The sequence below is a fragment of the Ovis aries genome, chromosome 4, assembly GCF_016772045.2.
Source record: "Ovis aries strain OAR_USU_Benz2616 breed Rambouillet chromosome 4, ARS-UI_Ramb_v3.0, whole genome shotgun sequence".
Taxonomy (NCBI): domain Eukaryota; kingdom Metazoa; phylum Chordata; class Mammalia; order Artiodactyla; family Bovidae; genus Ovis; species Ovis aries.
The window spans coordinates 100,343,173-100,606,969 of record NC_056057.1 but is presented as its reverse complement, the minus strand read 5'-3'; the positions used below and the strand labels follow the sequence as shown (position 1 = coordinate 100,606,969).

Genomic DNA, 263,797 nt, shown 5'->3' with positions numbered 1-263,797 from the left:
TTTCTCTTTCTGTTCTTGTGTAGACTAAATGCTTCTGCTAATCCTTTAGCTCGTCTCTGTCTCTGCGTGTCCACATCCTTCTGTCCCACGTCCCTGGGATTCTGCAGGCAAGAACACTGGAGTGGGTTTCCATTTCCTTCTCCAATGCATGAATGTGAAAAGGGAAAGTGAATTTGCTCAGTCATGTCTGACTCTTCATGACCCCATGGACTGCAGCCTACCAGGCTCCTCTGTCTATGGGATTTTCCAGGCAAGAGTACTGGAGTGGGGTGCCATTTCCTTCTCCGATAGATTCCTAGAGAGACCACATATTCTTAAAACCTGTTTCTTATTCTTATTTCATATTCTTAAAACTGTCATTGCTTGAATTAATTACTAGATTTCCATGGTGTTGGAGAAGACTCTTGAGAGTCCCTTGGACTGCAAGGAGATCAAACCAGGCAATCCTAAAGGAAATCAATCCTGAATATTCATTGGAAAGACTGATGCTGATGCTTCAATACTTTGGCCACCTGATGCGAAGAGCTGACTCATTAGAAAAGACCCTGATGCTGGGAAAGATTGAAGGCAGGAGGAGAAGGGGACGACAGAGGACGAGATGGTTGGAGGGCATCACCGACTTGATGGACATGAATTTGAACATGCTCCGGGAGTTGGTGATGGACAGGGAGGTCTGGCATGCTGCAGTCCATGGGGTCGCAAACAGGCGGAGACGACCGAGCAACTGAACAGCAAGATTTCTGTAACTTGAAACACAGGGTAGTAAATAATCGTATGTGACTGTATGAAATGTGTAGTGGAGAATCTCAGGCTAGTGCGTGTATAGGGAGGCAGAGCTGAGCCAGCATCTGGGACAGCTGAGGAAATGGGAGAGCTGGGGTACCACTGAGGCCTTGGGGTGAGAGATGGTAGCAAAAGCTGAAACCACATAACTCAGATGAGATTTGAACCCACTGTTTTTTAATTAAAATCACACACCTGGTCTCAAGAATTATTGGAGTTCGAGTTTTACGTCTCAGCACAGAAAGAATTCAGTGAGAGACAAAGCAATGGGTAATACACGGATTTATTTGGAGAAATACACATTCCACAGACAGTATCCGGACAGTTTCAAAAGGCAAGAGCAGCTGGAGGGCATGAGGTCATCTCAGAATGTGAGTGCTGTCACGGAAGAAGCACACTCCACGGAGTGTGGGCCATCTTAGGAGGTAAGAGGCCCCAAAACATGGGATGGTTAGTTTTTACCAACTGGGTAATTTCATAGGCTGGGCATTCCCTGATGGTTCAGTGGTAAAGAATCTGTGTGCCAATGCAGGAGATGCAGGTTCGATACCTAGGTTGGGAAGAGTCCCCTGGAAAAGGAAATGGCAACCACTCCAGTGTGCTTGCCTGAGAAATCTCATGGACAGAGAAACCTGGTGGGCTATAGGCCATAGGGTTGCAAAAAGTCTGACAGGACTTAGCAAATAAACAACAACAATTTTGTAGGCTAATGAGTGGGAGGATTATTTCAACTACCTTGGAAAGGCTGTGGGGATTTCTAGGAACTGGGCCACTGCCCATTTTTTGGCCTTTGATGGTCAGCTGCGGAAGTGTCATGGTGCCTGTGGGTGTGTCGTCAGCATCTTAATATATTATAATGAGCCCCCAGGGGCTGCTGGGAGTCAGTTCTTCCACCATCTAGTCGGTTCTAGCCAGTCCTCAAGGGCCCTTCCCTCCTGTTTCAAAGCCAGGCCCAGTCAATGACGAGAGGAGGGATAAATCTGTGAAAGTAACTTAGTTTTTTTTTCCCCTCTTTTGGAGGGTCGTGAGATAGTTCTCTGAACTGGAGCCCTTAGGATTGAAAGCACCGAGCCCTAACCACTGGACCACAGGGAATTCCCTGAAAATGACTTCTAAGGTGCAGAAGGTGGAGGAAAAGTAGGGGGTGCTGGCTTGGCTCCTCACAGCACTCAGTGAGAAGGTAACAGCAGCAGAGACCACAGGCCAAAGGGCCAATGCTGAGAGGACGCCCAACACAGAGCCTTGTGAGACAGTGTCAGCCCCGGAAGAGAGGTGCTGAGGTTGAAGAGGCAGGAAGACGCTGAGCACACTGTACAGGCAGCCAGACGAAGGGGTGAGAGAAGCCCATCTCTCTGCTTTGCCTTCCTTGCGTGGCTAACCCAGCGCCGTTTTACCTCAGTCTATAGAAGAGTTTAATTCTACATCCAAGAAATTGGCAGCAAGAGGGAAGGGCAGAGCCTGGCGAGGCCAGACCTCCAGTGTGGGGAGGGCAGATTCTGAGAAGACGCCTCTTTTCTCGCTGTCCCTGAAGGTGACCCCAACTCTGCCCTGCCCACAGGTCTGTGAGGGTGGGGGGGTGCAGGGACAGTGCAGTCAACTCCCCACTCCTGGACCCTCCTGGCCCCCCTTAAGCCAGGTCTTCCTGGAGCAATGAACAGAGTGTGTGCTGTTCATCGTCCATGTAAATGTTGGCACTGGCCCTCTGTCCTCACCTCCTGCCCCTCCCCGCCCTGGGGACCGCAGAATCAGCCTGCTCTGGGGATCCCAACCCCCGCAGGACCCACCCCCTTGAAGCTGAGCAGCCTCGCTTCCCCTTCTCTGGTGAGCTTGGGGCCCCTGATGCCTTTTGGGAAAGATCCACATTTCCCTACCGGGTGGTGTGGGGAAGCCCCTCTGACCACACTCCCTGGACTGTGTCCCCTGAGCCCTCTTCAGGCCCAGAACATTTGCCTGTCTCTGATGGTCATCTCCTTGAGTCCCGTGGGCTGCAGGACAAGAGTGTCTGGGCTTGAATCTCAGCTCCTGCACTTGCTGTGAATCTTGGGCAAATAGCTTAACCCATCGACACGCATATTTCTTAATCTTAGAAAAATCTGAATTTATAGGATTTTTAATCCTTTTGTAAAATAAGGATATGAATGCTAGTTTGTAGTGAACATTTAGTAAGAAAAACAGAAAAGGTATGGTGCAATGCTCAGTTCAGTTCAGTTGCTCAGTCGTGTCCGACTCTTTGCGACCCCATGAATCGCAGCATGCCAAGCCTCCCTGTCCATCACCAACTCCCGGAGTTCACTCAGACTCACGTCCGTCGAGTCAGTGATGCCATCCAGCCATCTCATCCTCGGTCGTCCCCTTCTTCTCCTGCCCCCAATCCCTCCCAGCATCAGAGTCTTTTCCAATGAGTCAACTCTTCACATGAGGTGGCCAAAGTATTGGAGTTTCAGCTTTAGTATCATTCCTTCCAAAGAAATCCCAGGGCTGATCTCCTTCAGAATGGACAAGTATTCAGCAAAGGCCAACTACTTAGTGACCGTTGACTCTCTTCTGACCTTGGTTTTTCTGTTATAGCCTAAGTCAGCTCTGTCCCCTCCCATGTCAAACTTCTCATTGTTGTGGTTTTCAGGTCTTCCTCTTGGACGGACTCCTATCAGTGTCTACGTAGGTCCCACTATGTGTTTCCTGAAACTTGAGTCCCAGTGCTATCTGTTCCAGAACATTCCATCATTATGAATAACAGGTATTTGCTTGCGTTGGCCTTCATGTGCATACATGCTAAGTTGCTTCAGTTGCATCTGACTCTTTGCAACCCTGTGGACTGTAGCCACCAGGCTTCTCTGTCCATGGGATTCTCTGGGCAAGAATATTGGTGTTGGTTGCCATGCCCTCCTCCGGGGGATCTTCCCGACCCAGGGACTGAACCCTCATCTCTTACATCCCCTGCGTTGGCAGGCGGGTTCTTTACCACGAGCACCACCTGGGAAGCCCCTTGGACTTCATAGAGTGGGGTTTATCGAGAGTTTTAGAGGAGCATTTTAGTACTCTGTGCAGGATAAGACCAAGACTATGCCTTCCTGGGTTTGTCTCTCCAATAGGTAGGTTACTGGAAGTTTCTGCATATTAGGGAGACAGGCACCCAAGCTGTAGAAGCATTTTTTCTCAGCCTCTCACCTGAGGTCTTTGCTCCACCCATGAGCCTTAGTAGCCTCTCCCAGGTCAGCATTTAGGGTCGGCAGTCCCTCCCTAACGACTGTGTCAGTGTTTCTCAGGGGCCAGGCTGCTGTGTCACTTTTGCAATGCTTTCATTCCAGTTCAACCAGTCACTAGAAACCAGCTTTAGAAAACAGAAAAGCCTCTATGTCTGGCCCAGAGCCTCACCCCCCTCTTCTCTTGCCCTGAGAACCTGGTTTCCGGAAAGTGCTGTCTGCCACATCTCAACAGGCTGCACGCTGATTTGTTTCCTTGGTGCCTTGGGGGATCATTAACTTCTCTGCAACTACCCATACTTTTCAAATGATGCAACGCTTACTATCACTGGAGGTACCTTGGTCCCCTGCAGTGGCCGCAGAGGGCTGGAGGGGGTGTCTGTTATAGACCAGTAGGTGGGGCTTGGAGGCCCCACCCTCTTGGATCTTCATCTTTCCCTCTTATTATTTTGGCAGGCTGTGAGAAGTTAATCTTCCTCTCCAGCAGCGGCTTAGCTTCTTTTCTGTTCTGAGAGGAAGCCAAAAAAGGAGACCCCAAGCGGCCATGAACTCTGCCATCCCCACCTGTGAGAACCCCAACCCCTTGGTGAGTGCTGGTAGAAGAGAGGGGATGATAGAGCTGGGGTGTGTGTTAAGTCTTAGTCTCTCAGTCCTGTCCGACTCTTTGCAATGTCATGGACTGTAGCCTGCCAGGCTCCTCTGTCCATGGGATTCTCCAGGCAAGAATACTGGAGCAGGTTGCCATTCCCTTCTCCAGGAGATCTTCCTGACCCAGGGATCAAACCCAGGTCTCCTGCATTGCAGGCAGATTGGTGGGGTAGCTGAAAAGAGGAAAGACCCTGGAGAAAGGTCCTAGTGTGGAGTCCTAATGCGGATTCTTAAGGAAGGTGGTTCGTGTTCTAAGTGAGACTTTGAATTTTTACAGCTGTTCTCATGCCGCCACCCTCACAAGGCAAAGATTCCACCCTCAATGCTGAACTCTGTGAATGAATTACAAAGGAAGGGAGAGCTGAAAGGTCCTCTTTGTTTTACTCTGTGGAATCTAAGTATTTGTTTTCCAGGATTCTCAGCATTATGATTTCTTTGATCAGAAAGCCTTTCTGAAGCAAAGCAAAGAGAAAGAGGAAAGCAGGGAGAGAGAGAATGAGAGAGGGAGAGAGACACACATACACAGAGAGCGAGAGAGGCAGGGAACTACTGTTTACCGGATGGCTGATATGTCCTAGTATTGTGTACTTTATTTTCTTCCTTCAAACCCGAGGCATACACCTCTGTTCCCATTTTACATATAAGGAAGCTGAGGCCCAGAGAAGTAAAGTGACAATAACCCATCTGGAGGCTCAAGCTAGTCCTTGAGCCCTGCTCCCACCATTCTTTCCAGCCTAGTTTGGCCACCGAAAAACAACCAGGGCTGCTGTGGGGGGAGCTGACTGAGTGGGGACCCTCTCCCCACCAGGCCCAGCCATGGCATCTGTGCAACAGGTGCCACGCATGAGCCTGGGCTGGGCCCTCAGAACTGTCCCCTGGAGCCGGCTACCAGAACTTGCCCACTGCTAGTCAGTCTTTGGCAAAGACACTGTGGCCGACTCTTGGAAAATTGTGACAGGCACCTGAGGGAAATTTCCTTTCCTCTCAGAATTCCTATTGCTAAAAGTAAAAATTCAACTGGGTAAATTTAAAGCTTAGTTGGCTTTATCTTTTAAATTATTATTATTTCTTTTGGCCACACCTTGCAGCATGCAGGATCTTAGTTCGCCCACCAGGGTTTGGACCCAGGCCCCCTGCAGTGACTCCACACGGTTAAGTGTGGAGTCTTAACCGATCGACTGCCAGGGAAGTCCACTCTAATTGAGTTTATTTAATGATTTATGAAATGGACAGCATACCATCAGAAGACAGAAGGGAGCTTTGAGGAGCTGTACAAAATGGAGGAGTTTTATAGGCAGAAGGAGGCATGGCAAAGTTATTCTATCAAAGAGTGGATTGTTTCAGGCCAGGTCACTTTCCTGAAAAGCAGGAGTCTACCAGGCAGATCACCTCACTAGTTCTGACCAGATAATTTGAGACAGACTAGCGAAACGTTACTTCCCTGTGAGAAACCAAACTGCATGCAATTAATTAGGTTAGATATCAGGTTAGAACTTCCCTGGTGGCTCAGACTGTAAAGCGTCTGCCTACAATGTGGGAGACTTGGGTTCAATCCCTGGGTTGGGAAGATCTCCTGGAGAAGGAAATGGCAACCCACTCCAGTATTCTTTCCTGGAAAATCCCACGGATGGAGGAGTCTGGTAGGCTACAGTCCATGGGGTCGCAAAGAGTAGGATACGACTGAGCGACTTCACTTTCTTTCACTTTATTAAGTCTCGGTAGGCTGATATGGGCTTAGCATTAGTTACTCCATTTTGGATCTTTAAAAATTTTTTTTAACCTTTCTGTCACCATCTCATAGGAGTTAAAAAAAAAAAAAACCCACAACAACTTGGGAAATAAGTTGAAGACTCTATTTCTGAAAGCTGTGATCTTTAGCACACCTGAAGCCAGTAGGGAGTGGTAGGGTCTGGGCACATATCTGTCTTTATTCAGTGAACTGTCTTTTCATTTTCCTCAAAGCCTCGGTCTCAGCACCCAGATTAAAAGGCCACTTTTCTGAGATGTTTTGGTTTTCATGTGCATATTGCTTTGTTAGAACCTTCTAGGGATATAAACATGGGGAAGACAGATTCCCTAGCCATGTTTGGAGAGACCTAGGGGGCAAGTTGGGGAGCAGGAGGCTGTATGGGGGATGGCTGGAGTCAGAGGGCCAAGGGATTCATTTCCCCCCAGGAATCCTCCTTCCCACTGCTGTTCCCTCTGTGCCAGCCTCCTCCTGCTCTGCTGCTCTGCTCTAGAGAGATGACAGGCTGTCCCCATACACACAGGAATGCACCTGCCAGCAACTGCCCTCGACCAGGAGAGGAGAGTTCCATTCTCCCATTTACAAAGGGACCTGGGCCAAGTCATGTAATCTCACTGAGCCTCAATCTCCTCTCTGGAAACTGGGTTGTGAGAATCAAAGGAGAGGATACATTGGAAGCTCTTTGCAAACTGTAAAGCACTATAAAATGCCACACGTCAACAGAAGGCCTCTTTGAGCAAGTGTTTTGGTGACATTACAGCCCATGTGTTGAGCTGATAGACTCTTCCAATCAGAAGAAAAGCTTGTGGCCCGTCTTCTCATACCAGTGCTGACTCATGGGAAAGCTTTATTAAGAGTTTATTCTTCCTTCAAAAAGGGGCTTGTAGGCATTCTTCTGCCACTATAAGAGTCATAGACTTTAAAACAAATTATTTATTTGGCCATCCCAGGTCTTAGTTGCAGCATGTGAACTCTTGGTTGAGGCATGTGGGATCTAGTTCCCTGACCAAGGGTTGAACCTGGACCCCCTGCATAGGGAGCTCAGGATCTTAACCACTGGGCCACCAGGGAAGTCTGAGAGTTACAGAATTTTGCTGACTAGGGATTCCCCTTGGATAAAGTCACTTCCCCCCTCTGGATGTGCCCTGAGGTGGGGCTTTTTCCAGTTCCATCTGGGAAGCCCCTGCTCTACAGTAGCTCTGGGATGTCACATTTCAATGCGCATCTTTAATATGCTAGTGACTCATCTCTGACACAGGAATCTTAGCCCACTGTGTACCTGCTTATTTGATTTTTTGCCCCAGCACTTTATGTAAGTGACACAAAGTGCTTTACAGCAAAAGATGTATTTTGATCAGGCTCTGTGTGTTCTACCAGCCATAGCTGACGTGCTTCACAGAAGTCACACACTCTTATCAGAATGAAGAACCAGCTCTTCTCAAGGAAGATAAGTTTTTCTCCACTCTTAAGTTCTAATTTTTTTTTCCATGTTGGGCCTCATACAAGGACAATTTCCCAGAAAAGTGTTGTAAAGCAATTACAGAAGTGGTTTCCATAACCTCATCAGGTCCAGATTGATATCCAGACAAAACTTAGAATATTCAGAGTCATCAGGCTGAGAACACTCTTAGAGTCATTGACATTTTTTTTTTTTAAGATTTTTTTCTGATGTTGACCAATTTCAAAGTCTTTATTGAATTTGTTACAATACTTCTTCTGTTTCATGTTTTGTTTTTTTGGCCACTGGGCATGTAGGATCTTAGCTCCCTGACCTGGGATCGAACCCTCACTCCCTTCATTGGAAGGCAATCTTAACCACGGGACCACCAAGGAAGTCCTGAGTCATTCAGTTCAGTTCAGTTCAGTCGCTCAGTCGTGTCCGACTCTTTGCGACCCCCTGAACCACAGCATGCCAGGCCTCCCTGTCCATCACCAACTCCCAGAGTCCACCCAAACCAACGTCCATTGAGTCAGTGATGCCATCCAACCATCTCATCCTCTGTTGTCCCCTTCTCCTCCTGCCCTCAATCTTTCCCAGCATCAGGGTCTTTTCAAATGAGTCAGCTCTTCGCATGAGGTGGCCAAAGTATTGGAGTTTCAGCTTCAACATCAGTCCTACCAATGAACACCCAGGACTGATCTCCTTTAAGATGGACTGGTTGGATGTCCTTGCAGTCCAAGGGACTCGCAAGAGTCTTCTCCAACACCATAGTTCAAAAGCATCAATTCTTCGGCACTCAGCTTTCTTTATAGCCCAACTCTCACATCCATACATGACTACTGGAAAAACCATAGCCTTGACTAGATGGACCTTTGTTGACAAAGTAATATCTCTGCTTTTTAATATGCTGTATAGGTTGGAAATAACTTTCCTTCCAAGGAGTAAGTGTCTTTTAATTTCATAGCTGCAGTCACCATCTGCAGCGATTTTGGAGCCCAGAAAAATATAGTCAGCCACTGTTTCCACTGTTTCCCCATCTACTTGCCATGAAGTGATAGGACCGGATGCCATGATCTTAGTTTTCTGAATGTTGAGCTTTAAGCCAACTTTTTCACTCTCCTCTTTCACTTGGATCAAGAGGCTCTTTAGTTCTTCTTTACTTTTTGCTATAAAGAATGAAGAGTCATTCATTGATTCTTGATGGCGGTGGGGGGAGGGGGGGGGGGGGCGGGGGGAGGCCCCAAACTAACATCCCCCCTACTGTCCCCCGCCAAACCTCCTCCCTCCCCCACCCCTTCACCTTTCTGAGAATTCCAAGAGGTCTTGGGAGAAGGTAGGAGGTGAGTTTGCTAGCGCTGTACCTGCCCAAGTCGTGTGAGTTCATTCACAGGCGCACATAACAGGAAGCCATATACGCTTTGGGGTATTTTTGCAACCCTCCCAGAGTCAGAAGGGGACACGGAGTCTGAGGGAGAGGAAGTGATGTGCTAACGGCTGCCAAGCAAGGGACTGACAGACCACCATGGCCCCAGGTCAAACTGTGTGCTCTGCTGTTCTGTGTAGCCTACGCAGCGTCAATCAACCAGCCAGCCAATCAACAGCCATTCTTTTCCTTCTGCCCCTCCTCTTTTCTTCAGCCGGTTCTTCTGCGGTTGTGCTCAAGGACTGCACCACAGGGTCACTAAAACCTCGCGATAAGTGCTCCGGAGTTCCGTCGGACACCCTCCAGCCTATCTTTGGCTTGGCCTTGACCTGCTTAGGCAAAACCACCCTCCTTTCACAGCCAGTCCAAGTACCAAAGCTGCATCAGGACAGCCTTCTTTTCAGGAATCCAAATAGAATCAGCATAATGTTTCCAAAGAGTTCTAACCAGTTATGTATTTATTTTAAAAAGTCGATGAGAGAATCTTTATGGTCATTATTTTATGCATGTGTGCCGGGGTCTAGCCCCGGTGGATCCAGGGTAATTCAAAGGGGAGACAGAATCGGTGTCCTAGGAAAAAGCTATTTAATTAGAAGTATAAAGAGAGATTAGAAAGGAATAGTGTAGTAGGGAAATTAGTGGAGAAAAAGAGGCTGAATAAATTGGTTTACGTGGAATACCAATAAAACTTTGAGAGGAGAAGCTTGCACCACCTACGCAGGCCACAGGCGTCTTTCCGTTCTCCCAAAGGAGAGGAGGCACTGAGGCCTCCCAAGTCCGATCTTAGAAGCCCAGGCAAAATTAGCAGGCTTGGTGAGTACACATGCTCCAGATGGGAATTCAGCCAGAAAAACGGAGAACAAGAAAGAAAAACATGGGGGAATCAGTCTTTCCAGAAACTGATCCATTTTCTTTATTTTCAGGTTTGCTTATATACTTTTTGTTATACATAGGGATGAATAGAGTCACGTGGGGTCAGCAGACCCAACCCTTGTCAAAATCAGGTGCTTCATATAAAATCATACAAAGGTCTTAGGGGTTTTACATCATCTTCTGGCCATGAGGCCTGCTGACATTTTATGACCCTTTCTGATAATGGTCAGTCAGCCAGAAAACTTATTTTTTCCAGGGGTGATTTTTTTCTTAAACCAGGAGCCACCCTCCAAATAAAGTTGCATTCCTATAGGGTGAGGGTGTAGTGGGTTGCAATCCAAGAAAGGAATTTACTTAGTCTAAGGTTTAAGATGATTAATCTTAAAGGTTAATACTTATTTTTCCTATATGTTAGTTATATTCATTATAAGGGCAGTGAATATGGAGATTTAGCAGCAAATATTGGCTCAACAAATGAAAAACCCTTCACCAATATAATTTCTAATCAACCCACTGTACTATACTAATAATTTTCTAACTTCTCAAAAGAGTCTGTATTTAGAAAGTTTTAAAGCATCTCATGCCTCTCACGGTTGGGAGGCTGTAAACAATCACATGTGGCCGGACGAACCTGCTCAGGCAGGGTAGAGAATCTTCAGAGGAGTTTGTAAGTTGAAACACTCTTGTCACACCCAGGAATTTTTATTAACTGGAGCTGCAAGTTAACTCCTTCTCCGAGAGAGGTGGTGGGGGGTCAGCCCCCCATAAAGTCAGAGGTATAGGTGAGAGTATAAAACAGTAAAGTAGGCACTCTGGTTTTGGGGGTAGATGCTCGGGAACAGGGGGTTTCCTGAGGCTCGATCCCACCTTTGCATATGCCGAAGCCTCCTTCCTCATGGCCTTTGCCATGGGCGGAGTTCCTCACACTGGCTCCCGGCACATGTGTTCATTTATTTATTTTTCACTCAACAGATTGTGCTATGAGCACTAACTCTGTGCTAGCGATGGAGTAGAGAAGTTATGGGACTTTGTGGCCTTTTGGATGAGAAAACCGTGTTATGGCTGTGAGGCATGCTGGGGCTGTAGTCTGAGCGGGAGTGGAGAGAAGTTGGGGCTTCCTGGAGCAGATTTGGGAGACATGCTTCCAGGCATTGCTGAATAGATGAGTTGAAGCAAAACTCTTCCATTTAAGTCTCAGAAACTAAATAATAGAGTCATGGGCAAATGCTGCACCAAGCCCCAGGAACAGGGTGACTCTGCAGGGCTGTGCTGTGGCTGACTCAGTCCACCCGCTCTCTCCAAGCCTGACCGCAGCCCTGAGCTCCTCCCACCACCTGGACCTTAGTGTTCTGGGAAACTTTCTCCATCGCCAGTGATGGGGCCTCCGAGTACTGGGAAAGAGTTGAGATCCGATTTGTGCTCCATCCCACGGAGGAAGAGGACTGGCTTCCTCTGTCTCCACGTGGAGACGGCACATCTATCCCACCCACTCTCCATGTCAGCCAGAATTGTCCTTAGTTGCAGCTCCCCTGGTGGGATCTGAACAAGACCCTTAAAATGGCAGTTCTTAACGGGGTGATTTTTACCCTGCTGGTGACATTTGGCAATGTCTGGAGTCATTTTGGGTTGTCACAACTGAAGGTGAGGGCAGGGGCTTGCCACTGGCATCTAGTGGGTCCAGGCCAAAGATACTACTAAATATCCTAGGGTGCATGGTACAGCCCCAACCCCTGCCATGAACACACACAACACAAGGAAGAATTATCCTGTCCAAAATGGCAATGGTGCTGAGGTTGAGAAATCCTGTCTTAGAATATAATGTTCCCTAGGGACCAGTGCTGTCCTGGAAGTGGACAAACACCCAGTTCTTGATCTGGTGGCTTTCTTGTCTCTCTCCACTTCAAAGCAACTGGTAACCCCTTGCCCCCCACTCATCTGCTTCTCCTACTTCTCCAGAGCAGGGCCACTGATCCTTAGGGAGAGCAGCCATAGTGTCTGTGCCCATAGTTTTGCTCCCATTTCTTTTAAAATCAGAAGGAAAAAATATTAATTTTTAGACAAAAGGGAAAATTTTTAGTATATAGTAATGTATCTTTATACCAATATAGTCACAAAAAATAGCAGATTTCCTGTATAGGAAGAATCCATAGCATTGAAGTGATTAGCATTCCCAGGAGTCATAGTGCAGCTTCAGTTCAGAAGATGTTCTTTGAGGCTGTGCTGAAGTAAAGGGTGCTTGACTATGGAGGTTGGTGTTGGTAGGGGTACCCTTAACATCCTTTCCAGAACTTTCTCTGTGAGAAGCCCGCACTATCTTCAGGGCACCCTGGCTGTGCCACTGTGCAGAACCTGCTATTCCTCTGTGATCTGACCAGGGCCCAGGACCCTGCTGGGGCTTGTCACCTAATTGCCTGATCTCCATGCTGGTGGCCTTGCCCCGTTCTGGCCATACTGACGACATTGCTTTCCTATTCCTCTCACCTACCGCTGCTCTAATGTCACTCCACCTACAGATGCTCTGATGTCACTCAAGTGTGAGTTAAAAGCCTTTGAAACATGGGGCCAGAATCTTATCACAATTATAGCAGCTAATTTATTGGGTAGGTGCACCATGCAGGGCACTGGACTATGTGCTTCATGCTCTGTTTTTTCCCCCACGTTTATTAGATGTAATTGACATACAACATTGTGTAAGCTTAAACTGTCCAAGACATTGACCTGGTACAATTATATGCTGCAAAATGATTACCACCATGGCAGTTATTAATAGATTCCTAGGTATCGCTAGTGGTCAAGAACCGCCTACCAATGCAGGAGACTTAACAGATTTGAGTTTGATCCCTGGGCCGAGTAGGTCCCCTAGAGGAGGGCATGGCTACCCACGCTTGTATTCTTGCCTGGAGAATCCCATGGACAGAGAAGCCTGGCAGGCTATGGCCCATGGGGTCTCAAAGAGTCTGACATGACTGAAGTGACTTAGTGACTTAGCAGCAGTTGTTAGTAGTTAACACCTCCATCATGGCATGGAGTCATCACTTCTTTTTTGTGCTGAGAACATGTAGGATTTACTCTCTTAGCAACTTTCAAATATATAATACAATATTATTAACTATAATCACCACACTGTACATTAGTTTCCCAGAACCTATTCATGTTATACTATTTGTTTATATCCTTTGAGCAACATCTCCCCATTTCTTCATGTTCCAATTTAATTTTTTCATCTATGAAATAGGTGTTATTAACATTTTTGTTACATAGATCAGAAAAATAAGACTTATACATGTTAATAATTTGCCCAAGTTTGGTAAACTATATAGCCAATAAATTAGAGGAGAGAGTTTATGGTTCAAAGTTAATATGGAGTAACCTGATAGGAATGTAACTTGGCTATTGACCCTAGAGCATTCTATATGCTGTACACTTATTTACATTTGTGTTATGTCCATTCATTCCTCCATTTACTCAGTCTACACTGAGCATTGGGGTTGTTCTAGAAGCTGGGACAACAAAGGAGAGTAAGGCACAGTGAGTGCATTCTAGGAACTCAGTTCTAGCAGAAGAGATGGATAAGGAAATAGTCCATTATAATACACACATTATGATAAAGGCTTTGGCACAGGGCTGACCCGTGGGAGCATAAGCAAGGGCAGCTACACCATCTGGGTCAGAATCCCCATTTCCTTGCACATTTTCTTGAGAAACCCACTTTTTTTATTTTTGGCCACACCATGTGGGATCTTAGTTCCCAGACAAAGGATTGAACCCATGCCCTTGGCAGTGAAAGCATGAAGTCCTAATCACTGAATGAATCATCAAGGAATTCCTCTGCCCATTTTCTGACCATGGAGTTGATTCCCATTCGTTCTTCCACAAAGTTTATTTTCTATTAGGTCTTGCTGCTGATGTATAGTATAGAAAGTCACTGGTCTTTTGAGTCTGAATCTAGAAACCACAAGCTGGCCAGCATATATCACAATACCATTGTTCTTGCCTCTAGGAAGCTGTCCATCTGTCTGGTTGTAATAAGAAAGTGAAACTAAGCAGGAGCCTCTGGGGCTCCTGGGCACAGAAGCCTTTCCATGTCTCTTGTTCCTTGTTTATGGGGAACAGACTCCAGCCTCCATGACCTTCCCTGAGTCCCAAAGGTTAGATTCAAACAGTTGCTAATCAGGGAAATGAGGGGATTCAGAGACAACAGAGAGCAGCCAGGAAACAACAGTGCAGGCTTTGGGCAGGGTCCTGGTTCCACCTCAAGAGATGAAACAGTCTCTTTATTTTCTTGGGCGCCAAAATCACTGTGGATGGTGACTGCAGCCATGAAATTAAAAGACATTTGCTCCTTGGAAGGAAAGCTATGACAAGCCTAGGAAGCATATTAAAAAGCAGAGATATCACTTTGCCAACAAAGGTCCGTGTAGTCAAAGCTATGGTTTTCCAGTAGTCATGTATGGATGTGAGAGTTAGACCACAAAGAAGGCTGATTGCTGAAGAATTGATGCTTTCAAGTTGTGGTGCTGGAGGAGACTCTTGAGAGTCCCTTGGACTGCAAGGAGATCAAACCAATCAATCCTAAAATAAATCAATCCTGAATATTAATTGGAAGGACTGATGCTGAAGCTCCAATACTCCAGCCACTTGATGCAAAGAGCCCACTCACTGGAAAGGACCCTGATGGTGGAAAAGATTGACGGCAAAAGGAAAAGCAGATGACAAAGGATGAGAGGGTTAGATAGCATCACTGACTCAATGGATATGGATTTGAGCAAACTCTGGGAGAGAATGAAGGACAAGGAAACCTGGTGTGCTGCAGCGCATGGGGTCACAAAGAGTGGGACATGACTTAGTGACTGAACAATAATAACAAAAGGACTAAAATCCCCAATAAATGGAAGATGTCACCATTCTTTTTATTTATTTATTTATTTGTTTTTTTAATTGAAGGATAATTGCTTTATAGAATTTTGTTGTTTTCTGTCAAACCTCAATATGAATCAGCCATAGGTATATATATATATCTGGTCCCTCTTGACCCTCCCTCCCATCTTCCTCCCTATCCCATCCCTCTAGGTTGATACAGAGCCCCTGTTTGAGTTTCCTGAGACATACAGCAAATTCCCGTTGGCTATCTGTTTTACTTAATAGAAACATAGAAGGCTGAGCGCCGAAGAATTGATGCTTTTGAACTGTGGTGTTGGAGAAGACTCTTGAGAGTCCCTTGGATTGCAAGGAGATCCAATCAGTCCATTCTGAAGGAGATCAGCCCTGGGATTTCTTTGGAAGGAATGATGCTAAAGCTGAAACTCCAGTACTTTGGCCACCTCATGGGAAGAGTTGACTCACTGGAAAAGACTTTGATGTTGGGAGGGATTGAGGGCAGGAGGAGAAGGGGATGACAGAGGATGAGATGGCTGGATGACATCACTGACTTGATGGACGTGAATCTGAGTGAAATCCAGGAGTTGGTGATGGTCAGGGAGGCCTGGCGTGCTGCACTTCATGGGGTTGCAAAGAGTCGGACACAACTGAGTGACTGAACTGAACTGAACTGAAGTTTCCATGTTACTCTCTCCATACATCTCACCCTGTCCTCCCCTCCTCCCATGCCCATAAATTTATTCTCTCTGTTTCTCCATTGCTGCCCTGCAAATAAATTCTTCAGTACCATTTTTCTAGATTCTGTATATATGCATTAGTATATGATATTTATCTTTCTCTTTCTGATTTACTTCACTCTGTATAATAGGCTCTAGGTTCATCCACCTCATTAGAACTGACTCAAATGCATTCCTTTTTATGGCTAAGTAATATTCTATTGTGAATATGTACCACAACTTCTTTATCCAGTCATCTGTCGATGGACATCTACGTTGCTTCCATGTTCCAGCTATTGTATATAGTGCTGCGATGAACAATGGGATACATGTGTCTTTTTCAATTTTGGTTTCCGCAGGGTATATGCCTAGGAGTGGGATTGCTGGGTCATATGGTGGGCTTATTCCTAGTTTTTTAAGGAGGAAGATGTCACCATTCTTCATTCCAGATTAAAGCAACCTCAAACTCATCAGATTGTTTGTGTTAGTCACTCAGTCATATCTGACTCTTTGCAACCCTATGGGCTGCAGACCACCAGTCTCCTGTGTCCATGGAATTCTCCAGGCAAGATTACTGTAATGGGTAGCCATTCCCTTCTCCAGGGGATCTTCCAACCCAGGGATCAAACCTGGGTCTCCTGCATTGTAGGTAGATTCTTTACTATCTGAGCTACTAGGGAAGCCCAAGAACAAGGTTCTCATCAGATTACCTGAGACCAGATTAAAGCAGTGCCCTGTACACAGCCTTCTCTTGTGTTGTTTGAAGAGGGTGTTTGCTGTGACCAGTGCGTTCTCTTGGCAAAACTATATTAGCCTTTGCTCTGCTTCATTCTGTACTCCAAGGCCAAATTTGCCAGTTACTCCAGGTATTCCTTGACTTTCTACTTTTGCATTCCAGTCCTCTATAATGAAAAGGACATCTTTTTTGGATGTCCTAGTTCTAGAAGGTCTGGTAGGTCTTCATGGAACCATTCAACTTCAGCTTCTTCACCATTATTGTTCAAGATACAGACTTGGATTACTGTGATATTGAATGGTTTGCCTTGGGAATGAACTGAGATCATTCTGTCCATTTCACACAAAGATGGGCACAATAAAGGACAGAAATGATGTGGACTTAACAGAAGATATTAAGAAGAGGTGGCAAGAATACACAGAAGAACTGTACAAAAAAGATCTTCATGACCCAGATAATCACGATGGTGTGATCACTCATCTAAGGCCAGACATCCTGGAATGTGAAGTCAAGTGGGCCTTAAGAAGCATCACTACGAACAAAGCTAGTGGACTTGATGAAATTCCAGTTGAGCTATTTTGATTCCTAAAAGATGATGCTGTGAAAGTGCTGCACTCAATATGCCAGCAAATTTGGAAAACTCAGCAGTGGCCACAGGACTGGAAAAGCTCAGTTTTCATTCCAATCCCAAAGAAAGGCAATGCCAAAGAATGCTCAAGCTACTGCACAATTGCACTCATCTCACACACTAGCAAAGTAATGCTCAAAATTTTCCAAGCCAGGCTTCAACAGTATATAAACCATGAACTTCCAGAAGTTCAAGCTGGATTTAGAAAAGGCAGAGGAACCAGAGATCAAATTGCCAACAACTGTTGGATCATCAAAAAAGCAAGAGAGTTCCAGAAAAACATCTACTTCTGCTTTATTGACTATGCCAAAGCCTTTGACTGTGTGGATCACAACAAACTATGGGAAATTCTGAAAGAGATGGGAATACCTGATCACCTGACCTGCCTCCTGAGAGATCTGTATGCAGGTCAGGAAGCAACAGTTAGAACTGGACATGGAACAACAGACTGGTTCCAAATAGGAAAGGGAGTACATCAGGGCTGTATATTGTCACCCTGCTTATTTAACTTCTATGCAGAGTACATCATGAGAAACGCTGGGCTGGAAGAAGCACAAGCTGGAATCAAGATTGCTGGGAGAAATATCAATAACCTCAGATGTGCAGACGACACCGCCCTTATGGCAGAAAGTGAAGAATAACTAAAGAGCCCCTGCTGAAAGGGAAAGAGGAGAGTGAAAACGTTGACTTAAAACTCAACATTCAGAAAACTAAGATCATGGCATCTGGTCCCATCACTTCATGGCAAATAGATGGGGAAGCAATGGGAACAGTGTCAGACTTTATTTTGGGGGGCTCCAAAATCACTGTAGATGGTGTCTGCAGCCATGAAATTAAAAGCCGCTTGCTCTTTGGAAGAACAGCTATGACCAACCTAGAGAGCATATTAAAAAGCAGAGACATTACTTTGCCAACAAAGGTCTGTCTAGTTAAAGCTATGGTTTTTCCAGTGGTCATGTATGGATGTGAGAGCTGGACTATAAAGAAAGCTGAGCACCGAAGAATTGATGCTTTTGAACTGTGGTGTTGGAAAAGACTCTTGAGAGTCTCTTGGGCTGCAAGGAGATCCAACCAGTCCATCCTAAAGGAAATCAGTCCTGAGTATTCATTGGAGGGACTGATGCTGAAGCTGAAATGCCAATACTTTGGCCACCTAATAGGAAGAACTGAGTCATTTGAAAAGACCCTGATGCTGGGAAAGATTGAAGGCAGGAGGCGAAGGGGATGACAGAGGATGAGATGGTTGGATGGCATCATCGACTCGATGGACATGGGTTTGAGTAAGCTCCGGGAGTTGGTGATGGACAGGGAGGCCTGGCGTGCTGCAGTCCATGGGGTCACAAAGATTCGGACATGACTGAGCAACTGAACTGAACTGTACATGGCCTAATCTTATTAGCAGCCCCATGTTTGAGCCGTTGCTATAAAACTTCTCACCAAATCCTTCTGGGTGGAGACACAGTTTTGGAGGGCAGGAGCCACTGGGTTCCCCTTTGCCTGGCAAAGCAATAGGCCATTTTCTGCTTCATCCAAAACTCTGTCTCCGAGATTTGATTTGACACTGGTACATAGAGGCCAAGCGTTTGGCATCAAAATGCACTTGATTCCTCTTGAAATGCTCAAACGTGTTTTTGTCTTTTTCCCAGCAGAGGGGTGATGGTGTGCTCAGCTCCCATGAAGGTGACAAAGGCAGGAAGAAGGATGGCCAGCTCAAGAGTCCCAGCAGCAGCCACCTGGCTTATGGCATCCTGGATATCCCACCATGGTATCTCTGCATCTTCTTGGGGATCCAGGTAATGCCACACAGAAGGATTGGGTATAAAGAGTCTCTGTCTCAAAAGGCACATCAACACACCCGGGTCAAATTAGTCAAGATCTAACTTCAGTTGCTCATGTTCTTGGCTTCCATGTTGTTGACCTTTAAGGGACTCAAGGCTTTCTTTTCTCTTTTTTTTTTTCCTCTTTTCTCCCAAGGAGTTTGGGGATGGAGGCAGGGAGTTAGGGGAAGATTCTCCCCCATGCTAAGCTACTAGGTCACATCAAGGACACCAACTGGGCCATTGTGAGGTTTTTTTTTTTTTTTTTTTTTAAGATATCAATTATAATTTGTTTGGAAACAACTGATATGTTTGATAACCAGTGCTTGGGGAATATTGGAAAACAAGCATTGTCAAATGCTTGTTGGAATGTTATCTGGTGCAACTTTTCTATTAACTGGCAAAACACATGTTATTTAATCCAGGCCCTAATGCTTAAGAATTTCTCTGTAGAGAATTCCCCAGTGGCCAGTGGTTAGAAGTCCATCATTTCACTGCCAAGGCACGGGTTCAATCCCTGGTGGGGGAACTAAGTTCCCACAAATTGTGTGGCATGGCCAAATTTAAAAAAAAATTTTTAAAGAATTTCTCTCTAGATATGCTGGCAAGACTTGTTAAGATAAGTACAAAGATGTTCTATTGATTAATCATAAGATCACAACAACAAACAAAACCCAGAAACACCCCCAAAATATCCATCTTAGAGAACTGTGGCATATTCTAACAAATAATTTTTTAATGTAGCTGTTAGAAAGAGAAAGATATATTTACCTTGCAGTTAAAAAATGATCACCAACATAGATTAAGTGAAAAAAGTCAAGTAAATAATTGTGCATAGTGTGATCTTTTTTTACGTTAAAGACTAACAAACAAAAAGAGAGATAGAATAGCAGAAATAAGTATATGTATGGCAACCCACTCCAGTACTCTTGCCTGGAAAATCCCATGGACAGAGGAGCATGGTAGGCTGCCGTCTATGCTGTCGCTAAGAGTTGGACACGACTGAGTGACTTCCCTTTCACTTTTCACCTTCATGCATTGGAGAAGGAAATGGCAACCCACTCCAGTGTTCTTGTCTGGAGAATCCCAGGGACGGGGGAGCCTGGTGGGCTGCCATCTACGGGGTCGCACAGAGTCAGACACGACTAAAGTGACTTAGCAGCAGTAATTTTTGCATGTCTTGAAGAAATCATAAGAAACTAATAGAGGTATTTAACCTTGGGTTGAAGAACTAGAAAAAGGAAAGTAGCTTTCAACTTTCACTATTTGCTTTGTAACTTTTGTAGCTTGAATCTTTAATCTCATAGATGGATTCATTTTCATTTTAATCCCAAAATGTTCAATGTGGAATATCAGGGATGGGATATACTTTTTGTTTGCTTCCTTGTGCTTTTCCACAAAAGAAGAGAAGCAAATGTCTTACTATTTTAAAAAATATAATTGTGAGCCAATAAAATGGATAATGTAGATACTTCATTATGAAAGGTGTTGAGCTTTGTCAAATGATTTTTTCTGTATCCATTGGGGTGATAAGATTTTCATTGTTCATTTTATTAATATGGTGTATCATATTTATTGATTTGTATATATTTAACATTCCAGGGATAAAAATCCTACTTAATCATGGCATATGGCCCTTTTAATGTACTGTAGAATGCTGTTTGCTGGAATTTCATTGAGCAGTTTTGCATCTATATCCATGAGGGATATTGGCCTGTAGGGTTTTTATCTTGCTGTGGTATCAGGGTTACGTGAAAGTCGCTCAGTTGTGTCTAACTCCTTGCGATCCCATGGACTGTAACCTGCTAGGCTCCTCTATCCATGGGACTTTCCAGGCAAGAATACTGGAGTTGCTTGCCATTTCCTTCTCCAGGAGATCCTCCCAACCCAAGGATCAAACCTGAGTCTCCTGTATGGCAGGCAGCTCCCTTGCCGTCTGAGCCACAACCCCATCAGGGTTGTGCTGGATTGTAGAATGAGTTTGGGAGAGTTCCCTCCTCTTCAATTTTTGGAGGCGTTTGGGAGGGCTTGGTGCTAATTCTTCTCTAGACATCTGATAGGATTCACCAGTAGAACCATCTGGCCTTGGGCTTTTCTTTGCAGGGAAATTTTGATTACTGTTTTAGTCTCCTCACTAGTCATTGGTCTGTTCATATTTTCTATTTCTTCATGATTCAGTCTTGGTAAATTGCACGTTTCTAGTAATCTATCCATTTCTTCTAGGTTATCCGACTTCTTGGTGTGTAATGTTACTATTGTATTATGGTCCTTTGTATTTCTGTTGTGCCATGTCTCATTTTATCTGAGTCCTCTCTCCTTTTTTCTGAGTTTAGCTAAGGGTTTGTTTACCTTTAAAAAGCTCTCATTTTCTTGATTTTTTTCTATTGTTTTTCATTTCATTTATTTCTGTTCTGATCTGTATTTTTTTCCCTCTCTTCTAACTTGAGACTCAGCTTGTTTTTCCTTTTCTAGTTCTTTGAGAAATCAACTTAAGTTGTTTATTTGAGACTTTTTTTCTTTCTTAATGCAGGCACATATTGTTATAAACTGTCCTCTTAGAACTGCTTTTGCTGCATCCCATTAGTTTTGGTATGTTGTAGTTCCATTTTCATTTGTCTTAAGTCATCTTTTATTTCCCTTTTGATTTCTTCTTTGACCCATTGGTTGTTCAGGAGTGTGTTTCTTAATTTCCACCAGCTTGTGTCCAGTGTCCTTCCTCTTATTGATTTCCAATTTCAGACCATTGCAGACAAAAAAGATTGTTGGTTTGATTTCAGTCTTCTTAAATTTGCTGATGCTGTTTTGTGACCTAATGTATAATCAGTCTTGAAGAATGTGCTCAGGCCTGGTCAATGGTCTTGCCCTCACCTTGTGCCTTATTTTAATAATGAGCCTCTTGTCTTATTCCTATTTTTAAGGCCACCTCCTTGGTTCCTGTTATGTCCTCACGCACTGCGTCCCTACCTTGGTTTCTTACCTAGAACAGCAGTTCTCAGCCCTGGGTTCCTGCCTTTGAACCCCAGATCTTCTGCTTGTGTCCCTGCTTCTTGCTGCCAGGCCTTCCTAGTTCTTGCCACTTGCCTGGATCTCCTCTGAGACTGAAGGTTGAGCCTGCAGTAGAAGGAATAGGATTAGGTGGAGTAGGCAGCCGCAGCATCTCTAAGTTTGTCTCCTCTCTCTGTTGTGCCTACAGCACTTCCTCACAGCCCTAGGGGGGCTTGTGGCAGTGCCGCTCATCCTGGCTAAGGGCCTGTGTTTGCAGCATGATCCCCTGACCCAGAGCTACCTCATCAGCACCATTTTCTTCGTCTCTGGCATCTGCACCCTCCTGCAAGTATTTTTAGGAATCAGGTAGGTAAAACTCCTCTCCGTGGATTCTAACTTTTATCTCCCAGGGTAGCCATAAGGTTTGCTTGGCTTGTAGCCTGAGATGAGTTAGAAAGCTGGTGTGACATGATAGAGGGAGCACAGGACCAGAAGTAAGCACATAAGTTGAAGTCCCAGCGCCAACATTTACTATCCGCATTGGCCAGAGTTCTTTGTTAAAGTAATACAAATAGCTACGGATGGCCATGCTTGACACCTTTTACCTTTGCAAATTCTACAAGGCTTGTGGCTAGTGAACACGCTGTGGGGACTCCTCCCTGGACTTCAGAAGGAGCAGTGCAAGTGAGGGAATCTTCACTGTAAGCCTGCTTGTGACCTAATCTGTGCCCAGTCTGTGCCCAGTTTCGGAGATGCAGAGGAAAATGGAAAACATTCCCTATGATGTGCTTCTGCCCAACCTGTCTTATGAGAAAAATGACTTGAGAGGAAACATTTTTTTCCTTCCAGTTTCATTGAGATATAATTGAAAGACAACACTGTATAAGTGTACAGCATAATAATTTGCCTTACATACATCAAGAAATGATTAGCACAGTAAATTTAATGAACATCCATCATCTCACATAGATACAAAATTAAAGAAACAGGAAAAAAAATTTCTTTCTGATGAGAACTTTTGTCCTTTATCAATTATCTGAATCAAACTACAGGTGAGGGCTGTTACAAGGTGGCTGATTATTTCCAAGATAGGCTGCCTGTAGAGAGTATCTAGAGAATATTCCTTCCTAACCTAGTCTTTTTGCCTAAATCAAATCAAAGGCTCTTTCCAAAGTGCTACTTTTGCAAGTCATTTGCAGGAGATATGCCAGTGCTTAAGGCCTCTCATTTTTTGTTGAGGAGAGGGCTTTAGAGCCTACATCTTTGTCTAATTATTTCCCTGCTCTCTCTTCCTTCTTCTGTCATCATCGTTGAGAGCCAAGATTTTTCCCAATCCCCCACCAAGCACTGAGAGAGGTTTAAGGTTTGGTCTGGTCTGTTTCCCTAGTCCCTGATATCCAGGACCCCTCCTACCTTTCCAGGATCAGTCCCTGGAGTGACAGGTGCTGCAGTAGAGAGGCCTTGCAGCCACCTGCCTGGACACCCAGGAGCCCCCACCCCTGAGCCGCCCCACGGAGAGTTACATACACAAGGCTCTTCTGGATGGGGAAGCTCCTTGCCTTAAACCGAGATGGTGTTCACTGTAATAATGGAAAAATATTGATCTTGGAAGCTGGGGGCCTGAATTCTAGGTCTGGCTTCTGTGTTATGGGAAGCTGCACAAGCCATTCACCCTCTCTAAAACCCAGCGTTCTCGTCTGTAAAATGAGGGAGTTGAGGTGTGTCATACTATAAGTCCATCTCTAATGTGTGGGCACCTGTGTTGTTGACGGAGAAGACGATGCAGTACTGTGCTCCAACTGGAATCTCAGTACTGAGGGTGCTTGTGGGGCTCGCCTTCTGGTAAGCCCTGTGAGAGACAAAACAAAATCAGAAGACAGAGTTAAAAGAATCTGCAGCCTAATTAAACATGCAGAGAAAGAGGGAGATAAAATTAAGGATAAAGCCATGCTAATGTCTTAGACGAAGGTGGGGACAGGAATACACCTGAGATTATTTCCCTGAAATAGGCTTTCTGTTTAGAAACTAACAAGTACAGTTGCTCATTGGAGACTGCCGGGAGCCAGCGTGAGGAATTCCACCCGCGACAAGGCCATGCGGCAAGAGCTCTGATGGCAAGGCTAATCAGACCTCAGGTTTTCCCCCTGAAATTTCCTGAGCATCCACCCCCCCCGCCCCCCAAAAATAAGAATCTGCCTGCTTTTCCACTCTTCTGATATTCTCTGGAAAAAGTCAAATCTGGGCTTTAGCCTTCTGCATTTGAAAGGGATGTTTCAGTTAAACCCCCTCTGATAGCTCTCTAGCTTGCCTAACATGTTCCCCAGACTTCTTACAGCCTGTGAATTGCTTACAGCCCCCCAACCGCGAGAGGCACAAAGCTTAAAAGGATCTTAAAGATACAGAGCCTTTTCTAAAGAGTTAAAAATCATATTGGTGACGGGTTTTCACTGTTGACTCAAGGATTGCTGCCAGACCTCCATATTCTTTATCTTTTAGGCACCTGGAAGGATGTTACTCAATGTAAGCAGGATGTAGAAAAAGATACATAGTAGTTTTGATGTTAGCAACACTAGACTTTGAGTTAATTGCTTCTCTTTTGCTGTAAATCACTGTACTCCCTCTACTTGTTATAAGTTGCTGTATCTTTGCTGTGTAAGAATGTAACTTTATTTAGTGCTCTCTGAGAGTGGCACCAGACCTTGGGAAGAGCAACACAAATAAGTCTTCTGGTTGACAAACCCTTATCAGAAAAAAGGCTGTAAAATGTTAATTGGCCCTTTTGGCTGGAAGATGACGTAAATTACCTAAGACTTGTGTATACAATTAGGTGTGCAGAGAGAAAAGCCTGGTTTTGATAAGAGTCTAGACTGCTAACGCTGCACAACTTTGTGTTACCTATTGATCCCCATGTTTTATCAAAAGTATAAAAGGCCTTCTGAACAATAGAGGACGGAGCTAGTTGCTGGACTGGTTTCTCCCGTGTCTCTCTCTCTTTCCTCTCCTCTTCACTCTAATTTTAGGCTGAATTTCCATCTGGAGCGCGGAGGCTCACCAAGTCTACTTACTTGCCCTGGCTGTTAAGACCTGCGCGAAAGGGAGCCTAAGGTGAGGCACCCTTAGATATTCAAGTGAGCGCCAGTGGCCCAGCGTAGATGGTGCAAATTCCTTGTCTGGAATTTTATTGGTCTTCCGCATAATCCAAGTTATTCAGCCCTCTTCTTCCACTTAATTTTCCTACTACACTATTGTTTCTTAATCTAATCTTATATCAATCAATAAATACATTTTTCTCACGCCAGCGCCGTCCATGCTTCGAATTCCCTGGATCCACCGGGGCTGGACCCCGGCAGGAGACATTAGAAATTATAAAACTAGCTGATAGCCTGTGAAGCAAAGGTCTAGTAGATTTGATTGCAGGTTATTAGATAAACAGTATTTAATGTGTACTTTTTAGACTGCAAACAAAAATGCTGATACTGCAATAAGATTTCAGAATATGTTAATGATTAAAACCATGTTGAATAGTCAAAGGGAATGATAAGAGGCAAAAAACAGCTTCCCTGATAAGAGCTGAAGAGTTCAGTGCCTATTGTGGGCAGGCAGCTGCAACCCTTGGCAGAGGGATGGCTGCCTCCCTGGTGTGACTTTAGGGGTCTTGGGTGTATCCCCCAAGGGCCTTCCCACTGAGCGTTCAGTTCTGAATTTATGTAACCATTCATTTCAAAAGAAAGCAATAAGTTTAAATGCAATCGCTAGAGGAAATGAAATATTGACTGTGTAATGCTGGGTCTTAATTCCATTTCTGGAATAATTCCATTTCTGGAATTATTCATTTTTACCTGGGATTTTCTTTTCCTGGAGTGGTTCCAAGTGATATATCTCCCTTTTTATTTTCCTGGGAATGTCTCAAGTGGTATTTCTGTCCAAAGTACATTCACACCTGGCTTCTATATAGTCTTGCCCAAATCAGCCTGGGTCCTTTTCTTCCATGGACTTGCCTGCGGCTGGGCTCCGATCTGCCCAAGCTCTGTATCTGTTGCTAGGTTCTGCAGAAAGTCCATGCCCATAGCCAGAGGTCTGCAGCCACCTTGCCCTTGCCTCGATGACAAATCGCACAACCTACCAGATGTACCACTGGAAGTCTGTGCATGCTTGCTAAGTCGCTTTAGTCATGTCCCATTGTGACCTTATGGACTGTAGCCTGCTAGGCTCCTCTGTCCATGGGATTCTCCAGGCAAGAATACTGAAGTGGGTTGCCATGCCCTTCTCCAGGAGATCTTCCAAGCTCCGGGATCAAACTTGGGTCTTCTGCATTGCAGGCAGATTCTGTACTGCTGAGCCACCAGGGAAGCCCATGAGAGAAATACATCTTATGTATACTGATAATCATTTATCTAGTTAAAGATGGCAAAAGGAATCAAAGAAATGTTAAAGGTTATTTCTGGGTGATACACATTATATATGAAAGGTATGTACCAATATTGCATGTATGCTGATGAAGTTTATCTACTCAAGGCTTAAAAAATGATTAGAACAAAATGTTAATAATTATTTCTGGGTTGTGGAATTATGGTGATTTATGCTTTGTATTTTTATTTACCATTAATTTTTCTGCAGAGTCCGTGTGTTGCTTTATAACTGGGAGAAATAAGAACCATTTAAAACTTTTTGTTAGAAAAGTATCAGGACATGTTTCATGAGCCCCACACCCTTTGAATCTTTCAGTTCAGTTCAATTCAGTCACTCAGTCGTGTCCAGCTCTTTGTGATCCCATAGACTGCAGCACACCAGGCTTCCCTGTCCATGACCAACTCCTGGAGCTTACTCAAACTCATGTCCATCGAGTTGGTGATGCCATCCAACCATCTCATCCTCTGTCGTCCCCTTCGCCTCCCACCTTCAATCTTTCCCAGCATCAGGGTCTTTTCCAATGAGTCAGTTCTTCTCATCAGGTGGCCAATATATTGGAGTTTCAACTTCAGTATCAGTCCTTCTAATGAATACCCAGGACTGATTTCCTTTAGGATGGACTGGTTGGATCTCCTTGCAGTCCAAGGGACTCTCAAGAGTCTTCTCCAACACCATAGTTCAAAAGCATCAATTCTTCAGTGCTCAACTTTCTTTATAGTCTAACTTTCACATCTATACATGACTACCGGAAAAACCATAGCTTTAGCTAGACAGACTTTGTTGGCAAAGTAATGTCTCTGCTTTTGAATATGCTGTGTAGGTTGGTCATAGCTGTTCTTCCAAGGAGCAAGCGTCTTTCAATTTCATGGCTGCAGTCACCATCTGCAGTGATTTTGGAGCCCCCAAAATAAAGTCTGTCACTATTTCCACTGTTTCCGCATCTATTTGCCATGGAGTGATGGGACTGGATGCCATGATCTTAGTTTTCCGAATGTTGAGTTTTAAGCCAACATTTTCACTCTTTTCTTTCACTTTCATCAGGACGCTCTTTAGTTCTTCACTTTCTGTCATAAGGGTGGTGTCATCTGCCTATCTGAGGTTATTGATATTTCTCCCAGCAATCTTGATTCTAGCTTGTGCTTCTTCCAGCCCAGCATTTCACATGATGTACTTTGCCTGAGAGCAAAAGTCCAGTCGACTTCCCATTACCATCTTGGAAGTGGGGCTGGGAGATATGGCTCAAGGCTCCAGGCTTGAGACAACCTCCCAGATTCTGCAACCTTTGTCTATTCACATGCTTTTATCTCTGTTTTCCCAATCTGTTTCCCTGTGGTGGTCAGCATTAAAGCCCTTAAAAGGAAAAAGAAAAGAATAGGTGTGCAAATCTTTGGGGGCAGATCAGAAGGGAGGACTGGAGCAATGTGTGTGGCTGTCAAAGGCACTCCCAAGGCAGTAGGTAGTGATGGGTTTAAAGAAGACAGACAAACAGACTTCTCCTACCAGAGAAGGAGATCTATCTGCCTCCCCTTTCTTCTAGGCAGAGGCAAGCATGCTCATCCCTCCAAGCTGATTATTTAGCTATTTTCCCCAGAGTCTCTAATTAATACACTTCTGTCTTATGCACTAGTGGCTTAAGTGCCAATATGGATGACTGATTTCATTTTCTTTCACAGCCCCTCACTCCTACCACATATAAGCATATTTTCCATCATCCTATAATCACATCCTCCCAGCATAGGTCAACATTGAGTGTTCGCATTATAATGTTGCTGTTTAGTTACTAAGTAATGCCTGACTCTTTTGAGACCTCGTGGACAGTAGCCCACCAGGCTCCTCTGTCCATGGGATTTCCCAGGCAAGAATACTGGAGGGGGTTGCCATTTCCTTCCAGGGGATATTCCCAAACCAGGAATTGAACCCATGGCTCCCATCTTGGCAGGCGGATTTTTTACCACTGAGCCAATAGGAAAGCCTGTGTGTTTTCTCTAAAATTAATATATTTTAAAAAAATATTTTAAAATTTCTGTTTATTTTCATTTCAACGATAAGCTCTCTGCTTGTTGTATAAATCTCTTCTTGAAAATTTCCTCGCATCAGGTAGCTATCAGGTTCATCTTCTTGATGAACTACCCCCTGGGGCTCTCTGACTTGCTGTAGTCTGGAACAGTCTGGAACAGTCTGGAACAGTCTCTATGCGTGCCTGGTGTATATTAGATGTGTCATCTTGAGATCCCTGTTTACCCTTATCCTGGCAATTCTCTTCATGTCAGTTTTCAAGTCTAGATCTCTTGATCCCATGCCTTTCTCTTCTTCTTGGAGGAACATGATTACACAGTAGTTTCCTCAGAGACCACGTGGGAGATAAATTTTGTAAGACTCTCCATATGTTAAAATATCTTGATCCTAATCTCATGCTTGATTGATAACTTGGCTAGATATAGAATTTTAGGTTGGAAAAAATTTTTTTTCGGAATTTTGATATCACTGTTCCCTTGCCTTCTAGTTTCCAGTGTAGTTTTAGGAACTCCAGAGTCTTAGGCAATCTTCCCCCTTCTGCTGCAGTATTTTGTACAGGCCCAAGTTGTGCTGAGTCTATTTAACTGGAAGAGATCCATTTAGTCATAGAGTCTAACATATAAGATTGACTATGATCATCCTACAGCTACATCCAATAAACAACTGTTCAACTAGGCTTGACTTTTGAGCATCCATGTTGGCCTCTGCAGGGTCCAGTTTTTGCAAGAATCTTGCTCAATGCCTGTAGCCAGAATATCCACCCTGACTCTCTGATTGGGTTCCTCATTCTCCATCATCCCCAGGTGATGTCTGATCACCTTGTCCTGTCTTCATCATGAATCCTCTCCTTACCCTGATGCTTCCTCTTAGTAATTTTCTATCCACTGAACACCACCCTCCTCCTTGGCTATAAATTCTCACCTTTCCTTGTCATATTGGGAGTTGAGCCTGATCTCTCTCCCCTATTACAAAATCCCATTGTAGTAGCCCCCTTGTAGTAAAGCCTGCCTTAATGTCTTTAACAAGTGTCATGTATACTGTTTTTATGAAGTGCATGAGAACTCAGAGAGAAAGATTGAAGCTTAACTTCCCAATACTTCCGAAAGGTTAGCTGTTCCTACTTCATGGGCCCAAATGGAAGTATTCATATATAACAAGAGATGAGAAAAATTACTCACATAATCATTACCATAAACTGTTTAAGAAGTTTGTTCTTACCTCATGTCCTCTTATCAATTGTTCTTATAACAAACACACTGGGTCACAGTTTGGCCCTCTGAATCATACTTTCTGATCAGGGCTCTGCACTTCCCCTTTGAACCCTGCCACTGGCACCTCCCCCAGTATCAGTTTCCTCATATAGAGACAAAGCAGCATTGTGCTACACACCCTGCAATACTCTTGAGATAAGGATGAGAAAATGCTGTGTAACTTTAAAACACTATATAAGCTTAGATGTTGATAGTACCCCCATGGACACATATCTGTGGCTTTGACCACTTAAAATACCAATCCTATCAAATTTCTAAGGACTGTTTCTGAGACTGTAGATTTTGCAAGTTGTTGTAAAAGAAAGTGGTGGGGAATGTTCTTCAGACTTGAGCATACAGATGAGATAGTAAAGAGTGAAGGGAAGGGGAGAATGGACAGTGAGAGTCTTAGGAAGTGCATCTTAGAGAACCAACCTTCAAGAAATGGGAATGCCAGACAACAGCTTTAAAAACAAAACAAAAAGCCCATATTATAGCATCTGTTATTTAAGGAAACATTAAGAAAATGTTTTGGTATACATACCTTTTCCAACTCTTTGCAACCCCATTACAGTCCGTAGAATTCTCCAGGCCACAATACTGGAGAAGGTAGACTTTCCCTTCTCCAGGGGATCTTCCCAACCTAGGGATCAGACCCAGGTCTCCAGGAATGCAGGCGGATTTTCTACCAGCTAGCCACAAGGGAAGCCCAAGAATATTGGAGTAGGTAGTCTATCCCTTCTCCCGCAGATCTTCCTTTCTCAGGAATCAAACCAGGGTCTCCTGCATTGCAGGTGGATTCTTTACCAACTGAGCTATGATGGAAGTCCTCATATGACTGAAGCCAGGCTTCAACAGTACGTGAACCGTGAACTTCCAGATGTTCAAACTGGATTTAGAAAAGGCAGAGGAACCAGAGATCATATTGTCAATATTAGATGGATCATAGAGAAAGCAAGAGAGTTCCAGAAAAACATCTGCTTCTGCTTCATTGACTACACTAAAGCCTTTGACTATGTGGATCACAACAAACTGTGGAAAACTCTTTAAGAGATGGGAATAACAGACCGCCTTACCTGCCTCCTGAGAAACATGTATGCAGGTCAAGAAGTAACAGTTAGAACAGGATATGGAGCAATGGACTGGTTCCAAATTGGGAATAGAGTATGCAAAGGCTGTATGCTATCACCCTGCTTATTTAACTTGCATGCAAAGTACATGATGTTAAATGCCAGGTTGGATGAAGCACAAGCTGGAATCAAGATTGCCAGGAGAAATATCAATAACCTCAGATATGCAGATGACACCACCCTTATTGCAGAAAGTGTAGAGGAACTAAAGAGACTCTTGATGTAAGTGAAAGAGGAGAATGAAAAAGCTGGCTTAAAGCTCAACATTCAAAAAACGAAGATCATGGCATCTGGTTCCATCACTTCATGGCAAATAGATGGGAAAACAGTGGAAACAGTGGTGGACTTTGTTTTCTGTGGATGGTGACTTGCAGCCATGAAATTAAAAGACGCTTGCTACTTGGAAGAAAAGTTATGACCAACCTGGATAGCATATTAAAAAGCAGAGACATGACTTTGCCAACAAAGGTCCATATAGTAAAGCTATGGTTTTTCCAGTAGTCATGTATGGATGTGAGAGCTGGACCATAAAGAAGGCTGAATGTCGAAGAACTAATGCCTTTGAACTGCGGTGTTGGAGAAGACTCTCGAGAGTCCCTTGGACTGCAAGGAGGTCAAACCAGTCCATCCTAAAGGAAATCAACCCTGAATATTCTTTGGAAGGACTGATGCTTGAAATGAAGCTCCAGTACTTTGGGCACCTGATCCGAAGAGCCGACTCATTAGAAAAGATCCTGATGCTGGGAAAGATTGAAGGCAGGAGAAGGGGATGACAGAGGATGAGATGGTTGGATGGCATCACTGACTCAGTGGACACTAGTTTGAGCAAGCTCCGGGAGTTGGTGATGGACAAGGAAGCCTGGTGTGCTGCAGTCCATGGGGTCACAAAGAGTTGACATGACTGAGTGACTGAACTGACTGACTAACCCTTTCCAGAAGTAACCACACATTTCAGAGCGAATAATAATGAAAATTATTCTATTTATTGAGCTCTTCCCTAGGCATCGTGCTAATCACTTACATATATTTTATCTTCACAGTTACTCCTTGGGAGATTACTACTATATTTTGTCAAAGAGGACACTGAGGCTTGCAGAAGTTGGGCAACATGGCTTGGTCACACGCCTGATAAGGCAAAGTCGTATTCAAACTTGCCTTTGGTCTATACCATGCTCTTAACTGGCGTTATAGCACCGTGGTGAAAAAATCCAAGACATCCTAGTTAACTCTATGACCTTGGGCTCCAGATCAGTTATCTATAAAGTGATAAGGCCAGGTTGGATATGCTTCAAATGGCCCTTCTGTTTCTAAAATGTTTAATTTTAAAAATCAATCTGTGGTTGACAAAAGAATTAGAAGGCACATGTATAATAATAGTGAATCATATTCAAGGTAAAAATTTTGAAATAAGATGAAATTAATTGTGAAATTAAAAGCAGCTCTAAGATACACATTAAAGTCACCAAAAAAGGTAAAATGTATATAGAACAATGAAAGCCTTGTAGTAATACTGAATGCATAGATCTTAAACATGTACCAAGAAAGTGCATAAAAGAAAAACTAGTAGAAATACAAGAAATATACATAGATCTCTGTCAAAAGAGTATCAACAAGAAGTTATGAGCAAGGTGGTAATGTTCATAAAACAAGGTGGGGAGAGGGACAGGAATGGATGGAAAATGGGATTGGAAGATCTGAGTATAGGAGAGGGAAGGAAGAATTTATGGATACGTTGTGTGAATCTAACTGTAGGACATAGGAATACACTCTAGTAAATTAATGGAAACAATTTATCTTGCTCTTGAACATAAAATGTATTTAGTAGTTTCAAAAAGGTAGAGGGAACGGGTGAGGACTCAGTGCTTTTGATGCAAGTTCCCTTGGTGGGTGAACTAAGATTCTGCAAGCTGAGAGATTCATCAGCCAAAACAGAAGGTAAAAAGTGTAACTATCATGTTAGTGTATTATCCCAACTACATGTAATAATCTTGAAAAAAAAAATAACATGAACAGAGTTAGAAAAATGCTGAACTACTTGAAAATTTTGAAATATCCCTTAGATAAGTTCTAAGTTAGGGATATAATAACAGAAAATATTTTTAAGTGAAAACAAATCTCACCATCAGTAAAACTGTTTTAAATATATTTTTGCAGTATCTAATTTCTATGTAATGAGTAAAACAGTTTATCGACAAGGAAAAACAGACATAAAATCACATCTTTTGTGACTTAACGAAATGCAAACTCACATTTGTCAGGATTTCATTATATGCCTATTAAACTAAAAAAATGAAATCAGAAAACCCAGTGTTGATAGATTTTGTAATACTAACCTCGGTACTGGAGGGATAGAAAAGGAAAATAGACTTCTCTGCCCTCATGGAACCCAGTAATACTGAAATGGCTGAGGCCATGGTGGTATAGCAATGGTGGACTGTTAAGTATAACTGTAAACTGTTTAAAGAATCCCTGAGAGTGCGTTACTGTAAATGATTAGTTTGTTAGTACAAGGGCTAACCAGGAAATGTGTAACTAGAATATAAGTGGGAATTTTGTCTCACTCACTGTGGTGTTTCCAATACCTGACAACCAGTGCCTCCCACAGAGCAAGTCCTCAGTAAATATTTGTTGAATGAATGAAATGTGCATATGAAATTACAGCAAAAAACTGAAACAGAAATCTTGTATTACATACTGTCTGCACCTATGATATGCAAAGATGCCTATGTTCATTTTAAAAGCTCAAAAGGGATTTTGTAATGATATAAGTATAGTGTTTCCCTTCTCTGTCAAGATACTTAGCTTCATACTTTCTATGAATTTTTAATTGAAGTATAGTTAATTTACAATGTTGTGTTAGTTTCAAATATATAGCAAATTGATTCAGTTATATATGTATATAAATATGTATCATATATATAGATTCTTTCATTATAGATTATTATAAAAGAGATTATAGTTCCCTGTGCTATACAGAAGGTCCTTGTTGTTTACCTATTTTATATATATATTAGAGTATGCATGTTAATCCCAAATTCCTAATTTATCTCTCCCCACCATAATTTTTTAACTAAAAAAATCATTCATACATACCCATTCCATCACCCGTGTTTCCTGCCCTGGGTGTGCCATATACTCCAATCTATTTTGGAGCCTTATGGATCTAGATTTATGAATCTAGATCAGTTGTTCTCAACCCTGGCTGATGTTAGAATCACCCGGAGGTCTAAGCTCTTTCCATGCCTGGGTGCACCCTCTTGACCAGCCTGTGAACTCATCTGAGGCTGATGCTCAGGCGTTGCTAGTTCCTATGTTCGGCCAGGACAAAATCCAGTTAGGCAGTAAAACTCTTTCATATACTTTATATTTTCATTAAATAAAATTGTTCGTTCTCAAGAAGACTCTTTAAGCTATCTTCATGGAATCCTGATTTCAAAAGTACTCTTTTAGTACTGTTAAGAACAAGTATCTAAACTGGGTGTGCTAAACCATGGCAAATGCAAGCAAGAGGCTCAGATCCTCTGTTCCACTCTCCCTCCGCACCAGTTTGATGATAATATGCAGGGGGAGGAGACTAGGGCAGCCTTAACAGCTTCTGACCTGCTAGTAAGACAGGGTTATTGGAGGTTGACTTATCAGGCTATGGTCACCTTGAAGGGAGACAAGTCAGATGGACACTGCTGGAAGTTCTCGCAGAGGCCAGAGTGAGACGCTGAGCAGGAAGAAGAAAGGCCTGTGTAGGGCACACACCCTGATAATGGACCTCAAACTTGTTCAGTCCATGTGATAAAAAGGAGCCTGGAGGTAGAGGTCTGGAATTGCCTTCCATTTTTGAAGGTGCAAAGGAATCTGGCCACCCAGATTCTAGGCTGTGCATCTTTTGTCAGTGGGGGAACTTGACGTGTGTGAACTGTACTTTGATCCTGGGGTCTGGGGAAGTTTCTCTGGGACTGAGGAAGACAGTGGCACCCACCAAACTGTGTTCCCTGAGCTCTGTGCTGCCCCAGATTGTTTCCCAGTACGTGACTTTCTGCTCCTGGGCTCGCATCTCCAGGACTGGGATTAGGTCTGCTGGTTTTATCCTCCCCACCTCTCCTACCTGTCGAAAGTTTGGCACAGTTCATGGATCTGACTTGGAGACTGATAGGAGTTCCGTCGGAGAAGGCAATGGCACCCCACTCCAGTACTCTTGCCTGGAAAATCCCATGAACGGAGGAGCCTGGAAGGCTCCAGTCCATGGGGTCGCTGAGGGTCAGACACAACTGAGCGACTTCATTTTCACTTTTCACTTTCATGCATTGGAAGAGGAAATGGCAACCCACTCCAGTGTTCTTGCCTGGAGAATCCCAGGGACGTGGGAGTCTGGTGGGCTGCCATCTATGGAGTTGCACAGAGTTGGACACGACTGAAGTGACTTAGCAGCAGCAGCAGCAGCAGGAGTTCCCTATAACTGAGAACTGCAGGAGTCGTGTGTTGCCCTGAAACCAAGGTAGAACTTGGGATGAAAAGGCCTCTGCTGGGGCCAGTGACAGGCCAGTGTTAAAGGGGCTAATGGGTAACTGTCTTCTTTCCCCTCCTCCAGGCTGCCCATTCTCCAGGGAGGGACATTTGCTTTTTTGGGACCCTCCCTGGCCATGCTGTCTCTTCCCACCTGGACGTGCCCCACGTGGACCCTCAATGCCAGCCAGGTGAACACCAGCTCACCTGAATTCACTGAGGAATGGCAGAAGAGGATCCGAGAGGTAATGGGTTGAGGGGGCGGGGTGCGAGGAATGGGGTGGTCCTCAAAAGAGGCTTCAGAGTTGACTCCTTTTCTCAGCTCACTGCCAGGCAAGATTACAAACTTTAAGATACTTGGTCCTTGTTTAATTCAGTTGTGTCGTTCAGGGAAAGAAACTGGTGGCCTTGAAGCAGGCTTTAAAGTTTGGCCATGCTCCAGGATAAGTTGAGCTGAGTGAGTGTTAGTCCCTCAGTTGTGTCCGATTCTTTGCAACCCCATGGACTATAGCCCACCAGGCTCCTCTTTCCATGGAATTCCCCAGGCAAGAATACTGGAGTGGGTAGCCACGCCTTCCTCCAGGGAATCTTCCCAACCTAGGGATGGAATCCTGATCTCCTGCAGTGCAGGCAGTTTCTTTACACTCTGAGTCACCAGGATGCCCGTGCTCCAGGTTGGCTTATCTAAATGATAGATTAGGAAGCCAGCACACAGGATTGTCAGCAGAAAGCCCAGCCACACCCTCAGGGACAGTAGGCCTCATAGCTTCCAGACTCTAACATCCTCATCTGGCCTCGGAGGTGAGGCGTCAAGGATGGCTCATGGGTGGAATAATATATGACAGTGAAGGTCGCCTGAGATTTCTAGGAAGTCCAATCATCTCCCTCCCAGCTTGACTTTAAATATATAATCCTGGAGCAACTCAAAGGCCCACATCCTCTGGAGCAGGGGCAGTGTTACACAAACACTATATGGTGGGGGTTTCTGCTTGTTGGTGTTCAGTCACACAGTCGTGTCTGACACTTTGTTACCCCATGTACTGCAGCACACCAGGCCTCCCCATCCATCACCAACTCCCAGAGATTACTCAACTCATGTCCATTGAGTCAGTGATGCCATCCAACCATCTCATCCTCTGTCATCCCCTTCTCCTCCCGCCTTCAATCTTTCCCAACATCAGGGTCTTTTCAAATCAGTCAGTTCTTTGCATCAGGTGGCATAGTATTGGAGTTTCAGCTTCAGCATCAGTCCTTCCAAAGAAAATTCAGGGTTGATTTCCTTTAGGATGGATTGGTTGGATCTCCTTGCAGTCCAAGGGACTCTCAAGAGTCTTCTTCAACACCACAGTTTGAAGGCATTAGTTCTTTGACACTCAGCCTTCGTTATGGTCAAACTCTTACATTCATATATGACTACTGGAAAAACCATAGCTTTCACTAGACAGACCTTTGTTGGCAAAGTCATGTCTCTGCTTTTTAATATGCTGTTTAGGTTGGTTATAGCTTTTCCTCCAAGGAGCAAGGATTTTTAATTTCATGGCTGCAGTCACCATCTGCAGTGATTTGGGAGCCCAAGAAAATAAAGTCTTTCACTGTTTCCATTGTCTCCTCATCTATTTCCCATGAAGTGATGGGATCAGATACCATGATCTTAGTTTTCTGAATGTTGAGTTTTAAGCCAGCTTTTTCATTCTCCTCTTTCACTTTCATCAAGAGGCTCTTTAGTTTCTCTTCTCTTTCTGCCATAAGTGTGGTGTCATCTGCATATCTGAGGTTATTAATATTTCTCCTGGCAATCTTGATTCCATTTGTGCTTCATCCAACCTGGCATTTCACAACATGTACTCTGCATGTAAGTTAAATAAGCAGGGTGACAGAATACAGCCTTGACGTACTCCTTTCCCAATTTGGAACCAGTCCATTGTTCTGTGTCCAGTTCTAACTGTTGCTTCTTGACTTGCATACAGGTTTCTCAGGAGGCAGGTAAGGTGGTCTGGTATTCCCATCCCATGAAGAATTTTCCACAGTTTGTTGTGATCCACACAGTCAAAGGCTTTAGTGTAGTCAATGAAGCAGAAGTAGATGTTTTTCTGGAACTCTCTTGCTTTCTCTATGATCCATCTAATATTGACAATATGATCTCTGGTTCCTATGCCTTTTCTAAATCCAGCTTGAACATATGGAAGTTCATGGTTCGCGTACTGTTGAAGCCTGGCTTGAAGGATTTTGAGCATTACCTTGCTAGCATGTAAAATGAGTGCAATTGGGGGGTAGTTTGAACATTCTTTGGCATTGCCCTTCTTTGGGATTGGAATGAAAACTGACCCTTTCCAGTCCTTCTAGTACAAGGTAGTCTGCTCAGGCATTACTCCAGCCCTCACTTATTGTCTTAGTGTGCTTCCCCCAAGCTCACTAGGACTGGACCAAAGGCATTCCAAAACTCAGGGCTACGGACCTAGAGCAGAGTCTCTTAGTAGATATCCCTGGGAGTCTACCTGACAAGCCTTAGTGAAGCCAGGGTCCATCCAGCATCCCACCCAGTCCAAGTTCAGTAGCCTCATGGCTGCAATAAGGGTCACATTCTCAGAACGTGACAGATGAAGGAAGAGGTAATATAGAGGAGACACATTCCTGACAAGATTCCTATTCTTACCCAAGTTCAGGGGCGTCCCTGGTGGCGCAGAGGTTAACGTGTCTCCCTGCAATGTGGGAGACCTGGGTTCGATCCCTGGGTCGGGAAGATCCCCTAGAGAAGGAAATGGCAACCCACTCCAGTATTCTTGCCTGGAGAATCCCAGGGATGGAGGAGCTTGGTGATCTACAGCCCACGGGTCGCAAAGAGTTGGACACGACTGAGCGACTTCACTTCACTTCACCCAAGTTCAACCAATGAGAGGGAATAGAATTGACAAAACACTCCAATGGGGGGGAGGGGGGTGGAGGGACAATGATGTAAGTCCTGATCTGGTTCCAAAGGCCTGAGAAACAGGAGTGCTGATGTCGAGGGGCAGGAGAAGACAGATGTCCCAGCTCAAGCAGCAAGCAAAAATGTTCTTCCTCTGCCTTTTGGTTCTGTTGAGTCCCTCAAAGGATTGGATGGCACTCATTCACATTGGGTGGGCTTCCCAGGTGCCACTAATGGTAAAGAACCCGACTGCCAGTGCAGGAGACAGAGGAGACATGGCTCCAACCCCTGGGTCAGGAAGATCCCCTGGAGAAGAGCACGCAGTATTCCTGCCTGGAATATAACCAGTACAAACCAGCTCCAATATTCTTGCCTGGAGAATCCCGTGGACAGAGGAGCCTGGCGGACTACTGTCCATTGAGTCACAAAAAGTCTGACATGACTGAAGTGATTTAGCAGAGAGAGATACTCATTTTGGGTAGGGCCATCTGCTTCATTCAGTTCACCAATTCCAATACTAATCTCTTCTGGAAACACTGCAGAAATAATGTTTTATCAACTGTCTGGGCATCCTTTAGTCAAGTTGACATATAAAATTCACCATCACATTGTGTATATGTTCCACTTTAGTAAACACTAGCAAATACATTTCTGAAATGGATGTTCCAATTTACCTTCCTGCCAGCATCATATGTGAGTTCCAGTTACTCCACAATCTCACCAACATTTTCTAGCTTTTTCATGTTACCCACTCTACTGAGTACATTATGGTAAACTTGTATCATTCTTTTATGATGCTATTGAATGATACAGAGTTAACTGTAATTGTCCTCATCTTATAGGTCTATTTGAATACCTGGACTCTTTTTTGCTCCTATACTTGCCACCTTAACAGGTGTGTGTGTGTGTGTGTGTGTGTGTGTGTGTGTGTATGCTCAGTCATGTATGATTCTTTGTGACCCCGTGGACTGTAGCTGCCAGGCTCCTCGGTGCATGAAATGTTCCAGGTGAGAATACTGGAGTATGTTGCCATTTCCTAAACCAGCAGATCTTCCTGACCTAGAGATCAAACCCGAGTCTCTTGCATCTCCTTCATTGGCAGGCAGATTCTTTACTACTGCACCACCTAGGAAGCCCTTTAACCGGTGACTAGAGTTCAATATCCCAATATAGATTTTGTTATTTCTCATTATCTCTGTGACTTTCATTTCATCAGTTCAGTTCAGTTCAGTTGCTCAGTCGTGTCCGACTCTTTGCAACCCCATGAATCGCAGCACGCCAGGCCTCCCTGTCCATCACCAACTCCCGGAGTTCACCCAGACTCACGTCCATCGAGTCCGTGATGCCATCCAGCCATCTCATCCTCAGTTGTCCCCTTTTCCTCCTGCCCCCAATCCCTCCCAGCATCAGAGTCTTTTCCAATGAGTCAACTCTTCGCATGAGGTGGCCAAAGTACTGGAGTTTCAGCTTTAGCATCATTCCTTCCAAAGAAATCCCAGGGCTGATCTCCTTCAGAATGGATTGGTTGGATCTCCTTGCAGTCCAAGGGACTCTCAAGAGTCTTCTCCAACACCACAGTTCAAAAGCATCAATTCTTCGGCGCTCAGCCTTCTTCACAGTCCAACTCTCACATCCATACATGACCACTGGAAAAACCATAGCCTTGACTAGAGGGACCTTAGTCAGCGAAGTAATGTCTCTACTTTTGAATATGCTATCTAGGTTGGTCATAACTTTTCTTCCAAGGAGTAAGCGTCTTTTAATTTCATGGCTGCAGTCACCATCTGCAGTATTATGTAAATCACCTGTGAGCTCATAGTTAGTCTATGACCTGTCTATGACCTTTTAATCTTAAAGTTCAGACAACAGACCACGTCAAAAATGTGCCAGCATCACTGTAGGTGCTGGCTGCTTTCACAGTGTTCATTCCTCGTTGTCCATTCAGTACAGCCCAGTATGCTTTGGGTCTAGCTTCATTAGATGTGCTCAGTTGCATAGAATCAAGTATGATGCCAGCGCCCCTCATCCCAGATTGAAGATGTATCTAGAAGTATGACTAAGAAATCATTTTCTTATTTCCATTTTAAACACAATGGGCAAAAGTAGCATTATTTGATGGAAGATTCGGTGACTGCAATTCTTTCTTCCACTATCTTTTTTTTTCCATGATGAGCCCTTCTCAACCCATTTTCTTGCTCCTAGAGGGGGTTTTGAGTTTTTCTCCCCTAACTTTTAATAGTGGGCAGGAAAAATAACATTGCTAAATCTTCCTTTGTGTGTCCTTTCCCAAGGTGTTTTCACATGATTTAATAAATATATTGTCACTGGATTCTTTCCATTGGGTAGGATGCACCCTGAAAAACACCAGACTTTCCAATCCAGCCCATAAATACCATCAGAAGACCAGCAAGTCAAGTTAAATTGGTTCTAGTATTCCATCTTAAGGAACACAACCAAAGCTCTAGTCCTGGGAAAATAAGATTTCTTTACCCTCTGCTCCAACTGCTCCACTGGCGACTCACTTTTGTGCCCCATTTTCAGCTTGATCTTGAGCTTCCACTGTGTTATCCTGCAAAGCCTGCCCTTCCTGCTTTTGTCACCCACATTTTATTGCTTCAAGCACATATTCTAATTTTGCAGTAATTTTACTGCTTTGGAGTACAGTGTCATGAAATATGGAAAGATCAATTGATATTGTATTTCTTGGTCCATTCCTGTCATGTTCATGCTGTGAAAAGTGATCCTTGAGCTGTTTAATATATAAGCTGATCTTCATGGTGATTTCAGTCTGGGCTGCTAGTCTCTATATTGTAGCCTGGGCCGGGGCTTCAGTGATAGGATAGGGAATGTTCAAATCAGAAACACTGTCCATACCAGGTTTTTCTTGTTGTCGTTCAGTCAGTAAGTCATGTCTGACTCTGTAACCCGATGGATTGCAGCAGGCCAGGCTTCCCTGTCCTTCACTGTCTCTTGGAGCCTGCTCAAACTCATGTCCACTGAGTTGGTGATGCCACCCAACCATCTCATCCTCTGTCACCCACTTCTCCTCCTGTCCTCAATTGTTTCCCAGGATCAGGATCTTTTCCAATGAGTCAGCTCTTCACATCAGGTGGCCAAAGTATTAGAGTTTCAGCTTCCAGTGAATATTCAGGGTTGATTTCCTTTATTGACTGGTTTGATCTCCTTGCTGTCCAAGGGACTCTCAAGAGTCTTCTCCAGCACCACAGTTCTCCAGAACCACCAGGTTTTTAAAGAGTGTTAAAAACCTTCCCTACTCTGTGGACTGTCCAGTTCAGGCAGCCTACCAACTCTGTGATGGGCCATTTATCCTCATGTTCTGCCACCAGAGGCACCTGTGCCCACCACTGTCATCAATCAATCAATCATTGTCATCAATCTGGATCATCCTGGGAAACACAAGCAATGTCAGATAGAGATGGAGATTGTGCAGTTTGTGAGCCCATGTGTGCATGGCTTGTGACCCGAGGTGTCATCTCCTGGACCCTAGTGACTACATTCAAAGTCATACTTTCCTCCTCTTTTTTAAGACACAGGGACATTGATATGAACCACCAGTATCTGAGATTTGAATATTAAGTCCTGTCCCATAAAAGGTGAAATTTCAGTACAGCCTCTCTGACCGACTTGCCAGACCAAACTGCTAGTCCACTGGCCACAGCTTGAGAACCTAAGATTCTAAAGGGATGATTCTGGGTAATTTCGTGTCCACTGGCACATCACGCACACTGTTCATTCGCTGGACTTGGACTTGCCTTCCTTCCTCCATCAAAGCCCTTCTACTGAAATGTTACATTCAGTCTCAGTCTTTCTCAGGTGGATGAGCAGTACCTTCAGCAAGACTCCAACTTGCTTTTTGAATTCAAAGACCCACATAGTGAGATCCAAATCTTGGTTGCTAGAGTTAGATTGTCTTGTGAAGTAGTGTCCACCCAAGGAAGGCAGGGCCTGTCACTTTTTCATGGATCTTATGAACTCCTCCTTGTATAACTGTGTTTTCTTCTCCTGAACGTAACTATTTCCTTTTAATCAGCAAGTTATGTTGATGAGACTTAGCATGCACACATGCCCCTTCCTTATTTGAATGTCTTTCTGACAGCATTCAAGATATCATTGAGATTTCTGATCCTGGAGTTATTTGGTGCCAGTCAGTAGTGCTCTAATTCCAAACAGTGCTGAGTAGCAGAGTAGTTAGGAATGGCCTTTCAGAGGGAGAGTGGTTGAGTAGCTCCTTTGGGCCACCTCTGCACCAAATGCCCCACTCAGAGCTGAAGCATCTGGCATCTGCCAGGGTCAGCCCTCATTCAGCGTGGACTCAACCACCAATACTTCTTTTATCTCAGGAGCACTGTGCTGATTGGGATGCTGGTCTGAGACCAGTCTGAGCCATAACTTGTGAATTTCAGCCAGAAATTTCTGCTGTTCTTCCCTTTCAAAAACAGCCTTTCTGCACATGTCTGTGCTCTGATGTGCAGTCCAAGAGCACGCCAGATGCGGATGTACTTCAGTGATCTATCAAGTCCTTGTGCTTCCTTTCTTTTCTCAAGGTGGACTCAGATTTAGCAGGGGTTTTTAATATTTAATAAACTTTTCCATGTAGATCTAGACCAAGACATATCTAAGGATTTCACTTGTTAAGCTGGTGGGCCCTGGATTTTTGCCAGGTCAATTGGCTAACCTTCAAATACCATTTGTCGAACTTTTTTCAAAGCATGATGTATTTCTACTTCAGTGCAGCCTATTTGTATTATATCATCAATAGCATGAGTCACAAAACACATGTGGTTTGAGGTTTCGTTTTGTTTCTGCTCTCCCCCAGGGAGGCAGTACTTGGCTTTGGTAAATGCAAATTAAAACTAAGCAAAGAATAAGAAGCGGAAATTTTAATTAACTATCAAGTTAAGAAAAAGAAAGGGGGGTGGTGGTGGATTTATTTGAGCCAAACTGAGGATTATAACCCAGGCAGCAGATTGTCAGGAAGCTCTGGGAACTGTTTCACCTGTTAGAAGTCAAAGGCATCAGTTCAGTTCAGTTCAGTTCAGTCGCTCAGCCATGTCCGACTCTTTGTGACCCCATGAATCACAGCACTCCAGGCCTTCCTGTCCATCACCAACTCCCAGAGTTCACTCAGACTCACGTCCATTGAGTCCGTGATGCCATCCAGCCATCTCATCCTCAGTTGTCCCCTTTTCCTCCTGCCCCCAATCCCTCCCAGCATCAGAGTCTTTTCCAATGAGTCAACTCTTTGCATGAGGTGGCCAAAGTACTGGAGTTTCAGCTTTAGCATCATTTCTTCCAAAGAAATCCCAGGGTTGATCTCCTTCAGAATGGACTGGTTGGATTTCCTTGCAATCCAAGGGACTCTCAAGAGTCTTCTCCAACACCACAGTTCAAAAGCATCAATACTTTAGCACTCAGCCTTCTTCACAGTCCAACTCTCACATCCATACATGACCACAGGAAAAACCATAGCCTTGACTAGATGGACCTTAGTCAGCAAAGTAATATCTCTGTTTTTGAATATGCTGTCTAGGTTGGTCATAACTTTTCTGCCAAGGAGTAAGCATCTTTTAATTTCATGGCCGCAGTCACTATCTGCAGTGATTTTGGAGTCCCCAAAAATAAAGTCTAACACTGTTTCCACTATTTCCCATGAAGTGATGGGACCGGATGCCATGATCTTAGTTTTCTGAATTTTGAGCTTTAGGCCAACTTTTTCACTCTTCTCTTTCACTTTCATCAAGAGGCTTTTTAGTTCTTCTTCACTTTCTGCCATAAGGGTGGTGTCATCTGCATATCTGAGGTGATTGATACTTCTCCTGGCAATCTTGATTCCAGCTTGTGTTTCTTCCAGTCCAGCGTTTCTCATGATGTACTCTGCATATAAGTTAAATAAGTAGGGTGACAATATACAGCCTTGACATACTCCTTTTCCTATTTGAAACCAGTCTGTTGTTCCATGTCCAGTTCTAACTGTTGCTTCCTGACCTGCATACAGATTTCTCAAGAGGCAGATCAGGTGGTCTGGTATTCCTATCTCTTTCAGAATTTTCCACAGTTTATTGTGATCCACACAGTCAAAAGCTTTGGCATAGTCAATAAAGCAGAAGTAGATGTTTTTCTGGAACTCTCTTGCTTTTTCCATGATCCAGCAGATGTTGGCAATTTGATCTCTGGTTCCTCTGCCTTTTCTAAAACCAGCGTGAACATCAGGGAGTTCACGATTCACGTATTGCTGAAGCCTGGCTTGGAGAATTTTGAGCATTACTTTACTAACATGTGAGATGAGTGCAATTGTGCAGTAGTTTGAGCATTGTTTGGCATTGCCTTTCTTTGGGACTGGAATGAAAACTGAGCTTTTCCAGTCCTGTGGCCACTGCTGAGTTTTCCAAATTTGCTGGCATATTGAGTGCAGCACTTTCACAGCATCATCTTTCAGGATTTGAAATAGCTCCACTGGAATACCATCACCTCCACTAGCTTTGTTCATAGTGATGCTTTCTAAGGCCTGCTTGACTTCACATTCCAGGATGTCTGGCTCTAGACGAGTGATCACACCATCGTGATTATCTTGGTCGTGAAGATCTGTTTTGTACAGTTCTTCCGTGTATTCTTGCCACCTCTTCTTAATATCTTCTGGTTCTGTTAGGTCCAGACCATTTCTGTCCTTTACCGAGCCCATCTTTGCATGAAATGTTCCCTTGGTATCTCTAATTCTCTTGAAGAGATCTCTAGTCTTTCCCGTTCTGTTGTTTTCCTCTATTTCTTTGCATTGATCGCTGAAGAAGGCTTTCTTATCTCTTCTTGCTATTCTTTGGAACTCTGCATTTAGATGCTTATATCTTTCCTTTTCTCCTTTGCTTTTCGCCTCTCTTCTCTTCACAGCTATTTGCAAGGCCTCCCCAGACAGCCATTTTGCTTTTTTGCACTTCTTTTCCATGGGAATGGGGAAGGGATCAAGAGATCCCTGTCTCCCGTACAATGTCACGAACCTCATTCCATAGTTCATCAGGCACTCTATCTATCAGATCTAGGCCCTTAAATCTATTTCTCACTTCCACTGTATAATCATAAGGGATTTGATTTAGGTCATACCTGAATGGTCTAGCGGTTTTCCCTACTTTCTTCAATTTAAGTCTGGGTTTGGTAATAAGGAGTTCATGATCCGAGCCACAGCCAGCTCCCAGTCTTGTTTTTGTTGACTGTATAGAGCTTCTCCATCTTTTGCTGCAAAGAATATAATCAATCTGGTTTCGGTGTTGACCATCTGGTGATGTCCATGTGTAGAGTCTTCATCAGAGTCTTCATAGTCATATATATTTTTTAGAAAAAAGATCATATGTTAAAATGACATACTCATATTTCATGTAAAGTTCACCAGGTATACATTGTCCAGGTAAGCACATAGAAGGGAGCAGCAGGTCACCATGACTCCCAACAGAGCTGAGGAAGAACACTATTCTTTCAAGAAGTTATATTGCTACAACCTAGAGGGGTGGGATGGGGAAGAAGATGGGAGAGAGGTTCAAGAGGGAGGGAACATATGTATACCTATGGCTGATTTATGTTGATGTTTGGCAGAAACCAACACAATTCTGTAAAACACTAATCCTTCAATTAAAAGATAAATAAATAAATAAAAGAAGTTACATTGTTAGCATCAGAAGAAAGAAAAAAAAAACTGCTTTACAGTTTATCTGGCCCTTCCATCTTTGAAGAGCTCTGGTTAATGTGTAATGTGGATGCACATTGCATTTTGGGGAGGGAGGAGGCCCAAACAAACAGGAGGAATTTAATATTTCATTTTTTTCCTGTCTTCCTTTGTTGTTGTTGTTCAGTTGCTCAGTTGTGTCTGACTCTGTGACCCCATGGACTGCAGCATGCAGGCCTCCCTGTCCTTCACCATCACCCAGAGTTTGCTCAAACTCATGTCCATCGAGTCAGTGATGCCATCCAACCATCTCATCCTCTGTTGTCCCCTTCTCCTCTTGCCCTCAATCTTTCCCATCATCAGGGTCTTTTCCAGTGAGTCAGCTCTTTGCATCAGGTGACCAAAGGATTGGAGCTTCAGCTTCAGCATCAGCCCTTCCAATGAATATTCAGGATTTATTTCTTTTAGGATTGACTGGTTTGATCTCTTTGCAGTCCAAGGGACTCTCAAGAGTCTTTTCCAGCACCACAATTCAAAAGTATCAATTCTTTGGTACTGAGCCTTCTGGTTTTTACATTTTTAAATTGTTTAAAATTAAAAAAAGAATATGTGACAGAAACTACATGTGGCCCACAAAACCTGAAATGTTTACTATCTGATCAGTTACAGAAAAAGTTTGCCAACCCCTGCTCTAAAGCACAGGGCCCAGGGTAGGGGTTCCTCTTGCCCAGATCCAGAACAGTAGCCTCCACTATTTCTTTCCCACATCACTTCCAAGTGTCTGAGAGTGAGCACAAACCCAGAGTCTTAGCTGTGGTATTTTAGCTCCATCTGCTGGTCCAGGGTTTTTCACCAGTGCTGTAAACATGGGAAAGTTTTTGCAAGTTTCAACTTCCTTTCACTGATCAATGGATTGGTTTAATTCACTGAGCTAGCCTATTGGAATTCAAGGTAGATTTTTCCATGTTCCACTGGGTTATGTTTATTTACACACATCCCAAGTCTTGAAACCACCAATGGTTAGCAGTCCAACTCTACATCACAATAGCAGCCACCAATGAAAGTGAGGCAAATACAGGATCAGTAGTCATTTCATTTCTTTCTGGGAGATAAGAAGTGATAGAGAGGACAGGTGAATAGTCATTATAAGAAAATGGTGGTAGGGAAGAGATGGCGAGCTCAGGTTTCAACACATTAGACCAATTTAAACTTCACCTTCTGGTATTATGGTAGTTTAAAAAATTTTATATATGTGTGTATGCTTATTTATAAGTGAAATGAATGACAGCAATGATAAAATGGCTAGGTGGGAGAAATTAGGATTCTTTTGTTACTATAAGTTATTCATGCGACTCAGGAAGTCGTATAGTGTTATTTGAAAGTGGACTTGAGTTCACTGTAAATGTTTATTGCAAACTCTAGGGCAACCACTAAAGGGAAAACAAAGGATACTAGTTATGCTAAGAAAGGAGAGAAAATAGAGTCGTATAAAAATATCAGTTAAAACCACCAAAGGCAGAAAAAGAGTAGAAGACAAAAAAAGAAATGAAGACCAAGGGCAACAAATAGAAAATAGTAATGGATATGGGGGATATTAATCCAACTAGATCAATAATTACTTTGAGCATCATTGCTCTAAAGGCACTGATTGAAAGACCAGAGATTGTCAGAGTGGATAAAAAAATGAGACCCCACCATATGTTGTCCAGATGAAACCTACTTTGATTATTAAAAAATTTTATTGGAATAGAGTTGATTTACAATGTTGTGTTAGTTTCAGATGTACAGCAAAGTGAATCAGTTATACATATACATATATCCACTCCTTATGTATAGACCATTACAGAGTACTGAGCCGTGTTTCCCATGCCATGCAGCAGGTCTTTATTAGTTATCGGTATTATATATAGTAGTGTGTATATGTCATCCTCAGTCTTCTAATTTACCCCTCCCCTGTCAGGGGATCTCTTATCCCCTGATAACCATAAGTTTGTCTGCTACATCTGTGGCTCTATTTCTATTTTGTAAATAAGTTCATTTGCACCCTTTTAAAAAAAGATCTATATATCAGTGATATCATATTATATTTGTCTTTCTCTAGAAACCTACTTTAAATATAAGGATACATGTAGATTAAAAGTAAATAGATGGAGAGGAATATACTATATTAACACTAATCAAAAGAAAGCAGGAATCAGACTTCTTTCTTTTCTGGGAAATCAGACGTCAAAGCAAGGGACAAAAAAGAAAGTATAACACCCAAATAAGTAAAGTAAAAAAAGAGAAATAAACTCAATGAGTCCTATAGCTCAGGGGTTGGCAAACTACAGCCTATGAGCCAAATCTGGCCGGTTGCCTGTCTTCTGCTTGTTTTTGGAATAGCTCGCAAGCTAAAAATGGTTTTATATTTTAAATGGTTGAAAAAAATCAAAAGAAGAATATTTTATGACAAGTCCAAATTGTACAAAATACAAATTTCAGGCCCTGTCCATGGAGTTTTATTAGAACATGGGCAAGCTCATTTGTTCCCATCTTGTCTGGAAAAGTTCTGACTGAGCCTGACAGCCCACGGAACCTCAACAATTCACTCTCTGTCCCCTTTGCCAGCCTCTGAGACAGAAAGTAGGAAACCAGAGAAAAGTAAAGCAGCAAGACGGTCAATACACTACTGGGTAACACCAGTATTACAAGTTATCAGCATTATCACCATGATAACCTTGAAGTCTACTTTCTGAAAAACTTCACATAAGGTGAAAATGTCCAACAGACAGTTGGCAATAGAGGACTGGAGAGAGGAGTGAGGTTAGAGCTCGCCTTCCGTTGTTTCCTTTAGGGTCCAGCTTTGCCCCCCGCCTTGCCTCTAAAGGTACCACCGATCCCTGTGGGCTGGGCTGGGCTAAGGCCCCGCCCCGCCCCCGCCCCGCCGCGGGCCCCGCCCCGCCGCGGGCCCCGCCCCGCCGCGGGCCCCGCCCCGCCGCGGGCCCCGCCCCGCCGCGGGCCCCGCCCCGCCGCGGGCCCCGCCCCGCCGCGGGCCCCGCCCCGCCGCGGGCCCCGCCCCGCCGCGGGCCCCGCCCCGCCGCGGGCCCCGCCCCGCCGCGGGCCCCGCCCCGCCGCGGGCCCTCAGTCAATGAGCCCCACTCTTCCTCTTCAGCTGCAGGGAGCCGTCATGGTTGCCTCCTGTGTCCAGATGCTGGTGGGCTTCTCCGGCCTCATTGGCTTCCTCATGCGCTTCATCGGCCCCTTGACCATTGCTCCCACAATCTCCCTGGTGGCCCTGCCTCTCTTCGATTCCGCGGGTGACGACGCCGGGATCCACTGGGGGATTGCTGCCACGTAAGTACCCTCTGTGGTGCGAGGGCCATTTGAGTTCCCTCTGGAGGAAGATTACCCAGTTAAAAGAGTGAGTCCTGGATATTGGCAAGCTCAGGTGGTTTACAAGTACTTTCACGAACATTTGTTGTTGTTCAGTGGCCAAGTCGTGTCGGACTCTTCATGACCCCATGGACTGCAACATGCCAGGCTTGCCTGTATATCTCACCATCTCCTGGAGTTTGCCCAAGGTCATGTCCACTGAATAGATGATGCCATCCAACCATGTCATCCTCTGTTACCCTCTTCTCCTTCTGCCTTCAATCTTTCCCAGTGTCAGGGTCTTTTCCAATGAGTCAGCTGTTCGCATCATGTGGCCAAAGTACTGGAGCTTCAGCTTCAGCATCAGTCCTTCCAAAGAGTATTCAAGGTTGATTTCCTTTAAGATTGACTGGTTTGATCTTGCTTTCCAAGGGACTCTCAAGAGTCTTCTCCAAAACCACAGTTCTAAAGCATCAATTCTTTAGAAGCACTCTGCCTTCTTTATTGTCCAGCTCTCACACCCATACATGACACTGGAAAGACCATAGCTTTGAGTAGATGGACCTTTGTCATCAAAATGATGTCTTTGCTTTTTAACACACTGTCTAGTTTTGTCATAGCTCTCCTGCCAAGAAGCAATTGTCTTCTAATTTCATGGCTATGGTCACCATCTGAAGTGATTTTAGAGCCCAAGAAGAGGAACTCTGTCACTGCTTCCAAATATCCCCCTTCTATTTGCCATGAAGCGATGGGACCAGATGACATGATCTTAATTTTTTTAATATTGAGTTTTAAGCTGACATTTTCACTCTCCTCTTTCACCCTCATCAAGAGGCTCTCTAGTTACAATACCTTAATAAGCAGTGAAATGGCTATTTAGAATGTATTATTACTATTTATTTGTTATTAGTCCTCACAGACAATGAGTTCATCACAGGCAGTATCTAAACATACTTAGTGCAGGGTTCACAGATGGCTGATGCTACCTGTCCCTTGACTCCTGGGTTTTCACTGAGCAAATATTTGTACACCTCCAGCTCCTGGGAAAGGTACAGAGACATAGCCCAGCTCTCATGCGTTTGGTAGTTTAGCAGAGGGTTAAGACTTGAGTCCAAGTACCTGTGATACCAGGAGACAGTGATGAGGGTCCCAGAGTGTCAAGCTTGTTCAGGGAATGGGGCAGTGACAGCCAGCTTGTGGGGGATGGAGAGGACAGGGGAAGAGTGTCAGGAAGGCTTAGGAGTTGGGTGGGGAAGAGGCCCTTAACATTTAAACAGAGGGCAGGAGGAATTTGGCAACAACAGATGGATGTGTTCATTCACTCTGACCTCAAGGGCCTGCAGGACCTCCTGGAAGAGAAGATGGGCTTTGAACCTGGCCTCATCGGCTCCAGTCTGGATCTATGCAGCTGTCATGCTCATTTCTCAGGTCCCAAGGGATAGTAGTCCTCTGCCCACTCTTCCTCTTCAGCCACCGGCAGCCTCTGAAAGGGGCCCGCCCGCCTGTTCCCAGCTGGCAGGATGCAGAGCAGGGCCTAGATGAGGACCTTCCTAGCACAGCCCCCGCTCCCCAGACCCAGAGGCACACGGTGGCCCAGCTTCCTGGATCCTTGCTCTGGATGAGCCCCAGCTCGCCAGGTTGGGTGTGGTTTGTTTCTGTTTCAGGACCATCTTCCTCATCGTGCTGTTTTCTCAGTACCTGAAAAACATCGCAGTGCCCGTGCCCGTTTATGGACGAGAGAAGAAGTGTCACACCTCTAAGTTCCACCTGTTTCAGGTCTTCCCTGTAAGAAGCACTCCCCACCCGCCGCCATTCCTAGCTGACTCACCTGGAGAGTGAGGGGCAGCCTCTTGCTCACCCAGATGGGCCTCAAGTCAAATGCTCTCTACCTGCAGTGGCCTCTCCTCCTCAGCCTCCCCTAACTGCTCCTCCCCACCCTGCCCTTGGGTGGTGGGAGCATTGGCTTAGTGCCCTACAGCTCCTCCCCCAATGCTTCTCTCCTGCGGGAGCAGAGAGCTTGCCCCAGGTTGCTACAGTGGTGGTCAGTGTGGGACAGCTTCCTCGTGTTTCCCGGGACGTCCTCAGAGCATGGCCCTGGGGGAGATAGCCAGGATCACCACTGTGGGTGCAAAACGAAGGGCCAAGATGCTTAGGTTTTTTCTCATTGGTTCTTTCTCATTGGTTCCTGGATGATTCAGATGGTGCCTCCTTTTTCAGAGCCTTCTCTGTTGAATTTGTTCCAGTCTGTCAAGCAGGCGCAGTTGCCAACCCCATAAAGGTGTTTCCAGGTTTGATTCACCTATGAACTACATTCTGCATTATAAAAAAGATACTTCCATATAATGATCTAATTGATCCTTTTTCACTTGGGAACATTGCTAAAAATACAGATGTCTGGAGTTCTACCACCAGAGATTATAAATCAATACATCTGAGGGTGGGAGGGGGATTCAGGATTGGGAGCTTGTATACACCTGTGGTGGATTCATGGCAATGTATGGCAAAACCAATACAGTATTGTAAAGTAAAAAAAATAATAATAATAAAAAATAAATAAATACATCTGAGGACCCCACTATAAGAAATCCTGCTTCAGGCTCTGCAGAGCAATGGCTGAAATTCCATTGTACAGATGAGCAAACTGAGGCTCAAGGAGTTTGAAGCAAGTCATGTGACCAGCAAACAGTAGAAAGGGAGTCAGCTTGCAGTCCTTCTGACCCAGGCCTTGTCTACTTTCCTAGACATTTCTGCCTCTACCTGGCATAAGGTCTCCCTCTGGTCTATTGCCTGTGTCCCTTCACTGCGTTACTCATCCACTGACACGCAGATTTCTGTTACCGGAAGGGTTCCTAATCCAGCACTTCCTCACTTCGAAGAGCTTTCCTGAATTCTCTCTTTTGCCCAACCCTGCTGGGAGGTGTGGACAGGGGCAGGGAGTGGGACCAGGTGTGAAGGGCACCTCCCCCCGCAGGTACTGCTGGGGCTCTGCATCTCGTGGCTGCTCTGCTTTGTGCTCACAATCACCGAAGCCCTCCCTTCAGCACCCACAGCCTACGGGTATCTGGCCCGCACTGACACCAAAGGCAACGTCCTGAGCCAGGCTCCGTGGTTTCGCTTCCCTTACCCAGGTAATGAGAAGACTGGGCCCTTATTGCCTGGGACACATGCTTCCTAGGTCTGTCCATGGGGCTCAGGGCACCAGAGCAGGTGGTGAATAGAGCCAGGCGGTGGGGGGGCAGAATCTTCTCCAAGGGATCTGACAACAGCCTGTGGTGGGGAAAAGCACAGAGGAACCCCGACCTCTAGCCAGTATCTGGGTCTCCTCCTGGACTTGGTGGGTCCCACACAAGGGAGGCTCAGGACTGAATGAGAACATTTCTGGGTTGGAGGTCAAGGCCATCCCTTAGGCCTCTTCTGGTCTCCTTTCCCTACAGTTCTTGGCTCAGGTTGTGTGAATAAGCACACAGTGGTGATAGGCAGGGGTGGCCTCATGGGCTAGGGAGCTACGGCCTCCCTGAGTATCTTGACTTCGGAATGCTTCAGGGCCTTCCTGGGAAAAGATCGGGTTGCTGGCTCTTTGTGCGCACTGTGACCTCAAGGTCAGGGCATCTGACCTACCCTCAGGGAGGCACGGGTAAGGCAGGGGTTCAAGACAAAGTCTCAGGACAGTTGTGGGGCTGGAAGACATGTTGCCCAGTTTTTAAAGCCTTCTGGGGAATCCTCTCAGAAAGAAATTATTTGGAGTCCAGCAGCCTGTTGCCTTCTGGGTTAATATTCCCTCTGCATTGCATTTTCAGGTCAGTGGGGCCTCCCCACCATCAGCCTGGCTGGGGTCTTTGGGATCATTGCAGGCGTAATCTCCTCAATGGTGGAGTCAATAGGCGATTATTATGCCTGTGCCCGCCTGGTGGGGGCACCACCCCCTCCGAAGCGCGCCATCAACCGAGGCATCGGCATCGAGGGCCTGGGCTGCCTGCTGGCAGGGGCCTGGGGGACAGGGAATGGCACCACCTCCTACAGCGAGAATGTGGGCGCACTGGGCATCACCAAGGTAAGGCTGCAGACAGTGGTCCATGGGCGTGTGTGTGGCAGGGGTGGGTAGTAGGTGTGCAGGCTAAGTGCCTGGATCTGTCATCCATGTCATAGTCTCTTACTGTTGCTGCAACAAATTACCAAAACCTTAATGGCTTTCAATAACCCAAATTTATTATCTTACCAATCTGGAGATCAGAACTCCAACACAGGTCTCACAGGACTACAGTAAAGGTATTAGCGGAGCCACATTCCTGCCTGGAGGCTCCAGGGGAGAATCCATTGCCTTGCTTTTTCCATCATCTAGAGGCTCCGCACATCCTTGGCTATGGCCCCTCTCCCCCATCTTAAAGCCAGCAACATTGCATCTCTCTGACCTTTCTTCCTTTATCACATCTCCCTTTGACTACATCTGGGAAAGACTATCTGCTTATGTGGGTATGTGTAATTAGATTGGGCCCACCTGGGTAATTCAGGATGCTCTCTCCATCTCAAAATCCTTCAGTCCCCTTTGCCATGTGAGTTTTGGGATCAGGATGTGGACATCTCTGAGGAGCCATTATTCTGCGTACTGTTCTCAGCCTTCTTGGTTGCGGTCACCTGTACCTACCTCCATGTCCCAAGGGTACCTCTTACTCAGCATGGCCTCTGTGATGTTCAGTCCACGCCCCTGTCTTACCTCTCCTCCTTGTCTACCTTGTCCTAGTGAATTCACCCAGGGCATCCTTATCGTCTCTGTCGTGTACCCCTCACAGTGGATTCTGTTTTCTCAGTGTGCCTGTGGCCCTCCTGTCCTCTTTTCTCCAAGCAGGACCACAGCTTGATCAATCATCTGAACATGGTAGCATCCCTAACTATCTCTTCCCAGGACCTTGCCCATCTCTCATCTAGCTGCCACGTGGCTGCCCAAGGATCTTTCTAGAACCCAATTAAATTAGTCCCTACTTAAAATCTCTTCTGAAAAAAAAAAAATCTCTTCTGGGCTCCCATTTTCCACAGGAAAGCCCCATAAGTTCAGCACTAATTCTTCAAGACGGTGCTTTCTAAGAAGGCTTAGAAAAGATTATTATTACAATGTTGCTTTCCTGTCTGCTTCAGTGCAGAGGTGCTGGTGTTTCTCAGAACAAGGGAAGTCAGCTTTGGAGAATACAGAGCCTGCTACTCATTTCCCTTCTCTGCATTTTCTGATCACTCCCTCAGACCTATCCACCTCTGTATCTGCATGACCTCGGGCCCACAGTGGGAGCTAAAACGTGTGAGCAACAGCAGAGCCAGCACCCACCCCTGGAGCAATTGACATCATGGACGCTTGGGTATTTTCCCAAAGTTTCCAAACCTTTAGTGCAAGTGAAAGGGATGTTTTTCCACGTGAGGACCACTGACCCACACAGAAACATAACAGGAATGGGCTATATGAGTAAAAGGCAGCAACTATTTTTTCTGCTAAAGGAAGCAAATATCATGCAGAACAGAAAATTATACTCAATAAATGGAACAAAATTTTTTTGATGTATAATTTCTAAATTAAGGCTGTTTAGAGTGTCAGACTTTATTTTTAGGCTCCAAAATCACTGCAGATGGTGATTGCAGCCATGAAATTAAAAGACGCTTACTCCTTGGAAGAAAAGTTATGACCAACCTAAATAGCATATTCAAAAGCAGAGACATTACTTTGCCGACTAAGGTCCCTCTAGTCAAGGCTATGGTTTTTCCTGTGGCCATGTATGGATGTGAGAGTTGGACTGTGAAGAAGGCTGAGCACCGAAGAATTGATGCTTTTGAACTGTGGTGTTGGAGAAGACTCTTGAGAGTCCCTTGGACTGCAAGGAGATCCAACCAGTCCATTCTGAAGGAGATCAACCCTGGGATTTCTTTGGAAGGAATAATACTAAAGCTGAAACTCCAGTACTTTGGCCACCTCATGCAAAGAGTTGACTCATTGGAAAAGACTCTGATGCTGGGAGGGATTGGGGGCAGGAGGAGAAGGGGACGACAGAGGATGAGATGGCTGGATGGCATCACGGACTCGATGGACGTGAGTCTAGGTGAACTCTGGGAGTTGGTGATGGACAGGGAGGCCTGGCGTGCTGCGATTCATGGGGTTGCAAAGAGTCGGACACGACTGAGCGACTGAACTGAACTGAACTGAGAGTAGAAGGATGGAGCAGGGAAGAAAGGTACATGCTGCTGCTGCTGCTAAGTCGCTTCAGTCGTGTCCGACTCTGTGCGACCCCATAGACGGCAGCCCACCAGGCTCCCCACCAGGCTCCCCTGTCCCTGGGATTCTCCAGGCAAAAACACTGGAGTGGGTTGCCATTTCCTTCTCCAATGCATGAAAGTGAAAAGTGAAAGTGAAGTTGCTCAGTCGTGTCCGACTCTTCATGATCCCATGGACTGCAGTCCACCAGGTTCCTCCATCCATGGGATTTGCCAGGCAAGAGTACTGGAGTGGGGTGAAGGTACATGAGCAGGCTGCAAATCCAGTTGTTCAGTTGCTCAGTTGTATCCTACCCATTGCGACCCCACGGACTACAGTTCAGTCCAGTTGTTCAGTCATGTCCAAATCTTTGTGACCCCATGGACTGCAACACGCAAGGCTTCCCTGTCCATCACCAACTCCAGGAGTTTACTCAAACTCATGTCCATCGTGTCTGTGATGTCATCCACCCATCTCATCCTCTGTCATCCCCTTCTCCTCCCGCCTTCAATCTTTCCCAACAATGGAATCTTTTCCAGTGAGTCGGTTCTTCCTATCAGGTGGCCAAAGTATTGCAGTTTCAGTTTCAGCTTCAGTCCTTCCAGAGAAGATTCAGGACTGATTTCTTTTAAGATTGACTGTTTGGATCTCCTGTAGTCCAAGGGACTCTCAAGAGTCTTCTCCAACACCACACTTCAAAAGCATCAATTCTTTGGCAATCAACTTTCTTTATAGTCCAACTCTCACATCCATACATGACTACTGGAAAAACCATAGCTTTGACTAGACAGACCTTTTTGGTGAAGTAATGTATCTGCTTTTTAATATGCTGTCTAGGTTGGTCATAGATTTTCTTCCAAGGAGCAAGCATCTTTTAATTTCATGGATGCAGTCACCATCTGCAGTGATTTTGGAGCCCAAGAAAATAGAATCTGTCACTGTTTCCATTGTTTTCCCATCTATTTGCCATAAAGTGGTGGGACCGGATGCCATGATCTTAGTTTTCTGAATGTTGAGTTTTAAGCCAACTTTTTCACTCTCCTCTTTCACTTTCATCAAGAGGCTTTTTAGTTCTTTCCTTTCTGCTATAAGGGTGGTGTCATCTGCGTATCTGAGGTTATTGATATTTCTCCTGGCAATCTTGATTCCAGCTTCTGCTCCGTACAGGTTGGCATGGTGCATGATGTATTCTGTATATAAGTTAAATAAGCAGAGTGACAATATACAGCCTTGATGTACTCCTTTCCCGATTTGGAACTAGTCCGTTTTTCCATGTCTGGTTCTAACTGCTGCTTTTTGACCTGCATACAGGTTTCTCAGGAGGAAGGTAAGGTGGTCTGTTATTTCTGTCTCCTTAAGAATTTTCCAGTTTGTTGTGATACACACAGACAAAGGCTTTAGCATAGTCAGTGAAGCAGAAGTAAATGTTTTTCTGGATTTTTCTTGCTTTTTCTGTGATCCAGTGGATATTGGCAATTTGATTTCTGGTTCCTCTGTCTTTTCTAAATCCAGCTTGTGTATCTGGAAGTTCACGGTTCATGTACTGTTGTTGAAACCTGGCTTAGAGAATTTTGAGCATTACTTTGCTCGCATGTGAGATGAGTGCAATTGTGCAGTAGTTTGAACATTCTTTGGCATTGCCCTTCTTTGGGATTGGAATGAAAACTGACCTTTTTCAGTCCTGTGGCCACTGCTGAGTTTTCAAAATACTGGCATATTGAGTGCAGTACTTTCACAGCATCATCTTTTAGGATTTGAAACAGCTCAACTGAAATTTCTTCACCTCCACTAGCTTTGTTCGTAGTGATGCTTCCTAAGGCCCACTTGACTTCACACTGCAAGATGTCTGGCTCTAGATGAGTGATCACAGCATTGTGGTTTCGGGGCCATTAAGTTCTTTTTTGTATAGATCTGTGTATTTTCTCCACCTCTTCTTAATATCTTCTGTGTCTGTTAGATCCATACTGTCCTTTATTTTGCCCATCTTTGCATGAAATGTTCCCTAGTATCTCTAATTTTCTTTTTTTCTTTTTTTTTTTTTAGAGAAATCTCTGCTTTTATTGGCCAGCAGGTTACTTGAGGGGGATGAAGTGGGAGGAATGGGTGGCCCCGATACCGGGCCGGCCGTGCTTCACGGGCTTGTAGGTGATGGAGAACTCGCCTAGGTAGTGGCCAATCATCTCAGGCTTGATTTCCACCTGGTTGAAGGTCTTGCCGTTGTAGACGCCAACCATGCTGCCCACCATCTCGGGCAGAACGATCATGTTGGGCGGGTGCGTCTTCACCACCTCGGGCTTCTCCGTGGGCGGCACATCTTTCTTGGCCTTGCGCAGCCGCTTCAGCAACGAGTGCCGCTTCCTCCGCAGGCCGCGGTTGAGCCGCGGTCGCTGGCGCGCGCTGTATAGCTGCATCAGTTGCTCCTAGGACACGTCCGGAAGCTGGTCGAGGTCTACGCCGCGGTAGGTGAACTTGCGGAAAGTCCGTTTCTTCTTTTGTTCTGCTTCCGCCATCTTGCCGGTTCTTGAGAAAGGATCTTTCCTTCTCGCTCTAATTTTCTAGAAGAGATCTCTAGTCTTTCCCATTCTTTGGCTTTCCTGTATTTGTTTGCATTGTTCACGTTCTCTCTCTCCTTGCTATTCTTTGGAACTCTGCATTCAGATGGGTATATCTTTCCTTCTCTCCTTTGCCTTTCCCTGGTTCTTGGTTCTCTCCTAGTTGGCGGGGTGGGAAGTGGGGGACAAGTGGTGGCGGGGGAGGAAGTAGGTTGGTCAGAGACTTCCCCTCTCTTCTCTAGGCTGTCCTGGCTTCCAGCCCAGATGTCAGTCCTGAGACCAAAAGAGGCCCAGGGCTGCATGGTAAATTCTGTGGTGGTAGGATTTGGGAGGACCTGCCATTTATGAGATCATCAGTATATCCAAAGGGTGTTGGTTGAACCTGACAAGTTGATTTATTGTGCTTAGATTCATGCTTAGTTCCCACAGTTCATTGTTAGGGTTGTAAACAAAACAGAAGTTTCCTTTGATGTGGTAAATTCTTTTTTTTTTTTTTTGATAGGCAAGAAGTAGATTTATTAATATAGGATAATTTTAAGAGATGCAGCGGGCACGCGAGGGAGGCCTGCTGATGTGGTAAATTCTTATCAGATGTTTTTTTATGAAGTCAGGTAAATAAATTGTGCTCATGGGCTTCTCAAGGCAAGAATACTGAAGTGGTTTGCCATTCCCTTCTCCAGTGGGCCATGCTTTGTTAGGCCCTAAATAGCAGGGCCACACCCTTCAGCCACTCCATGTGGCCCGAGGACGTGACTGGTGCCCTGGCTGTGCCACTGCTGGTCCTCGCTGAGCGTGTCAACCTTCACCAGCCACCAGGTGGCAGTCAGTGGCCAATGTGCTCTTAAGCTGGAAAGAAAAATTAGCAAAGGTAAAATCTGCTACTTTATCACTGCACTAACAGACTTCAAGTTGTTGACACTGGAGTATCTTAAAATTTTTAAACATTGTGGTAAAAGAATAACAAAATCTACAATCTTAATATTTTTGAAGTGTGCCGTTCAGTACTATTAAGTGTATCCACAATGCTGTGCAACAGATCTCCAGAGCTTTTTATTCCTATCAAACAAACTACCCTGGAGTATCATTTTAATGTTTTTGTTTGTTTCTTTGTTTTGTTTTTTACATTTTGGCTGGGCCACATGGCATGTGGGATCTTCCTTCCATGACCAGGGATGACACTTGCACCCTGGGAAGCCCTGTCAAACATTGCCCATATATGCATGGACTTATTTGTGGGCTCTCAATTCTGTTCCCTTGGTGTATGTGTTTATTTTTATGCTAGCACCATACTGTTTTGATTACTATAGTTTTGTAATATAGTTTGAAATCAGGAATTGAGATGCCTCCAGCTTTATTTTTCTTTTTCAGGATTGCTTTATCTATTTGGCATCTTTTGTGCTTACATAAGCATTTTAGGGGGCTTCCCTGGTGGTTCAGATGGTAAAGAATCCCTCTGCAATGCAGGAGATCTGGGTTTGATCCTTGGGTTGGGAAGGCTACCCACTCATAGTCTTGCCTGGAGAATCCAATGGGCAGAGGGTCCTGGTGGGCTACAGTCCATGGGGTTACAGAGAGTGGACACAACTGAACAACTGACAGTATACTATTATATATAAGCATTTAGGATTTTTTTTTCTATTCCTGTGAAAATGCTGTTGAAAATTTGATAGGGATTGCATTGAATCTGTAGATGGCTTCAGTAATATGGACAGTTAACAATACTAATTCTTCAAGTCATGACGTAATATACCTTTGCATTTATTTGTGTCTTCTTCAATTTCTTTCATCAAAGTCTTATAGTTTCCACCGTCTTATTTAAATTCATCTTTAAATATTTTATTGTTTTTGATGCTATTATGAATGGGTATGTTTTATTTCTTTTTCAGATGTTTTATTATTAGTGTAGAAAAATGTGACATTTCTGTATGTTGATTTTCTATCCTGTAACTTTACTGAATTCACTGTTTCTAACAATTTCTTAGTGGAGTCTTAGGATTTTCTACATATGAGATCATATCATCTGCAAATAAAGATAATTTTACTCCTACCTTTTTTATTTGGATGCCTTTTATTTCTTTTTCTTTTTTTTTGCCTTTTATTTCTTTATGTTACCTGGTTCCTATGGCTGTGGACTTCCGGTAATATGTTGAATAGGAGTGGTGAGAGTTGGCACCCTGGTCTTGTTTCTGATCTAATCTTAGAAGAAAAGTTTCCACCTTTCAGCATTGAGTATGATGTTAGTTGTGGGCTTTTTATATATGCCTTTAGGTACATTCTTTCTATATTTGATTGGTTGAAAGGTTTTTTTTTTAATCAAGAAAGGATGTTCAATTTTGTCCAGTGCTTTTCTGCATCTATTGAGATGATCATATATTTTTATCTTCTATTAATGTGGTGTATCACATTTACTGATTTGCATATGTCAAGACATCCTTGCATCCCAGAGATAAATCCCACTTGATCGTGGTGTATGATCCGTTTAATGTGCTGTTAAATTTGGTTTGCTAATATTTTGTTGATAGTTTTTATATCTATATTCATCAAGGATATTGGTCTGTACAGTTGACCCTAGAACAATATGGGAAATGGGGTGGGATTAGGTGCACCAACCCTCCTCGCAGCCAGAAACCCTTGCATCAGTTACAGTCGGGTCTTGGTACATGTGGTCCCTGCATATCCGTGGTTCCATCATATCTGTGGTTCCACATTCACAGTCAGCCTACCGCGGATTGTTTAGTGCTGCGGCGTTTACTGCTGGAAAATATCTGCATGTAAAGGAAGCTACACAGTTCCAAATCATTGTTCAAGGGTCACCTGTACTTTCTTTGCTTGTAGCGTCTTTATCTGGCTTTGGTATTGCCAGGGTAATGCTGGCCTCCTATAATAAGCTTGTGAAGTAAGTATCATTAATTCCACCTGATAAATTTGAAGGCTGATATTTGCAGAGGTTAGATAACATGCATAAAGCCGCACAGATAGTTAAAGGCAGAGTTGGAACTGGCTCTCAAACCCCATTCTTAACCATTGGGCCACTCCTTCCCAAAAGAGACTTCTTGCCGCTTCTTCACAAAAATCTGCCGAGAGAAGGAGCACTGGAGTCTGGTCTTGAAGATAGGTATGAGAGCAGCAGAGAGGAGAGGAGAGGGCAGAGGCCGGGATCCAAGGTCACACCCTCATCCTTTCCCTAGCCCCATGAGAAGTAGGGGGGGGGGACCTCCTGCAGGTCCCCTGGAGCTGTTGTTTGTGATTCCCCAGGAAGAGTGCAGAGGTCTCCAGGGCATGTGGCCTGGCTGGAGCTCAGCCACCATCTGTATCCCTTCTTCCTGAGTGCTGCAGGTAGGAAGCAGGATAGTGATTGTCGTTGCGGGCTGTGTGCTGCTCCTGATGGGCATATTTGGGAAGATTGGGGCTGCATTTGCCACCATCCCGACACCCGTGATCGGAGGCATGTTCCTGGTGATGTTCGGGGTCATCACTGCTGTGGGGATTTCCAATCTCCAGGTGAGGAAAGGCACCCTTGGAAAAGCAGCAGCATTGCATCTCCTGAGAGGAGCCCATGGGATGGAGATGAATGGAACAGGCTGGGGACAGGGAGGAGAAGGGAATCCTCCAGTCCCAGCAAATGCACTGGCGCCAAATGGAGGGAAGAAGTAACCAGGAACATCCAAACTTCTGAAAAAAACAGTTGCATCCGTTTGGATTGGATTATGCAAACCACTCAGCTCCCAGGGTCAAGGGGGAGTTGGGACTTGACTGAGAGCCTGTGCCCTCTGAATCCAATTTCCCCCTCCACCCTCCAGTGATGGGTGAACAGGGGGTACTTTGGAGGGGTGCTTGGTGTTCAGTATAGGTGCTGATGGTTCCGGGCCCCTCTTTTGCAGTACGTGGACTTGAACTCATCCAGAAACCTCTTCATCTTTGGCTTCTCCATCTTCTGTGGGCTTGCCATTCCCAACTGGGTGAACAAGAATCCAGAGAGGCTCCACACAGGTGATTCTCCATCTCTAGACTGTGACCATTCCAGGAGCAGAGCCGGTGGGGCCCTTGGGTCCCTGGAATTCCTGTCACTTCTTTTAAATTAACTATAGTCACCATGTTGTACATTACATCGCCGTTACTTATTTCCAGTTTTGTTGAGATATAACTGGCATACATCACTGTATGAGTTCCAGGTATACAGCATAAAGTCTTGATGTACATCCATTGTGAAATGATTACCAAAATAAGTCTAGTTAACACCCGTCATCTCATATGGATACAATAAAGAGAAGTGGGGGGGGGGGGAAGAAAAAAAAATTCTCCTTGTAGTGAGAACTCTTAGGGTTTATTCTGTTAAGAACTGTATGGTTAACGTACAACAGCATTAACTCTAGTTCTCATGTTGTACATTACTCTGCTCATACTTATCTCATAACTGGAAGTGTGTACCTTTTGATCACCCTCCTCCAGCGCCTCCTTCTTCTCCCACTTCCCACTTCTGGTAACTGCAAATCTGACCTCTTTTTCTATGAGGTTTTTTTTTTTTTAAGAGTCTACATATAATGAGATCATACATATTTGTTTTTCTCTCTCTGATTTATTTCACAGCACAATGCCCTCAAGGTCTATCCATGTTGTGTAAACAGCGACATTTCATTCTTTTCCTTATGGCTGGATAATATCCATTGTAAACATACACATTTTCTTTAGTAGCTCATCCACCGATGAACACAGGTTGTTTCGATATCTTGGCTGTTGTAAATAATGCTACTGTGAATGTGGTTGTGTATCTGTCTTTTTGAGTTGGTGTTTTCATTTTCCTTGAATAAATACTCAGAAGTGGAATTGCTGGGTCATACGGATGGACAGGGAGGCCTGGCATGCTGCAATTCATGGGGTCACAAAGAGTCGGACACGACTGAGCGACTGAACTGAACTGAATGGTAGTTCTATTTTTAATTTTTTGAGGAACATCCATATGGCTCTATTCCATATGGCTGCACTAATTTACAGTCCCATCAATGATGCATAAGGGTTTCTATTTTTCCACATTCTTGCCAACACTTCTTAGTTCTTTTTGGTAAAAGCCATCCTCATAGGTGTGAGATGAATATCTCACTGTGATTTTGATTTGCATTTCCCTGATATCAGTGATGTTGAACACCTTTCATGTACTCATCGGTCATCTAGACATCTTCTTTGGAAAAGTCTGTCAAGATCCTATGCCCATTTTTTCCCTGTCACTTTTGTCTCCACTCTAGGGATTACTCAGCTGGACCAAGTCATCCAGGTGCTGCTGACCACAGGCATGTTTGTTGGTGGATTTCTGGGATTTCTGTTGGACAACACCATCCCTGGTAGGGCTCATCTTTGCCCTGTAAGTTGGCAGTTTGGGTAGATGGTTAGCATTAGGGCCACCCACGTTGCTTCCCTAGCCCCAGTTCCCATGTGAGGCTGGCTACAGCATACCCTGAGCGGGTCCAGGGTCTGGGTGGGGTGATTTAAAGTCCCTGTCTACAAATATAATCACACTCTGAGGAATGTGAGGAGAGGGGTTAGGGCTTCAACATATGATTTTGGGGGTGGGTGGGTGAGCACAGTTCAGCCATAAAAGGACCCTAAGGTGAGAAATATACCAGAAGCAAGGCACAAAAGGCACAGCCCCAGCTCTCTTATAGCCTGCAGTCTAGCTGGGGAGGGAGAGAACACATGCATATATTCACATTCCAGCAAAAGCCATAGCTGGTGTGCTGAGCTCCAGGTGCTCTGTACTGAGCGTATAGAGAGCAGCAGGACATGCCCGGCCTTCTGGAGCCTCACAGGCTTGTGGGAAAGGGAGACACAACCACAGACCATTACAATACAGGGCACCGAGTGTGGTGATGAGCACCCCAAACCCATCAGTGCTGAGGATGAGTCCGGTGAAGGGTGCAGAGTTGTCCTCACTGGTGGCTTTCCGTGCTCCCTTCTTGGTCCTCCGAAAGTTTCTTGAAAGGACCTCTCTAATAACTCCTGCTTCATGATATTTGGTTTTCCACGTTTCTTCTCGCCACCAAATATAAAATACACCTGCATTCCAGAAACATTGAAACATAGAAAGGTCCACCCTGGAAGATGAGGCAAGAACAGTGGTACATAGAAGGTCGTACCCTAGAGCTCAGAAAACTCCTGGTGATGAGCTGAGTTGTTGTTGTTTAGTCACTCAGTCGTGTCTGACTCTTTGTGACCCCAAGGACTGCAGCATGCCAGGCCTCCCTGTCCATCATCAGCTCCCGAGCTTACTCAGACTCATGTCCACTGAGTCGGTGATGCCATCCAACCATCTCATCCTCTGTCATTCCCTTCTCCTCCTGCCATCAATCTTTCCCAGCATCAGGGTCTTTTCCAGTGAGTCAGCTCTAATCAGATGGTCAAAGCATTGGGAGCTTCAGCTTCAGCATCAGTCCTTCCAATGCATATTCAGGGTTGATTTCCTTTAGGTTTGACTGGTTGGATCTCCTTGCTGTCCAAGGGACTCCCAAGAGTCTTCTCTAGCACTATAGCTCTAAAGCATCAATTCTTTGGCGCTCAAGTGTTCCTTATGGTCCTGCTGTCACATCCATTGAGTTGAGTTGGGCGGAGTTGAGCTGAGCTGATTCTTGGGATGGGCTGGGAGGAGGAGAAGGAGGAGCTGCCCACAGGACAAGGGTATTGCGAACTCTCCAGAGGCTCCCCCTGCCCAGGTCCGCCGGCTCCCTTGGGGCCCAGTCCTGACCTCGCTCGCTGTCTCCTATTAGGAAGTCTGGAGGAGAGAGGCCTTCTGGCATGGAATCAAGTCCAGGAGGAGTCTGAGGAGACTACGAAGGCTTTGGAGGTCTACGGCCTCCCCTGGGGGATCGGCACCAGGTTCTGCACGTCCTCCTGCGCCCAGTACCTCCCCTTCTGGCCCCGGGAAGGTGCGGTGGGAGTGAGCCAGCTCTCGCTCTGGCCCTGGGACTCCTCAGGAGAGCGGCCCCCGAGCGCCACAGACACTCGGATGTGAGACGGCTCCTTCTGCACCGCCCCCACCCAGTGTGCTCCTCGCCCCACCCTCTGTGGGAGGTACCCTGTCATCTTGAGCGCCTCTGCACCCCACACATGGTGGCAGAGTTAGATACATGTTAGATGAAGGCCAGGCAAGCGTGCTGTGACCCCGTCAGCGAGTCAGCGAGGCCTGGCCTCAAGCTACATCCTTACACCGTGCTCAGCCCTCCTGTCTCCAGGGTAAACCAGGGCAGACTGGTGTCCACACAGGAAGCCTCTAGGCAGTATTTTGATGCTTTGGGAGGCAGAGGCTTTGGGTGGGGCAGGGAACAGAGATGGGGCTGTTAGCTAAAAGGTGACAGTAACATATCTCTTCCTCCGCAAAGAAGTATGAGGCCTGCTGACCCCTCCCATCCAGGTTCCTCCCAATCAGGCCCCTCCCCTCCAGGCCCCTGCCATTTGTAAATGCTGTGCTTGTGCTAAGTCACTTCAGTCGTGTCCGACTCTGACTCTGTGCAACCCTATGGACTGTAGACCGCCAGGCTCCTCTGTCCATGGGACTCTCCAGGCAGGAATACGGGGGTGGGTTGCCACTTCCTCCCGCAGGGGATCTTTGCACCCAGGGATGGAACTCACCTCTCTTACTTCTCCTGCCTTGGCAGGCAGGTTCTTACCACTAGTGCCACCTGGGAAGCCCCTGTAAACCCTGAAGGGTCTGCAAAGCTACAGTCCCTGCATATCCCCAGTGCTAGTCCTTGGCGTCACATAGTGCATCACAGGATGGTATGGTGAGGCAGTGAGCACCGGGGGTGTCGAGTCAGATGGCACCAGGTTTGGACCTAAGACTTAACCTGCACTGCAGGTTCTCACAGGGACATGAAACAGCCAAAGCCTTTGAAAAGCCTTCAGTGGAGTGGAGCCACTGTTGTCATGATTCATAAACTATACAGAGCCAGGTGAACCTGTTCTCTCTGCATCCTCAATGGATTAGTCAGGATTCTCCAGAGAAACAGAGCCAATAGGGTGTCTGTGTACATACATATATATATACATGTATGTCTAGAGATATATATGTACACACACACATATGGGGAAGGCAGATGGAGAGATTGACTTCAGGATTGGGCTCAGGTGATTGTGGAGGCTGGCAAGTCTGAAGTCTGCAGCGCAGGCCATGCAGGCTGGGACGAGTTGCAGCTGGAATCTGAAGGCAGTGACTGGAAGAATTCCCTCTTCCTGAGCGAGGTTAGGGCTTCCCTGATAGCTCAGTTGGTAAAGAATCTGCCTGCAATGCAGGAGACCCTGGTTCGATTCCTGGGTTGGGAAGCTCCACTGGAGAAAGGATAGACTACCCACTCCAGTATTCTTGGACTTCCTTTGTGGCTCAGCTGGTAAAGAATCTGCCTGCAATATGGGAGACCTGGGTTTGATCCCTGGGTTTGGATGACCCAAGGTGAAAGGCTATCCACTCCAGTATCCTGGCCTGGAGAATTCAGGGCCACGGGGTCGCAAGAGTGGTCTGTTCGGTCCTTCAACTTATTCGATGAGGCCCACAGTAATCTGCTTTACTCAAAGTCTGCTGATTTAAATGTTAATCTCTTCTAAAAAAAAAAAAAAAAACAAACACCTAAAACCTTCATAGAAATATCTATAAAAATGTTTGACCAAGTACCTGGGTACTATGGCCTTGCCAAGCTGACAAGTAATAATAACCATCACCCCCAGTACACAGGCCCAAGTGCACTGATGCATTCTGCCCAGCAGCCTCACCAAAAAGCATTCCGAGTACTGTGGGACCTGACGTGGACTCCATTCAGGAGTCTTTATTGCAAAAGAAGCAAATATAGGTGATTCTGCCTTGGCGACTTGGAGCACAAGATTGAGGTCAGCATTGCTCCTGGGCTATTAGAGCTTGCAGGATGTGGGGTGGACGCCAGAGCTCTCTAGAACCTATCAACACAATGCCCTGAACCAGGTGTGCTGCAAGTACCCAGTGTCATGGGACAGATCCTGGCCGTCCTGTTCTTGAAAGACTCATTGCCTGGTCCTCGGGTGCATCTGGTACCCCCTGCAGCAGGCCAGCACCTCATTCAAAACAACCCCGAAAGACCGACACACAACCACACTATTCTTAAATACTTTATAACAACCAGAAACTACAACCATCAAAATGCTTTCGGGGCAGCCCACTCCAAAATGCCAAGGCAGGGGCAACTTGGGCTGCCAGAACTCAAAGCCGGAGACCTCCAGCCTCCTCCATCCCCTCCTGCTTCCAGCCCTCCTGCATCACAGATCTTCATCATCAAATGTCTCCGTGCACCTCAACATTATCATCTCATCGTCAACAGGAAGGTCCGGTTCCTGCAAAACACCAGTAGAAGAGGATTCAAGTTTTATTTGAGGGCTCCAGGCCTCAGGCGGGGGAGATGGCCCCACCATCTCAGGCATGCCTCCTCCCTCTGCTTCTCCCCCACATCTCTTCAGCGGTATCTTCTCCTCCAGCTTCCAGCCAGGAAGTTAAGAGCAATGAGGGGCAGGGAGTCCATTTCCATTTCACTCGACTCCGTACTCTACAGTCTCCAGAAGGGCTTCTCCTGGATACAGTAGAACTGGCTTCTGTCCTCTCCTGGGGATTTCTAAGAACGCATGAGCGAGACAGGGGCAATCTTAAAGCTTTATCCAAATGCCCTCAACAGAGGATGATGAATTATACCACGATGCACCCACCCATGGAATACTCTGCAGCTGCTTCCAATAAAAGGAATGGGATCCTTCTCTGTGGGATACATTATTTTAAAAGAGCGAGATCCAGAGCAGTGTGTATGGTGGGCTGCCATCTGCATTTGACGTATGTGTGCTCAGCTGAGTCTGACTCTTTGCGATCCCATGGACTGTAGCCTGCTAGACTTCTCTGTCCCCGGGATTTTCCAGGCAAGAATATTGGAGTGGGTTGCTATTTCCTTCTCCAGGAGATCTTCCCAAGCCAGGGATCAAACCTGGGTCTCCTGCATTGCAGGCAGATTCTTTACCACTAGAGCCACCTGGGAATACCATTTGTATTTGATAGATTATATAAGTAGCTGGAGAATATTTCTGGATGACTGTATAAGAAACTGGTCATGATAATTGCCTTTAGGGGAGGGACTGCAATAGGAACAAGGAACATCAGTAGGTGAGACTATCTTTTCTTTGTACATCTTTTGGTAACAGTTAAACTTTAAACCACATGGGTTAGCTATTTAGGGATCATTTTGAAAAGAAACAGCATTATGTTAATTTAGCAAGTGTTTCTCATTCCCTTAACATGACACCAGCTAACCTGATTCCTCATTGCCTCTTCCCCTAAAAGTACATTCCTGGGTTTGTGTTCTTCCTGCATACCCCCACCCCAGCAGAAAATCACCCCTGTAGTTTGTTAGCGCTGTTCTTTAAGGGTTGATTCCCTTGGGCCTTGGGAAGCACCCCTAATCCAGCCAACCATCTCATGGATGTGGGACCAGACTGGGGGTGATTCTGAGAATGAAGCTCCAGAGAATGGCCCTCATCTGCTGTGCCCTCCTGATAGGGGTGGGGCACATCAGAGCCAGAGCATCCAAGAGGGGGAAGAACTGGTCAAAGGAAAATCACCCGGACCCCGCGTTTAGGGTGAGGATGGTGGCAAAGGTTGAGAAAAGGGGGAGCTGGAATGTGGAGGATGCCCCGAGGCCAAACATCTGGGGAGGGAGCCACACACTGGAGCCTGTCATAGAGGGCCCGGGTGTCATTCCAAATGTTCTGCCTCCTTCAGTCAGTTCAGATCAGTCGCTCGGTCACGTCCAACTCTTTGCGACCCCATGAACCGCAGCATGCCAGGCCTCCCTGTCCATCACCAGCTCCCGGAGTTTACCCAAACTCATGTCCATTGAGTCGGTGATGCCATCCAGCTATCTCTAAGCCCCTGAAAACGATGATGAGGGACTTTTCAACTGCAGATCTGTGAAAGTGCTAGGCTGTAAGAGGTGTCTGCTGGGACTGGGTGCTGAAGTGTGTTTAGTAGCATTCCCTCCAGTTCATGTCCACCTGGAGCCTATTTGAAACTAGAGTCTGTGCAGATGTGATTAACTAAAGCTGTAAGCTGAAGTCATCCTGGATTTGGGGTGTGCCCTCGATCCAAATGGTAGGTGTCCTTACAAGATGAGAAGGACACAGAGATGCACAGAAGATGGAGGCAGCAATGCAGCTGCAAGTGCAGGGACCTCCGGTGTTGCGGGGAGCCACCGGGAGCCAGGAAAAGGCAGGGACAGTTCTCCCCTAGAGCTTTCAGAGGGAGCATGGCGGGTCAACACCACAACTGGGCCTTCTGGGAGAATAAATTTTTGTTGTTTTAAGCCCCTGAGTTTGTGGTAATTTGTTACATCAGTCCTAGGAAACCAATACAGGTACTGGGATGAACAAGGAAGAGAATGCAGTTGCCCTCTTTACACACCCTGTACCAAGGCCTGAGGCCTCCTGCATGAGGACACTTGGGCAGCTTGTTCAAGACACAGATTCCTGGGGCCACATCTCACAGCACTGAATGGAAATCTTGAGTGTGGGGATGTCAGGAATTTGCATTCCAATGAGCTCCCTAGGTGGGTCAAGTCTGAGCGCCTGTGCTTTACATGAGCTCCAGTCCTGCCAGTTCTTTCTTTCCTGCTATGTGTAAGGTAATGAAGTGGGGAAAACAAAGACCGTCCCATCCATCTGCTCTCAAAGCCTTGGTAAAGTGACCTGACTTCACTGTGTCCAGAGAAAGGGACTCAGTGGTCAGGGCTGGCAGCCAAGGGTTGGTGGGGGCTGCAGAGAGCAAACTGCAGGAAAGGGCCTTGGCTCCAAGTGGTCTCAGCAGAGGAAAGTGAAGGGTGAGCAGGAAAAGGGCCACACTGAAAAGCTTCCCTGATTATTTTGGGACATTTTCATCACTATCACGCATCTTTTAAAATAAACAGCTATATTTTTGCTAAATCAGTGGGAAAATCCATGCCTCTGCATCTGAAAGGGGCTGTCTCCTTGGCAGCTCATGAATAACCCCCTCCCTCCATGGAAACTTCCAGGAATGGACCTTCTAACCAAGACCCCCACAATGCATGTCACTGTGGGCTGCACAGTCAGCTTTTTGGAAGCAGAAATTAATATCCTTCAAAAGCTGACAGCAAACATTACCCCAGGGTCTCAGAAAATGATGAACTAGTTCAGCCTCTCAGAAAGGCATCAAGGAATCACACATGTAGGAAGGCCTGCCAAGAGCCAGGTCTCTGAGGTCTGGTCCCTGCCTCAAGGCTCTCAGGCTCGGATGCGCCCTGAAGAGCATCCCTCTGCCTCTTCCCTGCTTCCCTGGACATTCTCCTTCCACAAGATGCATTAGACTAAAGTCAACTATCCATGGAAGAACGTCCCTCCGTGCTGTGAACTGGGGGAGCTGCAGCCCGTGCTCCCCTCCAGAGCCCACCATCCGAGGGGAGACGAGCCAAGGCCTGACTGCACCCTGCTCCATCCTACCTGTTTGACCTGAGTGTTAACACAGCAAAGGCCTTTGAAAAAATCGATGATCTGCACGTAGAGCTGAAACTTATCCTCAGGAGTTTTTGAGTTGCAGGCAGCCAGCACGGAACTAAGGGCAGAAAGGAGGAAGAAACAGCAGTTAGAATCCTAACTTTTTACCTCTACTTTGTTGTTGCTGTTCAGGCACTAAGTCGTGTCTGACTCTTTGCAACCCCATGGACTGCAGCATGCCAGGCTTCCCTGTCATTCACCATCTCACAGAGTTTGCTCAAATACATGTCCATTCATTTGGTGATGCCATCCGCCATCTCATCCTCTGTTGCCCGCTTCTCATCCTGCCCTCAATCTCCACCTCTGCTTGCACCCTCTAAAAATATCTGGATTACAATGACCACCAAACACTTTGAAGCACGCAGCTCAACCCTCTAGTGGCCCAGAGCCTTCTGTGGAAGGTTTGCACAGCCCCAGTTCCAGCATCATGTCTGGAAGCTGCTGGGAAAGCAAGACTACAGGGAGACTGGCCCATGGGTCCTAGTTCAGTGTTCTGAGCTGTGGCCTGGGGAACAAGGAGCAAGATTTCCTCTCCGCCCAGTCAGGCTCTGCTCCCACCCGTGGCTGCTCAGGCTCAGGAAGCACAGGGCACGATCAAGTTCAGTCCCTTGACATGCCTCTGCTCAGGAGGTCTAACGTGAAACGCCAGCCCTGGCACAGACGGAAGGCTGCCCTGAAGATTCTTTTCCTGCTGTTTCCTGGGACAAGGGGAGAAGCCTACCAAGGACTGTGAATCAGGCCTGGACAGCTGGTGGTGCTTTGACCTCGCTTCCTGCTGGAATGAGGCCTCACAGTCAGCTTGGGAACCCTGGCAGCAACCCTCTGCCTTTCTGGGGAAAGAAAGAAAAAAAAAATGTTTCCCCTAATTGGTTGTTTTCTATTCCACCAGCAGGGTGAGGAGTTAACAAAATTATTTGCCAAGTACACTTTTCAACCAAATTGTGTTCACAGCCCAAGCCCAACAAAGAGATAGCAATGTCTGTCTCCAGATGGTTTCAGCAAAATCAAACTACATAGCTGGGAAGAGTCACCACGGAAAATCGCTTTGAGATTTTGGGCAACTCTGGCTGGGCTGGGGGTGGGGGAGGGGGTGGCAGCTGAGTTGCAAATGCTGACATCTCATCTGCCTGCAGGCCACCAGGGTTCTGGGCTGGAGCCACAGGCCTCAGAAAGAATGGAGATGTTCTTTGGGATCATGAGAACATGAATGTCACCTCATTCCCAAGGCAGAAAGCTACATGTTCTTGCTTCTTTAAATTAAAAAAAAAAGTTATTCATTTGGCTGTGTGGGTCTTACTAGCAGCACGCAGGATCTAGTGCCCTGACCAGGGATCAATCCTGGGCCCCCTGCTTTGAAAGTGTGGAGTCTTAACCACTGGACGCTTCTTTTTAACCAGGTATCTGAGGGGGCTGTGCTTGTAGGTTGTAAGACCACAGCTTTTCAAAGTAGCAAGGAAATTTTAGTCCTAAACTCTCTCTTTCTGAGAAAACACAACTCTGTGTGTGTGTGTGTTTAAAAAAAAACAAGCTGCTTCTTGTTTTAAAATCTCGCCAGATGCTCTTCTGACTTCAAGGGGTCATCCCTCCTTCTACATCCTTCCCATCAGCACTGTGAAAACAGCTTCTCCCCTTGTGCAGCTCAGAGACTCAGTCACTCACCCCAAGGCTCAGGCATGGGGCCTGTTTCCATGTTGGCCCACCTCTCAACCAGACTGACTGCTGTAACCTCTCAACACCTCTCTGTGTCCACCTCTCAAACCAGACTGACTGCTGTAACCCACCCATGGCCAGCTCACCCCAGGAGACAGTTCAAACCACCTAGAGTTGACAACTCTGGCTGATGTATCTCAGCCCTGGATCACAACGGAAGAACTGTCTCTGCTGAAGAAACCCCAGAGAAGATCCTCCCCAGGGCAATGGCACAATCCTAGAACCAGCCTTTTCTGAATCACAGGAAAAAGTGGATTTCCGAGAACTTCCACTGAATTATGCTCCCCTCTGAGAGGCTGCAAGGGAGAGGGTCCTGAACACCCCAACAGGGATACACACACACAGTCTCATACCCCTCCTCACCTGAGGCTAGATGTGCCTGGAGCTTCACTTTTGTCCAGGGAATTTGCCACATCGAAGGCATCTTCAAAAAGGATCTGAAAGAAACCACAAAACTTCACGTGTCAGAAATCTGCCACACTCTGATGTTTGCTCTTGGTTGCCAAGGGATAGAACGTCTCCCTACCCCCTGTCCCCAAAGGGATGCATGTTAAAGCTGAGGCCCAAACCCAGGGTCTCTGCTTGGTGACCTTTACAGGGGATGAATATTAAGTTCTTGACCACCCAGAAAAAACTGCCAACCCCAGAGAGTGGCTGAGAGATGGGGAAGCACTGGGGACCACGGTCTCCTCTTTCTAAAGAGGGTGGGAGCTTAGGTGGGAGAGGCAACAGCCAGAGGTGAGCCTCTGTTTACATGGGAAAGGGCTCATTTACACCGCCCAAGGGACAGACTGAGCCCAGGGTCCGCAATCTAGCAGTTTCATGCTAGGGGAACAGAGGTTAACGGGGCTGGGGGGTTAGGTTGCAGAGAGCCCACTCCCAGGGTGGATATGCCACAGTCAACCCGCTCCCTCCCACGTCCCTGCCCCAACCTCACTCCACCTTGGGAGTCCCTTGCAGTCACACCAGTCACTTGGGGTGCTTGATAAAAACAGATTCTGAGCCATCCCCTCAAAGACTCAGATTCAGTGGGTCTAGAGTAATAGCCTAGCGCCTGCCTTTTAACTAAACTCCACTTGAGAAGTCTTGAGGGTCAACAATAAACTAGAGACCAAAGGGCAGAGATTTGAAAAAAAAAAAAAAAAGAATATGTGATGAAGGATGCAATCCTTAGAGCAGGAATTAGGCATCCTGGATAGGTCCTCCCACATGCTGGGCCTCGCCTGTGAACTGGAAGGACTGGGTGAGGCAACAGTAGTTTTCCATGCCCGGGTCCTGGTGTCTAGGAAGCCCCCCAGAGAATGGGGCATCCAGGGCTGTCTATTGGAGCATAGAAAAAGCTAAAGAATTCCAGAAAAGCCTCTGCTTCATTGACTACTTCAAAGGTAAAGCCTTTATAGATCACAACACACTGTGGAAAATTCTTAGAGATGGGAATACCAGTCCACCTTACCTGCCTCCTGAGAAACCTGTATGCAGGTCAAGAAGCAACAGTTGGAACTGGACATGGAACAATGGACTGGTTCCAAATTGGGAAAGGAGTACATCAAGGCTGCATACTGTCACCCTGTTTATTTAACTTGTATGCAGAGTACATGGGAAATGCTGGGCTGGATGAAGCACAAGCTGGAATCAAGATTTCTGGGAGAAATATCAATAACTTCAGATATGCAGATGACACCACCCGTATGGCAGAAAGGAAAGAGGAATTAAAGAGTTTCTTGATGAAGGAGTAAAAGGAGAGTGAAAAAGCTGGCTTAAAACTCAACATTCAAAAAATGAAGATTATGGCATCTGGTCCCATCACTTCATGGCAAATAGCTGGGGAAACAATGGACACAGTGAGAGACTTTATTTGGGGGTTCCAAAGCTCCAGTACTTTGGCCACCTCATGCAAAAAGTTGACTCATTGGAAAAGACTCTGGTGCTGAGAGAGATTGGAGGCGGGAGGAAAAGGGGACGACAGAGGATCAGATGGCTGGATGGCATCACCGACTCAATGGATGTGAGTCTGAGTGAACTCCGGGAGTTGGTGATGGATAGGGAGGCCTGGCGTGCTGCAGTTCATGGGGTCGCAAAGAGTCGGACATGACTGAGTGACTGAACTGAACTGAACTGAAAATCAGTGCAGAGGGTGACTGCAACCATGAAATTAAAAGACACTTGCTCCTTGGAAGAAAACCTATGACAAACCTAGACAGCAGAGACATTACTTTGCCAACAAAGGTCCGTCTAGTCAAAGCTATGGTTTTTCCTGCAGGGATGTGCGAGCTGGACAATAAAAAAGACTGCTGAAGAACTGATGCTTTCTAACTGTGGTGCTGGAGAAGACTCTTGAGAGTCCTTTGGACACCTAGGAGATTAAACCAGTCTGTTTTAAAGGAAATCAACCCTGAATATTCATTGGAAGGACTGATGAAGTTGAAGCTCCAATGCTTTGGCCACCTGATACGAAGAGCCAACTCATTGGAAAAAGACCCTGATGCTAAGGAAGGATAGAAGGCAGGAGAAGGGGACAACAAAAGATGAGATGGTTGGATGGCGTCACCAACTTAATGGACATGAGTTTGAGCAAACTCCAGGAGACAGTGAAGAACAGGGAAGCCTGGCGTGTGCAGTCCATGGGGGTCACAAAGAGTCAGATATGACTGAGTGAGCAACAAGGGCTGTTCCCCCAGCATCAGAGGCATCTGGAGGTTCTCTGGCTCGAAGACTCCCCAGAGAGACACCGGACATCTCCTTAAAGAAACCACCCACTGAGGAATGTTTGAAAAGTCAGGGCAAAGCAGGGCGGTGGTGCCATGCAAGCTGAATGTCCTGCAGAGCACTAGATTAGCAGCAGAGAAGCAAAGAGTCGCCCGCCCCACTAGAGCAGGGAGGAGAGATGTGGCCCCAAGTGGGAGCAGCAGCCTTCCGGGCTGTCCTAATTCTGAAAGAGCAGCGGAGGAGCCCACTTAGATCTCAGCGCTCAGCTACCGCTAATGCCCACCAGCGCTCCGCTTGGCTGACCATGGCTGGGGTTAACAGCTCGAACTCCGAGCATTTACAGTAAAGGTGTGGGTACCTCCGCTCTATTAATACTCTGCGGGGTGAGAGGGAACTGAGGGTGGAAATTTCTGGAGATGTTCCTCCCTGATGCTTAAGAAAGAGCCAGAGGCAGTCTTTTCTCTTGCCTGAAGGAGAGGATGTATGGATGTGAGACTTGGACTGTAAAGAAACCTGAGCACCGAAGAATTGATGATTTTGAACTCTGGTGTTGGAGAAGATGCCTGAGTGTCCCTTGGACTGCAAGGAGATCCAACCAGTCCATCCTAAAGGAAATCAGTCGTGAATATTCATTGGAAGGACTGATGCTGAAGCTTAAACTCCAATACTTTGGCCACCTGATGTGAAGAACTGACTCCTTGGAAAAGATCCTGATGCTGAGAAAGACTGAAGGCAGGAGGAGAAGGGGACGACAGAGGATGAGATGGTTGGATGGCATCACCAACCCAATGGGCATGAGTTTGAGTAAACTCCGGGAGTTGGTGATGGACAGGGAGGCCTGGCATGCTGCAGTCCATAGATAGGGCCGCAAAGAGTTGGACACAGCTGAGCGACTGGACTGAACTGAACTGAACTGATGCAGAGGAGGAGGAATAATAACTTGATTGCTACCAGCCGCCATTCCACAATTATACCCCGTGCGGTAAATGGGGAGGGCGGGAAAGGTGAGATGCCAGCCCTGAGAGGAGGCAGAGCAGGGAGAAGGAAAGAACCGAATCTACGGCCACATGGCCGGGAGATGTAGCGGAAGTCCTCCCGCCGCGCAGGCCCTCCCGGGTGGGCAGAGTACATCACCTCTTGGTTTAATGAGCGAGTACTTGAAGCTGAAAAAATCCAAGTGGATACAGCCTTCTAAGCCGTCTCTTCTGTAATCCCCATGGAAAGGCCAGGAAGGTAACAGGAGAAAAATAAATGTTCTCTGGTTGTGCATATATGTCGGGAAAATCAGAAACGTACTGCGCCAACATCCAGACAGCACCTCCAGGTGGCTGTGGGAACCCTGCTAACTTCCCCGGGCGTCTCCAGGCAGGTGATGGAGTCATTCCTTCCTATCCACCCTCCCTCTCACCCTTGGGTTGGCTCACCTCCTCAGGGGTGGAGACCAGCGAGCAGCTGGCCCCCTGGCTGTCAACCCCGCTGTCCTTCATGCTACCCTCGGGGCAGGCCGGCTCTGGACAGGACCCCACGAGGCTGCTCTGTGCCTGCTCCCAGGCGTGCAAGAGGATGGTCTTCCTCTCCTCCGAGAGGGTCTGCCACAGATGGGAGATGGCCGCGGACACGATGGGGAGCGTCACCTCCTTGGAGGAGATGATCCTGTTCCTGATCAGAAAGTCCATCGTCTGCTTGTAAAAGCTGAGGTACCTGCAACCGAAAGGGCAGTGACCCCCAGACCTGAACCCAGTGGCCCAAGGTCCCCCAACCCGCGGCGGCTCCTTGGGATCCCGTGGTGGGGAAGGGGGGCGGTGAAGAGCACAGGCCTTGCCCCGCACTGTGCTTCACCAGGGACTCAGCCTCACTAGTCCCTGCCAGCCCTGACCCTAGCAGTGCAGAGCCAGCTTGGGGGCCACGGGCGACTTAGTTTTGTGTTTTGGGGTCCCTTCCTAAGTCCTCCCAGCGCCCTCTGTGAAGCTTACTGCCCGACAGAAGAGAGGATGAGAGGCAGGGCAGGCTGACTCTCTCACCAGGGGAACATGGCTTCAAATTTAGAGCCCGGGAATATGCAGACATGGTATGAGCTCGCTTAAATTTGGAAGCTGTGGGGTAAGCCTCTTTCTGTTGGGCCAACTCCTCCAAGCCCACATACATGGATGTGTTCAGCCTTCAGTTTGCAGAGGAGCAGTGAATAGCACAGAGAAGGCAATGGCAACCCACTCCAGTACTCTTGCCTGGAGAACCCCATGGATGGAGGAGCCTGGTGGGCTGCCGTCTATGGGGTCGTTAAGAGTCAGACATGACTGAGCGACTTCACTTTCACTTTTCACTTTCATGCACTGGAGAAGGAAATGGCAACCCACTCCAGTGTTCTTGCCGGGAGAATCCCAGGGACGGGGGAGCCTGTTGGGCTTCTGTCTATGGGGTCGCACAGAGTCGGACACGACTGACGCGACTTAGCAGCAGCAGCAGCAGTGAATAGCAGGTGGAATCTGGGCTAGCCACTCACTGCTTCCCTTGCTCCAAGACCAGTAATGCTGTGGGGGTGGGGAGGCATTTTAGCCCTCAAATCCCCCACAGTGTCACCCCAGATAAAGTCAGTCTGAGGAAACACAGCGCATGTGCTGTGCAAATGTGGTTTCATGACTATTTCTCTAGCCCCTCTGCCAGCCCCACCCCCGAGCCCTTCCTGTGTGGAAATCCGGAGGGCCCGTGACTCAGGGCCTGCAGGGTGCTCCCGCTGGAGCACTTGTCCCCTCCCCCACGGGCGCCAGGCCTTTCACACCGTTCAAATTCCAACAGGTCTGGCAGCACAGTGACAGAGGAGTGTGAGAGCTCCACTTTTTTCTCCTCTTCCTCCTCCACCTCCTCATCCTCTTCCTCCTCTTCTTGGTCTTCCTCCTCCTCCTCCTCCTCTTCTTCTTCCTCCTCCACATCCTTCCCGGCTGCCTCGAAGGAGCACCAAGTGTCCGAGCCTTTCCGATGAACTTTATTTGACACCAGACTGGGGAGGAAGTAGAAACAAGACATTTACAGACTAACTTCCTTCATGAACATCAAGACTAAACATTGAAACGCAGTTTTAGCGTATTTTATATATGTTATATCTATGCATAAGTGGGCTTCCGCGATGGCTCAGTGGCAAAGAATCCGCCTGCCAGTGCAGGAGACACAAGACACCCAGGTTTGATCCCTGGGTCAGGAAGATCCCCTGGAGTTGGAAATGGCAACCCGCTCCAATGTTTTTGCCTGGAAAATCCCATGGACGATGGAGCCTGGTGGGCTACAGTCCATGGGGTCGCAAAGAGTTGGACATGACTGATGGCCCAAGCATGCAGACAACATGGTCCTCTTACCCTACCTACCCTACCCTAGATATGTATAAATACATTATGACCAAGTGAAGTTTATCCTAGGAATATAAGATGGTTATCCAAGCTTTGAAAATCAATCAGTGTAGTTTACCATATCAACAGACTAAAGGAAAAATATTAATTTCAATATGTGCAGAAAAGCACTTGGCAAAATTCAACATTCATTCATGGTTTTTAAAAACTCTCAGCAAACTAGGAACAGAAGGGAATTTCTTCAACCTGATAAAGAGCATCTATAAAAAGCCTATAGCTAACAGCATACTTAGTAGTAAAAGATTGTTTATCTGCCAAGATCAGGAACAAGAGAAAGATGTCCTCTCTTACCACTTCTATTCAAAATTATGCTGGAGATTATAGCCCATCCCATAAGGTGAACTAAAGAAATGAAAGGTGTACAGATTGGATAGGAGGAAATAAAACTGTCTTTGCTGACAATGTGATTATCTATGCAGAAAATCCCAAAGAACCTAAAAATATGTGGCCAGAACTAAGAAGGAAGCAAGGTTTCAGAATACAAAGTTGATATACAAAACCCAGTAGTATTCTGTATACTAGCAATGAATAACTGGAAATTGAAATTTTAAAAAGTAGCATTTACAGTAGCACCCCAAACCATGGTTAAATACTTGGGTTTAAACTAAAAGCCCCACCTAAAAAAGAAAGCAATAAATTGGACTTCAAAATTCTGCTCTTCAGAAGATAGTTTTAAGAGAATGAAACAGTATGACACAATTTGGAAAACCAAGACTTGTGCCCAGAATCTCTTCATACTGAGGGGAATAATCCCCAAGGCATCAGACTGAGTTAAAAAGCAAGTGCACCAGAAGAAACATAGGAGGGGTCTCAGCCTCTCGCTGTCTCTCTTTCTGTTTAATTTCAGAGTGGAAGAAGTCTTTCTGACTATTCACATAACATCAGGTGCCATTGTAGATAGACAGATTAGACTTCACTTTGCATGGACTAAACAAAAAACAGAAATGCTGAAATAGTAAAATAACCAACCAAGGTATGATTCTTTGTAATCTATATGCTAGAAGGAGAGCTGATTTCTCATTGTACATAAAGCGCTTCTACCACTAAATAAGAAAAAGACCACCAACCAAACAGGAAAATGGGCAAAAATTAGGTAAAAACAGGCTTCCAGGAAGGGAAATACAAATGACCCTGAACTAAGGCACTTAAGCTTACTTATAATTTAATTAATTTAAAATATAGTAACTATAAAATGCAATCAATCTAGTCCTCTACTGGTACCACAGTTTTAATTATTGCAGGTTTATAATAATTCTAGTGAAAAATCTTCCCTAATTAATATGATTCTGAAAGAAATTTAGCCACCCACATGTGGGTGATACAAGTATTAATAAGATTTTAGTATGTGATAGTGTTCATATGTTAAATCAGGAGGGAGAGCATGGCGTCTGTAATAAATGGGGGGTGGAGTCAATAGCTAACGTCTGCCTCACTGAGATCATCTCCCAGGCTGATTTCTAGCTGGGGCCAGTCTGATTTGTAAAATATGGCCACAAATACCCTGCCACGTATACTCAATACACACACACACACACACTTGCCTCCACATGACCAAACAGTGCAGATTATGATTATAGGTGATTACATCCTTCGTAATACTTTTCTGTATTCTCAGTGTCTACAATGTGAATTTAATTAAATCATTTTTCTCCTGATTATTTCCTTTAGGATATAGTACACATTCGCTGTTTTAAAAAACTGCAAATACAGAAAAGCGCAGAGAAGACAATATAAGAAATCAGTAACACCGCCCCAAACGAGGGGAACAACCTCACTTGGCTTCCGCAGGTTATCGGGAGACTCTGATCACAAGCCGTGTGCAGTCCCCTTTTCAGAGTGAGTAAAACTGTTTACACACATACTCCAGCGCCTCCTTGGAGGCCGGTCTAAGCTCACACCGTGCTGGGAACACCCTGGTGCCACCAGAGGTGACGAGGGCCCGGCCACTGTGCCCAGAGTCCAGGTCGCGCTTGGAGCAGCTGCGCAGGGTAAGGTGGCGTGGGGCCTGGGCCAGCCTTTGAGAGCACAGCAAAGACGGAGGCTACAAAGTGCATGTCAAAAGGTGTGAGCGTTAAATGTCCCACGTGAGATCACAGAAGTGTGAGAGAGACGTTAGTCAGGCAGCCTCTCTTGTCTGAGTGCGCTGTTATAAACGAGGTTCCCCTTTCAGCTCCCCTTCCCCTTGCAGAACCCGCATGTACTACTTTTCCCTTTCTTCTCTGACATCCTTTTTAGCTTTTCTTTGGTTCCTGTGAAGCTAGAAAGTAGGCAGAGATTTAGATTTCCCTTATCTTCTTATGTATCCTTCAGTAAAACCATTAGGTAAGTTTTTTTTTAAAGCTATCATACTATATGAATACTGTGATCTCATTTCTCTACAAAATAATGTGCAAAATAAAAAAAATGAGGATATTCTTTATGGTTTACATTGATTTTCTTTGAGTGGTGAGATAAGTACTTTCATGGTCTTTTTCAGGTACTTCTGTTCTTTTTGACATTTTCTGTTAATAAGTAGGATTATTTTTATATTCAGGAAAAATCCAATACATGCGATTAGGGTAAAATGGAGACGAGAACTCTCCAGCACAAAGCCATTCTAAATAGATAAGCAGTGCCTCTCACTCTGTTCTGCATTCTGGAGGGGAGGGTGGGCTGTCGAGCCGCAGCAGAACCGTGGCAGAAGAGCAGAGTGTCCTGGGTCTCCTGGTGCTTGGGGGTTTTACCTGGGGTTTCTGGAGTACATGCTGGCATATTCTTTCTTGGCCTCCTCTAAGCTGTTTGCATTCCCATCCTCCAGGTTGAAAGATCCTATTAAGGAGTTGAAGGCAAGGGTCACACATGATAAAGTCGGGACTTGGTCCAGTCTCTCCTGCCTTTCTGGACTGTGTGGACCATGGGTGGTTGCTGAGCCCACCCAGGTTCAGTGTTAGGGGTCAAGAGCCCAGTTTCACCTCTCTTTTTAGATGGGAGAGGGAGAGGGACAGGGGAAGAGCTTCTTGAGCCGGCCCTTCTCAGTCAAGGCATGGAGAGCACCCCGTTGAGAATTTAGCTTCCACTGACTCATGAAACCCCAATGTCCAGCCTGAATGCCAAAGAAGGGAGATAGCTTCTGCCCTTTGCTTTCAAGTTGGACAGCCCTGGTACACTTCTCTGGCCTCTCAAGAGGAGGTCAGACACCTGGGAAGAAACTCCTCTTGCTCACACAGCCTGCTGACGTTCATCCATCCTGCCAGACCCTAAACTCACTGAGGACAGGGGCATGGATCTCATCGTACCCCTGGCCCAGGTGCAGTGCCTGGCAAATAGTAGGCTCTCAGTAAATATATGTTCACTTGGCTTACCCCAATCTCTCTGTTTTCAACAGAAAAAACCAACCAGCCCTACACTGGGAGGCAGAGGGGTGGCAGGTATGGATTGCTTACCTTTCAGCTTTAGCAGATTATCCAAAGTTTGTTCCAGTTCCTGAATACGATTCTTCGCCTTATTCAAAACTTGCCACTGAGGACAGAGACAGACAGTGCGGAGAAGCCAGCCTCCCCCCGCAGAGTTGGTTTTGTGGACACGGAAGCCCCTTTCCTGGCCTGAAGCCACCCCCACCTTGGGTGCGAAGTCTGTCTTTGACATCGTCGACAGAAAGGGTAGGAGCTAGTTCTGAGCCACAGAAGGCACCACATTTACTTTGCGTTCTGGGAATGGTTCTCACAGAAATACCAAAGCATTTGGAAACCATTAGGCTGTGTTCAGCAGACAGTTAGGGCTGCAAACGACTATAGACGCACTGTGAAGTTGGGATGGACAATGTCTGTAGAGGCAGCACAAAGCCCCCTCCTCCCCCCATTAACTTCTGCTCACTTCGCACAGTGTGCTACAGGCAGGTTAACGGTAAATGTACTAGTTTAGTATTAGTAAATGTACTGCTGCTGCTGCTGCTGCTAAGTCGCTTCAGTCGTGTCAGACTCGGTGCGACCCCATAGACGGCAGCCCACCAGGCTCCCCCGTCCCTGGGATTCTCCAGGCAAGAGTACTGGAGTGGGGTGCCATTGCCTTCTCCCAGTAAATGTACTAGTTAGTAAAAATACAAAAATGTATTTTTGTGTGCCAGATGCATACATTCTAGTTGACCTAAAGTCTTATCAAATGCTCTGTCAAGTTGAACTATGAATTTCCTGTCCTGCAAAAATAGAATCGCAAGCATTTCCTTGCTCCCTCCTTTCCTTTCTTCACCACTGGATATAACATTAGTCAAGTCAAAATGGTAACTGCAAGATTTTACAACAATGAGAAACGCTGAATATTATGTATTATTCAGACCGCCCAGTGCCTGTGAGGAGTCCCAGACCTCAGGCACGCACAAGGGCAAAGAGCTGTATGCCCAACCTGGGGTCACAGAGTAAATAAAACTGCCCGGCTTTCAGGCTGCTGACATTCTAATAGGGAAGGTAAGCGTGGAGACAACCACTCATCACACAGAACACACAACAGCCCCTCTTAACGGGAGAATTCGGTAAGCGCCGCAGAGGACCGTGGGAGCGCCTTTCAGGGAAGGTGGAGGGACCCACCCTCCTGGAGGGCCCGACTGAGCCCCACTGGTGTGTGAAAAGGAGACTGGAGGGCGACTAAAGGTACGCCACTCTGCAGACCCATGGGACGGTGACTTGAGATCCAGCAGACCACGGGGATCTCGGACTGCTCCTTTAGAGCAGGGCCCCTGCCGTCCTACACCATCTGCTGGCCCCCGTCCCGGGCTCAGAATTACACCATTGGGTCAGCAAGAACGCTGTCCACTCGGGATACCTGGGGCCGACGGGCTGGCCGAACCCCAGGTTTGGGAGGCGAGGACTTTCCAGCCCTCTGGTCTAGGACAGTCACCTGCGTCCGCGCAGCGTGGCCACCCCATGCCCACCTTGCAGTCTGACTGTGTCACCTGGGCCAGAACAGAGCCACGTAGGCCAGGTGCTGTTCACTGAAACTCTGTATCTACAACATTTTTGGCAGGCTGATTTTCTTAGGACCTTTGTCTGAGTTGAATTATGTCCCCCTAAAAAAAGATGTGTTAAAGTTCTAACCCCAGGCCTGTGAGCGTGACCTTATTTGGAAGCAGGGCCTTTCTCGAGGTAATCAAGTCAACGTGAGGTCATGAGGGTGGGTTCTAACCCAGTATGACCAGTGTCCTTATAAAAGGGGAAATTCGGACACAGAGACAGACACACACAGTGACTGGAGTGACGCCTCTGTAAGCCAGGGAAGGCCAAGGATTGCCAGCAAATGCCAGAAGCCAGAAGAGGCAGGAAGTGTTCTCCCCTAGGGCAGTCAGAGGGAGCCAGCACCTGGATTTTGAACCTCTAGAGGCTAGACCTCTGAGACATTTCTGTTGTTCTAAGCCACCTCGTGTATGGTATTTTGTTTTGACAGCCACAGAAAACTAGTACGACCTTGCTGCCATATGTCTGGATCTCACTCTTGTAAGGCAAATCCGTTCTGCATGGACACTACAAATGCAAAATTCAGCGTTCTCCCTCCAGCAGGAGTGCAAAGGAAGGACAGGACAGAAGATATTTGATTTCCAGGCTGCCCCCTGGCTGTGCCATCCCAGGCAAATAGTCTAACTTTCTGGAGCCTCAGTTTGCTCCTCTGCAGAGTGAGGGTGAGATGAACGGAGCTGGGAGGAATAAATGAGGTGATGCATGGGGAAACGATACTCGCATTCTAAACCACCCAGGACCGTGCTGTTTTTCATGCTTTTTCTTGTTGAACTCCACGGCAGGCCTCAGGAAGCCGTGACTGGTGTCCCTGTTTAACCGATGTGTTAACTGAAGCCTAGTGAGGAACCTACCTCATGTGGACTGATGCCACTTAACAGCCAGGCTCTCCACTACCACATCATGAGGTATGAATTTTCAGGGGTGCAGAGGGTTTTCCTCTAGATTTACTTCCACTCCTTACTGCCAGCCCCCAGTACCTGTTCTTTTCTTCAGTCGTGCTGCCTGTCTCTGCATATTCTTCACTGGCCAGTGACAGGGGCCTTGGGGTTGTTGTGCACCCCTGGATGCATGTCACCCGGGGACACGGAGCAGAGTTGTTCTGGACAGGCTCTTTGCTGAGAGGCCTGGATGTGGCCTAGTCTGCAGCGGGCAGCTAAGGCACGGCTCTCAGGCAGCAGCAGACAGAGCACCATGAGGCGCCCACAGCTGGGTGTCGGGCAGAGGAGCAGCGCTCCCCCACCCCTCACCCCCCACACCCTTCTAGAGGAGCAGGTGGGAGCTCGTTTGAGATTCTTCCTGCCCCCCTTGGATCCGGGCACAAGGGCACTTGGGGCACCTTCCTCTGTTTTCCACAGAGGCTCTGGCCCTGTGCCCACGAGTGTTGGGGGGCGGTGCTCTTCTGTTCACCTGCTCTGGAAGCAGCACCAGCCCAGACAGAAACCCACAGTTTCAGGGCAACGGGCTGGTCCAGAAAGATGGACGGTGGAAAGAGGGTCTGGCCTGGATCCCCAAACCTGGCCTCTCCCTGGCAGCTGGCAGGTCCTGTCTGAATTCCAGTTCCCTCCGTTAAAGAGGGTGAGGGGCCTTGAGGCTACCACAACTTCCCCCACGTTGGAGACCTCCTGACTGCTCCCTCTGGTGATACCAACTCCACCCTTCCATCACCACCCGAACCCACGCGAACCTTCTGTGCTCCGCCAGAGACACCAGTCAGCAGTACGACAGCCCAGGAAGGAGAAAGGCAGAATTAAGATCAGGAAAAGACAAATGCTTACCTGGAGAGTCCTGCCGCCTAGGGAAAGACCTGGTTAGTGCATGAAACCTGAGGGACACACATGCCCCTGTAGTGGGGGGTGTGCCTTGGGGAGAGGGAGTTGTGTGTGTTGCAGTGGGAATGCAGGGTCCAGGCAGCGGCTGGAGGCTCACCACAGCCCATGAGAGGGATGGGCATTGGTGTGGCTGGCTCACCCGGCCTCTCGGCAGGTCATTTCCCTCCTGAGGCCAGGCTTGTCTGCAGCAGGTAGGTAGGGCCCCGAGCAGACAGAGCGCTGTGAGGTGTCCTCTGCGGGCCGCTGACCCACCCGAGCCACAGCCCTCGGGGGTGGAGCTCCAGGCCAGTCCCCACCCTGGCTCCACAGTCTTTCCATGTGTGGGAGCTTTTCCTCCCTACCCTCCGGTCCCCATACCTTTGAGGCTGTGAGATCAGAGTGGGAGTAAACAGCCTTCCTGAGGTTGCCGAAGAGCCCTGCCAGGGTGGCTCTGTGGCGGGCCTGGGACAAGCGTCTGCGGGCCACCCGCTGCTCCAGCTCCTGCAGGCGCCGGGGCATCATTCTGCCGCCAGCGTTGCCGCCTTCTCCTGCAGTCTCCATGAGAAGCTGCAAGGTGCTAGGCTTGGCTTGGCCCTAAATAGTAAAGGTAAAATATTAAAGAGAAAGGAAGGTAGATTGAAGCCAAATGGGGAACAATTCCCAAGTAAAAGTTCCCAAACCAATGAGTATAATCGACAACAGATACACAATCAACCATAGGTGATACAAAACCTGTTATCGAAGCTCGACTCCCGAAAACCCAAGGTGCTCATACCTGACTTACAGTCAAAGAGCACTGCTGCTTTACAGCAGGAAGGCTCCAGGAACTTGCAGGTTCTCACTAGATACTTGTTAATTGACCATGGTGGCCAAGGAGGCCAAGGAGGGTAGGCCATACCCTGAGGTCTCATTCTTTACAGTCTGTGAGAGGTGGGGCAGGTGTCTCCCAACCCTGTGAGGTCTTTCCTACCCTGAGAAGGCACCCCTCTTTGGGTTGGGAGGACAGCTACAGAATCAGAGGCCCATCCAGCCTGAGGGCTAGTTTACATCAGAGGCCACCTTTTATAGTCTCCAATTTCCAGACACAGACAAATCTTTAATAGGAAGCAAAGTGAAACAGTGAAGTGAACAGGAAGCCCAGAGAAAAACAAGTGTTTCCCAGGTGGTACTAATGGTAAAGAATCTGCCTGCGATGAGGGATACCTGGGTTTGAACCCTGTGTCAGGAAGATCCCCTGGAGGAGGAAATGGCAACCCACTCCAATATTCTTGCCTGGAGAATCCCATGAACAGAGGAGCCTGGTGGGCTACAGTCCATGGCGTCACAAAGAGTCAGATACAACTGAGGGACTAAGGACAGCACACAGTACAGGGAAAAACAAGACCCTTTCGAATTTAAGAATATGAGTCTTCTTTACCTGTTTAAATAAAAAAGAAATGCATGTGCCTGGATAACAGGGCATTTAGGTTGACATTTAGGCTGAGGTAAAAACACCAAGGTCCTCTCAGGATCTCAAATTCTCTAAATAGTCTAGGAATATGAATGCCAAAGGCCTCTGGGCTTGTAGGGAGTCTAGAGCTCTCCTGTGCCAATGCTGATAATTTGACTTTCCTCTCAGGTTTCTTACCCAAACACATTCCTCTGGAAAGATCTGCCCGGCTGTGGAGATGTTTGCCGCACCGGATGAGGGTGCAGTCCTCTGCCTCTCCTATAGGGGGCAGACACTCCCATGACTTGCTGCCTCCAGAGGAGGCCGCCACTGCCTGTCTTTTTCTTTCCTCCTACTTAGAATGCCACGCCCCACCCCCCACGCCCCGACTTCCCACCCCTGGTTTATACCTATCTAGAGTCAGCTTGTCCTTCAGTTCTCAATTTAAGCCCCAATTTCTCTGAGAAGCTTTTCAGACCCAGGTCACACTGGCTTCTCATTTGAATCTTGTTTTGTCAACAAATCAGTAGGATCCTTTGTCAGGATCCATGTATGTCTCTCCGAGAGTGCATCAGAATAGACAGGATAGCAGGTGGCAGAGGATGAGAGGGTTAGATAGCATTCTGACTCAATGCACATGAATTTGAGCAAACTCTGGGAGATAGTGAAGGACTAGGAAGCCTGGAATGCTGCAGTCTATGGGGTCACAAACAGTTGGACACAACTTAGCATTAAGAGAAACAAGGATAGCATTAAGAGAAAACCTTGGGGGCAAGGAGTAATAGTGCGTTGGACACTGACCCCAAAGTTCTCTCTGGATCCTAAGCATTTGCAATCTCATGAATTCAGTTCTTGACAAGATTCACAGGGAGAAGCACATAGTTGAGAAACTTCAAATAATCTTTGAAGGTGATGCTGGCCAGCTGCATGTGAGACAGGTAGGGAAGGATTATACAGGACCTGGATACCTTATTCTGACTGAGGAAACAGGGCATGTTTGGAGGGTGAGTGTGAACGTCTGGGCGTCTGATACATGTGAGAATTGGGGAACTCATTACGGGGATAGTAGGTGAAAGGAAGCTAGTCATATGAATCCACAGTGGGTAGGATGATGGAAGGTTGCTCCTAGAGATGCTACCTGGCCAATGAGACGAACCAGTGTGGGAAAAGCAGATGGATTATGGATTGGCACAAGACTTGAGCTCTAACTTTATGTTAACCAGCAATGTGACTATTCTATGAGCCAGGAAACCTGAAATCTTAATTTCTTTATCTGGATAAAGGAGGTGAAAAAGTCTTTAGATTATAGTTTTAAGCTGTTCACCTTTAAGGTCACTGTCATGAGTCTGTGATTATTTGGAGCAAGGGCAAGCAACACAAGCTGCTCATTCTCCAGCAGAAGTGGAGTTAGAGCACACGGCAGCATGGGCAGCTGATCTGAAGGAATTCTGGGGACTGATGGAAACTAGGGCCCAAAATAGTATCAGGCATTTCAGAATGACCATAACTCTGAAATCTTTTCCTTTTAAAAAACTTCTTGCTGTGCCTTCAATCCTGTTCATTAGATCAGCCTGCTACACATAACCTTCAGTCTCACAAAGTTAGAAGACAGCTTCACTGATGCATTCTTCTAAAAAGACATTTTGTGGAGGTTTGTATTCTCATGCAACAATTTTTTTTTAGTCATCATCACCTCTCACATAGAAAGCATACATTCACTATCAAAGACTTTCCTACTGAAACACCACTTAATACCCACCTAGAGCTGAACTTAAAAAAAAAAAAAAAAAACCTCCCTAGGCTAAACTTAAAAAAAAACTCTGACTTCACCCTTTCCAAGTTTCGAAGTAACTTTCAATCAGTTTAAATTACCAATCCCTAAAACATTTAAGTGTGATCCGGTTGCATTAGAGCTTCCCAGGTGGCACTAGTGGTAAAGAACCCCCTTGTCAATGCAGGAGACATCGGTCTGATCCCTGATTGGGGAAGATGCCCTGGCGGCAGGCATGGGCAACCCACTCCAGTAGTCTTTCCTGGAGAAGCCTGGCGGGCTACAGTCCATAGGATTGCAAAGTCGGACAGGACTGAAGCGATTTCTCTCTCTCTCTCTCTCTCTCTCTCTCTCTCACACACACACACACACACACACAGAGTCTAATTAGCAAACCCTAAGCAAATGCATACAAGACACTGGATGTTTTGTGACCCACCAGTAGCTTCCTTTGGTTCCCTAAACTTACAGTGAAGTGAAGTGAAGTTGCTCAGTCGTCTCCGACTCTTTACGACCCCATGGACTATAGCCTACCAGGCTCCTCCCTCCATGGGCTTCTCCAGGCAAGAGTACGGGAGTGGGTTGCCATTTCTTTCTCTAGGGGATCTTCCCGACCCAGGGATCGAACCCGGGTCTCCCGCATTCCAGGCAGACTCTTTAACCTCCGAGCCACCAGGAAATAAGATCATGCTTAAAAAGAAAACCAAAACCCTCAGAATCATTCTCAGAAATCTGTTGGGTGTCAGGATGACATGTACAAATGTACAAAAGTTTGGACCCAGACCTAAATGGCCACCTGTTTGGACCCACGAGTTTCAATCAGTCACATGTATTACATATGCCACCCGCAAGGCCAGTGCACTATTCTGGAGGCGAATGCGTGGCGTTTAGTCGACTCTCACCCTCGCAGGGAGATGAACACCTGGGCACACGGGCCGCGGGAAGCCATGACAGTGGTGGCAGTGGGTCTCCAGCTTCACGTGCCAAACACAGTGTCGCTCCCACTGGGCCCAACAGACCTCAGCACAGGCGCGCGGACCAATCGCAGTGTGTCCCTGGGCCCACAGCCAATGAGAATGCGCGATGGTGGGCCAATGAGGTGCAGGCAGTGGAAGAAACAGTGTAACATATTGTCCGAAGGTGACACAAAGCGCCGGGGGCGGGGTTGGGGGGGACGGGGGGTTGACCTTTTCACCTTGCCTGTCGACTTCTTTCCAAGTGAGGCCGAAGGGGGTCAGGGAGAGGATCCCTGTGTCACCACACGGGCTATATGTACCCACCGAGGACTAAACGGATATCCTTCGACTGGGTCCGCTGGCCTGACCTACAGCCCCAGTATCCTCATCCCTCAAACGGGGCTCTGACACCAGCCTGAACAGGGTTTCCCTGAGGCTTAGAGAGGGCGTTGTCAGTACAGGGTCCAGAGCACAGGTTCCCTGTCTCAGGGGAAAGGAGAGCAGGCAGATGTGAGGAAATAGAGACACACATACAAGCGGGGGGGGGGGGGGCCCGGGGGGGGGGGGGGGGGTGGAGACCGGGGGATTGACGTTTTAAACTAAAGAAAAAGAAAAAGGGGTGGGCCATGAGAGAGGTTGCACAGAAGCGGCCTTTAGAAGGAGGGATCAAAATAGCAAGAAGAGAAACAGTGCTTACTCTCTGAGGCAAGAGGAAACAGGTATTCTTCCAGCTTAGGCAAAAAAAAAAAAAAAAAAATCATTTTTCCCCCAAATAGAGATTCGTGTGTCTAGGTGTCTTTCTGCTTGAATTCCTGCTCCCCTGAATGTTTCTGGGATGGTCTGCTCCCACGCCTTCAGTTTGAGGCTAGAAGGTCCCAGCAGCCAGGCGCCCCTTGCTGCTCCTAGGACGAGCTGCTTCACCACAGGGAGGGGTGAACCTGAGGTCGAAAGGCATCCTGCACGGGGCCTAGAGGCACTTGGATTTGGTTTCTGACTGGGGATTTACCTCACAGTGAACGTGAGGACCATGAAATCTACCTAACACAGACAGACAGGGTACCTGACCCCCCGGTGGACGCTCTTGAAATTCGGAGTTTGGTGGAACACTAAATTAAACCATGTGTTACGTAGAAAGAAACTGTCACATGGAAAGCACCCAGGGAGAGAAAATTCTCCTCCTCCTTTTCAAGATAAATATTAAATATTCATTTTAAAGCAAAATTCTGCCTAGCCTGAGGCCCTGCCCCTTCTGGCTGCCAGGACCCTGTGACCTAGGATCATGGAGGGTCCCTGAGGAGCTGCTTTTCTCCCCTGCCCCCTCCTTTGTTTCTCCTCCCTGCCCCTGCTCCTCGCCTCCCAACACCAGCCTCAGGGTTGTTGAGACCCCTGTGCGACTGAGGGCATTCAAGAGCCTGTACAGTACGCTTCCCTGGAAAATACCATGGACAGAGGAGCCCGGTAGGCTACCGTCCATGGGGTCTCCAGGGTCGGACACGACTGAGCGCCTTCACTTTCACTTTTCACTTTCATGCATCGGAGAAGGAAATGGCAACCCACTCCAGTGTTCTTGCCTGGAGAATCCCATGGACGGGGGAGCCTGGTGGGCTGCCATCTATGGGGTCGCACAGAGTCGGACACGACTGAAGCAACTTAGCAGCAGCAGCAGCAGCACACCTCTGTCTTGGAGAGCTTTACCTTTGCACTAAGAGGGCACACAGAGGTCCAGAAACCAACCTGCCCAGCCCTTTGTGTAGTCATCCCCTCTCCACCACTACCACACGTCTGGCTCCCTGGATGTGGCCACTGAGGAGCACGTCGGCACCCAGAAAAAATGCAATCCTGGGGTGGGACGTTGCTGAGAGGGTTCCTTACCTGCCGCAGCCAGATTTCTTTCTTGAAAATGAAGACCTCTGGCCCACTTCAGTCAGCCTTCCTCACTGCCGTGAGGCAGAAGGCTCTGCTCATGAACTCTGGGACCTCCAGGGGGCTTCTCACCAGTTTTGGATACAATCAGAGTTTTCCCCGGTAACAGCCACACACAGACACAGCATCACCTTCTGACCCTGACTCCTCCCTCCCAGTACCAGAGATCCTGCTGGGAAATATCCCTCCTCTTTATCCCTCCTGTAATAACATGGGTCCTTCCCAAAATACCTCCCCTGCCAAAGAAGCATAGATCCCGCCATGAAATACCCCTTCCCTCCACCAGCCTGAGAGCATTTCTTTCCCTCAGATAAGTTCTACACCAGTCCCAACAGGGAAGCTTCTAAGATTTCTGCATAATACCAGCCCACTATGGCCACCCGTGTTCTGCATCCTCAGCCCTAACTTTCTGGTTTTGAGAAACAGCCTTTTTCACTTGTTCTCCATTGTTGGGGATGACATGTTTAACATCATTTAAAAATCAAAATGGAGGAACTGTGATTCAGACATCTAAAATGGAGCTGGTGGTCATTGCGGATGTGGTTGTAGACACATTACTGCATCAATTCCTGAATTTTCTGAACTGTATCAAATTCAAGGATGTCACCAGCCTTTTTCAAAACATCTGGTAGCAGCTGGCAGCTGCAATCGTATGGTCTCAAGGTCTATGCTTGTAACTATACAACCATTTTGGGCACCAACCAATCTCTGCTTAACAAGCACCCTTCTTGCCAGCTCCAGTCCTAAATCTTGACAAACAACTTATGTAAATATTATAGGTTTTGTGTATACAAGCCACCTCTATTTTGCGGTCCTGTGGAACATAATTCAGGTGCTTCTTGAATCTGTGTCTCCTGGGCTATACTCCTTTCTTTGGCTCAAATGAAACTCTCTTCTGTCCCTTATTATAGATTGTTTATTGATTATTTGCATCAACATTAGTTCTATCCATTTCATGTGATAACAGGCAGGGGTCTCAGATTCTATCATCTTTGTATTCTCCAAACAAAATGAGAGTGATGGATTGTGTATTGAGCATCTGCTATGTTCTTAATCCTCATGGATGGTCTTGTGAAGAGTCTTCTCTTCCCCATTTCATAGATGGGAGAAGCCAGCTCAGAGAAGGGCAATCACCTGCCTAAAGTCTGACACTTAGGGTTCTCTCTGGTTTTCTGCTCGCCATGCCTCATTGGGTAGCATTTAGTGAAAGGAATGTTAACTTTTTTCTGCTGGAGAGAAATTTGCATCATTTTGTAAGTTTCTGAACAGAAGGTTCTCAGCTGTGAACTGAGGTCTGTGGACAACAGCATGCAGGGAAGGAGGGATGAGGAAGGTGAGGCCCACAGAAGGGTAGAGTCTCTGACTCCAGTTTGGAGCTCCCAGCTCCTCTTCTGTCAAAAGGAGCCTTAGATGCAATCCTAGATGGGCTTCTGCCTTTCATCTCCTTTGCTTAGGGCCAGATTCTGGTTTCCGGAGAGTCTGGGAATTGAGTAAGCTCCTTCACGAGGAACAGGTATTGCTGAGTCAGCTTGGCTGGGCACTGTCTTCTGTAGGACAGAAACGTGACTCCCAAGACGCATCCCAGGGTAAGAGTGCCCATCCTCTCCTAACCTCCAGAGTAAAACTCCCAAAGGCTCAGGGCCTGTCATCATGACTCAGCAGCATGGGACTTCCCTCTGGGGATTCTGTTTAAAGAGTTTAAAGTGTATGAAAGTGCTGTGAAATGGAAAAAGAGAAACACAAATACTGATGAAGAAAGTTGAGGCTTGAAACTATAGAATTCCTAGAAGAAGACATAAGGGAAAATCTTCAGAACATTGGTTTTAGCAGTGGTTTCATGGATATGACACTGTAAACACAGGGAATTAAATAAAAATATACATCAAACTAAAAGGCTTCTGCAGAGCAAAGGAAACAACAGAGTCAATAAGCATTCCAGAATGGGAGAAAGTATTGTATATCTAAGGGGTTAATATCCAAAATATGTAATGAACTCCTACAACTCAATAGCAAAAACCCAAATAACCGTTTAAAAAAAAATGGGCAAAGGACTTGAACAGAGGTTTCTGAAAAGAAGACATACAAACAGCCAACAGCAATATGAAAAGGTGCTCAATACCACCAATGATCAGGGACATACACACCCAAACCACAATGAGATGTCACCTCACACCTGTTAGGATGGCCGTTATCCAACAAAGGATGGGAAGAATATAGAGAAATTGGAACTATGTGCACAGTTCCTGGGAATGTAAAATAGTGCAACAGTTAGGGAAAACAGCATGGAGATTCCTAAAAAGATTAAAAATAAAACTAACTATCCAGCAATCCCACTTCTAGGTATTTATCTGAAAGAATTGAAACCAGGATCTTAAAAGGATGTCTGCACGCATGTTCATTTCAGCATTATGCACAGTAGCTAAAGGTAGAAACAACTAAATATACATTGACAGATGAATGGATAAAGAAAACTTGGTACACACAACGGAATATTAGTATATAAACAATGGAATATTATTCAGTCATAAGAAGATGGATAAACCTTGAGGACATTATGCTATGTGAAATAAACCAGTCACAGAATGATAAATACTGCATATGTGAGATATTTACAGTGGTCAACCTCATAGAAACAGATTCCAGAAGAGGCAGTGAGGAGGTAAGGGGGTGAAGCCTGGAGGCCAGGCAAGCTCTTTTAATAACACAGGTGAGAAAATATGAGAGCTGGTGGTAGATGAGGGTTAGAGATAGAAATCACTGGATATTGAAGGCAAAGCCCACAACCCTTTGTGATGGGTTGATGGTAGGAGGGCACCCACAGAAAGAGGGGAGTCAAAGGTGACTCCCTGATTTTGAGCCTGGAGCGCTGAAAGGATGAAATGAAAGGATGGGCAGGCTCAGTTCTTATAAATCAAATCATCGGTCAACTCCTTTAGTCAGTTGCCACATAAAGTGAATTTTAGCTACACAAATAATACACATTCCCCTTGTAAAATGAAGACACCTGAGCCCACCCTGGTCTTCTCTCCACCTTTATAGATTTAGCTACTGTTATTAGTTTGATATGTCTGCTCCCAGATCCTTTGCTAAATGTTTACATACCTACAGATAGTCCCTCTGAAAATATAGTTTTGTGAGCTCTGGGAGGAAAGAACCTTTACATAAATATGTCACTCTGCAACATGCTGTTTTTATTCAATCATATAAATTGGAGATGAGTTCATATTTGTATTTGGGGATCTACCTCATTTGTTTCCATGGCTGCATAATATATGTTCAGTTCAGTTCAGTTCAGTCACTCAGTCGTGTCCAACTCTCTGTGACCCCATGGACCGCAGCATGCCAGGCTTTCTTGTCCATCACCAACTCCCCAAGCTTGCTCAAACTCATGTCCACTGAGTTGGTTAGAGAACTATAAAAGAATGGTGAATTCATCTGAAAGTAGAGAAAACTTTTGCAAGGTGTATTAGTCAGGGTTCTCCAGAGAATCAAAATGCATTTATACACAGAGAGAGAAAAAGAGGGAGAGAGAGAAAGATTGAGAGAAGTATGGGGCACAAGCAGGGAAGCTGCCTCATTTATTGCAGAAGGCAGAAACAGGATGTAGAGAGCAAGGAGCTGTTTTTTAGGAAATGGGACAGCAGAAATGGGATTCCCCCATGCTATTCTCCACTCGATGTTTGCGAAAGCATATTACTTACTAACTTAAGAGGAGACTTGAATGGTTTCAGCAGTCAAACTGAATGGTTTTATAGATTCATAAACTCATGGATTCCTACTGCTGGCAGTTTAATGCCATTATTGGTGGTTTACTGCCCTGTGTTAATGGAGACTTTGGTTCCACGTGGGGTGGAAGGCACAGGCCTGGAGAGGCAGGCAAGTTCTCACTCTAATTTGGGATACTCCTTAAGGAATGATCACAGTGTCTGGAAGAAGGTGGGTCACTTTCAGTGTTTGGGATAATTTTAGAGATAATCTTTAAACAGATAGACCAAGGTCCCCAGCAAGTGCCTTATGCCAGAATGAGGCCCATAAACCTTAAGCACTGGCAAGTCCTCATGGTTCTTCTGACTCAAGTTCTTCATGTTGCAGATGAGGAAGCGGGACAACTTGATTGGTAGAGTTCAAGTGTAAGGTCCTGTATTTTGTTCTGAAAACTGAATTGTATAAGCAGAGGATTGGGAATTTTTATGGTCAAGAATTTGCCTGCAATGCAGGATACCTGGGTTCAATCCCTGGATTGGGAAGATCCCCTGGAGAAGGGAATGGTAACCCACTCCAGCATTCTTGCCTGGAGAATCCCATTGTCAGAGGAGCCTAGAGGGCTACAGTCCATGGGGTTGCAAAGAGTCGGACATGACTGAACTCACTAACACTTTCACTTTCAATTTATATTTAAAAGTCTTGGGGGGATAGTTGATAAAAGCTTTGTGTGAGTTGGTACTAAGATATGGTTATGAAAAATGAATGCTATATTTAAAGATATTCATCATATTTATAAAATAAAATTAATATGTGTTCATGGTAAAGAATTTGAAAAACATTAAAAAGTATAAAAAGTCAGAAATCACCCATAAAATTCATCATCTCTACTATATAAGCCAATAACTGTAGCTATTTTCTGCATATGTATGTATCAAAAATATTATATACACAATCATATTGTATCTACAATTCTGTATTGCACTGCTTAAAGTTAGTTTTTGAGATAATTGTATTTCTTACACATGCAGTTGTAAGAAATAATACAGAGATCCCATGTACCCTCCAGCAAATTTTCCTCAGGGGTAACATCTTGAAGAACTATAATATCATATCATAATCAGCATATTAACCTTTATAATCCACTGATATTATTAATACTACCCCTTTTACTTGTACATATGTGTGTGGTTATGTCTCTACAATTTTATCACATGTGTAGATCCATGTATCCACAACCAACTCGAAGACCCAGAATGGTTCCATTACCACAAGGAGCCCTCATCTGGCCCTTTAATAATCTCACCCACTTCCTCTCATACTCCTTCACTCATTCCTGGCCCCTGGCAACCACTAATCTGTTCTCCATGTCTAAATTTTGTATTTTCAAAAATATTAAATAAATGGAATCGCACCTGCCTCTTGGTGTATATGTATGCATATATAACATTTTAGAATTCTTTTCTTCCACTCAGCATAATTTTCTGGAGATCTAGCTACTTGTTGTGTATCACTAATTCACTTATATTTATTGTTGAGTACTATTCCATAATATGGATGTACCAGTTTGATTAACCAGAGGAAGTCAGGTAGGTTGGTCATGTTGCCTGTTGACCTTGTGTGTTTTAGCCTCTACCAAAAAGAGGTGAAGAACATCTGGGTTGTTTCCAGTTTGGGGCGATTAAGCAAAGCTGCTATGAGCATTTATCTACAAGCTTTTATGTGAAGATATGTTTTCATTTCTCTGGGACAAATGCCCAAGAGCATGGTGACTGGGTTGTATAGTAATTGTGTGTTTAATTTATAGGAGACTGCCTGAAAATTTTTTGAAGTGTGAATCATACTTTTAAAAAGCTTTTTATTGAAGGATAATTGCTTTACAATATTGTTTTTTTTATTTTTTAGCTGCACCACCAGCATGCCAGATCTTAGTTCCCCAACCAGGGATCAAACCTGTGCCCACTGCAGTGGAAGCATGGAGTCCTAACCACTGGGAAGTCCCCAAATCACACACTTTTGACATGTAGTATGAACATTTCTCTAAGTAATGAAATATGCTTTGAAGAAAAAAGATTTAAAATAATGACCTGATATTGCATGGGATGGATTAGCATAACTTATTTTGGTTTTTCCCTGATATTGAACATTTTGGTTGTTTCAGATTTCTTTTTCTTTGTAGAAATCATGAAGAGAGGCCTGCCTGTGCAGTTGGTGTGAAGAACAGGTCAGCTGGGAACTGTTCTTGTCATGCCCAAGGATAAGCCGGTTCTGAAAGGCTGTTTCGTGCTAACTTCACTGCACAGGGATCTGAGGGAGATATCACAATGCCACACTTATTGTCACTCAATAAACTATTGCACACACACAGACTGTGCATGGTAGCAATGGCGTCAGCGACAGCCCCTTTGGCCTATGTTGGAAGACTAACATAATTGGAAACTCCTTTTCTGTCTATGAGGAGAAAGACACCAGAATGCTACAACTCTTCCTGTGGTCAAATGCCAGGGTAATCAGATGGCCCCCTAGTGAGCTTGGACCTAGGAAAAGGGTAGGGTACCTCTAATGGCCCAGTTTTCATGGCCTAGTCATAGGCTTGCCATAGGACAGAACTCAGGATATCTGCTGGAAGAGATGCACTTGAGGGCTTCAGTGGGTGCTGCCCTTGGTCACTCACTTGATCTCTGTGTTGTGGTTATTTAGTCACTAAGTCATGTCTGACTCTTTGTGACCCTCTGGACTGTAGCCCACCAGGCTTCTTTATCCATGGGGTTTCCCAGGCAAGAATACTGGAGCAGGTTGCCATTGCCTTCTCCAGAGGATCTTCCCGACCCAGGGATTGAACCCGTGTCTCCTGCCCTGCAGGCAGATTCTTTTACCACTGAGCCAGCGGGAAAGTCCCTGATTTCTGTGAGTCTGAGTACAAAACCTTTTCTGATGGACGCACACACTATTTATTTTGTGAATTGATATGCTCAGTCAAGTACTTTGAGCCTGTAGCTTCTCTCTCTCTCTTCACTAACTTTGTTTCTTTGGTTTCTGATCCATCTTGGGCTGGTTCTGCAGTTCAGCACCCAGTGGAAATGCAGTTTCCTGATCCCTAAGTTCTTGGAGTACACCTTACTGCAGCCTCTAAGCACTTACGACTTCCACCATTGTAAATAACTTCCATTATTACAAATAACTTGCACTCTTACAAACAACTCATTCTACGTGAATCTTGTTTTTGTAAAAATTATTCTTAAGGGAAATTTTAGAAGCAATAGCCACTGAGTTTAAGAGTATGAACATTTGGGGGGGGGAGTAATCACTTATAATGTCATCCCTAGAAAATTAGCTCAATCTGGAGCTTGGTGAGAATGTACACTTCATTTTATGTTGATCAACACCAGGCAATAGACTTTTCAATGGAGATTTGGTAAGGGAAAATAACATGTATTTTAATTTATGTCACTGGTCTTCAGTGGAGTTGAACATTAATGTGCAAATAGGTCATGCCAGGCCACTTCCAGTTTTCAGAAGAGCCCAGGACTTTTTAAGACACTGACCACAGTAAGAAAATATTTCTCTACTGAAGACAATGGCAATGGAAGCTCTGTACTAAGCATGTAACTTGGAGTCCCCGGCAATACAGTCACGTGGACTTCATTCACTCATTAATTCAACAAATAGCTCTTGAGCACCTCCTTTCAAGGGACTATGCTTGGCACTGGAGGATCAACAGACACACTCTCTGCTCCCAGGAGTTTATAATCAAGGAGATTAGATAGTTACAAGGCAGTGTGATAAGCACAAACAGGGTGCTAGGCCAAGGGAACAGAGAGAGGGAAACACAAGTGCAACCAGAGTGGTGAGGGCCAGGGGTGACCAGGCTGAGTCTTCAAGGATAGGAGTTCAAGGGAACAACTGCAGGCAGAGCAGGCAGAGGATGGGGGTGACAAGAAATATCAGAAGTTGTAGATTAAACAAAGGGCATCCCAGAGCATCAGGATCAGAAGTAAGGGCAGGAGGGACTTCCCTGGCAGGCCAGTGGTTAAGACTCTGTGGTTCCAATGCAAGGGGGCACCGGTTTGATCCCTGTTTGGGGGCCTAAGATATTACATGCCTCCCAGCATGTCTAAAAAGAGAAGTCTGAGTAGGAGGTGAAATTCTAAGATAATCCCAGAAACTTAGAGAGCTCCAGAGCTCTTATACCTTTGACCTGTTATCTGTGGTATCCAGGGTTAAACTGACTGATCCCTGTCCCGGGTAGAGTGCTCCAGCCATGAAAGAGACCCTGCATGGTTAGTCTGAGCTCTAATACTCTTCAGGAGGGGGCATGATTGTTCTCACTTAGCCACGTGGCCTGTCTCACAAGCTGACTAATTCAGTGATGCTGCTGTGAGCACTAGAGGACTTAGAATCAGAAATGTCAACCTGAGAACTTTAATACATCATTTAGGCTCCCTAAACCTCAGTTTCTTATTTCTAAGATGAGGAGAAAAAGACTTCACAGGGCTGATGAGGTTCAGATGAAATCAGTCAGTCAGTTCGGTCGCTCAGTCGTGCCCGACTCTTTGCAACCCCATGGACTGCAGCACGCCAGGCTTCCCTGTCTATCACCAACTCCTGAAGCTTGCTCAAACTCAGGTTGATTGAGTCAGTGATGCCATCCAACCCATCTCATCCTCTGTTGTCCCCTTCTCCTCCTGCCTTCAATCTTTCTCAGCATCAGGCTCTTTTCCAATGAGTCAGTTCTTGCTTGGACAGTGCCTGGGAATCTGCATTTGGACCAATTTCCGAGGGATTCATGGGAACACATATGTCTGAGACTCACTTATTTCATGGACATGGAGCCTAGAAGGGGTCAGCTGCCAATCAACAGAGCTTCCAAGCACAAGTGACTATTTTAAGCTTAATAGTATTAACTATAAGTCAGACACTATCTTAGGCAGTGGGGCTATGCATGCATGCTTAGTCACTCAGTCATATCCAACTCTTTGCGACCTCACGAACTATAGCCAGCCAGGCTCCTCTGTCCATGGGATTTGTTCCAGGCAAGAATACTGGAGTGGATAGCCATTTTCTCTTCCAGGGATCTTTCTAACCCAGGTATTGAACCTGATTCTCTTGCATTGCATTCTTTACCACTGAGCCATTGGGAAAGCCCCAGTGGGGCTATAGTAGCAAACAAGACAAAATTCTCTGTTTTCTTGCCGCTTATATTTTCAAGGGGGGCAGGGGACAGATAATAAATAAGTAAAATATCTAGTATGTTAGGTGGTGATATGTGCTATGGAGAAAGATATAGCCGGGCAAAGGGGCTAGTTCTGGAGGTGACAGCACTGCTATTTTGTACAGGATGGTCAGACTTTTCTGACAAGGTGACATTAGTGCAAATGTGCATAACCTGCTTCCTGTGTTTGCTCAAATGAGCCATCCATATGGGTATCTGGAAGAAGGCATTCCTGGTAGAGGAAAGAGCTCCTACTAAGGCCCAGAGGAGCTGTCTTTTGCTGATCAGAAAACCAGTCTCAGTTGGTTTTATAGACTCTGGTCTGAATTGTCATGGCTGTTGGAGGTGGGGGAGGTGAGGGCTGTGGCTTCTGTTGCCTTTAAAAGGGGAATCTAACTCGAAACTTTCCTGTAGCAGGAGGTATTGGCATTGGCTACTTGTCAGGATTTCCCACGTTCCCTTTTGAAAATCTGAGATCCCAGTCAAGGTAGTAATAGGATTTGCCCCAGTTCTCCTAGTAATTACAGAGGTGACTCTTCTTGCCTGCCCTGTGTGGCAAGCCTGTTTGCTTGGGGGACACTTATACCTGTGGAGACAGGTAAAGCGGGCAGAGAGGAACAAGTCTCTACCTTGTCTTGCCATGGGTTTTACGCTTTGTTATCTTTTCAAATTTCTCTAGTGCAGATAAGAATGCCTTTGGGGCTCGGCTTCCATGTAATAAGATTGGAGGATCTAGGCAGAGTGGCAGTAATGATTCTGAGTGGCTCAGATGGTAAAGCGTCTGTCTGCAATGCGGGAGACCTGGGTTCGATTCCTGGGTCCGGAAGGTCCCCTGGAGAAGGAAATGGCAATCCATTCCAGCAGTCTTGCCTGGAAAATCCCATGGACAGAGAAGCCTGATAGGCTACAGTCCATGGGGTTGCAACTGAGTGACTTCACTTTCACTTTGACAAATAGAGTAAGTCCCCGGCATATGAATGAGTTATGTTCTAAGAGCATGTTCCCAAGTCTAATTTGCTTGTAAGCCCAACAGAATTACCGTAGGTACCCACTAACACAATTGGCTATATAGTACTGCACTTATAATACTGTAATAGGTTTATAATATTTTTCACACAAATAATACATTAAAAAAACACAAAAAATAAAGAAACCATTCGTAATCAAACGGTACAGTACCTTGAAAAGTACAGTAGTACAGTACAACAGCTGGCATACAGGAGCTGCCCTCAAGTGAAAAGGCGAAAAAATGAAGATACTGTACTGTTACACTCTATACCGTGCTGTAAAGCACACACAAATACACACAATACACACAATACAAAACCACAACTATTTGTAGAGGATGCACACATGTGACAATGTATGCCAGACACATGAACTAACACATGACTGGACATGTGAATACATGTTTGGATCTCTGAAAGCTTGCAACTTGAAGATTCCTACGCAGGGGACTTACTGTACAGAAAGCCATACCATTAGAGAGAAGGGAACAAACCTTGCAATTTACGGATGGGCTGTTTACTGTGCTAAGCATTTTACATACATTATCTTATTACATTTTCATTATTACTCTGGAAGGTAGGTGGAAAGTGAGGCTCAAAGATATTGAATATTTCCCTGCTTATATGCACTTTATAAAAATGTCAAACAAAAAAGCAGTAAAAATTAGGAAGTAAAAGTCCCTCGGAGTCTCACCTGGGCGAGGAAACAACTACAAGCGATTAGTGTGTAATCTTCCTGAATTTGTAAAATGTACACAAAAGCACGCATCTCTCCCCCACTCCTTTTCTCAAGAAACTGGGATCATATTATACATTCTGTTCTGAAACTTGTCTTTTTTTTTTTTCTTTTCTGGTAACAGTGTGCTTTGATTGTCTTGCGGTGTTGATAAATCTTATTAATGAAAGTAGGTTTGCGGGGGAGGTTAGAGCTTCCTGATAACACACCTGGTTGTGTGATCTCACACAAGTTACTTTGCCTCTAGGACTACAGTTTCCCCCATTTGTAAAATGAGGGCAGGCAGAGCACAGAAGATTCGGCGCTGTAATGCCAACGATCAGGGCATCTCAGCCCCCCGCCTCGTGATTATCTGGGATAATCTCCAAGGTCCAGCCCTACTTGACTTGGACGGCAGCCGCCCCTTTCAATAACTCAGATGACACAGCCGCCGCTGGCGCTGCCAGTAAAACCCAGCTAGCAGTGCTGCTTTCATTCGCTCTTTGAGCTGGGTGATAGTGACGGGAGCAGCTGGGCGGGTCCGGGGGCGGGTCCGAGGGCGGGGCCATAGGCGCGCGGCGCGCAATGCGTGCGCGCTGGTAGGCCGGCCTCGGCGTGACGGGCCGGTGCTCGCGCCCAGCCCCGCCCCACTGGGCCTTAGCTCCGCCCCTTCGTCCCTCACCCGGCGCAGCCCCTCGCGGCGCTGGCGCAGAGATGGCGGAGGCCGTGGAGCGCACTGATGAGATGGTCCGAGAGTACCTGCTCTTCCGCGGCTTCACGCACACTCTGCGGCAGCTGGACGCCGAGATCAAGGCGGATAAGGAGAAGGGCTTCCGGGTGAGGGGCCGGCGAGCGCGGCGCGGGCAGAGGCGGCCCCGAGGGAGCCAGGAGCTGGCTCTCCCTCAGCACTGCCCTCCGGGGCGGGAGCGGCGCTGTCACCGCGCCAGGGGGATCATTGACATCAGCGCGTCCGGCACTCGCTTGACAGATGAGGAACTGAGGCCCTAAGAGGGGACATGTCTTGTCTGAAGTTGCCAGCGAGTCAGGAGCATCGCCGAGGCTGGAGCCCAGGTGCCCTGACTCCTGGTCCAGGGCTCTGTTCTCCACCCCAGTCTCCCAGCAGGTGCTGGCCAGTCATTAGCTGGATGGCCGATGAGGTTTGAGGAGCTATGGTTGGGTAGACGTTTGGGTTTGGGGAACAGAAATATTCTAAAGTCGGCTTCCAGTGGCATTGGGAGCAAAGGGGTCTGCAGCCCATGTTGAGCTAGGTATTTGAAATGGCTTTGTCAGTGACCCATTGGCAGTTTTGCTTCACCTTTGAGGAAGACCTTGTACATTTGAAAACATAACTTTGCTCAGACATGCTTTTCTGTTGAGTTCTTGGAAGTTATATGTGTGTGATTTGTGTGTATGTCTGCTGGCTTCAGTTGGTGTTGGCAGGTGAGTTGAGAGAGGCAGTGAGCTAGCAGCAGGAACACCGGAGGGGAGTTAGGAGACCTGGGTTCTTGTCTTGCCAAAGTTAGTGGCTACTTGGTGGTGGCTAAAGCAAATCATTTCAGCTCTCTGAGCCTCAGTGTCCTGATCTGTAAAATGGGGTGGGTGGTTAGAATGGTATCAGTATTCAAAACCTGTTCCATCTTGTGTCCTCCGATATGAGTGCTCTGCACAAGGAGGGGACCCCTTTTGGCTGACACTCTGAGCAGCTGCTAGGGCCTTAGTGGTGCTTAGAGGACTTGAAGGAGACAGTACCTCTAACATAAGCCTTGGAATCCTGGAATGGAGGAGGCACATGGATATTGTCTCACTCCCTCTTTTTTGCTTTTTGAAATCTTAGGTCACTAAGACCAGAGAGTTGAAGTGACATTGCCAAGGTGATTGAATAAATTAGCGCCAGGTCCAGGCCCTGGACTCTTTCTGGTTCCTGGACCAGAGTGCTTTTACACCTGAAATTTCCATGCTTGCCAAAGGGTAGAAACGCATATCTAACATTAAGAAAAAAAACTTGAAACCTACTATGTTACAGTGTTTTAAAAGTTTTATAGATTGCTAACTTAAAGAAAAAAAAAATGGAAGCATCCAGAAGCTGCAGCAAGAGGAAAAAAGCTGTATTAACTCTGTGGCGCGAAGAGAGACTTCCGTTTTCCATCACATCTTTCTCTCCCCAGGTGGACAAGATTGTGGACCAGCTGCAGCAATTAATGCAGGTGTATGACCTGGCTGCTCTTCGGGATTATTGGAACTACTTGGAGCGGCGGCTCTTCAGCCGCTTGGAGGACGTGTACAGACCCACCATCAACAAGCTGAAAACCAGCCTGTTCCGCTTTTATCTCGTCTACACAATCCAGGTGTTTCTGGTTCAGGGATCTCTTGGTGGAGAAAATCCTTTAATCCAGAAATAGATTTTCTTTTAATGCCTAGGGACAGCTCTTCTCTGTTACTCTGGGAAAGGGTGGAACAGTCAGTGCAAATTATTTTTGACTGTTTTCCAATTTTTTTTTTCCGTTCTCATCTGTAGATCATCTGACTTATCTTCCTCATTCCTATTTCTCCTCTTGTCTTAAGCACATTAGCTTGGGTGGTGTTTTGAAGAATATAAGTAGCTGGGTTAAAGTTTGAGTAAAAAGGTTGTGACTGACTTGAGGGCTGGGGGGTAGTAAATCACTTAGATTATTTGAAAATCAACTAGGAATTAATTTTTAGGGTGGCATTTATCACTAGAGCTTTAAACAAGCTTCTTTGAAGTTATAAGGAACTTGAGAAAAGAGTGATGATTTCTTTTATACAGAGTTCATAGATCGTGTTTGATGACTTGCTCAGCAGGCCAGTATTCAAAGGCTGCCTGTCGTGTGGTGGTGAAGAGTCTCACCTCTGGCCTTCTGTCTCTCTCCTTTCTTTGCCGCCTCCTCCATGTCTTGGCAGACAAACAGAAGTGACAAGGCTCAGGAGTTCTTTGCAAAGCAGGCCTCGGAGCTCCAGAACCAGGCTGAGTGGAAGGATTGGTTTGTCCTGCCCTTCCTGCCATCTCCAGACACCAACCCCACCTTTGCCACCTACTTTTCGCGCCAGTGGGCCGACACCTTCATCGTGTCCCTGCACAACTTCCTGAGTGTCCTGTTTCAGTGCATGCATATCCTCTCAGTGGCCGCGGGGCTGGCAGCCCAGCCGGAGGCCAACCGACCGCAAGATCAGCGGCTGCTGCCCTTAATGCAGTCATTTCTTCTACAAAACGCCCAAAGATCATCGTCGTGTTGTCACGTGACGGGGCTGGGCAGACTGTGGTTATTTTGATCTGGGACGGTGGGAGTTGTAATTCTTAGTTCTGCTGCTGAATAGTTGACATGGGTGGGTGGGGAGACTGTCCTCGCAGTAGGGGGATAGGAGCCCTCAAGTAGGGCGGGGCCTCTCCCAGCAAGCACAGCGAAACTGGCCGGCCTCGAGAGCACCGTCTCTGCGCATGCTCCATGCCTCCCCAGGATTTCACTGGACTTTGTTGGGATTAGGTAGGGGGTGAAAACACTTCTAGGGCTGGAATATCCTTCCTGTGTTAGTGTCTGGGTCACTGTCTTCACAGTGACCTCAGAGTCCCTCAACTTGTCAGAGGACAGGGCAGCTTTAAGAATATGTGGAGAGATTTAGGAGAGAGAGAGGACATAAATAATTTCCAAGCCTACCTTATGTACCCTTTTATCGTGGAAAGCTGGGGACCTCCTTGCTCACTTGTGCTCTCTGGCAGGAACTCCCCAGGAGGAGAAGGGGGTCTGGTTCGAATGGGGCTGCATGGTGAGTCACTGATAAGCTGGGCGTTGTGGAGGCCCACCCACCATCGCCTTTTGGTCTCTGGAAAGACCATCTTCTGGTGGAGGTAGGAAGGGAGCGTCTCCTTTTGTGCTGGGGTGATTGTGAATTACCCAGGTTGGCCCTTTTTCTCCCCCTGCTGCCGCTCTTCATCCTGAGGGCTTTCAGACAAAACTCACAAGGGGCCCAGCCCAGAGGTGGTCAGGGCTTGACCCCGTGGGCCCTCCAGGGAAGCTTGTTGTCCAACCAAGGCCCTGCGGCATAGTGCTCTTCCGGACTGAAGCCATATGAGGTGGTTGGGAAAGACTGACACTTGGACCTCATGTGGATTCTCCTAGGTGGCTCCTAGTCTGCAGAAAGCTTGCTTCTCAGCCTGAACCTTTGCCAGGGAGAGGCTCACCCTGAGGAGGGGAAAGGCGAGCAGCCAGTCCTTGCACGCAGCTGGTAGAGCAGCTGGCCATGTGTCCACAGATCCGCTGGCCACTGGGCTGGCTTTTCGCTGAATGTCACTAAAGCTTAGACTGAGTGTGAAGCCTGCAAGATAAACTCTTTGCTGCTGGCGTTTGGGAGAAAGCGTCAGGTTTGGATGTATGTCCTCTGTGGGCTAGCCAGGCAGGCTGCCAGGTGTCCGTGAGTCTGTCTGAATGAAATCAGGCCAGACCCAAGGTCAAGGGAGGAACTGTTCTTAAAGCTCTGAGGAGGAGCCCACAGCACAGTCTGTACCCCGTGTCACATGCAAGGGTGTGGCTGCGGTGTCTAGAGTGTCTGGAATGGCTTTTAATCGTTTTGCAGGCAGGCTTATTCTTTTTCTTTTAAAACATGTTTATTGAATTGTGTTATCTTATTGCAGAGTTTGTGATAGAATATATATTTTAATTGGCAATTTTCCCCCCAGCTTTGTTGGAATATAATTGACAATTAAACATTGTGTATATATATGTATATAAAGTGTAAAACTTGAGGATTTGGTGTATTACGTATTGTGTCATGACCAGCGCAATCAAGTTGATTAAAAGGCAGGCTTATTCTTTAACTCGATACACCGGTTCCTGTGATCCTGAACTTTGATGCGGAGTGCCAGAGGACCAACCAGGTTCAAGAAGAGAATGAAGTTCTGCGCCAGAAGGTTTGTTCTGAATGTCACTTGCTCCTTGGGAAGCACTTCTGCTTTTCATGTGTGAAATTAGGCAGTGGCCGTGGAGGGTGAGTCAGAAGAGACAGCGCTGGTCTCAGGTGGTGGTGAGTCACCAGAAAGGCAGTGTTGGGAGCTGTGACAAACCTTTGAAAACCAGAGGCAAGGCTGATGTTTTCAGTCGTAGCATGAGCAATGTAGTAACAGTTGTGAACTTTTAAGAGGAAAACGGCTCTATACATGGATGTCTCCTTGCAGCTAACCTGCTTGTATACCTCCACTTCCCATTCCCAGGCCTGTTCCACTCATCCCCGCATCTGTCTTGTTTACAGCCCAGATGTTATTTAATTGTTCTCAGGTCTTTCTACTTTGGTAAAAGAACAGCTCCTGGGGCAGCTCACATTTGCCTTTCCATTTGCCTGAGCATTTCTCTAACCTTGAAATTGATGCACCATCAGAAAAGGGAGGATTTTTTAGAAAAAGGAAGCTTATAAGCTGTTTCGGTTTTGGGGGTTTAATGTTCTTAGGTTTGGGCCTGTGTGCATAATTATCTTCAGGCAAAAAGTAAAAAATGCTGACCTTCATTAAAAAAATTTTTTTTTCCACCTGAGTTCCAAAGTCTAGTTTTGTAGATGCCCAAGAGGAAAGCAGGAGTGGGTGGAGCTAGTTTTCTCAGTGAATTCAGGAAGAAGCAAGTCAAATGATAAAAGGGAAGCAAGTCAAATGATAAAAAGAAAAAAGAAGTCGGTTCCGTATTATCTAACGGTCTTCAGTTTTCTCACCTCCTTGTCGTCAAGTCACAGTAGCCTCACCTATCTTTCCTGCCTGCGGAGAGTGAGATGGGCTCCCCGAGGCTGAGGGCGAGTGGTCTTTGAGTCAGTGTGGTTGGGTTTTGGATGTGATGTGTCTGATCTTCCCCAGGGGAGGGAAGGCTAGCTGAGATCCCTGTCTCACTCACCCCCACCTCTATGTAGCTGTTTGCACTGCAAGCCGAAATCCACCGACTGAAGAAAGAGGAGCAACAGCCAGAGGAGGAAGAGGCCATGGTCCAGCACAAATTGCCTCCTTATGTCTCCAACATGGACCGCCTGGGGGACTCGGAACTGTGAGTGTGTGCCGTGCCCCTCCTCGCTCTGTCCCCAGCGTTCTCCCTTCCTCCTGGTGACGCCTCCGAATTGCCAGGAACCTTCTGGGCGCCCACTAGTCTGAGTTTTCTGTGTCTCTGGGCCTGACCAGAGGCAGGGGAACTACAGGCTCTGCCAGGGGCTCGCACATCCAGGTGTGTGCAGCCTGGGTTAATACACGCAGCCGTTGTGGTGAAGCCCTGGGAAGTCTCTGCGCTCTGAAAGGAGCGCCTCATGGATGTCAAGATTGCCAATGCATTTCTCCATAGAAGCATGCTCTTGTCTCAGGGTTCGGAGTGGTAGGCAGGTTGGGAGAGAGGTATTTGAGCAGCCTTAAAAAACAGCCATTGAAAGCCAAAGACCCAGATAATGATGATGATAATAGCAGTGGAAGAGACTGCAGGCACCTCCGCTCCCAGGATCAGTGATTGGTGAGTCAGGATGCAAACCCAAGTAGTCAGATTCCAGACCTACCTGTGGCCCAGTCCTGCAGCAGATAAAACTGCTCTGGTTTCTGAGCTAGTGCCTGCTGAGGGAAGTAAAGTGCAAGCCAAAAATCAAACTTAAAAACTTTCAGTAGCTATCTTAAAAAAGGTAAATTTTAATGATATTTATTATTTAGCCCAGGCTTCCCTGGTGGCTCAGATGGTAAAGAATCTGCCTGCAATGTAGGAGAACCCAGGTTTGATCCCTGGGTCAGGAAGTTCCCCTGGAGAAGGGAAAGGCAACCCACTCCAGTCTTCTTGCTTGGAGGTTTCCGTGGACAGAGGAGCCTGGCAGGCTACAGTCTGTGAGGTCTGACACTCGTGTCAGCAGAGTCTGACACTACTGAGCGACTAACACTTTCAGTTTTATATAGCCCAAGTCTTTCAAAGTATCATTTCAACGAGTAATGAATATAAAGTATTCATGAGCTATTTAACAACTCTTTTTCATGCTAAATCCGGAATTCCAATGTGGATTTTATGCCTGGAGCACTTCTCCGTTTGGACTGACCAAATCTCAGGTGGTCAACATCACACGTGGCCAGTGGGCAGTAGACGGCTCTGCTCTGAGCTTTGCCATGGCATCAGAGCCACAGCCTTCCCCATTGTGCCAGGTGGGCTGCGAGCTCCCCTTGTGAAAGAAGAACACCAAGCGTCAGGCCGCCTTAAAGCCCAGACGTGCAGGCCTGGCCACGGCTCTGGTTACTGGCAGCATCTGTAGCCCACACGGTGCGTGCCCCGGGTTCTCGCAGGCCCCCGTCCAGCGCCGTGACCTCGTGCTGTGTCTGCTTGTCCAGGGCCATGGTGTGCAGCCAGAGGAACGCCTCCCTCTCCCAGTCGCCACGCGTGGGCTTCCTGTCCTCGCTGCTGCCTCAGAGTAAGAAGAGCCCCTCAAGGTTGTTGCCTGCCCAGGGCCCCCCTCAGACTCAGAGCTCAGCCAAGAAGGAGTCCTTCGGCAGCCAGGTGGGTGCAGGTCCTGCCTTTCTAACTCTCGCCAGGAGGCCTCCGACACCCCACTCATCACCCACATGGAGACTTGCCCGCCCTCCCTTTGGACCTGCAGGTGGGAGGGTGGACGGTGACAGGAGGAAGTATGCTCTGAGGGGTCCCTTCCCCTTTCTCATCAATTTCCTCTAACTCATCTGTGCTTATGGCTAAAATTTGGTTATTCAAGCATGAATTCAAACGATTCTGGACTTTAAAAATTTTTGGTGATAGGAAGTAGTGTGTAGATAAAGAGTAAAGTTCTAAATCAGTGTGGTATTTCTTTTACTACAAGTTCTTATTTCCTGATGCTACAAAGGATTTTTGCTATTTTTTTTTTCTTTCATAAAAGCTTGCAAGAGAATTTCTTTTATGCCAGCATATGTCCAAAACTGACTAGTTTTCCAAGTGGAGATGGTCAGAATTCATTGCTTTCAGAAATGCTGGCCAGAGTGAAGCTTTAACAGATCCAGAGTTATGCTTTATCGCTTGGGTAGGGACTGTTTCCCTCTCGAGATTTTTATTACTTGCAGATACAGTAAGTTGTCATCATCTCTGCCTTCCTTTCCTGCTGCCCTTGGCCTGAGAACAGTTGCAGGTGACACGCAGCATGGGGCTGCTGGGGACACGGGTCTGTCCATGCTGCCACTGGGATGCCAGGGCCTTTAGCACAGCACTTGGATTTCATACTGTTCCTCAAGTGCAGATGCTGAGCAGGACATGGGGGAAGAAAAAGCATGGGCTTCGGACTCAGGCAACTGTACCTTGTTTAGCATCCTTGCTCACATCTCCCCACCCACTTGGCATGGGAATAGATAAGAGCATTTACTCCCTATGGGGAGAGGTATTTGAGTTGAAATGAGAGCCCTTGGTATATACAGTGAGTGCCTGGCAGATTATGAGCTCACAATACATTGTAGTTGTTGTAGCTGGGAATTTTAGCCTGTATTAGATGATGTATGGAGTGCTACATCCCTTGAAATGTACACGAAATGATGAAATTCAGTTTCATTAACTTGAAAGAAGGTCTTTGTGCTTCGGCCTGTGGCCATATCTTTACTTGTTCAGGCGCTAAACTGAGGGTGAAATGGGATTGGAAATGTTTGTGAGGTTCCTATTCAGGAGACGAAGGTAAGAATGTGTAATTTGCAGCAAACGTTCCTTACTTTACCTTTAAAATATATTCAAACGAAGCTTCTGGCATGTTAACAGAGCAAAGGTCGCACTCTTTCCATTTCCTGGATAGAGACGATAAATGTTCTCAATCCGAAAAATCCAGTGGTTGGCTCACTTGTTTTTTTTAATGATATATTTGACTCAGCAGTGATGTTTCAGCTCTAAAAATAATGAGTATATCTGAGATTCAAGAAAATCATAGAATTTAGAGTTGGAGGAAGTTTAAAGGTCATCTGGACCACACTCCTATTGGCTAGGAGGGTGGGCCAGATGACCTTTAATTTGATTGATTGCCTCCTGTGGTAGGGAGCTCACTGCTTGTGTTGCGGGGGGGTGTTGGCCTGTTTGAAAGTTGTTAGTTGAAGCCTCTGTGATTTTCACTCACAGAACGTAGCTTTGCCTTCAAGCTGCATAGAATAAGGCTTCTTTCTGTCTTTTCCATGCTAAACACTGTGTTCCTTCCTTCCTTTCTGCCCAGCTATTTACCCATGTGGTGTGATTTCTAGACTCCTCACCATCCTGGTTCCCTTCTTTTGGCGGGGACATTTTAATTTTTTAACTCCCCTATACGGTTGATGGCCAAATTCGGTTTACAGTTCAGGATGCTCTCTTACCAATACCAAATCCTGTTAGTTATATGATCACCTCCTGTGATTTTAATGATATATTTCTTTTAACTCAATAGAAAATGACATTGTTGTTTTTTTTTTTAAATAAGCCTGGGTCAGGAAGATCCCCTGGAGAAGGAGATGACAACCCGCTCCAGTACTTTTGCCTGGAAAACCCCTTGCACAGAGGAGCCTGGCGGACTACAGTCCATCGGGTGGCAAAAGAGTCGGATATGATGTAGTGACGGAACAAGTTGTAAGCTTCAGTCGTATCAGCATTTTGCCCACTGTGATCGGCCCCTGTAATTATTGTTGTTAGCACTGAGAAGTTCCCTACATTATAGACGTAAAGTCTACAGTGATACATTCTCTGTGCATTCACTGTGAATCTGGAGACAAAATTTTAGAAGTAGCTGTAAAACCACAGTTCTCAAGCTCTTCTGGGCTCTCTATTATAGAAACCCCCTCAGGCACCTCCTCAGCAGGCTCCCCAACTTCAGTGCTACCCCATCCTCCCCTCCAGTTACAGTTTCACTCCTTCCACACCCGCTTAGTTACCTTGCGACTACGAGGGGGCGTTATGGTTATTACAGAGATAACCTCTAATTGACGGTAATGTAAGAAAGCAAAGCATCCACAGACTTGTGTATTTGTAACTCTTATGAGTATCAAATTATCCTCTAGCTCCCATGACATCAGCAGTAAGAATGCTTCCCCTGGGGCTGTTTCCATGGATCTCAGCAGGATGGGGAAAAGGGAGTCCTCCTCCCCATCTTCCATTCTGTAATTTCTCTGTTACTTGGGCCTGTCTTCTGGGTGGCTTTTTTTTTTGCCTCAGGTGAGGCCAAATTACTGGAACTTATTTTCTGTTCCATTTGGACGATTGCCTGGTAAGTCTATTCAGGCCACTGAAAATGGATTTAGATCCTTCTCTAGAGTGAGAGGCAAGAAGGTCAGATGATAAAGCAGGATAAAGGTACCTCTCTTAAACTGTAGGAGACAGGTAGATTATGATAGACTGGGACAATATAATTTGGACTGTTGGAATGTTACATGAATCCAGTAGTGAAGATTTTTATGAAGTTTGCTCTTAAAATAAAACTTTGAATTACTGGGTGTGTCCCAGTGAACATTTACTTAAGTCATATGCCTTTGTAGCTGGACACAGGTTTACTTTACCTACTTATTTAGGCGTTTGGTGGATAGCTGCATTCATCAGCTTTTAGTGTGCTATTGTTTTTTGTTGATGTTTCCCCTTCTTTTGTATGGGGATTCCCTTGTGGCTCAGCTGATGTATCTTAGATACAGTTTAAAGAGAAGCTCTAAGTAGGATCTGCTAGGTCACGTTTAGGTCTATAGCTCTCTTGGTATAAATTACCCTATTGTTATAAAGATAGTTTTTCTTATTTATATGTTAATGCCTGTTTGAATTTTCATTTTGGAGTACTTTCCCGCCTGTAATACACTGGACAGCTTCCTTGCCATCTTAACTCAAGAAGGAAGCATTGCTTTTGTTCTTAATGTTGTGATATACTTGCTGGGAAAGTGTTACAAGTACCTTTTGTGTCAGCTGGAGGAATTTGAAGTCTATCTTAAGCCCCTCTATTCCATCCATTTGGGCCAATTGAATTGGGTACTCTTAACACCACCTGTTCGGAGAAGGCAATGGCACCCCACTCCAGTACTCTTGCCTGGAAAATCCCACGGACGGAGGAGCCTGGTGGGCTATAGTCCATGGGGTCGCGACTGAGCGACTTCACTTTCACTTTGCACTTTCATGCATTGGAGAAGGAAATGGCAGCCTTACTCCAGTGTTCTTGCCTGGAGAATCCCAGGGACGGGGGAGCCTGGTGGGCTGCCGTCTATGGGGTCGCACAGAGTCGGACACGACTGAAGCGACTTAGCAGCAGCAGCAGCAGCAACACCACCTGTTAGAGGAAAAAACCCCGTTTATGAGGTGTAGCAGGTGAGTAAGGACAGACAAGCATTCCACCAAGTGCCTGTGCCTGTTCTGCAGCCTTCTCCACCTTTGGCCCCAAAGTGGGGTACCCCTGTAGCCTGTGTACTTTCCCGGGGCATGCCTGCAGTAGTGAATGGATACTTTTCCCTTTTCTTCTCAAGTATCCAGTATAAAGATTTCTTGGTCAGGCTGATAAGTCTGAATCATAGTTGTGCCAGGCTAGTTTGAGACTTCCTTGCTTGCCAGGATCCCACTATTTTGGAAAACAGCTGTCAACCCAGGAAGCTGATCTTCCTCCTCTCAGCACGATTTTTATAGCTAGCTGTGGGGTTCTCATTGGCACCTTTGTGGTCCAGAAAACATGGCCTTTACTGCCAGCTCTTCTATCTTTTCTATCAGAATGGTAGAGCCTTTGGAGATGTGTTTTGGAATTCATTTCTAATTTTATTTAATGAGTCCTATTTTATTTTTCTTGGTAAATCAAGCTAAAGGTTTGTCTATTTTGTTTGACTTTCGAAAAAACCAGCTCCTGGTTTCAATGTTCATTTTCTATTGACTCTTTTTTTTTTTTTTAAGATATTTATTTTTATTTTTGGTTTTGCTGGGCTTCATTGCTGCACATGGGCTTTCTCTAGTTGCAGAGAGCGGGGGCTTCTCTTCTTTCGGGGCCTGGGCTCTTGGCCTGTGGGCTTTGGTCACTGGGGCTCACGGGCTCTACAGCGCAGGCTCAGTAGTTGTGACGCACAGGGTTAGTTGCTCCACGGCCTGTGGGAATTTCCTGGACCTGGGATCGAATCCATGTCCCCTGTATTGGCAGGCAGATTCTTAACCACTAGACCACCAGGGAAACCCGCTATTGACTTGTTACTCTATTTCTTTGTTTTCCTTTCTGATCATTGTTATTTCCTTCCTTCTATTAACTTTGGTCTTTGTGTATTCTTCTTTTTCTAGTTTCTTGAGGTGTCCAGTTAAGTTGTTTACTTGAACTCTTTCTTTCTTCTTAATGCAGGTGTTTATTATTAGAAACTTCCCTTTTAGAATCAGTCTTGCATAGGTTTTGGTATATTGTGTTTCCATTTTTACTTGTCTCAAGATGTTTTTTGATTTATCTTTTGGTTTCTTCTGTGACTCATTGGTTGTTCTGGAGTATGTTTTCAGTCGCCATATATTTATGAACTTTTTTTAGTTTTATTCTTATAATTGACTTCTAGTTTCATCCATTGTGATGCTTGCTAAGACTTTAATCTCTTTACCTTTATTAAGGCTTACATTTATTAACATATGATCTATTCTGGAGAATGTTACATGTGTGCATGAGGGTGGAATGTTCTGTAAATGTTTATTAAGTTTACTGGGTCTAATGTGCAGTTTAAGGCCAGTGTGTCTCTAGTGATTTTCTGTCTGGATGACCTCTTCATTGAAAGTAGGCTACTGAAGTCCTCTACTATTATTGTATTGCTGCCTATTTCTCCCTTCAGGTCAGTTAATATTTGCTTTATATATGAGGTGCTCTGATATCAGGTGCATAAATATTTGCAAATATTATGTCCTCTTGTTGAAACGACCCTTTTATCATAAAATGGCCTTCTTTGTCTCTTATTTCAGCCTTTGGCCTAAAGTCTCTTGTCTGGTATAGTATAGCCTATAGGGGTTTTCCAGGGGGCACAGTGGTAAAGAAATCTGCCTACCAGTGCAGGAGAGGCAGGAGACACAGGTTTGATCCCTGGCTTGGGAAGATCTCCAGAAGGAGGAAATCGCAACCCACTGCAGAATTCTTGCCTGGAAAATTCCGTGGACAGAGGGGCCTGGCAGGCTACAGTCCATACGGTCGTAAAGAGGTAGACATGACTCAGCAACTGAGCACGTTATAGCCTCCCCTGTGAAGTTCCTTAGTCTGAGCAGTTTGCCTTCTGGATCAGTCAGGAGGAATAAATAGATTTGTGTAATGAAGGTTGGCACCCTTGGATCACCTACTAGGGAGTGAACCACCCTCCACTCCACCACCCACCCTGGGACCATGTGAGGGAACATGGCTAACTCAGGACCACGTGTTACTTTTGGGAAGGTAAGAGAAGTCATCTTCCACTTTCTAAGATGGTGGGACCTGTCCAGCGCTCCTTGGACGCTTCTGCAGAGCGGCCAGAAGCGCCGAGAGCGGGGCCTCTCTTGGTTGTTACCTGGAGTCCGGGATTATGGCATTCCTTCTTCCCTTTTCTGTTCAGCGTCACTTCTTTCATGTGCTTCCATCATGGTTTTGCTTTCTTCAGGTTTTTCCGAGCGTGGGGCCACTCTCAGATCTGGGTGTGACTTACAGTTCTGTTGAGTTCTCCCTGCGTAGAGCGAGTAATTTAACCTCTCTACACAACTGCTCCCCATCTTAAAACAATGCCTCATCTTTAAGGGAATGTTTGTAAGATTCTTCGCATGGTACCTTACATATGATAAATGCTCAGTGAGTAATATATATTGACATTATTGTTGTTGATTTTCTTCTTAGTTTATTTTTTAAAAAATCTTGACTAAGAAACTTACTCTTCCCCAAATAAGCCAGAATTCAGAGATCAGCCACTCTAGAGAAACTATCTGTGACAAACACAAGTACCTGGAGGTATAATAAACACCTCCAGGTACCACTGGAGGTCGCTTCCGTCAGAAAAACAAAAGTAACCAATCCTGTGTATGTCAGCCACAGTTAGGCTCCAGCTAAAATAATAGCCTTTAAAATTTCCTTTCTTAACTGTTCATGTGACCTCAGGGTCCCAGGGAATCTGTGTCAACCATTTAAAGTTGTTTGGTGTCAACATAAAACATAACACGTAGAAGAACTGGAAGGCCACATGTAGACTTCGGCTGGATTTATTCTCTTTACTTATGACTTGTGTACAAATGATTTGTGAGTATGTTGGTCTCAAACTGAGTGGCTATTGGTATCTATAGCCCGTTGCTAAGAGTGTTAAAAAAAAAAAAGGAGAGGGGGTAGGAGTATGACTGTCACAATTTGTGGGAATAAGATTAGAAAAAGAGAACCCAGCCAGATTATCTGGAAAGGTGATGCGGTGGCAGCTCCCTTTTAAAAAGCTCTAGATTAGAAATCTTCAGTCTCTGTGGGAGTGGGGTGGGGATTATATACTCAGTTGTGTCCAACTCTTTGTGGCCCCATAACTGCAGCTCGCCAGACTCCTCTGTCCACGGGATTCTCCAGGCAAGAATGCTAGAGTGGGTTGCCATGCCCTCCTCCAGGGCGTCTTCCTGACCCAGGGATCGGACCCATGTCTCTTGTGTCTCTTGTATTGACAGGAAGCTTCTTCCCTAGTGCCTCTTGGGCAGCCCCAGTTAGTTGCTCAGTTGTGTCTGACTCTCTGCGATCCCATGGACTGGAATTCTCTAGGCAAGAATGCTGGAGTGGGTAGCCATTCCCTTCTCCAGGGGATTTTCCTGACCTAAGGCTCGAACCTGAGTCTCCTGAATTGCAGGCAGATTCTTTACTGTCTGAGTCACCAGGAAAGCCTGGGGTGGGAATTAACTGAGTTCATTCGCTGTAACGTTGGTTGACCTTATCTCTTGTTGCTATGAAAAGGAGCCAGAAGATGCCAGTTTCTCTCTTGTCCCGTTTATTCTGCCCCAAAGTCCTTGAGTTTCCAACTATTTCTATTAAAAGACTTTCTGGTTGCCCAGTAATCATTTCCAAATACCTCAATATTTGTTAACATTGACTGGCTTAGTCATGCACTTGGCCCAAAACAAGAGAGGGTATTGTGTGTCTTTTTCCCTGTTGAGGGGTGATTCTATTTTGCATACTTTTTTTTTCTCTCTCTATTGCCCAAACACATTGTTGCTTTCAAATATAACACCAGAGTAGGGCCCGATCTGCCTCATTATCCTTTCTTTGCTAAGTGCTAACTAAACTAAATAAAGTTACCTGTTGCGGTTTAGATCAGGAGGATATGTGTGTATCTACCTCCAGGCAGTTGATGTGGCAGGCAGAGAAGTGCTGAGGAGTTGTCCTTTCAGGATGGGGGAGTGGAGAACAGGAAGGAGGAGGTGCAGACTGCTGGTGTTTTGCCCTTGACCTTGCTCATGGGCTGAGATAATAACATGTTTGTTTTTTTTTAATATTTGTTTATTTGGATTTGACTGTGCTGGGTCTTTGTTGCTGCCTGGGCTGTTCTGTAGTTGCAGAGAGCAGGGGCTTCTCATTGTGGTGGGTTCTCTGGTTGTGGAGCATGGGCTCTAAAGCGTGCGGGCTTCAGTCCTGGCAGCTCCTGGGCTCTAGAGTGCAGGCTCAATAGCTGTGGCACACGGGCTTAGTTGCTCCCCGGCATGTGGGGTCTTCCCGGACAAGGGATCGAACCTGTTTCCCCTGCATTGGTAGGTGGATTCTTTACCACTGTAACAGCAGGGAAGCCCGAGATAGTAACACTCAGCATGGACAGGGAGGAGCCTTACTCAGGACTGAAGGCAGAGTCCCTTCCTTGGCTCCTGCTCCCCTCCTTGCCTGGGCCCACGCGAGAAAACATATTTCACAGCCTGGTGTCTCGTCCTCCAGACCGCCAAGGGCAGGGAGCCAGCCGGCGCGCCCAAGGACGGGAAGAGCCTCTTCGGCGGGCTGGCGCCTGGGGAGTCCAGCTGGTCGCAGCACCGGCAGCGGCGCCTGCAGGACCACGGCAAGGAACGGAAGGAGCTCCTCTCCATGACTCTGCAGGTGCGGCTTGGCCTCAATCTCTCACGAATGCCTGCGGGGACAACCCACAGACCCTCCTCCATGGTGGAGAGCCGTGGGATATGGCAGCGGGGAGGGGTGGTGCAGGGCCTGCTCTTACCTCTCTTGATTTCTTTTGCTGTGCGTTGTGTGGTTTTGCCTAACTGGCTTTAACTGCTTGCACTTTGGTGGTTTTATTCCAGAATAATCTGGCTTTCCAGTGATCCCTTTTCCCGGTGTAGTGTTGCCCTAAGCAGGGGCCATAAAATGCTGGCCTCTGAAGATGTTCCCAGAAGACGAGCTCTGGGAACAGTTGGTGTGGGAGCCCTTGTGTGCTCTGTCCTTCCCCGGGTTTAACTGTGCCTGTTGGTGTGCTCATGTCACGGGTGCTCGGAGCCGGGGGGAGGGTCCCCTTGGTGTAACCCAGCATCGCCCAGCCTTGCTCAGTCACGGGCCTTTTCTCCTGCACTCCTTGCTGGAGTCGCTATCCTGAGGGCCACGTGCCCACAAGGCGGCCGTGCGGTGGCCCCAGCCCTTGCCAGGCTGGGTTCAGAGACTCCTCTCACCAGTGAATGTGGGTTGGGGCTTTCCCTTCCTGGTGGTATAAGCTGCTGCTGCTTCAGTGAAAAACTCGGGATTGGAGGCAAAGCCCGAAGGGATTTACTGCCTTAAGTCACCTTGTTGACTGTTTATCTCCTAATCCAGGCTACTTGCCTGTTTTAAAGGCATTTTGGGGGTTAGCAGCCCTGAACTTGTTCCGGTCCAATGGCATAGAGCCTTATGGCTCACATCTCAGATCCTTCTGGGCTGTAGGATTAAAGGTGCACCAGAGCTCAGCCACTCCCGAGGGCACCTCTGAGCTCCGAGGTCTGTTCCTCTGTTCTTTTATTTTGTTATATTTTATTTTTTCTGTAAAAGTGCTCTTTCTGGGTCCCTGAGGAGAGCTTCCAGGAATCTCCAGAACCAGGAGGGTGGTAGAGAGCACCCTGGCTGATGCTCCATAGCATCACGGTTATGCCTGGATTGAGCAGGTGGTAATCGTGGTGGCCAGCGGCCAGTGCCCACAGGAGGCAGAGACGGGCAGCAGCAGCCCCCTGGGTGGCAGAGTGTGTGGGTGCCATTTGGTGCCCTGCCTTGCTCTGGCTTAGCTGCTGTCCTTAGGCCTAGCCCATCACCCCAGTCTCTTGGCTCCCCTTCCCAGGAGGAGGTGCTGGTGGGCAGCCAGGCTTACCTCGGATGCACCTGGCTTCCCGTCGGTGTCCCATCCCGGGGCCAGCTCTTGATCCTAGGCAAGGTTACTTAACTTCAGCTTTCAGTCTGTTTCCACAGCTGTAAAATGGGGTTAATAACAGGATCGCAGGTGGTTGAGGGAGCACCACATGAGACAGTGGGTCGTGTTCGCAGTGCCTGGCGCGCAGGGGGCACTCCCTGCCTCACTGATTCTTGTTAGTGTTGGCCTGGTCTGTCAGGGTCGTGCGTGTCCTGGGTCTCGTCAGCTGGGGCCGGGAGCCCCTGGCCCACACTTCCCTCCTCATGGTCTCTAGGAAGGGGCTGCCGGTGAAGCAGGCTCTTGGAGTTCAGAGCTCTTTCTTTTAGACCCCACGACCACCAAGATCCTCCCCCGAGGGCTGTGGCCTGGCGTCCTAGACACCCCCAGCCTGTCCCCAGACATGGGGAGTGGCCGGGCCCAGCGCCGACCCCTCACCGCTGACTTGTGCCCGCTTTGCCTGACGCAGTGTGCGGAGAAGAAGCCCGAAGCTGGTGGCCCAGAGGCAGAGCCCTGCCCGGAGCCCCATGTGGAGGCTCTGGAGACGCTGACGCGGGTGCCCACGGCAGGCCCTGAGGGTGGGGGGGTCCGTCCCGAGCAGCCGTTCCTCGTGCTGGGCCAGGAGGAGTACGGGGAGCACCACTCTTCCATCATGCACTGCAGGTGGGTGCTGGCCGCTGGGACAGGGTCTTGGGGGAAAAGGGGGCAGGCTCTCCGGGAAGCCTGCGGTCTTGGGCTGTGCGTGTGAAGGCGTGGCAAGCAGGACGATGAGGGATAACAGAGATGCAGGTGGTGGGATGACCCCAAGGGACCGTGAACTGTCAGAGAAGGGCTGGACAGCTGCCACTGGGGCTGTTGTTGGTCAAGTCACCTCCTCCACTCCTTACGATCCTGGAGAGTAACGTCCAGAGGGTAGGTGATGCCCACTGGGCCCAGCACATAATGGATGCTTTATGAGTAGTTCTCAGATGGATGAATGAATGACTATTTCTAGAAGTAGTCCACACCCATCCTTGGAGCATGGGCATCTCTCAGCAGGAGAGTCAGAAAAGGCCAGTCCTCTGGGCCTGGGCTGATGAGGGTGGCGGACTCAGGCGGGGATGCTAATGGCGTGCCTTTTTGTCTCATCTCAGGGTGGACTGCTCGGGGAGAAGGGTCGCCAGCTTGGATGTGGACGGGGTCATCAAAGTGTGGTCCTTCAACCCCATCATGCAGACCAAGGCGTCCTCTATCTCCAAGTCACCACTGCTCTCTTTAGAATGGGCCACCAAGCGGGACAGGCTGGTGAGTGGTCTTGCCCATGGCTAGACCTATGGTCTTAAGTGAGGACCTCCCAGGGTTCTCCCCTGCTGCTCCAGCACCGCGGGCTTGGTTGGGACCCCAGGCTGAGCCCCTTCACTCTCTTCTCACTGTGCACTTGAGGACCGCACCTCCAGGACAAGGATGGCCTCCAAGGCAACGATGGCCTCCTCTATTTTTCCTGGAGGCCTTTATAGGCCCAGAGCTAGAGCTGTCCCCGGGACATGCAAATGGGGCTGTCACCCAGACCCGTGACCAGCTGAGGCCTCTGCCCATGGAGGTGGTGGTGGGCCACGAGCCAGCAGGCAGGACCCGGGTGGCTGGCATTGAAACCGGAAGACGGGGGTTAGAGGGCAGAGGGTCTCCTTTCCAGCTCTACCCGTGGTGATACCTACCTCCCATTCCACAGATTCCTTCAGTGTCAGCTCTACTGTCTAATTTTTTAAATGAGGTCCATTTTAGCCGGTTTCCCCTGTACTACCTGGAGGAGTGGAGTTGGGTCACCCTGCAGCCTGCCCTCCACCTCACAGGGGTGGGCCTCGCCCTCCTGTGAGCCTGCCTGAGCAGGCCTGACCCTGAGCTGTCCCTCTTCTTCCAGCTGTTGCTGGGCAGCGGTGTGGGGACAGTGCGCCTTTACGACACGGAAGCCAAGAAGAACCTGTGTGAAATCAACATCAATGATGATATGCCCAGGTGAGCCAGACGCCGCTCCAACCAGTCACTGTGCTTGGTGGGCCGGCCTTGGCCGAGTCTCTGAGCCCAGCTCCCCCTTCCTTTGTGGGTGGGCAGAGTGCTGAGCTGACCCCCCTGCCGACACCCCCTGTGTGTTGCAGGATCTTGTCTCTTGCGTGCAGCCCTAGTGGAGCCTCTTTTGTCTGCTCGGCTGCAGCTTCGAGCCTCACTGCCTATGTGGACGTGTTGGCACCAGACATCGGCAGCAGGGGCACCAACCAGGTTCCGGGCAGGCTGCTGCTCTGGGACACGAAGACCATGAAGCAGCAGGTGGGAGTTTCCCATGGTGCCCTGGGGCTAGGCACCCTCCCGGGGTGGGGAGCACACAGGGTGCGCTGCCCACTGTTTCTTTGGTCTCTTCCCTCTTTGCTTTGGGCTCCTCACATTTTGATTTGTGAGATTTCAGAGCATGTTGAAACGTAGTAATACTCCAGTGGGGCAGATTGCTGGCAACTGAAGTCATTCGGAAGGTGCCACAAACTTAGAATTCACACATAGCCTTCTAGTGGGCCCTTTTGGCTTATTGAAAAATTTAAACATTTTTTTAATATTTAAAACTTTTTTTAAAAGTAGTTTTGAAAATGAAAGTTGCTCAGTCGTGTCCAACTCTTTGGGACCCCATGGGCAGTCCATGGAATTCTCTAGGCCAGAATACTGGAGTGGGTAACCTTTCCCTTCTCCAGGGGATCTTCCCAACCCAGGGATCGAACCCAGGTCTCCTGCATTGCAGGCGGATTCTTTACCAGCTGAGCCACAAGAGAAGCCCAAAAGCCTATAGCACCCAGTAACCCCAGGCAGTCTCCCATTCAAGTACCAACCGGCTGTGACCCTGCTTAGCTTCCGAGATCAGACGAGACTGGGAGCGTTCAGGGTGGTGTGGCCACAGAAAGGGTGGTATGAGTCGTTTTAGGCTCACAGTAAAATGGAGAGGAAGTTTCAAGGATGTCCCCATGCACCCTGTCCTCACACGTGCCCAGCCTCCCCTGCTATCAGTTTCCCTCACCGGAGCAGCACACGTGTTACACCTGATGCACCTACACGGACACATTGGAATCACCCCGGGCCCACAGTCGACATCAAGGTTCGGTCTTAGTGTTGTGTGTTCTGTGGGCTTGGACAGATGGGTGATGACATGCGCCCTCCTGCCCCATTCCATCCAGCAGACATCTGTCCTCTGTCCTCTGGCATCTCGTAGGCCTTCTACCTTATCCCACCCAGTCTGATCAGGTCCTTTTTAATCTTGTTATTTCCGCCTGCAATACAGGAGACCCTGGATCGATTCCTGGGTGGGGAAGATCCCCTGGAGGAGGGCATGGCAACTCACTCCAGAGTTCTTGCCTAGAGAATCCCCGTGGACAGAGGAGCCTGGAGGGCTACAGTCCATGGGGTCGCAAAGAGTCAGACATGGCTGAGTGACTAAATACATTTTCTGCTGAGGGCTTTTCTCAGGATTTTAAATTTTGTGTTTACTTGTTATTTTCCAATTTTTCATTGACTATTCAATACATAGAAGAGAATATTGAAATCACAGGTGTTTGGAATAAAGAGAAAACTGTAAAACGCGTGCCTGCCTACTGTCACGGTTTAACGATGGAACACTACTGATCCTTTTTACGCTCTGGTGTGTCATTCCTCAGTCTTGGTCCCCTTCCCCCTTTCAGACAGAACCTGTCTTGGAATTGGTTTCTTATTGTCTTACATTTTAAATGTGGTTTATCCTTTTTATAGCTGCAGTTCTCCCTGGATCCGGAGCCCATTGCCATCAACTGCACGGCCTTCAATCACAATGGGAACCTGCTGGTCACGGGGGCGGCTGACGGCGTCATCCGGCTGTTTGGTAAGCGAGTGTGCTCACGGCAATCCTGGTCCCCTCGTCCATCGACCCAGCGAAGAGAGTTGGGTTTTTGCCAGCTGGACTAGAGGCTACTGCGAAACCCCGGTTCAAGATTCCCCTAAGAGAACTTAACTTTGGTCAGCGTCTGCTTCAGGACCCCCCTAATTACCTTAGTCCTGATCTGAGTCAGTGGACATGGGAGGGGATGGAGCTTAGCAGTCCTTCAGTCCTGAGCTCTTGGATCTGAGTCCTCACAGCCCAGGTGAGATCCAGGAGTCCTGTCCTCTTGGTCCGGCCACTTCACTGTCCCTGTGAGGGCAGTAGGAGGGTAGGCTTCAGAGTCATCAGCATGCTCTTTAAAGCTCCTCGCGCAGGCCTGCCCCAGGAGACCGGAGCCAGCGCGTCTGCAAAGGCACCGCTAGGGGCTGTATCTTTAACTGATCTCCAGGGCGCCCTGGTGGGAAGGACTTCTGTGTCCTCCTAGACTTACAGGCTCCACCGTAGGATTCCTGAACCTCACCTTTGACCAGTGAGAGAAGCTTTCATTTCAGACAGGTTAACAGAATACTAGGCACGGTGGAGGAGAGAACCAGTGAACTGAAGCACCCGTGCTGGCTCTTCACGGCGGCCAGCTCTGTGACTCCCGTTGGGTCCCGGGGGCCCCCTGTCTCCAGCACGGCCCCTGCCCTGCAGGCACAGGGAGGGTGAGGTGCCTCTGCCTGCGGGCAGGTGCCTCCGCAGGGCCCGGGCGGGAACCCTAGCGGCATCTTGTTGACTCAGACATGCAGCAGCATGAGTGTGCTATGAGCTGGAAGGCCCACTGCGGGGAGGTCTACTCCGTGGAGTTCAGCTACGATGAGAACACTGTGTACAGCGTCGGTGAGGACGGGAAGGTGAGCGGGCGCGGGCTTTGGTCAGCAAGCTCCCTTCCTCTGGCTCTGTAGGCATCTGGGATTCTAGAGGGCCCCCTAATAGCACAATGGACTGAGTTTAGTCCTGACCGTACCCTTTACCAGCTCTGTGACCTGGGGCCTCTCTCCACCCACTTTTGTCTTCTGTAAAACAGAGAAGAAAATAGTAACCGGTCTCATAGGATCTTAGTGAAGTTTACATGAGTTCAGTGGGAGTCGACTGTCATGAAAGGGGAGGACCCACATCCTTTCTCCTGGTTGTAGCAGAAAGGACGCATCTCCCTGACCCACCCTGCCCGTGGGTCCCAGTGCGGCCAGGGTGTACTTGAGTGAGCTTGGTCACTGGGTGATCACAGCATGGGTGGGCAGAACTTGCTAGGCCGTGGGGGCTGGAGACAGCTGTGCCCAGAGCCAAGAAACATAAAAATGGGGCTGGGGAAGAAGGTAAAAATAAGTGCCCCCTTTTAGAGTCTCCTTGGAAGAATTCGTTAGGATCCCTGGGAAGGGAGCTGGGGCAGGCAGAGCTGGGATAAGGACTTACTTTTGTGTGTCCCCTCCTGGGCCTTCTGGATTGTCCACCTCTGGATTCTGTCCACCTCTCTTATCCAGTGAAGACAGTCGTTACAAAATGGATTCTTCACTTGAAAACTCTGGAGCAAGGCTTTTTAAATCAGAGCTTGACTTGCTGTTCATCTGAATTGAGTTCTGAGTCAGGAGGAGGTCACAGCAGGCAGCCTGGCCCTGAAGCAGGCTGAAGGGTGTTTGTATTGCAGTCCCAGAGCTCAGCTTGTGCTCCACCACCTGTGTTCCATCGGCTGCGCTGCTGAGAAACCAGAACTGCATATGGAATTTAAGAAAAACCTAGCTGGGTTCTAACCCTACAAATAATATTAACACCAACAGTAGTCATAACAATCACTGGAGCATTGTGCCAGCTCAAGCGATGGGAGTCCAGGCTGGTGCCTACACTCTTCTGCTCCTAGAGTCAGGCCAGAGAGAAAGTTCCGACCTGGACGTGATGTGTCTGACTCTTTCTAGATTTTCTTTCCTTCAAAATAAAAAAAAAGCTTACATTGTGTCAGGAGGCATGGGGACTGGATGATCATCTCCCTACCCTTCCTGGGGCCTGTGGACCCCCTCCACTTCCTGGGGGCCGCCTCACTACTCCCTGCACCCCCCCCCCCCACCAGGCCCTGTGCCCTGCGCCCTGGCCACCCCACTGAGAGCCCTGTGCTTGTGCTTTTGGGCTGCAGTTCATCCAGTGGAACATCCACAAGAGCGGCCTGAAGGTGTCCGAGTACGGCCTGCCCACCGACGCCACAGGCCCCTTCGTGCTGTCCGGTTACAGCGGCTACAAGCAGGTCCAGGTGCCCCGGGGCCGACTCTTCGCTTTCGACTCGGAGGGCAATTACATGCTGACATGTTCTGCCACGGGGGGCGTCATCTACAAGGTACCTGGAGGCCCGGTGGGTGGCAGGGAGGTTCCTCGCCAGAGGCCTGGGCGTGGTTGAGTTCAAGCCCTGTCCCTGTCCTTGTCCCCGCCCGGTGGCCATGGAGACGCCTCTGGCCTGGGATGGACAGCATCTGGGCCTCCCGGCTGCAGGCTGGCTCAGGGGAAACCGTGGGGATGGGAACGAGGGTGGCCTGCCTCTCTGCTCACCCGTCCCTGTCGCTTGATGAGCCTGCCCCTTTCTGCCTGCCTCCGTGGGAATAATAACAATTGTAGAATATCAAGAAGGAGGGAGAAGGGCTGGGTGTTGGTTTGGGTGAGTGCCCAGGTGGTCTGTTCCAGTTACTCTAATCTGGTGTAGATTTATTGTTTTATGAGATGTCCTGTGGGTCAAGGACATTACAAGCCACGTCTGGGACAGAAATTTAGGGGTGTCGTGTGTCACATGGCAAGTAAGCTGTCCACTCTGTTTTGTCCCTCAGTCGATCTGCTTGTCTTAACCCTCTCATCGCAGCCTCTCTGGTTCTTGTACCTTGTTCGTGTATATAATCGAGTGAAATTCTAAACCTCTCCATCTGGACTCGTCCTACCAAGTAGACGGGGTGCGGGGGGGGGGGGGGGGGGGGGGGGGGGATGAGGCTTTGTGTTGTGGCCTGAGCGCGTAGTTCCAGTTCCACGTGAATGCGGTGGCGCTTTGTCTGCAGGCGGAAGGTGTCACGGAGTGGGATGCTCTGTCCCGGGGGCTCACTGTCCATGGGCAGCTGTACCCTGGGGGGCAGCCGTGGGTGGGTGTGGCCTTGGCACGGGCAGTGTACACCAGAGACAGTGTGGCCCCTCTCCTGGTGCTCACACTTAAGTGAGAAAGAGACACAAGCATCAGCGGGGAGGACACGGAGCTGAGGGCTCAGAGGGGAGGAAGCCGGGTGGGGAATGAGGCCTTGGGGAGGACTGGGAAGGGGGCGCTCGCTGTGGAGTCACGGCCTTTGGAGGAGGAGGAGGAAGGCGGGCCTTGGTGTCCCATGGGGCAGCAGGGAGCAAGGGGGGAGGGGGGAGGGGCTGCAGAAATGGGAAGTCGGGAGCCTTCTTGACCTTAAGAGTGGCGCCAGGGTGCCTGGGTCTACTCCCAACAGGGCTCCTCTTCTCTATAGATAGATGATGACGACTCAGGTGGCTCTTGCCCTCCCCTTAGAAATTAATTCCATAGTTTGTGTTTACTTATTTGTTCATTTCAATGGATATTTTAATAGAAATCTTTTTTAAGCTTTACTGAGCTACAGTTGATAAATCACTCAATAAACTATATGTTTAAGGTATACAATATGATGCCATCATATAAAGTTCCATAGGTTCTTGTAATTGCTATTGGGAGCCACTGTAAAGAGCTTTCTGTTTAAAGCCTAATTTTATTTCATCATTTAAAGGCTTGGTTGAGTCCCGGGTGGGCTCTTGTGTTGCTCTCTGCATGACTGTGTGTGTGTGTACATGACTCTGTGTGTGTGTACATGACTCTGTGTGTGTGTACATGACTCTGTGTGTGTGTGTGTGCTGCTTTATTTTTGATCCTGTAGGCTTTGTCACTTGTCCTGATCAGTTCAGATCAGTTTGCAGTCAGACTTGCTCTTTAACCAATTAATGAGTTGAAAGCTTCCCCCCCCCCACCCCCCCCGCCATATCCTTTAAAAGTGTCAGTTCAGTCGTGTCCGACTTTTTGCGATCCCATGGACGGCAGCACGCCAGGCTTCCCTGTCCATCATCAACTCCCGGAGCTTGCTCAAACTCATGTCCATTGTGTCGGTGATGCCACCCAACCATCTCATCCTCTGTCGTCCCCTTCTCCTCCTGCCCTCAGTCTTTCCCAGCATCAGGGTCTTTTCAGACACCCACAGCAGGTTAAAGGTGGCAGAGAGAACTCTGCCTCTTAGAGTATGTTAGGGACTTATTTTCCCCTGTGGTTGAAGGAGTAGCTGTAGTCAGGAAATTGAAGGTATTGCTGGTCCAAGCGGTGAACCTGAGACTTTCTGGCCGGAGGGACATGTGTGCCTGGGCGCGTCCTGGGTTTGGGGTGGCAGCCCCCGGGCCCAAGGCAGTTTGGCCCCCGGAAGTGGATGAACTGCATGTTTGTGAGCACTGCCTGATGATGTTGCCTCCTGTCCTCTTGCAGCTGGGCGGGGACGACAAGGTTCTGGAGAGCTGCCTGAGCCTGGGCGGCCACCGCGCCCCTGTGGTCACCGTGGACTGGAGCACAGCCATGGACTGCGGGACCTGCCTCACTGCCTCCATGGACGGCAAGATCAAGCTGACCACCCTCCTGGCCCATAAAGTCTGACGGGACCTGCCCCGAGGGTCACCCACAGAAGCAGTATTATCCTAGCATGCGGGCGGAGAAGACAGGAGAAGAGGAAGCGCCCTTCGCGGCCCCCTGCTGGCTGGGCAGTCTTCAGGGAGAGGTTGCCTGGAGCGCTTGGGCGCTGTCCAGAGACCCAGCTGGAACGAGAGCCACGTGCAGTGGTGGCACATGCTCCCCAGACATGGGCTCGCTGGGTCTGCCAAGAGCGGGCTCCAGATGGCAGGGGAAAGCTCAGGAAGGAGAAGCGTTGTGGTGGCTGCTCTGTTGGCCCAGAAGAGATTGGAAGTATTTTGTATATATTTGCTCAGTTTTCTTTTTTAAAAAAAGAATGCTCTTGTGGTCACCTGGCCTCTTTTTCTGGAACGCGTGTGTGCAACAGTGTGTCTGCCTTCACCTTTCGCCCTGGTGACGGTCATGGCGAGCCCAGGTCCTGTGCCGTGGCTCTGACCTCACCAGCCTCGGGGCTGACCTTTATCAGACGGTTGCTCTTGCTTCGCCATAGAAGTAGAACATCTCTCTCTGGTTCCATTGGCCAACCAAGGCAGAAGGCGTCATGGAGCCCTTTGGTCGCTGGGCTCGTGTCAGGGAGGCTATGGGCTTCCCTTGTGGCTCAGCTGGTAAAGAATCCACCTGCAATGTGGGAGACCTGGGTTCGATCCCTGGGTTGGGAAATTCCCCTGGGGAAGGGAAAGGCTACCCACTCCAGTATTGTGACCCAGAGAATTCCATGGACTGTATAGACCATGGGGTCTCAAATAGTCAGATACAACTGAGTGACTTTCAAGGAGGCTATAGTGCCTCTTCTTTTCCCAGAGAGTTGGCAGCTTTTGTTCCAGAAGCTTCTCGGCACAAGGGCAGAATCTGAGGTGTCTGCCCCTTCCATCCAAGTGGCTGTGGTTTCCCGGGACCTGTCAAGGGGGCTCCTCCTGTTCTGTCAACTTTGCATGCTGAAGTTTGAACAGAGCCAGCCACCGGCGCCCTCTGCTGGTGAGTGGCCAGAGGACAGGAGTAAGTCGGCCAAGTGCTGTCTGGGAAGCTAGGGTTCTTGCCTTCTGGGTGTGTCCACAGCCTGGCCCTCTGTTTCCTGGCTGGGTGGGACTTTGAAAGGGCAGATACCCTCACAGGGTGGAGAAGCACGAGAGAATGACTGCCTTCTCCCGCTTGCATTTCCATTTGAGGTGCTGGGGTTTCAGGCCTGGACCTCGGGCTCCGACACTTGACAGGGCAGCCTTGTCACCAGGCTCTGCTCAGAACAGTTGTTGCAGAGGCTTTTTGGGCTCCAACCCAGATCTGGGGTGCAGGCCTGGTGAGGGGGTGCTCCCAGTTACCTCCTTTTGGAAAATCATGAAAAGATGAGCATTAAAACTTTGGCTCTGATCTGCTGGCAGTTGGGAGGAAAGCTGCTGCTGCTGCTAAGTCGCTTCAGTCGTGTCCGACTCTGTGCGACCCCAGAGACGGCAGCCCACCAGGCTCCCCCATCCCTGGGATTCTCCAGGCAAGAACACTGGAGTGGGTTGCCATTTCCTTCTCCAGTGCCTGAAAGTGAAAAGTGAAAGGGAAGTCGCTCAGTCATGTACGACTCCTAGCGACCCCATGGACTGCAGCCTACCAGGCTCCTCCGTCCATGGGATCTTCCAGGCAAGAGTACTGGAGTGGGGTGCCATTGCCAAAGCAGGGAGGCTCAATTATGAAAAAACATGAGAGACTTAGCGATAAGTAGTTACTTAAACATTTTTACCCATTTCCACTTGTTAATTCTCCTTCAAATGAATAAATGCAAGACTTTTCCACCTATAATATTCCCCATCTTCTGCATTGAAGCAGCAACCTTATTTCTCTCCCCCAGGGATTCTGCGGGACATTTAAAAAGTGGTCATGTGTTTCATTTGCATGAGAGAATTCATGGCTTAACTTTTCTTCTCTCCATCTTGAAGTTTCTGTCCTAATGCCCATTGAGGGCGTATGGGCATCTTCTCCATACATATGGCCTTCGCAGCTTGCCAAAATGTCTTTAAGGTTTGTAGAAAAACAGCACTTGAAAAGCTGTCTCTTCTCTCATTTCCTTTATGCTCCGTCTCCCTCTTGTTTTGAGCTCTGTTCACAGCTAATGTGACCGAGGGTCCACCAGGAGGGATGGGGCGGGGGGTTCCACATCACTTTGAGGCTGCCTAAAAACACAAAACCAAGGCAACAATAGCCTCTGACCTTTTGAAATTAGCAAGTACAGTATGTGCTGTGGGCCACCCTGCCCCTCCTGGCCTGTCTCTCTCCGACCCCCACACCATCCTGAGTGCCTGTCAGCGTGCTTCTTCCTCGGGTTCCTCCCTGTCCCTCCCCTCACCCCTCCAAGGTGACTTCTCATCCTCCAATAAAGCATGTCGAAACTTAAATTTACCGCTCCTTCACGATACCAGCTTGGCATCTACCCAGGAACCCAGCGAGGTCCCTCCCCTGGCGCGGGCAAGGCCAATCAGATGAAAACCATCAAGCCAGGCCAGCCCCAGTGCCCTGACCCCGCACGCCCGGTGCAGCTGTGGCCCCGCTCTGGGCAGGGCTGCGTGAGAACAGTGAGGTGCGTTTCCCTTACTATCCTCGGGATCTGTCTGTGCTTGCCTGCTCCTGCTCCAAGACCTCGGGCCCCCTGAGCTCAGTATTCAGACGGCTTCAGGAGCTGACTCCCACCCATTCAGATCCCTCCGCTTGGGCTTCTGGTCCCTGCTCGGGCCTCCGCGCAGAAGGGTTTTTATGCAGATGGGCGTCCTACATTTTTCAGCTGGCTAAGGGAAGAGGTTTTTAAGGAGAGAGAGGAGGAGTTTCTCCTAGTAGTAAGTGTTCCCCATTCCTTTGCTCACAAAATGATGCGTCTCCGCTGATTAGACTTGGGGTTGTCTTGGCTCACAACTTGTGGGAACGGAGGGCAGTGAGGTCACTAGAGGTGACTGATGTTGGAACCTTTGGGAATCAGAGGAGAAGCAGGTCCTGCCTCATGAAGAGGCTGGAGGCAGAGCCCAGGTTCAACCCGCAACTAAACAACTCCAGTGCCCAGCAGGTTGATTTTGTGATTTTAACTCCTTGATTTATCTTCTTAATCCTTGACTGACTTAAACTTTCCTGGACCAGCCTACCTCCATAGGATTGAGGCTTAGTTATGAGGTGAAAATGCTCTGGGGAAACCAAAGTCACCACACAGTTAGAAGTGAGATCTGGCTCTGATTTTCCAAGCTCTGGATCACACTCCCCTATCCTGTGCCTCTAGTATATGGAAGTAATTATTCTATTATTACATGATTTGTTGTAAGTCACACTTCAAGTGGCTGTCTTGATAATTTCACATTTGGGGGGTAGATGGTTCTGATCATCCTTTTGCCTCAAAAACACAAATGTTTAGTCATGTCTGCCACTTGGGATCTTTTTTGGCCTGCCTTTTTCAAGCTATTTCAAGCTGTATGATTTTATGTAAAACTAGATGCTAACTCCACGTGTGAACCGCAGCGCTCAGCATCAAGTTGAAAGCAAAGTGAGGAGACATGGGCAACTTTATGGAGCAGCCCTGTTCTCAGAGGGAACACTTTAGTCACCAATTTGAATATTAATTATTAGTAACTCCCACTTTCTAGATAAAAAATGTAAACAATGTTTTTAATTTCTCTTCCTGCACCCAAGGGACTCACCTTGCCCCTACTTGCCCTACCTGGGGGTGCATGCCTCCAGCAGGGAGCTGTGAACTTGGTTTTTCTGGGACTTCTCTTCCCCCTCCGCCCTTCCCGATCAGAGCTTTCCAAAATGAAGCTCCCCCTCTCCCTTCTCCTTAATTTCTGGTTGGAAGGAGGGGCCTGGGAATTGTCCCTTTAACAGTCCAACCAGCAAGCCACAGGACTGGAAAGGTCAATTTTCATTCCAATCCCAAAGAAAGGCAATGCCAAAGAATATTCAAACAGACTTTATTTTTTTGGGGCTCCAAAATCACTGCAGATGGTGATTGCAGCCATGAAATTAAAAGACGCTTACTCCTTGGAAGAAAAGTTATGACCAACCTAGATAGTATATTCAAAAGCAGAGACATTACTTTGCCGACTAAGGTCCGTCTAGTCAAGGCTATGGTTTTTCTGGTAGTCATGTATGGATGTGAGAGTTGGACTGTGAAGAAGGCTGAGCGCCAAAGAATTGATGCTTTTGAACTGTGGTGTTGGAGAAGACTCTTGCGAGTCCCTTGGACTGCAAGGAGATCCAACCAGTCCATTCTGAAAGAGATCAACCCTGTAATTTCTTTGGAAGGAATGATGCTAAAGCTGAAACTCCAGTACTTTGGTCACCTCATGTGAAGAGTTGACTCATTGGAAAAGACTCTGATGCTGGGGAGGGATTGGGGGCAGGAGGAGAAGGGGATGACAGAGGATGAGATGGCCAGATGGCATCACGGACTAAATGGACGCGAGTCTGGGTGAACTCCAGGAGTTGGTGATGAACAGGGAGGCCTGGCGTGCTGCGATTCATGGGGGTCACAAAGAGCCGGACACAACTGAGTGACTGAACTGAACCACACAATTGCACTTATCTCATACGCTAGCAAAGTAATGCTCAAAATTCTCCAAGCCAGGCTTCAATACTACATGAACCAAGAACTTCCAGATGTTCAAACTGGATTTAGAAAAGGCAGAGGAACCAGAGATCAAATTGCCAACGTCCGTTGGACCATCAAAAAAGCAAGACAGTTTCAGAAAAACATCTGCTTTATTGATTATGCCAAAGCCTTTGTGTAGATCACAACAAACTGGAAAATTCTTAAAGAGATGGGAACACCAGACCACCTTAACTGCCTCCTGAGAAATCTATATGCAGGTAGAAGCAATAGTTAGAACAACAGACTGGTTCCAAATCAGGAAAGGAGTACATCAAGGCTGTATATTGTCACCCTGCTTATTTAACTTAATTGCAGAATGTATCATGCGAAATGCTGGGCTGGATGAAGCACAAGCAGGAATCAAGATTGCCAGGAGAAATATCAATAACCTCAGATATGCAGATGATACTACCCTTATGGCAGAAAGCAAAGAACTAAAAAGCCTTTTGATGAAAGTGAAAGAGAGTGAAAAAGTTGGGTTAAGACTCAACATTCAGAAAAGTAAGATCATGGCATCTGGTCCTATCACTTCATGTCAAATAGATGGGGAAACAATGGAAACAATGACAGACTTTATTTTTTGGGCTCCAAAATCACTGCAGATGGTGACTGCAGCCATGAAATCTTCATTCGCTCCTTGGAAGAAAAGCTATGGCAAACCTAGACAGCATATTAAAAAGCAGAGACATGTCTTTGCCAACAAAGTCCAAGTCCAAGCTATGGTTTTTCTAGTAGTCACGTATGGATGTGAGAATTAGACTATAAAGAAAGCTGAGCGCTGAATTGATGCTTTTGAACAGTGGTGCTGGAGAAGATTCTTGAGAGTCCCTTGGACAGCAAGGAGATCCAACCAGTCCATCGTAAAGGAAATCAGTCCTGAATATTCATTGAAAGGACTGATGCTGAAGCTGAAACTCCAGTGCTTTGGCCACCTGATCAGAAGAACTGACTCATCTGAAAAGACCCTGGTGCTGGGAAAGATTGAAGGCGGGAGGAGATGGGTATGACAGAGGATGAGATGGTTGGATGGCATCATCAACTCAATGGCCATGAGTTTGAGTAAACTCCAGGAGTTGGTGATGGATAGGGAGGCCTGGTGTGCTGCAATCCATAGGGTCACAAAGAGTCGGACACGACTGAGCGACTGAACTGAACCAGCAAGCCTCAAATGGAGCCACATTTGGGAACTGTTAAAAAAAAATACTGTTAAAATTATTCACGACCCTTGTTAAGGAACAGTAAGGAAACTATTAGAGAGTCTACTAGGTAGGGTTTTCTGTGGGGAAGAGGTTGAACTCAACTCCCAGTACAAGGGAAGTGCCTGGGTGGGGGGTCAGTGGATGGATAATTACTAAGAGGAAACACCAGAGTGAAGTGGGCTTCTGGCTACATCGACCTAATAAGATTATTGCTGTGTTAGTTCAGTTGCTCAGTCATGTCCAACTCTTTTTGACCCCATGAATCGCAGCACGCCAGGCTTCCCTGTCCATCACCAACTCCCGGAGTTCACCCAAACTCATGTGCATCGGGTCAGTGATGCCATCCAGCCATCTCATCCTCTGTCGTCCCCTTCTCCTCCTGCCCCCAATCCCTCCCAGCATCAGAGTCTTTTCCAATGAGTCAACTCTTCGCATGAGGTGGCCAAAGTATTGGAGTTTCAGCCTCAGCATCATTCCTTCCAATGAACACCCAGGACTGGTCTCCTTTAGGACGGACTGGTTGGATCTCCTTGCAGTCCAAGGGACTTGCAAGAGTCTTCCCCAACACCACAGTTCAAAAGCATCAATTCTTTGGCTCTCAGCTTTCTTTACAGTCCAACTCTCACATCCATACATGACCACTGGAAAAACCATGGCCTTGACTAGACGGACCTTTGTTGGCAAAGTAATTTCTCTGCTTTTTAATATGCTATCTAGGTTGGTCATAACTTTTCTTCCAAGGAGTAAGCGTCTTTTAATTTCATGGCTGCAATCACCATCTGCAGTGATTTTGGAGCCCCCCAAAATAAAGTCTGACACTGTTTCCACTGTTTCCCCATCTACTTCCCAGATGCCATGATCTTCGTTTTCTGAATGTTGAGCTTTAAGCCAACTTTTTCAGTCTCCTCTTTCTCTTTCATCAAGAGGCTTTTAGTTCTTCTTCACTTTTTGCCATAAGGGTGGTGTCATCTGCATATCTGAGGTTATTGATATTTCTCCCGGCAATCTTGATACCATCTTGTGCTTCTTCCAGCCCAGCGTTTCTCATGACGCACTCTACATAAGCGGCCGGGTAATCAAACGTGACCTGGGGGGGATGACGATGGATGAGAATCAGGTGTGGAGGGTGGGCGGACTCCAGCTAATTCAGTATTAGCTGTATTCTCGGTAAAAACGGACAATGTGGAGATGCACGCGGAAGTCCAAAAGGCAGGGCGTTGTTGAGAAGAGTTCAGATCCCTCTCTGAATTTGGTCAAGGAGAGACTTGGTCAGGACCCGGGTCAGCGGAGGTCGGAGTGCCTCACTACACCTTTACCCGGCGAGTCCTGCTCCAACGCCGAGGGCGCAGACCACGCGGCCGCCGGCAGGGGGCGCGCCGGGTCCGCCACGCCGGCGGGCGGCCGGGATCCGGAAGTGCGGGAACGTAGGGGAGCGGGGGCCGGGCCGCGGGGCTCCCCGCTCCCGACCACCTTTCGGATCCGCCTCCCGGGTCCTCCCCGGAAGCCAGGGAGGCGCGCGAGCCCCGAGGTAGGAAGCCCGGCCGGAGGAGTACCGGGAACGCGGGCGGGTGGGTCGCGCGTCCCGCTTCGCCCTCCTCTGGCGGGCCGGCCCCGCTCTCATCGCGCCCGTAGCGGCGCGGGGTCCCCGAGAGCGGGGAGGCGGAGAACTGGGGGCTCCGGGCAGGTCGCTGCGCCCGCGGGGCCGCCCCAGGCCCTCACCCTCCCGCCCCCAGCCGGCGGGGCCCAGGGCCAGGGCCTGGAGGGCCCAGGTGCGAGTCCTGACCGGCCATTTCAAACTTTTTTTTGGTGACTGTGCGAATTGGTAAATGTCAGTTCTTCGTCTGTAAAATGGGCTTCAGAATATCCATCTCATGGTCAAATCAGTATACGCACCGAGCACCGAGCTGTGCTTGTGCGGGGTGGTTAGCGGTGCTCCTTAGATGTGGCAAAGATTGAGGGCGGGAGGAGAAGGGGCCACGGAGGATGAGATGGTTGGATGGCATCACCGACTCAATGGACATGAGTCTGAGCCAACTCCGGGCGTTGGTGATGGACAGGGAGGCCTGGCTGCTGCAGTCCATGGGGTCACGAAGAGGTGGACCACGCTGAGCGACTGAACAACATTAGATGTGGGAATGACTATTAGCACCTCTTGGATTTTCACAGAACGTGCGCGCTGAGCTGTTTTCAGGGTTACTGCTCAGTGGAGGGCAGAGATCTGCACCCTTTGAGTCACAGGGTCGGGGCTGAGTTTCAGCAGGGGCAGGGCGGGAATCCAGTGGGGGTGGGTGGGGAGAGGCCAGATGAGATGAGAACCGGCCCCCGACCCCCAGAGCCCTGGCGTCTGGATTCTGCACATTCAGGCACAATGATATCTGACACACCCGACCAGTCAGAAGTATCTTTGGATTTAAGGGAGTGGGTGTTGGCCAGTGAAACCTCACTGAATCAAAATGGCCTTGGGGTTTCTTATAACCACTCCTAGATAGAGGGAAGGAGAAATCTGTGATGGGAGGAGGGGAGGAAGAGAGCATTGAGAGAGGTTTTAAGGGTAGGATTGTCTGGGCACCCTGGGGACAGTGAGCGTCTCTGGTGGAGAGAAGGGGCACCTTCCTCCTGTGTTGAGGGGCTCAGTGCAGAGGCTCCTGGGAGCATGGGGCCCCACTGCTGGTGGGGGCCCTGGGCCCTGAGTGGAGGGCTTCTTCTCCATGACGCCCGTAGCCTGCCCACTCCCCACGTCCCTCTTCATGCCCTGTGAATGATCCATCTGAGTCTCCTTGGCCCTGCTCACCTCTGGCCTGCCCTAACCAGTCACTGTGGCTGAGGCCTGAGAATGTTCTTATTTATCAGAATTCACTGGACTTTGTTCTTTGTAGGAATTAAAGATGGACTCCTGTTGATGACAAACGGACCTACAGTTCCTGCTGTGAGATGAGAGAGTGGGATTCGCTGTCCTGAAGTCGCTAAGCTTGGACCCTGGTTCCTCTTCATGAGAGACTAAAGAGATGGAAGCCTTAAAGTCTGAGAATAAAAAGAGGGTGCTGCCCACATGGATGACAGCCCAGGTGGCTGAAAAGAGGGCGGTGCAGGTGAAGACCCCCAAGAGGAGACCAGCCACGGTGCCAGCAGCTGCAGCCAGGTGGGGCAGCTTCTGTCCTCCTGGGGGATTAGGACAGGGGAGGGATTGAAGGCCTCACAGTTGCTGGGGCCCAGTTGTCCAGTGTTGGTGGAACAGTGAGGGAGGGTGTTTCAGTCCACAAACGTCTCATCCGCTCTTGGGTGTGCAGGCTGCTGGTGGCTGTGCCCTGCCAGGCTGGCACTGGCTTCTGCCTCTGTCGGTGAATCTCCACCCTCTGGCCCTCATGGGTCAGCTCCCAGATAGTGGCTCCAGCTCTTGAGTTAAACACACACCAGCTAAGCTCTCAGATAGCAATTGTCCAAATTGTCAGTATCTTCATTTGCCGCAGAAATTGTGACCATCCAATGAGGGGGTAGGTGGACCAAGTGATCCCATCTTCCTGCAGATATATCTTTAGGGACGGGCAGACAAGCTGCAGGTTGCCGGGTCGGCCAGAAATCAGAGACTGGGGGGCACGGTGGGGGGGAGGTTGGTTGAATGGTGATATTGGTGGGGGTCTCCAGGCTGCCAGGGAGGGGGTACCCCTGTCCTCTCCTGGCCATAGTCTCAGGTGCTCACTGTCCCTCTCTGACTTCCCTTTCTAAGTTTTCTTCATTGACCAGCCTTGCTTTCTGATCTTTGCTGTGCTGTGCTTAGTTGCTCAGTCGTGTCCAGCTCATTGCGAACCAGCGGACTGTAGCCAGGCTCCTCTGTCCATGAGGATTCTCCAGGCAAGAGTACTGGAGTGGGTTACCATGCCTTCCTGCAGGGGATCTTCCCGACCCAGGGATTGAACCCAGGACTGCATTGTGAGGGGTTTCTTTACTGCTGAGCCACCAGGGAAAGCCCTCCTTTATTGTATTCACACATGGGGGTGAGGAGTGGCATTCAGACATGTCTTGGCCTGTTTGACCTTTTTTGCATCGCGAGCGTGTATGCGCGCGCGGGCGCGTGTGTGTCTCAGGAGCCGGCCATCTCACCCTATTTCTTAGCGGAGTTGACGGATGGTGGGAAACCCCATGGTTGCCCCAAGAACCCCTGTGCCAGTCACTAGTTCCAAGGATTCAGAGGCCACGGCAGTGCCCTGGGGAAGCTACTGCTCTCAGCCCTGGCAGACAGGCCCCGAGATGTGACTCTGGGTCTCATTCTTTCCTGCTGGTGATTCGTGCCTGTCTCTAACTTCATGCTCTTCTCTCAGATTTCCTGCCGTGAGGACTGTGTACTGCATGAATGAAGCCGAAATTGTCGACGTTGCTCTGGGGATCCTCATTGAGGTACAGTCAACTGTGTCTTTTATTTTTGTAAATTTTATTTACGTATATATGTTGGCCGTGCTGGGTCCTTGCTGCTGCTCGGGGAGTGGGGCCTGCCCTCTGGTGGCGGTGAGAGAGTTTCTCACTGCCGTGGTTTCTCTTGTGGAGCACGGGCTCCAGGGCACATGGGCCTCTGCAGTTGGCAGAGCACGCGCTCAGGAGTTGTGGTTCCTGGGTCCAGTGATAGTAGCGTGTGGGCCCTGGGTCGTACAGGCTTCTGTAGTCGTGGCACATGGCTGAGTTGCCCCGAGGCTTGTGGGGTCTTCCCGGACCAGGGCTTGAACCCATATCTCCTGCATTGGCAGATGGACTTCTCACCACTGACCCGCCAGGGAAGCCCAGCTGTGTCTTTTCTGATGACTGGAGACTCTTGGCGGGGGTTCATGCTAATAAAAGAGGCGCCCTGTCTGTTGGCAGCCGGGAGCCTGCTCATCTGCAGCCCGCTCCAGGGGAGGGGTGCCCCTGCCGGGCCCTTGGGGCTGGAGACCTGGGAGGCCGTGGCCGTGTGAGAGAGGGCAGCCCTCCCAGTCTGGGCGGCTCTCTGCTGGTGGCGGGTGGAGGGGACAAGAGTCGTGAACTGCTCGTGTTCTCTGAGGGTCTCCTTCGGGCGAGGTAACTTCTGATCACCATCCTTGGCACCTCGCCGCTGAAGCCCTGGCTTCCAAGAGCGGCTAACGGTTGTCTCACCTTCGAGTGGTGTAGTCCCTGAGAGTTGCTCAGGGCCTTTTATATATTCCTCTCTCATTTAATGCTTGCAATAACCTGCTGGTCGATACTGTCGCTAGTCCCAGTGAGTGAGGCCCGCACTCAGGGTTCGCGGCCTGCCCTTCCGTGTCCGTGGGGTCCACTTGTCGTCCCTGCGCCGCTGTTCCTGAGGCCCCTGCCCGTCGCTCGCCCTGCTGGTCCTGATTTCTGCACCGCCCGAGAAGGAGGGCGGGGAGGGGCAGAATCGGGTGAAGGGAGGGGGCCATCTGTGATCTGGGAGCTGGGCCCGGCCCCCCGGCGCTGGCTTTACAGGTGCTACTGGGTACGTTCTGTGTCCTTGCATGTTAGGGAAGTAAAACCCATCTGTTTGCCTGCCGTTTCTTCTGCTCAGGAGGACCGAAAACAGGAAAAGCCGTTGGAGCCGCCACCTCTGGCAGGCGCTGATAAGCCAGAGCGCTCCCCGGCCAGCCCAGCGCCGCCGTCCCCAAGTCCCCGCTGGAGCCGAAGCGAGGACAGTGAGGAAGACGACTGTGGGGCAGACGGCCCTGCCCTGGGGCCCTCGGGTTCTGGCACGGCCTGCAGCAGAAGCCTCGAGGAAGACCAGGACGAGCTAAAATACGTCAGGGAGATCTTTTTCAGCTGAGGGACGCACTTCCAGGACCTTCTGCCGAGAGCGGCTGAAGGAGGCTGGGCTTCCCCTCTCAGCCCGAGCGCTGCCCTCAGACTGTGACAGCTTCTGCTCCCAGCGTCAAGCCTCCCTGGGCTGGGTGGATTCACCAGGGGAGGTGAAGAGTCAGTGAGCTCCCCCCAGAATTCCTGCTCTCTGCTGTCCGTGCTCAGGGGCCTGGGAGCTCAACACTGTCTTATTCAGGTACCTGGTTCCAGGGAAATGAGATCATGGGGGTCAAACTTACTGGAACTGAAGAGTCAGCTTAATAATTTTCAAGGAAAAACCAGTATGGCTGCTAAGTACCCTGCAGTTCCTACGGTTTGGCCACCTTAAGGAAGAAGCCTGTTTTTAAAATCACTTCCGTCACGTGTCAGTTGGTCAGTGAGCCCTTGTTGGTCCAACCCTGAACTAGACACCTTCCCCCAGGGCTGGGCTCCCCACTGAGAGCCTGCCTGCCGTTCCATGTACAGATTGGGAGGCCTCCCGACCAACCAGACAGCCCTCCTCCCCTGGGCCGCCACCTTCTGCCACCTTTCTAGGCCTCAGCCCCTGGGCAGTTAGAAAGTAAGAGTGGGATAGGAGCCCAAAAGAGACACAGAGGACAAGACATCACACCGGAGTCCGTGTTTCTGCCTCTATTCAGGTGGCTTTGCACAGGCCTGGGATGAGGCGATCACGTGCTGTACAGATTGTCAGTGTAACAGATGCTGAAGAATACACACAGTGCCCCCGTGCGTGAGTGGCGCTCGTATCCTTTCCGGCGCAGGGTGAGACGGGAGGGCATGCGGCGTTCACATGGACGTGGGCCAGCTCAGTCCGTTCATCGTCCTCTCCTGACCAGGGACCTGGCGTCCTGGGCTCCTGAACACCCGGGTCGCGTGCTGGGAGCGGGCTGCTCGTGCACAGTGGTTAGACCCCTGTTCTGTCTGTCTGCAGGTCCAGGCGCCTTTTCAGGGGAACATTCAAAACCGCCAGGCTCTTCTCTGTGCCTGTCCTGTGAATCCCTCAGATCACTCCTTGGCCTTTGGGAGCATTGTCTCGGATGGAGATGGGACGCTTGCTAGGCTGGGTTCCCAGGGACACTGAGGCGTTCCTTCATAAACCGTCACCGGGTTCCCGTCTGGCATTTGGCAGCTTGTCCTGGAAATCTGGCCCCAATGACAGGAAGCCTTATCTCCCCATTGTTCTGAGGATCAAGTCAGAATGGCTTGCTCAGGTCAGTTAACTAAAGCAGGAATTCTTGCAACAATGAGCTACGTGGTTCTCGGGTGTCTTAGAAGTCCCAAAGGACAGACCACCCTATCCTAAGAAGTCTTGTCCTCCTTGACGTTGGGCACCCACCCCCTCCATGGTGGGTCCAGCCTGCTCAGCGCTGGCTGTGAAACGGTGGCCGAGAAGACACACCGGCCCGTGTGTTCTCTGGCAGCCTTCTCTGAGCACAGTTCAAAGCGAACCCTTGCGATCACATAAGCCTTTAGACGGAGCTAGCAGCTCCCCAGCTCCTGTCCTTTGCCCTCTGAGGGAACACAGCTGTGGCCACAAGCAAGACGATGAGCAAGGTCTGGGCAGCGCCCAGAGCTAGAGCCCCAGGTCCCAGGAGGGAGAGCTGGAGCCACTTCCAGGTGTAGGTGAGGAAGAGGCCCAGACCACTGGCCAGCAGCACGGAGGACGTGGCCAGGAAGCCCACGGCCAGCTGCCACTCCCCCTCGTTATTATTGCACCAGGCCAGGAGGAGAGGCAGGGGGACGAAGAGGGTGAGGACCAGGGCCCCGTACACGCCGAGCCTGGCCAGGGCCAGGCCCACTCGAGGCACGCCCAGGGCCTCCAGTTCCGGGAACTGGTAGCACTGCAGGGCACTGGCGCCCTCGTGCCAGAGACAGAAGTTGTAGAAGCCAACCCTGAGGTTGGGCAGGTCCACAAGGTTGCCGGCCTTCCAGAGGAGAGCAAAGAAGAGCAGGCTGATGACCGTGACCGTGAGGGCCATTGTGCCGAGGAACAGCAGCTGGCTGCACCGCTTTGACTTCAGGACAGTCATCTTCATGCCATTCACAGGGCGCCTCCTGGGTCCCTGTAGGGGAGGTCACACCGTGAATGTCCAGCTCGCCCTGCCTCCCTCCCAGTTTCTTCTCAAACTCCTGTTCTGAAATTCCAGAGACTTGTGGCCTACTTCCTTCAAGACAAAACCAAACCCAGCCCCGGCCACGGCTGCCCATCGTGGTGGGCAGTGCAGGGGGTGGTGGACAGTGGTGGCCCCTGGGGACTGCCCTGGCGATCAGCTTCTGGAAGCCCCCTTGGGAAGCACAGCCCCTCCCCTTTCCCCATGCTGGCTGGAGGTTTGCCTGACCACCCCACACTCATCCTGCACGTGGACAGACAGAGGAAAGCCACGAGGGGGACAGGGTGTGGACAGGCCGTGGGGAGGGTAGCGTCTGCTACGAAGGCTGCTGCCGCAGGTTACTGCTGAACGGGGCAGCTCGTCAGCTGCAGAGATTTATTTTCTTGGTTTTGGAGGCCGGCAGGCCCCAAATCAAGGCGCCAGTGATCCAGGGTGTAGTAGGGGCCCGATTCCTGGTTCCCAGATGGTCCACATTTTGCTGTGTCCTTGTGGGGTGGAAGGGACACGGGAGCTCTCAGGGGCCTCTTTTTTAAGGGCACTGATCCTATTCAAGAGGGGATAGTGTGAATCCCTGCTCTAGCCCTCATCACCTCCCTAAGGCCCCACTTCCAAATGCTGGGGGTTAGGCTTCAGTGAACAAATGTGGAGGGACACAGACGTTCAGTCTGCAGTAGGCTGCTGATGAGAATAAGGATTTATCAGCAACTTCTTTGGCAGAGACAAAGATGTATCAAATATTAAAATGATGTGTTTAGTCCATGTTGTTAGACTGGTAGGGTGAGAAGTTTTAACCATTCCAGCCCATGGCATGGGGAAAATTGCCAACAAGAACACAGTTTGCACAGGTTTGCATATTAACAGGTATTTGTAAAAGCCTGTATCTAAGTTTTTGATGGATGTAGGAATTTTGGGGTGTCGGATGGACTTCCAGGGCTGGAATCCAGATTTATACCACTGTGCAGTGGGAAATAAGATTCCACTTGCTTCAGTGGTCCAAGAACCAGTAGGCTGGGAGTTGGGTTGCCTGTGTATAAATGCTCCATCTTACTTCTCTTATTTCAAGCCTGTTCCACTTGGGCTTGAAAAAAGGTTATTATCAGGCTTAATGCAAAAAGATGCCTGGGGCTTCTCAGAGGAGGTTGTACAGCCGCCTCACACAGCAGCGCCCCAGGCACCCAGAGCCTTTGTTTTTGACTTCCTCTCCTCTCTCGACTGACCTTTTGGAGGTTTCAATAGAGAACAAAACAAAACAAAGCTGGAGCTGAGAGGCTGTGAGCAGACGTGTGGGTAGCAGTCCTGGTTTCCTTCCTCTCGGCCCTTCAGCAGATAGAGTTCAGTCCCAGCTCCACTGCCTGGGGCGGCTGAGAACTTGAGCTTGGGTTCTGCAGGCAGGCCCTGCTCCCTTGGGTCCTCCCTCCCTCGCTTGGCCCCTGCCCACCATCCCCTTTCCCGACCGCCGCCCCGTCACGCCGCTCCTCAGCTCAGCCCAGTCCAGTCGCTGAGTCGTGTCCGACTCTGCAGCCCCGTGGACTGCAGCACGCCAGGCCTCCCTGCCCCTCACCAGCTCCCTGTTCTCTGCCTCACTGGGTCCTGCTGGGTTTTTGCCACCTTTCTCAGACTACTTCAGCCCACACTCTGATGTAGCTGAAGGCCAGGATGTGTGTTCCCCGCGTGGTGTAATCTTTCTGGGGAACAGTCTGTCTACTTTATCCCCAGAATGGTGCCTATCCACAGTAGGAACTTTTTTTTTTTTCTGAATGAGTGAAAATGTCCCATAGCATCCTTCAGGTACCGCACCTGCTGATCTGACGCACGTCTAGATCTGACGCACGTCTAACAAGACACCAGAGCTCCGTGAGGGGAGGGGCTCTGCTGGGTGTCTGCTCCGCTCTCAGTGCAGGGGGTGTGCCCCCCGTGCTTCTCGCGCTGTGGACAGAGAGCTTGGGGGCTCGGCCTAGCTTCTCTTTTCTAAACATGTTCCAGTGAAAGGATATGGTTATTTGGTGGGAAAACCCTCGGGCACCCTTCTCTGCCTTCCTGAGAGCCTACCCGGATTTTTTTGTTTGGTGTTGGCCCTTTAACAATCCTTGTAATCTAGTCCTCAGCACAGTGAGCTCTTTAATTCCCTTTAATGATAAGCCTGTGCTTCCCTCAGCGGGCAGAAGGGAGACTGCTGAGTCACTGTTGCTATTTTTAAGTGAAGTCTTTCCTGTTTTTAATAAAGTAACGCATGTTGGTTGTAGAAAATCAGAAAAATGTGAAAGTATGGAGGCAAGACTAAAAATTGTTGATAACTTCAAGGTTGTAGAAATAACCACCCAGCGACACAGTCCCTCCTGTAACGTTGTTTTATATAGTTGGGATTGCGTAAACATGTGTGTTTGTATCCTTTGTAAACCTCACTGTAGCATGGATATTTCCCTTTGCCGCTAGCAATGTTTCCTAAACAATGTTTTTAGTGGCTGGGTTAGCTGCACTATCGTGTATGGTTTATATATTCTGTTTTATGACTTTGTTTTGGTGTATGGTTTCTATATATTCTGTTTTACAACACTGTTTCGCAGTACTGTAAATAATGCCATGGTGACTGTGAATCAGTATATTCCTCCACCAGAAGTTTGAGAGTGCTTGTCTCATCATCTCCTCTATTGAATTTTCTCAGCTTCTCATCTTCGATGATGAAAAATGACACAGCATTGCTGTTGTTGAGTAAATGTTTTTCGAGTGTTTGTTGACTCTCTGGCTTTTTTTTTTTTTTTCCGGGGGGTGGGGTGTGGAATGCTGTCAGTTCCTTTGTTTTTTTTTCTGTTGTTTTTAGTTTTGGTTTTTGTTTGTCAGTGTATGTGATCTCTTTATAAATAAAGGCTGCTAGCGTTTTGCTGTTGTAACGGTCGTCATAAAGCATAACCCTTAACCCTTTTGTGGCAGGAGGGCCCCTGAACCAGGACACAAGTCTGGACTCAGTAAAAGTGTGTGGCTTCACGTTTGTCACCAGAAGGAAAATACTCTCAGACCACTCATCTGAGGCACTTTGTGTTTTTTTTTTTAGTTTAAGCACCCCTGAAGTTTTCACATCAATAGGATGATGGTTGGAAGCGGCACAGATAAAGGGTCCCGGTCTTCTAAATAACGTTCTTGCCACTTTTGTGTTAAAAGTGCGAAGCCTTCCTGAGGTCGCATCAGGAAGGATTAGTGCCCCGCAGGTGGCCACCCTGCCAGTCCCTCTGGCAGCCCACGCCCTGAGTGCAGGACGCCTGGCAGAGAGCGGTGCCTGGGGAGCTTTTCCCAGCATGGGTCCATCCCTGGCCTCTCCCCTGACTGTAAAGAACACTTGAGAAGGGCTGACCGAGCAGGGAGGCCGGCTCTTGCCACCGACACTGGTTTATTCACTTCAGATGGCCGGAGGCCCAGGGCATGCTCTCTCTAGTTTCCTGAGTCAGAATGGACTTTCCAAACTGCTCATCGACCTTCTGTTACAGAGGAGGTCTGTAGCTACAGTCTCCAGCTCCAAGACGCTTTCTTATATGCTGGGATATCTGCCAGTTTAATGATTATGTGCCTTGTATACAAATACTGGTCATGCACTTATTTATAACTTCTGCTTTGTCACCGGGGCGTCCCTGGTGGCTCAGCGGTAAAGAACCCGCCTGCCATTGTGGGAGACGGGGATTTGATCCTCGAGTCGGGAAGATCCCCTGGAGGAGGAAATGGCAACCCACTTCGGTATTCTTGCCTGGAAAATTCCATGGACCGAGTAGCCTGGTGGGCTACAGTCCGTGGGGTGGCAGTGACTTAGGCACTAAAAACGATTTGCCACTGCTCTAGTCATGGTTTCACACATTCCATTTCCACATGTCCCAACATGTGAGAGGCCCACACAACTCCCTGTCTACCCTGACTTAGCAAAGATACCCTCCCACCCCTGTAGTCACTCATGTCATTCTGTTTTTTTCAGTTCATTCTTCCTGCCTGAAGGTCTAATGATATTCAGTAGCAAGACTTTGTATGTACAATTGGGCCTTATTTAGTTTCTCGCCATTTGCCCTAGTTCACCACCTGTATGTCTGTCCCAAGTGACGCGTTCTGGGGGCCCCTGCACTGTCCCTCACATCAGAGGCCGCCAGCGGGAAATTCTCCTTCATCCATGAAGTGTTTAATAAGCCCTCTAGGTGCCCATGGGAGAGGCCGGCAAGTGTCTACAAGTGTGCCCTTCAGTCCCAGAGGGTGGGGACGAGACTGGAACGCCTGAATTCCTGGGCTGGGGACGGACAGTGTGCTGTGCCCGGCCGGCGTGTCCTGTCCTGGAGCTTGTTACCCGGAGAGACTCTGGACGCCGCGGGCGTCCACTCCCGGGACGACGTCTGCAGTCATGTGGCCTTCCTCCTGCTTCCTCGGAAACAGGGCTCCGCAGGGCTGTTAGTTCCCCTGGACACCTTCTCCCCTTATTCCTGCTCTCCACCGCCTCCCGCAGCTCCTGCCACGCTGGCTTCCTTGAGCATCCTCCGAAACCTTCAGACAAGCTCGGGCCTCTGTGCTGGCGTTCCCCTCCCTGGAATCTTCTTCCGTTGTCACGTGTCTGCTGCCTCCTTGAGGTCTCTGCTCAGAGATCCTTTTCTCAGTGATGCGTCCCTGGCTGGCATCTTGAACCTGTGACGGCTCCTCCACGACACCCTGCTCTCCCTCAGTAGCATTTCCCACCATCTTAACATCCTAAATACTTTGTGTTTTCTTCTGCCTACAGCCCTCAATAGGATGTAAACCTCATGAGGGTAAGGAGTTTTATGTTATGCAAATTAGACAAAAGTCTATGGCCTCTATCAGAATCTGTCTTTAACTGTTACAGCCCGAACACTCCCTGGCACGTCTGTGAATATCCACCAAGCAACCTCTGAATGCAGCGTGAACGTCCAGCCATGGCCCACAGAGCTTCATAAATGCCTCGCTCTGATTTTTTTGACCTACTTCTCTGTCCTGGCTCTCTTCCTTCAGGTCCTTCTCTGTTTTTTCCTTCTTCCCATTTCCTAAATGTCAGTTTCCTCAAGCTTATCCCCTCTTTCTCAGATGCGTGTGAGCCTGTAGTTTCAGGGGTTGGACAGTGAGGCCACCTGCAAGGACGGACTCTCGTGTGATTGGCGGCTGAGGCTGCCGACCAGTTGCTGCCACGGCCCTGAGAACCGCCTGGTAAAACCTGGGTGTTATCGTTTTGCTGCCATCGGACGCTATAGAGCTTGCAAGTTTTGTGGAACAGAAGCTCGAAAGAAAAACGAGCGGGTCTTTAGGTTGTTATGGGCTACAAATTCATCTCCCGGGCTTTTTCTTCTCATTAATGACTTAAGAAAGCTGTAGGGGACCATAAGGGCAGAACTTGCTTCGAGAAGTCTTTGTGATCACTGGAAGGTGTGTCTGAGAAGGAATCTAGCTTGACTGAGGACTTAATGATTAAATACTAAACTCGGAATCTTTTTGTGTGTTTACTTTGTGCCAGTCCAGTGTTAGGTTCACTGTGGGAACACATTTACGTTATCAGGTCCATGTTCCAGAGGGAAAAACGGAGGCTTCGTGAAGCTCAGTACCTTTCCCAGGCGAGGCTGGTGCAGCCTGTTGGGCAGGACTGTGAAGTCACCGTAAGAGCCTGAGCCCTGCCTCCCCAGGCCGGGCCCCCGCACTCGTCCTCCCCTCTCATGCTCACATCTATAATGGGCAGACACCCTGGCATTTTCATCTAGCACGGTGGGGAAGCTGTGGAGCAGTGCGGCTGAGCATCGATGTTGAAGCTGTGTGTCCAGGGTTCAGATCCCCGCTCTGCTATTGACTAGCTACGTGAACGTCTCTCTGCCTAGGTTTCTCATCTGGAAAATGGGTATAATAATAGAACGTGTTTTGTAGATGTTGTGGAAATTAAATGAGATGATTTACGTGCAGCCTGGGGAACATTACCTAGTAAGTATTACTTAAATTATTATCATCGTGGAGAGGAAGTTGAGGCTCAGAGAAGTGAGTTCTAGGGGAGACGCTAGGGCTGGTGTTCACGACCAGAGTGTCCCTGGAGGGCCTGGCCTCACTGGTGTCTGGGGCCGATGGCTCTGGGATGGGGTTAGGGACGTGGCGATCAAGTGCGTGGACCTTAGTGCCAGACCAGCTGGGTTCAGGCCCTATCCTGTCACTCACAGCATATGACCTTGAGCATTTCACAGGCTTGCCCGTGCCAATGTCCCTGCCCTCAGAGCACCTGCTGGCCTGTTCCTGGGGGTTGTTGTGAGACTGAAAGGAGCTAATTTGATCCATACAAGTGGACTGGTTCTGCTCTGGTGCTGCCCAGGAGGCAGTGGTTCGGGGGGGGTGGGGAGGGGAGACAGAGAAAAGCCAGGAGAGCCGGAGGGTGGGGCTGCAGCGGGAGTGGAGAGGCAGCGGAGTCCAGGGAAGAAAACGCGAGCAGAAGAAAGTCAGAGAAACAGAGCCTGGTGGACGAGAGGGCCGGCTTGCCAGAGGAGGCCCCGGCCCTGACGGGAGCGTGTCTGGCTGCACACCACTGGGGACCAGTGTGTTCATGGTTTGGGTGTGGCTCCTGACAGAAGCAAACAAAAAGGGAAGAAGGAAGGGAAACGTGTCATATTTCCTCCTGCAGAAATGTGAGCCCAGGTTCTTATTTCTGAAAACGAGGCCACAGAAGTGTTGCCTGAGTGTGTTAAGACGGCACCAGCACCCGGGTTTCAGAGGCTGCATGGACAGCCGGACCAACGGTGGCTTTTTATGCAATGCCGTGACATCTGGATTTATTTAATTTTTCCATGTAAATAAAGCAGCTTGGCCAGCAGAAACATGACTACACCATGAGACTGCAGAGTGGAGCGCCCGCTGGCCCTCCGCCTCTGGCGAGCCACCGGGATAGACTGTCTCAGTGGCTCCATTAATATTAACTCGCTGTTGGTGCAGTTGCTTTGTTGCTCATTAGCCCTGCTGGCAAGCAGACTATCCAGCTGGGAACAAAGGTCAAAAAAATGTTTTTAGTGGGGGGAAAAAAATCCTTAAAAATGAGGAAGTGCCTGCACCTTGGGACCCATTCTTATTTGGTTTTTATTGGAAGGACTTCACAGTGCAGTTTCCAGGAGGCTAAGATTCACAGGACCCAGGAACTTCCCTGGCGGTCCAGTGGTTAAGACTTTGCCTTCCAATGCAGGGGGTGTAGGTTCGATCCCTGGTTGGGGTGCTAAGATCCCACAGGGACCAAAACATAAAAAACAGAAGCAATATTGTAACAGATTCAATAAAGACTAAAAATGGTCACATCAGGAAAAAAAAAATCCCAAAAAGAAGATTCACAGGACCTACAGGAGAGTTTGAAGACAGATAATAGTACTGGAAACCAGTCACTGCCTTTGGCTGTCACTCTTGTTTAAAACTTTTGGGCCATAGCCTGTGGCCTGTGGGACTCCTTAGTTTCCTGACCAGGGATCAAATCCACGCCTCCTGCATTGGAAGTCGGTCTCAACCACTGGGGCTCCAGGGAGGTCCCTTCAGTCTTCCCTCTGGATTGTGCTGCTCCTGTCCTCTCTGCCTCTTGCACTTGCCCGGAGTCACTGTCCCCCCCGTACTGACCAGGCCATCCTGTGGCCCCCGGGGTCACACACACGGGACGGTCCCCTGAGTCACTGGCCCTGGGCAGTCAGCAACACGCAGGGCAGCTGGGGCACCAGACACCAAGCACATGTTTTCATAAAGATAATGCTAAGTTTTGAAGCGATTTGGGAAAGCAGATAAACAGGATGGCGTGAAACAGAGAGGCTGGCAGCAGGAAGCGATGAGCCTCCAGGGGAGGGCCGGTGGTGGGGGATGCCTGTGCGCGAGGCAGGCGTCCGATCTGAGGCCTGAGGGCTGTTGAAAGAGCCAGGCAAATAGTATTCCAGAAGGAGGGGGCAGTGGTTAGAGATACTGCATTGGGAGACGAGCAGACTGGGGGCGGGGTGGCAGCCCGCCGACCAGGGGTACAGGATGAGGCTGGGCGGGCGAGTGCACCCAGGTCCCTGGGGCCTCGGAGGCCAGGGTGAGAGGTGTGGATTACATCCTCACCAGGCGCTGCTTTATCACCTCAAGCCTCTGCTCCCCGAACCTGAGGCATGTGTCCCAGGCGGTGGGGCTGGGGGTGTGGAGAGCTCCTGATGGGGTGGGAGCAGTGCTGGGCCTCATCTCTGGCAGTCCTGCCTGGAAGCCCTGCCCTAAAGCTAGTGATCACGGTTTGCCCCCAGCAGTCAGGAGGAAGGAGGAGGAGGTGAAGACTGATAGACCGTCACTAAGCCTTAGTCCTTCAGGTTTGCCAGACGTATTTTGCGAGTTGGCCGGAGGGAACCAAGTCTTCTAGGACTTGCCCTCCATCCCCACACAGAAGGGTGCGCCTCTCACCTGGAGCCTGTAACGCACATAAAATGGCTTCATAACTCAAGCAAGATAACTCAGCCAGTCGCAGACAAACTGAGCTGCACATGTGCTGGGCCCTCCTGCTCCGTCCCTCAGAAAGCGGGTCTTCCCCTGGTCACTCGTGGAGGGGCGCTGACTGAGGCCTGGTGCTTGCCGGTGGGTGGGATGCTCGGGAAGGGCTGACGTTGCGGCTCCTGTGTGTTCTCTGCTCTGCCAGGGTCTCTGCTGTCAGACCTCCACCTTCCTCCTGCTGCCAAGTAGGCAGTAGGTCTGTGTCCTCACAGGAGATCTGGGGATCTCCTCCCAAAGCCCACAGGTTTTGGCTGATAAAGTTCATTTGTGTATTGAGGCTCATAACATGAGGTGGCTCCAGTGGCCTGGCCCAGGTCACAAATCTAAACCCAAATCAGCCTATGCGAGAAACACCTGTCAAGGAAACCTAACATATACCACGCACAGCCCTCCAGCAGCCTTAGCCAGTTCACCTTCCCTAGGAAGCAGGGCCTGCTGGCTATGAGGTCAGGGTGTCCTTACAGGTCATAAGACCTCTTCCAGTGCTCTGTGGGACTCGTTCTTGCCCCAGATCCCTAGGAAGGGTGCTCCCCTGCTCCTGAGGTGCTGTGCTCCCTTGATCTGTGGCTTGTTTTCCCGTGAGTGAAGGAATGAGTCAAGTAGCTACTAAATTGTTTCAGGTTTGTCCTTTTGACAGGGCTGAGAAAACTAAGGTGTGAGTCCAGGGGTGCAGAATAAAGTTTCTCAGTTTCTATAGAACCTACTATGCGTGCTTTTGAGGATTAAACCTCCAAAGATACTTGTTATATATTATGTTACTTTAAGATGCAATTCGCTGGAAGAGACCAAAAGCAGACTGATCACTGAGGTCACTGCAGTGCCCAGCTCCCAGGTAAAAGTAACTAAGGGGGAAGTGAAATCAACAGAAGAGGATGGACAGCCGACTGGATGGCCGGCTCAGAGAGCAGACAATCAGAAAAGCCACACCTATGAACACACTCTTAATACACCATTAAGAGTGGCATTATAATTCAGTGGAAGGAAGGGCTTTCCTTTAACTAATGCTGAAGCAGTTAGTTAAAACCATTTTAGGGCCTCATCTCCCTCCACATACCAAAATAAATTTCACATGGACCCAGTAGTGAGCTGTAAGGAACAAGCAGACAAAATAAAAAAGATCTAGAAAAAAGTAGATATTTGATTTATGAATGAAAAAGGAATGCTCTGAGCTTAAAAGTAAATTGAAACTACAAAGGAAAAATGGTACAGATTTAACTGGGAAAATATATGTTTCTATACAACAGAAACACACAATTACAAGTCAGTGAGCATGGAAAAATATTTGCTACCAATATGGAATGGTTAATATACCTAATATAAAAAATGTTTATGCCAAAAAGTTAAAAAAACATTTAATCCCCATGAAAATGGACGAGGCACATGAAGAGATATTTCACCTGAGAAGGAATGCAAAGTAGTTAACTGCAAAAACCTCTTTTTTCCTTATTAGTATCCTCTACCAGACGTGCGAGGGTTTCTCCCCCACCAAGAATTCTCTGCGATGCCTGGGTGTCCTGTAGTTCCATTCTCACTCTGTCTACCTGGAGGCAGCACTCCCCAAGGCTGAGGGCACAGTGCCCCCAGTCACAAGCCTGTGTTGTCACCAGTGCTTCTGACCAACCAGCGACAGCTTGGAGGTCCCCATATCCCCCTCCTTGGGTCTGATTAATTTACTAGAGCGGCTCACAGAACTTGGGCCAGCAGTCTACTTTATTAGAGTACTGGTTCAGCTTAAAAGGACACAGCCCAGGAGCAGCCACCCAGAGATGCATGGGGCAGAGGATGGGGGTAGGGGTCGCGGAGCTGCCATGCCCTGTCTAGGCCTTTCACCCTCCCGGTGCCCCCATGCGTCCACCAGCCCAGAAGCCCTTGAACCCTGTCCTTTAGGGATGTTTTATGGAGGTTTCATTACTCAGGTGTGATCAATGGAATCATTGGCCCATTGGTGACATACTGTTATCTCCACCCACTCTCACCTCCCTGGAAGTTGGGGCTGAAGGTTCCAACCCTTTAAATATGTGGTTGTTTTCCCTGGCAACCAGCCCCTCTCCTTAGGGACTTTCCAAAAGTTGAGTCATTAACATAAACTCAGAGGTGGTTGAAAAGGGTTTGTAGTGAATTAAAAAAGAAAAACAAAAGCACCTTTACCTCTGTTATCACTTAAGAAATGCCAAGGATTTTAGGAGCTCTGTGCCAGAAATGGGGGCAGAGACGGAACATCTATTTCTTATTGTAAATCATTCTGTCACATTAACTAACATGAAAAAAAAATCTACACTTCAAGTAATATAATCAAAGATATGCCAAATAGTCTTTGAGTTTCCCTATCAGAACTGCAGATAAAAACACTTGATACCAAGAGTGCAATAACACTGACATCTTCATAGAATAACGGTGGATGTGAAAATTGTTACAAACTTTCTGGAAGGCAGTAGAGCAAAAAGCACTGAAAACACTAAAAATCATCATACCCCTTTGGGCAATTAATTCCCCTTATGAGTCAGGCAGCAATCAGAAATGCCATCAGTGATTTATATACAGGGATGTTTATCATAGTATCATTTTAGCCAAAAATGAGAAGCAACATTGGAATCAAATTATGACATATCAAGATAATGAAACTCTATGTAGCCTTTAGAAAAACCAGGTCTAAAATCACACTATACAGTGTGACCGCAAGAAAGATACTAAGGAAATGTTCTAAAATGTTGATGTTAGTTCTGAATCTCTGGGCATTATGGGCAAGAGTTCTTTTCTTTTCGCATTAAAAATATTTTGAGAGTCATGTGTTCTATTTATGTAAAAGTGAAATTTAGAAAACAGTGTTAGCGATTAGATAAAGCAGGTGGGTTGGCCGGAAAGAGTGTTGAGAAAGGGGAATATGCAAAATCAAAAGGAGACTGTCATAGGCACGGATTCAGGAGTTTGGGAGAGATGAGGTTTAGGAAGAAGATACTGAAAAATGCACTTCAGTTGTCACGAGAGAGGAAGGAAAGACAATCCCAAATACATATGTGTTTATCTTTTCCCAAGGAGCGTTTGATTTTACAGGTGAAGAAGCTAACTGGAAATTTTAGGGGAAACATCTGCACCAACAGAATAAAATCCCACCGTGAATTTCCACCAAGTTGTGAAGAGCAATGTAGTCCAATAACATCAGGTCTAAAAATCTCTTAGACCCTACTGTCTTCTTTCTGAGTCGAGAGCACAGGTTTTTCTGACAGTCTTAGTCCACAGTGTGTATTTTCAGGAGGACGCATGGTATTCCTGTTCAGCTACTGCAAGTCTGTGATCTGCCTTTGTTTGGCCGCCTATTTCCACTTCATGCGCCATAGACTATTTGTATAGACTCAGTGCAAAATCCCACTGCCCATCGCTGTCCTCTGCATTTCTAACCGGTCATACTGGCATTACCCGAGCCACTTTAGAGGCCACAGGCCCACAGGCTGACGCTGAAGGGAGTAGGGGGAAGGAGGTGGGGAGAGCTGAGCTCATCATGGAGGTGGGTCATCTGTGGGGGTGGGGCGGTGGTCCCCAGACCCTGACTACCGGTTATTTTCCCGGGTCTGTGGCTAGAATGCAGGGTCTGAGAGGAAAGCCCACTTGTCTTCAGAGCAGCAGGCATCTGGGCGAGCTGTTGGGCACACAAGGCAGGTACTTACCGAAAAGAAGATGCAGAATGCACAAAGTGCTCTTCAGGAGGAGCAGGAAATCGGGTTCGGTGGATTCTTCTCTCTCGCTGGCTTCCTAGTGTCCAGGCTCCAGAATCCAGGCCGGTGGAGAGGGGCCGGCAGATCAATGCAGCCCCGGGCTTATGACTGGCTGGCAGGCACGTCGTGCCTAAGTAAACAGCTCTCTGAACTTTGGCACATTTCTGCTGACTGATGACACTGTCCCCTGATTTCACTTTCATTTCTTGCCGGTGGCTTGTGACTTTTCAAAAAGAAAGAATGTAAACAACATTGCTCTTCTCCAAGCCGGGCACTTTACCCACACCTGAGCCAACCAGCCAGCAGACCTAAATAGCCAGGTAAGTGTCTGGATGATAACACACAAGGATTCCAGAGAGGAGACTGGCCAAGACGCTTTCAAAACTCCTCATGTTTTAAACCAAGACAAACAAAACCTAGAATCTTACTCAGAAGGGACCCTTGAGATGGACTAGCTCAAGATCCCAGACCCTGCTCACCTCGGGGAAGCACCTATGCCTCTGTCCTTGCCTTTTCAGAAATCAGCTTTGTAGGATGACTGGGGGTCTCTGGACACAAAACCGTGTCTTCTTAGCGTCCTCACCAGGGTGTTTAGGCCCATGCTAGAGCAGCTGGAACATCTCCTTTCAAAATAAGAGCAGAATGGAGCTCTTATTTTTGTAATCATAGGGGCTCCTAGCCAGAGTTTAAAAATTGCTTTCTGTGTTCACATGACCAGCTGGAAATTCCGATTTGGGGTTAAGCTCGGTTAAGTCAGTAGACAGCTACCTAGTAATATTGCTGAATCCTTCAGGGTTCCTCTTCCCCTCCCTGTCCTTCCTGCAAAGGACTTCTTAGAACTGTTGCGTTTCTTTCCCCCCTTTTTATTTTCTTTAAAGTCAAACCCTAGAAAGAGGTGATGTGATCTAATGAAAAGAACAGAAACCTTTGGATCAGGAAGCTGTGCTGCAGATTAACGAATTATTTAACATCTCTGAGCATCAGTTTCTCATCTATAGAATGGAAACAATACCTACTTTGCCTGGCTGTTGTGGAAATTGGAGATTATGCATCAAGGTTCTTAGTACAGTACTGGGCACACAGTAATGATAACTGTTATTATTAAAAGCAGGATTTCTGAATGTCTTCATAGCCTTCATAGTAATGCCTTCAAGGCAGAGACAAAATTAATTCTTTTGTACTAGTATAAACTAGTCATGAAAATTGACTACTGGTGAGTGAAGTGACATAGGAGAGATAGAAGTATACATTTAAAATTTTTATTTGAAGTTAGAATGAATACAATTTTTAGAGTCAAGAGTTTGTTAAGCTTGTTATGGAAAACAGCAGTCCCACATTATCCCCTTCTTCTCCAGGGTAGGCACCTCACCTATCTTACCTGATTCTCTAGGTATTTACATTTACATTTACATTCAGTTCTGTATGTAACATGCTTGTAATGGTATGACTTGGTTCTTCAGTTTCAAGCATAATTTTTATACATAGCTTTCTTCCTCCTCACTCCTGTTCCACAAGTACAAGTCCTCATTCCCTCTTTCAAATTGGTCATTATTTGTCTAAACTGATACTTACTGTCTACAATATTGTAACTATGTAAATACCATATATCAATAATCTCAGATATGCAGATGACACCACCCTTATGGCAGAAACTGAAGAACAACTAAAGAGCCTCTTGATGAAAGTGAAAGAGGAGAGTGAAAAAGTTGGCTTAAAACTCAACATTCAGAAAACGAAGATCATGGCATCTGGTCCCATCACTTCATGGCAAATAGATGGGGAAACAGTGGAAACAGTGAAAGATTTTATTTTGAGGGGCTCCAAAATCACTGCAGACAGTGACTGCAGCCATGAAATTAAAAGACACTTGCTCCTTGGATGGAAAGTTATGACCAACCTAGACAGCATAATAAAAAGCAGAGGCATTACTTTGCCAACAAAGGTCCATCTAGTCAAAGCTATGGTTTTTCCAGTGGTCATGTATGGATGTGAGAGTTGGTCTATAAAGAAAGCTGAGCACCAGAGAATTGATGCTTTGGAACTGTGGCGTTGGAGAAGACTCTCAAGAGTCCCTTGACTGCAAGGAGATCCAACCAGTCCATCCTAAAGGAGATCAGTCCTGGGTGTTCATTGGAAGGACTGATGTTGAAGCTGAAACTCCAATACTTTGGCCACCTGGTGCAAAGAACTGACTCCTTGGAAAAGACCCCAATGCTGTGAAAGATTGAAGGCGGGGGCAGAAGGGGACGACAGAGGATAAGATGGTTGGATGGCATCACTGACTCAATGGACATGCGTTTGGATAAACTCCAGGAGTTGGTGATGAACAGGAGACCTGGCGTGCTGTGGTTCATGGGGTCGCAAAGAGTCGGATGCGACTGAACAACTGAACTGAACTGAAATACCATGTATAGTAGCTGAGCCAGGTGGAAAATGATGATTTCCTTTGCTTTCCTGCATGAAAGTTTATCTTATTCTGCAGGTGCTGCCCGCCTTACGTCTCTGTCTGTTCCCTTGGTTTTCTGTGTGCTCTACTCTAACCCAGCCCTGACGTCTGCACAGTATTTTTCTCTTTTCAAGGAATTTACATGCATGGTGTCTGATCTCCTCCCAGGATAATCTCCCCCGGTGCCTTCCAGCCTGCTCCAGTCTGTTATCCTGGCATTTCATTTCACCACCACCATCCTGGGGTTCTTACTGCCTCTCTCCAATGTTGGATCACATATTTCCTGCATCAAAGGCGTTTTTCAGTCTATTCTTTATCTACTCTTAAATTTGATCAAATATAGAAGAATATAGAATTTTGTTAAAAATAATTTGCCTTTATAATTTTGAAAGTCTTGTTCCATTACATCTAGCTTTCACTAAAGTTGAGAAGGTTAAAGCCATCCTGCTTTCTGGCTTCCAAAATGGCCTCCTGTCCTAGTCTCATCCTTGTAGCTTTGTCTTGTAAGATAACATTGTTATTTTAGTAGGTTTTTGAGAAGGATCAAAATTAAATATGTGTCCAGTTTGCTAGTTTTTACTGAAAGTCTAATTTTTTTTTTTTTTAAACCCTAGGAGGGCACTCTCTGGCTCTCTTTCACTGGTTTGCTCTGGCAACACAATGGCCTTCTAAGTTTGTTGCTTTATCAAACTCCTGTGTGTGCTGAGTCGGACACTCAGTCGTGTCTGACTCTCTGTGACCCCATGGACTGTATCCCGCCAGGCTCCTCTGTCCATGGGATTCCCCAGGCAGGAATACTGGAGTGAGGTACCCAGTATTGCCTACCCAGGGATTCTTTACCATCTGAGCCACCAGGGAAGCCCAGTGAATACTGGAGTGGGTAGCCTATCCCTTCTTCTGGGATCTTCTGAATCCAAGAATCAAATCCAGGTCTCCAGCACTGCAGGTGGATTGAGCCACCAGGGAAGCCCAATCAAGCTCCTAGGCTCCCCTTAACTGCTGCTGCTGCTGAGTCACTTCAGTCGTGTCCGACTCTGTGTGACCCCAGAGATGGCAGCCCACCAGGCTCCCTGAGATTCTCCAGGCAAGAACGCTGGAGTGGGTTGCCATTTCCTTCTCCAATGCATGAAAGTGAAAAGTGAAAGTGAAGTCGCTCAGTCATGCCCAACTCTTAGCGACCCCATGGACTACAGCCCACCAGGCTGCTCCTTCCATGGGATTTTCCAGGCAAGAGTACTGGAGTGGGGTGCCATTGCCTTCTCCTCCTTAACTGCTAATCACCCACATCTCCATTGTTTTTGACAGCATCCTTAGGAACTTCTCCACATTCCATTTCAAACAAACCAGTATAAGTAGAGGGAACTCCAGAGCTCTCAGCCTTGGTCACATACTGCACAGAGTGGCATTTCCCTCACTCTCCACTGGGGTGAAGAGCGAAGTGGGTTGTGGTTTAAGTGCCACGAACTCTCACTCCCCTTACTGAGATTCAGTAGACTTTTTAAAATAAATGTTTCTTCACTTGTTATGTGTTGTTGGGACAGTTTCTTTTAGAAAAATATTTATTATTTGGCTTTGCCGGGTCTTAGTAGCGGCACACGAGATCTTTAGTTGTGGCGTGTGGGATCTAGTTCCTTGACCTGGGATTGAACCCTGGCCCCCTCCACTGGGACTGTGGAGCCTTAGCCATTAGACCACTAGGGAAGTCCCTTACGATGATTTCTAAAGACTTAATTTTTTTTTTAAAAACAACTTTTGGTATTCTCACTGGGGAGTGGATGGAGGGTTTTCTCAGGTTGTAGTTCTAGAACTGGATTTGTGCCCCTTTATTATTTTTTAAAGGGAAATTTTTTAACTGCATAAAATCTAAAGACATTTAGATAGCAAAGAATATCATGAACAAATCTGAAATGATAAGAAGTAGTGGTTGTAAATTAATAAAAGTACTGATAGGTTTAACTGGGAATGTCTTGTGGTTGTTTAGGTTTTTGTTTTCTTGAAGATGATAAAACCAATAACAGTTTATTGAGGTAAATATTAAGCTACTTATATAGACTTCTAATAGATACATATATTGTAATAGTCTTTTGTCCCCCTCTGTTTCAAATATCTCCATCTAGTTTGGTAAAACATTGATGATGGTTTAATTAAGAGTAAAAATACAGTACTTATATCTTCTAATTCTAGGAGGCTTAATGAAATGTAAATAACATATCACAATCAAAACCATATATATTTAAAAGTACTCTTAGGAATGAGTAGTTCTATCAAACAATAAGAAAAAGAATCAAGTAACAGCAGTTAAACTAAATCGAGGTTAATCTAAATCACTTTTAAAGAGAGAGAAAGCAAACCATCAGATGTCCTGCGGTGCACATGGATGTTCTGGAGAGGGCTGCCCTGAAATCTGAAATGAACCTGCATGGAACCCTGCATCCCTCGTGGTGACCCCACGGCGTGACCCTCATCCTTCCTTGGAAAGGGAGACGCTGTCATCCTCTGTACGATCTTCTCTAAAGAGAGCAGGTGAATTTACCACCAGCAGCACACTTTGAGTAAGAGACTGTAAGGGACCCCTTTTATCACTTATTGCCTGTCTTACTCACGTGTAGTAGTTTGTAAGCACTTCTCTTGTTCTGGTCCTTCAGTTCCCACGCTCCTCCTGTCGCTTGTCCTCTTGGGAGGCAGGTTTAGATTTTCCTGAAAGATGAGTGTTTTCATCCAGACCATCCATTATTTCCCCTGGAAGTTGTTCTACACATTTTTTTTTTTTTTACACTTTTTTTTTCTGAGATGCTTTAGGCTTTAATTAGTTGGGGCTAGAAGGATTCCCATCCCTTTCTGACTGGTTGCTTGTGCTCTCGAAGGTGAGTCATCAGTCACCGTGATGTGAGAGTTAAGGGACATGGCTTTTTGATTCATTTTGCGAGATCTGCTGTGTCCTCAAGTGAAGAGTGGACCCTTCCACATTTAAGTGCTGCCTAACACAGGCTTTGTACCCTTGGAGGACTGGCCTCTGCGAAAGGCAGTTTGAGGCCTTTATAGGTTTGTGTAAACTAATCTTTTCACTGACATAATAATTCTTTATCCAGGGCAGAGAAACTTCTGACTAGCTCTTTATTCCTCCTTAAACTATGTTGGCTTCTTACTAAAGAATAAGCCACAGAAGCACCTCCTAAAGGGAAACCCAAGGGGCTTTGCTCCCAGTAGTCGGAGGACACCATCAGAGTGCTGCTCCAGGAGCAGCTGGACAGCTAGTTTGGCGGCTGCCGGAAGGCCCTCCGTGGCCCCAAAGGCCCAGACGCCAGGCCTCTGGCTGCTAGGATGCCGTGGACCACACCGCCTGCTTCTGCCCCTGTGGAGTGAGCACATCGAAAACAGACAAGTGTCTGGCACTCAGGCTAGACCATCAGTGGGGCAGGGCAAGGGAGGCCTGGTTGAATAACACGTTACACGCTTTGTTCTGTTCACTGTTGCACACATAGAAAGTGACATTTGTCCTGAGCGTCAGGGAAAACGTAAAAGGCTGACGGCAGTCAGAAAAGAACCCACAAGCTCCGGCTACTCTGGGCCCCACCTGACGTTGCATAAAACCAGAGAACAGAGTGGTGTCGCGCTGTAACCTGTTCTCTGAACACAAGCACGTCAGGGCACGGTGGTGAGACGTGTGGAGTAGAGGATGCACGAGCTACATTCCTGGGTGAGGCTCCTTCTCCAGATTTGGAATTTCCTTCTGCAGCCTTGAAGCCTGATCCTGCCTACAGAGGTTCCAGGGATCTCTCTTCTCTGTTAGGCCCTTTTGAGCCTGTGTTGGTCAGTGCAGAAAAGCCGGGTCAGAGAAATGAAGAGCCTCACCCAGGGTATTTCCTCACTGATCTGGAGTTCAGTTAGAACTCAGGAGAAATCAAGAGGAACCGTCGATGTCTGCACCTTTCGTGTCATTTCCGTGGAGCCTTGTTGTAGTTTGGCCCAGGTGTTCTCAGTCACCTGGGGATGACTCTGCGCCAGGTGCCTGCCCTCGGGTAGCCCTGCCACCATCGGCACAGAGTCGTATTCAGGACTGTTGTTACCTCTGCTGAGGGAGTGCGTCATTCTATCAGCGAACTGTGCCATCTTTTATTTCTTTAAACAGAACCTCACTCTCCTGGTATCTCTCTACCAGACTCAGACCCAGAGTCTCTCTTGTCCATCACGGAGGACTCTTCCATGAACAGTTCTCTCCTCACAGACTTTTCCCAAAGAAGAAAGGATAGAACAATCTGCAGAGACTGGTCTGGGAATCCTGGAGGGGCCTCCAGGATTTGGGTCAATGGTCCACCTAGGAATGTGGAGAACAGAGGCTCTTACCAGGCTCGGAGGTGAGGGGTGAAGATGGCCAAATGCTTGATGAAGTGATAGTTGTTTCTTTGTTTATAGTTTATTTATTTGAAAGACAAGTTGCCAACTAGGAGTTCATAACAGGTTTCTGAAAGTAGAGAATTCGGCTATGGTAGTATAGAAAGAGATGTTCCTATGAAGAAACAAAGACAAGTAAACCCCTTTTATGTGCAGAAAGGGTACTCACCTTTCTGGGATAAAGGTGAAATACAACTTTTTTGGTGATAATGGGCAGATTGTTCTTATCTTAAAAGCCTAATTATAAAAGAACAATTTAATGGTATCAGGATGAAAGCCCTAGTGTTAGTGTATGTCTTTGTTTCCTATTATAAAGCCCTTCTGCCAAGGGCAGCAGCATCAGTGCCAAGTCAGAAACCCAGGCTCTACCAGGCCTCACTGTTGCCTTGTGTGGGGAACCAAAGATGGTACAGAATCTGGGTCACGTCTGCAGAGAGGATGGGGTCACAGCTCATTCTTAGTCCACCTATCACAGTGGCCTTCATTTGAAAAGTTTTTTCTTTTTTGCTGGATATGGGAAATTCAGGTCTGCCAATACCACACTTGTCTTTTTTTATGGAGCACGTCATGAATTTGGATGTCATCCTTGTTCAATGGCCATGCTCATCTTCTCTGTATCGTTCCAATTTTAGTATATGTGCTGCTAAAGTGAGCACCACACTGTCTTGATTAATGCTGTTTTATAGATTGTAAGTCTTTTAAGTCTTGGAGTCAAATAACATCAGTCCTGTCACTTCTGCCCTTTCGCTATTGTGTTGGACATTCTGAATCTTTAAACTTTGGAAACTTTAGAATCAAGTTGGTTGATAATTTGCTAGAATTTTGATTGGAATTTTGTTGAATCTGTAGTTCAAGTTGAAAAGAACTGACATCTTAATGGTAGTGAGTCTTCCTATCCATGCATACATGGAATATTTCTCCATTTATTTACTCTTTGATTTCTTTCATCAGAACTTTTAAGTATTCCTTATGTAAATCTTGAACAGTTTTGATTTATACCCAAGTATTTGAATTTTTGGTGCTATGTAAATGGTATTGTGTTTTTAATTCCAAACTCTAGTATTCATTGTTGGTGTATAACATGGTGACTTTTGTATATTAACTTTGTATCTTTTAATCTTGCTATAATTACTTATTACTTCCAGCAGGTTGTTTTTTGTTGATTCTTTGGAATTTTCTACATAGATAACCATATATTCTGTCAACAAATACAGTTTTATTTCTTCCTTATATTTTCTTATTGCATTACCTAGTGCTTCCAGTATGATTTTGAGTGGGAGAGCAGACACCTTTGCCTTATTTCTTATCTTAACAGGGAAGTATCTAGTTTCATCATTAAATACAATGTGAGTTGTAGATTTTTTGATAGATATTTATCAAATTGAGGAAATTTCTCTCCACTCTTAATTTGCTGAGTGTTTCTATTCATGAATGGGTGTGGGATTTTGTTCTTTTTCTGCATATATTGATGTTATATAATTTTTCTTCCTTATTCTGTTGTTGTGATGGATTATATTGATAACTGAATACTGAATCAGGCTTGCATACCTAGATTTTATAAAGTCTACTTGACCATGGTATATAATTCTTTTTATATATCATTGGCTTCTATTTTCTAATGCTTTGTTGAGGATTTTTGCATCTATGTTCACAGAAGATATTGGTCTGTAATTTTCTTTTCTTGTAATATGCTTGTCTGGTTTTAGCATTAGGGTAATGCTGGCCCCATAGGTTATGTTAGGAAGTAGTCTTTTTGCTTCTATCTTCTGGAAGAGATTGTAGAGAACTGGTATACTTTCTTCCTTAAATTTTTGGTGGAATTCATCAGTGAACTTGTCTGGGCCTGGTGATTTCTCTTTCTGCAGGTTAGTATTTATTGATTTAATTTCTTTAATTCATATAGGCCTCTTTAAATTGTCTATTGCTTTTTGTGTGAATTTTGACAAATTGTGTCTTTCAAGGAATTAGCCCATTCCATCTAGGTTATCGCATTTCGGGGTCAAGAGTTGTTCATAATATTCCTTAATTATCTTTTTCATTTCTATGGGATCAATGTTAGTAGCCCCTCTTTTGTTTCTGATGTTAGTAATTTATGTGTTTTTTCCTAGTTAACATGGCTAAAAGTTTGTAAATTTTATTGACAATGGAATTCGGTGCAGAAAAGAAATGAGTTATCAAGCCATGAAAAGACATGATAGAACTTACATGAATATTACTAAGTGAAAGATGCCAATCTGAAAAGGCTACATACTTTATGATTCCAATTATATGATATTCTGGAAGAGGCAAAACTAGGGAGACAGTAAAAAGATCAGTGGTTGCCAGGGTTTGAGTGGGAGAGAGGGATGAATAGACAGAGAGAGCATAGAGAATTTTAGGGCAGTGAAACTAATTTGTATGATACTATAATGGTAGATACATTTCATTATACACTTGTCCAAACCCATAGAACGTACAATACCAAGAGCAGACCCTGATGTGAAACTGTGGACTTTGGATGATAATGAGGTATCAGTGTAGGCTCATCAGTTGTAACAAATGAATCATTCTGGTGGGATGGTGATAATAGAAGTCTACCTTCTGATTAGTATTGCTGTGAACCTAAAACTTCGCTAAAAAATAAAGTCTATTAAAACCAAAACCAGAACATAACAGCTACTCTTTTAATACCCCAATGAGCTTTCCTTGAACCCTCTTTGGCCATTGGAAATATTGTTGAGAGTACATTCCCCAACCTCAGATCTTCCTAGTTGCATCTTGCTCCTGGGACCTAATGAAGCTTGTGGCCTGTAACTTGAACTAGCTCTCCTGATTCTCAGTGGCTTTATCCTGTAGTGGCCATCATTGTTGACCTGCAACTCCAGGCAGACTGACTCTCTTCTCACTTATCCCATCCATTTGCCCACTATACCTGTTTCTCTGCAGTAAGTCACTAATGGTTTCTAGCACACTGCAACATAGAAGTTAAAGAAACAGTGTTTGTTGACTGATTCATTAACGTGCCTAGTAGAAACATAAAGAGCAGTACATGTCATCCTTGCCTTGAGGTCTTGGTCTTTTAGTGTTGTGTGAATAAATCATTTCAGAAGAAATCAAAAGTTCAGACTTTTTTTATCTTGACAAAAATTAAATATAAATATCTAAGTGATTTTTCATTTTCTATATTTTTTCTGGATTTCTTTTTAACTCTGAAAGATGTCCCTGCTAAAGAAGATAGGATATCTGAAATTTGTAGTTTAGTACATGCACATGAACAGGTGGGAGGGGGTAGGGATTGAGGGGCCAGGAGGGCTTCCTTTGTCTTTCTTTCCTTTTTCTTTTTACTGTGTTAGACATGTTATCTCTCATCCACAGTTTTCAAGCAGCATAAAGCTAGATTATGTGTCTCTCTGCAACTTCAGGTGAAAGGTGGGCTGGCCATGCTTCTGTTTTGGCTGCTCTCCCTTAGTTTTAGTTGGATGGGAGGCTGTCTGTATAGTGCCTTGCGGGCTGGATCCTTCAGCTCGCAGACTCGTGTCTGCATCCTTCTCAGAACTTGAGGGAGTCATCTCCCATTTGCTGCTGGCAGCTTTCATGTCTTTAGTCTTTGTGGCCTTGACTCGAGAACATTTTCTCCTCTTCTTGGGCCCTCTAAGAGGCAGCGAACTTTCAGATGACTTTCGGGACAGAGGCTGGAGCCATTTTGAAGAGCTTACTATCAGAGTCCTCTGGCTTATCAAAGGGAGATTTCTGGGTGGTGTCCAAGATGCGCTGCATTTCCTTATGTTTATGTTAGAAGATGGCTTTTGTCTAGGAAAGAAATGAAATATGTGAGCTTCTGCCCAATATGTACCCTAAGTATTTGTCGTCCTTAGGTACTGTCATAGTATAAACTGTATTTCTTTTTTCCCTTTGCTGAGTTCATTCTCCTTTAAGACTCTTACCTTTATTTCTGTCAGAATGATCTAACTTCATTTTTGGTCATAATTTTTAAGCACTATTCCAACCTTGTATTTTTAAATGCCCTGAGGATATGTTTATTTGGATACCTGCCCTGACTCCAGGCTTCCTGGTATAATGGCTACTCTGGGCCTCAGCCCTTTCTTACATTAATGCATTCAGCTGAAGTCAATGCTCTCTAAAATTCCACCTTGTTCTAAAACTCTACTTTGTGTATTCTATTAGAATTAATTCAGTGTACATGCACTGTCCTCCCACCCCGCTCATCCCCTATATTCAGTAAAGAGATCAATATAAGTCCAAGAGAGAGGTTTTCCTCGAGAGAGTGAGGTTTTCAAAATTACTAATTGTCACTACCTAAAGTCTCTCAGTTTTTCTTTAGAATTCCATTTTTTAACCACAAAATCTCAACCATGTTTTTAATTAAACTCTTAATTTTGAGATAATTGTAGACCTACCTACAGCTGGAAGAAATAATATAGAGATGTACCCTTCATCCAGTTTCCCCTAAATGAAATATCTTGCAAAACTACAAATAATAACACAGTTAGGATATTGCCATTGACACAGTCAAGATACAGAATAGTTCCTTCACGTTTCCCTTTTACTGTCATACCTACTTGCCTACTTCCTCATCTCCTCAACTCCAGGCAACCAGTCTGTTGTCCAGATCACATAATTTTGCTATTTCAAGAGTGTTGTACAAGTGAACTTATATTGAACCTTTTGGGACTGACATTTTTTTTCACCCAGCAAACCCTGGAGTTCATTCTGTATTTATTGCTGAGGTCATGGCATGGATGTACCAGTTTGTTTAATGATTCATCCATTGAAGGACATGTGAGTTTTTTCCAGTTTATAGGTATTAGAAATAAAGCTGCTATAAACCTTTGTGAACAGGTTTTTGTGTGAATGTAAGTCTTCCTTTCTCTGGGATTAAAGCTCAGGAGAGCAATTGCTGGGTCATATGTTAGTTTTTTATTTGGTTTGTGAAGAAACTACCAAGCTGTTTTCCAGAGTGAAAACATATATATTCCTACCAGTAATATATGAGTGACGCAATTTCTTTGCATCCTCATCAACATTTGGTGTTATCATTATTTTATGGTAGCCATTCTGATAGGTATGTAATGATGACTCACTGTGGTTTCATTTTGCGTTTCCCTAGTGGCTAATGATGTGGAACATGTTTTCATGTGTTTATGTGCCATCTGTATATTGTTTGGTGAAGTTACAGTTCATGTCTTTTTCTCATTTTCTAAGTGATCTATTTGTTTCCTTATTGTTGACTTTTTCCTACTCCTATTGTTTTATTGTTATTTTATTTTTTAAATTGAAGTAGAATTGATTTGCAGTGTTGCATTAGTTTTGGGTGTACATAAAGTTATTCAGTTGTACTCTCTCTCTCTCTATATATATATATATATATTCTTTTTCCTATTATTTTCCATTATGGTTTATTACAGAATGTTGAATATAGTCCCCTGGGCTATACAGTAGGACTTTATTGTTTATTTATTTTATATACATAGTTTGTATCTGCTAATTCCAAACTCCTAAATTATCTCTTTCCCTTCCTTTCCCCCTTTGGTAACCATGAGTTTGTTCTGTGTCTGTGAATCTATTTCTGTTTTGTAAATGAACTCATTTGTATCATATTTTAGATTCCACATATAAGTGATACCATATCATTTGTCTTTCTCTTCTTTCGGTTAGTATGATAATCTCGAGGTCAGTCCATCTAGCTGCAAATGGCATTATTTCATTATTTTTATGGCTGAATAATATTCCATTATCTACACCACATCTCTGTTATCCATTTATCTATTGATGGACATTTGGTTGCTTCCATGGTTTGGCTATTGTAAATAGAGTTATTCTGAACACTGAGGTACATCCATCTTTTTGAATTAGAGTTTTCTCTGGATATATGCCCAGGAGTGGGATTGTTGGATCATATGGCAACTCTATTTTTAGTTTTTTAAGGGAACTTCATACTGTTTTCAATTGTGGTTGCCCCAGTTTACATTCTTACCAACAACGTAGGAGGGTTCCTTTTTTCTCCACACCCTCTCCAGCATTTATTATTTATAGACTTTTTTGATTAATGTGTATCTCAGGGTGTTCCTCCTTGGGTTTATCCTGTATGGGACCCCCTGCACTTTCTGGACTTGGGTGACTCTCCATTTCTATGTTAGGAAAGTTTTTGACTATAATCTCATCTAGTGGTTTCTCAGGCCCTTTCTCTTCTTCTTCAGGACCCCTATAATTTGAATATTGGTGCATTTAATGTTGTCCCAGAGGTGTCTGAGACTGTTCTCATTTAATTCTTTATTCTGTTCCATGGCAGAGATTTCCACCATTCTGTCTTCTCAGTCACTTATCTGTTCTTCTGCCTCGGTTATTCTGCTATTGATTCCTTCTAGTGTATTTTTCATTTCAGTTATTTATTGTTCACATCTGTTGTATTCTTTGTAGACTTTTTAACGATGGCCATTCTGACTAGTGCGAGGTAATACCTCACTGTGCTTTTGATTTGCATTCCTCTAATAGCATAGTTGACCATTTTTTCATGTACCTACTGGCCGTCTGTATGTCTTCTTTGGAGAATCTATTTAGATGTTCTGCACATTTTTTGATAGGATTGGTTTTTTTAAAGTATTAAACTGTATAAGATGTTTGTATATTTTGGAAAATTAAGCCTTTATTGGTTGCATCATTTGCAAGTGTTTTTCTCAGTCTGTATGTTGTCTGTTCATTTTGTTTATGGTTCCTTTGCTGTACAAAAACTTGTAAGTTTGAGTCTCATTTGTCTATTTTTGCTTTTATTTCTGTTGCCTTGGGAGACTGACCTAAGAAATATTGCTACAATTTATGTCAGAGAATACTTTGCCTATGCTCTCTTCTAGGAGTTTAATGGTGTCATGTCTTATATTTAAGTCTTTAAGCCATTTTGAGTTTATGTTTGTGTAGGGTGTGAAGGAGTGTTCTAACTTGACTTACATGTGACTCTAGCTTTCCCAGCACTACTTGCTAAAGAGACTGTTCTGCATTGTATATTCTTGACTCTTTTGTTGAAGACTGATCCTAAGTGTATAGGTTTATTTCTGGGCTCTCTATTTTTTCTGTTGATTCATATGTCTGTTTTTGTGCCAGTACCATACTGTTTTGATTATTGTGGCTTTTTGGCATTTTCTGAAGTCTGGGACAGTTATACCTCCAACTTTGTTCTTTTCCCACCAAATTGCTTTGGCAATTCTGGGTCTTTTATGCTTCCATATAAATTTTAGGATGATTTGTTCTAGTTTTGTTAAAAATGTCATAGGTAATTTTATAGAGGTCACATTAAATCTGTAAATTGCTCTGGGTAGTGTGGCCATTTTAATAGTGTTAATTCTTCCAGTCCAAGAGCATGGAATATCCTTCCATTTCTTTGAATCATCTTCAGTTTCCTTTATCTATGTTTTATGTTCTCAACATATGGGTCTTTTACTTCCTTGGTCGCCTCCTTTGTTCTTTTTTTTTTGATTTGATTCTAAACAGGATTTTTTTTTTTTTACTTTCCTTTTCTGATACTTCATTATTAGTATATAGAAATGCAACCTATTTCTGTATGTTAATCTTTTAACCTGCTACCTTGTTGAATTCGTTGATCAGTTTTAGTAGTTCTTGGGTGGAGACTTTAGGATTTTCTGTATATACTGAATCATGTTGTCTGCATGTCATGACAGCTTTACCTCTTCCTTTCCAACTTGGATCCTTGTTTTTTTTTTTCTTTTCTGATTACTGTGGCTAGGTTCCAATGCTATGTTGAACAGAAGTGGTGAGAGTGGGCATGCTTGTCTTGTTTCAGCTTTTAGTGAGGCTTTCAGCTTTCCGTCATTGAGTATTATGTTGGCTGTGCATTTATCCTACATAGCTTTTGTTGTGCTGAGGTATGTTCCCTTTGTACCCACTTTGGTGAGAGTTTCTACCCTGAATAAATTTTCAAATGATTTTTTTGCCTCTGTTGATGATAGAGGATCATCGATCATCTACCTGATGATCATGTGCTTTTTGTCTTTTGTTGATGTAGTTGTATCACATTAATTGATATGCATATGTTGAGTCATCTTTTGACCCTGGGATGAATCCAGCTTGATTGTGGTGTTTGATCTTTTTTATATGTTGTTGGGTTTGGTTTGCTAATATTTTGCTGAGGATTTCTGCAGGCAGAATATTATAGGTTATGTTTTGTTATTCAACTGCCACTCTATGTCTTTTAGGCTATGGACACTTAAGGTAATTATTGATAGATATGAATTGTTGTCATTTTAAACCTTGTTTTCCAGTTGATTTTGCATTTCTTCTTTATTCCTTTTTTTTTCCCTTTTTCCTTTTGTGGTTTGATGGAGTTTTTAGATTGCATAAAAATTCTATTTTTATTTATCTGTAGTGTTTTTGAGTGTATCTTTTTAAGTGTCTTTTACGTAATGTATGAATAACTTATCACATCTAATGGTGTAATTTTCCCAGCTTGAGTGGAATATAGATATCTAACCTTTCTTTATGTCCCCCTTACCTTCTCATATTTGTAATTGTCTTAAATATTTTCCTTTAGATACATTTAGAACCATATCAGTGTAATAACTTTTGCCTCAACCGTCAACATATTTGGAGAACTCGAGAAGGAAATCTTATTATATTTACCTGTACATTTGCTCAGCATTATCTATTTCCTGATGTTCCTCCTCTATTTTTTCTGTTTAAAAAGGTTTAGTCATTCTTTTACTGTAGGTCTTCTAGTGAAAAATTCTCTTTAGTTTTCCTTCATCTTAACATTTGTTGAGTTCTCCTTTATTTTTGCTGTGTGTCAGGTTGTGGGTTGACAGTTCCTTTCTTTCAATAATTGAAAACATTGTGCCACTTCTTCTAGCCTCTATAGTTTCTGCTGAGAAACTGGCTGTAATTAAACTTGTTTCCCTTATAAATAAGGTGTCATTTTTCTCTGGCTGCTTTCAGGAATTATTTTCTCTAGTTTTCGGAAGTTAAATTTTGGAATATTTTGGCATGATTTCTTTGAGTTTATCCTGTTAATGGTTTGCTCAGTTGTGTGATCTGTAGGTTTATGTCTCTTGCCAGATTTGGAGTACCTTTGAGTACCTTCTCAGCCTTGCTGCTTTCTCCTCTCTTCTGGGGACTCTGAAAACATGAATGTTATATTTTGTTTTGTGGTTCCATAGGTCCCTGAGGTTTATTTCCAGTCTGTTTTCGATCTGGTGTTCAGGTTGGGTTATTTCTGTTCTATATCTTCCAGTTCATAGATTCTTTCCAGTGTCTTCTCAATTGTGTTGTTGAGTTTAGCCACTGAGCCTTTTATTTCAGTTATTGTGTTTTTCCATCCAAAAATTTCCCTTTGGTTCTTACTATCTTCTATTTCTTTCTCTCCTTCTCTGTCTGCCTGACTTCACCTTTTTTTCTCCACACTGAGGCCTTATATTTTCTTTTAAGTCTTTGTGTTTGTTGAAACATATTTTATTTTTTATTATGACTGCTTTAAAAATCTTTTTCAAAAAATTCTGTTGTTACCATCATTCTCAGTGTTTGCACTTACTGATTATCAGGTTTAATCTTCCTCATACTTGGTATGATGATTTATTTCTGATTAAAACATGGACATTCTCATATAATGTTATGAGGCTGGATCTTAAACCTTCTGTTTTAACTGACTTTGTGTGACTCTGCTGTAGCATGGGTGAGTCTTCATTACTAACAGATGTAAGCAGAAGTCCAGGTTCCGCACTTAGACTCCTTGACACCAGAGGGGATCAGCTTCTCATTCCTGCTGGACAGGCGTGGGAGTTTCATCTGCCTGTGTAGCCTCTACCTACACTATGAGAGAGGTGGTCTCATTCAGTTCAGTTCAGTCGCTTAGTCATGTCCGACTCTGCGACCTAATGAATCGCAGCACGTCAGGCCTCCCTGTCCATCACCAACTCCTGGAGTTCACCCAAACTCATGTCCATCGAGTCGGTGATGCCATCTAGCCATCTCATCCTCTGTTGTCCCCTTCTCTTCCTGCCCCCAATCCCTCCCAGCATCAGAGTCTTTTCCAATGAGTCAACTCTTCCCATGAGGTGGCCAAACTACTGGAGTTTCAGCTTTAGCATCAGTCCTTCCAATGAACACCCAGGACCGATCTCCTTTAGAATGGACTGGTTGGATCTCCTTGCAGTCCAAGGGACTCGCAAGAGTCTGCTCCAACACTACAGTTCAAAAGCATCAATTCTTCGGCACTCAGCTTTCTTCACAGTCCAACTCTCACATCCATACATGACCACTGGAGAAACCATAGCCTTGACTAGACGGACCTTTGTTGGCAAAGTAATGTCTCTGCTTTTGAATATGCTATCCAGGTTGGTCATAACTTTCCTTCTGCTGGGCAATAGTAAAAGTTCTGACTCTCTTCTAGACCTACTCTGACACCCCCATAGTTAGGAGGGGAAAGCCACCTTATTTTTGTCCAGTGGGTGTGGAAGCCTAGTCTCCCTCATGGTTCCCAGTGACACTCTTGGGTGGGGATCTTTACAGGCCAGTGGGGATGGAAGTCCTGACCTGGTACTTACCTTCTTTGACACTGCCTAGCAGAGGAGTCAAGATACCTCATTATAATCTTATGAAAATGGATGGTGTTAAATATGTGGTAAGGTCATCTGTTGCTTTCTGCTTTCCTAATTTTTCTTATTTCCTTATATATCTATACTAGATACTTCTGGGAATGGTCTAGCCGAGGCAAAATTTTCTCTTCTCTGGGGACTGCCTCTCAAGGTAGGGCTTCAGTCAGCCATATTTGTAACTATTTGACCTCTACCCACTGGGAATGCTGCAGCCCAATTATCTTTCCTGTAATTTAGAATTGGGAATGAGAGATAGTGGGTCAGTCTTTTAAGTGAAACTGCTGTAGGATACAAATTTGTGAGTCAGGGGTGTGAAGACATTTCTGCAGAGGGAGAAAAGCAGAGACCAAAGATGGGTAGTTTTCCATTCCCAATTCCAGGCCTTACATGAATCCTGCCTGAATTCATTCTCTTTTTTCCATGAATAGCCTTCCATTTTCTTACAGTTCTTCCCCTCTACCCTACCTTATGCTTTTTGATTAAACTAGGTAGAATTATTTTGTTACATGCAACCAAAGAGTTCTTAATTAATAAAGACTATTATTTACTTACACTTTTAGGCTCAGGCCAGTTCACATTGAGTGCATGTCTAGGCTCAAAGAATGTAAGGTGGGGCTCAGATGGTAAAGACTCTACCTACAATGCGGGAGACCTGGTTTCAATCCCTGGGTTGGGAAGATCCCCTGGAGAAGGGAATGACTGGCCACCTACTCCAGTATTCTTGCCTGGAGAATTCCATGGACAGAGAAGCCTGGCAGGTGACAGTCCATGGGTCTCAAAGAGTTGGACATGACTGAGCGACTAAGACATTTACACTTGTGAAAATAATGACTAAAAATTAAGTGATGTACTAATTATTATCTCTCAGACCCCTTGCTTATATCCAGATTCTCAGCTTCTCAGTTCCTTTGCCTAGGTAGGTCCATTATATATATATATTTTTTACTAATTTTCTGCTGTTTATTTTGCTGATATCATCATACTTGATGCTTTGTTTGCCTGAACTATTTGCTTCTCTCATATTAGCTGACCTATTAGATTCAGCTTTTTTAAGGCACTGACAGTGGCCCCATCCCACTAGAAACTGCCATCAAGTGCCTATTTTTCTAATTTCTTTTAACTTTGCTGATTTTACAATGAAGACATATGCATTAATAAAAATTTAGGAAAAAAAAACAGGAAGAGGAACATCATATTCTGCCAGTACTTTGACTCTGCAGAGATAATCACTGTTGGGAATATGTGCTTCCAGGATTTTTTCTAGTTATATGTTTGAATATGTATAATCTGCACACATTAAATGTATATACATAATCCATAAATGCAACCACAGCAAATCAAGCTGGTCTGCAGCTTTTATTCACTTATATATTGTGAACATCATTTTATGTTAATATATACACTGATATATTTAATAGCTACATAATCTTTCAGTTTATGGTTATATAATAATTTATTTAAACAGTCTTCTATTGTTGGACATTTAAATTCATTTTATTTTCTTTGGCTTCTGTAAGCAATACTGCAATGAACATCACTACAGAAGTCTTCTAGCCCTTCCTGAGGCTTTTTTCCCCTTAGGACTGGTTTCTAAAGGTAGAATTTCTTAAAACAAATGTAGATATTAAGGATTTTCATATATTATTGGATTGCCTTCTAGAAATTGTACCATTTCTATTCCAACAGTCAGTGAGTGAACCTTCCATTGAGAGACAAAAATGAGAGATTTTCATTATTGTTTTAATTTACATTCCTTGGATTTAAGTGAGATTGAACATTTTAAAGTGATTATTGGCCTTTTTTTTTCTTTTGTGAATTTCTGACTCATAGCCTTTGCCCATTTTCTTATTAAAATATTCATGATTTTGTCATTGATTCAAAGACTGTATGCAGTCTTTGAATATTAAGTATGTTGGCCCTCTGTTTCTTATATTATGAAGAGAAATGTCAAAGCATATTGATGAAAGACTCTGCATTCTAAATGTCTAGTTAGGGTTGAGTCTAGTTGCTACCTATTGGCTGTGTGACCTTGAACAAATTTGAGGAACAGACTTTGCATCTCAGTTTCCTTATGTGTAGAATGTAAAATGTGTTTGTGTAAACAAAGAATGTTGTGTAGTACATAGAAAGTACTTCATCAAATCTGTTGATAATATTAGTATTTTATTTCTTACTTTCAGCTTGTCATTGTCTTTTATTTGTATTAGTTTCCTTTTGGTCTTATAGATCCAAACTAATGAGTGATTTCATGTAAATAATCAAATAAGGCCTGATAACCTTATTCCTTCACCTATCCAGTGTTTTCTTATGGCTTTGGTCCTTTGTCAAATACAGTGTAGCTGCCTCTATTAAGAGCCTATGTTTGTTTCTTAGGATGTGGAATCAATAAACCATGTTTCTTTATAAAAGAGTGCATGTATTAAATAGCTAAGAATGACAAAATTGTATTGACTTACTGATGTTGGATTTGAAAGCTGGTTCTTGGGTTGAATACCTCTTTTATCTGAGTGGTTTGCACATTTTTAGTGCTATGCATGATGGGGAGCAAATACTGCAATATTTCTTGAGTTTGAGCCATTTTTTTATCCCTGTAGATTCTTTTTTCATCATCTGTCCAGTTTATATCAGCCTTCTTGCTTTGGAAAGATGGACATTCTTTCATATTGCTTTTTAAGTTGTAATGCAGATCTGGGGAGCAACCATAAAAATATGTATAGATACATAAACTGAATTGATTAAGCAGTTACTTACTGAGCATTATCTGCCAAAGATTCTATCTAAGAATTCTTATCCATCTGAAGCTTATACTTTAATTATGGGGCAGAAAATAAACAAATAAAACATCTGTCAGATAATAAAATTTATGGGAGAAAATAAAGCTGGGAAGGGGAATAGAGAATTCTTGGGATGGGGCTGATTTCTGTTTTTAAAAAGGTGGTCAGAGAAGGCCTCCTTATGATGCTACCATGTCAGAGGACTTAGGGAGCGAGTCAAGCCACTGTCGGAGGGAGGAGCATTCGCAGCAAGGGGAACAGTAAGTGCAAAGGCACTGAGCCAGGAGCATGGTCGTGTGTGCAGGGCCCACCATGATGAGACAAGTGGCTGAAGCAGAATCAATAAGCAGAAAGATACGGGCTAGATAGGTAACTTGGTTCACACAAGGCCTCATAGGCCATTGTAAGGGCTCTGATTTTTACTGGGTGTGAAGTGGGGAGGCCCAGGAAGGCTTTGAGCAGTGTTACATCTCAGATCTGCTTTAACAGGCTCATGCTGGTTGCTGAGTGGAGAACAGACTGAAGAGGTGCAGGGGTAGAGAGGCAGGCAGATCTCGTGGAAGGCTACTGAAGGAATCGGTTAACAGGAGAGCGCACGGTAGCTTGGACCAGGGTGGTGGCAGTCATCAGAGGGAGAGGCATGCACAGGGGAGGGAAGACTCCTGAGTATATTTTGAGATTTTCCAATGAATTAGATGTGGGGTGAGAAAAGAAGAGAGAAATCAGTGGTAGCCCCAAAGCTGCTGTTTGAGGAAGTAGAAGGACAAGAGAGAAAACTGTGGGAAAAGTCTGTTGGAAATTCCTTCTTTAATATTTATTAATAGATGACATGAAGGAATTATTGTTTATTTTGTTAGCTGTGGTAAGAGTATAATAACATTAAAAATGTGTAGAGAACTGTTTTAAAAAATAAAGTTCATATGAAAAGTGTTTTTTCCACTCCATACCCATTGGGATGGCTATTGTCAAAAAACAGAAAATGATGTGTAGGCAAGGATGTGGAGAGATTAAAACCCTTGTGCATTGCTGGCTGGAATGTAAAATGGTGTAGTTGATATGGAGAACAAATTGGCGGTTCCTCAAAAAACTGAAAATAGAATTACCATAGGGTAATTGATGGTCCAACAATTCTACTTCTTCGTATATCCCCAGAATTGATGACATCTTGGAGAGTTATCTGTACACCAGTGTTCATAGTAGTGTTACTCACAGTAGCCAAAAGATGGAAGCAACTCAAGTGCCCCTTGACAGATAAATGGATAAGCAAAATGTGGTATATATATAATGGGATATTACTGAGCCTTAAAAAGGAAGGAAATTCTGATACCTGCTACAACACAGATGAACTTTAAGGACATTATGCTAAGTGAAATAAGTCAGTCACTAAAAGACAAATAATGTATTTGCTTTTTTCTAAATATTTGATTCCATGTATATTGGATACCTAGAATAGTCAAAGTAGGATAGTTGCCAGGGGCAAGGAGGAGGGGGAATGGGCAGTTGTCATTTAATGGCTATAGCATTTCAGTTTTGCAAGATGAAAAGAGTTCTGGAGGCTGTGTACAACAATGTGAATGTATTCAACATTGCTGAACTTTATACTTAAAAATACTTAAGATGGTAAATTTTATGTCATGTGTATTTTAACAGAATTTTAAAAATTCAACATATATAGGTAGAGAGAGGGGAGAAAAAGAACCCTAAGTAAAACTTGAAGAAAAATTGGTGGACATTTTAAAGGATGTGGCAGTATTACTTATAATTATGATGCCTAGATTGATATGGATGTTGACCGCATAAGAAAAAAGTAGGATACACTTAGAATAAAAGAAAGAAATACATTATGTTTTATAAAAAAAAGGTTTATCTAGTTAAGAGACATAGACTGAACTATTTATGGGCAAAACAATATGATTTGCTGACTTTGCTTTAACTACTTCAGCAAAAAAAATGTAGTGGGAATATAAATGAAACAAGAATAGCAAGATGCTGATAACTATTAAAAGGTGGGTGACAGGCACCAGTGGTTCATTATTCTATTCTACTTTTGTTTATGCTTGAAATATCCACAATAATGCTTTTTAAAAAGGAATTGTCCATTACTAAAAAGAAAGGAAACAGATGACTGAAGCACTCACTGAATTAAACTAGACTTGAAGGACAATTAATGAGGGTATGTATAATTACAATATCTGGCAGTGCTGGCAAATAAAATAAATTCATCTACAGTCTCTTGAGAAGCTGTTCCTAGGCTGTTCCCAGAAATATTATGTAGCTGGCATTATGTTTAGTTTGGTAAATAGGTATGAAAAATGTACAGTTCTTGCCTTAAATATGCCAACAGTTGGGACTAGAGAGAGAAGTAAAGCATCAGTTAGAATATATATCTATAGGATAAGGCAAGGTACTTCCTGTAGCATTGCTGAAGAGGTACTTCCAGCCATACTTAGAGCTGGAAAAAGAAATATTCCTCATTCCTAATTAATCTGAGTCTTGATGCACAGGTATGTCAGCTAGTTAAAAAAAAAAAAGAATAGTAATCTAGGTTCATGTCTATGTTCATGTTCATGTCAATGGACATGAGCTTGAGCAAACTCTGGGAGATGGTGAGGGACAGGGAGGCCTGGCGTGCTGCAGTCCATGGCGTTGCAAAGTGTTGGACACAACTGGACAACTGAACAACAGCAACAGTAATCTAGGTAGTGGGACCAGCATGGCACACTCAGGAAATCACAAGTATGGTTTAGAAGGACTAGAAATCAGATAGGTGTGAATAAGTGGTTCAAAACTAGAGACCTTGTCTGTAATAATAGTACTTCTGGGAGATTTCCTGAGATAGGAATCATGTGTGACTGGTAGATGCTTAATGTTTTAAAAAGTGAATTGTTAGGAGGCCTTTATACTTGGAAGTGATATAATTAGATCTGCATTTTTGAAAGATCAGAGTGGCAGCCAGGAGGTTGTCAGGTTGAAGAAAAGTGAGGCAGAGGGACAAGTTAGGAGGCTAACTCAGGGGAGGCAGAAAGGGAGTCTGAATCAAAGGAACATATATCTATGACTCATTACAAATATAAACTCTCCCAGAACTGGAGAAGTCTGCCTAGGCTGCTCGTGAACCTCTGACAGATCCAGTTCATCTTCACTTGGATAGTCCAGTAATGGGAAAGGACAGACTTCTGGGAGAAACTGAGTGATGCCATATTTGAGGAAAAAGTATAGCCCTAAATGTATATATTATAAAGGAGGAGGCAGCATCAAAAACTAACTCCCTCTGAAATGACTTACTTCAGTAAAAAAGAAAATTGCAGAATTTTTATTTTTATGTCATCAAGATTTATCAGGACATGTTTAAAGATAATATGATAAAAAGACCATGAGAATCTCAGTTCAGGAAAGATGGGAAGGTTGAGAAACATAATTTTAAATTAAGAGCAGTGGGTGGGTGGGAGCAGTAGGGAACACTGAAAATCAAATCTCCCTTTTGCAGCAAAATTCTATAAATATGGTCTCCAATTTCTCTCCTGGTTTAAGATACACTTTATTCAGACCTGTACCTCTATCATTCTACTGAAATTTCTCTGAACAAGATCCCCAAATAAAACCTTACATGTTATAAAATCAAATAGTAAAACCATCTCACTTAATCAGACTTAATTAGACTTGGCTGATTATGCACTGTTTGATACACGTTCTTACTTAAGCTTCCAGGACAGCACATTCTCTTGCTTTCCCTCCTATCCAAGGTGGGGCTTTCCAGTCTTTTGTTGGGTTCTTACTCTTTTCCTGATCCATCAATGTTGGGGGTTCCCAGGGACTTGCTCCTTAACCCTCATCTATATCTACACTCACTTAAATCTCATCCAGCTTCATGCCTTAAAATACTACCTTTATGCTGAAAATTCCTAAATGTATCTTCAGCCCAAATCTCTTCCTTTATCTCTGGACTCATATATCCAACTGCCTATTCAGTACCTCCACTTCAGTGTCTAAAGGTATGTCAAAAGGAACATGTCTAAACTAAATTGATGCTCCACTCTTGGTCTTTGCCATCTGGCAGCAGACAATTCAATCAAGCTAGTTGCTCTGGCCCAACGCCCTAGAGTTTCAACAGTTGTAAATACCTGTGAAACCATTACCATAAACCAAGATCTAGAAAAGACGATCACTGAAAGACTCCTGATGCTCCTTTACAGTCCATTCTTTCCTTCCTCCCCTACTCTGTCCCTTACTCGAGGAAGCCGTTATCTACTTTCTATCTCTAGAGATTAGTTTGCTTTTCATATACATGTGATTTCTTGTAGTTTTTACTTTTCTGCATCTGGTTGCTTTTTTGTCAGCACTGTGATTCTGAGATTCATCCATGTTGTGTGTATCAACTCATTACATTTTTATTCTATGATATGGAAAAGGCATCAATAGTAGAAGTGATGGGAACAATGCAACTAAATTGACTTTTTCAAGGCTATATTAAATAATTTTCTTCTGTATTCAACTTGTATAGAAATTAAATAAGGCAAGTATTTTTCAGAGTCAGGAGTAAAATGGCTGTCTATCTTCTCTGTTTATAAAAGCAGTTCCCATAATCCAGACTTCACACAATTTATTAATGATGATATGGTAGAAGCCACCTTGGCATTTGTTAAAATCCTAAACATTAAAAAAACACCTTCTGTTGGTATCCTTGTCTTCTCAGTCCAAATGGGAGCCTGTTTGTTCAGAGGACACTTCAAGGATGTCACTTTGATACAGTTTCCATACAAATCATTGTTCCTGGGCTGAACTGTTTCCTGTTTTTTCTTGTCAGTTCCTAAAACACATCTCTGTTGGTCTCTGCTAAGCTTCTGAATCACAGTTTGGGAGCTGAAAGAAATTGGGTACTCTGATTTCAATATTAACAATGAACTATCTAATTAAGAGTAGTGAAATGCCATGTTATGTCTATATATACATGTCACAGTATGCAAGGTATTGTTACAGATATTACTTTACTTGGGGCTCTCAGCAGTTCTGATACAGACAGGATGGCCAATGTTATCCTCATCTTATATCAGAAAGGGAATGTTAAGGAATCAGAGAGGTTAAACTGTTCGCTCACGATAACATAGCTAATAAGAAGGAGGGGCAGGTCTAGAATACACGCCTTCTAACTCTAGTACTTTGTCTATTACTTTCTCTCATGTTATTTTCTTGTATTATTTCATTTTTTTCCATAGATAAGATGTGAAAGTGGAATTCCATGGATTTCTCCAGGCCAGAATACTGGAGTGGGTAGCCTTTCCCTTCTCTAGGGGATCTTCCCAAGCCAGGGATCGAACCCAGGTCTCCCGCATTGCAGGCGGATTCTTTACCAGCTGAGCCACAAGGGAAGCCTAAGAACACTGGAGTGGGTAGGCTATCCCTTCTCCAGCAGATCTTCCCAACCCAGGAACAGAACTGGGGTCTCCTGCATTATTGCAGGTGGATTCTTTACCAACTGAGCTCTCAGGGGAAGCCCCTTAGATAAGCATATTTTTAAGAAGTTAAATCTTAGTTTAAATTAATCAACTTTAGATCCAAGTACAAGTATGGCCAAAGGTGGTTTCTTAACCTAAATTTCTAGTTTTTGAGGCAACAGAAGCCTACATATTTCAATAGAACCCATTGCTGAGCAGAAACTAAGTTCTTAGAAAAGAGGCCAAGGAAGGAAGAACAGGCATACCATATTTCCTCTGTTGTGCAAATTCAGTCTGTTCTCATACTTACAAACCCGCTGTTGAGATGGTTGTTCAGATCATTGTTCCTGAAGACAGGAAACTTGCCAAGGGGGCTTGTGATATAATAATTACTGGTTTAGACAAAACTACAGTGTTTATCTATGCTATCCCTGACTTCTCTTCCTATCCCTTTTCTAGTTTTTAGGTACTAATATCAACCCTGTGTGACCAGTGCTTCAATTGCTATTACAGAAAGTAAAACATCTGATAGTCATTCATTCTAAGTATTATCTTAGGCCAGAAGAGAGAAACTCAGATAAAGCAATGATGATTGCGTAGAAATAAATGTCTAACTACAGATGTTAAGGCATCCATTGGAGATAGTTTAGGGATACTGAAGCCTCAGAACCCTTCAAAATGCATCATATGGGCACTCCTATGCAGTCCTAGACTCTATGTCACAGATACTATGTAGACTATAAGGAGACAACTAGAAATTGTTATCAAAAAGTCACTTTTACCTGTTACTTTAATTCAAAATCAAAATCTTTTAAGACGGAGGAAAGGGAAGAAGGTAATCTGGTAGAAGAAATCTGGTGTAGTTCTCCTACCTCAGATACCTTTTTAGAAGCCAAGCAGGGACTCGTCCAGGTATTTTTGCTAAAAAAGAGAATATACCATAAAATTTCTGAACTTAGATTTTAAGGTTAACAAAACTTAATTTTTTACTTTCTTGACAATTGCCTCAATTGCTAGCTTAATTGAGTTTCTCTTGAACCTGCCACTGTCTCATTCAGACATATGAAATATATTAGTGCATATTTCCTCTAGAAACCTTTACATGAACTATTTCAGGAGAAGAGCAAACAGTAGAAATACCTGTCCAATAATTATCAAGCAATTCAGAACTGCATTCTGCATGTCAGGCTCTAGGAAGGGCACCTACATGTATAGCAGAGTGACTAACTTTTAGAGCCCCAACTCAGGACACAGCTATATCAGACCAAAGAATCAGTATAATATGTAATGAATAAATACTTATACACACATGATTATTTTTTTAACATATAGTACAAATTAGCTGTTTATTTAAAGTTATATATTATTCTGTATTATTTGCTATTCTGTTACATAAATGCCATTATTTAAGAAAAATAACAGGACTAGTTAACAGTGGCAGTTAGTAGTAATTAATAGTGGAACCAATTAAACAGTATGGGTGAGAATACTAGAATACTATGAATAGTGTTTTCCTCTGATGCGGATTTTAACTTTTTATAGAATATTTATATTTTATAGGCAATATTATTATGTCTTCTTAAGATACATAAGACCTTTTAAAAAGCTGAATGTAATACCATAGGGCTAATTAGATATTACTTATAATTAATAAAAATTGACATGTTTATGCCCCACGATAAAATAAGATATTTTTGCTCTGTATGTGTCCTCTTCCAATCAGACTTCTCTCCACTGCCTGCAGCCTTCAGTATATCCTTCTTTTATTTTATGTAGTGGTAAAACTGAAAACATTCAAAAGTCAAGGAGTGCATCAAGGCTGTATGTATATTGTCACCCTGTTTATTTAACTTATATGCAGAGTTCAGTTCAGTTCAGTTCAGTTGCTCAGTCGTGTCTCTGACTCTTTGTGACCCCATGGACTACAGCATGCCAGGCTTCCATCACCAGCTCCCAGAGCTTGCTCAAACTCCTGTCCATCACATGTAGAGTACATCATGTGAAATGCCGGACTGGATGAATCACAAGATAGAATCAAGACTGTTAGAAGAAATATCAATAACATACATCATATGTGTATATCCATCATATGCAGAGTAAAGCATGTAAAATGCCAGGCTGGATGACCAAGCTGGAATCAAGACTGTTGGGAGACATATCAATAACCTCAAATATACAAAGGATACCACCCTTATGGCAGAAAACAAAGAGAAACTAAAGAGCCTCTTGATGAAGGTGAAAGAGGAGAGTGAAAAAGCTGGCTTAAAACTCAGCATTCAAAATCTAAGATCATGGCATCCAGTAACATCACTTCATGGCATATAGATGGGGAAACAGTGTAAGATTATTTTTGTGGGCTCCAAAATCACTGCAGTGACTGCAGCCATAAAATTAAAAGATGCTCCCTGGAAGAAAAGCTATGACAGACCTAGACAGCATATTAAAAAGCAGAGACATCACTTTGTCAGTAAAGATCTGTCTAGTCAAAGCTAATGGTTTTTCCAGTAGTCACATATGAATGTGAGAGCTGGACCATAAAGAAGACTGAGAGCTGAGGAACTGATGCTTTTGAACTGTGGTGTTGGAGAAGACTCTTGAGAGTCCCTTGGACTGCAAGGAGATCAAACCAGTCCATCCTAAAGGAAATCGGTCCTGAGTATTCATTGGAAAGACTGATGCTGAAGCTGAAGCTCCAATACTTTGGCCACCTGATGCAAAGAGCCAGCTCACTGGAAAAGATCCTGATGTTGGGAAAGATAGAAGGCAGGAGGAGATGGGGATGACAGAGGATGAGTTGGTTGGATGGTATCACCGACTCAATGGACATGAGTTTGAACAAACTTTGGGAGATGGTGAAGGACAGGGTAACCTAGCGTGCTGCGGTCCATGGGGTCGCAGAGTCAGACATGATTGAGCTGAGCCACTGAACAACTGAGGTCACCTTTTATGAAGTGCACATTACACTGACCCCTGGTGGCAGGCAAATGCAATGACATCAAATTAGATATCCTGTCAATAAAGGAATCTGAACATGGAATATGACTTATTAGCAAGTGAAAAGTGAAAGTGTCTGACTCTTTGCAACCCATGGACTGTATAGTCCATGCAATTCTCCAGGCCAGAATACTGGAGTGGGTAGCGTTTCCCTTCTCCAGGGGATCTTCCCAGCCCAGGGGTCGAACTCAGGATCTTCCCAACCCAGGGATCGAACCCAGGTCTTCTGCACTGCAAGTGGATTCTTTACCAGCTTAGCTATAAGGGAAGACCAAGAATACTGAAATGGGTAGTCTATCCCTTCTCCAGCAGATCTTCCCGACCCAGGCATTGAAATGGGGTCTCCTGCACTGCAGGTAGATTCTTTACCAACTGAGTATCAAGGAAGCCCCTTATAGCTTCTTGCTGAGCTATGAGGGAAGCCCCTTAAGCAAGCAATAGCTTGACTTATTAGCAATAGCTTGACTGAAGTCCATGGGGTCGCAAAGAGTTGGACCCAACTGAGTGGCTAAACAACAACAAAATTAGCAATAGCAGGTTTCTAGACTTGTAAGAATTAGTTTCCAGGCTCCCAAAAATGTCTGCTCACTTTGTATCTACAGGCTTGTTTTAGTAGACTGACTTTTGGGCAGTTGCCCCTTAGCATCCTTAAATTTAGGCTTCCCATGTGGCACAGTGGTAAAGAATCTGCTTGCCAGTACAGGAGATACAAGAGACGCTGGTTTAATCCCTGGTTTGGGAAGATGCCCTGGAGGAGAAAATGGCAACCCACTCCAGTATTCCTGCCTAGAAAATTCCATGGACAGAGGAGCCTGGTGTGTGACAGTCCGTGGGGGTCACAAAGAGTCGAACATGATTGAGCATGCATGCATATCCTTAAAATGCATCATGTAGGGCTCTCCATGTCTACAGTGTCTATTGTTTTTATTATAGATACTCTGAAGCACACTGGATATCATCAGATGTTAAACTTCTTTTTCTCAGGGAAGAGCTTTTCAAAGCACAGATGTAATTCAAACTGAATGTGGATTTCAAATAAATTATAGTTTTTGGTGCTGTTCAACTTGACTGCTCTTTCTGGTGACATATTTTTAACTTCTGAGTCAGTCTTATTTCCCATAAATGTCACTTTTTTCACTGAGTTTTTGTCATAACCTATACATAATAGCAAACAACTGAGGTATAGTTCATCCTATTCTGTGCTCCTTATGACCTATTCAAAGATGATCAAATAGATTTAGAGAAACAGCATATAAATTGTTTTACTGTAGTCCTGTCCTTTATTCCCTTCTTCAACTATTTACATGTTAGACAAGGCTGTTCTTTTCGTCTCACATGTTGAAAATGAGACTTAATGGCAGACCAGCATTTTAACATCTTTTCTATAGCTATCAATAATGATAGCCACCTTGTAGGCACAGGTCTAAGGGAATACCCTTACAAAGTAAAAAAAGTAAAGTAAAAAATCTCATTAAGTGCTTTTGCATGTTCTGAGGAAACTAAAACGTGACCCAAAAAGTTCATTATGAAAGTCTCATTATCACAGGACAGCAAATCACTTTTTAAAGTACAAGGTGTGTGAGGAAACCAGAATTGAAAGAGACATGTGTATCCCAGTGTTCATCGCAGCACTGTTTATAATAGTCAGGACATGGAAGCAACCTAGATGTCCATCAGCAGATGAATGGATAAGAAAGCTGTGGTACATATACACAATGGAGTATTACTCAGCCATTAAAAAGAATTCATTTCAATCAGTTCTAATGAGGTGGATGAAACTGGAGCCTATTATACAGAGTAGAGTAAGCCAGAAAGAAAAACACCAATACAGTATACTAACACATATATATGGAATTTAGAAAGATGGTAACGATAACCCTGTTTGCGAGACAGCAAAAGAGACAGATGTATAGAACAGTCTTTTGGACTTTGTGGGAGAGGGAGAGGGTGAGATGAGTTGGGAGAATGGCATTTAAACATGTATAATAATATCGTATATGAAACGAACCGCCAGTCCAGGTTCGATGCATGATACTGGATGCTCAGGGCTGGTGCACTGGGATGACCCAGAGGGATGGTGCGGGGAGGGAGGACAGAGGAGGGTTCAGGATGGGGAATATGTGTATACCTATGGCGGATTCATGTTGATATATGGCAAAACCAATACAATATTGTAAAGTAATTAGCCTCCAATTAAAATAAATAAATTTATATTAAAAAGAGAAAACAAAAGAAAAAAAGAAAAACTACACAGAAGGTGTAATCAACATTCCCATTTTATAGATGAGGAAACTGAGGCCCAGAGGTATTAATGAAGTTACTAGAAAGTGAAAGAGATGCTTTTTGGTGAGTGTACAGATCTATACTTAGTAAACTTTATGGGAAAGTGCATTGTCAGTCCAGATTATTGGGGAAAAAACTCGATTTCAACTCATTCTTCTAAAAACCCCACAAAATTAAGTATGTTACTTAGATTGCTAAGCAATGTCCTCAGTGTTTTTGAGGGCTGCTTCATTTAATTGAAAACAAAATCTATGAGGAAATTGTCAATATTCCCATTTATACTTCAGGAAGCTGAGGCATTAATGAAATTGCTAGTAAGTGAAAGAGATGCTTTTGCTAACCGTATTTATCTATACGTAGTAAACTTTGTGGGAAAGGGCATCATCTATCTAGAATGGTTGGGGGAAAAACTTGATTTCAATTCTATTAAAAAAGAAACCCCAAATTAAGTATGTTACTTAACTCTATTCAGCATGTCCTCAGTGTTTTACATGCTCTGCTTCATTTAATTACAAAGAAAATGTACGAGGAAGGTGTTATCAACATTCCCATTTTATAGATGAGGAAACTGAGACACAGAGACATTACTGTTGTTACTAGTTAGGGAAACACATGCTTTTTGTTGAGCGTATTTATCTATTTAATAACTGTGTGGGAAAGGGCATTGTCTGGCTAGATTGTTGGGGAAAAAACCCAATTTCAATACTCTGTATTAAAAAAAAAATTAAGCGAGTTGCTTAGACCTTCTAAGCAATGTCCTGGCTGTTTTGCACACTCCTCTTCATTTAATCAAAAAGAAAACCTACGAGTAAAGTGTTATTAACATTCCCATTTTATATATGAGGAAACTGAGGCACAGAGGCTTTAAGAAAGAAATAAGTAGGTGAAAGATGATGTATTGGTGAGCCTATTTATCTATACTTAATAAACTTTGTTGATAAGGAAAAAAAAATAAAGTACAAGGTGTGCAAGACATTTAGATCAGAATTTTTAAACAATTTTTCTTTGTTAAGAAGTTGACAGATTTAATGAAATATGCAAAAGTATCCCTTTTATATTTTCATTATCAGTCAACCACACAGATAGATGAGCAAAGTCTAGTATGTATTTGGACAATGTATTAACAATATCTGGTTGATGTTTCCTATGGTTTCATTAAAAATAATCATAGAAATCAAGATTCTCTGAAACCCCATTTTTCAAATTCAACTACTTAAGAGCCAGAAGAAATGTATTTTTGATTCAGTGTATCATGTGATAACTGTTCAGTTCAGTCGCTTAGTTGTGTCCAACTCTTTGCGATCCCATGGACTGCCAGGCCTCCCTGTCCATCACCAACTCCTAGAGTTTACCCAAACTCATGTCCATTGAGTCAGTGATGCCATCCAACCATCTCATCCTCTGTCGTCCCCTTCTCCTTCTGCCTTCAATCTTTCCCAGCATCTGGGTCTTTTCTAATGAGTCAGTTCTTCACATAAGGTGGCCAAAGTATTGGAGTTTCAGCTTCAACATCAGTCCTTCCGGTGAATACTCAGGACTGATTTCCTTTAAGATGGACTGGTTTGATCTCCTTGCAATCCAAGGGACACTCAAGAGTCTTCTCCAACACCACAGTTCAAAAGCATCAGTTCCTCAGTGCTCAGCTTTCTTTATAGTCCAACTCTCAACATCCATACATGACTACTGGAAAAACCATAGCCTTGACTAGACGGACCTTTGTTGGCAAAGTAATATCTCTGCTTTTTAATATGCTGCCTAGGTTGGTCATAACTTTTCTTCCAAGAAGCAAGCGTCTTTTAATTTCATGGCTGCAGTCACCATCTGCAGTGATTTCGGAACCTAAAAAAATAAAGTCTGCCACTGTTTCCCCATCTATTTGCCATGAAGTGATGGGACCAGATGCCATGATTTTAGTTTTCTGAATGTTGAGCTTTAAGCCAACTTTTTCACTCTCCTCTTTCACTTTCATCAAGAGGCTCTTTAGTTCTTCACTTTCTGCCATAAGGGTGATGTCATCTGCATATCTGAGGTTATTGATATTTCTCCTGGCAATCTTGATTCCAGCTTGTGCTTCATCCAGCCCAGCGTTTCTCATGATGTACACTACATATGTTAAATAAGTAGGGTGACAATATACAGCCTTGACATACTCCTTTTCCTATTTGGAACCAGTCTGTTGTTCCATGTCCAGTTCTAACTGTTGCTTCCTGACCTGCATACAGATTTCTCAAGAGGCAGGTCAGGTGGTCTGGTATTCAAATATCTTTCTGAATTTTCCACAGTTTGTGGTGATCCATACAGTCAAAGGCTTTGGCATAGTCAATAAAGCAGAAATAGATGTTTTTCTGGAACTCTCTTGCTTTTTCCATGATCCAATGGATGTTGGCAACTTTAATTTGCCAACAGATGTTGGCAAGTTTAATGCTTACTTTTTTCATATTTACATGTGTTTAATGTTTGCTGTATTAGCTATTGCCAGAGACAGAGTTCCTACAATAGCCTTATTTTTGTCTATCCTGTTGTCTTTGGGGTTCCCTAAGAGTCACTTATCAGATAGAATATATGTCTTGCTTGCATCTCTTTCAGCTATAAACCATTGTTACTATACTACAGTCATGTTGGTGTGGTGGTAAGGCATGGGGGAAAGGAAACATCCTATAATCTTTTGAAATCTTGGTCTTTTAGTGGGTCTGTGTCCCTGGGCTATGACCTTAATAAGTATTTCTTGGCTTTTCTTCCCCCTACCTTTCAGTGGGAGGGGGCTGGCTGGGTAGATGGAAGAAGAGTAAAATATATCCAGAACATTCTCCCTAACAAAGGTCTACTCTCCAAATCCAGTCCTTCACACGTTGGAGCTAAAATGAGCAAGTCCCTTACTATGTTTACATCATATGTCTATCTCTTCTTCAAAGAGTAGTTTTAGCCCTTACATGTGGCTCACCCATTTTGAGTTAATTTGTGTGTATGGTGTAAAGAATGAGCCCTACCACCCATTTCATTCTTTCGCATATGCATATCTAGTTGCCTCAGTACCATTTTTAAGGCTATTTCTTCTTCACTGAATTGTCTTGGCACCTTTATTGAAACTCAATTGACAATAAATGTAAGGGTTCACTTCTGCATTCTCAGTTCTACTTCACTGGTCTCTGTGTCTACCCTTATGCCAGTGCTGCACTGTTAGGATTACCACAGCTTGGTAGTAAGTTTTGAAAATTTAAAGTATGAGTTTGTGAACTTTGTTCTTCTTTTTTGAAAACTGTCTTGGTTATTCTGGCCTTTTATATTACCACTGCATTTTAGATTTAGCTTAATAATTTTTGTTTCTGCTGAGATTTTGATAGGATTGCACTGAGTCTGCATATCAATTTGGTGAATACTGCCATCTTAACTAAGTCTTCTGATGTATGAACATGGGGGAATCTTTCCATTTATTTAAATCATCTTTAATATATTTCAAGAGTTTTCTAGTTTTCAGTGTACAAATATTATACCACTTTTATTAAACTAACTCCTAAGCATTGTATTCTTTTTGATGCTTTCTAAATAGAATTGTTTTCTTCATTTCACTTATAGGGTGTTCACTGCTAGTATACAGAAATACAATTGATTGTTTTATAACAGATTTATTGAGATCTAATTCACATACCATACACTTCACCCGTTACAATTCTGTACGTTTTTTATCTTGCAACCTTGCCAAACTCATTTATTAGCTTCAGTAGGTTTTGTATGTGAGTGTGTGTATGTACATATGTGCACATGTATTCCTTAGGATTTTCTATATATAAGACCATGTGTACTGCAAATGGAGGTAGTTTTACTTCTTTGCAGTCTGGATGCCTTGTATTTATTCTTTCCAGATTGCCGTGCCTAAACCTCCATTATGTTGAATAGAAACATTGAGAGCAGACACCCATATCTTGGTCCTGATCTTGGGGGGAAAGCATTCAGTCTTGTGTTATCACCTGTGACATTAGCTTTGGGATTTTCATAGATGGCCTTTATCAGGTTGAGGAACATCCCATCTACTTCTAGTCTGTTGAGTATCTTTGTTTTAAAAAACATCATGGAAGATGTTGGATTTTGCCAGACCTTATCTCTGCATTTACTGAGACGATTGTGTGCATTTTGTTCTCTTTCCTATTAGTATGTATATTACATTCTTTAATTTTTTTTCAAAGTTTTTATTGGGTAGCTCAGTGGTAACGAATCCATCTGCCAGAATGGATAAGAAAGCTGTGGTACATATACACAATGGAATATTACTCAGCTATTAAAACGAACACAGTTGAATCGGTTCTAATGAGGTGGATGAAACTGGAGCCTATTACAGTGAAGTCAGTCAGAAAGAAAAACACCCAATACAGTATATTAATGCATATATATGGCATTTACAAAGATGGTAATGATGACCCTATATGCGAGATAGCAAAAGAGACACAGATATAAAGAAAAGACTTTGGGACTCTGTGGGAGAAGGCGAGGGTGGGATGATTTGGGAGAATAGCATTAAATACATATGTATTACCATATGTGAAATAGATCACCAGTCCAAGTTTGATTCATGAAACAGGGCACTCAAAGCTGGTGCTCTGGGACAACCCTGAAGGATGGGGTGGGGAGGGAAGAGGGAGGGGGGTCCAGGATGGGGGACACATGTACACCCACGGCTGATTCATGTCAGTTTATGGCAAAAACCACTACAATATTGTAAAGTAATTAGCCTCCAATTGAAAAAAAAAAAAGAATCCGTCTGCCAACCAGGAGACGCAAATTCAGTTCCTGGGTCAGGAAAATCCTCTGTAGAAGGAAATCGCAACCCATTCCAGTATTCACGTCTGGGAAATCCCATGGACAGAGGAACCTGGTGAGCTACAGTCCACAGGGTCACAAAGAGTTAGACACAACTTAGTGACTAAACAACAACAAAAGTTGATTTACAATGTTGTATTGGTTTCTGCTTTACAGCAAAGTGAATCAGTTAACATATATCCACTCTTTTTAAAGATTCTGTTGCCATATAGGTCATTCAGTTCAGTTCAGTCCCTCAGTCGTGTCCGACTCTTTGCGACCCCATGAATCGCAGCATGCCAGGCCTCCCTGTCCATCACCAACTCCCGGAGTTCACTCAGACTCACGTCCATCGAGTCAGTGATGCCATCCATCCGTCTCATCCTCTGTCGTCCCCTTCTCCTCCTGCCCCCAATCCCTCCCAGCATCAGAGTCTTTTCCAATGAGTCAACTCTTCGCATGAGGTGGCCAAAGTACTAGAGTTTCAGCTATAGGTCATTACAGAGTGCTAAATAGAGTTCCCTGTGCTATACAGTAGGTTTTTATTAGTTATTTATTTCATATATAGTAGTGTGTATATGTCAATCCCAATCTCCCAGTTTATCCCTTCCCCCTTACCCCCTTGGTAAGCATAAGTTTGTTTTCTACATCTGTGACTTTATTTCTGTTTTATAAATAGTTTCACTTGTACCATTTTTAAAAAAGATTCCACACATAAGCGATATTGGGGCTTCCCAGGTGGCACAATTGGTAAAGAACCCCCCTGCAACTGCAGGAGATGCATGTTTGATCCTTGGGTTGGGAAGATCCCCTGGAATAGAAAATGGCAACCCACTTGAGTATTCTTGCCTGGAAAATCCCATGGACAGAGCCTGGTGGGCTATAACCCATGGGGTTGCAAAGAGGCAGACACGACTGAGCAACTGAGCACACACACACTCCCACACACACACATGCACACATAAACACAAGCCATATCATATGATACCTGCCTTTCTCATCTGACCCACTGCACTCAGTGTGACAGTCTCTAGGTCCATCTGTGCCACTGCAAATTTCATTATTGTGCTCTTTTTATGGCCAATATTCTATTATACATATATGGACCACATCTTCTTTATCTGTTCCTCAATTGATGGCCATTTAGGTTTCTTCTATGTCCTGGCTACTGTAAACAGTGCTGCAGTGAACAGGGGTGTGTGTATCCTTTCAAGTTATGGCTTTCTCTGGATATACACCGATGAGGGAGATTGCTGGATCATATGGTAGCTCTGTTTTTAGTTTTTTAAGTTACCTCGTACCATTATGCATAGTGACTGTACCATTTACTTCCACTAACAGTGTAGGAGGGTTCCCTTTTCTCAACACCCTCTGCAGCATTTGTAGATTTTTTTTTGATGATGGGTATTCTAACCAGTGGGAGGCAGTCCCTCACTGTAGTTTTGATTTGCATTTCTCTATTAGTGATGTTGAGCATCGTTTCATGTGCCTCTTGGCCATCTGTATTATTTATGAATGTCTGTTTTGATCTTCCACCCATTTTCTGATGGGGTGGTTTTTTTTTAATATTAAGCTACATGAGTTTGTTTGTATATTTTGGAGATTAATCCCTTGTTGATTGCTTTGTTTGCAAATATTTTCTCCCATTCTGTGTGTTTTTGTTTTCTTTTTAATGGCTTCCTTTGCTGTGCAAAAGTTTTTAAGTTTGATAAGGTCCCATTTGTTTATTTTTGTTTTTATTTTCATTACTCTCAGAGGTGGATAATTTTTGTTATGTTAAACCAACCTTGCTTTTCCAGAATAAATCCTACCTGGTCACTATGTATAAACTTTTTTATATGTTGCTGGACTCAGTTTGCTAGAATTTGGTCCTAGTATTTTGTCTTAATTTTTAATAGATACAAAGGTAAAGAAAAAGTGGTATTTATTTATTAGGCCCCTGGAACCCTAACAATGACTTTTTCAGAGAAACTTTCTCTGATACTCCCTCATCCCTAGACAACTCCTGTATAATAGCACAGTAAGTAGCACTTATCCCATTATGTTTCTATTGTCTCTCTGTGTGTTTGTCAAACTCTCTTTGCTTTTTGAGAACAAACTATATATTGTAACCCAGTCTCTAGCACAGTCATTGACTAGTGTAACTTGAGACCTCTGCAAAGCAGATAATCACCAGAGTTTTAAAGAAATATGAACAAAGAGGAAAAGGAGATTATGTAATAAAGGATGATTATAAAAGAGAGTGACTAAGACACAGGAGAATAGTATCAGGAAAAACTGCTTAGCTATATTCAGAATGAAAATATATCAACTGATGTTCAGATTTGTTCTGCTGGCGTTATTTTAAAATACTCATGGAAGACAAAGAGCAGACTCTCTCAGCTCCTCTGCTGCACCTGTCTTTTCTATCAAGTAGAGTTTCTTCTGATCATACAGGGGGAGAATAAACATTAGTACTCATCTTCAGTCCCAGACATGTTACATCTCAAGTAAGAAAAGAATTTGCATATAAATAAGATCACAAAACCGTTGACACTAACCTTTTATGAATTCAAGGAAGTGAGTCTCCTCTTGCTGCTAAATGCCTAAAGACTCCATCTATCATCCATTATAATCATGTTCATTTAGGATCAGTTCCTTCAAGAAAACCTTCCCTGGGATTTCCAGGTTGGATTACATCCCCTTCTTTGAGGACATAATTCATGCATATCACTCATTCTATTTCACTTTTACTTTAATGTACTGTATATGCATCTTGTTACACTTCCTCAAATAATAAGCAGCTCATCTTGTTGGAGAGGGAGGGAGAATTACGTTTCAGCCAGAGAAGACAACGTGAGCAATGGCAAGGAGGTGAGAAGACTGATGTATTTTGAGGCTACCAAAAGATCACCTTTGCTGAAGTGTAAAGGAAAGGCAGAGGATGGCAAGAGGTAAAACTGGAGAGGCAGTCAGGGGCCTGTTCACTGGAAGTATTGTACATGAAAGCCACTCAGGATGAATGAAGGTTGGATGGGCCAGTTGGTGCTTGGCCTCCCTCCGATTCTCACTATAGCTCCCAGTGTGGTGAGTTTAAGTGTCTGCAGATCCCTAACATCAGAATTATCTATGGTACTTTATTAAAAATGCAGATTTGGGGGTCAACAACAAATGCCAAAAAAAAAAGCCAAAGCTGGGATTATCATAAGCTCCCCAGATAATTCTTAAATTTTAAAACCGCATGTTCCATAAGATAACTGGCCCATAATCTTCACAATGCCAGTGCTGTGAGTGAAAGGGAAGAACTGAGTACATGCTCCAAATTAAAAGAGAATCAAGGGATATGACAATTAAATGCAATCCATGAAACTGAATCAGGGAGAAGTTTTGCTCTAACGGACATTGGTACATTTGGCGAAACTTAACTACAGTATGATACAAAATAGTTTTGTATCAAAGTTGAATTTCGTTAAGAGACTATTCTTGTTCTTGGAAAATAAACGCTGAAGTTCTTTAGCAATAAAGGAGCATGATATTTATTTAAAAAGTGGATTTAGGGGGAAATATAACTAGATAGTAGATAGATATAGTTCTTTGTATTTTTGAAATTATTTAAAAATTAAAAGTTAAAAAAATTGAAAAGAGAAAGCCTAGAACAAATTTAAATATCAGGACTGTGCCAGCTTCAACCACTGTTAGAAAACTGGGAATTACTGACAGGCTTTATTTTGGACAGCGGTATTAATCAGAGTTCTGTCTTTGATAGATTACTTTTATGGTAGTATGAAAGGTAGAATTAGGATGACAGTACTGGCTTAGGTCTTTGTGGTTCAGTAGGTAAACAATGCAGGAGACCTGGGTTCAATCCCTGGTTGGGAAGATCCCCTGGAGAAGGGCGTGGCAATTCACTCCAATATTCCTGCCTGGAGAATTTCATGGACAGAGAAGCATGGTTGGTTACAGCCCATGGGGTCGCACAGAGTCAGACATGACTGAAGTAACTTAACACACACATACACAGATGGCAAGGAAACCACTTAGAAACTAAAGTGTTTCTGATAAATATGTGATGAGTCTGAAAAGAATGATGGTAGTTAAGATGAAGATAAAAGGGATCATGAGGTAAAATCAATTGGATTCAGTGGCTCTCTAGATATGAGTGGTAGAAGTGAAAGAAGAAAAAAGGTAACTTATCAGGTTTCTAGTTTGGTAGTTACTTAGATAGTACTCACAAGTACTTCCTGAATACAGAAGGAACAGCATGCAGTGTGGAATTAGATGAATTAGAATTTGGCTGTGAGGGACACTTATGTGAAGATACATAGCAGATAATTAGATATAAGAGGCTGAAGCTTTGACAAGAGGTCAGATATATGTAAAGATATGTGTGTGTGTATAAGGTATATACATGTGTGTGGTACAACAATGTGACATAATCAAGAATGATTTCATGAAAGGCTGAATCAAAGAAGACTTAGTTTAACAAGAATAAGTTTAAGACTCCATACATAAGACCAAAATATGAGACCAAAACTGAAGTAAGAGAATGGAGGAGACGTAGTGGTAGTATCAAAATAAAACTTTATAGGTTTGAGTGTTTGTAAATCTAGTATGTCAGTATTTTAGGATAATTTTCAAAAGAACATATGTAATCTTAGACTGCATTAATGTGAATCTGGTATCTAGAAAGAAGCAAATGAGAAAGATAATTTATTGTACATTGTTAGGCATCCATGTCCACGGGTTCCACATCTGCATTCAACCAACTGTGGATCAAAATAGTAGGACAAAAATTTCAAGAAGCTCTCAAAAGCAAAACCTGAATTTGCAGTGTACTGGTGACTGTTTACATAGCATTTACACTGTATTAAGCATTATATTAATCTAGAGATACTGAAGGATGTGCATGGGTTATATGCAAACACTGTGCCATTTTATGTAAGGGATGGATTCTCAGATTTTGGTCTCTGTGGGATTCCTGGAACCAGTTCCCCCTCAGTTACCAAGGAATGACTGTCCTAGTTAGATGACATCTGTAATACTGTGTTCAGTTTTCTTCAAGCTTGAATAGTGACAGAAAAGAGTAAAATATGATAGTAAAGGGACTTGAGTCATATTATCGATGGCTGAAAGAAATGAAAGTTTCAGGTAAATAAGTAATAGCTTTAAAAAATACTTATGATCTGTCATGTGGAAGAGGCATTACATTTGTTCTTATTATTGCAGGGAGGATTAGGGAAAATGAGTTGGTCAGAAATGTTTACCTTTAAAGTTTCTTAAAGAGGTGAGTTAAAATTTACAGGGACATGTGTTCTAAACTCAACATAAAAAGAGCACTGCTCTCAAGAAATGGAATGAATTGACTGCAGTTTGGTAAACTGCTTGTCACCAAGTGTTGTCAGTCAAAGGCTGGATGTGCTTGGGTCCTGTCATCTGTAGGAGGTGAGAGTAGGGAACTCTCAAGGCGTCTCTCTGCTTTAAGATTCGGTGAGATGGGAATGAAAAGATTAGACAGTGAGATGAGTGATCTTTTTTTTTTTTTTGGACTTGGTAAAATTACCAGAAATCAAATTGACATATAAGGAAGTTCTACTGTCTTCTATTTATTTCTAGAGTTAGAAAAATCAAAATTTGACGTACAGAATTTCTGGGAAGGTGAAGTGTTCTTTGGCAATCCGATTTGAAGATAATCTTCTAGTTTCTTATGTGTAAATCATGACCAGATACATATTATTAATTAGCTCACATTCAGATGATAGGCGACCACTCATTACTGTCTATATTCCCATCTTACAAACCTTGATTAGGGAGCTGTCTTCTGAAATAATCAAATATACAGTCATCTGATATAGAAGGTCTTGTATCTAGAAAAGATGGTAAAAGTCCATTAGCAGCAAGAAAAAAGCTCATCGACTCTTTTACATTTCGTATTTTTATCTTTTTATAAATGAAAATGCTAGTATGCTAGCAAATAATGTGTAAATAGTAGTTCAGCTCAATGAAATTAACACAAACAGTTCTTGAATCTCATGAATTTTATTGCATTTTTGCTATTTATAGGTAAGGTCTAAAAAATGTTCATACTCTTTGGGTCAGCAGTTCCTTTCTAGGACTCTATTACAGATAAATAATCACAAATAGTGAGTTAAAAAGTCTTGTTTACGATAGAAAAAAAGTGAACAAAATAAAATTTTAACAATGGAGGGTATCTAAATAAATTAAGGTTCACTAATACAATGGAATACTCTGCCACCATTTATTAACATTGAGAGAAGTTAATAATATACTGTGATTTTAAATGAAAACATTCAAATCTTGCAAAAAAGCCCCTGAAGATTTGTCTGTGTGATTAACATGGACTGTACATGTATAGAAAAAATGTCTAAAATAAGTATTCTAACATATGTTATTTTTAAATTTTGACATTAAATTTAACAGAAGAATATATAAAAGTTACATATCAAAAGTGACAGATTTTCTTGGCTTATCACTATGGAAAGAATTTAAAGTACAATGAAGTAACCATCTTAATTATAATAAAATTCCCTCTTAGGTGTGGTTTTTATTTTCATTTCTGTTTTTAATTAGCCTACAGCATCATAGTGGGAAATAGTAAGAGACAGCACTGGAGTGCTACAGTCCATGGGGTTGCAGAGTTGGACACGACTTAGCAACTGAATAATAACAACAATTGCATCATAAACTAAATGGATTTGTGTACATTTATGCTGGGCTGTGCTTTGTTGCTCAGTCGTTTGCAACCACATGGATTGTAGCCTGCCAGGCTCCTCTGTCCGTGGGGATTCTGCAGGCAAGAATACTGGAGTGAGTTGCCATGCCCTCCTCCAGGGGATCTTCCCAATCCAGGGATTGAACCCTAGTCTCTTGCATTATAGGCGGATTCTTTACTGTCTGAGCCACCAAGGAAGCATGTACATTTATATATACTTTTAATCATTACTTGAGATACTTCTTGAAAATAAGTGTGGAATAAATATATATACACATAAATTAAAGAATTATTATAGATGAAATTAAAATGTTTAAATTACATGAATATTTTTCAGAGGACCTCAAGTAAAGATAATGAGATAAAAATTAAGAAAAAAATACCAGACTATGTATTTCTGAATCTCTAACATTTCTGGCATTTTTTTTTCTTAGAGATTTATATCAGACTTAGCAGATTCTCACAGAAGCAAATGAGTAGTCCAAAACTTAATTTCTCTCTTGTCCCATTCTTTATTACTTAATGAAACAAAAGGCCCATGATGTTTTTTAAACATAAAATCCCTATATTCTGTTTGGGGAAAACCCTTTCAAATGAGGGATATCTCTCAAGTATGTGGACCACTCAGTCCAACCCTCAGTGTGCTTCCTGGGGACCCTGTCCAGACTGTAGGCACTGCACCTGTTAACACTGCACTTAACTTGTTTATTTGTTTGTCTCCCCCTATTAAATGATGAGTTCCTAAGGGGTGAGAAATAGTACAATATATTCTTAATATCCCTAGCACAAAGCACAGTGATAACCTCCAAGTACAAAAAAGTGTTGAGGAATTAATAGTTTATCAGAGGGTAAAAGCAGAACATTACCTGTCACATCAGAATCTGATTCTTTGTGTCCTTGAACTAAATGTCCTTTATCACAAACCTAATGGAACATAGAACCAGAAGGAAAACAGTACTATATTATAAACATGAAAATGAGGTACATTTTCTACAATTTATGGTAATTTTCAACATTTCTCATTGTATCCTCATAGATTTAGAATGGGCAAAAAAAAATCCTTTAAATCAGTACCTTCTAGTATCTTTCACAATGCTACTTTTCTTCTCCACCAATGATGGAAGAAAATGTTAAATACTGTATTTTGGCATTAAAGGGAGTTTAAATTTTTTTTCTTCATATAGAACTTATTTATGATGAGAAAGAGACAAAAATTGTATGCTTTATAATTTCATTTACTTAATAAGATTAAAGATAAAGGAAGAGAAGTACAAAATGAATGAAAATATATAAAATTGTATGGAAAAGTATAAGCAATTGTAAAACTGTGTTTATATATGAAAGTTGAAAAAATCATTCTCATAGCTTATAAAAAAAAGTTTAGAGTAAGAAAGACCATATGCATGACACTGCTGTCTGTGTCTCATGAAAGGAGATACCATGCCAGTCTGACCCAGCTGGACTAAAAGAGACACAAAACACTGTGGAACTGTGACTGTTGGTCTGGAATAGTGTATACAAATCATCATGTGAGTGTGAAAACATTCTGAAAGTCTCTTAGTCGTGTCCAACTCTTTGTGACCCCATGGGCTATACAGTCCATGGAATTCTCTAGGCCAGAATACTGCAGCGGGTAGCCTTTCCCTTCTCCAGGGTATCTTCCAGACCCAGGGATCAAACCCTGGTCTCCCACATTGCAGGCGGATTCTTTACTAGCTGAGCCACCAGGCAAGCTGAAAACATTTTAGATACTTCCAAACTGTTTCAAAATTCTCCAAACCAGTCTTCAACAATATGTGAACTGTGAACTTTCAGATGTTCAAGCTGGTTTTAGAAAAGGCAGAGGAACCAGAGATCAAATTGCCAACATCAACTGGATCATCGAAAAAGCAAGAGAGTTCCAAAAAAACATCTATTTCTGCTTTCTTGACTATGCCAAAGCTTTTGACTATGTGGATCACAATAAACTGTGGAAAATTCTGAAAGAGATGGGAATACCAGATCACCTGACCTGCCTCTTGAGAAATCTGTATGCAGGTCAGGAAGCAACAGTTAGAACTGGACATGGAACAACAGACTGGTTCCAAGTAGGAACAGGAGTACATCAAGGCTGTATATTGTCACCCTGCTTATTTAACTTCTATGCAGAGTACATCATGAGAAACGCTGGGCTGGATGAAGCACAAGCTGGAATCAAGATTGCCGGGAGAAATATCACTAACTTCAGATATGCAGATGACACCATCCTTATGGCAGAAAGTGAAGAACTAAAGAGCCTCTTGATGAAAGTGAAAGAGAGTGAAAAAGTTGGCTTAAAGCTCAATATTCAGAAAACGAAGATCATGGCACCCAGTCCTATCACTTCATAGCAAATAGACAGGGAAACAGTGTCAGACTTTATTTTTTGGGGCTCCAAAATCACTGCAGATGGTGACTGCAGCCATGAAATTAAAAGATGCTTACTCCTTGAAAGGAAAGCTATGACCAACCTAGGAAGCATATTACAAAGCAGAGATATTACTTTGCCAACAAAAGTCCATCTAGTCAAGGCTATGGTTTTTCCAGTAGTCATGTATGGATGTGAGAGTTGGACTATAAAGAAAGGTTCTTTTTAGATAAAATTGAATAGCAGCCCCTCCCCCCAAAAAAGATATAATCAGCATGAAAATGGGAGGTGAGAGGAAATTGTAAAAATCAAAACTTGATTATTGAAGGGAAAGATATAAGGAAGTATTCTAGAAAAAATTATGCAAAGTTAAAAGTAGCAATATTACATAATCATTATAAAGAATTTAGAGAGACAAGGGGTGAAACTAGGCTGAAGAAAATTCACTTGTAGTAAGACTTGATTTGATGAATTCATTGTCATTTTTAGCTCTCCTCCTTTGATTGAAATATGACTGTGAACCATAATAAAACTATTATCTTCATCTCATAGAAAATCACCAGGCCAAGAAACTATAAAACTCCTAGAGGAAAACATAGGCAAAACACTCTCCAACATAAATCACAGCAGGATCCTCTAGGACCCACCTCCCAGAATATTAGAAATAAAAGCAAAAATAAACAAATGGGACCTAATTAAAATTAAAAGCTTTTGCACAACAAAGGAAACTATAAGCAAGGTGAAAAGACAGCCTTCAGAATGGGAGAAAAATAATAGCAAACAAAGCAACTGACAAAGAATTAATCTCAAAAATATACAACTCCTGCAGCTCAGTTCAGAAAAAAAAACGACCCAATAAAAAATGGGCCAAAGAACTAAACAGACATTTCTCCAAAGACATACAGATGGCTAACAAAAATATGAAAGGATGCTCAACATCACTCATTATTCAATTCAGTTCAGTTCAGTCGCTCAGTCGTGTCCGACTCTTTGCGACACCATGAATCGCAGCACGCCAGGCCTCCCTGTCCATCACCATCTCCCAGAGTTCACTCAAACTCACTTCCATCGAGTTGGTGATGCCATCCAGCCATCTCATCCTCTGTCATCCCCTTCTCCTCCTGCCCCCAATCCCTCCAGCTTCAAAGTCTTTTCCAATGAGTCAACTCTTCGAATGAGGTGGACAAAGTATTGGAGTTTCAGCTTTAGCATCATTCCTTCCAAAGAACACCCAGGACTGATCTCCTTCAGAATGGACTGGTTGGATCTCCTTGCAGTCCAAGGGACTCTCAAGAGTCTTCTCCAACACCACAGTTCAAAAGCATCAATTCTTCGGCCTTCTTCACAGTCCAACTCTCACATCCATACATGACCATAGGAAAAACCATAGCCTTGACTAGACGGACCTTAGTCGGCAAAGTAATGTCTCTACTTTTGAATATGCTATCTAGGTTGGTCATAACTTTTCTTCCAAGGAGTAAGCGTCTTTTAATTTCATGGCTGCAATCACCATCTGCAGTGATTTTGGAGCCCAAAAAAATAGTCTGACACTGTTTCCACTGTTTCCCCATTTCCCATGAAGTGATGGGACCAGATGCCATGATCTTAGTTTTCTGAATGTTGAGCTTTAAGCCAGCTTTTTCACTCTCCTCTTTCACTTTCATCAAGAGGCTTTTTAGTTCCTCTTCACTTTCTGCCATAAGGGTGGTGTCATCTGCATATCTGAGGTTATTGATATTTCTCCCGGCAATCTTGATTCCAGCTTGTGTTTCTTCCAGTCCAGTGTTTCTCATGATGTACTCTGCATAGAAGTTAAATAAGCAGGGTGACAATATACAGCCTTGACATACTCCTTTTCCTATTTGGAACCAGTCTGTTGTTCCATGTCCAGTTCTAACTGTTGCTTCCTGACCTGCATATAGGTTTCTCAAGAGGCAGGTCAGGTGGTCTGGTATTCCATCTCTTTCAGAATTTTCCAGTTTATTGTGATCCACACAGTCAAAGGTTTTGACATAGTCAAAAAAGCAGAAATAGATGTTTTCTGGAACTCTCTTGCTTTTTTGATGATCCAGTTGATGTTGGCAATTTGATCTCTGGTTCCTCTGCCTTTTCTAAAACCAGCTTGAACATCAGGAAGTTCACGGTTCATGTATTGCTGAAGCCTGGCTTGGAGAATTTTGAGCATTACTTTACTAGCATGTGAGATGAGTGCAATTGTGTGGTAGTTTGAGCATTCTTTTGCATTGCCTTTCTTTGGGATTGGAATGAAAACTGACCTTTTCCAGTCCTGTGGCCACTGCTGAGTTTTCCAAATTTGCTGGCATATTGAGTGCAGTACCTTCACAGCATCATCTTTCAGGATTTGAAACAGCTCCACTGGAATTCCATTACCTCCACTAGCTTTGTTCGTAGTGATGCTTTCTAAGGCCCACTTGACCTCACATTCCAGGATGTCTGGCTCTAGATGAGTGATCACACCATCATGATTATCTGAGTCGTGAAGATCTTTTTTGTACAGTTCTTCTGTGTATTTTTGCCACCTCTCCTTAATATCTTCTGCTTCTGTTAGGTCCATACCATTTCTGTCCTTTATCAAGCCCATATTTGCAAGAAATGTTCCCTTGGTATCTCTAATTTTCTTGAAGAGATCTCTAGTCTTTCCCATTCTGTTGTTTTCTTCTATTTCTCTGCATTGATCGCTGAAGAAGGCTTTCTTATCTCTTCTTGCTATTCTTTGGAACTCTGCATTCAGATGCTTATATCTTTCCTTTTCACAAATCAAAACCACAATGAGGTACCATTTCATGCCAGTCAGAATGGCTGCTATCCAAAAGTCTACAAGCAATAAATGCTGGAGAGGGTGTGGAGAAAAGGGAACCCTCTTACACTGTTGGTGGGAATGCAAACTAGTACTGCCACTATGGAGAACAGTGTGGAGATTCCTTAAAAAACTGGAAATAGAACTGCCATAATGACCCAGCAATCCCACTGCTGGGCATACACACTGAAGAAACCAGAAATGAAAGAGCCACGTGTACCTCAATGTTCATCACAGCACTGTTCATAATAGCCAGGATATGGAAGTAACCTAGATGTCCATCAGCAGACGAATGGATAAGAAAGCTGTGGTACATACACACAATGGAATATTACTCAGCCATTAAAAAGAATACATTTGAATCAGTTCTAATGAGGTGGATGAAACTGGAGCCTATTATACAGAGTGAAGTAAGCCAGAAAGAAAAACACCAATATAGTATACTAACGCATATATATGGAATTTAGAAAGATGATAACGATAACCTTGTATGCATGACCGCAAAAGAGATACACATATATAGAACAGTCTTTTGGACTCTGTAGGAGAGGGCGAGGAGGGGATGGTTTGGGAGAATGGCATTGAAATGTGTATATTATCATATGTGAAATGGATCGCCAGTCCAGGTTCGATGCATGATACAGTGTGCTCGGGGCTGGTGCACTGGAATGACCCAGGGGGATGGGATGGGGAGGGAGGTGGGAGGGGGGTTCAGGATGGAGAACACATGTACACCCATGGCAGATTCATGTCAGTGTATGGCAAAACCACTACAATATTGTAAAGTAATTAGCCTCCAAAAAAAATAAGAAAATCACCAAGCCAGTGTTCTTATGGTTGGTTGGTTAGTTGGTTGGTTTAGCTGCTAAGTCATGTCTGACTATTGTGACCCCATGGACTGTATCCTGCCAGGCTCCTCTGTCCATGGGGATTTTCCAGGCAAGAATACTGGAGTGGGTTGCCATTTCCTCCTCCAGGGGATCTTCTCAACCCAGGAATCAAATGTGGGTCTCCTGCATTGCAGGCAGATTCTTTACCAACTGAGCTATGATCAACTCCTAGTGTCCTTTATGAATGTGATCTATAAATTCTTTGTTGTTTTTAAATATTTATTTTTAATTGGAGGATAATTGCTTTACAATATTGTATTGGTTTCTACCATATTGATCTATAAATTCTAATCACAGTAATCTACAAGGATTTGTTTTTGCTTAAAGTCTGCAAGATTAATTACTGAAAGTATCCTGGTAGGGAATAAAGGTTACTAAAATAGTTTAATACTTTAGGGATATATTGATATCTTACAAGCAATCATTTAAGAAATAGTTGAAGAGCATGAGCTTAATTTGACCCCAGGCATTAACCTCAGTTAAGATGATACTGTTCACTCTTTTTACCAAAGATTATTTTAAAAATGAGAAAAAAATTCAAAAGTTCTTGGAAAAGTAGATTCTGTTAATCCACATTTGGCAGATGGCAGTGTATTTGCTGTTGTATCTGCTAAATGAACTTGTCATGGCTAACCTTAGATTTCCCACTGGATTACTATTATTAACACCAAAAATATTTGAGTAGAAATCTTCTAACCTGAGGCTGGCACTCAGGTTGACTTCTGGGCTCTCTGCAGGTAACAGATGCTTTATGGATTGACCGGATGGGATCCAAAGAGGTTTTTTTTTTTTTTTTTTTGATCTCATCAACTTGGGATGTTGTCCTTCATCCGTGTTTGTCAGGCTTATTTCCTAACTAGACAGTTCTTTTGATCTCTGGGTAGGGTACTAATCCTTCCCCCTACCCCTTCCATCCCTGACCATACTCTCTGGGAGGGCAGTGGTTTTGGCAGAAGTCTCTCTGACTCCTTCTCTGACTATACCCAGCTGTTAAATTCTGCTCATTTCTGGCTGGTAGGTCTACTGCTTCAGCAATGCCTTGAGCATGTAAATTGCTCTACAGGCTAATTCAATAAAATCTGGGTTCCTTTGAAGGGATAATTTGCCAGGTCAGGGTTTCAGATTTATACTGACCCTGCCTTAGACTCCTCCTACCTGTTCCCCTGCCCCCAGTTCTGTGAACTAGCCAGCCTATATGTTTGGCCCGTATCTCCAAAGAATCTACCAATCTTCTTCAAATTGCCTTTCTCTATATTTCAATTTTTGAGGATGCTGTTAAGTTGAATTTCTCCAGGATCTGTTGCAAATTAAGTCTTTTACTTTGGGAAGACATTAGGAGCTATGTTTAATCTGGGCTGTTGTGTCATCTAACATCTCTGTTGCCTTATGATTTTCTGTCTAGAAGTTCTGTCCATTCATGTCAATAAAAGTCTCCTACTATTATTATTGTATTCTTGTAGGTCTTTCCCTTTATGTCTGCCTGTACTTGTTTTATGTATTTAGGTGATCCTGTATTGAGTACATTTATGTTAACAAGTGTAGTATCTTCTACTTGTATTGTTCCTTTTATCATTATATAATGTCCTTTGTTTTTCCTTACGGCCTTTGTTTTAAAGTCTGTTTTGTCTGATATGAGTATTGCTAGCCCAGCTTTATTATTATTTCCATTTGGATGAAATGCCTTTTTCCATCCCCTCACTTTTAATCTGTATCTCTTCCCCTAAAGTGAGTCTCTTATAGGTGGCATTTTTTATTCAATCTGCCACTCTGTCTTTTGATTATAGAATTTAGTCCACTGACATTTAAAGAAATCATTAATAAAGTATGTACTTACTGCCATTTTAAACATTTGTTTTCCAGTTTTTGTAGTTATTTATTTCTTCTTTTTGTTTTCCCTTTTGTGGTTTGATGGCTTTCTTCTGTACTATGCTCGAGTTCCTTTCTTTTTGGTTTTTGAGAATCTATTGTACCTTTTTGATGTGTGGTTACCTTGGCTTTCAAGTGTTAACCCATAACTTTATGTGTTCTAAACGAATAGTCACACAAGTTCAAAGATCTACATTTTTATATTCCCCTCCTCTACATTTTGTGATTTTGGCCTATTTTACATTTTGATGCTTATCCTTTTACTATTAATTGTAGTTACAATTGCTTTTATAATTTTTTTGGATTGCTTTTAATCTATGTACTAACTTAAGTGATGTTCAATCTTTTTATATATTTGCCTTTCCTGTTATTTCCCTTTTCCTATAGATACTTGCTTCTTTTCTATATAGAGAAGATCTCTCAATATCTCTTTTAGGTTAGGCTTAGGAGTGCTCTACTCTTCTAGTTTTTGCTTGTCTGATAAATTCTTTTTCCATCTATTCTAAATGACAATCTTGCTGGGTGTAGTATTCCAGGTTGCAGAGTTTTCTCTTTCAGGACTTTTGACTATATCAAGCCACTCCATTCTGACCGGCACAGCTTTTGCAGAGAAATCAACCTTATAGGGGCTTCCTTGTAACTGACTGTTTTTCTCTTCTTGCCTCGAGAATTCTCTTTAACTTTTGCCATTTTAACTGTGTCTTGGTTTGGGTCTGCTTGTGTTTATCTTCTTTGGGACCCTCTATGCTTCCTATACCTGGATATGTTTCCTTTTTTAGATTCTAGGAAATTTTCAGCCATAACTTCTTTGAAAACAGTTTTGATCCTCTTTTCTCTCTATTCTCCTTCTGGTACCAAAATTATGCATAGGGTGGGATTCTTTATGGGGCTTCCCTGGTGGGTAAGACTGTAAAGAATCTGCCTGCAATTAAGGAGATGTGGGTTTGATCCCTGGGTCAGGAAGATCCCCTAGAGAAGGGAATGGCTACCCACTCCAGTATTCTTGCCTGAAGAATTCCATGGACAGAGGAGCCTGGTGGGCTATAGTCCATGTGGTCACAAAGAGTTAGACACGACTAAGCAAGGCACTCTATAATATCCAACAGCTCTTGTATATGGCTTTCATTCCACTCCCCACCCCCTACCCCCCTACCCTCCCTGACCCCCCCCGCCGCCGCCAATTTGGCTTTCTGTCTGCTGTTCTGATTGGGTGATTTCCATTATTCTGTCTTCCAGATCACCTGGGTTCTGTAAGGCTCTGCTGCCCTTAACTATGTGCTCTGTCCCAGAGGAGGTGAGTGCTAAAGCAAGTGGGGCCCACGTGGTCACAGCGAACCTGTGCGTCACCGGTGAAGTTGCCTCCAGTTCTGCCCAGAGGCAGCCCGAGGTTGTGTCCCTTCTCTGTTGTGTTTGTCCCAGACTAGTTCTAGGCTGGGGCTGAGAGGTTGGGGTGCTGTAACTGCAGGAATGGAGGTCCCTGTGCTGCCACCTGGGGCCCTGGCTGCCTCTGCCAGAGTGCCCCCCAGGGCCTCTCCACCCCACATCCAGCTCCAAGCTGGGGTGTGAGATGGGAAGGACCAGGGAAAGGAGCCGCTCTGTATTCCTCCTCAGGGATGTCTGCTAGAGACATGCGGTTCTGGGATGCTACTTGGTATGCATGCCAACAAAGTCTGTTGCCACAGTACCCGTGCCCCACATGCAGGTGCGGACAGCTTGTGCTCTACTGTGCATGCAGCTTCAGTTGTACAATATAAGAGGTCTTCTGCCCGTTTCCCGTTGGTTTCCTGTGAGAACTGTTCCACAGGTGGTTGTATTTTTGATGTGTTTGTGAAGAGAGGTGAGTTCCACATCCTTCTATTCTGCCATCTTGCTGCACTTATGCAAAATTCCTAATGGGGGTGTCACACTGAGAGTGGGGACAGTGGCACTTTTCTTTCAGTGGTACCCCACTTTCAGAGCTAAGATGTAGATGGGAAGAGGGCAGTAGTCTCAGGCCTTCTTTATGTGCTTCTTCCAGTGTGGAACTAACACTTTGTTAGCCAAGATAGGGGCAGTTAGAACCAAAATATTTTCAGTGATGTAGCACCCAAACTAGAGCCTTATTTTCAAGAATGGGGTCTGGATAGATAGAAAGAAGGGAGCCCCCACCTCTTGGCTGCACTTGCCCGGAACTTAGCTTTAGCAATAGGTAGCTGAAGACAGTAAGAAATTCGAGTGCCCTGCCCCTACTGGTATATGATAGCCCTTTGTCTGGTATCTGTGGGGAAAGGGGACCCTGTGTCCTCCACTGCAGAGTATCAGTGAGCTGGGGCTGGGGGGCGTGCAGAGTTTTGACTCAAATATCAGAGGATCTGGGTTTTGTTGTTGTTGTTATTTTTTGTTTTTATCATATTTTAGATTTTCCTGAGTAGATGTTTTTTTCATTTGCTGTATGCCCCAGGACCATTTCCAGAAACTTTAAATTAAAAAAAATTTTTTTTTTCATCAATTTTTGCTGGTGAAAGGGTTTGCAGAGCTCCTTCCAGTGTCATGATGAAAGGCAATCTCAGCACCACCTGTTTTATACTCTTGTATTCCCATTAAGTTTTCTAAGTTTTATCTCTTCTTGCTATCCTGAATGCCTCTTTGTAAGAGACCTTAAATAGTTTTCTGAGTAAGGTAATTATAAGTGAAATTTAAATATAGAACCTTAATAAGACCCACCTCTCACCTGTCAAGATTCTTTTGTATTTTTATAAATAGTAACTAATATGAGCAAAATTTTAATCATTAAGTTTTCCTGGGGAAAAATCATTAAGCATTCCTGGGTGTAAGAGGAAATAACTTGCCATTCTCTTGTTTTTTTAAAACAACCATTAGCAAACATATCAATATTTACCTCTTGCTCTTCTCTGATGTTTTGATGTCTTTCTATGGTAGAGTTTCTTTCCTTCTTTGTTTTTAGTTGTTTTTTCTTGTTTTTTATCTAGGTAAGAGATTAATATTTAATCAATGTATCAAAGATAGTATGTATGCAGATATAAGGAGAAGGCAATGGCACCCCACTCCAGTACTCTTGCCAGGAAAATCCCATGGACGGAGGAGCATGGTAGGCTGCAGTCCATGGGGTCGCTAAGAGTCGGACACGACTGAGCGACTTCACTTTCACTTTTCACTTTCATGCATTAGAGAAGGAAATGGCAACCCACTCCAGTGTTCTTGCCTGGAGAATCCCAGGGACGGGGGAACCTGGTGGGCTGCCATCTATGGGGTTGCACAGAGTGGGACACGACTGAAGCGACTTAGCAGCAGCAGCAGCAGCATGCAAATATAAAACTATTTAGAGACTTCTAGGAAGATGAAGTACTTTTTCTTTCCTTTCCACTAGGTGCAACTAAAACCCCTGGCCATTATATACAAAGTAAACAGAAGAGGCTCTGAAAGGAGAAAAAGAGGAGGCAGATGATGAGGGACTTCAGGAGCAGAAGGGCTGCCTGATGGTGAGTAGTTCTGTGTGTTTTCTTTTTGCTTCATCTATCCCAGCCTTAGAGCTGGAGAAGCCAGAAACCCAGAAGTGCCAAAGAGTGAAGATAAAATGCCTGAACACTTCCCAGATTTGATCAAAGATGTGAAGGTAACTATCAAAGAATCTCAGTCAACTTCAAGTAAGATAAAATGCCCACACTAAGTCACATAAACTTTGAAAGCAGTAAGACTGAAGCAAACTGTTACCTGCAAGGGATCCTCAAGAAGATCATTGCCAATTTCTCAGAAACTTTGGAAGCCAGAAGACAATACAGAATTTAAAGGAAAAAAACCCCCACAAACCCCACCCCCCCCCCAGCAGAATGGTCCTTCAAAATTTAGGGAGAAATTAAGACATTTCCAGATAAACAAAAGCTGAGGGAGTTTGTGACCACTTGACATGCCTTGAAAGAAATGCTCAAGGTATTTCTGCAAGGTTAAATGAAAGGGCACTAGGTAGTAACTTGAAGCTGTAGAGAAAAATAGAGGTCTAAATGAAGGTAATAAATACATGGGAAATTATGAACATTAGTATTATTGTAATAATAATTTCAAACTGATCTGTCATCTACATGAAAAAAAAGTGTTAGCTGCTCAGTTGTGTCCAACTCTTTGCGACTCCATGGACGGTAGCCCACCAGGCTCTGTCCATGGGCTTCTCCAGGCAAGAATACTGGAGTAGGTTGCCAAGCCCTCCTCTAGGGAATCGTCCCAATCCAGGGATTGAACCCAGGTCTCCTGCATTGCAGGCAGATTTTACCATTTGAGCTAGCTGGGAAGCCCTACATGATTAAAGAGGAAAAATATTAAAGAAAAAAAAAGCATGTATTAGTCTAAAAGCTACTACTACTATTACTTTAGCCTATAAAGTGTTAAGTCGCTCAGTTGTGTCTGATCTTTGCAACTCCATGGACTATAGCCCACCAGGCTGCTTTGTCCCTGGAATTTTTAGGCAAGAATACTGCAGTGGGTTGCCATTTCCTTCTCCAGGGGATCTTCCCAACTCAGGGATTGAACCTGGATCTCCCAAATTGTGGGCAGATTCTTTATTTTCTGAGCCACCAGGGAAGCCCTGTAACGCCAAACCTTATTAGTTACATAATTTAGGAGACTAATACACTTAAAGAAATGTTAGTTTATGTTTTGGGGCACACAATGTATAACTATGTAATTCTGTGACATATACAACTGAAAGCGTGGGGGTACAACTATAAAGGAACAGTTTTTGTATGTTTTGAAGTTAAGTTGGTATAAATTCAAATTAGACTGTTATAACTTTAGGATAGTAAATGTAATCCCCATGGTGAAAACAAAGAAATGATTTATAAAATAAACACAAAAGGAAATAAGAAAGGAACTGAAACATTTCACCACAAAAAATCAACTAAGCACAAAAGAAGACAGTAATGCAGGAAAAGGAGGGACAAAAATACTATAAGGCATATAGAAAACAGCACAAGGACAGAAGTCAGTGTCTTTATCAGGAATTATTCCCATTGGATTAATGGATTAAATGGATATCAATGGATAATAATATGGATATTAATGGATAAATGGATTAAACTCTTCAGTCAAAAGAGAGAGATTGGGAGAATGGATAAAAACACATGATCCAACTATATGCAGTCTTAGAAGACTCACAAAGATCCAAACACAGAAACTGGTTGAAAGTGAAAGGAAAGAGATATCCTATGCCAACAGTAACCCACAGAGGCAGAGGTGGCTCTATTAGACAAACACAGACTAAATTTTAAAACATTACTGGAAACTACTTTTAAAAGGACATTATAGGTTAATAAAAAATTCAATACAACAACAATATATAACAATTATAAGTATTTACATACCTAATGATCATCAAAATATATGAAGCAAAATAGAACTGAAGGGAGAAACAGACAGTTCTACAGTAATAGTAGGAGACTTCAATACCCTACTAACAATAATATGGAACCAATCAGAAGGTTGTAAGGAAAAAGGATTTAACACAGTAAGTCATCTAAACTTAACAGACATACACAGAACACTGTACTCAACAATAACAGAGTATGCATTTCTCCTCAGTTGCATATAGGACATTTTCCAGGATAAAACATATGTTAGGCCACCAGTTAAGTTGTAATATATTTTAATAGATAGACAGCATACAAAGTATCTGCCCATGGACAGAGCCTGACCACAATGGGATGAAGTTAGAAATAAATAACAGAAGAAAATCTAAAATATTCAAAAACTTGTGGAAATTATACACACACTTAAAAAAAATGGATCAAAGAAGTCACAAGGGAAATTAGCAAATGCAGAGTTGTGAAAACACAACAGAGCGAAATTTATGGGACACAGCATAAGTGGCACTGAGGAGGAAATTTATATCTATAATCACATTAAAAAACAAATTCACAGATGGTAGGAGGAAGGAAGTAATAAAGATTAGAGCAGAGATAAATACATGAAATAGAAAAACTGAAGAAAATGAATCAAAAGGTCCACAAGGTTGACAAATCTTCAGCTAAATGGACTAAGGAAAAAAAGACAAATTACTAAAATCAGAAATGAAAGTGAGGATATTAGTATCAATTCTACACAGATATAAAGAATTATAACAAAGTCATGTGAACAAGTGTATGCCAACAAATTGGATAACCTAGATGAAATGGATAAATTCCTAGAAACACAGAACTTACCAAGACTATCTCATGAAGAAATAGAAAATATGAATAGACAAGTAACTAGTTAAGGCGACTGAAATCAGTAATCAAAATTCTCCCAACTAACAATAAAGCCCGGATGGTTTGTTTGGTGAATTCCACCAAATAGTTAAAGAACAACTAATGCTGATCTTTCTCAAACATTTCTAAAAAATTGAAGAGGAAGGAACATTTTGTAATTTATAAGGCCAGAGTTACCCTGATACCGAAGCTAAACAAAGACACTACAAACAAGAAAAGGAAGCTATATAGACCAGTATCCCTTATGAACATGCTCAACATCACTAACAATTAGGGAAATGCAAATCAAAGCCACAGTGAGGTGGTATCTCATACCTGTTAGAATGGCCATTATTAACAAACAAACAAACCAGAAAATAACAAGTGCTTGCAAGCATGTAGGTACATTAGAGCCTGCATGCACTGTTGGTGGGAATGTAAAATGGTATAACTGCTGTGAAAAACAGAGAAGGCAGTGGCACCCCACTCCAGTACTCTTGCCAGGAAAATCCCATGGATGGAGGAGCCTGGTAGGCTGCAGTCCATGCTAAGGGTCGGACATGACTGAGCGACTTCCCTTTCACTTTTCACTTTCATTCATTGGAGAAGGAAATGGCAACCCACTCCAGTGTTCTTGCCTGGAGAATCGCAGGGATGGGGGAGCCTGGTGGGCTGCCATCTATGGGGTTGCACAGAGTCGGACACGACTGAAGTGACTTAGCAGCAGCAGCTGTGAAAAAGAGTATGGAGGTTCCTCAAAAAATTGAAAGTAGAATCACCGTATGATCCAGCAGTTTCCTTTTGGGGTATACACCCAAAAGAATGAAGAGCAGCAGCATCTTGAGGAGATGTGTGATCATATTCACAACAGCTAGAATGTGGAAGCAACCTTAAGTTTCTACTGAGAGATGAATTAGCAAAATTTGGTGTAAACATACAATAGAATATTATTTAGCCTTATAAAGGAGAGAAATTCTGAAATATGCTACAATATAGAAGAACCTTGAGGACATCATGCTTGATGAAATAAGCCAATCACAAAAAGACAAACATTGTGCAATTCCACTTATATGAGGTACTTAGCACAGGCAAAACACACGAAGAAAGAAGAGTGTACAGTGGTTTCCAGGAGACATGGGAGCAGAGAATGGGGAGTTATTAAAGGCTGTAGAGTTTGCTTTTCAAGATAACTAGAGTTATGGGATGGTGGTGATGGTTGTACCACAGTGTGAATGTACTTGTACCAATGAATTATACACTTAAGAAGGGTTAAAATGGTAAACGTTAGGTGTAATTTTACTACAATAAAAAAAAATCTCTATATTTTTGAGGGGCTACTGGAAAAGAGGGTATATACCAGACTTAGAATTGTGAGAATGAGAGGCTAGAATTCCATTTTGCCCGCAAGAGAGTCTGAGAATAGAACCAGCCCAGAAGAGGCAGAAATGACATTAAAATGGAGAAAAAACTTTGCATCATGGTGATATCCTTTGAGCCCCTTATTTAAGCCATGGCTAAAGCCAGCCTTGTCCCTAGACTATTTCTCTTACTAAACCGACGAATTTCCCTTTTAGCTAAGCCATCTTTGGAAGTTTTTTGTTCTTTGCAATGGATGGACTTCTGATACACACCCTCAGAATATGATGTAGTAGAGAATGGCACCCCACTCCAGTACTCTTGCCTGGAAAATTCCATGGACGGAGGAGCCTGGTAGGCTGCAGTCCATGGGGTCGCGAAGAGTCAGACATGACTGAGCGACTTCCCTTCACTTTTCACTTTCATGCATTGGAGAAGGAAATGGCAACCCACTCCAGTGTTCTTGCCTGGAGAATCCCAGGGAGGGGGGAATCTGGTGGGCCTCCGTCTATGGGGTCGCACAGAGTCAGACACGACTGAAGCGACTTAGCAGCAGCAGCAGCAACAGAGAAGAAAATCTCCATGTCACTAAGTAGAAGCTCCATCTTGTTGCTCAGGCCTGGAATTCTGGAGACCTTTTTCTCTCTGTATTTTTCAAACCTGTACCCAAGCCATCAGCAGTTTCTCTAGACTCTGCCAGATTATATCTAACATCTGGTCATGTCTCATTGTCTCTACAGCTACCACCTTGGTCCAGCTACCACTTCTTGCCTGGGTAACTGCAATAGCCCCTTAAATGGTTTCCCCTCATGATTCATCATTATGCTCTCAACACAGCAGCCAAAGTGACCTTGCTGATACAAAGCCCATCATGTTACTCCTCTAACCCAAACTCTCCAAACTCAAGAGTAAAACCTTAAGTCCTAAGCCAGGTTTTACATGATCTATTCCACCCGCTCCCCAATGTCCAACACTTATTTCACGTTCTCTCTCTTACTCCTGTTCTCTTTGTTCAATCTTCTCTACCCAGATTAGTTTCCCTGGTCTTCCAAAAGATAACAGACACGTTCCTTCCTCATGGCCTTTGGACTTCTAGTACTCCTTGTCTAGGAATAGGTCCCTCCTAGATCATCCCCAAAGTTTTACTCTCCTTACTCCCTTGATGTTAGATTTGGACATAGTAATTTATTTAGCCAGTGGAATGATACATGGGAACTTTAAACATACTTTCATGGTTTGGCATGCCTCCTGAACTCTTATGATTTTCCATAAGATAACATGCCCCAGCTGGCTGCTGGTGTCTATGGAGAAGGAAGAAATGTAGACCAGACCTGAATCAGCCCACAGTCTGGACATGAGTTCAGTGGATCCCTGGTCAGTCCAATATAGCCATAGATGACCCCCAAACAGGAAAAAAGATATTTGCTAATATAAGCTATTGACATTCTGAGAATTGTTTTAATGAATAAAATATGAATAGTTTAGAACTGATACCTAAAAGTAGGATGCTGTCCTAATAAAACTATATGGCTGTCATTGGCTTGGAGACTAAATAGCAGGTGGTTATAGGAAGGCAGAAAACACAAGTTATGTAGAGGTGGCACATTTCATGAAACTGCTTCTGTGAGAGAAGACGTGCCAAACAGACCCGAGCCACTGGACAAAGGGGCTTTGAGGCAGAAAGTCTATAGGTATCAGTTGGTGGTTGCTAGCTTCATTTGATAAGGTGCTACAAGAAAAAAATCAGCTCAAAAATACTTGAATAAAAAAATGGAATTGAGAGGGAAAATAGCCCCAAATTCTAGAATTTGTAGGTTGGCTTCAATATAGCCTTGAGGCAAAAATCAAATCAACATTAATGGCTTTCACGTCTGTGGTAGACAATCTCTAAGATGACCTCTGATGATCCCTGTCTGTTAGCATTCATGCTCTCCTGTGGTCCTAGGTATTGGGCTCAGCCTGGTGACTCCCTTCTAATGAATGGTATATGGCAAAAGTGATGGGATTCTGCCTCTGGGATGAGGCTACAGGGAGGCTGTGCCTCTAGCCTGTGTGCCCTCTTCTGGTGTCTTACTTGCTCATTCTGATGAAAGCCAGATACGTGTTGTGAGCTGTCACACAAGAAGGACACATGGTAAGGAACCAAGGGAGATTTCAGCCCTCGGCCAACAAGGAACTGAGTCCCTCAGTTCAGCAGCCTGTGAGGAACTGAATCTTATCACCAACCATGTAAGTGAACTCGAGAAATGGATCCTTCCTCAGTCAAGCCTTCATGATTCCACAGCCTTACCAATACCTTCACTGCAGTCTTTTCAGAGAACTTAGGAACCCAGATAAGTCACTCCTGGATTCTGATCCACAGAAACTGTGTGATAATAAATGTTTGTCATTTTAAGTTGCAGAGGTTTGGGGTAATTAGTTACTAAGCAAGAGGAAATGAATACAATATCTGTCTTGGTCCATTCACCTGCTCTAACAAAACAGTTACCATAGACTGGGTGTCTAATAAAAAAAGGAAATTTATTTCTCATATTTCTGAGGCTGGAAGGTTGAGATGAGGATGTGGTATAGTCAGGTGAGAGCTTCTTTTTGGTTTATGGACTGTCTGTTGCATCCTAACAAGGCAGAAGAGGCTAGGGATCTCTCTGGGCCCTCTTTTACAAGGCGCTAATCCCATTCAGATGGCTCGGCCCTCACGACATAATCAACCCCCAAAGGCCCCACCTTCTAGTACCATAATATACTGCGCATTATAATGTCAACATATGACTTCTGGGAGACAGAAGTATCCAGGCCATTCCACCCCTACACCTCCCACATTGACAAGCTTCTCAAAAGCAAAGTTCATTCGTTCCATCCCAATAACTCCTAATGTCTTAACTCATTCCAGTATCAACTCTAAACTCCAAAGTCCTAGCTAAATATCATCTAAATCAGATACGGATGAAACACAAAATACAATTCATCCTAAGGTGAATTTCCTGTCCAGTTGTGAAACCATGACCAAGTTATGTGCTTCCAAAGTACCACCGAGGGACAGGCATAGGATAGACATTCCCATTGTAAAAGGGAGAAAAAGCAAAGAAGGATGAGGTGATGGGTCCCAAGCAAGCACAAAACCAAGTAAAGCAGATTCAATGGGATCTTCATAGTCATGAATAATCCTCGTGCCTCCGTGATCTGCCTTCTGGACCCACTGGGGTGGCAGTATCATCCAGCAGCTTGGCAGGCTGCCACTCATACCTGGCTCTCAGTCAGTACTCTGTCCACACCACAGTGCACAGCTCCAGACAGCCTACCTCCATGTCCTTCAATGGAAGCCATCTGCACTGTTAAAACCTAAGCATTAGCATCCCTGATGATCTCTTAGTCCCTTTGGGGCTTTTAAAAACTTATCTTGCTGACACAAACCATTGGAAAGATCCACTGTGTTCTTGGATTAGAAGAATTAATATTGTTAAAATGACCATAACTATCCATGGCAAACTACAGATTCAATGCAATCACTATCAAAATACCAATGGCACTTTTCACAGAACTAGAATAATTAAAAAATTTTTATGCAAACACAGAAGACCCTGAATAGCCAAAACAATCTTGAGAAAGAGGAAAAAGAGCTGAAGGAATCATGCTCCCTGACTTCAGACTATACTACAAAGCTTTAGTAATCAAAATATGGTACTAGCACAGAAATAAATACAAAGACCAATGGAACAAAATAGAGAGCCCAGAAATAAACCCACACATGTATGGTCAACTAATCTATAACAAAGGGGGCAAGAATATGCAATGGAAAAAACAGTCTCTTCCGAAGGCAGGGGTGGGAAAACTGGACAGCTACACGTAAAAGAATGAAATCAGAACATTTGCTAACACCACATACAAAAATAAACTAAAAATGGATTACAGACCTAAATATAAGACCAGAAATCATAAAACTCCTAGAGGAAGGCATAGGCAGGACGGTCTGACATAAATTGTACCAATATTTTTTATATCTATCTCCTAAAGCAAAGTGAAAGTGAAAGTGAAGTCGCTCAGTCGTGTCCGACTCTTTGCGACCCCATGGACTGTAATCTACCACACTCCTCCGTCCACGGGATTTTCCAGGCAAGGTTACTGGAGTGGGTTGCCATTTCCTTCTCCAGAGGATCTTCCCGACCCAGGGATTGAACCCAGGTCTCCCGCATTATAGGCAGACACTTTAACCTCTGAGCCACCAAGGAAGGAAATAATAATAAATGGGATCTAATTCAAATCATTTGCACAGCAAAGGAAAGCAAAAACCAAATGAAAAAACAACCACCTACTGAGTGGGAGAAAATATTTTACAAATGATGTAATTGATAAGGGTTAATATTCAACATACATAAACTGCCATATAAGTGTTAGTCTCTCAGTTGTGCCTGACTCTTTGTGACCCCATGGACCGCAGCCCTCCAGGCTCCTCTGTCCGTGAGATTTTCCAGGCAAGGATACTGGAGTGGGTTGCCATCAACATCAAAAAACAACCCAGTTTTAAAAATGTGCAGAAGAACTGAATAAACATTTTTCCAAAGAGAAAATGCAGATGGCCAACAACCACATGAAAAGATGCTCAACATAGCTAATCATGGGAAACCACAATGAAATATCAACCTCACACCTGTCAGAGTGGCTATCATCAAAAACACAAATAACAAATGATGGCGAGATTGTAGAGAAAAGGGAACTCTCATACACTACTGGTAGGAATGTACATTTGTGCATCCACTACAGAAAACAGTATGGAGGTTTCTCAAAAATAGAACTACCACATGACCCAGCAGTTTCACTCCTGGGTATATATCTGGAAAAAAAAAAAAAGCACTCGTTTGAAAAGATAACAATCTTTCCAATATTCACAGCAACATTATTTACAGTTTGCAAGACATAGAAGCAATCAAGCGTCCATTAACAGATGAATGGGTAAAGAAAATGTGCTATGTGTGTTTGTGTGTGTGTGTATATGTGTGTGCAAGCATGTGCATGGAATACTACTCAGCCATAAAAAAGAATGGAATTTTGTCATTTGCAGCAACATGGATGAACTTGGAGGGTATTATGCTGAGTGAAATAAGTCAGAGAAAAACAAATACTGAATGACATTACTTGTATGTGAATCTAAAAAATGTGAAAATACTGAATATATTCTAGTGAATATAACAAAAAAGAAACAGACTCACAAATATACAGGACAAACAAGTGGTTACCAGTGGGGAGAGAGAAGGGAAGAGGGAGAATACAGGGATAGGGGATTAAGAGGTACAAACTATTATGTATAAAATAAGCTACAAGGATAATTGTACAACATGGGAATATAACCAATATTTTATAATAACTGTAAATGGAGTGTAACCTTTAAAAATCATGGATCACTATACTGTATACCTGAAACTTTGTACATCAACTATACTTCAATAAAAAAACAAAACACCCGTAAAACTCGTGTTGAAGAACATTACATGTTTCTCAGCTACAGAGCTCTGTAGTATTGAAGCCATACTGTAAAATTCAAGAAGTTCTGATAGCCTTCCTTTTATTCTATGTCTCCATCCCCTTCAGTTCAAGCTTGTCTTAGTCACCTCTTAATACCATCACATTGGGGGTTAGAGTTTCAACATGTGTATTCAGTAGTGGGGCACAAACATTCATTACACAATACCACCTAAACTCCCTAATCCTCCTCCTGCTCTAATTTCCTCCTTAGGCACTTCTCATCATCTAACACATCATACATTTTACTTGCTCAGTTGGTAAAGAATCCACTTGGAATGCAGGAGACCCTGGTTTGATTCCTGGCTTGGGAAGATTCGCTGGAGAAGAGAAAAAGCTACCCACTCCAGTATTCTGACCTGGAGAACTCCACGGAAAGAGTCAGACAGGACTGAGTGACTTTCACATTTTACTTACCAACTAGAATATAAGCTATGATGGGAAGGATTTTTTTTTAAATTTTGTTCATTGATCTATTCCCAAGCATGAAGTCAGAGCTCAGTACATAGTTGTTAAATAAATAAATAAATGAATATAGGACTAACAGTCAGGCAATGTATGTTATGCTACCAACTCTTATTAACAAGTAGTGTGGCTTTTGAAAAGTAATTTAATCTCTCTGGATCTTAATTGTTCTCATCAATAAAACAAGGGTATTAAAAAACTCTAAGATTAGAAAATTCTATAATTTAAGGATATGGTACATAATAAGAAAATAACAATTATGCTATACAATAATTTACACAACTGCAGACTCTTTTTTTTTGCCTGGTTGTTAGTCATAGTAAGAAGAGTACCTATTTGGCATATCCATATCATAGGCATAAATTTTCAATTTTACCTGAGAATTTAAGTTGAGAAGATCAGTCTGAGAGTCATTGGATTCTGAACTGTCAGAGGCATGGCTACTACAAAAAAATAATAAATTACTTACATAATGTTTTGGTGGTGTTTTAAAATTTCAACAGTTACTTTTACTTTATTATGTTATTGGAATGGCAGAAATAGTTCTAGTTATAAAAAGGATGTTTACAAAGGTGGTATAGATGTTTGATAGTTCTAGGCATTAGAAGAGAGTATTAGAGGAATGATGACTGAAATTGATTGGATCATGTCAAATATAAACAAAGCCATGAGTTCAAAATGATACTCTATCTGCAAACAAACTTGTGAGTCACTGTTGGAGGTTACAGGGGCACTAACTCAAAGTCTGAAAACTTATAAAGGTTAAGAATCAAACATTTGTTCTGCTTTTCCTATAGGAACTGCACTAAAATTAGTACCTTCCTTCTTCCAGTAACATTCCCTTGGCATTAAATTTTGCACTTATCATTCACTAACTTAGATTATTTATATGGTCTCTCTGTAAATGTGTCAGTTCTCTGTGGGTAATGACAGCATTAAAAACAATTTGAGTATGTCTTTCACATATAGTACATAGTGGGTACTCAATATCATTTGAATAAATGAAGTCTTGATGAAGTCTGGCTGAAGTAATGTGCATGGGGAAAATTTTTCCTCCATTTCTAGCCAGGATTTTCAGTACAGCCTGACAATTACATCCTCCAATTGTTATAACAGGCCTTCCCTAACCAGGAATGGAACCCTGGTCGTGGTGGTGAGAGAGTGGAATCCTAACCACTAGAGAGCATGGTAGAATAACACAGCAAATTACATTACTTTCACTATCTTGACCTACCTAGTCTCTAGATCCAATGTAATTTCTTTCAGAGAAGTATCTGAATCATCAATGACTTTTTCCAAGCTTATATGTTTCTCCATTTCTTCTAATTCTTTCAGGCACTGATAATACTAGGGGACAATGATAGGTAAGTTAATTATAAATAACTGTTTCCTAATTAAAGTAACTGAATATTTATAGACATCTGGAACATCAAGTACAACAAAACACTGAATGAACAGTCAGGATGTTAGAAGGAACAAACTGCTGCAGGCCCAAAGGCAGGTGATGTTATCTGGGTGTCTAGAGCCTGATGTATGAACAAATGGACTTTAATTACCTTGGTTCGGTCTGGATCACAGTAGTCCAAGAGAGAGTCACAAAAGTGATATCCCATTGACTCCAGGTCTTTCGTGTTGAAATGAGTGCCTCTTTTATTACCTAAAACATCAATAAGTTTATCCACCCTTGATGGTGAGTTAAACATTTTTTTCTTAGCGGGAAGGCCTAAGTTGCAAAACAGAGTATAAACAAAACACCTGATATGATTCCATGTTCTGTCCTCTGGATCTTCTACACTGGGGCAGGTCATTAAACAACTAACTGTTTTCCCTTGTTCCCTCTCCACCACCTGGACCAAAGGTGACATTTAAATGAACACAGATTAATCTGTGTTGCAAAGCAGAAGAAAATTCAGTCAGGAAGTTATGGACTACTTGGTTACCAGTTATAAGCACCCTAATCATCACTTAGAGAAAAAACCTGCATAAATATTTAATGTTTTCATCATCATTAACAGTGTTATATCAATTTCAAGGTGCTTAAAAATTAGCCAGAAGTAATATGTCTGGATTTCTGTCACTTTCCTTTGAGTATACATTTTCTAGTAATGCGAGGTACCCTAATATGAGGCATTCTAAGGATATGTTAAATGTGACTAAAAGCTTCCTCAAATGGAGCACATGTTTTATTTTACTTCAAGGAACCAATTAAAAAAAAAAAACAAAAAACAAAGCCCAGTCAACTTTGTCTTAAAAAGGGCAAATCTACTAAAGATATTTCTATTCTGATATTTTAATTATGAGCATTGCTTTTTCTTGAAATCATTACAGTCGTAGGAACTCTTCTGAAAGAAAAACCCCAAACAAGCAATTAAAGATCAGATCACGAAACAACCACTTAGGTATACTATATATGTGCTAAAACTTCCTTTTCTAAACAAAGGAAAATGTTGTGATCGAGATACATACAGTAGGCATCTGTTTATTCATCCTATTTATAGAATTGATTAGATTACTGGTATATATCTAAGTAGGAAGAAAGTGCTCATTATCTAGTTGTCAAACACTATGAATCTTTCATTGAATGTGTTCCTTTGGTTTAACTCTCTGATAGTCTCAAATGGGGGCCCTCAGTCTTACCCAGAGTAGATCCACAAAAAGTGGCCTCCATGGTGAAGCTGTTCCTGATCCCCATTTTCCACATCACCACCCTTCCTGTTCCCTCTTTGCTCTTTTGAATATTAAACTTGCAGGATGAGAATGAAAACTGAAAAGAAGCAAATAAAAATGAGACCCATGCTTTTCTAATCACAATGTCTGTCATAGGAAGTACGGTTAGAAATGAGAAAGTAGGTGTGTAAAGGCATAATTCTCTCTAAAGCTAAAATAAAAGCTTCTGGAGCTGTTTTATTTCCTGATTAGTGGAAATAGCTCATTTTAAGGATGACATATTTATATTTCTGAGAATTATAGGCTTGAATTCTGAAATAAATTTTCCTTTATATATGTATATATAAAACATATGCATTCAAAACCCAGTTGACTAATTCTTGATAGTGTTGACTTTGTTACAAGAAGGAGTCTAAACATATTTAAGAATGCAGATCAGTGTTGTAGATTTTTAGATACTGATGCTTTGTTATCACATGAAAGATAATTTGAAAATTATCCTGAAAGATTGTTATAACATCGGTATCTACAATGAGTTTTTCTAATTTAATTGAAAAAATTTACTGTGTTCCATCCTGTGAATGTTAACACACATATGTTGTTGTTTAGTCACTAGGTCTAACTCTTCTGTGACCCCACAGATTGTAGTCCACCAGGTTCCTCTGTCCATGGGATTTACCAGTGGGTTGCCATTTCCTTCTCCAGGAAATCTTCCCAACCCAGGGATCGAACTTGCATCTCCTGCATTGGCAGGTGGGTTCTTTACCACTGAGCCACTAAGAAAGCCCTAATACATGTAAAGGTTTGTAAAAACTGTCAACAAATTGGCACTTGCCATGGGTGTCTGCCATCTACCTCTATAAGGATTAGGTCATGTTCCACAGCAGCTGCTGACCTCCAGTACTCCCCCTGAAGGAGTTCAGGGTGGAAAGCAGGAATGAGACACTCTATGCTATGGGAAACTGGCAGGACAGGTCTTTAGATAGATAGATACCGCCAGGAGTTGGTTTTACGAGCCCAGTTCTTATATCTCCTCATATCTAGAAAAGCACTAAGATCCTTCATGGTGACAACTGTTTCTCGAGACTAGCAGAAACCTCACAAGACCAGCAGAAACTTTCTACAAATATGTGCTTGACTACATGTACTTCCCCTTTACCAAAATCACATATATATGTGTCCTTTCCCGCTACCTCTTTGGAACAGTTTCTCAGAGCTATCTGATGTGCTGTCTCCCAGGCTACAGTCCTCATACTGCCCCAAATAAAACTTACTCACAACTTTCACGTTGTGCTTTTTTTTTAGTCGATAAAATACTACCACAAATTAGAATATAGAACAGTTCCATCACCTCTTAAAAACTCCCTTATGCATCCATTTTCAGTCACGAGTCTTTTGCTTGTTTTGGAGCTATGGTAAATGGTTTTGTTTTAAATTTTGGTTTCCAGTTGTTCACTGTGAATATAGAGAACTGCACCCTGCATCCTATGACATTGCTAAACTCACTCAGTTATAGTTCTTGTGGACTGCATGGATTTTCTATGAAGATAATCACATCTGCCTTTCATTTCTAGTCTGCCTTTTATTTTTTTTTTCTCCCCTTACTGTACTTGTTAGAACCTCCAGTGTAAGGCTGAATTGAAGGGGTAAGAGTGGATATCTTGCCTTGTTCCTGACCTTAAGAGAAAAACAATCAAATCTTTTATCAAGTGTGGTGGTAGGCTAGTGGGCGCTTTCCCCTTATATTTCAAATTACTGGTTATTAAACATTTCACATCATTGCTTTCTATGGTCAACTGTATAAACCAGTCAAAAAAACTAAATAAAAAAGCAGCTTACTGAATAAGCCTATCCATTCAGCTCTCCTGCATGGACAATATGTAATAAAGGAAAAGTCAAAATCTTAAAGAAGCTTACTTTATCTGGACAATTTTTGCTCAGCATAAGTGGAAAGATTCGTTGCTGTAAGTATAATGCTTTACATCTATCACTACCATCACAGCCATACATGAATATGTTCTCTTTCTTGCTATGGCCATGAAGGTCACAATACAAAATAACCTCTCGTTTCTCCATCAATCTACCAAGAAGAAAAAGAACAAGTTATTGCATTTTATCTCTGCATTTTTCTTCTGTGGTTGTAATTATGCATTAACAAGTCTAACATCCAAATAGCATTTCTTATATCCTAGTTTTCAATTTCTTTTCTTCTACTGAATATTATTAATATATAATTTTTTTAATACCTACAATAAGCTATTAATTGTATATAAAATACAAAATTCTTTAGCCTTCCACTATAAAGACAAAATTTACCTTATTTCCAAAACTTTCTCCAACAAGATTTCTCTGCTTTTTGGTTGTTTTTTGTTGTACACTGAAAACAACTCACTCGTATCTTTGCCCATTAGCTCTTAGATTCTTTCTGACTGAAATACCTTCCTTCTTCATCTTTGTAAATGCAGATACTACCCCTTATCCATCAACACTGACCTCAGCTCGCACTTCCTCTCTAACTAGTGAAGCTCCCCACCAAATTTTTCTTTTCTTTGAACTCCTATAGTATTTAATATTGTTGCCATTTACCTGACACTTACCTAAATAGATTTTTAGATTTTCCATAGTTAATCTCGTTATAGAGAGGGAATGCTTCAAAATCTCTAAAACAGTGCAATGCATACAAGTACCCAAATATGTTAAAACTTGTGCCTGATGACTCGATGCTGAAGCCAGTTAACATTTACCCTTTGAGTAATGTGGTGAATAAATACCATTTTGAGAAAAATGGTACCAAACTTTGAATTATTTTTCTGGTAAATTTCTAATAATTTACAGAAATCACTTCTCAAGAGCACAATTCTTTTAGCCTGTATAATTTAGGCATTCAGTGAATATTAAAGTAATAAAAAATAAGCCCCTCAAAACTCATTGATGAAAGTAACTAGTAGGCTTTCAAAAGGTGAAAGTGGTAGGATTATGGGCATTTTTGCCTTTTCATATTTCCAAACTTCATACAGCTACTCAAATAACTGAAATTACATACACTGTTTGTTATCTCTGGAAGGATAAATACAAATGTGAACAATTTGTACTAATATGAAATGTACTACTTTTATAATATTAAATCTTAAAATAAAAATATTCAAAGTGTAGCTTTTATTCAAAACAGTACTTTTTAAAATTATAGTGCAATTCCAAAGTGAAATCTGTTACATATATTAGTTTATTGCCCTTTTTCATTTGATGACCAATAAATTCTGATAACATAAGATTGACATAAAGCCATCAAATGATCATTGCAAGTTTTTAGAATTAGATTATAAAACTATACATTTTAAAATAATTTCCCCAGTTTTAATGAACATCTGGTTTCTTTTAAGTGAGTCAAAAGAAACTCTTAAGTAATTAAATCCCAAAGAAATATTACTACTTTTGAAGTGAAACAAGGTAACAGGGTCTCTCATTTTACACTGAATCCCTTTAGAAACAATTGGGATTTTTTTCTTACCCACAGTTAAGATATACTAAGTATCTTATACTAAAATCTATTATTTTAAAATACTCTAAATATATTTAATCTTAGGCATACTTACAGCTGCTCACCTTTCCACACATATGTGACTGTCTTTTATTCTATTTACTGCCTATGATTCATTGCATTAAGGTAGTTCTTTTTCTTGGAAGTCTTTCTGAAACTTACTGAATAGATTCCTGCCTTAAGCTTCTTTATGAGACAATTTAAGAAGAACTAAGATAAACATCTTTCACAGAGACAAGCCAAGGGGCTTTGGCTGTAATCCATCTTGTGTTGGGCCAGGCACCCTTAATGTCAAAGAGCATTAAGGAGACATTATAAATACTCAAATGGGCTCTAAAAGTTCCCTTTCTATTAAAAATAAACTTTAAATTCTGGAACAAACTCAGATTTACATAAAATTGCCAAAAATAGTTGACAGTGTCCATATGGCTACCCCTCGGCCCATTTTCCCCTAATGTTAACATAACCACGAAATATTGTCCAAAACTAGGGAACCAACAACCCACTCCAGTGTTCTTGCCTGGAGAACCCCAGGGATGGGGGAGCCTGGTGGGCTGCTGTCTCTGGGGTTGCACAGAGTCGGACACGACTAAAGCGACTTAGCAGCAGCAGGAACAGGGAACCAACATTGGTACATTACTGTTAAACTCCCAACCTTATTTGGATTTCACGAATTTTCCCAATAATGTCCTTTTTCTGTCCCAGAATCCAATATAAGATACCACATTGGCTTTACTCAGCTCTTTTGTCTGTCATCCCCAGGAAACTAAGTCAGTCATGGGTTATTCTTTATCACTTAAATATTTCCCAAGTAACTTCCGAGAATCCTGAAGTCCACATCTGTGAGGGGTATAAAAGCAGGGTTTTCATTCCTTTTGTGGGGATCTGCATTTCACTCTCCATGTGTCTAAGATGAAAGGATTAACATGAAAGTGGAGGCTGAACTCAGGCAACTGGAGCCACGCTGGTAGCTCTGGAAGCCTGTCGGCTCCTTTCAGGGACTGGAGGTGTCCCTGAGGCAGGCCTCCTTGAATCAGGGCTCTGGCGCTTGCACTAGGGGCCCTGGTGACGCCAGGTGAGGATGCAGACACTCTGTAATGGCACCTATCAATGTAACATTTGAACAGTCCTAAAAATTTACAGAGAGTTTTTACATGTACATCTAATTCACTAAATCCTTTTCTTTTTACATTTGAGGAAACACTGAATACATTTAGAACTTCCAATATTCCAGTAATATTGGACACTTTATTCTGGGCACTTTAGTAATAATCTCATTTAATCCTCCTGTCTGTGAGGGAAGTATTACTATTCCCACTTTACAAATAGATGAGGAAATGGGGGTTTGGGTTTGTTTTTAAACTGCTCAAGATCACACAGTTAGCAAATGATAGAGCAGGGATTCCCATCTGATATGTTTTCATTTCAGTCTCCACGTTCTTAACCAAAAAGGTTAAGAGGCTTTGGACTTGGAATGGGTCTTGTTTCACTCCAATAAATCTTTCTACTCTAGCAACGCTGTTTCTGATTGTTATTACTTGAATCTATTAAAGAATTCACCCAGTAATCCAACAAGTCTTTAAATATTACATGCGTTTTACTGTTCTGATTCTTTAGAAAATTTAAAGCTGTTCACTTTCTTCCTAGGGGCAAACAAGACTATTCATGAAAGCTTAAGTAAGTATGCAACTTATCATCATCCTAACAGACTCATCACAGAGCAATGTGTGGTTAATGCAGTACTCAAAGACTCTAGATGTAATTAATTTTCTAGATGTAATTAATGAGGGATTCTCAAGGATTCCAAAAGAAACATTAGCTTTAGGAAGAAACCAAATTTAGGACAGGCAAATTTAAGTTTCACTAACTATTAAAATGCTATTATTTACAAGAAGGCTAGTGAATGTAGTGGCATAATGCCAGAAAGGTATAGAAGCAGAGTTGGGAAGAATGAGGGGAAAAATTAAGTAGCTATAGTTAAACTATCTTAAGGACAGTTAAGAGTAAAGTAAGTGGGACTGTGGGAGCAAAATTCTTACTATCAAGTTTACTAAATAAGCAGAGGGTAATTTGAGGCTTATTTTACCTCCGGATCATGTTCCGGGTATACCAGACAGAAGGAAATGATTCCTTCAGGAGAGATGTATAGTTACGGTTTAAATCCCGTCCAGCTAAGGAACACCGATAATTTCCTACAATCACACCATCTGGATTCAGCATGGGTACCACCTTGAAGACGAACGTGTCCCGAAGCAACTTTGCATCACTTGAGTTTCCTAAAATATAATCTAGGAAGCCTTTCATGATCCAAGAGCTGTTGGTTTCTCCTGGATGTACCCTTGCAGTCAGAATCACGGCCTTCCGCTTTCTTGACTCATTGTTCTTCAAGGGGGTAGTAATCGTTAAAATATACACCATGTTCCTAGCAATTGTGTGGCACAAGACACGTATTTTACAAAACTTTGACCGTACTGGGTCGTTATTGATGCCAGACAGGTATTCTTGCAGGTTTGTGTAAGTGTACGGATAGCAGTGAGCAAAGTAGCAGGTATCTTTACTGTGTGGAAACTGAAACGTCCATGTAAGTGAAAAATGATGGTGCCTATCTTGCCCCTGGTTGTTTCTATAATACTTGATTTGGTCTCCTATTCTCTGCCAGCCAATATTATGAGCGCTGGCCTCTTTCTCAGAATAAAACAGTGGGCGCATACCCCGATTATAAAGACTAGCAGGCTTGGTGAAATTGATAATAGTGAATCTGTAGACTATTCCTGCTTGAGTATTAGTGACTTGGAAATAGTACCACTGGGTGTGTTTATTTGTGAACAGGTCAGGTCGCACAGTCAGCTGGTATTCATATTCTGCCCTAATACACAAAAAAAGGAAGGGGAGGGAGACATAAAAATGTAAAAATGACATTCAAGTTTAAATAATAAAAGAAATAATAAATGTATATCTACCTATTCATGGAAAGCTTTTTATTTGGGAAACTGTGTATTTATTTTTTATTAAGCAGTATCTAATATCAAGTAATTGCAAAAGATCAACGTTTTGAAATTTCCTCTTTTAACTGGATGTGAAACTGATTCTATGCTAATTCTGAAGCCTTTTTATCCCTTTGTAATTCAAGAGAGCACATTAAAAAAATGGGCATTTGACAAAAAATTATGTATTTCAACCCAGTTATGTTTCCAAAAAAGAAGTGATTAAAGAGTTCTTAAGTTTTTAAGAATTAAAGTCCAGTGTCTTTTATTTTCTTTTTTTACCTCAGACACATATTTGTTTTATATTAGATTCTAACTCTAGAGATCTGAAATACATATCACTAACAAAGGTTAAAAACATATATAAATTACTATGAGCATATGAATTATACAATTTTAAACTCTTTGAGAGGACAGGAAACTATATTTGATAACTATCTGCATTCCCCATACTTAATCATTGAAGATACTTAAATAAAAGCAAATATAACTTCATTAGTACATTACTTAAATATACAACAATTTCACCTGGTTAGTTGTGACTTTTTTCTTTACCAAGTAACTTCCTATTCTATCAGCATTATGCACTTATTATGTGTGTATATGTGTTTCTGTGCACTGGTGAAATGAATGTTGCAAACCCTTAAGGGCTGTTGAATCTAGGTAATGAGTTTATGTAGAACTGTATTATGCTCTGTACTTCAGTGTATGTTTAAAATTTTTCATAAAATTAAAAAAATATATATCCTTGAATTGTATGCATATTCCCAAGCATGTTTTATAGAACACTCATCTGAAGACCTATTCCATTAAAAAGCTGGAGAAGCACTGTTCATGTGTGTTTAATAGTTCATACCGGCATACAGAAAATGTACACTACGGAAACCTGCTTAACTTTAATTCATAGCTCTCAAAATTGTTTGAATCCAGAACCTTCCATACCTACCCTCTTATGATAATCTCTAATTAGCATCTATCCTTCAAGGAATTAGAGTTCATCAATGGATACTAAAACTATTGTACCTAATACAGGAAATAGATGATAGTCTACCTCCTCAAATAAAAATAATTAAAACCTACACTTTGACTACCTTCTGTAGATTACCACTCTCAAACCTTGCTTCAAACATCAAAGTATCGTCACAGTTATCCACAGGCTGCTTCAAGGGTGTCCGGTTGCCCCCAACTCGGGAATACACAAAACACGGCTCTTTGTAGGCTGATGAGAGATCATAAAGATGTTCAAGCCATATCTAAAGTCTATAGGCTATTCTGCATAGAGTTTGGAGATACAGTATAACTGAAGTATCACTAAGGGTTATAAATTTTAATATGACACTAACATTTAGGTTTATGTTAGAATAAGAAAGTCTGATTTAGATTAGAAAAGCAATGCCTAAAATAAATTCATGTATTTCTCCCAGTAGAATACATGAGTTCTACTTCTGGTTATAATGAAGTAATTGTTCCTGAAACTGTCTTCTCACTGTAAATGACTATAAAACTGGATTAAAAAAAAATACGAATTAACCATTTCCACACATTCAGACAACACAAAGATTAGCACTACATAAAGTTCTTGAAAAAAGATAAAATGAAATAAGCTCATGTTTTAACTTTAGATTTCTTGGGAATACTTTTTACCTCTTAGAAAGATGGCACTTAAGGATAGCATAACAGTCTTGTTGAGTTGAGGAGGCACAACTGTTGCCTGGGGCTGCTGAAATTAGCACCCTAGGTAATAGAAGAAGAAAGCTACATAGAGGGAGGGCTTCGGTAGTCTACATGGTAGTTGCTTGGCTGAAGACCTGGCTGTACAAGCACAGGGTAAGGTTAAGGAAGACAGGACAGAGTGCTCCTGAGATAGCAGAGGATAAACATTCCGTGATATATTGAAATTCCAACTTATCCAGAATAGAGAGGCTTCACTGAGCACTGCAGGCATTTAACTATGACTCTAGAAAGGTTGAGTATTAGGCATAAAAACCACATTTAAGAGAAGGGTCATGACCTAGAATGAAGGACAAAATAAAAAGAGGTCTGTTTTTATTAAAAAAGTAAACCAATTCTAAAAGGAGCAAAATGATTTGTTAGCAATTTAGCTGCCTACCAGAAAAAAAATTCAATGCAATTTAAAAAAAGAAAACATGTCTTTCACAATTTCCCACATGTGATTAAAAAAATTATGAAGCATACAGAGAATGAGGAAATGTGACCCAATAAATATTTATATATTTAACAGTCCCCAAGATAACTCAGATGGTACAATTAACAGAGAAGGACTCTGAATTTATGTTAAAAGGAAAAGATAACGAGTAAACAGATCAACTAATAAAAAAAGAAAACTATAAAAAGAATGAAAATTCTGAAAATAAAAAGTACAATAACAGAAATGAAAGACCTACCAGATGGGGTTAAGAGAAATTGAATATTGCAAAAAAAAAAAATAGACTCAGTGAACTTACAGACAAATGAATACAATTATTCAAACTCAAGACCAGAGATAAAAAAATAGAACAAAGATCCAGTGAATGTGGAACATAACTAGAAATCTACCACATGTATACTTGAAATTCCAAAGGATAGAAAAGAAAGAATATCATGGAGAAATTATGTGAAGAAATAATGGTTGAAAATTTCTCAAATTTGGATAGGCAGAACTATTAAACTATGGATCCAAGATGTTCAGCAAACTCCAAGCAGTATAAATACAAAGGTAAACAAATCTAGGCAGATCATAGACAGAAGACACAGCATATATAATGTGGAACAATGATATAAATTATGTCTGACTTTTTCTTAGATGTCATGAGATAATGGAACAATATCTTTAAAGAAATAAAAATATTTAAAATAAAAAAATATGAACCACAAATTCTTTATGCCCAGTTGTTTGGGGACTTCCTTCTCCTACAGCTATAGGTCTCGACACCAGTCTGATCTCTTACCCTTTTGTGCCAAGAAGAAACAATGGTTCTGTTCTGTTGACAACTCAGTGTTGTCTCACCATCTCTTCTTAGTCCCCTTTGATTCTGTCTACGCTTTTATAAGATATCTTTTCATTAAAATTTCTTAAATTACATTTGCCATCCAATTCCTGACAAGACCTTGACTGGCTCACCTCAGCTACTTTAATTTTATATTATATCTCATTTAAGTTATGTGTGGAAGTTATAAAGTAGGTTAGCTGGGTAAATATTTGAAATCAAATTGAAAAAAATCAGAGGTGCTTTTCTCACCTCAGTTGTTTAAAAATGCATGAATATATGATTTCTGTAATCGCTTACTACATAGGAAGCAATCCCTGTGAATTCCTCTATTTTGCCAGCTCTTTAAATAAAATACATGTTCCCTGGAAGTTATCTTTAATACATACTCTAAGATATACAAATGTGATGGTGAAACTGTACAGGAGTCCCATACTTCCTGACATTAGGGTTTCAGGAGCAGCAGTTTAGAATACAGGTTGAGACTTCTATGTTTGATCATTAGTACACCTGACCATAAAGCAGAAATTTTTACATTACTGGAACTCTCAAAGTGCCAGTTATTAATCCTGAGTGTTAAGAACACTTTCCTAAGATATAATCTTGGATAGTATTTGTGATGTGGGATTGTTTTTTTTGCAATCCCAAGAGATGCATCAAACCGGCATGAAATGAAAATAAACCATTTGAAAGACTGCATGAATGTGACCTATAGACAGACAGGTGCAGAGCACTCTGCTGGATAGATCTTTGAAAACTGATGTGAAGTTTAATTCCATTTCAATAAAACTCTTCATTCTCATGGTTAGCATGATGCTTCATTGTAAAATAACTGTGCATAAACTGCAGTATGCACCTTCAAGAATACAATTAGCACTGAATCAACATCTGGATCAATATTAACCAAACATGGTTATGGAGTCAGAGATTTCCTGGTAATTGGCAATTTCCACTATCAACAGCAGAACAAATACAACTAATAGATTAGCCCAGACACCAAATTATTATATTTTATCACAACATGTCTCATTATGTACCCACCATCTTCGGCTAGATAAACCACAGTTTCTTGCTTGGAGTTTGCATAAAGGGGTTCCATCTCCAGGCCCGTGGGGATGTACATTGGCTCAGGATTCGAAGGGGTCCAATCTGGAGGAAAAAACCATTATTGGAATATGACTTCAAAATAAAGCAATAAGATTTTATTGTATATTTTCAAATTATTCATTGGTAGATCTAGGCTCAAATCCAGCAAAGCTGGATTTCTCATTAAAAGTAATAATGGGCATGGTCACACTTTAACAAAACCCGTAACATTTTATTTGCACCTTGTGCTCAGTCAGTCAGTCATGTCTGACTTTTTGTGAAACCCATGGACTGCAGCCTACCAGCCTCCTCTGTCCATGGGATTTTCCAGGCAAGAATACTGGAGTGGGTAGCCATTTCCTACTCCAATTTGCACCTTGGTTCTAAGTCATTATATAGTTCACAATTATTTTGTGCCACCACAGATTTAACACTAAAGATTCTATTTCTCCTGGGTGCTTGATGCCTCTCTAACCTGTCTTTGGGAAACTTACTTCACCTCTTTATTATCCCTTTCCATGCATCTTCAGTCTTTTGCCTCCTAATGGTTGCCCCCTAAGCTTGCGTGCACGGTTCAAGTTTCTTTTGTCTCTCCATTGGAAGGGTATCCTTGGAGCCACACCTTTTCCTTTACCTATACCAGCTTTCCTACTCTTCATTATTTTTAGGGCCAGATTTTTGACCATGATCTTTCTGGTTGGGAAAAAAAGACTTCACAGACCAACCACCTCTTGTTGTTCCCACTTTTTAGTGGACAAGAATTTGGTGACTCATTCATTCTACTTATTCTACTTATTATTGGATGCTCTGTGTCAGACTGTGCTTCGCTCTGGGAATAGAAATGCTCCAGTAGAGGGAGCCAGCCTCTGTGATCCCAAATACAAATGAAAGAACTTGGTGATGAGAAACAAGTGTTGCTGGACAAATATGTTTTTGGTGTTATATGTACAACTGCTTTAGGATTTGACATGATGAATAAGGGTCAAGTCTAGCTACAGAAAAAGCACAAAGCAGAATATCAACGCAAATATTCAAAAGTGTACTTTGTAGGGTTAACAACACACAACTGATAACAATAAAGCAAATTAAAATTTAGAAGTGAGGCTCTCATTACTTGAAAACAATCAACTCAAACCAAAATTAACAATGAACTGATAATACAGCACCTGTTTTGAAATTTCGGGGAACTTTAGCTATTTACTTTTTTTTTTTTTAACCATCTTGATACAAAAAGCTGTATACTCTGACCTTTAAAAAGTACAGTAATCGCATTTTATATCTTCATGCAATATGAAGATACCTTTTCTCACTTAGGTTACAAAGTTATTTTATTTTCTTCTCCCTCTTTTTAAAAGGTTCACAGAGGAATTAACCTAATGTCTGTGTACAAATGGAATATGACTTGCCATCCCTGTAAACTTTGAGACTACTTTAGAAAACCTATTGACAGGCTGTACTCCTTTAACTGTGGTATTTTATTAACAGAAATTCTTTGGGTATTGATTATAAAAGGTGTTCCTTTCCCAAGATCAATTTATGTTCCACTTTCTAATGCTGAATAAAAGGTTCAGAATAAGTGATGAGCTATATCTGGCCCATGGGCTATACTTTATTACTATAGAGCCTGTGTGGATCACAATAAACTGTGGAAAATTCTGTAAGAGATGGAATACCAGACCACCTAACCTGCCTCTTGAGAAATCTGTATGCAGGTCAGGAAGCAACAGTTAGAACTGGACATGGAACAACAGACTGGTTCCAAATAGGAAAAGGAGTACGTCAAGGCTGTATATTGTCACCCTGCTTATTTAACTTCTATGCAGAGTACATCATGAGAAACGCTAGACTGGAAGAAGCACAAGCTGGAATCAAGATTGCCGGGAGAAATATCAATAACCTCAGATATGCAGATGACACCACCCTTATGGCAGAAAGTGAAGAGGAGCTAAAAGCCTCTTGATGAAAGTGAAAGAGGAGAGTGAAAAAGTTGGCTTAAAGCTCAACATTCAGAAAACGAAGATCATGGCATCTGGTCCCATCACTTCACGGGAAATAGATGGGGAAACAGTGGAAACAGTGTCAGACTTTATTTTTTTGGGCTCCAAAATCACTGCAGATGGTGATTGCAGCCATGAAATTAAAAGACACTTACTCCTTGAAGAAAAGTTATGACCAACCTAGACAGTATATTCAAAAGCAGAGACATTACTTTGCCGACTAAGGTCTGTCTAGTCAAGGCTATGGTTTTTCCTGTGGTCATGTATGGATGTGAGAGTTGGACTATGAAGAAGCCTGAGCACCGAAGAATTGATGCTTTTGAACTGTGGTGTTGGAGAAGACTCTTGAGAGTCCCTTGGACGGCAAGGAGATCTGACCAGTCCATTCTGAAGGAGATCAGCCCTGGGATTTCTTTGGAAGGAATGATGCTAAAGCTAAAACTCTAGTACTGTGGCCACCTTATGTGAAGAATTGACTCATTGGAAAAGACTTTGATGCTGGGAGGGATTGGGGGCAGGAGGAGAAGGGGACGACCGAGGATGAGATGGCTGGATGGCATCACTGACTTGATGGACGTGAGTCTGAGTGAACTCCGGGAGATGGTGATGGACAGAGAGGCCTGGCGTGCTGAGATTCATGGGGTCGCAAAGAGTCGGACACGACTGAGTGACTGAACTGAACTGATAGAGCCTGGACTCTAAGCCTTAGCTTTTCCTACATAAGAAATCTCCCCCAATATTAGTGACATAAAACAGTGATTTATTTATCTCAGCTGGGTGATTCTTCTGGTATGGGTTAGGTCCACTCATGTATCTCGATCAGCTGCATGTTTAGCTGGAGGCTGGCTGATCTAGGATAACCTCAGCTCATCTCTGCTTCACTCTCATTATCCAGAAAGCTAGCAAGGAATCATTCCATGTTGGCTGGACAGGGTTTAAGAGAAAGCAAAAGTATATAGTCTCTTGAAGCCTAGGTCAACCCTGGCATGCTTTCTTTTCTGCCACACTCATTCTGGCTAAAGCAAGTCACAAGGCCATCTCAGATTCAAGGGATAGGGCAAAAGTGCACTTCTTCATGGAAGGAGATGCAAAGTGGTATTTCAAAGGGTGAGGATAAATGGATCCCCATGGAGAATTATGGCTACTTTTTAAATTGAGAAAAATTTACATATTATATATAATATGATGTACTCATAAAACTGTACAGTTTAATGAGTTTTAAAACTATGTAATCATGTAACCAATACACCTATCAAAATATAGAACATTTTTTTTTATCATCTTAGAGAGTTTCCTCTTGCCCTTTCCAAGTCAACCCCTACCACTGGTTTCTGTGACTGTAAACCAGTCTGCCTATTCTACAACTTCATATAATTGGAATCATATATAGTCATCTGTTTCTGGCCTCTTTAACTCAGTATAATGTTTTTTGGATTCATCTATGTTGTGTTTACCAGGGTTTTTTTCCTTTTCATTGTTGATATGTATGGCTATACCATAGTTTGGATATCCATTCTCCTACTTCTGAACTAGTTCCAGTTTTTTACTATTGTTAACAAATATGAAAATGAAAATTATATGCAACTATTTTTGAGGACATGTATTTTAATTTCTCTAAACACCTAGGAGTAGAACCATTGGTTACAGTGTAGATACATATATATTTTTTGTCGTTTTTGTTAAAAAAAAACCTACCAAACCTTTTGTATTAGAATTCCAGTTCTACATTCTATTATTTGGAGTTGTCAGCCTTCTTAAATTAAAAAAAAAAAAAACAACTGTTGCCATCCCAGATGTAAAGTTCTTACCTCACTGTGATTTTAATTTTCATTTCCTATGTTGAACATTTTTCCATATGTTCCTTAGCCATTATATGTCTCAGTTTAAGCAAAGTTTGCTCAAGTCTTTTGCCCATTTTTAATTAAGTTTTTTTCTTTTTAATATTGATTTGTAATAATTCTTCATATATTCTGCATACAAGTCCTTTGTCAGATATACATTGGGAATGTCTTCTTATAGACTGTGGCTTGCCTTTTCATTTTATTAACTGTGTCTTTTGATTAGAATTTTTAATATCAATGAAGTCAAGTTTATTAATATTTTCATTGTTTCCTTTTTCTTTCTGGAGTCTCTCTACAGTATTGTTGCCTTAGTTTATGGTTATGAAGATATCGTCTGGTTTTCTTTTAGGACTTTAAAATGTTAACTTTTATGTTTAGGCCTACAATCTATTTTGAATTAATTTTTTGTATATTAAGTGAGATAGAGATCAAGGTTTATTGTTTTCTACATGGATCCTAAGTCATTACAGCACAAATTATTGAAAAGAATTTTTCCTTATTCCCACTGGATGGTTTTGGTCCCTCTGTCAACAATCATTTGGTCTCTCTCCAGATTCTATCCTGTTGCACTGATGTATTTATCTTTTTTTGCCAATTATTTGTGCTCACTTTTCAAATCTACCAAAACATACTTCTATCTATAGCTCACATGACCAGAAACAAACCAAATGTTTAAACAAATTATTAGGAATTATACTTATGAAAAGTATAGAAACAAAGAAATATAGCTCAGGGATTTATCACAAAGCAGATACCACTCAGGTCAAGAAATACTATACTGCAGGTATCACAGGTGCCCCACTCATGTCCCCTTCTAATCACTACCTTTAAAGGTAACCATTAGCCTTCCAGTGTAATCACTTCCTATTTTCCTTTATAATTTTCAACTTAAGTATTCACACATATACCTATATATAATATAGTTTATATTTACACAAACATACACATGAAACTATAGTTTTGTTTTGCCTACTTTTGAACTTTACATAAACTGAACTACATAGCATATATTATTCTGTGCTTTTAAACATATATTTGTGAAATCAGTCATGGAATGTGACTGTACTTTGTTCATTTTCATTGCTATATAATATGTAACTATACAAATATTATAATTAATTGATCAGCTTCTACTTGTAATGGACACTGGGGCTCTGCTGGTTTAGGGGTATTATGAACAACAGTGCTACAAACAGCAAGCATATGTGCCCACATTCCTCTTGGATATATACCTGGGAGTAAGGATTCCAGATCGTAGGGCATGTGTAGCTTTAATTTTAGTAGATAATACAAAGCTGTAATCCAAAGTAGTTATACCAACTTACATACCCACTAGCAGGTTATGAAGGCTGTAGCTGCTCCACATTCTAACCAATGTTTAGTACAAGTTAAAACCTGGTCTCTCATGATTTCTCAGAAACAGTATACTCAGCCTTGTTAATAATCGGAAATGCACCTTAAAACCACAATGAGACACCACTTCATAGTAAGGTTCAGGGATATGTTTACTGGCCATTTGGATATCCTTTTTAATAAAGTGCCTGTTCAAATCTCTTGCCTGTTTTCCAACTGGGTTTTTTCTTTATTATTTGTAGGAGGGCTTTTGTATATTCTAGATGTGACCTCTTTGACAGGTATATATTGCAGACTGTAAATATATAATCCCAGTCTATAACTTGCCTTGGTCTTTTTAAATAATGTACTGAAGTTCTTGACTTTGCTATAGTCAAAATTTTCAAACCTTTCCCTTATGGTTAGCATGTTTTATTCCTTTTTATTAACATGTTCCATTAATAAAATATATTCCATTTTATTCTTTCCCAATTTTAGTATCATGAAGATATTATCCTGTATTATTTTCTGGAAGTTTTGTTGTTTTTAAATGTAGATGTCCATTTACATCTACAACCAACCTGCGCTTGATTTTTGTGTAGAGTAGAAGTGGAGAGGGTTTTCATTTTTTAAATACTGAAATCCAGTTATTCTAGCACTATTCATTGAAAAGACTACCTTTTAATTATTCTTCTGAAGTTTCACTTTTATTATAAATCAGGTGTCCATTTGATCACTTTCCAAAAAACACTATGCTTCGGCTATCACTCTCCAATCCCCAAGCCTTCAAGCCTCTGCTGCTGCTAAGTCACTTCAGTCGTGTCCGACTCTGTGCAACGCCATAGACAGCAGCCCACCAGGCTCCCCCATCCCTGGGATTCTCCAGGCAAGAACACTGGAGTGGGTTGCCATTTCCTTCCCCAATGCATGAAAGTGAAAAGTGAAAGTGAAGTTGCTCAGTCGTGTCCGACCCTCAGCGACGCCATGGACTGCAGGCTTCCAGGCTCCTCCGTCCATGGGATTTTCCAAGGCAAGAGTACTAGACACTAATCAACCATTAATCTACTTTCTGTATATATTTGCCTATTCTGGGCATTTCAGATAAATGGAATCATACAATGTTTGTCCTTTTGTGTCTGGCTTAATGTTTTCAAGGTAAATCCATGTGGCAGCATGTATCAGCACTTCCTTTCTTTTTATGTACAATTAATAGTCCATGTGGATATACCACACTTTGTTTATCCATTCATCCACTGATGGACATTTGGGTTGTTTCCACCTTGGGCTATTATGAGTCATATTGGCATATTAATACTCATGTACTTTTTTGGGCACATGTTTTCATTTCTCTTAGGTATATTACAGGAGTGGAACTGCTGGGTCAAATGGGAACCCTGATACACTTTGGAGAGAAGTGCCAAACTTTCCCAAAGTAGCTGTAAGATTTGAGCATTCTGATTTCACATCAACTTTGTCATCAGATTTTTTATTCTGGTCAGCCTAGTGAGTGTAAAATGGTATGTCATTGCAATATTAATTTGTACTGCTCTAGTGACTAACAGAAGCAGAAGATATTAAGAAGAGGTGGCAAGAATACACAGAAGAACTGTACAAAAAAGATCTTCATGACCCAGATAATCATGATGATGTGATCACTAATCTAGAGCCAGACATCTTGGAATGTGAAGTCAAGTGGGCCTCAGAAAGCATCACAACGAACAAAGCTAGTGGAGGTGATGGAATTCAAGTTGAGCTCTTTCAAATCCTGAAAGATGATGCTGTGAAAGTGCTGCACGCAATATGTCAGCAAATTTGGAAAACTCAGCAGTGGCCACAGGACTGGAAAAGATCAGTTTTCATTCAAATTCCAAAGAAAGGCAATGCAAAAGAATGCTCAAACTACTGCACAATTGCACTCATCTCACATGCTAGTAAAGTAATACTCAAAATTCTCCAAGCCAGGCTTCAGCAATACGTGAACAGTGAACTCCCTGATGTTCAAGCTGGTTTTAGAAAAGGCAGAGGAACCAGAGAGCAAATTGCCAACATCCACTGGACCATGGAAAAAGCAAGAGAGTTCCAGAAAAACATCTATTTCTGCTTTTTTGACTATGCCAAAGCTTCTGACTGTGTGGATCACAATAAACTGTGGAAAATTCTGAAAGAGTTGGGAATACCAGACCACCTAACCTGCCTCTTGAGAAATCTGTATGCAGGTAAGGAAGCAACAGTTAGAACTGGACATGGAACAACAGACTGGTTCCAAATAGGAAAAGGAGTGCATCAGGGCTGTATATTGTCACCCTGCTTATTTAACTTCTATGCAGAGTACATCATGAGAAACGCTGGGCTGGAAGAAGCACAAGCTGGAATCAAGAGTGCCAGGAGAAATATCAATAACCTCAGATATGCAGATGACACCACCCTTATGGCAGAAAGTGAAGAGGAACTAAAAAGCCTCTTGATGAAAGTGAAAGAGGAGAGTGAAAAAGCTGGCTTAAAGCTCAACATTCAGAAAACGAAGATCATGGCATCTGGTCCCATCACTTCATGGGAAATAGATGGGGAAACAGTGGAAACAGTGTCAGACTTTATTTTTGGGGGCTCCAAAATCACTGCAGATGGTGACTGCAGCCATGAAATTAAGAGGCTTACTCCTTGGAAGAAAAGTTATGACCAACCTAGACAGTATATTCAAAAGCAGAGACATTACTTTGCCGACAAAGGTCCGTCTAGTCAAGGCTATGGTTTTTCCTGTGGTCATGTATGGATGTGAGAGTTGGACTGTGAAGAAGGCTGAGCACCGAGAATTGATGCTTTTGAACAGTGGTGTTGGAGAAGACTCTTGAGAGTCCCTTGGACTGCAAGGAGATCCAACCAGTCCATTCTGAAGGAGATCAACCCTGGGATTTCTTTGGAAGAAATGATGCTAAAGCTGAAGCTCTGGTACTTTGGCCACCTCATGTGAAGAGTTGACTCACTGGAAAAGACTCTGATGCTGGGAGGGACTGGGGGCAGGAGGAGAAGGGGACGACCGAGGATGAGATGGCTGGATGGCATCACGGACTCGATGGAAGTGAGTTTGACTGAACTCTGGGAGATGGTGATGGACAGGGAGGCCTGGCGTGCTGCGATTCATGGGGTCGCAAAGAGTCGGACACGACTGAGCGACTGAACTGAACTGAACTGAAGATATCCCTCGTCTTGCTCCAGGCCCGTAACTTATGGGTTTCTATTAACTTATCAGGCACCTGGGTCTTACTTCAGGACCATCTCACCTAAAGTCACCCACTCTCTCCTCTTTAATAAGATATCTCAGTGGACTAAGGACTATCATCCCATGTTTCACACATATCTGTGATTTCATGTATTTGGTATTTTTTAACTTTTAAGAGAAGGTATGACCCAGCTATGGCTTTCTGAGGCCTTGACACAGTAAAAAAAAAACTGTAGCTGGACTTTAATTGAATATTATTGAATATTATTATTAGCATCATCAACCATAAGGTATTATTCAATCAATGGTTATAGTACATAAAGATAAATGCAGACAAACATACATGTATGTGCACATACACATACACATACATACATATGAACATGTGAATAGGTAATGTATCTGTTTAACAAACCCCTCTTCAGTTCAGTCGCTCAGTCTTGTCCGACTCTTTGCAGCCCCATGAACTGCAGCACGCCAGGCTTCCCTGTTCATCACCAACTCCCGGAGTTCACTCAGACTCATGTCCATCAAGTCAGTGATGCCATCCAGCCATCTCATCCTCTGTCGTCCCCTTCTCCTCCTGCCCCCAATCCCTCCCAGCATCAGAGTCTTTTCCAATGAGTCAACTCTTCGCATGAGGTGGCCAAACTACTGGAGCTTCAGCTTTAGCATCATTCCTTCCAAAGAAATCCCAGGGCTGAACTTCAGGATGGACTGGTCGGATCTCCTTGCAGTCCAAGGGACTCTCAAGAGTCTTCTCCAACACCACTGTTCAAAAGCATCAATTCTTCGGTGCTCAGCCTTCTTCACAGTCCAACTCTCACATCCATACATGACCACAGGAAAAACCATAGCCTTGACTAGACGGACCTTAGTCGGCAAAGTAATGTCTCTGCTTTGAACACGCAATCTACACCCCACTAAATCCCATGCTCTATATGCCCATAATGCCCTGTCAAACCCCCAAACAAGGCAAAAATATACAAATACATAGAACTTGGCCATCTACGCAATACAAAGACAGCTTAATACACAAGATTGTTGCTGTTGTTCAGTCACTCAGTCGTGTCCAACTCTTTGCAACCCCGTGGACAGTAGCATACCAGGCTTCCCTGCCCTTCACTATCTCCTGGAATTTGCTCAAACTCATGTCCACTGAGAATAGACAGATCAAGAAAATAAACCCCAATCGTACCAATAAACTACTTAGATATTCGCCATTTATATAGACAGACATCTCCTAGATCCCTAGACAACCATTTTAGTCAAAATTCTAACACTAAATCTAACATAAATCACATAAAACAATTATATACATGTTATTTCAGTATATTACAACATGTAAATGTAGCTTAAAGCCTGAAAGCGAGGCACTGAAATCGCCTAGATCACTAACTCTATAAACATACAGGTTTTGTCCCAGTCTATTAGTTTTAATAAAATTACACAATGCAGGCATCAAGCACACTAACATTAGTAGCTCATAACAGCTTGCTTAACCACACCTACAGGAAGCAGCAGTGACAAAAATTAAGCTAGAAACAAAAATTCAACTAAGTTATACTAACAGGGTTGGTAAATCTCATACCAGCCACTGTGGTCATAATGATTAACCCAAATTAACAGAAATATGGTGTAAAGCATATTAAAGAGTAATATAAAACAAAGTTTTAATTAAGCCATAAAAAGCTGTAACTAAAATAAAAAGAGACTACGAAAGTGACTTTATTATTTCCTGATTACACAACAGCTAAGACCCAAATTGGGATCAGATACCCCACTATGCTTAGTCCTAAACCCAAATAATTACAGGAACAAAATTACACGCCAGAGCAGTACTACTAGCAACAGCTCAAAACTCAAATGACTTGGTGGCGCTTCTCACTCCTCTAAAAGAGCCTGTTCTATAACCGATAAAGCCCGATAAACCTCACCAACCCTTGCTAATGCAGACTATATACCACTATCTTTAGCAAACCCTAAAAAGGGGCAAAGGTAAGCATAATTGTTATAAATAAAAACATTAGGCCAAGGTGTAACTTACGGAATTGGAAAAAATGAGCTACATTTTTTACTTCAAGAGTTTATGTTCACCAAACGAACATTTTTTATGAAAGCAAAAAACCAAAGGAGGATTTAGTAGTAAATTAAGAATAGAGTACTTAAACTGAATAAGGCCATGAAGCATGCACACATCAACCATCACCCTCCTCAAGTATTGTAATAACTTCCTATAATCTAATAGCAAATACTAATCATATGAGAGGAGACAAGACGTAACAAAGAAAGCATACTGGAAAGTGTGCTTGGATAAATCAAAGCATAGCTTAAATAATGCACCCAGTTTACACGTAGGCCATTTCATAATTTATGAATACTCTGAATTAAATCTAGCCCAATACCCTTCTCTATTCTACTAGTATAAGCAAACTAAAATATTCATTCAACATTCAAAGTGTAGGAGATAGAAACTTAATAACTTCTGGCGCTATAGAGAAAATAGGGAGTGATGAAAGAAGCCTAAAAAGTAACAAAAAAACAAAGTTTACCCCTTGTACCTTTCACATAATGATTTAACTAGCAAGCATTAACAAAGAGAACTTAAGTTAAATATCCCAAAACCAGATGAGCTACTTATGAACAGTTTATTAAAACAAAGTCATCTATGTAGCAAAGTAGTGAGAAGATTCTAACAAGCATGGTGACAGCTAGTTGTCCAGGAAAATAATTTTAGTTCAACTTTAAAAATTACTAAAAATCTTTTATAAGTTTTAATGTATTTTTAAATGTTAGTCTAAAAAAGGTATAGCTTTTTAGAAATGGGTACAGACTTATCTAGAAAGTAAAAATAAGCAACTCCATAGTTGCTGTTCAAAAACAGCCGGCAATTAAGAAAGTACTAAAGCTCAAAAATAATTTTATGTCAATAATCAGTAACAAGCAAATCAACTCCTAGATTTATATTGGACTAATCTATTCACTAATAGAGGCAACAATGTTAATATGAGTAACAAGAAGTATTTTTCCTTGCATAAGTTTACATCAGTAAAAATATACTGATAATTAACAGTAAATAAATATTAATAAAACTCAACATTAAACTACTTATCAAACACACTGTTAATCCAATACAGGCAGGCACCCAAGGTAAGATTTTAAAAAAGTAAAAGGAACTTGACAAACACAAACCCTGACTGTTGACCAAACATCACCTCTAGCATAACCAGTGTTAGAGGCACTGCCTGCCCAGTGACAACCATTAACATCCTGATCAGGCCAAGGTAGCATAATCATTTGTTCTCTAAATAAGGACTTGTATGAATGGCCACATGAGGGTTTTACTGTCTCTTAGTTTCAATCACTGAAACTGACCTTCCTGTGAAGAAACAGGAATAACAAAACAAGATGAGAAGGTCTTATGGAGCTTTATCAACAACAACAAAAATAACTAAACCACCGAGAGATAACAAAAATTTATACCGGTGGACAATTTTGGTTGGGGTGACCTTGGAGAACAAAAAAGCCTCTAAGGGTTGAAAGTCTAGACTTACCAGTCAAAACATATTATGACTTACTGATGCAAAAATTTAAGCTTAGGGATAACAGTACAATCCTATTCCAGAGTTCATATCGACCTTGATGTTTACAGCCAGGCTTGATATAACTAGTATAAACAATACAAGGGTTTACAACCTTGATGTTGGATCAGGACACCCCAATGGTGTAACCACCATTAAAGGTTCATTTGTTCAACAACTAAAATCCTACATGATCTGAGTTCAGTTCAGTCCCTCAGTCGTGTCCAACTCTTTGCGACCCCATGGACTGCAGCACGCCAGACTTCCCTGTCCATCACCAACTCCCGGAGTTTGCTCAAACTCATGTCCACTGAGTCAGTGATGCCATCCAACCATCTCATCTTCTGTCATCTCTGAGTTCAGACTGAAGTAATCCAGTTGGTTTTTATTATATACTTCTTTCAGTATGGAGAAGAAGGCAATGGCAACCCACTCCAGTACTCTTGCCTGGAAAATCCCACGGACGGAGAAGCCTGGTAGGCTGCAGTCCATGGGGTCGCTAAGAGTCGGGCATGACTGAGCGACTTTATGAAAGAACAAGAGAAATAAGGTCTACTTTAAAAACTATGTTAAAACTAGTTAATGACACAGTCTCAACTTAACAGATACAAAACATCTACCCAAGACCAGGGTTTGTTAAGGTGGCAGAACCCAGAAATTGCATAAAACTTAAACCTTTATAGCCAGAGATTCAAATCTTCTCCCTAACAAACTGTTATAATTAATATCTTAATACTTATTATCCTCTTCTTTCAGTCATAGCATTCCTAACATTAACTGAATGAAAAATTTTAGGTTATATGCAACTGAAAAGGGTCAACTATCACAGGACCATATGGTCTATTACAACCCACTGCTGAACAGTCATTTTATTCATTAAGGAACCACTATGACCAGCTGAACCCTCCATTTCCATATTCATCATTTGTACCAATCGTAGCCCTAACTCTAACCCGAATCATGTGAATCCCCCTAGCTATACCCTACCCCCTCATTAATATAAGTCTAGGAGAGCAGTTCTCCTGGGTTTCCTTACCCTACTGCTCTCCACCCAGGTGCCCTTTCCCAATAAAATCTCTTGCTTTGTGAGCACGTGTCTCCTTGGACAATTCATTTCCGAGTATTAGACAAGAGCCCAGTTTTGGGCCCTGAAAGGGGTCCCTCTTCCTGCAACAAATGGCGACTCTGGTGGGGACTCTTCTTTGCTGAGACTGACATCCTGCCACTTGGGGTACTCAGGGGCCAGCTTGCCTGCCAATGGACCAGACCAGTGGCCACAACAGGAACCCTTTTGTCCCTGGTCTCCTCCTGATGCAGACAACTGGCTAGAGTGCCCCGACTGGTAAGGAACAAGAGACTTTGTTGACCTCTCTCCCCTTCCCTCTCTCTTTCCTCTCCTTAACCCTTCCTATCCTTCCGTTTTAGTCCCTCAGTCCTGGACGCAGGAATCTGGTCAAAGGGCCCTCAGCCTGAGCTGAGGATTGGAGACTGATCACCTCCTCTTGGCAGAGAACTCGAATTCTGGTTCTGGTCTGGTCTGATTTCTGGTAGGGTCGAGTTCTGGTCCTCCCGTCTCTGGAGGCTCAGGGAAAAGTCCCATAACACCTGGGTATCTGTAGGTGGCAGGAGACATCTGTAAGGCCATCCCTTTCACTCCCCCTCGCCCCTGCCTCCTCCCCCTTCTTCTTTCAACCTGGCTTCCTTTCCTCCCTTGAAATCTTTGATGTTAGTACTTGGATCTGAAGTTCTGTGTCTCTATAGGTTTTCTGAGAGACTGTATTCTTGTATTTAAGGGCTTCCCTGTTGGTGCAGAGGCTAAAGCGTCTGCCTGCAATATGGGAGACCTGGGTTCAATCCCTGGGTCAGGAAGATCCCCTAGAGAAGGAAATGGCAACTCACTCCAGTATTCTCGCCTGGAGAATCCCATGGATGGAGGAGCTTGGTGGGCTACAGTCCGCGGGTCGCAAAGAGTCGTACACAACTGAGTGACTTCACTTTCACTTCACTTTCAGAAGTATTATTTATAGTTATATAAAGCCTAGCTGTAAACTCCACCTTATGAGCTGGATGGGCTTCCAACTCAAAATACTTACTAATTGTGCTGCCTGATGAGCAGCAGCACAATTTCATATGAAGCAACACTAGTAATTATTCTTTTATAGGTTCTCTTAATAAATAGATCTTTCACCCTTAAAACCCTCATCACAAGAACATTTACAAATAATCTTCCCATCATGACCCCTAGTTATATGATTTATTTCCACTCTAGCAGAAACTAACTGAGCTTTTTTTTGACGTAACAGAAAACTCTGAACTTGTATCAGGTTTCAACACAGAATATGCAGCAGGTACGTTTGTTGTATTTTTCTTAAGCAGACATTATCAGAATAAACATTTTTACAATAATCCTGTTGCTAGGAGCACTCCATAGCCCTATATACCAGATCTATACACAACCAACTTCATTATCAGAACACTATCACTAACAATCTTTTCCTATGAATTTGGAAAAAAAATTTCATACTACTAACGCTTGTTATTGTTGTTCAGTTGCTAAGTTGTGTCCAATTCTTTGCAAACCCATGAACTGCAGCACAACAGGCTTCCCTGTCCTTCAATATCTCCCAGAATAGCTCTAACTCATGTCCATTGAGTTCGTGATGCCATGTAATGCTAGTCCAAATCATATGACACGTCTCATTATATTATTATAATATCAGGCTTCTACAGTACCAACCATCCCTCCATAAACATAAGAAGTATGTCTGATAAAAGTCACTTTGATAGTAAATAGAGGTTTAAATTCTCTTAACTTTAGAATCATAGGAATTGAACCTACCCTTAAGAACTCAAAATTCTTTCTGCTACCATATAATACCATATTCTATAGGAAAGTCAGCTAAATGAGCCATTAGGCCCATCCCTAAAATGTTGGTTTATACCCTTCCTGTACTAATAAATCCCATCACATTATCATCATCCTAATAACCATTATCTTAGGAATCATGACAACCAGATCCCACTGACTATTAATCTGAATTGCTTTTGAAATATACTAGCCATTCAGTTCAGTTCAGTTCAGTTGCTCAGTCGTGTCCGACTTTGCGACCCCATGGATTGCAGCAAGCCAGGCTTCCCTGTCCATCACCAACTCCTGGACCGTATTCAAACTCATGTGCATTGAGTCAGTGATGCCATCCAACCATCTCATCCTCTGTCATCCCCTTCTCCTCCTGCCTTCAATCTTTCTCAGATAGCTGGTAAGAAGTTGCTGTATAACACAGGGAGCCTAGCCTGGCACTCTGTGAAAAAACAACCAAAAAAGTGTTGAGAGAGACATGAGAATTTCAAAACCCAGAAGTCATGGAAAAACAGTAGACATACTGATTATATAAAAATTAAAATTTTCTGAATGATAAAGTGACAAACTAAGAAGAAAAGAATGCCAGGTCTATGACATAGTAAGCCAGCCCACTCCAGTACCCTTGCCTGGATGTAGGAGCCTGGCGGGCTGCCGTCTATGGGGTCACACAGAGTCGAACACGACTGAAGCGACTTAGCAGCATTAGCTGCAAGCCAACCTCCTGAATATGTAGGTAGCATTTACAGACCAAGAAAAGGAAAAGTACAACCAATAACAAAATGGGCAAAGTATTTTTATCAAACAGTTCACATAAAAATCAGTAAATATACTTATTGTTCATTTGTATTTCTATTTAAATTCTTAGCCCATCTTTTTTAGTCTGGTTATTATTCTCTTATTAAGCTACAGCAATTCTTATATATTTTAGAGATTTTGTGATGCGAAAGTCGCTCAGTTGTGTCCTACTCTCTGCATGGAATTCTCCAGGCCAGAATACTGGAGTGGGTAGCCTCCTTCCCAACCCAGGGATCAAACCCAGGTCTTCCACATTGCAGGCAGATTCTTTACCAGTTCAGCCACAAGGGATTAACCCTTATCAGATATGTTTTGCAAATATTTTTCCTCATTCCACAAGCTGCCTTTTCACTATTTTGATTATTTCCTTTGGGTGCAGAAGCTTTTTAGTTTGATGTATATTTCCATTTGTCTCTTTTTGCTTTTGTTGCCTGTGTTTTTCCTGTCATACCCATGATATCACTGCCAAGAACAATGTCATGAAGCTTCCTCCTCCTTTTTTTCTAGCAGTTTTACAGTTTCAGACCTTAAGTTTGTCTTTAGTCTGTTTTAAGTTGATTTTTTATAAGATAAAGTCCCAATTTCATTACTTTGCATGTTGACATCCAATTTTCTCAACATTTTTAAATAGACTCTCTCTCCCCCATTGTGGATTCTTGGCACTCTTATTAAATATCAGTTGGCATATATGCATGGATTTATTTCTGGAGTCTGAATCTGCCTGCCAATACAGGAGACACAAGTTTGATTCCTGGGTGGGGAAGATCCCCTGGAGGAAGGAAATGGCAACCCACTCCAGTATTCTTGCCTGGGAAATCCCATGGACAGAAGAGCCTGACAGGCTATAGTCCATGGAGTCGCAAAGAGTTAGACATGACTTAGTAACTAAACAACAACAATTCTGTTCCATAGGCCTGTATTTGTGTCCTTATGCCAGTGACATACTGTTTTGGTTACTGTAGTTTTTTGGTAATATATTTTGAAATCAGAATGTGTGATGTCTACAGCTTTGTTCTTCTTTCTCAAGACTGATATGTCTATGTATGGCCTTTTGTGGTTCCATCTGAATTTAGAGTTGTTTATTATTTCTATAAAAAAATACCATTGTAAAATTTTGATAAAGATTGCATTGTCAACATCAAAAATCTTTGGAGAATTGAAAATCAAAGCCACAGTAAGACATCATCTTATACATGTTAGGATGGTATGGAGAAATGGAGTATTTTCTGCCCTATCAATTCACAACGATGTCACAGCGAGGAACTAAGGATTTGAGTAATCAAATTGCAGGATGCTGGCCCCAGATAGCTGAGATGCATAAGAAAGGAGTGATATCAATAAGCCCAGACTTAGAAAATGATTTCAATATAAAAATGATTTCAGTAAGCCCATACATAGAATTTCAGTAAGAAAATGATCTCACTAAGCCCATACATAGAAAAGTGCTAAATTTCTTGAAATAATCTGGTTTTCCTTAATTAACAATAATCTTTTGATGTTTAGACTACCTGCCCCTTGCTGCAAACTTCTATATAAGCAGACTCCTCCCCCTGATTTCTTGGAACAGCTGTCTCAGGGTTACTAGAGATGCTGTCTCCCGAGCCTGAAGTCCTAAAAAATTCCCACCAAATAAAGCAAAACTCTCACCTTCTAGGTTGTGACTACTTTTTTAAGTTGACTACTTTTTGGCTATTATCCAAAAACCAAAAGATAGTGTTGACGAGGATGTGGAAAAAATGGAATTGAATTGAAAAGTAAGTATAAATATAGACTAGAGTTCAAAGACTTCACATTAAAAAATGCAAAATATTTTAAATATATTTGGAATAAATAAAATATATTTTGAAGTCGATTTCACTTTATCTTTTTAAATGTTTAGCTACCAAAAAATTATAAATTATATACATGGTTTGTGTTATATTTCTGCTGGAACATACTATTTAATACCAAGAGTGTTTTTACTGAAGTCAGGTTTGGCACAGTAAGTCTGCCAATGTTTGAATCCCCAAAACTTGCTAAGAACATACCAATATGTTCGATTTTTTCATCAATGACCTCACAGTGGTATGGCCACCGTGTTGGGCTCAGCGGACCAGAAGACGAGACACCATATAAATCTCGTGGTTTACGAAGACGTGGCACCCATCTCCCTAGCTGATATTCCAATAGTATCTGTGTAGTCCGGGGGAAAAATGGGTCACTAATAGAGTCAGCTGAAAAAGGATTCAAACACAATCATGAGTGATAAGAAGGATAAACCCCAATTCCTATAATTATTTTACATAGTCTTTTTTCTAATAACATTAATTTATGAATACTTGTGGATATTGTTATAAAATGTTATATTTCATGGCATTTAAAAAAATAAAAGATTAATGAAATTTTAAAATAATTTTCGCAATAGCTAGAAAATATCTGTTGGCCTTATATGCTATTAATTTATGCTAAATTCTCACTGCTACCCCCAAAATACCTGTTTCTTACAATTTTTCTAGCAAACTGTCTATGGTTAAGCCTTCTTAAACTTAATCAAACTGAAGTGAAGTGAAGTGAAGTCGCTCAGTCGTGTCCGATTCTTTGTGACCCCGTGGACTGCAGCCCAGCAGCTCCTCTGTCCATGGGATTTTCCAGGCAAGAATACTGGAGTGGGTTGCCATTTCTTCCTCCAGGGGATCTTCCCGACCCGGGAATCAAACCCAGGTCTCCCGCAATGCGGGCAGGTGCAGGCAGACGCTTTAACCTCTGAGCCACCAGGGCTGCAACATTTGTTTAATGCATTAAAAGACACACACTGACCTTAATTCCTGACCACCTACTAGAACTATATTCTCAGAGCTTGCAAGTGAACTCTGATACAACTTCTCAATTCTCATTTCAGGGTCATTATGTGATATAACCCCAGGAACATATTTGCATAAAGTACAATGAGGTTGTTCCAAGTAGGTAATGCAGTGGCCATCTTTTTATGGGATAATTATGGACCATCAATGTGATGTTGATAATCATACCTCTTTAAGCTCTGTTCCCTTGTTTTTTTAATGATGCTACACTTCCTAGTTTTCTTCTGTTTTCCACATACTTGGTTCTCCATTTTTTCTCACTGACTTCTTTGCTCTTTCACCTCTGAAATGTGGGTTTTTAGATTTAATTTTTGGCTATTTTTTGTACAATAGCAGATATACCAATGGCAACCCACTCCAGTATTCTTGCCTGGAGACTCCTGTGGACAGAGGAGCCTAATGGGCTGCCGTCTATGGGGTCGCACAGAGTCGGACATGACTGAAGCAACTTAGTAGCAGCAGCAGCAGATATATCAATTGGACTAGGAGTCAGACAAACTGAGTTCTATTCTACCACTCTGTTTTTATATGATTTTGGTTGGCCAATCAGCCTCTTTGAACATAAATCTTACTATATGCAAATAAGGGATAATAATACCTTCCCTTGCTACTTCTCAGAACTTTTACTTGGATCCATTTATCCAACAGTTATTAACCATCTAGCATTCCACTGTGTGAATAGAGGATATTTTGTCTAATTTACAGTATGACTCAAAAATGACAAGGTACCAATTTATGACTAAGAAAATAAAATTAGATTTGTACCTCTCACTATTTTGTAAATTCATACAGAAATTAAATATAAAAATTCAAACAAGTAGGTAAAAGGACTTAGAGGAAATTTAGAAGATGATATTCATGATCTTGGCATAGAGAAGGTCTTTGTAGCTTTTAAACAGGTATAAAAATAAAGAGCCATAAATAAGTAACAACAAATTTAACATCAAAATAATTCTAAGTAACAGAAACAATGTAAACAAAGTTAACAAAGAATCATTATGAATGGGCAATTCATAACAAGGTAGAATATAAATACTCAAGCATAGGAAACAATTCTCAATTTCTGTAGCAATCAAGAAAACGTTAGCTAAAATAGTGAGTTACCGTCTTTCTTCCAACAGATAGGCAAAATTTTAAAGAGAAAAATGTGGGGGAAGAAGTCTGCAAAATAGTACTATAAATTTTCTATGAGTATGGGTATAGGTATGTATACAAATGAAAAGACAAAGGTCTAGAAGGGTACATACCAAACTGAGAACAGTGGTTATCTCAAAAAGGAAGATCTGTTTTAGGATGGTGGTGAAAATGATCAAATAGAGATAAAAACCTTATCTTCAATTTCAGAATATCTCTGATATGTGAATATTTAGAAGAAATATTTTAATGTATATTTGAAAGTACTCTAAAACAGAGTAAAAATTTAAAAAATCAAGTATACATCAAGATGGTCATATACATGTACGTTTGCAAATGAATGACTTTATTATAGAAACTCTTCACACAGGCGTACTTCATTTTACATAAGGATGTATTTTCAAAACATAATGTTTAGGAAAATTAAAATTTGAATCATATTGTAGTTGCATTTAAAGGACTAATTATTTAAAGAAACGTCAAGGTGGACTTCCCTGGCATTCCAGTGGTTAAGACTATGCTCCCAATGCAGGGGGCATGGTTTGGATCCCTGGTCAGGGAACTAAGATCCTGCATGCCACCACACAGCATGGCCAGAAAAAAAAAAAAATGCAAAATGTCAAGGTAAATTCTTATGTTAGGTGAAGTCCTCTATAATGACCACTTTCATTTAGTTTATATAAAAATCAAACAAACCTTAAAAGTTTGAACTTCAGGGGAAGATCAAGATGACAAAATAGGACCATGAGGTGCTCACCCCTCCCAACAAATACATTTAAGAAAACCTCCATGTGGCACAATTCTCAGAGAAAACTAACTGGAAACTGGCAGAAGGTCTCCGATATAACTAAAGCAGCAAGAAAGACCTTCATGTAACCTGGGAAGACAGATAAAAAGGGCACCAAGTCAGGTAGGACTTGTGCCTCTGAGAGGGATCTGTAAGGAAGAGAATGTTGCGTGGGCAGACCCTTACCCTGGGGAGGGAGCAGACAGACTCACAATCAGGGCATCCCTGTCCTGGGTCCTGCACAAGGAGACAAGCCCCCTTGCCTGCTGGGAAATCCACTGAGACGGAGAAAAGGGCTGGAGGAACCTAGACTCTTCCTGTGAGGGGTGCACGTGAGTTGGTTGACTGGGTGGAGCTGGCAGCTCTGCCTTGCACTGGCAGCCGCTGCCTTGCTGCACTTCCCAAACCGAAGGGGTGAGCACCCTGTCCCCACTCACTGCATACCACAACCTGGCATCAGATAAGGGCAAAGATTTCGTCTAACTACACAGAATCATACCAGGGTGCCTGGGTGTGATGCAGGCAGAGCTGTGAAGACCACTGTGTACACACTAGGCAGTGCCACAAGAATGTGTGAAGCAGCTAAGTGCTAAACCTTGGGTGCACAGGCCATGGTCAAGAATATGCCACAGCTTGTTTCCCAGTGACTGCACTCGGGCTCCGTCCACCCCACTGCAGCTCAGCGCCAGATGTGGGGCAGACAGGTCCAGGGAGAAGTGTGCCAGAGAGGCAGCCCAGGTCACAAGGTAGCAGCAGAGCCACCTCAATTCCTGCAGCCACAATGTCCACGTCCCCGGCCCCAGTCTACTCCACACCACAGCCCTGTACTGTATCTGGGACAAACACAATGGACAAAGGGATATGACTTTGAGCTGCTTCTGAGAGGAACTGTGATACTTACCCAAGTGATGCACAGGTGCACTGTGACCTCAGGAGCACACTAGCTTCCGCAATCACCTCCTTTAGGAAGGGGCAAACACTCAAAGGTAATGGAGCCTTTTCCAACCCAACCCTCAGCACTTCTACTCCAAAAACTGGGGAGCAGACAGAACCCAACTAGGCAGTGACGACCACAAAGAAAGAGGAACCCTAGCCTACATGGAGCACAGCCTCTAGACACTACGAAACCAATCACACCTCTTCACTTATCAAGGGGTCAAGTGACCAAGCTGCAAGTTCAAAAAGGAAGTTATAAAAATGCTAAAGAAACAATGCTATAGAAAGAAAATCCTAAATATGCTACCAGAGAAGTACTAGAACTCAATGAATTTGGTAAAGTTGCAGTATACAAAATTAACACACAGAAATATCTTGCGGAAATTCCTACACACTAACAATGAGAAATCAGAAAGAGAAATTAATGAAACAATTCCATTACCATCACATCAAAAATAATAACCTACCAAAGGAGACAAAAGACCTGTACTCTGAAAATTATTAATATCAGACACTTATGAAAGAAATAGATGACACAAATAGATGGAAAGATATATGATGTTTTTGGATCAGAAGGATCAATCTTGTCAAAATGACTATACTACTACCCAAGGCAATCTACAGATTCAGTGCAATCCCTATCAAATTACCAATGGAGTTTTTCACAGAACTAGACAATAACTTTTTTCAGTTTGTATGGAAACACAAAAGACCCCAAATAGCCAAAGCAATCCTGAGAAAGAAAAATGGAGGTAGAGGAATCAGGCTCCCTGACTTTAGACTATACTACAAATCAGTATGGTACTGGCACAAAACGCTGATGCTGGGAAAGACTGAAGGCAATACAAGAAGGGGACAACAGAGGATGCAATGGTTAGATAGTATCACTGACTCAGTGGACATGAAATATGAGCAAACTCCGGGAAATAGTGGAGGACAGAGGAGCCTGGCATGCTACAGTCTATGAGGTCACAAAGCTTCAGATATGACTTAGCGACTGAACAACAACTGGCACAAAAATAAACATGTACATCAATGGAAAAAGACAGAAAACCCAGAAATAAGCCCCTACCCTTATGGTCAATTAATCTGTGACAAAGGAGGCAAGAATATACAATAAAGAAAACACAATCTTTCAATAAGTTGTGCTGGGAAAACCGGACAGCTACATGTAAAAGAATGAAATTAGAAAGTTCTCTAACACCATACACAAAAATAAATTCAAAATGGATCTTCCTGACCCAGGGATTGAACCTGGGTCTCCTGCAATACAGTCAAGATTCTTTATGGTCTGGGCTGCCAAGGAAGCCCATAATTTATGTGATTATATGCTAAAGAGAGATGTTAGAATTACAGAAACTCCCTGCATTGATTTTTGCTTACTCATCTAAGACAGCAGGGATGAGCTGCTTCTTTATTCTGTAGTAAACATGGGACTGTTTTCATTTCTTGACTCTTCTGTAAATCTCTGTCAGTTTTTGGATCATAGGAAACTATGTTCAGGCCTCTGAGACTGGGCCCACCCCAACCCAAGGAGCAGGCTTGGTGGGCTGCAGAGGGCATGATGGAGGTGTTCACTTCCTTTTCCTGTGCCCTAATCACTCAGACATGGCTTTGGCTTAAGCTTCGAGCCTTTATTCTACACCACAAACAATCCCCCATAAATTAAAACACATCAATCTCTTTGTGGACAGTGTCTCTTGAGTCTGGGCCAGTCTTCCCCAGGAGGTAGAGGGATATCCACACTTCTAGAGGTATCCTGAGGTTTCTATCAGAAAGGTCTGCTCAGCATCTTGCATTCTGGCAATCTAGCCTCAGTTCAGCTGATCAGTCATGTCTGACTCTTTGCGACCCCATGGACTGCAGCACGCCAGGCTTCCCTGTCCTTCATCAACTCACGGAGCTTGCTCAAACTCATGCCCATTGAGTCGGTGATGCCATCCAACTACCTCATCTTCTGTCATACCCTTCTCCTCCAGCCTTCAATCTTTCCCAGCATCAGTCTTCTTCCAGTGAGTCAGCTCTTCACATCAGGTGGCCAAAGTATTGGAGCTTCAGCTTCAGCATCAGTCCTTCCAATGAATATTTAAGATTGATTTCCTTTAGGATTGACTGGTTTGATCTCCTTGCAGTCCAAGGGACTCTCAAGAGTCTTCTCCAACACCACAGTTCAACAGCATCAATTCTTCGGCACTCAGCTTTCTTTACAGTCCAACACACACATCCATACATGACTACTGGAAAAACCATAGCTTTGAACTAGATGGACCTTTGTTGGCAAAGTAATGTCTCTGCTTTTGAATATGCTATCTAGATTGGTCATGACTTCCCTTCCAAGGAGCAAGCGTCATTTAATTTCATGGCTACAGTCACCATCTGCAGTGATTTTGGAGCCCAAAAATGAGAGAGCAGATGGTGCTGTATGCAGGTCAAGAAGCATCAGTTAGAACTGGACATTGAACAACAGACTGGTTCCAAATCAGGAAAGGAGTACTTCAAGGCTGTATATTGTCACCCTGCTTATTTAACTTATATGCAGAATATATCATGCAAAATTCTGGGCTGGATGAAGCACAAGATGGAATCAAAATTGCCAGGAGAAATATCAATAACCTCAGATATGCAGATGGCACCACACTTATGGCAGAAAGTGAGGAAGAATTAAAAAGCCTCTTGATGAAAGTGAAAAGATGAGAGTGAAAAAGTTAGCTTAAAACTCAACATTCAGAAAACGAAGATCATGGCCTCTGGTTCCATCACTTCATGGCAAATAGATGGGGAAACAGTGGCTGACTTTATTTTTTGGGGCTCCAAAATCACTGCAGATGGTGGTCTGGTATTCCCATCTCTTTCAGAATTTTCCACATTTTATTGTGATCCACACAGTCAAAGGCTTTGGCATAGTCAATAAAGCAGAAATAGATGTTTTTCTGGAACTCTCTTGCTTTTTCAATGATCCAGTGGATGTTGGTAATTTGACCTCTGGTTCCTCGGCCTTTGCTAAAATCAGCTTGAACATCTGGAAGTTCATGGTTCACATACTTTTGGAGCCTCACTTGGAGAATTTTAAGCATTACTTTGCTGGCATGTGCTGCTGCTGCTGCTGCTACTAAGTCGCTTCAGTCATGTCCGACTCTGTGCGACCCCATAGACGACAGCCTACCAGGCTCCCCCATCCTTGGGATTCTCCAGGCAAGAACACTGGAGTGGGTTGCCATTTCCTTCTCCAGTGCATGAAAGTGAAAAGTGAAAGTGAAATCATTCAGTCGTGTCTGACCCTTCACAACCCCATGGACTGCTAGTGTGTGAGATAAGTGCAATTGTGTGGTAGTTTGAACATTCTTTGGCATTTCCTTTCTTTGGGATTGGAATGAAAACTGACCTTTTCCAGTCCTGTGGCCACTGCTGAGTTTTCCAAATTTGCTGGCATATTGAGTGGAGCACTTTTACAGCATCATCTTTTAGGATTTGAAAGAGCTCAACTGGAATTCCATCAACTCTACTAGCTTTGTTTGTGGTGATGCTTCCTAAGGCCCATTTGACTTCACATTCCAGGATGTCTGGCTTTAGGTGAGTGATCACACCATCATGGTTATCTGGGTCATGAAGATCTTTTTTCTATAGTTCTTCTGTGTATTTCTACCAGCTGTTCTTAACATCTTCTGCCTCTGTTAGGTCTATACCATTCCTGTCCTTTACTGTGACCATCTTTGCATGAAATGTTCCCTTGGTATCACTAATTTTCTTGAAGAGATAAAAAACTAAAAATAGAACCACCGTATGATCAAGCATCCCTTCACAGATCACAGCCTTGTCCTGAAGAAGGAGCTTGAATAACCCAAAGAAGCTATGAGCCATGCAGTGCAGGGCCACCCAATACAGATGGGTCATAGTGGAGAGTTCTGATAAAACGTGGTCCACTAGAGGACAGAATGACAAACCACTCCATCCAGTATTCTTGCCTGGAGAAACCCATGGACAGTATGAAAAGGCAAAAAGATACAACATTGGAAGGTGAGCCTGTCAGGTTCAGAGGTGTCCAATATACTACTGGGGAAGAGCCTAGGGCAATTACTAATAGCTCCAGAAAGAATGAAGCAGCAGGCCAAAGCAGAAACAACACTCAGCTGCGGATGTGTGTGATGGTGAAAGTAAAGTCGTATGCTGTAAAGAGCAATATTGCATAGGAATCTGGAATATTAGGTCCACATGGTGAAGAAGGAGATGGCAAGAGTGAACATCAGCATCTTAGGAATCAGTAAACTAAAATGGATGGGAATGAGTGAACTTAATTCAGGTGACCATTATGTCTACTACTGTGGGCAAGAATCCCTTAGAAAAAATGGAGCAGAATAGTAAGGAGAGATAAGGTGACCTTAAACGAACACTGCAAGAAAGCAGAAGAAAACAACAGAATGGGAAAGACTTAGAGAGCTCTTCAAGAAAACTGGAGATATAAAGGGAACATTTCATGCAAGGACAGCACAATAAATGACAGAAATGGCAAGGACCTAACAGCAGCAGAAGGTATTAAGAAGAGGTGGCAAGAATACACAGAAGAACTATACAAAAAAATGTATTAATGACCCAGATAACCATGATGGTGTGGTCACTCACTCACCTAGAGCCAGACATCCTGGAATGTGAAGTCTAGTGGGCCTTAGGAAGCAGTGCCATGAACAAAGCTAGGGGAGGTGATAGAATTCCAGCTAATCCTAAAAGATGATGCTGTTAAAGAGCTTCATTCACTATGTCAGCATTTTTAGAAAACTCAGCAGTGGCCAAAGGGCTGGAAAAGCTCAGTTTTCATTTCAATTCCAAAGAAGGACAGTACCAAAGAATGTTCAAAGTACTGCACAATTAGTGCTCATTTCACATGCCAGTAAGATTATGCTCAAAATCCTTCAAGCTAGGCTTCAGCAGTACACGAACTGAGAACTTCTAGATGTATAAGCTGGGTTTCGAAGAGGCAGAGGAACCAGAGATCAAACTGCCAAAATTCACTGGATCATAAAGAAAGCAAGGGATTTCCAGAAAAACATCTACTTCATTGATTACACTAAAGCCATTGACTGTGTAGATAACAATAAACTGGAAAATTCTTAAAGAGATGGGGATACCAAATCACCTTACTTGTCTCCTGAGAAATCTGTATGAGGGTCAAGAAGCAACAGTTAGAACCTTACATGGAATGACTGATTGGTTCAAAATTGGGAAAGGAGTATGGTAAGGCTGCATATTATCACCCTGTTTATTTAACTTATATGTGCCAGTGGTACAGAACCTGCCTGCCAATGCAGGAGACTGTAAGATGTGAGTTTCATCCCTGGGTCAGGAAGATCTTCTGGAGAAGAGCATGGCAACCCACTCCAGCATTCTTGCGTGAATCCCATGGATAGAGGAACCTGGTGGGCTACAGTCCACAGGGTTGCAAAGAGTTAGACATGACTCAAGTGACTTAGCACACATGATTTAGCATGCACACATGCAGAGTACATCATGCAAAATGACAGGTTGGATGAATCACAAGCTGGAATCAAGAATGACAGAAGAAATATTAACAACCTCAGATATGCAGATGATACTACTCTAATAGCAGAAAATGCAGAGGAACTAAAGAGCCTCTTGATAAGGGTGAAAGAGGAGAGTGAAAAAGCTGGCTTAAAACTCAACATTCAGAAAACTAAGATCATGGCATCCAGTCCCATCACTTCATGGCAAATTGAAGCGGAAAAGTGGAACAGTGACAGATTTTATTTTCTTGGGCTCCAAGAACACTCCAGATAGTGACTACAGCCATGAAATTAAAAGACTTGCTCCTTGGAAGGAAAGCTATGACAAACCTAGACAGCGTATTAAAAAGCAAAGACATCACTTTGCCCTCAAAGGTCCATCTAGTCAAAGCTATGGTTTTTCCAGTAGTCAATATGGATATGAGAGTTGGACCATAAAGAAAGCTGAGCATCAAAGAACTGATGCTTTTAAATTGTATTAGAGAAGAGTTTTTTTTGTTTGTTTTTTTTTTTTTTAGAGAAGAGTTTTGAGAATCCATTCAACTGCAAGGAGATCAAGCCAGTCAATCCTAAAGGAAATCAACCCTGAATATTCATTGGAAGGACTGAAGCTGAAGCGCCAATACTTTGGCTACCTGATGCAGAGTCAACCCATTGGAAAAGACTTTGATGCTGGGAAAGACTGAATGCAAAAGGAGAAGTGGGTGGCAGAGAATGACATGGTTAGATAGCATCATCAACTCAATGGACATGAATTTGAGCAAACCCTGGGAGGTAGTGAAGGACAAGGAAGCCTGGCAGGCTTAGTCCATGGGGTCACAAAGAGTTGGACTTAGTAACTGAACTTAGTTACTGGACAACAACAACATCATGATCTGGCAATCCCACTCCTGGGCATATATGCAGAGAAGACCATAATTCGAAAAGATAATGCACCCCAATGTTCATTTCAGTACTATTTACAATAGCCAAGACATGACAGCAAACTAAATGTCCATCAACAGAGGAATGGATAAGATGTGGTACATATATACAATGGAATACCACTCAGCTATAAAAAAGAACAAAATAATGTCATTTGTAGCAACATGGATGGACCTAGATATTATTATACTAAGTGAAGTAAGTCGGACAAAGACAAATATCATATGTATCACCAATATATGGAATCTAATTTTTAAAAATGATACAAACTTATTCATGAAACAGAAATAGACTGATAGATTTTGAAAACAAACATGGTAATCACAGGGGAAATGTTGTGGGGGAGGGATAAATAAGAAACTTGCACAGACCGCACCATGTGTAAGATAGATAACCAGCAAGGATCTACTGTATAACACAAGGAATTCTACTCAATATTCTGTAATAAACTTTATGAGAAAAGGATCTGAAAAAGAAATGAATATATGTATATGTATTACTGAATCACTTTGTTGCACACCTGATACTAACACAACACTGTAAATCAATTCCAATAAAATTTTATTCCAATAAAATTTTCCAATAAAATATTCCAATAAAATTTTAAAACAAACAAAAAGAACCCCAAACAATCTAGCCAAAAAATGAACAGAATACTTAAATAGATATTTTTCCAAAGAAGACACAGAGATGGCCAACAGGCACAGGAAAAGAGGCTCACCACTGATAATATTAGGGAAATGTAAATCAAAAGAACGATGAGGTTATCTCCTAACACAGGTCACAATGACTATCAAAAAGTCTGCAAAGAATAAAGCTGGAGAAGGTGTGGAGAAAAGGGAACGCTTATACACTGTTGGTAGGAATGTAAATTGGTGCAGCCACTATGGAAAACAGTATGGAAGTTTCTTAAAAAGCTAAAAATAGAACTGCCATATGATCCAGCAATCCCATTCCTGGGATTTATATCCAGAAATAACTAAAACTCTAATTAAAAAAGAGACATGTATCCCAATGTTCATAGCAGCACTATTTACAATAGCCTAGACTTGGAAGCTACCCAAGTCCCCATCAATAGATGACTGATTTAAGATGTATTGTATATAAACACATATATATATATAATAAAATATTACTCAGCCATAAAAATGAATGGGATATGGCCATTTGCAACAATATGGACCTCAAAAATACATGGATGGACCTTGAGAACATTATACCTGTATGTATGTAAGTCCAAGTTCCTTATTTACCCCTCCCCCACATTTCTCCTGTGGTAAACATGTTTGTTTTAAAAAATCTATCAGTCTATTTCTGTTTTGTAAATAAGTTCACTTGTATCATTTTTAAAAATACCTGTGAAGTAAGTTAGACAGAGGAAGACAAATGTCAATATAGTTTATATGTGGAATCTAAAAAATTCAATACATACAGATTTATAGACACAGAAAACAAATTTATGGTTATCACAGGGGAAAGGAAGTGGGAGGGATAAATTAGGAGTATGGGATTAACAACCTACTATACATAAAATAGATAAAAACGAGGCTTTACTGAATAACACAGGCAATTACATTATCTTCTAATAATCTATAATGGAAAATAATGTGAAAAACTATATATATTATATATATAACTGAGTCATTTTTCTGTATACCTGAAACAGAATATTGTAAATCTCCTATACTGCAATTTAAAAAAAAATGTTCAAACTCCAAAATACTTTTTATTAAAAATACATCTCTCCTTACCAATAACAGAATAATAACTCCTGTGTTATTCATTCTGACTTTTTTTTCTAGCTTTCTCTCATTTTTCATCTACTTAAGGTCTTATCAGAAAGAGAATGGAGAATATATGAATAATTTCAAACCTGTTAAAAGTGCACACTGATGGATGTCTTCATTTACAAACTTCATAAAGGTATCCTCATCCTAAAACAAGAGAATTTTAAAATATTTCTATTTTAAAAACAGCTTTCCAATCCAGAAATATTTTACATCTTAATGCTTAGAACTGAGTGTGTCATTAATCTTTAACAAACGAAAAAGGATTATTATCAGCTGTTGGTCTCAAATCACCCAACACTTTGAATATCCTGAAACAAAGTTTTCATCTTTTATTTCTCTTCTTCCACAGGCAAGGCCATATTAATGATTGTAGAGAAGAAATAGTTTAAAGATTCTTGATAAGCCTGGCAAAACAACTCAAATTCAACATAAAATTAACTGGAAAATGGAAGAAAGACAAGAAACCCAGAAAGCCGCGGACTTAATGGATTATACCTCATTTACGTAGTTTATTTTGGGACCTTAACTTACATAGATAATTTATACTTTACTAAAATGTGAAGGGAATTTCTTAGAAATATGTGCTGGAACCAGAAGAAATATCTTTAACTACTGCTAAACTATTTTGTTTAGAAAGAGATACTGTTTCCCCCCTCCCGGCTTTCTTCCTCTATGTACTTTTGCTACATCACTGCCACATGAAACCTATTACGGTGACACACAGCAGGTTTAGAAATAGGAGGTCCTACTATTAAGATAACTCAGAGAAGTCTTACCTAAAATACTTTCTCAAAAAAAACCCCAATATAGATTCTCTTTTTACATAGGGCATACTGCACACAGTAACAGCTTTGCTTTCAATCAATTTATTTCCCAACTTCAGTGACAAGTGATTTAAGTATCCAATTGATTGTTAGTCAATTGAATTTATAACATTTTTACTGGGAATTTGTATTTTATAACAAGTTTTAAGTAGGATAAAGTTGAGAAAAACATACTGATTCATCTTCATCACTGATTGTTCTGTCTGAATAGTCTTCCTTTTCTGAATCTTCTGACATCTCTTCCAATATCTGGCTCAAAATTTCTTTTATTATGTACGTCGGCTATAAAACAATTTGTAAGGAACTTGTTTGGCAGTTTTCTTTTTAAGCACACATTAAAATGTTTATCCCAAATATATTCAATTAATAGTGACAAAAGTTTTCTCTATAAAGGAAATTAGGACACAGCTAATTAAACCTTTACTTTCAAAGATTTAAATACATTTTCTATTTTTATTACAGACAAAAAACACAAAAGAAAAAACCAGTAAATAATTTAACTGAAAAAGGAATTTTCAGGGTACAAAGCCAAATCATCTACATCCTCTATTTACAATTAAATATCATACAGCGATAGAAAGTTCAGAATGAGCCTGAGGAATTAAAAAGCATGAATCAAAGAAAATTTACAATTACTGATTCAGGCATTGAGTTTCAACAATATAGTTATTTTTTTCTGCGTAATTTTTCAAATGAAAATAGGCTTTTATTCTCTGTATTTTGGTTGATATTCTGTAGATACTGTCCGTTCTAAATATTCGGTTTAAGTCTTACTGGAATTTCAATCGTTATCAGAAGGCTGTACTGACAACGACCATTAATCCTCCCTATGCGAGTATTCTCTTAAATGGCAAAGACAATGAAATAATAGAAATCGCTTGTCAAGAGTCTACTATTTTTGAGAGACTAAAGGAATTTACTAATTTTGAAACTACTGGTTTACGCTCTTTTCTACAAAATAGGTTTTAGAGCGTGGACTACATAAAGCCGCTCTTTTCAGCAAAGTGTTTCGAGCGTGGACTATATAAAGCCCAAGCTCCACAGCGGAAAAACTACGAATACAACAGAGAAGTCTGTCTTATGGATGATACCTTCAGCAGTAAGAGACTACAGGTTCCGTTTGGGGACCACAACTCCAATTTTGGAAAACTAAAATGGCCTCACCGACTCGATGGACGTGAGTCTGAGTGAACTCCGGGAGTTGCTGATGGAAAGGGAGGCCTGGCGTGCTGCGGTTCATGGGGTCGCAAAGAGTCGGACACGACTGAGCGACTGAACTGAACTGAAACTGGTATAAATCTTGGTTCTTTTTACGTGAAAATATGAGGCGCACCAACCTGCTGCTGCTAAGTCGCTTCAGGCGTGTCCGACTCTGTGCGACCCCATAGACGGCAGCCCACCAGGCTCCCCCGTCCCTGGGATTCTCCAGGCAAGAACACTGGAGTGGGTTGCCATTTCCTTCTCCATAAATCTTGGTTCTGTCTTTTTACGTGAAAATATGAGGCGCACCAACCTGCTGCAGGGTAAAACCTGAGCGGCAGGGACGCCACAGACACAGGCGGATCTAAGCGGCGCTCCCTCCGCGCGCGTCTTCTACCTCACAAGCGACACAGCCGGCACCGCCCCGCCCAGACGTGCGGGGGCCTTCCGCGGGCAGGAACAACTTCCTCGGCTGGAAGGACAGGGAAGCCACAATTCCCGGGCGGCCCAAGTGTTCCTCCCACACTCACTTCGCGACCCAGCAGTGGGGGGAAGGGCACATTTTCTCGGGCGCTATCTTTCCCCTTAGGGACTGTCCCCCTCGGCACTTCCCTGTCCCGTCGCGGCCACCTCCCCCTCGCCCCGAGTCTCCCGGCCAGGTCAGTCGTTCCGCGGCCCGGCAAGCCGCCTTTTCCGTGCCGGGAGCCGCAGCGCTGCCCCAGACGCCAACAGCCCCGACACTGGATAAAACGCTACTGCAGTTGAGCAGCCCCCGCCACGCCCTTCACCTCGCGGCGCGCCGCACTCGTTACCAGGGCAACGGGGTCACCTCGCGAGACCTCGGGCAGACCTAGCTACACAGCATTTCAGTTGAAGTAAAGAAGCACAGGCTGGAATCAAGATTGCCGGGAGAAATATCAATAACCTCAGCTGTGCACATGACACCACCCTTATGGCAGAAAGTGAAGAGGAACTAAAAGCCTCTTGATGAAAGTGAAAGAGGAGAGTGAAAAAGTTGGCTTAAAGCTCAACATTCAGAAAACGAAGATCATGGCATCTGGTCCCATCATTTCATGGGAAATAGGGAAACAGTGGAACAGTGTCAGACTATTTATTTATTTATTTATGACTTTTTATTTTATTTTATTATTACTTTATTTATTTATGACAAACCTAGATAGCATATTGAAAAGCAGAGACATTACTTTGCCAACTAAGGTCTGTCTAGTCAAGGCTATGGTTTTTCCAGTGGTCATGTATGGATGTGAGAGTTGGACTGTGAAGAAGGCTGAGCACCGAAGAATTGATGCTTTTGAACTGTGGTGTTGGAGAAGACTCTTGAGAGTCCCTTGGACTGCAAGGAGATCCAACCAGTCCATTCTGAAGGAGATCAACCCTGGGATTTCTTTGGAAGGAATGATGCTAAAGCTGAAACTCCAGTACTTTGGTCACCTCATGTGAAGAGTTGACTCATTGGAAAAGACTCTGATGCTGGGAGGGATTGGGGGCAGGAGGAGAAGGGCACGACAGAGGATGAGATG

The 263,797-nt window shown here is 43.9% G+C and overlaps 6 protein-coding genes, 1 non-coding gene and 1 pseudogene across 16 annotated transcripts; 3 read left to right on the top strand and 5 right to left on the bottom strand.

Annotated features, from left to right (window-relative positions):
• Positions 1-4,455: 4,455 nt before the first annotated feature.
• On the top strand, positions 4,456-69,235 carry LOC101107957 (solute carrier family 23 member 1-like). 7 transcript variants are annotated; one of them, XM_042248878.1, is made up of 12 exons: positions 4,456-4,572; positions 18,726-18,869; positions 22,087-22,244; positions 35,267-35,426; positions 48,907-49,088; positions 50,771-50,891; positions 52,078-52,234; positions 52,904-53,157; positions 61,224-61,388; positions 61,769-61,877; positions 63,128-63,223; positions 64,643-69,235. In XM_042248878.1, the coding sequence occupies exons 1-12, from the start codon at positions 4,531-4,533 to the stop codon at positions 64,885-64,887; spliced, it is 1,833 nt and encodes a 610-aa protein (XP_042104812.1). In that variant the 5' UTR covers positions 4,456-4,530; the 3' UTR covers positions 64,888-69,235. The 7 variants fall into 7 exon arrangements, with proteins under 7 accessions (XP_042104812.1, XP_042104813.1, XP_042104811.1 ...); XM_042248879.1 differs by having other exon boundaries at positions 18,723-18,869; positions 63,128-63,172; XM_042248877.1 differs by having other exon boundaries at positions 18,723-18,869.
• LOC101122855 (small ribosomal subunit protein uS19-like) lies at positions 57,351-57,865 on the bottom strand (annotated as a pseudogene).
• Positions 66,995-85,633, bottom strand: STRA8 (stimulated by retinoic acid 8). Its single transcript, XM_027968835.3, has 8 exons — positions 85,422-85,633; positions 81,676-81,751; positions 80,977-81,061; positions 77,632-77,850; positions 76,280-76,556; positions 72,513-72,586; positions 70,386-70,497; positions 66,995-67,229 (listed from the first exon to the last, which is right to left on the bottom strand). The coding sequence occupies exons 1-8, from the start codon at positions 85,602-85,604 to the stop codon at positions 67,155-67,157; spliced, it is 1,101 nt and encodes a 366-aa protein (XP_027824636.2). The 5' UTR covers positions 85,605-85,633; the 3' UTR covers positions 66,995-67,154.
• A 16,812-nt stretch (positions 85,634-102,445) lies between these two features.
• Positions 102,446-127,904, top strand: WDR91 (WD repeat domain 91). Of its 4 annotated transcripts, none has more exons than XM_027968834.2 (15): positions 102,446-102,595; positions 103,924-104,103; positions 104,678-104,885; positions 106,597-106,679; positions 107,660-107,790; positions 109,092-109,257; positions 117,569-117,724; positions 119,458-119,651; positions 120,122-120,272; positions 120,886-120,980; positions 121,121-121,289; positions 122,748-122,856; positions 123,634-123,746; positions 125,018-125,215; positions 127,376-127,904. In XM_027968834.2, exons 1-15 carry the CDS (start codon positions 102,473-102,475, stop codon positions 127,538-127,540), a joined length of 2,241 nt encoding a protein of 746 aa, XP_027824635.2. In that variant the 5' UTR covers positions 102,446-102,472; the 3' UTR covers positions 127,541-127,904. The 4 variants fall into 4 exon arrangements, with proteins under 4 accessions (XP_027824635.2, XP_042104808.1, XP_042104807.1 ...); XM_042248874.1 differs by lacking the exon at positions 102,446-102,595 and adding an exon at positions 102,745-102,881; XM_042248873.1 differs by lacking the exon at positions 102,446-102,595 and adding an exon at positions 102,745-102,915.
• A 6,887-nt stretch (positions 127,905-134,791) lies between these two features.
• CYREN (cell cycle regulator of NHEJ) lies at positions 134,792-226,862 on the top strand. The gene is made up of 11 exons (XM_060414887.1): positions 134,792-134,909; positions 136,258-136,520; positions 137,698-137,773; positions 138,909-139,388; positions 139,831-153,817; positions 155,118-158,466; positions 205,110-205,260; positions 207,241-207,352; positions 218,756-218,784; positions 225,273-225,302; positions 225,797-226,862. The coding sequence occupies exons 2-4, from the start codon at positions 136,387-136,389 to the stop codon at positions 139,158-139,160; spliced, it is 462 nt and encodes a 153-aa protein (XP_060270870.1). The 5' UTR covers positions 134,792-134,909; positions 136,258-136,386; the 3' UTR covers positions 139,161-139,388; positions 139,831-153,817; positions 155,118-158,466; positions 205,110-205,260; positions 207,241-207,352; positions 218,756-218,784; positions 225,273-225,302; positions 225,797-226,862.
• On the bottom strand, positions 139,808-153,603 carry TMEM140 (transmembrane protein 140). The gene is made up of 2 exons (XM_004008081.6): positions 153,450-153,603; positions 139,808-141,255 (listed from the first exon to the last, which is right to left on the bottom strand). Exon 2 carries the CDS (start codon positions 141,226-141,228, stop codon positions 140,662-140,664), a length of 567 nt encoding a protein of 188 aa, XP_004008130.1. The 5' UTR covers positions 141,229-141,255; positions 153,450-153,603; the 3' UTR covers positions 139,808-140,661.
• On the bottom strand, positions 160,885-160,991 carry LOC114114682 (U6 spliceosomal RNA). Its single transcript, XR_003589299.1, has one exon. It is a non-coding gene; the product is annotated as a U6 spliceosomal RNA (small nuclear RNA).
• On the bottom strand, positions 161,626-263,013 carry AGBL3 (AGBL carboxypeptidase 3). The gene is made up of 17 exons (XM_060414888.1): positions 262,570-263,013; positions 261,231-261,338; positions 260,316-260,376; positions 248,336-248,521; positions 230,638-230,745; positions 227,690-227,828; positions 225,712-226,491; positions 222,005-222,167; positions 220,058-220,184; positions 218,977-219,077; positions 218,655-218,767; positions 217,797-217,863; positions 206,752-206,838; positions 196,780-196,837; positions 194,982-195,047; positions 173,387-173,618; positions 161,626-164,124 (listed from the first exon to the last, which is right to left on the bottom strand). Exons 2-17 carry the CDS (start codon positions 261,291-261,293, stop codon positions 163,713-163,715), a joined length of 2,763 nt encoding a protein of 920 aa, XP_060270871.1. The 5' UTR covers positions 261,294-261,338; positions 262,570-263,013; the 3' UTR covers positions 161,626-163,712.
• Between the last annotated feature and the right edge of the window lie 784 nt (positions 263,014-263,797).

Excerpts from the sequence above, each read along its gene's own strand:
- LOC101107957 (XM_042248877.1), top strand. The coding sequence starts at position 4,531 with ATGAACTCTGCCATCCCCACCTGTGAGAACCCCAACCCCTTG. Across the intron at positions 4,573-18,722 it reads GTGAGAACCCCAACCCCTTG|CAGAGGGGTGATGGTGTGCT; the intron begins GTGAGTGCTGGT and ends TCTTTTTCCCAG. Across the intron at positions 52,235-52,903 it reads GTTTCGCTTCCCTTACCCAG|GTCAGTGGGGCCTCCCCACC; the intron begins GTAATGAGAAGA and ends TTGCATTTTCAG.
- STRA8 (XM_027968835.3), bottom strand. The coding sequence starts at position 85,604 with ATGGAGACTGCAGGAGAAGGCGGCAACGCTGGCGGCAGAATGATGCCC. Across the intron at positions 81,752-85,421 it reads CTGATCTCACAGCCTCAAAG|TGGCAAGTTTTGAATAAGGC; the intron begins GTATGGGGACCG and ends CTCTGTCCTCAG. Across the intron at positions 76,557-77,631 it reads GACCTGTTGGAATTTGAACG|GTACCTCAGCTTTTACAAGC; the intron begins GTGTGAAAGGCC and ends TTTCGGTTGCAG.
- AGBL3 (XM_060414888.1), bottom strand. The coding sequence starts at position 261,293 with ATGTCAGAAGATTCAGAAAAGGAAGACTATTCAGACAGAACAATCAGT. Across the intron at positions 222,168-225,711 it reads ACCCGGAACATGATCCGGAG|ATTGATGGAGAAACGAGAGG; the intron begins GTAAAATAAGCC and ends TCTTCTTGGTAG. Across the intron at positions 206,839-217,796 it reads TTCTCAACTTAAATTCTCAG|ATAAAAAACAAGAAAAAACA; the intron begins GTAAAATTGAAA and ends TCTCTTACCTAG.
- TMEM140 (XM_004008081.6), bottom strand. The coding sequence starts at position 141,228 with ATGAAGATGACTGTCCTGAAGTCAAAGCGGTGCAGCCAGCTGCTGTTC.
- CYREN (XM_060414887.1), top strand. The coding sequence starts at position 136,387 with ATGGAAGCCTTAAAGTCTGAGAATAAAAAGAGGGTGCTGCCCACATGG. Across the intron at positions 136,521-137,697 it reads GTGCCAGCAGCTGCAGCCAG|ATTTCCTGCCGTGAGGACTG; the intron begins GTGGGGCAGCTT and ends CTCTTCTCTCAG. Across the intron at positions 137,774-138,908 it reads CTCTGGGGATCCTCATTGAG|GAGGACCGAAAACAGGAAAA; the intron begins GTACAGTCAACT and ends TCTTCTGCTCAG.
- WDR91 (XM_042248873.1), top strand. The coding sequence starts at position 102,775 with ATGTCTTGTCTGAAGTTGCCAGCGAGTCAGGAGCATCGCCGAGGCTGG. Across the intron at positions 107,791-109,091 it reads CGCCTGGGGGACTCGGAACT|GGCCATGGTGTGCAGCCAGA; the intron begins GTGAGTGTGTGC and ends CTGCTTGTCCAG. Across the intron at positions 117,725-119,457 it reads TCCTCTCCATGACTCTGCAG|TGTGCGGAGAAGAAGCCCGA; the intron begins GTGCGGCTTGGC and ends TGCCTGACGCAG.